General features: G+C 46.9%; 10 protein-coding genes, 1 long non-coding RNA gene and 2 other non-coding genes across 15 annotated transcripts; 5 read left to right on the forward strand and 8 right to left on the reverse strand.

Annotated features, from left to right (window-relative positions):
* Nucleotides 1-9,171: 9,171 nt before the first annotated feature.
* Trnat-cgu (transfer RNA threonine (anticodon CGU)) lies at nucleotides 9,172-9,244 on the forward strand. Its single transcript has one exon. It is a non-coding gene; the product is annotated as a tRNA-Thr (tRNA).
* Nucleotides 9,245-11,578: 2,334 nt separating this feature from the next.
* Nucleotides 11,579-29,201, reverse strand: LOC119372648 (uncharacterized). The gene is made up of 3 exons (XR_005179613.2): nucleotides 29,099-29,201; nucleotides 15,817-15,859; nucleotides 11,579-11,683 (listed from the first exon to the last, which is right to left on the reverse strand). It is a non-coding gene; the product is annotated as an uncharacterized LOC119372648 (long non-coding RNA).
* Nucleotides 29,202-29,685: 484 nt separating this feature from the next.
* Nucleotides 29,686-36,775, forward strand: LOC119371801 (replication stress response regulator SDE2). The gene is made up of 5 exons (XM_037642254.2): nucleotides 29,686-29,919; nucleotides 30,077-30,306; nucleotides 31,216-31,367; nucleotides 32,288-32,401; nucleotides 36,506-36,775. Exons 1-5 carry the CDS (start codon nucleotides 29,812-29,814, stop codon nucleotides 36,751-36,753), a joined length of 852 nt encoding a protein of 283 aa, XP_037498182.1. The 5' UTR covers nucleotides 29,686-29,811; the 3' UTR covers nucleotides 36,754-36,775.
* Nucleotides 36,745-108,923, reverse strand: LOC119371800 (protein 4.1 homolog). 2 transcript variants are annotated; one of them, XM_037642253.2, is made up of 18 exons: nucleotides 108,712-108,923; nucleotides 101,984-102,152; nucleotides 101,050-101,154; nucleotides 100,522-100,564; nucleotides 100,315-100,390; nucleotides 99,572-99,616; nucleotides 98,555-98,728; nucleotides 88,988-89,228; nucleotides 86,582-86,679; nucleotides 85,854-86,026; nucleotides 80,775-80,959; nucleotides 72,355-72,471; nucleotides 65,765-65,875; nucleotides 60,134-60,682; nucleotides 48,848-49,021; nucleotides 45,874-46,146; nucleotides 40,547-40,745; nucleotides 36,745-40,005 (listed from the first exon to the last, which is right to left on the reverse strand). In XM_037642253.2, exons 2-17 carry the CDS (start codon nucleotides 102,134-102,136, stop codon nucleotides 40,563-40,565), a joined length of 2,700 nt encoding a protein of 899 aa, XP_037498181.1. In that variant the 5' UTR covers nucleotides 102,137-102,152; nucleotides 108,712-108,923; the 3' UTR covers nucleotides 36,745-40,005; nucleotides 40,547-40,562. The 2 variants fall into 2 exon arrangements, with proteins under 2 accessions (XP_037498181.1, XP_037498180.1); XM_037642252.2 differs by having other exon boundaries at nucleotides 65,765-66,496.
* An 802-nt stretch (nucleotides 108,924-109,725) lies between these two features.
* Nucleotides 109,726-116,652, forward strand: LOC119371802 (ubiquitin-conjugating enzyme E2 W). Of its 2 annotated transcripts, none has more exons than XM_037642257.2 (7): nucleotides 109,726-109,744; nucleotides 109,907-110,009; nucleotides 110,394-110,485; nucleotides 111,047-111,149; nucleotides 113,961-114,116; nucleotides 114,705-114,780; nucleotides 116,028-116,652. In XM_037642257.2, the coding sequence occupies exons 2-7, from the start codon at nucleotides 109,995-109,997 to the stop codon at nucleotides 116,039-116,041; spliced, it is 456 nt and encodes a 151-aa protein (XP_037498185.1). In that variant the 5' UTR covers nucleotides 109,726-109,744; nucleotides 109,907-109,994; the 3' UTR covers nucleotides 116,042-116,652. The 2 variants fall into 2 exon arrangements, with proteins under 2 accessions (XP_037498185.1, XP_037498184.1); XM_037642256.2 differs by lacking the exon at nucleotides 109,726-109,744 and adding an exon at nucleotides 110,205-110,284 and having other exon boundaries at nucleotides 109,804-110,009.
* A 1,953-nt stretch (nucleotides 116,653-118,605) lies between these two features.
* Nucleotides 118,606-120,722, reverse strand: LOC125760095 (uncharacterized). Its single transcript, XM_049419761.1, has 2 exons — nucleotides 119,478-120,722; nucleotides 118,606-118,829 (listed from the first exon to the last, which is right to left on the reverse strand). The coding sequence occupies exon 1, from the start codon at nucleotides 120,720-120,722 to the stop codon at nucleotides 119,646-119,648; it is 1,077 nt and encodes a 358-aa protein (XP_049275718.1). The 3' UTR covers nucleotides 118,606-118,829; nucleotides 119,478-119,645.
* LOC119371806 (mitochondrial dimethyladenosine transferase 1) lies at nucleotides 118,606-131,464 on the reverse strand. Its single transcript, XM_037642263.2, has 5 exons — nucleotides 130,950-131,464; nucleotides 130,094-130,176; nucleotides 126,042-126,316; nucleotides 122,578-122,731; nucleotides 118,606-121,177 (listed from the first exon to the last, which is right to left on the reverse strand). The coding sequence occupies exons 1-5, from the start codon at nucleotides 131,250-131,252 to the stop codon at nucleotides 120,991-120,993; spliced, it is 1,002 nt and encodes a 333-aa protein (XP_037498191.1). The 5' UTR covers nucleotides 131,253-131,464; the 3' UTR covers nucleotides 118,606-120,990.
* A 969-nt stretch (nucleotides 131,465-132,433) lies between these two features.
* On the reverse strand, nucleotides 132,434-137,279 carry LOC119371804 (uncharacterized). The gene is made up of 2 exons (XM_037642258.2): nucleotides 136,838-137,279; nucleotides 132,434-134,892 (listed from the first exon to the last, which is right to left on the reverse strand). Exon 2 carries the CDS (start codon nucleotides 134,886-134,888, stop codon nucleotides 132,690-132,692), a length of 2,199 nt encoding a protein of 732 aa, XP_037498186.1. The 5' UTR covers nucleotides 134,889-134,892; nucleotides 136,838-137,279; the 3' UTR covers nucleotides 132,434-132,689.
* Nucleotides 137,280-137,609: 330 nt separating this feature from the next.
* On the forward strand, nucleotides 137,610-150,267 carry LOC119371807 (Golgi-resident adenosine 3',5'-bisphosphate 3'-phosphatase). The gene is made up of 5 exons (XM_037642264.2): nucleotides 137,610-138,237; nucleotides 139,530-139,689; nucleotides 141,580-141,675; nucleotides 142,744-142,908; nucleotides 145,179-150,267. The coding sequence occupies exons 1-5, from the start codon at nucleotides 137,917-137,919 to the stop codon at nucleotides 145,427-145,429; spliced, it is 993 nt and encodes a 330-aa protein (XP_037498192.1). The 5' UTR covers nucleotides 137,610-137,916; the 3' UTR covers nucleotides 145,430-150,267.
* On the reverse strand, nucleotides 139,334-139,405 carry Trnam-cau (transfer RNA methionine (anticodon CAU)). Its single transcript has one exon. It is a non-coding gene; the product is annotated as a tRNA-Met (tRNA).
* Nucleotides 150,268-151,736: 1,469 nt separating the features above from the next.
* On the reverse strand, nucleotides 151,737-174,150 carry LOC119371805 (protein-L-isoaspartate O-methyltransferase domain-containing protein 1). The gene is made up of 7 exons (XM_037642262.2): nucleotides 173,724-174,150; nucleotides 170,884-171,099; nucleotides 168,060-168,218; nucleotides 162,564-162,773; nucleotides 160,490-160,601; nucleotides 158,228-158,529; nucleotides 151,737-154,584 (listed from the first exon to the last, which is right to left on the reverse strand). The coding sequence occupies exons 2-7, from the start codon at nucleotides 171,094-171,096 to the stop codon at nucleotides 154,480-154,482; spliced, it is 1,101 nt and encodes a 366-aa protein (XP_037498190.1). The 5' UTR covers nucleotides 171,097-171,099; nucleotides 173,724-174,150; the 3' UTR covers nucleotides 151,737-154,479.
* A 231-nt stretch (nucleotides 174,151-174,381) lies between these two features.
* Nucleotides 174,382-184,603, forward strand: LOC119371808 (translation initiation factor eIF-2B subunit beta). Its single transcript, XM_037642265.2, has 4 exons — nucleotides 174,382-174,849; nucleotides 176,684-176,950; nucleotides 180,636-180,809; nucleotides 184,233-184,603. Exons 1-4 carry the CDS (start codon nucleotides 174,643-174,645, stop codon nucleotides 184,545-184,547), a joined length of 963 nt encoding a protein of 320 aa, XP_037498193.1. The 5' UTR covers nucleotides 174,382-174,642; the 3' UTR covers nucleotides 184,548-184,603.
* Nucleotides 184,407-224,761, reverse strand: LOC119406369 (serine/threonine-protein kinase ICK-like). The gene is made up of 7 exons (XM_049419760.1): nucleotides 224,572-224,761; nucleotides 213,013-213,067; nucleotides 203,092-203,426; nucleotides 199,373-199,712; nucleotides 197,133-197,231; nucleotides 188,683-188,823; nucleotides 184,407-184,543 (listed from the first exon to the last, which is right to left on the reverse strand). Exons 1-6 carry the CDS (start codon nucleotides 224,712-224,714, stop codon nucleotides 188,704-188,706), a joined length of 1,092 nt encoding a protein of 363 aa, XP_049275717.1. The 5' UTR covers nucleotides 224,715-224,761; the 3' UTR covers nucleotides 184,407-184,543; nucleotides 188,683-188,703.
* Nucleotides 224,762-288,358: the final 63,597 nt, after the last annotated feature.

Consider the following 288,358-nt stretch of genomic DNA (forward strand, 5'->3'; position numbering starts at 1 on the left):
GGGTCGGGTCGGGCACGCGAACTTCAAAATTCATATAAATTACCTTCCAAGCTGTATTCGCTGTTCAGACTTGGTAGATTATATACGCATGTTCCCGAGAATCGACCCTGCGCGGACTATCTCAACCACTAAATTTTGTGTCAGCGCCCCTTTAACAGGTTAACAAGCAACGGAAAAAATCAACAAGTCAATCTTGGAGGAGCAGGCACTGTTACCGCGATAACAATTCATGTGAGTGAAAGGATTAAAATTAGAAAATGACAAACCAGTTGGTCGTTTTCCCAAGTTATTTACTTTTTTATTTATAGGTAGTGGCCGTCCTCTGAACATTTGTTTTCGGGCTCAATCGGCATGGCGTCCTTATGTTTGTTTAGTATAAAATAACGGGCCAAACGAAAGGGCAATAATGCAATCATGGGAACGAGAGTTAACAATTCGATTTTCTTGAAGTGGGACTTTCCCTGAAATGTGAAATTCCTGATTTCGACCTTGTATGTTATCTGGCAGATTACATTTAGTCCGCCAACCCGAAAATCTTCGGTGAAGCACCGAACTGTCTCCTAACAGTGGTTATCGCAAGCCGAGCTAGGCAAGCACGGTTTACCCTCACAAAGTGAGAAGCCGACAAGATGTCAAACAAGCTGCAAAGTTAATGGCAGCTTCGCGTTGTTGGAGGATTTTCACAGAACGCAACCAACAAAGATTATTCCGTCCTTCGGCGCAAGAAGAGAGAGGACTTCAGTGGAATTCAAACGAAGCTCATACCTCTGGAACCAGTACAAAAAATGACTTTATTTTTGAAAAAAACATGTGGTGGGGCATTGCCTAATCTTACAGTTTGAGAAGTTTTTCCACAGCCCAGCAGACTACACGTCTTGCCAATTCAATTATATTATCTAAACATTCGACACAAATTTCCGTGGTCTGCCTGTCCTTTTGCGAAGCAGGGTCTTTGGCAGTCTTGTGAGACAAATGGACAGTGATCTTACGATGGTGGACTTTTACATCAGCTGAAAGAAAAAATGAAATATTTTATTGTTATCACTCGTGGTTGCCAAAATCCTCACTTAAGATTTCAGTATAGCTAACGATGCCTACTATTTTGTATTGAGGCAAAAAAGCCTTAGATGCCTCATCAAATGCGAAAATTGACCAATGTACCGCATCGGCGTCAACACGATGGATGCGAAAAATCATCACGTGATGACGTCACCACACAACATCACAGATCGCCCAAAAGTGTGACGTCACTATGACAACGCGTAACTTTACGTCACGCCGATTGTGACGTAACGTCACGTGATGACATGCAGGAATATTTCGGAAGGTGGCGGCTCAGGATCAATGCAATCCACTGAAAAGGAAAAGGTGGCTTTCGCCTTCCACTCGTCTTAGGTGAGCGCGTAAGGGACACTGTGAGTTTCTTTAAAGGGCCCCTACACCACCTCCAATAATTTAACATTTCACGCTATGAGCTGCGGGTGCGCTACAAATTCCAAGGAAGAACCCCTTCTCGCCGGGTTTTAATCCCCATCGTTGGCCGTGACGTCAACATTCGTGTATGGTGACGTCATTCATGAAAGGAGCCTGTTTGTCCGCTTGCAGGCGCGCGCGCTCGCCGCTCTTTCTCTACGCACAATGAGGAGGAGCACTCGACAGCATAGCAAAGGAAAGAGCGAAACGAGCAAGGGGCGCCTGTTGGATCATGAAACGCATGCAGCTCCGCTACTACGGCACCGTTTCGAAAAATTCTCACGGCTACGTGCTTGTTGAGGACTCGTGCACAACTGCAACACCACAACTAAATTTCGACCTTTCAGTGGTTTAGGGGCCCTTTAAAGCGATACTCTATGGAGGTGATAAACACCTACAGAAATTTATAGGCTTCCCCAAATGCGTAGTTACCTGATGAACCTGAGAACAAAGGTGGTAGTGATCCTACACAGGGAGAGATTAACAACCCTATGATGAAGAACACGTTTAAAAACTCTGTGAAGTGCGCAGATTAACACACTACATGATTTCGTTTATTTCACTGCATGATAGCCGCCACAATAAATCCAACTAGCATTAGAGTTTAACAGTACTGTAATACAGTCAGTAAAATAGGCGCTTATTATACTGTCAACCGAGCTTTTATGGAAACTACCTGTAGACATAATTATACATTTCCGTTAGACTCATGTACCAGGCTGCAAACGATGTCCAAATATAAAAAAAGGTAATTCTAAAAAAAAACTATACCTATTTTGTTGAGCCTACGAGTCGATAACATTTGTTTAAGTCAGAATCTTCAAAGCTCTCGTGCAATCGCATGAATGTCGAAAGAAGTGCACGTTCAATACACTGTGGGCATCATGACAAGGCAACTGTCCATTGCATAGCAACGGCTGGCCAATATTACCACGGCAGTTGCTGAGAACTGTGCCACACCAAATGCCATATGCTCACTGCTCTCCACAGTCCTTCAATTTTAAGCATTTTCTCTTCATAGTCTCCCGAACGCTACATACCGCAACCCATCAGACGTATCGGAAAGGAAAACAGCTTACTAAAATCATGCGAAATAGAGGGGTAAAACCGAATTACGGCGGTTTTATTCACCATGGCCTCATTCCCTGTTTTGCAACGTTAGGCCCACAATATGCACGAATAACTAAAAGGTGGTTTCTTTCTGATATTCGTGCTGTGCGTGCACTATTTCGTCGGTGTGTGCATTCCAAAACACAAAGTATGAATATGGCCATATACCAAAAATCATCCAAGGCCTGCTACTGAATTAAAATTTTTGGTCAAGGTTTAACTTTGGACAGATATTGCTTTCACACGAAACACTCACACGGGTATTCCTCGTTAACAAAGTCACTTAACGAGACCTACAATTGCCTTATCAGTGCCATAGGTAAACAACATATAGTACTTTCACATCATTTTAACACAGCAAGCAAATGTGCATGGCTGTATGGCAAACATATTTTGTTTGCCATACAGCGATGTATGTAAACAAAAAGCAAACATATTTTGTTGAAACAGAGCCAATAACGACGTCAGACTCCTCTTCGAAGCTTCCGTATAATGGCATGAACGTCTAAAGAAATGATGCATGCTCAATCCAATGTAGACATCAGCCCAAGGTAAGATCTCTCGCCAAATGTATCGCAAGTGCTGGCCGATATTACCTCGCCTTTCACCAAGAACTGTGCCACATCAAATGCCACGTGCTCACTGCTCTCCACAGTGATTCAATTTCAAACCTTTTCTCTCCACAGTCTTCGTCTCCATTGTACAATCATATATTCAAATTTTATCAAAACAGACCTTGCCATTAGAACTTCTATTCTCTACTTGAGATGTGCACGACTATTAGAATATTTAAAGTATGCCGATTCCCCATGACACAGGCAAACGTTAGTCTGGTTTTTCCTATAACTTCAAGTTCAATGCGGATTTCCAAATGCCCCTATTCGGAGACCTGTTCTCACATACAATGCTGCGCAGAAATAGCATTGTCATAGAGCAGCCAAAATATCAGGGCCACCGCACTGAAATAAGAGGACGTAAGATGACGTCACGGTAGGAGGCGCGCATTAGAGCTTCACTTGTCATACTATGTTTAAAGCAGTCCAAGTGACGGGGTGCCTGCATTTCTTTACAGTGAGATACAACGTCTGTCACAGAAGGTCGAACACATGACATTCACCGGGAGAATGCCACATCCAACAATCATTGTACAAACTTATCGCAGTGCCTCTGTATTTCCTTTATAAAGCACCGGTGCTCCCACTGTAGCATTTATGCTCATTTTGCACACCAGATCTGTAAGCTACAGCAATAATTATGCTTGTGTGTGCAACAACGTAGATGACACTATTCACTGGTTTTTCTATCTCTCGGTACAAAATGATGCAGCACATTTTAGCGCGTACAACAGACAACCGAAGATAATCATGTGATAGTTTGACAGCTTTTTTTTTAATGCATGGTAACCGGTTGGCAGTTACAGTTACATTCGCTGACGTTACAGTGTCAGTTTGTTACAGTGAATCTAAAGGTGGGAAGTAAAGCAGAGGATTGCAGAAAGTTTGGTGGGGACTTGAAATCAACACAATTATAAGCACAAACCAGAATCGGCTTGTGCAGAACAAGTAAAACTGGAGGTCACTGCGAAAGACCGTCCGACAGCGGAGAAAAATTAGCCTAGTCATGATGACAAAGAATTTATGAGTTGCGTTTGTCAACTATTACCACCAATATTTGAAGTACCAGTACTTAAAAAGAATACCCTATCCGGCATATTCATCTTGTAGCAAAGGTGTCATGCAAAATCCTAAAAGAAGAAATCAAACATTATTTTATAGCCTCTCGTTAAAAAGTGAAGTATTCTTTCGCGTCCGTCTTCATTATGAAAGGATTGCACACGTAGTGATTGTCTTAGTTTCATTATCGAAGTTCCTTGAGGTAAGAAGAGAGGTCCGCCTCTCAAATTCGTTGCAAGATATATATATATATATATATATATATATATATATATATATATATATATATATATATGTGTGTGTGTGTGTGTGTGTGTGTGTGTGTGTGTGTGTGTGTGTGTGTGTGTGTGTGTGTGTGTGTGTGTGTGTGTGTGTGTGTGTGTGTGTGTGTGTGTGTGTGTGTGTGTGTGTGTGTGTGTGTGTGTGTGGTGTGTGTGTGTGTGTGTGTGTGTGTGGTGTGTGTGTGTGTGTGTGTGTGTGTGTGTGTGTGTTTATACAGGGTGCCCCAGCAATCTTTAGCAAGAGTTTAAAAATATGCCAACACACTCAGTGACGACACGGCCAAATGCATATGTTGACTGTTGCCTAGAGTACGTCGGGCTATTTTTTGTTCTGAATAATTGCTTAATTAGGCCACTTTAATTAACTAACTTTTGAAGCGATGAAGCTGGGCAATAAATTCTAATGAGATTGCGAAACGTCCGATTAGACAGTTTCTAACTTTCTATTTACTAAGTATTAATGTTTTTGCTTAACAGATGCGCACGAAATGCAAAAAAATACCACGTGGCATGCCCGCTTGCGCGCCTAAGGGACTTTATGCGCGCCGCGATTCTAGCGCTCCCTAACATTACACGTAAGAACGATATGCTTCCCTCGCCCCAGTTTATGACAGCGATAATCAGACGCAGCGGTTATCGCTTGTGTTTCCACTAGCAAAACGTGTTCATCGCACAGCCAACATCATCTTCACTGCTCTGTCGAGGCAGCGCAACCGGGCAAAGCAACTGCTATGGTCGTTTGCATGCAGAACGCTAGGGAGCACTAGAATCATCGCACGCACTGGCGTGCAAGTGGGTATGTCACGCGGTATTTTTTTGTATTTTGTGGGCATTTGTAGTAGGCAGAAAAACTCTAATACTTAATAGACAGAAAGTTAGCAACTTTTTATTCGGACGTTCTGCAAACCGATCCACAACTTTCTTATTGGAATTTTTTACCCAGCTTCATTGTTTCAAATGTTACTTAATTAAAGCGGCATAATTAAGCAAATAATCAGAACACAAATAACAGTCTGACTTACTCCAGGCAATAGTAAGCAACATGCATTTAGTCGAGTTGTCATTGAGTGCGTTGGCATATTTTTAAACTCTGGCTAAAGATAGCTGGGGCACCCTGCATATTGATACGCACACAAAGTGCAACTAAGTATCTGCTATCTTGTCACAGTAATGAACATATCTTACCAGGCTGTGGCTCAACTGTGTGGTGGGTGCCCCCATAGTGAGCGTGCTTCTCCAGGTAGGTTTTTGTTATGTCCCCTTCTTCTAGTTCCAAAGTGAAGGAGGGATCGTTGATTCGAGTCGCCTTAATCTGAAAATTGAGGACTCCCTTTAGCATCTCTCCTGTCATACGACATAGTGCCATCCCCTGATACCTAGCTCGGCAATACCAGTGATGTCATTGAAGCGCAGCTTCTGGAGTAGCTGAAACCTTAATTGCTTTGGCACAGCATAACAAACTTTTGCAGCAATTACCAAGCGTACATTTTCAAATCTAAATATTTGTAAGATGAAGCAGTTGTACCAAATGTTTAACTGAACTGATTTATGCACAAATACATGCATGTTTACTTAAAATATCGCAAAATATGTAATTCAGTTACTTCCGTTCATTTTTCTGCCGACAGCTTTAAAGGGGCCCTGCAACACTTTCCTAACCAGCCATGAAATGGCTTCACTAAAGGAGCTTATTGCCTGATGAACTGACCACCGCAAAAAGTTTTGAGAATTCGTCCAGTACGAGTGGAGTTACAAATTTGTCGCACGCTACAATTGCATCATCTCTCCTCTCGTCCTGATGAAAGCGCTGGAAGCTAAGCAGGGAGGGATGGCACAGGGGAAGAAGGTACGTCACGTGCGCCTTGTGACCATGAGCACTTTTTCTTTCTTTCTTTCTTGGAACGCGTGACATACTTTCAGTGCGATCGCGCGCGTGCGCGGGCAAGTGGAGGCCTCCCGTGACGGCCGCAGTAACTACCGAGCGCGCCGTGTTCAAATCAGCCAATAGCGTGGAACTTGAGTCAATGATGCAGTGATTTTGAGTACGTAAATTAGCATCATTTGTCGAGAGAAGGAGGCGATTTTCAGCTGACTTTGAGAATTTATTGTAAATCCCAGGCCGCGTGCTGCACCATGTTTGGCTCGAGTGTTCTCATGAGCCTCGACTACCGATCCGCAGAGTTTTCTGACCTTGCTGAAAAAGTGTTGCAGGGCCCCTTTAAATGTCTCTAGTCCTATGACCTCAGGCCACCTAACATGTTTCTGGGATTTCTGGGATTACGGAGGGAACCGTTAGGATCCTGGTTCATGGGTGGTTTAAAAAAAGAGCGTTTAATGTTCGATTTGTGCCCGAAATCGAATTTGTTCTGCAATAAATATGTGGTAATTAGAGGCTCCATGTTTAACTAAACAAGTTCTCAAACATGAACTGTTGCTGCGATCAAGAAACAGAACCGAGATACCGGGATACTGGGACACCGCTTTCTCGGCAAACTCCCACAGCCCACTGCAGTGCATGGAATTGCTGATAAAGTCTGGTGATTCTGTGACAAGACATAACTTAAAAATTCAGCATCCTGCATGAACTTTTATGGAAGCAAATGTCATCTAGTGCAACATTTGTTTTGTAAAACAAGAAAACTATTGAAACGGTCTACCCATGCAAGTACATACACGTACTGCTCACAATTATTAATGCCATCAACCAAATAAAACTGTGTTGTTGGCATTTCCGAAGTGCAGCTGTAACGAACCAATTACCACCTCCCCCCCCCCCCTCATAACCCACCTTTTTCACGACGCCCCGGCGCATGCGCCCTCCCCTAGCGGAAAAGTCGCGAAACATCTTCTGATCTCGGAGGCTTTGCTTCTGGCAATACCGGTTCTCCCGGCCCCTACCGAATCCCTACCAAAACGACAGAGGGCAGCACAGGAAAATGAAAGAGGTGGATTCAGCAGTGATAGGTGCGCATCTAACCTGCACAAACGAACACATTGGTTTGCCCTAAGTGACCATAGGCAATTGTTTGGTGGGTACGTAGTACCTATGAGTAGGGATGGTGTGCTCCTCGGTTCCCTCTCGCTTCGCCACCTACACCAGCTCCCTAGGAGAGCGCTACACACGGTTCTCGCTTTAAAGTGCACCAGAAAAATATGCTGTGGGGAAGCTAAGGAAACGACGCAGCATGTTCTAAATGAATGTGGAGATATCCACTCAGGTGTATGTTTGGGCATTATAGCCTACACGAAGCCTCGGGATTTAGGGGACACCACACTAGAAAGGTATGGAGGTTGGCGACAGAAATGAGTAAGATACGGTCGAAGGATTGCTTGCGGAAAAGTAGGAAGAAATAAGAAAAATAACTAGGGGGGAAAATAAGGTCACTCTGCCATAGGACACAGAAAGGTGAGCCGTGAATTAGTTTTTCTTAATGTCTATAGGAAGAACGATTTGATTGCAGTAGGCAAGGCATCAGGCCAAATTAAATAATAATAATAAAACGCCAGGCCTGCACCGAAAACGCAGCACAGAGGCAGCGAAAGCTGGTGGAGCAGCCTTCGTAGAGATCATTCTGAACTCTCTGGGGCGGCTACTCCAAGTACAATAGGAAGGTACCCAGTACACTATAATTATAATTTTGATAAGTGGGGAAGTATACCCACTATGCCATTACTTGTCATTCTACAGAGAAGCGAGGTACCCACTACGCGTCTGTAAGTGTGCACTTTGTTATGCTGTGGCTGATTACAACGAAGAATTATGACGAGCCATTTGCAATGGGTGGGAAGCTTTCAACCACTCATTCGCTCGCAGAATGTGACAACGCCTGCTGTCTACTCTTCAACCACGCTGTATTGCATCTGTTAGCATGTTAATGAGCACTAACAGACAATAATGCCAAGGAAAGTATAGGGGATGTTATTAGTAGTAAATATAAGGTAAATGCGAAGAAAGAAAAGTGGACGAAAAGATAACTTGCCGCGGGCAAGGACCGAACCTGCGACCATCGAATTACGCGTCCGATGCTCTACCAACTGAGCTACCGCGGCGGCACCCCCCGTCCACTTTATAAGATATGTGTACATTTAAACGTGGGAGCGTCAGTCAGCGCCGCCAGTAGCCATGACGACGAGTGTGGAACACTTTTTCTGCCTGTTGGCGTCACGTAGCACGTGAACTTATTACGAGCTGGCAGCTGACCAATAATCCCTCGTACGTAATTCGAAGGTCGCAGGTTCGGCCCCTGCGCGCGGCAAGTTATCTTTTCGTCCACTTTTCTTTCTTCGCATTTACCTTACATTTACTACTAATAACATCCCCTATACTTTCCTTGGCATTATTGTCCGTTAGTACTCATTAATATTGTGTATAACAAAGAAAAACGAGCCCTTGAAGTTAACACTTCTTTCCTTCATTCATAGCGAGGGTCTCGTTCTGGCAGACGTGATGCTTTCAGGTAGTATGCGAGGGATTATTGGTCAGCTGCCAGCTCCTAATAAGTTCACGTGCTACGTGACGCCAACAGGCAGAAAAAGAGTGTTCCACACTCGCCGTCATGGCTACTGGCGGTGCTGACTGACGCTCCCACGTTTAAATGTACACATATAACCTATAAAGTGGACGGGGGATGGCCGCCGCGGTAGCTCAGTTGGTAGAGCATCGGACGCGTAATTCGAAGGTCGCAGGTTCGGTCCCTGCCCGCGGCAAGTTATCTTTTCGTCCACTTTTCTTTCTTCGCATTTACCTTACATTTACTACTAATAACATCCCCTATACTTTCTTTGGCATTATTGTCAGTTAGTGCTCATTAATAATGTGTATAACAAAGAAAAACGAGCCCTTGAAAACACTTCTTTCCTTTGTCTGTTAGCATGGTTGTTTTCCTGACGTGAAGCCTTTACAGGGTCTTCTTGCAAATGTGTTACAAGCCCAGGCGCAGCTGTGACATAGAATACTGGACTGCCACACAGAGTGCCCGAGTTAAAATCCAATCTCTCTTTTTTTTTTTTTTTTTGCTCATTGTGCATGATATAGCAGTTACGGACAGCGGCGGTGGTGGTGGTGTCAAACAATTATGCCACCAAAACCGGCTATTGTAGTGATCTCTCAATAGCTTTCGCTGTAAAAAAGCTTTCCTTAAAAAAAACGCTTGGTGGCGCACAAGTCACGGCCCCATTAGAGTTACTGTATATGCTACCTTTAGGTAGCAGAGTTGCGCCACTGTTTTCCGGACGCCGCTCGCTCTGCCTTCGACGATTCCAGCAACGCTATTCGCCGAGCGCCGTCACGTGGTCATAGGTGGCTCATTTGCGCTGCGGAGAAGCCAACACTGCCAACACTTCGCAGGTGACGCCGACGACTCCGTAGATTCCGGCGGCTCAACGGCGGTTGACATCGACGCTGTTGTTATTAGACAGTTATTAGTTTAGCGTTAGCGTGATAGAGGGGGTTAAGGGAATATCGTTACCGTGCCGCAAACGTTCGTTGTGGACAGCGTGTTTTAGTTTAACGGAATAGCGCTTACGTGCCCCAGCTGGGACGGTGGCGCCACCTAGAGGAGGGTGAATGCGTTAAAAAAAGTGAACAGAAAAGACTGAGAATCCTTGCATATATACCCGCACGACGCAATACTACTACTTTTTGTGTATTTGCTTGCGTTCACTGTTTTAGAATTTGACGAGTGCAATAAAAGCCCCATGAAGATCTGTTTAAATCAACACTGTTACTCTGTCGCGCGAGCGCGGCTCCTACGCGGGTGGTGAGTGGCTTTCCCGCAAGACTTCGGAGCCCAAGATGGCGTACCTTGGCGCAACTCTGCTACCTAAAGGTAGCATATACAGTAACTCTAGGCCCCATTAAAGGGGATGTTCATAGCATCCATCCATCCACGGAGGCGCTCACTTCACCGTCTCCTTGTGCTCCTCCTTGCACCAAATGCTAGGGGTATGCCCATTTAAGACGCTAAAGTGAACATTAACGTCACCTAATTATTTTTTACATATGCTTTTAAAACTATTTCTGGCATTCTATTTAGCGACTTTCTTTGTTTTCCCTGCACAAATATTCGAAAATATTGCCTTGAAATGCCATCGTAAGCAGCACTCTTATTGTATGCAAATAACCTCTTTCGCCTTGGGTTTATCGAAACGAGGTGCTCAAGATGAGAGATGATATAACCAAGATATAGTATAAGATTCAACTTTGAAAAGGCTCTGCATGCAAAGCCGGCTTTTTAAATACAGTAAATCAATAGAAATGTTCGGTTGGATAATGATTCCCGCAAAGAGTTTCTCAAGTTCAACTAGTACTGCCTACAGGAAACTTCCTTAGAGTGGCGTAGACGGTAATGAAGCATAGCACGTCAAAAGCCCTTCAGCATTTCGCTAGCACGGCATCTCTGTATCACGGTATCAGCATGTCTTCGCATTGCATGTGATCCCTTTCCAAAGTGTTCTCAGAGAGCGGCTCTTTACAGCACACTTAACGACTTTACACCTCATCTTTTTGTGTAGCCCTCCGATGCCCAAATATGGCAAACAATACAAGTCTGGCAGCCCACGAGACATGTTGAGATTCGTGAATCTGAAGTAACCTCTAACATCGCCAAAGAGAGGCAATGGTGTGCTTCTCGTTTTGTCAAAATAATTTCCCTAAGAGATGCGCTAAAGTTTCTTTTTTTTTAATCATTACTGAAGTTTCACCAAACTTTCTGAGGCACTGAAATCTTCAATTATGCGGTACCCAAGTAGTTGGGTTTCCACACGGCACAGGGCATTTCTGGCAGGAGCGATATAGAAATTACATGGACTGCACACAGAGTGATTGCCCTGCATCTGAATAATCGCTGATGCTAAGAGAGCACGTACTTTTTTCCCAGTGGGGACATCGAACACGAGCACACTAAGGTCCTTGGACGTGCACGCTCCGCAAAATAGCATCATTTTCCTACTGACACGCGCCTTGCATTTTTGTTTTTGTTTTTTTGCAAACCAGTGATCGGGCAATGCAGCTTAAAAATTGTGTCAATGATGTCAACTTACGCCTGTCTTGCCGCTCTCGTCTGACAGCTTCCTGATCTTATCTTCAGTGTGTTTCAGAACTCCATCCAGAACATGCACGAACTTCAGCAGTTTTCGTTCTGCCATCTGAAAGTAACAACAAACTCAACATCAAACACAAGCACACCAATGTCCTTGGATGTGCATGCTTTGCAAAGTAGTAAAATTTTCCTACTGACATGCACCTTCCGCTATTTCAAGCCAGTGCTCAGGCACTGCAGCCAATACATTGTGGCAATTACAAGTGTAATTCATGAATAAGAAATGTGCTGCAGTGCTGAACTGCCATTTCTGCGAGCAGTGGTCAGCTATGTGTACAGCAAATATCTCATCTTGTGGCACTATTTGCAGTCACCGTAGCTCATTGTATGTCGCATGCCACTGCTGCTACTTGCGACACTTACGGTAATGGTAAAGGACTAGTGCGTGGAACGTGTCGTATAGGAAACAATTCCATCGTTTGTTTCTGAAGGTGCTCTACAACAATGCGATCATACCTTGGGTCTTCAGCCAATTGTGACAATGTTTATATAGGACATGGCCTATAGGTCTGTAGGCCAGACGTTGTACTAACGACTGTTTAAGGAAACATTGTTTAGCAATTAAGAATGGAAAAAGGTCCCATTCGCCTTTCCACTGTGCCTCATCTGGCTGCGTACCGCAGTTTGATCGCACGCGACTTCATCCAAGGAGCTGGGATGCACCATAGCTTGCTCGGGAACTACTAGAAGCTTTTCATATTAGAAAAAAGGCGATTCTCACATCAGCCGGCCGTCGGTATTGCTGCACGATAGGGATTTTTAGCTGTTAGTTAAGTTTTCAACATAGTTTAGGGTTTCATCCGCAGATGGCGTTGCAGTCCGAAAAGTGGGCATCCGCTCTGCCTCACTTGACCGCAAGAATGTTCGGCTAAAACATGAAAGGCGCGTTGTCGCTGCTATAAAGCAACGCGTTTAAGCGGAACAGGAGCGGACCGTAGGATCTGCCACCTAAAGGTGTCTAATATCTGTCAGTAAAGTGCGAAACTTAAAGACTGCACTGAAGGAGACAGCGTTACAGCACGCGGTACTACTTTAGAGCTACGTATAATTCTATCAGAGCCGCAAAAAACAAACAAACAAAAGAATCTACAGCGTCGTCATTTTGCATCTGAGCACCTGGCGCGGCAGCCTTTACGATAGCTTCGTTCCTTTTCATAGCGATAACATTTCACTTCTGTTCTGCAGTGGGCCCGTCCACATTGCCGCGAAACCAACGACAGGGGCGACGCTGTCGAACAGAGACAACAGCGGGCAAATGTTCATCGCAAACGAGCAACATGCGGAGCACAAAGCAGAGCGCCGACTTCACCGCCAATCCAGCTTGGAACCTCTAAGGTCGCGCCGACGCCGATGTGATCTTGGCCATTAAGTAGCGTTCAGCAGCGTTCGTGTGCTCATGTGATGCGAAAAGCGGACGCACCAGTCCTTTATCAACGCCGTATGCAAGCAATATATCATCATCGCATTTTTCTATCGACTGCTGACTCACGCCGCGCTCACCGCTTACGCTCTCTCCGTGAGAAATCACAGCCGGGCTCGAGGGGTGAGAGGGCAAGTTCATTGCGAGAGGGAAAGCACAGTATAAACCAAGCATAGACATGAGTGAAAGCATACAATAAAAGAGTTGGGAAAGGGAAGCGAGGGCGAAGGGAGAGAGTTAAGCATAGCAAATCAATGTAGATATAGTCAAGGTAAGGAATGAGTGAGGCAAGAGGAAACTAGGAGGGAGGTAAGCGGAGAGAGGAGCGGCGGCAGAGGTGGCAGGGCGGCGCTGAGAGGGAACGGAGCCAATGCGCAGCCCCGCCCAGCGCAGGTGGTACGACGTTAGTAATGACGTCAGCGCTCTCACATCAGCGGGCCTTTTGCTTGCCCTGGACTTCCTCGACGTAGCGCTTTCGGCATAGGACTTCCGTCGCTGAGGCTTTCCTCAGCTCCACTGTCCATTGGTGTTCACGATAGTAAAGCCACGTCTAGAATTTTTAAAAAACTTCATTGATTTAAACACGGGACCTCTCCTGCTACGCATGAGTCGTCAGAAAAGAGGCGCCCATGCAAGTTGTGCGCAGAAAGACCCGGAATGCCAAAAATTCCGAAACAATAACACCCGCAATAAAAGCCTGACTCCGAAATTGAGAACGAGATAGTGTCGAAGCAGGGCTGATTTGTCGGAGAGGGACCCTCCTCACGACCCGCCGAAGCGGCGTCATGACGACCCTCCGCAACAACTGTCACAAGGCACCGAGAAGCTAACAAGACGCCATACAGCGAAAATACCAGTGGCCATCTATGACGATAAACTACTTCAAAGCCAGGATGTAGCAACGGTCGTGCTCGAATTGAGCGCTCGCGATACATTTGACGCTCGCTTCGAAAATCCGCATCGAATAACGACTCTCACCCTAAAAAATAACGCAGCATTCAGCAGGTTACTCCGTGCAGTAGGCAAGATCAACCATGCAGAAAACCCTCAATGTACACACAATGGACGAGTTGCAGTAATTACAAGGCAGCTTTCCTGCACTACAAAAATTCATTCACAATAGCGGCGCGTCCCGCCCTTGCTGCAAACAGGCAGTTCTAAAATAGGGCACGAAAGTTGGGTACGCAAAGCATAGCGTTTGTCACCACTGCGTATGCGTCGTACGCTATCCTCTTGCGGGCTCCCGTTGCCACCGCAACGAACGCCATCGTTGCATATGCTATTAGGCAGTTTTAGAATAGCGTATACGCAACGCTTTGCGCTAACTTTTCGCGCAACTGTGCATGCCTCTTACACTAAACGCTTGCGGGCTCCCGTTAAGTGATGGAAACAGCCGGCCGCAGACGCTAATGCTAACTTGGCATACGCTATCCTAAATCTGCCCATTCTAAAACTGCCTCTTAGGAAGTGAGTATTAGGATTGAGTAAAATGCGCTCGCGTGGACACGCGACAAGACGCGAGAACAACACTCAACGGCCGCAGGGCCCGCAACAAACGTTACGCAGCTTTTGAAATCCTGCGGACGCTCGCAAAAAAGCATGCGTTCTCCCGCGTACTGGGCTACGCACACTGTCACCGCCGTGTGTTTCCTGCGTACGCAGAGCCGCTGCGGACGCCCAACTATTACTGTCTAACACGCAGTGTAGCATTTCACGTGTTAGACCATGGCAAAACGCACAATTGAGAACGCGCGTCGCGTCTCCCTCTAGTCCGGCCATTGCCAACTGCTTGAAACGTTGCACTGCACGTAACAATTGTAGCGAGAAAGACGGGACGCACCGCCATTGTGAACAATTTTTTTTGTATTGCACAAAAGCTACCTTGTAAGTTTTTGTAGCTCGTCTATTTTCGCAAGCAGTTGTGCGCGCCGTGACGGTGCAGCGTCTCCTGCAACGCTACTCGTCTCAGTCGGGGTAAGGGGGGAGGCACAGACGCAACTACAACGCACTTCTGAGGGAGAGAGAACGGAAACGCTGGCGTTCCGACGTTGCATAACGTTGCAGCAACACGAGCGACATTCAGTAGCGAAGACCAACAAACACGTGAACGGCGTGGTTCACGATAAACCGCGGCCGCTACGTGAACGCTACTAGCGTTCCACTGCGGTCGTTCTAAACTCGCCGAAGAAAACGAACCGCCCGTGAGTCCTGCGCGATTCAGTTGCGATTAAGAATAATTTCATCGTCCTTTAAAACTGCAGTTATCCTTCTCGTCGTTATTGTTGTCGGACATACACACCGCGCTCTCGACAACAACAAAATGGTAAGCGCGTAGAGTTTAAACGCAACCATTACTGTATGCGTCAAAACTACCAATACCCGCGACACTCAATGCAAACGCGTCGACTCTCTGATAACTCATGCGACTGCAAAAGCAGAAATTGAAATATTCTGAATGCGCACACGCAGCCGCACAGTACCTCAAAGCTACACCCCTCCCCCCCCCCCTCCAGAAAAAAAAAGAACTGCGTGACCTAAAGAAACAAAGAAGGAACGATTACCTCAACTTTCCGCTACTAATGTTTTATTACAACTAAAAGCCACGGGTACCCGACAACCACGGGTACCCGACAGCCTCTCAGTCCCGATCGAAGAATCATCGTCAGCTAAAAAAGAAAGACTACAGGGACTACTGATTTATCCAATAATCTGCGTAAAACTAAAGAAAAGGCAAGATCCAACTATATGAAAACACTTACTTGAACTTGCTGCACACTGAACGCGTCGTCGTCGAAACGGGTCCTGTAGAAAAAAAAGCACGGGTTCTTAAAAATAGAACCCACCAACAGATATATTTACGTCCGTTGTACCACGATACGCACGTAAATGAATCTCGCGCTGTGCATAATGCGTGCATATTGCAGGCAGCCTTCTTTACTGTTCCTGTCTAGAAGCCAGTAGTGAAAGCGACTGCTGCAGAAGCGTCTCCGAACGAGACGCTGCGGTGACGCCCGCTGTCGCAAAAAGATGCAGGCGTAACCTTGCCTGTCTGCGCTAAAAAAAAATCAAAGAGCAAACACGACTGAACGTTTCAGCTCACCTGATCAGACCTGATTTCCTGGGGCCAGCCACCAGCAGACTGGCGAACGCAGAAACCGCGACCCGCGGGGACAAAACGACTGCTGCAGGTGGAAGTTCGAACGCAAATCGCGCAGCACGGCAGCGCGCCCTGCCCGCGCTGAAAATGGCGAAAGCGCCGACTGGTGTCGCTTCTATCGAAGCGATGACACGCACACAAAAAAAGAACGCTATAAAATGAAATAGCACCAGAGACATTTATTTTCACAGATAATTATAATTATGCCATCTTATTTTGTTCGCACTTCAGTTTTGTGCACGTTGGAAGAGTGCGACGTGGTATAGCGATCCGCCCGCAGCGTTTGTGTCGCTGTCTTTTGCTGACCTCATCATGGAGAAAGAAAAATACAACGAGGAAGCTTCACATGACTATCTTGAAGCCCAGCCAGGAAAAAAATGAAACAGGAGCATGCTGGGAATTTTGACAAGAGTTGAAGGACATGGAGCACGAGGAGAGAGCGGCGTCCGAGGAGTTTGGCTTGTCGAAAGATGCACTGCATCCTATTCTTTTTATCTTTTTTTTTCTCCTCCATGCACCTCATTCAACCCCGTCCCACTATCTTCTTTTTTTAAGCGAAGCTTCTACAACTCACAGATTTTGGCGTCGTATATACTAAAAAATCACGTCATCTCCAGCTAAAGGGGACCATGAGGCGGTGCGAAGGAGCGTTTCGGCATGTCGAGCCCGCGTTTCAGAGAGGGAGAGTAACGGGGGAAGGGGAAAGGGAGAGGGGGTGGGGAGGGGAAGAGGGAGAGGGAGAGGGGAAAAGGGATGGGAAGGGAGGAGGGGAGCGGAAGCGGAGGTGTGTGGAGACGGTTTGCGCATGCGCAGTAAGGGTGGTCACGCCGCACACCACCGGTTTGAACTCCGCCATAAGATGCTTCGCATCTAAAACAACCCGGCGCCCACGAGCTCAAAGAAATGCGGCCCTCAAATGTGCTGATGCTCTTTCGGTCGTAGGCTTGCCGGCGATCACTCGTTTGTTGTACAGGAATATGATCTTCTGTCGGGGTCATTTTTCATTTCACGTTGCCGCATTTCAGTGCAGCCAATTAATAATAATAATATCTGGGGTTTAACGTCCCAAAACCCCGATATGATTATGAGGGACGCAATAGTGGAGGGTTCCGGAAATTTCGACCGCCTGGGGTTCTAACGTGCACATAAATCTAAGTACACGGGCCTCAAACATTTTCGCCTCCATCGAAAGCAGCCAATTCATTGTTGCAGTTCTTAATTGTTTCACGCATGACCATCGGTGTTGCTTGTATGGTAACATAATTAAGTGTTGCACTGAAATCACGTGGGTGAAGGCATGAAGGAAGGATAAAGTTAGTAGGGAACATTGCGCAGAGCAATAGAAAAAAAAAAAGAAATAATAAATAGGTCAGGTCCGCACACGCCAAGCTTAGTTTGGCCCCATTTTTCCTATGAAATAAGGGCTCCTTACTTTCTTTCTTTTTTCTCTTTTTTTCATTTTTTCACGCAGAATGTATACGAGAACGTGATTTACTTCAATCAGAGAGATTTTCAAAAAAAAAATTAAAAATGGTCTTTTGAGAAAACTATTTTCAAGCTTCGGCGTTTTTGTTAAAGCACATACGTTTCAGCACAACTTTAGAGTACAGCATTTAGCGCGAAAACCACGGCAATTATTTTAAAACAAAGCGTAAATCTCAAGGTAAATATGTAAAAGTTTTATTATCCTCAGCTTCCCGAAATACAGGTATCATGTGCCGTTTGCCATGTTTGTGATTTCTTTTCTCAAAAGTCCTTCGACGGCGAAATAAAGGAGTAATAAGATTGCATTTCATTTGTTTTTTTTTGCGGGGAATAAACATTGGGGACCAAGAAGTGCACGTTTTTTTGTTTTTTTTTTTAGATGCGCTTAAAGTTCAGAAACTGCGAAAGTGGTGGAGAAGTGTACGTTTTTGGGGGGACAAAATTTGTACAATTTTTTTAGGCGAACGTTTTGTTTTTACGCAGAACTAACATGGAAATCATTGCTCTTGCTACAAAACCTGCGCCCACACTAAATTTCATCGAAATCGTGAATGGTGACCGGAACATCGCGTTCGTTCTCATCTGGATGCACAATCCTGCGTATGGTAGTTATTGTATTTCGCCCCACTTGCCCCGCCACGGTGGTCTAGTGGTTATGGCGCTCGACTGCTGACCCGAAGGTCGCGGGATCAAATCCCGACCGCGGCGGCTGCATTTTCGATGGAGGCGAAAATGTCTGAGGCCCGTGTACTTAGATTTAGGTGCACGTTAAAGAACCCCAAGTGGTTCGAAATTTCCGGAGCCCTCCACTACGGCGTCTCTCATAATCATATCGTGGTTTTGGGACGTTAAACCCCAGATATTATTATATATTTCGCCCCACTTAATGAACACTCCATCGCCGGGGTTCGAACTGTTTATATATATTATGCTTTGTGTTGATACCTATCTTAAGCTGCACTTTGCAATTTGGTTAGCGGGGAGGCCGTTCATGCTTGTTACAACTTGCGTTCATAGCATTGTCGTTCACGTATATAGTAATTCGTGTTCGGCTACATTTTGCATTGTACTTCGGAGTTTGTGCTGTAACAAACTGCTTGCGTATATCATAATTTCTGGGCGTAGCATTATTGTGCATGTATATTTTCGCTTGTACTGCGCAAAACCCTTCATGGCCTATGTTCATTGATCGATTGATCACTCATACGTCCTCGTTGCTTTCTATGTATCAGTCAGGCTCGGGTTCTCCTCAAGAGGCGCAAACGTCACTTTTCTTCCAAGCCTGTCCTCATCCTTGAAATGAAATAAAAATTGAATTGATTTGAAATTAGAACTGAATTGAAATTGAACTTCGAACCCACTTTTTTTTAACTTTGCAGAGGGCGACACACTAGCCTTTAGCCGTAAGCTCACAATAGTGGACGACTGGGGGGTAGTTTTATAAAGGTCCAACAGGGCTGGGCAGTATCGCGATACAAGAATATCGCGATAGTATTTCAGAGATACATTTGAGTATCTGTATTTCTGTATCGAGATACATTTGAAAAATGTATTTGTATCTCAGTAGTGAAATACATTTACAATGTATCGTTTGTATCGTGATACAACGCAGGACACGGGTATCCCGTTACATTTTTTTTTTTTTTGTCGGGAATGAGTTGAGGCGTGTTTCCAAGGGGGCAATGACGTCTTTTTTTGTGTGTGTGCCAAGACAAGCAAAGGCGCGCTGCCGGTCGCCGACAGAAAGGGCGGCGATGGTTTCCCCTCAAGCGCAGAATGGTCCATGTGGTAAAGTGCGCGACGCCACAGACGGCAGAATCGCGGAGGCAGTGTTGTCGGCCTCTGCCGACGAAAGTCGCTGTCTTTCAAGGCCAGTGCAGCACGCCTGATTTTTTTCGGGTGGCATTCGTGACCCTCCCGCGCAGATACCGCCTTGCAACCGAGGGTTTGCAATGCTTCGTGTGCGTTCAGTTCTCAAAGCGGCGGCACTTCGAAAAGCAGTTCCCGTAGTCGCGGAGGAAGTGACTAGAAGATGGCTATCTTTGTCGCGCTTTCAGCCACCTCTCCAGCGTGTCGGGGTGCGTTCCTAATTGATCACAAGCGTGAAACTGTCTTTTGTGGTACCAGGCTCCCCCACCGTCGGAGCCGACTTCGCCTGTGGCGGCTTGCTGAAATGGGTGCTGGTAGCGTCGGTGGTGGTGATAGCTTTATCGAAGAGTGACCCTTTCGGCCCAGGCGATGAGTGCTTGCTGTAGTTTCTGATGGGGCGCTCTGAGCAGCTGTACCTGTTTCCACGTCTTTTTAGAAAGCAGGCAGGAGCGACTTGGGAGGGCTTAAACTCTCTCACTCCCAAACAACGTGATTTTAGGAAGCCAATGTATGAATTGTGCAGTTTTGGCGTATTGGGTTCCATTGCGCGTAGGTAATTATGGCCAGCCTATATGGGCAGCGGAATCCTCAGCCGTCTGACCTGGCGCTGACCGGACCAGACGGCTGAGGATCCGAGGATAGAGACCGACTTCAGCTTCTGAACAGACAGAACAACCCACGTGAGGGCGGAAGTGTTTCGGTATCCAGATGACCCGAGAAGAGATATCGCCACGCTGCAGGGCTATCCGGCTATGAAGGCGGAATTTATTCACTATAATACGAATTTGTGCTCGTCTGCAGCGGTAGAGAGACATTTATTCTTTCGCGAGTCTTGTGCTGAGGTCGAACCGACGCTGTCTAGAAGACAGCCTATTTGAGAGGCTCACACAGCAACCTTCTCAGCAAAGCAGATCTTATGTGCAAAATGTATGCATACCTTTTTCAATTCACTGGAGTTCATTAGTGATTCGAGTGATTTGCTTAGACTGTGCTATTTCTAGCTTAGCTCATTTTGTTGTCACCAAGTATGTCGATTTCGGTGTCCAATGCTTGTTACTCTTGCTGTGAAATAGCGTACTTTTTTATTGCAATTGATACGTGTAACTATGTCATTATTACTAATTATGTACTTTGTAACCCCCCTCCCTCTGCAATGTCTTATTGGCGCTGAGGGTACTGTAATAAATAAATGAATGAATAAATAAATAAATAAATAAATAAATAAATAAATAAACTGGAAGTATCAATGCGTTGCAACTTTACTAACAACATTATGGTGCACTTATAGATGTCTTTGCGGAGTATGAGCATCCTTGAAATAAAAAAAAAGTATTCCAGTATCTGTATTGCTGTATCTGTATTCCGGAATACTTTTTTCGTCCTATTGCGAAAGTATCTCCGAAATATCCCGTTACGCTAAAGGCAAATGTATCTCAGTATCTGTATTTTAGGCTTCCAGTCCATGTATTTCGATATCTGTATTCCGGAATACTTTTCCGAGTATCTCTGCCCAGCCCTGAGGTCCAACTATATAATGGATATTATAAGGTGCACAACTGCAGCTTTATTATTATTTCGAAATATTATGGCGTTCCATTCTTCCATATAATTCTTTCAATGCCAGTCAGATGTGGAAACGATCGAGAATGACAGTAATGCATGCGATAGACGTACCCCCCCCCCCCTCCCATTCAAAACTTTGCGGAACGTGAAATTTCCGAGAAAGCTATATTCCCGCTTTGTCTGAAAACATAGCTTCCAAATAGACGCTCCCGCCTGTAGTGGTTCTTGCGACCCACGCAGCTACCTGCTAGGTTAGAAGCGCCGTGCTCTAACAAAGCAGAAATTCTCACTTGCAGTGGAGCGCCCACGTTCCGTGAACTTTTGTGGACGTGTTAAGTATCAATACTGCATATCACACATGTGGTCAATACAGGACGGGAATTGCAAGCAACAAACAAAGCAATGAAAAGTAACAACCAGGCAATCGATAAAAAAGAAAAACAAAGATACGTAATTCAAGACATGGTACGTTAATTACAAATTTTTACAATCACAAAATATTTTCTGCGGTGAGTATGCTTAGGTACAGTAGCGTGATGATTTACTCTATGAAGTCGAACCCGCATATATCGAACTAACTAAAAAACAGGAATTAGTTTTCTGTATTGTACAATTCGATATAAAAATCATAAAGAATTTACCGCATTTTCGACGCGAATTACAGTGCGCGAGTTGGTTTCACGGCACTGCTTCACAATAATGCAAGAAAGGCGGCTTACCGCATTACGCGGGGAAGATTTTAGTATGTATTTTCGCGCCGTTTGTAGTTGGGGGTGCAGGTTACCTGCAGAGGTGCATTGTAGGCGAGAAAATGCGGTATCACTGTAAGCAGCGACTCAACATCTTGAAACGCAGCTGTGCGTTCTCGTCGGGCAGCGGAAGCTGCAGCCTTGGATAATGTTTTAACGCTTTTTTTTTTTTCAATATCATTACCCGAGGTGCTACTTGGGATGATGTGCGCAGCGGCGACGTCGGACTTCTCTACGTTCGACTGTGTTGGTTATCGCCAACTTCGCGGAGAACAGCCAAGTTATTATGTTTTACGGCAGCCATTGCGTTAAGGGACGTAAGAAGCAAACGCAGCCCGACGTTGCACACCGTAAATTTCAAACTGCGCGGGCCTGAAATCGAAACCGAAAGTGCGCATTGGCTTCACCAGCCATGTGTATGTCTCGGAAAGAAAAGGCAGGCTCTTAATTTTCTTTCTTTTTCTTTACTCAGCAGCATTCTTTTTCTTTATCATGGGGGATAGGAAAGAAACATTCGACTTTACCAACCGCCAGGGAACAAAAAAGCGCTAGCGCTGCAGTGACGTCACCGCGACCTTACTATTGAGGTGGCGCGTCGAGCGCACGGTAGTTTTGATTTTTGTTCCAAGGCCCGTATTCCCAAAAGTACAGTGTACTAGAATGGGGCAGTGGGCTCACTGCCGTATCCCTGCGCCGCGCCGCCGCGGCCCTCTCCGCGTCGACAGCTTGAGCGCCCGCCAGGGGCGCTGCCGCCAGTTTCTCCTGAAAACTCTTGCGCGGTGTGGAGCGCGTCCCCTTGGTCGGTGGGGGTTAGGCTGGTTACGCTGTAGTTGCGGGGGTATCAACAAACGCGGGGTTGGTGGCGGGGAGAGGGCCACCACAATGACACAAAAACAGATCACAAAAAAAAATGAGGAGGGCAGGGAGTCGAGCATTTTATTCTTTTTTTTAAAACTGACCCAAGTAGTTGAAGCTGTTTCCATTTGTGTGTGCCCTGCAGCGCATGTTCACGCCGTTCATTCGTTTGAAGGACCTTTGTCGGCACCCCGCGTGCCGCTTTACTGCACTTATATATGCTTGTTTTTCTGAAGGATCGGCATCTGTGTCTATCCGCAAATCGCAACTGTCTCAAAGACGGCCCGCCGCTGCATCTGGACGAGAGGGACGCGCTTTTTTACAGCCTCAGGCGGTCGTGCACATAGAGCATGCAGCGTACATGCAGAGAAATTTCTGGGGCTGCGTTTGACAACAAAAAACAGCTGGACCCAACGAAGCTAGGAGTGACCGCAGAGTCAAGTGTGACAGCAATAAAAGCAAGAAAACGCGCGAGGGTGGTGACAACAAAACCATACCCGTGCTTTAGTAAAAAAAAAGGGGGGGGGGTTAGGGGTACTTCTAAAAAAATAATAAAGAACGCTGGTACGTCGCTGCTTGTTTCGCTATCGAAGTCCTAAGCACAGAACTATACTGACGGATGAAACGGGCCAGGATAGTGACGTACAGAAAAGGAGATGTAGAGGGGGGCTGAAGTAGCTCTCATTAGGAAGCGGGGGAGGTCCAAAGGGATTGGGCTCTCTTTGGGATGCCCCAGTTCCTGGTAGATCGACGTTGTCATCGGCTGTTGACTGCAAACATCGCCGGCGTTTCTTGCTGTCCTTTATTTTTCATTTTCGTAGTCGACTAGCAGATGTTCATACAGTACGTTTGTTACATCTGTTTATTGTTCGACCACGAGTGACATTTTCGGCATTGATAATTCATATTGTGATATGGCAAAAATTTGCGCATACATAGGCAGGGTTTTGTGTACATAAAATCAGTATGTCAGTGCGTGACACCAGGGGCGTAGCCAGAAATTTTTTTCGGGGGGGGGGGGTTCAACCATACTTTATGTATGTTCGTGCGTGCGTTTGTATGTGTGCGTGCCTATATACGCAAGCAAAACTGAAAAATTTCGGGGGGGGTTTGAACCCCCCCAACCCCCCCCCCTTGGCTACGCCCCTGCGTGACACTGTTGAGTGTTTCTTCGTGTCCTGTTTTATCCGCGCTGGTGCAATTCCAAAGTGCAATAAAAATATGTACGCACGTGATACATGTAACTTGTTATGTACTCATATTAGGTATGTATAAATATTTTTTTTTATTGGGTATACGAGTCCAACTGCAGTTTTGGTAACCTAGCTAGCTTGTACGATCTAAGTGTGTAAATAAAAATTTTTTTAAGCGTACGGTGCGGATACATTTATTACGAAGCCGAGTGATTCCAACCATTATTGATTCGCGAAAAAGAAAGAACATTAAGTGGGTTAGTAGACCAGCTAGATCATATATACGCGAAAAAATTTTAAAAATGAGGCGTTGTTTATATTAATTCGGCATAGTGGGGCTCGAAAGGCGGGAGTGAAGTCGCTATGATATCTACAGTGGCGCAAGTGCATTGAAAATCGTATCGATCAGCAGGACAAAAAAAAAGAACGAACGCCCCCAACTACACACCCTGTTATTGCAGCGGCTGCGTGGAGGAGCATTCATTTATGCAATAGCCGCTTAAAACATCGCTCGCCCTCCGTAAATCAGTCACAACGACAGTAACTTATTTCACAACACACAGAAAACTTGCATCAAAAGAACTTCCGTGAGTTGCGCACCGTAAGATTGACTTTTCTTGCGCGCAAAACAACAACGCGCGCTATCCGCGCCCTGCAACCCGCCGGAAAGTTTCAGGTGACGCTGTGAGCCGCGCCGCCTGTCGGCGGCGACATGAAGTGCGTCACGCTCCGCCGCTCAGTGAGCGCACTATAAACTTCTAGAACACTGTACCAAAAGGCGACAATCGCAAAAGTATCGCCTTTGGTGCGCGCTGATTGGCTATTGAACAAATGGATGGATGGATGCTATGAGCGTCCCCTTTAAAACGGGGCGGTGACATGTCTGCCACCAGGCTCGAGGAAAAAAAAAAAAAAAAAAAAAAAAAAAAAACTTCCTTGTTTCATGTTGGCCAAATACCTTATCTACATTGATTAAATCTATGTTATTATACCAAAAAATATAAAACCGGAAAAGTTAGGGCGCCATCTGGTAGTTCCGCCGACGTCAATTTTGCGTCATGGTGCTCGATGGTGCTCCCCACGGCCACCTGGATCGGGGCGCGCGGTGGTGTTGCTCCGGCCGTCCCATTCGGCGCGCGCCCCTTTGAAAAAATGTAATTGAGGTAGTTCAGCCGCGCGCCGCGACGCGGCGCTCTCCTCCCACCCCCTTGCGGATGATGCCGCGCTGGCCGCGCCGTAGACAGCCGCAGATGTGTTTGGAAAAATGCACACTGGACATCGTGCACGTGGTGACTGGAATCAAGGTACGCTGTTATATATTGTTAATCGGGCTTTACACAGTGAGTGTTGTTCTCTGTAGCATATTACCGTCGAGATAGAGCCAAGCAGCGTTCTTAGGGGACTTCGTATGGCGCGGCGCGTTCATATCCCATGACCACGGCCGCTACATAAGTGCCATATGACACATGTATTGTGCTGAGTACGTGATTTGCCGTGCTTCTCATTCTTTCTTTTGGCGCTCGTTTCTCCCACGGCCGCCTGGACCGGCGCGCGCCATGCTTCTTTCTAAAGGAAATACATTTCGTGTCGTCGGCACTGCATAGCTATCTTCTGCGGTCGAGCGCTGTCTTAAGAGCATCACGTTGCTGGAAAACTAAATTGCGGTAATGATAATGATGTAGACGTTTTCACCTTGCCGATGATAGGCAACATTTTGGTGGGCACGTCTTTTTGCATTCTGAAGTTCCCACGATACGACAGTGATGTGAATGAGACGTTCTTATTTAAGCGCAGGCCGCATGTAGGCGAATTTGAACTCGAAAGCGATGAGCGCGCGCTTGTCGCCTGCGAATTAGCTAAGGGTCGGTCGCGCAGTGGCCACTTTCGTTTTGGTATCGCTTGTCGTTTTAGCGCGACAGCATGGAAGAGCCCGTTTCGCAGTAATTCCGGTGTCGGCGGCGGTGTGTGTGTGTGTGTATACGTTCGTGTGCGTCTGTGTATGCGCGCAGATATTGCTGTCGCATTTAACTCTTAAAGGCGAAGCTTAAGGGTCCCTCAATTTCCGCCTCCATTATTGCGTGCATGCGGTTTGCCCTTTAAGATTCGAACTAATCTACCGGTTCGTTGGCTGAGCGGCTGCTGATAAGGCTTTCTGCGACTAGCATATATGTTTTCATATGCATTTTCACATTGTCATACCACGCTGACTTCAGGCAAGTAATTTGTTTTTTAGTCTGCGTTGGGATTCCGTGTGTAATTTACCGTGTTTTTCAGAAACGTGCCGTACTGCTGCGTGCCTTACTGTAAGTCAACACCAATGAATATTACGTTGCCTCGACGCCAAAGTGTCATTCCTTCCAGCAGGTAAAGCTCGCGCACTCAAGGCCGCAGCATCCCAAGGGAAATCCGCCAACCTCCTTTAAGCAGCGGAACCAACCTTTGGATCGTTGCCGCTATTCTGGAAGCACTCAGAAAAATGGAGTTTTTAATAAATCTCGTGCTTTCCTTCGCATGTATACTTTTTACTGATATGCTGCACTTAAGAACACCAAAACAATTTTCTTGAAAAGTGACTCACGGGTGTTTTCGCTTCGGTCACCAACACCACGACAAGGACTGGCGCACACACACACACAAAAATAAAGAATATAGCGATAGCCGCCATCCATCCTTTTATGTGCTTTTTGTGAACGTGGTGGAAGTGCTATTCTAACCCACGGTTACTCTACTGCGATATCTTCAAGGCGCCGCTATGCGCCGCAAACCTTCCCGCATAGAGCGCAAAGGAATGGAGGGGTAGTAGGCGCGCGCCGCGGTGCGGCGAAAGGAGCGGTCACGCCCCTTTCTGCAATTACGCCTCCTCCGTCCGAACGGGACGGCCGGAGCAACACCGCCGCGCGCCCCGATCCAGGTGGCCGTGGTGCTCCCCATAGAGTTTCCTACAATACTTACTAGAGGGAACTCTGGCGCTAGTGTCTATGGGAGCTGCAACGCATGACGCTTCAGCCAGCATGGGAATGATGGGTAGTACACAAATTTGTCTAAACTTCGTACTTTCGGCTCCGTTTGGCTCCGCGTCGGCTGCATCCGCTTTGTCGAAAAACAAAGTTCAGCAAAAGTTAGCAGTTTCACTTCGCCACTTTAACTTCTTTAGGCTCAGCAATTCAAATCTGGTCACGAAGTTCACAACGGTCTATTCTTTTATCCGAAACGAACGCCAAAACACAGCAATAAACAAAGCCACAAGTACGTTTGAAGCCGCAAGCACGAAGGCTAGGCAAATTTGTGTACTACCCATCATTCCCATGGTAGCTGAACGATCGCAGCGCCAGAGTCCCCTCTAGTTAATTTTAGGAAACTCTATGGTGCTCCCGACCAAGGAGGTTATATACTATTTCTTCTGGAGTGGAGGTGGCGCCCCCGTAAGTGAAGCCGGTCGCCGCCATATTGCAAAAGGAAAAACTCGGAAGCAGACGACGGAGTGCGCTCCGTTGCCCCGCCGTCGCAGTTGTCTTTGGGGACGGTGGCATGCTTTTGTAAAGCAGTTAAACATTTTACGAGGCCATGGCGACTTCGTGCGTCGCTTATGGCTGCACAAATCGCAATAAGAAGACGCCTGGGATCACTTTTCACGTGTAAGTGTCCTCACTTAGTTCGCTGACGATTGTCTGTTTTTCGTGCATGCTGTTAAACTGGAAACAATTTGAAAGGTGCGCATAAATGTAATACATGCGTGCAGTTGTAGCGACGAAAATTTTACGCTTTAAATGTTCGCTGACACGACGTTGTAGTCTAGCTGGACGTACCGATTGGTACGAGTAGGAAGTCAGAACGCCCTTAGAATTCCGAGCTTTCTGGTGTTTTCTTGCAAGTCAAGACTGACGGCGTGCATGCATATTTATCCGGTGCATGGATATCGAATTTGATGGATGTTTATCGAGGAATTGGCAAACGCAACATTCCATGACGTGATTATCCGTGTTACATGTTTCCAAAAGACTGCGCGCAGCGTTCTACCTGGGAACGTGCCGGTCGAAGAAGTGGTTAGAGAGCTAAGGACGGTTACCAGCTCGACCAGCTCTGACCACCTCTGCTCCATGTAAAACAATTTTATCTCTAAAATAAGGTGCCGCCCGTTTCATGGCCGATACCCCGTGGTGGGTTGCGCCAGGTTGCCAAGGAACAACCAACCAACCAACCACCTCTGCTCTATTCACTTCGCAGAATGCTGCTTCGACAGAACGGGGCAGATCGACGGCCTGGCACCTACAATTTGTACCTACAATTTTTCCTGCTTTCCCAGCGCATCTACAAAAGCCTGTTAGTTTCTACCTCCTTGACGTAGCTTCAACACAAATAGTTACGAAAAGAAAAAATTGCGGCAAAAGCAAGATGTAACTCTTTTGAAATCCGACCAAACCGAAATTGAAACACCGAAGGACGCGGCTGCTTTACTTTTTTATGCGTCTAGTCTGAGAGGGCGAGAGCTACCTCGTTTCGAGGCTGTGCGCGCTGCGCTTGCCGTGATGGCACACGTCGCCCACGTAGGTTAATGCTTGCGAATCCTCCTTCTGGCCAAATGTTCGCGTGATTGATGTGTGCTTATGTAAAGAGAATAAGTGCGTTCCACGTTAGCTTGTGGTTACCCCTTGAACACTGACGCCGTTACAACACAAAAACCCAGTTCCTAGTAACACATATATGTAATTACAGCGCGCTCGATATACGAAGCACCCCTTCGACAACAGATTATTCTGAAAGTCTGCAGCTGACATAATAGTATGACATAATTTGCTTCATAAACGAGAAGAGGCAACTGTTCGTGGGTTTAAAGCAGTTTCCATCTCATTTTTTTGATTGTGGGACTGCAAACCAACGCGCTCGCCGCGCGTATTCCATTGCCGTCTATGGCGGTCGCGCCGTGTTTTTCCTCTAGCTACATGGCCGCCGGCGGCTTCACTTGCTCCCGTTGGCGGCGGCCGGGACTGCCACTCCAGAGGTTCTATAGAACCTCCTTGCTCCCGACATATTTGCAATAAGCGAAGGCACCGTTAACCGTCGGTTCGTGGTGAAGTCTAGGATTTCAGTGGCGTAGGCGGTAGCTTCTAGTATTCAATCCTCAGTGGATATACGCAGCATTTTTTACGCTGAAGCTTTCATCGAGCATTACCTTGGGGTGTTATCAGCACTCGTTCTTTGCCAGCGCGTGTTTTTTCGTGGTTTGAACGTCCCAGGAGCATGAACCGTGCGTTGCTCGCGTGGCTTATCGCGAGCCGGCAACATCACAGAATACGGCAACAACGGCAACATGTTGAGATCTTGAGACGATGTCGCTGCGGCTGCACGCTACAGCTGAACTCTCCGAGCACGCCGTGTTAAACTCTCAACGAAAATACGTTTCACGCAAAGTTGAATTCTTTAAATATTATACTGTGCATTAAATAATCAAACAAAAAACGTTGAAAGCACTTTCAACACGTCTTATACGTCAAGTAGCCACAGTCAAGCCGGCCAAGCCTGGCCACTGCGTAGAAGCAGCAGCACACGCTCGAAAACGCCGTACTCGGGTTGCTCTGCGCTCGTACAGTGCGCTCACTCCCGTGTTGTGAGACATTCGTACTACCAACGGCCAGTTGCAACAATGACGTCACAGGCAAGTCTTTTTTTTACTTATTGAACGCATCAAATTCTACGTCACCAAACGCGATACTATCATACTATCGCCTTTTGCGATCGTTTGAGAATACGGGCCAAGCCGGAGTAGTGGAGTAGTGGTATGGTGGATAGTAGTGGTGTCAGATTGGTTCTGGCGTTTTCGGTTGTGCCTACTGTTCAGTGTGTGCGGTGCTAGTTCATCACACACTCTATTTTCACCTAATCAAGATGCCTGTCCTTGTGCGTTTACCGCTGTCGCGCAAAACGATGTGCGTCGAATGCGACGGCCTCGGCGTGCCCGCAGAGGAAATACTCCGAGAAGTTTCTCGACATGAGGTGGGTGACGTTTCTCATTCGCCTTCTAGATCACTGTTTTAACGAAATAGATTACGTGGTTCGCATTCGGCTGACAGTTTAGCGTAACTGAAAAGCCCCTGAAGCACTCGTGTGTTTCGGCGCAGTTCGTGGTTAATCTCGAGTTTCTCTGCGACAGGGAATACCCGAAGAGTTGCTGGCCCTGTCCTGTGGCGGTCGACGACTACTCGAGGTCTTGGTGACTGACGGCCAGTGGCTGACGTGCGCCGTTACGGGGCTCCCCGGAGGCAAAGGCGGCTTCGGCTCTATGTTGAGGGCCATCGGTGCTCAGATAGAGAAGACTACAAACCGCGAAGCCTGCCGAGATCTCAGTGGAAGGAGACTGCGGGACATCAACCACGAAGCTCGGTAAGTATGCATACGTGGTTTGTTACAACGCTTTCCCACGTCTTGAACTTCAAAGGTAGTCGTAATTGACATGTCACTCGGTGTTTACGCAGTCACCTGTACTGCAGTACGAATGATTATTAAGGCGAAAGCCTTAGATGTAAATTGACCGTCGTCGGCGTCAACACGAGTGATGCAAAAAATTAGCACGCGATGACGCCACCATATGACGTCATAATAACGTCACAGATGCCAAAATTTGTGACGTCACGCGATGGCGTCATCACATGACATCGTCAAAGGTGGGCCGATTACGGATGCAGTGCAAAACCAGGTGACGTGCAGAAAGCTTTCAGAGGGGGGCAGGAGGGGATTAATACATTGACTGATAAGAAAAATAAGATGGCGCTCGCCTTCGAGCCATCTTAGGTGAATGCATAAGGGACCCTGTGAGTCTTTCGAGATGTTTTTGGGTTTACCGTTTCGGGTATTTTTAGGGGGTTTTGCTTTATTGCAAAAGCCGGTGTATATCGATCACCCCAGTGCTGTTACTTCCAAACACACAAAGCCTTCAATCTTACCCATTGCGGGCACCCTCCTTCAACCGCGCTGCAAGTACTGCACCCAAAACGAGGATTGAAAATGCTAGTCAACACAATCTTGCCATACAATCCATACGGCCGTTTAAATAGATCTCGTTTTACTTCTTCTTGCCAGTGTTGCTACAACATGCGTGCATTCTGTTCAAATCGAGCCCTGTTTTAATGCACTAAGTGCTACATTGCATGTACTATCTGTGAACATTGCGATGGAAAAAGGAACTTGAGCTTGTGTTGAGCAACCACTGTAGCATTCTTTACAGCTGTAGCTGACCAAGTGCATGGAAATGTTGACACACGGCTAGCACTTATACGTGTACTCTTATTTCAGCTTGAAGCGCTGGGTGGCAAAGCAAGCCGAGCGGGAAAATCAACGCAAACAGCGGAAGGAGTACCGTGAACCGGAGCACCATTTAGAGGACCCAGAGTATGAGCGCATCCGTGAACAGATACCAGAACGCATCCAAGACGCTGTTGCACAGGGTATGGGCCTCTGCCTTGTAGAGATTCCCTTGCGATACCAGCGACGTTAATGTGTAGTCTGAATGTAGATAACGAATTAACAAGTATGTGATGGATGTGGCAGCTCCAGTAGTGTTCCGGCTGTGCACTTGCAGTCAGCCCTTCCAATTTACACAGCCCCTCAGTGGGAGTGCTAGTCAACTGGCATGCTATGCTCATGCTAGCGATGGAAGGCAGAACACTGTCCATGCTCTATTCTGGGGCCGACTAAACTACAGCGAAAATCAGTGAAGGACAACCAGTCGCACAACTTAATTATTTCTAGCGTGCCCATTGTGGTGGCTTAGCGGCTATGGTGCTGTGCTGCTAAGCACCAGGACAGGCGTTGGATATCCGGCAACAGTGGGCACATTTTGATGGGGGCAAGATGCAAAAGTGCCCTTGTGCTTATATTTAGGCTGTTGTGAGGTCATGGTGTCCCATCACTTGCACCACCGTTGCGATATCGCAAAGGTAGGGTAAGGTAGTGCAAGCTGTAGTGATATTGGACCAATGTAGCTAGGCTTAGACATTTACCGCTTAGCAACCACATAGAGAGGACGCAAGAGCTCTAGAGTAACAAAACAAAGTTTATAGGGTGTAGCAGTTATAGTTGTACGGGCAAACTGCAAACAACAAGCCAGCATGTCTTTATGTGCTTTAATTTTGTAGGAACATTAACCCTCTAGTGAGATTTTAGAAAGGACATGAAGAAACGGTGCTCCTCTGTCTCTTCTCTGTCCTTTCATGTTTAAAGCATTGCGCCAGGAATAACATGTCTTCCAATATCGCCTTCAATCAATCGGCCTTGGTGCAGTAGTGGAGTTGTCAACCAGTCTTTCTTTAAGCGCTCCGCAGTGCACGTGCAGTGTGCTAAAATGGTGAAACTGGCATTCGTGCAGGGCTGTCTGCAGGCATTAAGCGACCAGCGGCATCCACCAGCGGGGAATGCAGCTCGAGAAAACGACCCGCACCTGCCCTGTGGTTGCCAGATGTGCCTAGCGACGAGTCTTCCGGTGAGTTTTCTTTTCTTTTGACAGGCATCACCTCGGGTTCATTCGATTCGCTTGCACCTTCTGAAACCAGTTCACGAGATGCTGCAACCAATCACTCATTTCAGCGATGCAGCTGTGATAACGTCTTTCGAACCACTACATTTTGTTTCAGCAGGTGCAGTGGTGGTTTACGATTCTCCTGCACCTTCTCCAATAACCTTTTCCCGACTTTGTGCAAGTGCGTGGATGCGAAGCAGCAGCAGAGCTCAAGAGCGAAGGCACTGTTTCAAGCCCACTTATGCAGATCTCCTGTGTCTATGTAAAGTAGGTGATAAAAATGTTTGAACAGGAAGTGTCGCTGGAGCCAACGTTACTGCAAGTGGACTTGTCTGACAAGTCCATCGTGCGCTCCGTGTGTGTCTTTTTGTGTTCCCTGTCTACGTCTTTCACGCGCAGCAGTTTACGAGGATGACAAACCAACAAGCCCAAGTCGACACCCTTCTTGTCTGACAAGTCCACCTGCCGAAACGTTGGCTCCAGTCAGTGTGTCGGAACGGTAACGAAAAACAAAAAAAGAACGATATCTTGGAATGGAACAAAAACTAGAGCTGTGCGAATAGCAAAATTTTGGGTGCGAAGCGAATTCGAATAATAAAAATTGAGTGCGAATCGAATCGAATAATTTCGAATAATTTTCGAATATTTCTCAAACATTTTTCGAATAATTCGAAGTGAAATTACAGAAAAAGTTGCAGAGAATCCCCAAGTATGTTCTTGTGAGATAGCAACATGAAAGTGTTCTTTTCGCTAGGTTGATGAAGCGCTGGTGGGTCATATTTCATAGTTGTCTTTCTTATCAAGAATGAGGCAATGTAGAGGCCGAATTGTAGTTATGTACATGATTTGGTGCAACCAAAGTGTTGATGACAACACTTTACACGTGATAGGCAGAGATGCCATTTCCTCAGCCACTCCTTCTCTTTCAACTTCTGTGGAAGGCCAACTGATGTGGCAGACAAGGGTGTGCTCCCTTCAAGTCCGGAGTTCCAAATCTGCCTCGTAGACGTCAATATATAAGAACATCTGAAATTTTGGATGCTAAAAAGCTTCGGCGTCCGACTTTTCGGATTTCCTGCCCAAATTTCAGGTCCAAAACAGCATTAATTGAGCCCCCAACTCTGCCACATCTTTCACCTCCATATTGGAACCAGCGTTTTCTTGAGTTAATACATTTGCGACCGTAGCTGAGCTTGAAAGGCAGCTTTGCCGCAATACCGGGGTGTGATGAGGTGAAGCATATTGAAAATCTAGAGACCACTTCCAAACGGACGTTGACTGTCTCTTGGCTAAGTTCAACCGTAACTGACCTTGAAAGGCAGCTTTGCCGCAATACGGGGGTGTGAGGAGGTGAAGCATATTGAAAATCTAGGGACCACTTTTAATCAGACGTTGACTGTCTCTTGCCTCAGTTCGACCGTAACGGAGCTTGAAAGGCAGCTTTGCCGCAATACGGGGGGTGATGAGGTGAAGCATATTGAAAATCTAGGGACCACTTCCAACCCGACTTTGTCTCTTGGCTAAGTTCAACCGTAACGGAGCTTGAAAGGCAGCTTTGCCGCAATACGGGGGGTGATGAGGTGAAGCATATTGAAAATCTAGGGACCACTTCCAACCCGACTTTGTCTGTTGGCTAAGTTCGACCGTAACGGAGCTTGAAAGGCAGCTTTGCCGCAATACGAGAGTGTAATGAGGTGAAGCATATTAAAAATCTGAAGGGGTCACTTTCAACCGGACATTGACTGCATTTGTCTTTGGGAAGTTCGAATAGTTCGAATAGTAAAATTTCAGTGCGAATCGAATCGAATAGCAAACACTATTCGAAAAATATTCGAAATTTCGAATATTAGCTTACCCCTAACGAAAACCTAACCAAAACGTAATTATTTGGTTTCGGAGTGAAACTGAAATATTTTTGTCTGCTGTCAGTTTAAGGGAAAGTTTGGCAATCCAGAACCGAGGTCACGCAAGGTGAGCATTAATGCGTAGCTCAGGCAGAGATTCTAAATTAAAGATGTGTTGAAATTTTGGGAAGAACAAAAAAAGCGGCAAATGGGGCTGTATATAATAACGTAAGTGGTCCTTGGAGTGCCAGCCACACAGGCCAGCACGTAGGGGGCATTCTCGGCGCTCGTTTGTTTTATCAGAACAGTGGTCTTGCACATCACTAGATGGCGTGCTGCTTCCGAGATAATGCTTACCCCCTTGACGCAAAGCATTCAGCCCGCTCGAAAGAATTCATAATTCACTTAAAAGGAAAAATAAATGCTTTGTTTTGTTACTTTCATATCAAATTTTTTGTGCACAAATAAGAACTTACGAACCGTCATGGAACATCTTTTCATTCCACAACAAAAACAGAAGAGAACTTTTTTGTGCTGGAACGAAACTAAAACCAGAATGAAAAACATTTCGTTCCGACACGCTGGCTCCAGTGACATTCCCTGTTGAATGATTTTTCAGCACTTACAAGACCTCCACGTTCCCCTGAGCGTCTTATTTGGTTACGCACTGGAGGGTGTTTACGCCTCATAAACCAATCAAAGTCCGAGCACTCGGCGCCTGTTTCATCATCTTAACGCTTCGCCAGATGTTGGCTGCAGGCACTTGAACCGGTGCTATTATGGCTCAATAGCGAACAACCACGTCACCTCTTCATTGGCCCTAAAGAGAGCACCTGTTCTAAGCAGCATGTAGCAAAGATACGGCACTACTTGATAAAGGACGAAGACAAAAGCTATTGTGACAATGTAGCAATGTTGTGCTCGTATACGTCACAAAACCACCCTTTTCTCCAGTGCACACACTGAGCGAGTTTTCAGCGACGAGGCTGATGTCTTTCGAAGAGGAATTAGAGTAGACGAGCGAAAATATTTTTAAAAGCAGTTTTCGGTGATGATAAGCAAGGTGTCAAGGGTTCCAGATGATGCAGAACAATAGCAAAGTTAAGCATTAGTATTTACTGTATTTGCACAACGTAAATATAAGCTGGGAGCAAAGTAATGTAGAGGTAGTTGATTACTTTTCAGTAATTCCACGGTTACTTTCTCGTGGCAATAATTAGCAACTGTAACTGGTTAGTTTTGAAGCTGTTGCAATTTCTTTTTCCCTTAACATGTACAAGTTGGTTGGCAGGTTACAGCATTCATGCATGTGCCAAATAATAGCGTGGTCACTTTTCTAGTTTCAAAAATGCAGTGTAGTGGAATACAAATTTCAATATTTGCTGCCCATTCATGTACCCCAATCGCTGCCAAATTTTGCTGCAATTGGTGTCTTCCGTGTTGTGGTACATGTGTTTACTGCAGTCGAAGTTGTGTGTTGGCACACTGTTCATTCGCAAAGGTACTGTGCTTGTGGAATGAAACATGACGATTAAGGGTTAAGTAATGTTACGGCCGCGCTAGAGGAGAGATGCATGCGTTCCTTCATACGGCCTGCGCTTTCACCACTAGTTTGTGGCGCTGTTACCCAATCCTGGCCACTCTGCACTTGTCAAGAACGCAGCCCATTATTCTCTGGAGGGAAGCACAGGCCGTATTTGCGCGAGCGTCATGTCTCCCCTCTAGCCCGGCTGTGGTAATGCACATTGCTTTTGTTTCAGTCTTCAGCTTGTATCGAATCGGTGTACACTCAAACCTTGATATAACGATCTCGGATATAACGAATTATCGGTTATAACGAAGTAATTGAAGAATAGTCTTGTCATAGGTACAGTGTTACAAAAAACGTTTATAACGAACTTTCGGATATAACGAAGTTATTTTCCTGGCAGATGTGACTGTGTTATAATGAGGTTTTAGTGTATTATTGGCTCGTACGCTTACGTCAGAGCCAACATCACCTTTAGGTGCCGGATTGATCAGCTACAACATGTGGTTATCTCAAGCAATAGCGCATAAAAGTTGTCGTTTATAGTTCTGAATTCGCATTTTATTTCGCGAGAACTGTATATGTAACCGGTGTGTGCATCTCACAACTCAAGATAAAGAAAATGCTGGCGTGGGGATTTGCAACCCGCGTGCATGCCATGGAAAAGCTTTTGACTTTGATGTCGTAAATTCGCAGATGATGATGACTCCAGCTCTGCCCGTGAAGATCAAGATCAAGACGCATCTGCGAGAACGGATAGCTCGGGTGAACGGGATACTCCAACAGTCGAACCCGAAGCCACCACCACGGAGACAGAGTCGTCCGGGGACAGCGAGAACAGTCTCCCGAGGAAACCGGACGACATCGGAGGCACCGAGCGCCCTGCCACCACGACCGAGACATCCCGCGCCGAAGAACCACAGCCACCAGACACGGACAAATAAAGCTTGCCTTTATTGTTCTCTTCCTGGAGTCTCTCTCCCTTCTTGACTACTGCATACACGCCAGGAGAGAGAGGTACACACACACAGTCTGTGCAGCCCGCCTTCCAGCGTCGTGGGGGGCCAATGGACAGACGTACCGTTTCCGTGCCCCAACGCGGGCATCGTTTATCCGTCGCTGCCGTCAAACTTTGTACTCACTCATGGCCACAGTGCAAGAACATTTAGGAGAACTCAGGTGCAGCTGGATAACACCGGTTTAAAATTCTGGAACAGCTTGGAGCTCTTTACGTGCTAACGCCACCTGGTGGTTAAATCCTGTCAACCAAAGCACGCCAACATTCCACGCTGTGTGCGTTGCTTTGCAATCGGTCGCTTTGCAATTATATGAAGGAAGTAAAGAAGAGGTCTGCTTGCCGAGCTATTAGCTGCCCGTCTGTCACCGGGTGGTAGGAGCCGTCGTTGCCACGGCAACCAATTTACACTCGTTCTGCACCACCAGATGACGTTTAGCGATTCTACGGACTCTGCCCATCGGCCGACGAGAGAACAATCAGCTCCGCCGAGGCCAATGCAATAAGTTTGTTGCTCCTAAGTGCTTCTTGTTCTGTGCTCACGGCATTACATGCTATAGATACTTCACTGACGGCCTCCTGTCAGCACTTAAACATGAGCAAATGCACTTGTGTATCAGTGCACAAAACAGCCAGAGCTGTTGTATACATCGAACAATAACAAAATGGCCAAAAGAGGAAACGTAAATCTGCCGCAAATACACGAGTGCTCGGCATGCGCGAACGAAATGATATGAACAGTGCAGAAACACCAAGCTTGGTGAGAGGAGACTGTGATTTAAGTTACAAGCCCCGGATATGTCGTTTATTTTGACAGACAATTTCTTTGGCATACTTATGCCGTGTGGCAGTTTGTTAGCTTGCGAGTCCAATTTGATCTGAAACGCAAACAGGCATTTTCATACGCCATGGCAGATAGTGAATACCCTTGGAATATTTTCAAAACATGACGGTACTCCATTTATCGATACAATACAATCGCATCATTGCTGTAAAACGTTGAAATAGCGGTAACGGAAACCGCACACGGTCAATATTTTGAATTCGTTGGTGGCAGTGACGCCACGCACTGTTCGATGCGACAATACACATCTGCATTTGTGGATCCGGTGAAAACACCCTCACATTTTTAGTTGGGCGTAATTTTAGACACGATTACCTTTGCATATTGTAGCTGCTGTTTATAGCTGGGCACTGGCATGACAAAAGTTAGTGCCCTCACAAAATAATTGGTTCGGATAGCGATCCTTATGGGTGGATTTGACACACTGGTTTGCGTGTTATCAGGTGAGCAGACTTCCAAATGTGGTCATAGCACTTGCATCTCATAGCTGCCAGTGAAAGGCTAGACAGAGCCAATCAGCGCACACTGACGGCCTTGTGCCCGTAAAATGATTCTCTAATAATGCAAATCAAGATTTCAGCAATTCAAGAGAACTCGTCCCAATGCCAAGATGTGCACCTTAGCACCGTTATTCTGAGTAAGTCTTAAAGGGTATCGGCACGTAATTTCGAGTCTCCGTGGGCAGGTAAACTTTAAGAAGCACATCAGTTGCTGCGAACGATGTAGAATATCACACAACGTATCTCTCGGTAGTCCGCAGCGTCGGCACGTGGGGAAGAGAAATGTACACCTACATTTCATCACAGGAAGACAATCGTACACCGCCGCACATGCCTGTAGATGTTACACAATGTCACGTCTTTATAGAAAGGCCAAGCAAATAGCTGCAAGAAAAATAAACCCACCACTTGTCGCACAACACCACCCATCTCTCAAAAGGCGTAAAGAAAGTAAATGCACATATGAGTAAAATGTACCTTTAAAAAAACAAAAGGGAGCCTTTCCTCGTCAACAATCGCTGAACAACGCAATGCGTTCTGTCCAAGCCTAAAAACACAGCGGCACACATGACGAACGATCACGTACAGTATGCCGATGCCGCCGTTGAACCGCAGATGAATTAAAAAAAAACGGAATGAATTCGACTTAATCAGTGTCAGCGCCAAACTTCACAAACCAGTGGCCCCCCCAGGCCTGTGTTCAGCATGGCCAACAACTCCATATACTATACGACATTCTTTCCTGTAGTACCAGCTCAAAATGTCCAACGGAGCTGCCTCGCCCACTTTTACCAACAAGAGGTGCGACGAAGTGCAAGCTTTGGCGCGCAGACTTCATAGATAGTCCTCCGGTGCCTCAAAAGCTTTGAACATGAGGCTGAATAATGTTGTGGCTGCGAAGCAGCCTACTGAAAAGGAACTGTTAAGCCTGATTCGCAGTGCTGTCAAAGGCTCCGTCATGGCATCGGCGTACGCCACGACAATGCATTTTCTCGATAGTTTCTCCTGAATAATCGCGCGTCAATGCTTTTAATATTGCCAGCGACTCACTTTTGAAAAAATAATAATTACAACATCAAGGATATGCTGTACTGTGACGAATGCTGTGATCTGACAAAGTGACTCCAGCGACTTGACTCTCCTGTCCCGAAATCACTCTGGTGTGACGGAGTCATTTTGGCAATAGGACTCGAACAACTTCGTTCCAGTGTCACGGAATCACTCCAGTGTCACCGAGTCACTCTGACAATATGACTCTGGTGTCACAGAAAGTCACTCCGGCGTCACTCCAGCGATTTGACTCTGGTGTCACAGAGTCACTCCAGCATTGCGGAGTCACTCCGGCAATTAGAAAAAGCGTTTGACAGCTTTGTAAATCAGGCCGTACAGGTAGAAGGGCAGGATCGCGTCGTTTCTTCTTCGTTGCTTATTCGACGACTTTTGTGGACAAGCACATAGCTTTCCACGTAGAACATCCTGCGTGCTGCTCCTGCCGGCTTAAACGGAATGTTGTCTTTTTTTCTTCTGTCAGTTACAGTGTGCGCACGCACTCCAAGCAATTTTTTTTTTGCTTTGCATCATGCACTCGGCACTGCTGCCATTTGTAAAAGCAGGCACCGAATAATATAAACGTCACAGTGTTTGGGCTAAAAACTAAAATGGGAGATTAAAAGAGCGCGTGGAAATGGAAGCTGTCTTCTGTACACTGTCCGTGGCATCGCGGAGGAAGAGAGGAGGCAGCAGCCGAGTGCACATCCGCGGCGACACGCTCCCGGCGTGCCGGGCAGTGGACTGTGCAAGCACCGGTGGCTCGGCCCTGGCGGTCTGTCCCGCAGTGCTGCGTCGTGAGAAAGGAAGGGATCAGGGGCTGAGGACATTCGTTCATCAAGAAAAAAAGCCCAATTGCAAACAACTTGTTTGCACAATACACTGTCTCTCATTTTTAGATGTGGAGAGCCCACACGCAAAATCTCAAATCACATGTAGCTGGCCAAGGCTAGCAATTTTAACGGCTGAGGAGTAGTTATGGTGCACAGATTGCACCAAATAAAATGAGGTTCTGGTATGCGGTACCTTAATTACAGCAACAATAGTGTTCAACTTATGAACTTATAGAACCACTACGGTGCACTCTGTAGATCATGGAAAATCTTCACAATTAGATAACAAAAGTAAGTAGGGGAGGCAAAATTACTCCACTGTGGTCATTACTTCGTTCTAAACTCTGCGCTCGCGGTCAACACTGAGGAGGTGCTATCAGTGGGCAGGCTGATGCAACAGCCCACCATAGAACCTAGTGAATCATTTCATGTGGCTCATCCGCATGAAAGAGCACTCGGTGAAGTCGACATCCCTGCAAGCAAACGCAGGTGCCTCACCCAGTATGCTGCTGCCTCATTTGGCCTGCGACTGCTGTTGTATCTCAATCTTCTCCACGGTCATGTCGGGGTTCATCATGGTCGCCTCCTGGATGGCCTGTGCCAGTGCACGGTCGTGGTCAATGGGGTCACCATCGCTCTGGATGGTGATCTTCTGTTCCACCCGTGTCTCGACCACTCCGTCACGCTCCATCTTATACTGCAAGGACGACAAAGGCACCATTAGCAGTGTGTGTCTCGCTCTTCCACACCGTGCGTCACGGTCCCGTCAACATAGCACCTTAGCCCGGCCATCATAGCTGGTGTAGAGTAGAGCACTACACGAGCCGAATTTTACAGCCCGGGCCCACATTATGAAGCCCATGCCCAGCCCGGGCCCGTGGATCCAAGCCCGGGCCCGGCCCGGGTCCGGGCGTACTTGACCGTACCCAGCCCGAGCCCGGGCCCGGGCGTTCGTTACTAAACTAATCCTGGGCGCACTTGTTCATGACCGGGCCCGACCCGGGCCCACTAAAGGATATTAGTTGTTGATGATGATTATTAATGATGCCGTGCGCTTTCTAGCGCGCGATCGGACGGAAAATCCGGTGTGTACATGCATCGAAATGTTGCTTTGCCCGCAGTGGTAGCTCAGCGGTTAAGCTGTTTCGCTGTTAAGTCCTAGGACGCGGGTGCAAATCCCGCGGCCACGGCGGCCGCAATTTGATGGCGGCGAAATGTAAGAACACCCGTGTATATACTAATCTTTAGGTGCACGTTAGAGAACTCGAGGTGGTCGAAATTGATCTGGTGCCACTACAGCGTGCCTCATAATCATATCATGGTTTTGGCACGTAATACCAAGGAATATAAATGAAATGTACCGTATGTGTCAACCTCAAATAAAAGACCGAAATCTTTTTTCCTCCCATGGGAACAACCGTGATCTGGCCCATTGTTAGTGCTGTTAATATATACAGTAAAACCCCGTTAATTCGGACTTCACGGGACCAGAGAGAATGTCCGAATTAACCGAGGGTTCGAATTATCGCGAGTACGATCAAAACACTAGAAAAATGTTTCCGCCACCACCAGACTTTTATTTCTTAAAGAAGTCGGCGATCGCGGTTTGCTTCGCGGAGGCAACGTGCAAGGAAATCACAATTTTGCTAAGTTCCTGAAGGTGGCTGTCCGCGCACACTGTGCCGCAAAGCGGCGGTCTAGCTGACGCAGCCAGGCTTGAAATATTTCGGCCGTCATCCAAGCCTTTCTATTAAAGCGGTAGTCGACAGGCAGCTGCTTAATGTTCTTAAAACATCTTGGCTTCGCAGCCTTTCCGATCACCAGCAGCGGCAGCTACTCTGTGCCGGTCATGTTCGTAGCCAGAAGAACCGTCACCCGCTCTCTACTCCGTTTCCCGCCGACGCACGGGTCCCCCTTAAACACGATCGCCTTCTCAGGCAGAGCCTTAAAGAACAGCGCTGTCTCGTCAGTGTTGATAAATGTTGCACGGCTCGTACGTAGAAAGGCGTGCGGAAAGTCCGGAACGCCAGGCCTGCACAACGCTTCACCGCGCACATTGCGAAACACCAGGGGTGCTATCGCGGAACGATGCCTTATGCCATATTCTATGCTATTCTTATCATTACACTGTACTTATCATCCACCACTCGTGGCTAAAGGGGTATTCAGACGGGGGAGGAATGCTCGGGGGAGACGGGGGGGTTGCGTATCACGTGACCGCGACGTCACGGATTAACTAGTGGGCGTGACCCCCCCGCGCCTCCTCGGAGGAGACGGGGACGTTTTCCCCGAAAGGACAAACGATCCCCATGCGGTGGTGGATGTGGCGGAATTTCGGGCTCTTGTTTGGCCACATTGTTGCACTTGCTCCTGCAGAGAGCGGCAGTGGGTGTCCAGTCTGCAGCTGGATAGTCGTCTGCAGCTCGTCAAACGGGTGGTGCAAGCCACCAGAGTAGTCTAGTAACACTGGTCTCCCCCTCCGTTTGCCTCGTCCGTGTGAGTGGGGGGCATTTGTGGAGACTTCTCCTCGCGAGCTGACGTCACTAGGCTCCGCCTTTACCCCCCGAGCATTTCTCCCCCGTCTGAATACCCCTTAAAGCCCCTCGTGGCTGGCTGATCGCGTTGATAACGCGGACGGACCGTCGCCATGTTGCCTGCTGCTGATGGCAGTAGCGATGCACTGCCTTTCATTGTGTATGTGCCTCCGAGATGCAAAGCTCGTTTTAAATCTCGGAGGCCATAATCCGATCTCGTTACCTCGTTTTAAATCTCGGAGGCCATGATCCGATCTCGAAGTTGTTAGATGCGCCGTCAATTTCGGCTGCGAATCCGAATTATATCCGAACCGCGGCCGTGGCGGTATCCGCTGGTGCTTCCCCGTCTCGACCCGACCTCGGTCGGGAGTTCGAATTAACCGAAGCGCGGTCGAATCTGTCCGAATTAATGAGAGTTCTCAGCCATAGAACAATGCACATTTTGGACGGGACCAGACGCCGCGTCCGAATTAACCGAAATTCCGAATTAACGGGGGTCGAATTAATGAGATTTTACTGTATATATATATATATATATATATATATATATATATATATATATATATATATATATATATATATATATATATACGTGATCTGGCGTGTCTATAAGGAAACCCACCACGATGTACTTGTTACTTTGACAACGTCTGGTCCAGCAGACGAAATGTTAGTGAAAATATACAGTGACAATCTATATCTATACTGGTGAAAAAAAATAGCACTTCAACTGTTTTTCTATTTTTATTCCTAAGCTTTACTAAGAGCCAGCTCTTTGCACGTGTCACTTCAGCTTGGCACAGTATACCTTAGACCATGCAATGCATAACGTTCGCGTGTGCTCGAAGGCCCGACTTACGCCTTTTAATGAGCGGGTCCGAGTCCGGCCCGGCCCGCAGCCTCAAGCCCGGGCCCAGCCCGGGCCCGCCGAAAAACGCTTCGGACCCGTGCGGGCCTGGTCCGCAGGCCGAGCCTGGGTTTTCGGGTCAGCCCGGGCCCGCGCAGTCCTCTAGTGTGGAGTCACTCACTTGTTACCGTCACGTCACCAGCATTAGCATGAATGTTCAGTGGCTTCACAAGCACTGAGTTCACATCAGTGACGTCATGGTGACTTTCACGGCAACGACATGAATGTGACATTCATTTCACAAATGCTAATATTACTGGCATCCCGGTGATTATGTCAGCAACATCGCTGTGACAGTCACTCACCAAAGCATCACCACCACTGACATGCACGTGACCATAACGTGACAGTGACGTTACGGTGACTCATGTCAGCGACATGAATGTGACACTCACTTCACAAGTGATAATATTAGTGACATCCCGATGATTACGCCAGCAACATCACAGTGACTGTCACTTGCCAAAGTATCACTACCAACGACATGCATGTGACCATCAGTGACAGTGATGTCATAGTGATATAACTCAAGAAGCTTGCTAGTTGGGCAAGTTGGCGCTCAGTGTTTGCGCTCGGTACCATTATGAATGTCATGGTGACTTGAGATGACTGTGACCGTCACTGCACAAGTGCTAGTATTACTCGCTCAGTGTTTGCGCTCAATATCATTATGAACGTCATGGTGACTTTCACATCAGTGAGATGACTGTGACCATCACTGCACAAGTGCCAATATTACTGACATCCTGACTATTACATCAGTAACATCACTGTCACTGCTCTTGCCAAAGTATCACTACCACCGACGTGCACGCGACCATCACTTGGCAACTACAAGCACTGGCACACATGTGACCGTCACATCAGTGACATCACCAACATGTTTGTTACAAGCGTGTCAGGGATTTCCAAGGCAGTGATTACACATGCGGGTGTGAGCAAAGCCGTGTCCTCTATTATATTGCGGTACAACGCAGCTGATGACTTCTTTAAAATCATCGCCAGTACCTGTCCATGGCTCGCATTAAGGTTGCTGCCTTCACACAGACTCGGTAACAGTGTAGGTATCAACCATTTTAAATTCCCCTCCATCATACGCTCAAGCAAACATTTGTTTGACGTATGCTTGAACATCCGCACTTCACAAATTCATAAAAATGTTTCAAACCATATGTAAAAAAGCGTAACAAGCCCAGACAGATGCATTATTCGAACAGATTTCTATATTCATAAACAGTTATACTTAAAGGACCGACAACTGCATTTTTTCGACCCAGTTCTTTACGGTGAAATGAAATGTTCCCCCCTCCCCCAGTAGCGATGAAACCTGCAGCGGTCGATTCCAAAAGCATGTGGGTATTTTGTAAGCGGAATTTTTCGATCTGAGAAGCCACTAAAATAGTACGAGTCCCTCCTCCAGCAATGCTGAGAAGTGATAGCAGCTCCGATAGCCCTCCTTGCAAACTGCTCATTACGCTCAACGTTCTACTTTCACAAGAGTGAGTGCAACTGTGGTGAACCACCATCATTTTGACATTTTCAACTGATTTTTAAATACAAAAAGCCAGAAGAATGAGTTTTCCGAATACGCGTTACGTGAAATCCTTTTACCACCTCGCGAGCCACGAGCTCCTGGTACTTCTCCAACTCGACTACGGGTGCGGCTAGTCCCTCAGCTAACTTTCATGCTGACCATGGCCTCCGCGATTAGCTCCGGCAACGGTGCATTGCCAGAGCTAACTGCGGAGGCCACGTGCTGCCGCTAATGAGCATCGGATCATACGTCAAGCGAAGGCGGCGCCAATGTCCTGATCTCTACAAACGAAGGTGTATCGGCACATTTTAAGTTAGAAATGAAAAAAGAATGTACTGTATTTCAACACTGATATCGAGACCATTAACTGTGTGCACCAGTAACAGGTCACACGATCGGGATCATGTACATCTTTTGCTTTTTTTGCCGCATGAGGCGCCAAAAGTGACCTTAGTGAAGAAATAAAAATATAAACCCACATCTAATGAGAAAAACAGGACTCGTTTTAGCCAATATGATATACAATCTTTCTATTAGTGGGGCTATCTCAATTCGAGTTCTGAGCGGTTGTCTGTCCCTTTAATTTTTCAATAGTTTCGGCACACACAAAATGCAGTCAGAATCAATGATCGAACAGCATTTGTCTTGAACACCACGTATAACAAAGGTGTTCCTTTGTCATAACGAGGTTCTACAGCATTGGGTACATGCCGATATTAGAGACATGATACAATTATTTCGTTACATTCAATGACTGGACACATCGGGGATTGACTGTGACAGCCTTATTTTGTCGTACGGAGGGTTCAACCAGTGCCAAAGCAACAGTACCGAAGTGAAACCGCCGTACCGTGACAGTCTCGACGGTGCGCGTCTTGCTCGAGATAGTTTGCGAGCTGACCACCTCGCCTTCTTGCTCCACGATGTCATGGGGCGGCACGGCGCTGGTGGTCACAGTCGTGGCAGCGAAATGCGCTCCCACGGGCCCAGGCCCCTCGGCCACCTGGTAGGCAACCTTCCTCGTCTCGGTCGACACTACGGGCACACTTGTAGTGCTACTCGTTTGCAGCGCAGACACGCTCGCCGGGTCGTACTTGAGCGCTTCCGTCTTCACAATGGCCCTCTGCAAGCGGGCGCCACAAAGGCCAGAAAATTAAAGGAACACTAAAGTAAAACAATGGATCGGTTTAGATTGATAAATTGTACTCTGCAATCTGTATTGTTGTTCATTTCACCGTAATACAGTTGAACACGGATATATCGAACCCACATATATCGAATTTTCGGCTATATTGAACTCGTAAATTATCCCCTTGAAAATCCTCTGTAAAAGTATAGAAATTCGCACGTTAATCTCGAACGGTATTTTTACCCGCCATCGAATATATCGAACACCGCGCGAGCTGGAAGGCGCGCATCGGCACTCACTGCGCCCCGCAACCTTCGCGGCACCGCGCCTCCACCGACACCCGATACGCTCGAAAAACGGGAGGGCGAAAGGGGTCAGACTGTACTCCTGTTGGGCGCATTCTCCAACTTGCGGAACGGCTTTCTTATTTCTTTTTTTTCTCTCTCTCTTTCTCATGCTTTCTCCACGTTACCGTCGGCTTGGAGAACAGGAACGAAGTAGCCGGCGGCCTCCTTCTTTCGCCTTTTCTTTTTTTTTTTTGTTGGTGTTTTGTGAGTTTTGCTCAGCCAGCCACAGCTCGCGCCTTTCGTACATCGCTGCTGCCTTCACAGGTAGCCCGGGCGCCCGGGTAGCCCTCGCCGCCATCGCGACAGATCGCGAGCGCTTTGTTGGCGGAGCCCACTTCCATAGTTGTCGCATACCACCGCATTCCTCTTTTGCGTGCGTGCTGTGAGCTGTGAAAAAGCGCTGCGGACTGCTTGAATTTTCGACTTCTCGTGAAGCAATGGCCAGCGTCAAGAAGCGCAAGAACCTTGACTTTGCGACTAAGTTGAAAACCATACAGCGTGTTGAGGCGGGCGAAAAAAGTTTGGTGGTGGTGGATGACATCGGGATACCACGGAGCACGCTGAGCACCTTGTTGAAGAACAAGGCAGGTATCAAGGCAAAGGCGGCAGAGCAGCGAACGTCGGGAGCCTGTCGTGTGCGTGCTCCTGCCCACGGGAAAGTAGAACAGGCAGTCTGCCTGGTTCTTGAACAGGCACTCTATGCATGGGCACCGAGCTGAAGGTTGACCTGCTTGGTGCCATTCAAATTATGACGGGCGCCTGGCACGACGTGAAGACGGAACTTGCGGAAACCGGTGAAGACTGCGACGACGAGCGCATAGACGACGCGTCTCGCGAGTTGTCGTCCCTCTTCACGGCTGCCGCACCACCCGAAGTGTCTGCGGACGATTTCGTGGAAGCGGACTGCAATGTTCAGGCTGTTGCGAGCCTCACTGACGAGGACATTGTATCTGCAGTTGCAGGGACCTAGGATGCCCAGGCCGACAGCTCAAGTGGCGGCAGCGTTCGGCTTGATTTGCCGTTGTTACAGCGACATGTAGGGAACCGGGCTGTCGCACCTGGACAGCCGCGATAAGATCAAGGCCAGCGTCTTCAACTTCATTTCGAAGACAAAGAAGCAGGCCAAGATAAGTGATTTTCTTTCACGCAAATAAAACATTCTGTTACATTGTGTGCGCGGAATCAGTTGTCATTCTTGAATGCGCCAATTGTAGGTGATCGTCCGCCCCTGGTAAGGTCTCCAACCTGTATTTTTTTTATATCGAATTTTTCATATATCGAACTAATTCGCGATCCCCTTCGAGTTCGATATATCCGTGTTCGACTGTAGGTCTATTAATAGAGCAACAAATCAAAGTGAAAGTTTCATGTTTAAGTTTCGCACCGAAATTTCCGCACATGACGTCGCAGATTTTAAACTGTATTTTTCGTAATGTCATTGAGCGAATGTGTCCAAAATAAGAAAAAGCACTTTGAAATCAGTGACGTCACCATTCGAGACTGTTTATTAACTTGTGGCTGTATAATTCTCTTTTTGATTCTTCATTATGCGCAGCACAGTTTGCTGTAAACGCGCCAAAGTGTACATTCGGGGGCCGGAGCTAGTCAAGCTGCTTCTCAGCTTTTTCTCCAGGCCTCCCTCATCTTCTTGATGAAAAATAAAGGACCTATTATTATTATTACTATGTTGAGATTGGGGAAACGATTGTTTTATCTACATCGAGACAGCAAGTTTATGGGCTGCATAAATGTGAAACATGCCAACTCAACAGTGGGTAATTCATTTTCACAAGCAACCTCCTTTGTTTCTTTGTGCGGAAACCGGTTGTACGGGCAACAAAACCCACACACCAGAATCACTTAGATGAACCCCCATTTGAATCGGCCCTTCCATGTGGACTGCAACACCTGTTGTCGCTTAAACTTTGAAATGTTTTCTATCGAAACCAATACTACCTTTTAAGGTTCAGGTTCAGTCAGGGTTCTGTCCTGGCCCAAATTACAGTTTGACTTGACAACCAGGATATAAAGTCAACACTAGCTAACAAGTAGGAACCACTAGTCACCGGTAACGAATGCTACTGTTATGCGAGTAAATGCAGTATTGAAGTCATTTGGCTTTGGGAAGTGCTCTGTTAGACTGCCTGCTTCAGGGATCGGCCCGTATTTTCGGTCAGGAATCATCACACCCCATTAACATGCAAAACTCAAAGAGGCCAAGGAACGCATTATCTAAAAGCTGATGACGATTACGATGATAAGTCAGGTAGCTTTTGTTAAGCTTTGTGAAAATGGCCACAAGGAATGAATTTCTTTTCTGTGAATGAGTCGAAAAAGTTTATTCGTGCCTGATCGGGTGAAGTGGCCTTTCGAGAGTCCATCGGAGGTTTGGACTGCAATGGAGACGTGGCGCCGGGCGGTCTGATGCCAGACTTCTCTGCACCGCGGCTGCCGGCATCGGCACCGCCGCTCCACGACGGCTGCTGGCTGGGCAGACCTGGAATGCGTGACTTGCTGGTGTCCTGAGAAAAATAAAAAAAGTTGACAGTCCCTTTAGGCAACGCCAAGGAGAGCAAGGGTGATAAAGCGTATGCCTGCACAAAACACTAACCTTATTTTCTTGCATATAACCTACACAAATATTTTTTTAAGAGCTGTGGGGGTGCTATATCACGCCTGTAAAGGCGACTGCCGTAACTTGGGCGCGACCGCTGTGTTTGGAACGCACGTGCTTGGCGTAAGCGGAGACGTTCGTCCAAGGTCAGGGATGCTCTGGCTGTAACCCGAGTTTAGCGCGGTGGCGCATTTAGGCCAGCGCATAGAAACAGGAGTGAGTCTCATTTTTGGGGTGTGGCAGCGCGCGCGGATGGACGGCCACGCTGGGGTCCGTGGGGGACGGTACCGCGGCTCGCTTCCCTCGGGCCCTCGTGGTGAGTCGTGCATCTGCGGCGCCGCCTTCGCATTTGTATTGTATTATGTTGTCTTATTTTATGTCTTATCTATGTCTTATGTTATATTGTATTGTATGTCTTACATTGTCTCGAGTGTGCGTGTTGTTTCCCAGTATTCATTGTTAGCGTGTTACGTGTTTACTAATTCGGCCGGCGAGCTCGCCATATATGTAAAGAAGTGTTTTAATAAACGTACAGTATAGACCGCTTATAACGTAAGTTGCCGGAGTCGCGAATATCCGCACTATAAGCGGTACCGCACTATAACCGAAACAACCTTCTTCAAAGGCTGCACTTGCGCAAAACGTGTTGAGCATGTAGACTCGCGTGTCCCATAATCGACATATGCGATTTGGGGTGCTTACAACCACTTAAATCTCCGAATGTTCAAAAATTAACCGCCAAAGACCCGCATTGCCAACGAAATGAACACGGGGGAAAAAAGCAAACAAAACAAAGTGCTATCGCGGAAATTCGCCGACTACGTTTCAGGCCACCTCGAGGTATGCGCATTACACAGAAACCATGTCGAATCGCGACCGAAATTTCACGTGCTGAGCGCGGTACCGATCGTTCGATTTCATGGGCGTGCACGCGATGTCCAAGACATTGCAATCGAATTCGGAACCACCATTCGTGAGTTGCTTGTGCTAGCCATGCCCTCGTTTTCATTAACGATATGATTCCCTTCCCTTCAAGTGCAGCCATCGCAAAAAGTTTCGTTGATTCCGCACCAAACCGCAACTTTTATCGCCCGCGACCGCTACCAAAAAGCAACCAACGCTGATTAGGCCTAGCCTGCGGTTCGGCATGCTGTCGCGGGAAGTTTGACCAAGACAACATGAAGGTCGGACGTCGAAAAGATTGCACTCAAGCACTAACCCAAGAACAGCGTGCGTGATATGAAGTTATAGTGTTCGCGGCCAGGAGATCAACGGCGACAAAAGCCCGCCAAGCTCGTTTAAGTCCGCGCACTGGCAGAAAAGGAGAAAGCTCGCGTCATGAAGCCGCAAAACTTTTCAATTTACGGACGAGGTAGCAAACGCGATATCTGTAGCAAGTGTGATAACGACGACGCTTTTCCCGACAGGAAACTTACTTTAAAGCACACTTGATGAGGACGCGATCGTACGTTCCACGCGGAACGCGCTGCCGGCAAGCGGCCGCGGAGCCTTGCCGCCGCCGGTGCAAAGGCTACTCCGTCGCCTAGGGAACCACCATCCTTCCCCACTCGGCGAGCCCGCACAGCGCTGCCGCGGTCTTTTTCCTCCCTCCGCCCCTCGTTCGTTCACTGTGCGTGCCCTCGCCCTTCGTAACGACCTCGTCGCTCCCTCCCCAGCGGCGTACCTCCTTTGAGAACCGCACTCGCTACCGCGTTTGTCAGAAATATTTTCCCGCAACCGCATTATAAACGGTATTTCATCTTGGGTGACTGCACAATAAGCGGTATGCGTATACATGCGGTTCTATGGGAGGGTAAACGGGAGTCGAAAAAGACCGCATTATAACCGGTCCTGCACTATATGCGGTTACGTTATAAGTGGTCTGCACTGTATACGTTTTGTTGCCCGACCGCATGAACTGTGTCCGTGTGTTCCGAGGGCGGCGGCGGTTATATCGCTCAGACCCCACAGAGCGAACCTGTTTAGCAAATTGTTCCTTGTGAATCTATTGCAGAAAACTATCATCATCTTAACCCTTTGAGGGTTCAGGGGTGAGACGGCTGAAATCGATTTGGGAGCAGTTTTGGGAGCAGCAAAATTTCAATTTAGGAGCAGGAGAACCTTGTTTGGGAGCAGTTAGCGGCATTTATTATGTCGTTTTTGGAGCTTGAAAAAACAAATTTGTTGTAACTTGGAGGAACAAGCACATATTTTAATCGGCTTAGAATACACATAACATTCAAAGAGCCTTTGGAGAAAGCTTTTTTTAACAGATTATTGCCAGGTATGAACTACACTACCTTTTTACAAACCACGCAATTTATATAACCCTGGTAACAACATATGAAATAGATTAAAAAAAGTTTTTCCAAGTAGGTTCACTTTACATTTGAAAATAAGAAAAGAAAAAACATCACACTTCTCAAATAATAAAAAAAAAAGTCACAGTTTCACCGCGAGGGCGAAGTAATGAATGCGATAGCAACAAATTGTAGTGTTACACGAAGTAAGGCTGGCAGCTAACTGTTTTGTATCCGATCTCGCGTAACTATAAAACGATGGTGTAAGAAAATACGGCCGCTCCAGGGAGCCATGTTCTCCGCATAGTCACGTTGCTTTGAGAGCGCAGTACGTAGAAGCGTATACGAGCCGCCCGCCCCGCTGTGATGGCTTTCGAGATAGCGCGCGCGAGCGCGCCAGTGATCGCGACCGCGCAAAGTTCAAAGTTGCTCCTCGCGCGACACTCCCCCCCGCCTCCCTCGCGTCTTCGTGTCTTTTAAGGCTTGTTAAAAACGGGCGGGGCGTTTCCTGTCTGCTTCGACGGCAGGCCTTCCGAGCGGGGTGATGTTATCGCATGCAGCCTCCGAGCGACGGCAATGGGCCGGCTCGTTCGCTTCGGCCGCGTACGTCGCCTCTGCTCGCGTGCTTTTACCCGCTGTAGAACATACAATTCGCGGGAGGATCTTATCAATTCGGACTTCATACCGGAAGGACATGACGGCGACGGCAAGAACCCCTCGAGACTGTCCATATAATTGCTATCGCAATAAAAACTGATTGCACAATAATTGTATAGTCACATAGCAGTACGTCTTTGAACAATCAATGAATGAGCACGCGATTGCGGCGACGCCTTCGCGCGTAACATCAGGAAAGAACAAAAGCGGTATGGCCACCGACGAAGGCGCCAGTATGACCACCCCCATAGGCGTGCGCACGAATGGGGGGGGGGGGGGCAAAGTCGATACCGCCCATACTTTGACTTAATCGGAAGGAGGGGCGCTGCGATTAATATTTGCCCTCCCTGAAGGGCGAACCCTCAGGAAGCTTTCGAATAGCGTACGCAAAGCTTTGCGTTGGCTTTTCGCACAACTGCGCATGCGTCGTACGCTAACCGCTTGCGGGCTCCCGTTAAGTGACGGAAATAGCGGGCCGCGAACGCTAACACTAACTTAGCGTACGCTTTTCGAAAATTGCCTAAAATAAAGCTCCTTCAGCTATCTGCTCGGCTGCGCGGGTGGCGTAGCGTCAAGTGTACCGCACGCTTTTAATAGGCAAAAGCGCGCTGCGCCACCGTTCGCTGCCAGCTCGTGAGGGACCGCCTTCAAAAATGCGTCGCGAGCGCCGAGAAACCTTACCGCTCGGACACTACGTCGTTACCGCTCGGACACTACACATATTTACAACCGCTCAGAGGCGATTATCACAGCAATATGGAAGCCTCTATTACAAAGGCGCGTAGAAAGACACGCTTGGGCGCGTTAACGTGTTCTGCGAACGTATCCCTGGCGCTCCTTCTAAAGTTACGTTTTCCCACGCTGAAAGTGACGCGGGCTTGAAAATTCTTGATTGTGGGGCCGTTTCGGCGCAGTTCGGCGCAATTTTTGCAATTTTTATGCTTTTGGAGCAGCTTGGCGCAGGAAAACGGAATCGTATCAAAAATGCGCAATATGCGCAGCTGTCTCACCCCTGGGGTTGAATTTTTTCGCAACATCCAGTCCAAAAATGTGTAATTTTTTTTATTGCTGAAATAAATTCTTCAGAGGATTCTATTTCAGAAAAAAATTGTCTAAATTTTTTTTTCGTGACCGTAAGTGACAAAAAAATCATTTTTGTTGTTACATACACATGATTTATTCGTAGTAAAATCAAGCAAAATCCTAAAAAAAGAAACTTAACAGTTTCATATAAATAAAAATTCTGCATTGTATTAAACATAGCTCACAGACATACAAAAATAAGCGCACCAGAGTACTTTTCCGGTACAAAAATGTTAGTGCTCTAACACTAAAAACTTTTCAGCGTGATAGTCTATGAAGCATGGCTCGCCGCGCACGCTTTTCAGATATCGCTCCTTGATCGTCATCGGAGTCTGAACTCGTCAAAAAATCCTCGTCTGACAAACTGAAATCCAATGAATCAGATTCTTATTCGCAACTTGGGGAATAGTCCGCATCGGTAGAATCGCTGCTCGACTCACCGGCAGCAAAGCAACGGGCGCGCGCTTCCATAGCGTGCGAACTGCGTCAGTGAGCGCACGGAAGAAAACTCTATGGTTGTGCGCCCGTCCGGAAAGCAAAACGAGGGAAAAAGCTACAGTAATCCTTCGTCTTATCGCCAACAAGACGCAGGTAGTTCTTCTGAGACCCCAAAACAGGAAACGCAATCACGGCAGCGTCGTTTGTGTAACTTCAGCACCGCACGGAAACAGATGTAATCGCGCCCCAGGAAGCAATATAAACGAGAGAGTAACAAGCGGTCACCCTTTGAGAGATTAGAAACCAAACAGCCATCAGCTTCGTGGGCGCAAGAAGCGAAAACCACCTGAAGGACGAAACCGAAGCCAGACGGACCGCGTGCGCGCGTCCTGATGCGCAATTGAAGGCCTCTTTGGAAAGCAAAAAAAAAAAGACGGAGAGACTTCGGCGCTTTAAAAAATTCCACGTATTCCCGAAGCATGGCAGCACATTCCAAGCAAGAGAAATGATCGAAGAAGGCGCGCGTTTGAAACCAACCGCGCCGCGGGCGCACTCGGTTGCGCAACTGATAGCCGGCGCGCGGCGCGCCGTTTTGCGAAGCATAAAAAAAGCAACAACGGAGTGACATCGGCGCACGAAAAAAAATCTACGCATTCCCGAAGCGTGGCAGCACATGCAAAGCAAAAGAAATGATCAAAAAAGGCACGCACTTTAAACCAGCTGCACCGCGAACGCGCTCGAATGGGCAAACGAGAGCCGGCGCGCCGTTTTAGGAAGCAAAAAAGAAATACCGTATAAACACGTGTAAGGGCCGCACCCGTGTAAGGGCCGCACCCCGTTTTTTTTTAAGTGCATATTCTAAAAAAAAAATCCGCGTAATGGCCGCACCCACACTTTCCTCAACCAATACGTATTCAAAATGCGCGCGCGCGTAAGCTTCTAGGCGTAGTCGATAGATGGCGCAAGGAAACGCAACTATCATCGTCGTCACCAGAGTATATATATATATTTTTTTTGGATTTTATTCGTGTTAAGATGTTCGTGAAGTGGGCTAAAAATTTTAACTTTTTTATTAGTATTCATAGACCCGCCAACTAAAGGTTAAAGCAGGATTTTATCTTTAGCTTCTCACATCTCTATACAAACGCGCTATCGGCGCTATCCATATCGGCATTAGCATCACCAACTTTGGCATGGCGTTTGCATTGTTCGGTTTGTGCAGTTCAGCCAGCCATTTGCTGTAGTTTTCTACACTGTTCGATGACCTTCTTGCTAGCTTGTTTTCGACACGGCGTTCACGTTTTGGCATGATGGGCAAGTACCTGAATAGCTACACTGCTGGCTATAAGTTGAAGGTGATCGAGTATGCTCTCGAGCATGGGAAACGTGCCGCCGGCAGAAAATTCGACGTTGATGAGAAGTGTGTTCGACGTTGGTGTGCTCAAAAAGAAGCCTTGCGAAACACCAACAGCACTAAGCGCGCTTTCTGAGGAGAGCAGTGCAAGTTTCCCGATTTGAAAGAAGACTTGCTCCGCTATGTGACTGAAGTGCGGAATGATGGTCTCGCACTCACAACGGACATGCTGCGTGCCTTGGCGACTGTACTTGGGTGGATCCTATCTGCGTGGAGCTCGGTGTCGACGGACATTGTGTCCCGAAGTTTTAAAGTCACAGGGATATCTAACAGCTTGGATGGCACGGAAAATGACTGCTTGTGGGGTGACGGCGCTTCGCAGCACACCATCTCATCTCGGACTCCAAGTCTGAGGACTCGCCGAGTGACGACAATTGAGCACGTATGTCGCAAGAAATGTCGTATACTGCAATAAACGCTCTTCGTTCGCTAACTGGTGCGTTTTTACTTAAAAAAAAAAAAAAAATGTCGCATGTATGGGCCGCACCCTGAAAATTAACCCTCATTTCTTGAAAAAAAAAGTGCGGCCCTTACACGCGTTTATACGGTACAACGAAGAGACATCGGCGCATGAAAAAAATTCCACGTAAACCCGAAGTGTGGCAGCACAGGCCAAGCAAGAGAAATGATTGAAAAAGGCGCGCGTTCAAAAAATAAACGCTATGCGATATATATACAGCGAAAACCCTTTGGTACCAGAAAGCTTCTGCCGTACATGTACGGCGAAAACCCTCAAGGGGTTAACGGGTATGTGTCACTATGCAGCTACCTGAGAAAGAGTACAGAGAGAGAGAGAAAGAAAGAAAGAGAGAAACAAAGAGATGGAAAGAAAGAAAGAGAAAAATTCTTGCCGAAAAAAATTCTTCACGGGGGCGGGGTTCAAACCGGCATACGCTCAATCCGAAGGCAAGCGTCCCAACCACTCGGCTATTCAGGCACGCCAGCAGAACATAGCACAGCCTTGTATAATACGGTGTAGCAAAGATGTGGGAAAGGGAAGTGAGTGTGAGGAGGAGAGAAAAGAGTAGGGGAGAGAGTAAGCGTAGCACAGAAAGAATGAGAAAGAAAAAGAAAGAGAGAACATCAACGAAAGAGAAAGAAGTAGAGAGAGAAAAATGACGGAAAGAAAGAGGAAGCAAGCATCGCATTGTCTAGCAACCAAATACCGCACCACCTGGCCAAGCCGCACATGCGCAGTAGCTAGGCCACGCCCATCGACGGAGACATAGCGTGCAACCTCCACTCTCTAGTGCATAGCCTAGCTGAGTACTCCCGAGGAGGAAGCCACGCATCTCGAAGCTAGACGTGTCGGTCAACGGGGAGTACGAGCGGCGACGGGTCCGTGCTTCACTGTGCCCAGCTTTGCGTGACTTAGTGCAAACTGCCCGCAAGTTTTTTAATTTGGAGCTAAAGTCAAAACGAAAAAAAGCTAATTCTGGTTTGCAGAGGTGGCTTCACGGCAGTGCTTCACAGCTGTGTAGGAAGCTAGCTTCGTGGTAGAAAGTTTTCCGCGAATCGTTGTCGAGGGTGCAGTTATACGTGAGAATTTCATATTCCCAGTCAACTGCAGTGTTCCCCCCTCACCCCCTTCCTTAAAACTTTCTGCACTTCACCTGGTGTTGCACTACCTCTGCAATTGGCCCAACTTTGACCAAGCGATGATGACATGCGACGCCATCGTCACAATGACGTCACGTGACACTGAGGTTGTGTGAATTTTGGTAAGGCTAAGGGGACACTGTAATTCACTTCATTCATTTGTTCGAGTATCACATTGCTTTTTACCAACTTTCTTTATTTACCTTTCTTTTTTTTACCGTTCACGTCAAAGCTGGATGTTTCGACTCGTGAGATATATAAGGCGTTCCCCATAAAAAGAGTGTACAGTGCAGTCCACTTATAACGATATTGAGAAAAACGAAAAATATGATCATTATAACCGGTGATCGCTATATCTGGACTGCCGTCAAAAAAAAAATGCGGGACGTATCTCTGTAGCTCCGATCCCGAATTTACCACTTGCACTAAAGAATAGATGTTCTAGAAGGCAGGATGTCAAAAACAAAGTTTTATTTGAAGCTCCAACGAGAGTGTCAAGCTTTAGGCGCACCTAAATAGTCTCAACATGGTCTAAAGAGTCTTGAATTATCCGTGCGCCATTGCATGATGTACGAATGGTGCGTGCCGTTAACCACCGCGGCGGCAAGAGCGCACAACACGCAAGCACCACAAAAACTGCACACGCCGGCCAAAGCTCGGTTCATGTAACGGAACATCACGAAACTTCATATCAAGGCCGGCGACTAGGACGGGCTCCTGTACGGCGGCGGCAGAGCACGGCTGACATAATGACCACTCCGATAAGTCTCAAGAGCGAACAATGACCCGCCAACCACAACGGGAGACTTGCAGCTGTCCGCCAAGCATAGCGTGCCTGTACGGCCAGCCTGGTGCCTGCGCTCAACACTCGCTTCGTGCTACAACGGAACTTTCGAGGAATTCAAACCTAGCATCGCAGCGCGCACGGCCTCCGCGGCCAGCGCGGGGCGCACAGCTTTGTCGGCACGGAGGCGGGCCCGGCAGGCTGCCATTGGCTGCTTTAACTTTGAATCTCCATCGACCCTAGCGCCAATTTCGCCTTCAGTTACCGCCCCTTTCAAGCGGCCGCTAAACTAGCAAATTATTCAAGATGGTGTCGGTGACATAATTCTTTGGAACGTCGGAGCGGCGTGCCAACTTGCTTTTCGCCTTTTTTTTTCCTTTTCTTCCTCACCTTTCGGTGCCATTGTGGGCCACGCGCGAGCGGCGAGGCACAACATGTACTTTAACAACGTGAAGTGGCTAGCGCCATCTTGTGGTGCGCTGCGCAAGCTCGCGATGGCACTCGGCGCGTGGGCTCCGCGGGCGGGCGCGTGGCGCACGCAGCGCGGAAATGGCGGCAGATACGAACTCGCGTAGGTGAACGTTTCGCCCCGTCTCGGCATCGTTCATTTCAGGGGAACTTGGAAACGCATATGTAACGATTATTATACACAGAAAATGCCGGCCAGACGGCAAATTTCGATCGTTATATCCGATATGCGGCCAATAACATATCGTTATATATGGTTTTTTTCCTCATAGACTTAATGCATAAAATGACACACACATCTCGACCCATCGTTATAACCGATATATCGTTATATGTGGTATCGTTATAAGTGGACTGCACACGTCAAAGCTGGATGTTTCGACTTGTGAGATATATAAGGCGTTCCCCATAAAAATAAAAAGTGTACCAGGCTGCCTGGTCAATGGGTTGTCATCATGCACAGACTATGGGGACACGTTCCAAGCAACGTTCTTGGTGCACGCAGAGAAACTTGGAACCTCCTCACATACCTTCCGTGTTTCTGTTCATGTTACCTTTTTTCTAGGGGTGTGCGAATATTCGAAATGTCGAATATTTTTCGAATAGTGTTTGCTATTCAATTCGATTCGCACTGAAATTTGACTATTCGAACTATTCGAACTTCCCAAAGACAAATGCAGTCAACGTCCAATTGAAAGTGACCCCTTCAGATTGTCAATATGCTTCACCTCATAACACTCTCGTATTGCGGCAAAGCTGCCTTTCAAGCTCCGTTACGGTCGAACTTAGGCAAGAGACGTCTGATTGGAAGTGGTCCCTAGATTTTCAATGTGCTTCACCTCCTCACACCCCCGTATTGCGGCAAAGCTGCCTTTAAAGCTCCGTTACGGTCGAACTTGGCCAAGAGACAGTCAACGTCCGTTTGGAAGTGGTCCCTAGATTTTTTCAATATGCTTCACCTCATCACACCCCCGTATTGCGGCAAAGCTGCCTTTCAAGCTCCGCTACGGTCGCAAATGTATTAACTCAAGAAAACGCTGGTTCCAATATGGAGATGAAAGATGTGGCAGAGTTGGGGTCTCAATTAATGCTGTTTTGGACCTGAAATTTGGGCAGGAAGTCCAAAAAATCGGACGCCGAAGCTTTTTAGCATCCAAAATTTCAGGTGTTCTTATATATCGTCGTCTACGAGGCAGACTTGGAACTCCGGACTTGAAGAGAGCACACCCCTGTCCGCCACATCAGTTGGCCTTCCACAGAAGTTGAAAGAGAAGGAGAGGCTGAGGAAATGGCATCTTTGCCTATCACGTGTAAAGTGCTGTTGGCAACACTTTGGTTGCACCAAATCATGTACATAAATACAATTCGGCCTCTACATTGCCTCATTCTTGATAAGAAAGACAACTGTGAAATATGACCCCACCAGCTCTTCATCAACCTAGCGAAAAGAAACACTTTCATGTTGCTATCTCACAAGAACATACTTAGGGATTCTTTGCAAGTTTTTCTGTAATTTCACTTCGAATTATTCGAAAAATGTTTGAGAAATATACGAAAATTATTCGAAATTATTCGATTCGATTCGCACTCAATCTTTATTACTTGAATTCGCTTCGCACCCAAAATTTTGCTATTCGCACAGCTCTACTTTTTTCCTAGTTGCAAAAGCCAAGACAGCGTCAGGTGTTAGTGCACGTCATATTTATTTATTGAACGCTTGTTACGCTCAGGATCGCACTGAACTTGGGTAAATATGACGACTGTACATTGATATCTATGCTGTAATCACTGAATTCATTGTGTACTAAACGATAGTTATTTCTCCGCTCTTTTATGTTTTACATCTCTGTGCTCACCAGGTCATTTGCATGCTTTCAAACATTCAACCCACTAGAAATGCTAATCCATCAGAAATCCAAAAAAACAGAAATTCAGGGGCAGGTGGAAGCTGGAGGGATGAAAAATCCTGGTAATACGGGGTCACTGGAGCCAACGTTTCAACAAATGGCCTTGTTTCCTTCAAGGCAGCAGGTCTTCTTCAATTGCTGCCTCGAAGAAGACAAGACGACTTGTCAAAACGATGTCTGCAGCGACACCTCGTGTTCCAAGAATTTCTCATCGTAACCTCAGAAGTCACTTGTACCAACACATAACTGATTATCAGCCTCTGTAACGTGGCTCCGCAGCGACAGCCGTCCAGGCTCGCACGGCATCGCGATCATCCCTCAACGACCACACTCCCTATGACAAACAACTTCTGCTGCAGATGATGGTTACCTTCTGCTGCAGATGAGGCTCCCCGACTTTTCCTCCTGGCGGCGAACGGCTCGCTGCCAGCGAAGGCACCACGCCCACCACCTTGGGGCGGGTGGCGCCGTCCTTCTTGGTAGGGATCCGTGATGGCCGCGTCGGCCGCTCCTCCCGATATTCGTCCAGGCTGCTTTCGGACGACTCGGACGACGGCGAGTCCAGGCTCTTGCCCGACACCGGTGTCGTCGTCGTTGCCGTTTGCGCGGTTGTGACGGGAGTGGTGGCGCCGGCGCCGGGACTGGTGGGGCTACGGCCGGTTGGGCTGCGGCCGGTCGGGCTGCGACCAGTCGGGCTGCGACCGGACACCTCATTCCAGCCTGGTGCACCCGAGGTCCTGGTGGGAGAGTAGGTGAAGGCCAGGCCCGTGGCCTGGCGCACTGCTCCGTCACCACTGCCGGGCCGGCCCGTTGGCGACGTGGACTGCCCGCCGGAGGCCGCGTCCACGGGGGGAGGGCTGTAGCTGAAACCGCCGCCCCGCGTTGGGCTGTACGGACGCTTGGAGTCGTCGGCTGGGACCTGCAACGTGGGAGACAAAAGAATCAATAATGATTTTTGGGGCTTGATGTCCCAATACCAACAGGGTGGTTACTTGGGCTGGTTGGTAATGCATTTTAAAAGGAACATACTTTCTTTGTGCACAGAACGTTTGAGAAAAGAAGTCAGATAGGACAGAGCACACTGACTTCTTTACTCAAACGTTCTGCGCACAAAGAAAGTATTTTCCTTTTTGAGTCCCAATACCATGGTATGATTGTGAGCCACGCCATAGTGGAGGGCTCCAGAAATTTTGACCACCTGGGGTTCTTTAAAGTGCTCCTAAATATAAGCACACAGGCCTCTAGCATTTCGCCTCCATCAAAATGCGGCCACCACAGCCGGGATTCGATCTCGCGACTTTCGGGTCAGCAGTCGAGCACTGCAACCGCTAGACCACTACGGCAGGTGGGAGATGAAAGAACAGAGAGAAGTTCAGCATGGGACTTTTGGCCTGCACCACCACTCACACAGGCTGTCCGCAAATGCCTTCCCTGACCAACCGATTCACATTTGAAACGGGCACTAGACCGAAATATGATTTCACTTGTACTGGTAGATTATCCTTCCACAATAACAAGAAGACAACTCTTGCCATGACAAGACAATTGGTATGCCAGGAAAGGCGTAAAAAGGAAAGACAGGTGGCAATGTCGTCTTTTCCGTACCAGTTCCCGTACCAGCTCGCTTTCACGTCCTAGACTTTGTTATACTTTAACAGTAAAAATTGCTTACATCATGTACCGAGAGTCAAGAGACTCGAAAACAGCGAGTTTAGGGAACATTTATTGAGCCAAAGAGGCCAAATTATGGAAGGATTCTTTGAAACCCATGACGTCACACCAGCAACATAACTATTTACATATATTTTTTTTTAATTGGAAGTTTGGTCATGTTAATGTTCTCTTCTAGCAATGAACTTCTGACCAAGAAATTACGACAATAGAGTTGTCAGAGAATAATTTACAAGTCTAAACTGAACTAGTGCTTCGCTTTATCCCTTTAAAATTACAGCACGAAGAGACTATGCAGGCAAGAGCAATGCTGGAAGCAGGACGACTGTTGTCACACGGCTGTATTTTTTAAAGTAACAACACGTCTAATTTCAATGCGTATACATATGCCAGATCAAGTCCATTTTTGGAAATATATCAACAGCAGCAGCAGTTGGAAGGCTGAGGGCGTCAAGCAGCAAATTCATCGATTTTCTATTCCTCACCTTAGAGCTAAGCGACCTCTTTGATGTACTAGACGCCAATCTGTTTTTAACCCCTTGGGCCCTCTCACGTGTCTTTTACCCAAAATAAGCAAAAAGCACTTCCACAACTCTTTCCACACCGTGCCACAGCACAAGAGACGCTTCTAAACTAGCAACGAGGAAAATAAAGTGAAGAGATAATGGCATCTGCCTGCTGTCCTCAGAGTCTTACAGCAAATTTTTTTTTTTTTTTCAATGTGATGCAAAAATCTAGCCCCATGGTTAAACAGTTATGAAGCATTTCCGCGATTCCTATAAAACGAGGTCATCCAAGTCCATCTGCAACCTACAAGCAGCAGCTGCCAGAGTCTTCCACATGCATGCGACTCACATTCCCCTCCTAAGCTATTGTCTCATATCTTAAGAGTTTGTCAAAAAGAAAAGTTCATCTCTGCTAACACTTATCACAGTTTCATCACCAGTCCATCATGAAGCAATATTTTTAATTGATGCTGTTAACCTCGCATTGTGCGCGTTACAAGCGAAACACCTCCAGTTATGGAGGAACAAGAGTGGACTCCCTTTGCTAGTTAGAGCAAACTTTTTCTTTCCTACAACTAAGGGCTGCGTGATAAACGTTGCTTACCTGAACGGAAGAAGGGGAACTTTTTTCGAGGGGCTCGTTTATTTTGAAGAATGTGTTCCTTGCCGAGTTGGTGCCTGAGTTTGTTGAACATGTTATTTCTAGTGCAATGCTTGAAACGGGAAGAAAGGGCAGAGAACAGAGACAGCAGCGCTAGCTCTATCTTTGCTGTCTCTTTTTTCTGTGCTTTCTTCGCGTTTCAAGCATTGTGCCAGAAATAACATGTTCAGCAAGCTCGTTTCTTTTGTTACACCCTTGTCACATGGGCATTTGGACGGCCTGCCAACCAATAGTCTATTGACTCAATGGTCAAGCAAGAGCTGCAATGCAGGACGTTTCGAAGGCAATCGAGTCAATAGTCTGTAGAGTCAACGGAGCACTCACAACTCTATCAAAACTTCAATAGCCAATCAGCATCAGAAGCGGAAACAGCTTTCACAGTGTGCTCGTACTCACAATTAGAAAAAAAATTTTTACCAGTGTGCTTTAACTCTTTCCAGCACAGAGGTCACCCCCGGTAACCCCCTTTTCTTCATTTTTTTTTTTTCTCTTGAAGCACACGAGCTCCTTGCGTCAGATTTTATACAGTGCATTTTCTAAAGCTTTCAACATAGTGACAGAGATGATGCCACTTCGTTTGGGCTTCAATATTACGGGTTACGTCTGTTTTCATCCGGCTGCCGTTGTCTTCAACTGCGCGCTACACGACGGACCCAAGATATTTTTACAGAAATGAAAGTATGTCCGGTCCTTATTAAGTTGATAGCCTAGGACAACACGTTGTATAAGTAGCTGATACTAAGGAATCTAGAAATTAAGAGCTGTACTCGGTCAGCACAGAGCACTATGTCGCTGAAGTTGATGATCACCTAGAGTGACCACCGTGCATGAAGGGTCTTAGAAGGTTGGTAATATATTATTTTTTTATTGGTGCTTGGAGGAGAAGTTTTGCGAAATACTTTAATGAGCCTTCAAGATTGAGATGGATGCGTGGTACATACAATGTCCCCATGCTCCTGCAGGAAAAAAGCACTGTTTTGCAGCCTTCCACTGAAACTGACTGGCAGACCCTTACTGCATGGCAGTCACCTGTGGTGACCACCTCATATCTCTTGAACTAAAGATGCCAATTTTTTTTTTTTGCTTGGGAGAAAATCATTTTCTCAAAAAGAATTCACCATTTTTTGCATGAAACTCTGTTTCCTGCCAAAAATGCAGTTCTGTGCATCAAAGAATTTAAAGGGAGTATAATTGATTGTTATTATTTAACCCTTTGAGGGTCGAATTTTTTCGCGAAATCCAGTCCAAAAATGTGTAATTTTTTTATTGCTGAAATAAATTCTTCAGACGATTCTATTTAAGAAAAAAATTGTCTAAAATTTTTTTTCGTGACCGTAAAGTGACAAAAAATCTGTTTTGTAGTTACATACATATGGTTTATTCGTAGTAAAATCAAGCAGAATCCTAAAAATAAAGCTTCACAGTTTTTTATGAATAAAAAGTATGCATTGTAATAAACATAGCTCACAAACATACAAAAATAAGCACACCAGAGTACGTTTCCGGTTAAAAACGCTCGTGCTCTATACACTAAAAACTTTTCAGCGTGTGATATCCTTTGAAGCATGGCTCCCCGCGCACGCGTTTCAGATGTCGCTCCTTGATCGTCATCGGAGTCTGAACTCGTCAAAAAATCCTCGTCTGACGAACTGAAATCCAATGAATCGGATTCTGATTCGGCACTTGGGGAATAGTCCGCATCGGAATAATCACTGCTCGACTCACCGGCAGCAGCGCAACCGGCGCGCGCTTCCATAGCGTAAGCGAACTGCGTCAGTGAGCGCACGTGCGGAAGAAAAATATGGTTGTGCGCCCGTCCGGAAAGGAAAACGAGTGAAAAAGCTACAGTAATACTTCGTCTTATCGCCAACAAATAGTTAGTTTTTCCGAGACCCCAAAACAGGAAACGCAATCACGGCGGCGTCGTTTGTGTAATTTAGCGCCGCACGGAAACAGATGTAATCGCGCGCCGGGGTGCAATAAACGAGAGAGTAACAAGCGGTCACCCTTTGAGAGATTAGAAACCAAACAGCCATCAGCTTTGCGGGCGCAAGAAGCGAAAACCACCCGAAGGACGAAACCGAAACCAGGCCGGACCGCGTGCGCGCGTTCTGATGCGAGACTACAAGCCGCCGCGCCTCTTTGGAAAGAAAAAAAAAAAAGACGGAGAGACATTGGCGCATTAAAAAAAATTACACGTATTCCCGAAGCGTGGCAGCACATTCCAAGCAAGAGAAATGGGAGAAGGCGCGCGTTGAAACCAAAGCGCGCCGCGGGCGCTCTCGGTTGCGCAAGCGATAGCCGGCGCGCGGCGCGCCATTTTGCGAAGCATAAAAAAAGCAACAACGGAGAGACATCGGAGCATGAAAAAAATTCCACGTGTTCCCGAAGCGTGGCAGCACATGCCAAGCAAGAGAAATGATCGAAAAAGGCACGCACTTTAAACCAGCTGCAACGCGAACGCGCTCGGATGGGCAAGCGATAGGCGGCGCGGCGTTTTGGGAAGCGAAAAGAAAATACAACGGAGAGACATCGGCGCATGAAAAAAATTCCACGTATTCCTGAAGTGTGGCAGCACAGGCCAAACAAAAGAAATGATCGAAAAAGGCGCGCATTTTAAAAATAAACGCTATGCCGTACATGTACGACGAAAACCCTTTGGTACCAGGAAGTTTCTGCCGTACATGTACGGCGAAAACCCTGAAGGGGTTAAAAGTATTTTTGCCACTTGGAATGTGTGAACTGCACATACTCTTGACAACAGCGACATGCTTGTCTTGGCTTGTCTTCATCGTGGATCTGCCTCGATGTGTCTCACTCACCACGGTTCCGCCGCTGAACTTAAAAACTAAATATGTATTCATAACTACGAATAAAAAATTTATTTAGATGTTTAAACATAAGCAACGTATATATTTCTGCTTTTAAGTTGATTTATATTACTTAACTTTAGGTGAAATGAATACGAAAATAAAGATCCGCAGTGCCACACAATTCTATGCAATGAACACCTGAACCATTCAACGGCCATTCGAAACTGCCGTGTAGCAGCGCGACAGCTCCATTGAGCTTAATAGAGCTGTGGCATCTCAATGGTCATCAACTGGATGGCCTTTCATTAGTGCCCGTGTGACAGAACGAAATGAACCCAACAGACAATTACCTGGTATGTGTACTCCTTGGTGTAAGGGCCCGACTGCCTCGCGGTGAAGCCACCTGGTCCTCGGCCCGCTGGGCGCGGTGTACTGGTGTCCGCAGGTCCGACCGTCTCCTCCTGCATCGTGTCCCCGCCCGACTTAGCCGGTGCCGCGCCTTTCCCCGTCGTGGGAGGCCAAAACTGCGCCGCGGCAGCGCCGCCCGCCCCTTTGCGGTAGCCGCCCCCCTCGGGCAGCGTCTGCTCCGCGAGCGGCACCAACTTCTCGCGAGACCGCGACAGCTCCAGTCGCGTGACGTCCTGGTCGCGGATGCTCTTCTCGGTGAAGCCGCCTTCGAGCCGCGTCTCCGACTTGGTCGGCCGCAGCTGGCGTTCCTCCTTCAAGCCGGACGAGGCTCCCTTGGCGGGCACGCGGTCGTCGGTGACGAAGACTTCGCGCACCAAGCCCGTGCCGGGGTCCTCCAGGCAAATCACCCGCACCCCGTCGTCGGTCTCGCCACCGCCCGACAAGCTCTTCTTGACGTGCGGCTCTTCTTTCGGGGACGTTCCCGGAGCCACCTTCTTGGCGTCCGCTTTGACACTCGGCTCCCCGACGCCGCCGTGAGGAGCCTTACCTTCGGAGGTTTTTGACGTCGCCGTTGGCGCAGCTTTCGTGGCCACAGCTTCGGCGGCCTTTGAGGCAGCCTGCAAACCCTTCTTTGCAGCCTCGACTCCGCTTGCGGGGCGGGCTTCCTTGGATGCCTGAGCGGTTGCGCCAGAGTCGGTCGCGGAGTGCGGGGGATCGGTATGCCGTCGGGGTAGCCATGCAGACAGCACGGTGACGTTAGGAGGGGAAGGCGTGCGTGTGGAGAGAAGGGGGCGAGGGAAAGAGAGAGAGAAAGAGAATACAAAGGGATGTTAGCAGGCACGCTGCGGGAGGCTCGTGCATGCAGAAGGCGTGCCCGCGCTGCATTCGCAACTGCCGAGAGCTATCGCGTACGTTAACGTGTCACTCGCTAATGATGAAAAAGAAAAAGTGCGAGTGCTCTCGCCAAGCATTGCCCAGCAGGCAAGGGCAGGCATGAGAAGAATTGGCAGCGCACTACAGACTCAGGTAGGCCAACTGGAACACCGAAGATAAACAGCTAGCCCAGTCAGCTACTAGAACAGTCCTAACAAACTAGATAAGGTCGGCTAAGTTCTCGAATCAACGTGCAGGCTTAATATGGGCTTAACACTAACATTCACAGAGTTCTGTCTTTGGAGATTGACTCCTTATCAGCAGAAGGCAGTGTGATGAAAAACAATCCCACCGTGTACGCGCTTGCTCATCTACACAAAATGCAGCATTCAAAACTGTAAAGCATGGCTCGCGTGAGATGGCACCCTGTGGTGAACAATGCCCTGACGTAATGATTGCCTAAATTTGCAATTCAATGCAAACAAGTCAATGCACTGAATATGCACTGCGATATCAACACAGAGTGGGTGTAAACAAAACTAAACAAAAACACTGCGACATATCTACGTTTCTGGGGTAGCAAGATGTCTGCTTCTGACGTAGTCAATGCGACATGTCTAGTCAATGGCAAATGGAACATATGGATACCATAGTAGCACTAAATTTTGATGAAGGTAAGCCGCAAATTAGCTGTCTCATTAAAGCTGCAATAAGTGTTTTGCACCGATACAACGAAATCTTTTTACCACATTTTGCCACAATGCTCTTTAAAGTTTGTAATTGGTTCCTCTCAGCATACTCAATACACACGCGCACACAAAAAACATGTGCCCAGGTACTAGCCGAACAAGTGCAAATTGTGACCTGATAATTCAATACCTGACACTCAAGACCCACTGATACCAAGCAAGGTAATCTAAACAAATAATGATAACGTATCCCCCTCACGGAGTCTAAATTTTTTTCTACAAACTAGACAGTGCATATAAAAGCAGAAAGCTGCACTAAGTATGAAATAAGGGGCCCCGTAATGTCCTATTTGTCCTATAATAAAGAACAAAACTTGCGTGCTGTTATCTTTTAGCTTTTCTTCATTCGGAAAACTGCGTTATCACAGCTCAGTCTAGATTTATTAGTATGCTTTTTGAAACTGTGTATCCACAGCCTGAAGGCCAAGCCAAGTGCAACGACCCCTCTGCTTGCATATTAACAACACAACCACCGTCACCAGAGCATATTTTGATGTCTTAAATGCCTGGCTTTGGTTTATTGTTTAGGAAAAGAGCAGTTGTTCTAACTTGCAAGCAAACAAAACAGTTATGTCATGTTCTTATGCTTCTGTTCAGTTCTGTCAAGGTGTATTTTTCTTTCTCTTTTTTTTTTTCCTGTTTGCTTTATCGCTTTATTTACTATTCCTCGGGCACACTCAGAGTACATGATGGGTTTTGACGAGTGCTACATGCTGCTGCTCTTCAATAATTTGCCCAATAGATCTTCTTCTGAGACAGCCATAAAGCACTAATATATGCTTATTTTTGCACAACTCTGCCCTAATTCAGCTGTAATTATTACGGCTAAAACCATAGCAAGCAAGTACTCGTTATAATTCCACAGGCCTACATTTCCAAATGTCACTGTCGGTATTACAACTTAAAGGATAAAACCACGAATGATGGCTCATTCTGTTGTGGGATTACTCTACTTCACTGCAACCGACTGACTGTTACTGAGAATACGTAGCAGCAATGAGTTAAGAACTGGGGAGGTATTCCGTAGCAATCACTATCACGAGGTTTCGCGTAGCTAAGCAGCACACACAACAACGCACACAGGCAACAGCGTTTCTGAAATTAAGGAGATTTAGCACGGCTCGGCACCGGACACACTGAAGTGATGGCCGACAGAGTTACAGGCACTGTGTAGAGCCAAACAGCTTGTCACATAATATTGTGCAAGTGATAATGTGATCATATCCCTGAAAGCTATTCCTCAAGAATACTGCCCTTGGGCCAGTCTTGCTTGCCTGTTCAGTATACATACTTTGGTTTGGGCGTCTTATGACGTAACGGAGGAAAAAAAAATTGTTCAAGCAGTTACACCTGGGGTGAAACAGATTATTACACATTTCCAAACCTAGCTTTCAAACCATAACTTCGCAGCCACTTTACAAAATCGACCACACAATATCTGCTTTCTTCATTTGATGCGCACAGATTATTAATAAAGCGAAATGTACTTCACTGCTCTGTAAGCTGTTCTTTCGAGGCCACTAACTGCACAAATTGACATTTATGAGCACAAAATATGCTTGGAACAGCTGAAAAATTTCGTGTGCTCCAAACATCATTATGTGAGGTAAGTATAGGAAAATATTCTTTAAATCGTCATATTACATAGGGTAATGTCCAAGAGAGAGGTGTCACAGAAATAGGCTGGCGAATCCTTGCTTACAGCAAGGTATTACTTGAACTATGTCATACACAACGCATACTTAACATCCTTACATGGCAAATAGAGCACAAACAAGGCTTTGCCGTTTTCACTACACCACATCACATGCTCAACTGCAGTAGAATGTCGCGAGATGGAACCTGAAGTAATGGGAAAAATATGTTGTACATAACGGCGAGTTTCACCAACTGAGAAAGGATGTAAAGGAGGGCAGCAGTCAAACATATTGCCTGTGACTCTACCGCATTACTTTTATACAGAGTTCCAATATCAAAAGAGTGCATATCTCAATCCGATTGAACATCGCATCCTGAGTTACGTAACAAAAGAAGTTGCTAAAATTTTTTTCTTTTTGTTCCTTTAGGGCACGAAAGTTCAGGCGCGTTAAAGTTTAGGGGGTGTTTCTTTTTAAATTCTGCTTTTTAGGCAATTGCAGGTTATTTGCTCAAGAGGCCGGACCAAAAAAAAAATTCACAGCATATCCACGGGTGAATGATGAAGAGCTTGGACGAAGCTCCTGAAGCAATCATGGTTACACCGTGAAATCTTCAGTGGTTTTGCCCAGCAGTAATCAAAGCGATAGCCCAGTACATCATCAAAGACGTGACACTGTATATATTTATACAAGAGATTTTATTAATCGTAAGTGGTACCTAGACGTGGCTTCCGTTCGCCCTTCATTATAACGGCTTTATGGTCGGTGAAGTGATGGATCGGTGATGGGTCGTAGTGGGATGTTTGCAAAGACGAAGTAGTGGGCAGTTCGCAAAGGATCAGTGATGGGCGATACTGTTCGGGAGATACTGCTGGTTACGCCTTACGCCTTATGCCGGACGCGTGACAAGGTTAGACTAAGAGGAGCTTCGCCCCTAAAAAACAACGACATCGTTACGCACATCACGGGTATGGGGCACTGGTAAAGAGCGTGAAATGAAAACACCTCTTGCTAGACAAATATTACGCCAAGCAATCAATACGTCAGTTGGCAATAACCAAAACTCCTCCCACCGGGAGCTTCTGTCCCCTGCGACATGCTTCCCAGCATGCATTGCAACGTGCAGCGTCACCTTCCGTGCTCCAAATGACGCTCTTCGCAAGACTTTGTTCTAACAGGCATTCCCGCACAGGCCTAGTTTGCGGTTAGGCAAACAAACTAGTACCAGGCGTGTCAAGATGACGGATGACAGTTAGAGTGAGTGCAGCGAGGTATGGCACCATACCACCTTACATGCACTGTGGGACAGTTGCAGCCACGTTTTTTTTTTTTTTTTTAGAAAGCAAGGAGGATGCTTGGTATTATGCGGCGTGACGTCGAAGACACGTGAAGAACCATCCCTGCCGAGTTGATGAAGAAGCACTCCCCCAACACCTTGAAGGTCCCAACAAAACAAACCGCACACACCGAAACAAGCACAAATTGGCTCCTACAAAAAAAATCAAAACCCGTGTTCTTGATTGATTGCTTTTTGAAGACGTTGATTCTTGTCGTGAGCCAGACAGCTGAACCAGTAGAAGCACGCATGACAATGTTGCAAGTGCACGTGGATGTGCTAATTTTACGATGCGGCAGTTCCAAGGGCCCGTAATTTAAGTGTTAAAAAAGAAGAAACCCATCACAAATCACTCTAATATGGCATATCATAGTTATAACAAATAATAGCTACGCTAAAGGCAACAGACATAGTACAGAAAATATTCCTTTATCATTTGACTACCGCTAGGTCTTCCGCTTATCACTCTTCCGTTTATCAACGTTCAAAAGCCGCAAAAGACGCACTTGCAAAAAGCTTCTACATTCGTTTACAAAAGCACATTTTAGCGATCTCCTCGGTGCATTTGTTGTTTCTGATACACCTAATTTTCATTTTATAAAGCTGTCCTCACAGAAGATACTCGTGTTATTTATATTAGTGACTTTTTTTTTTGCATGCTTTCACTATTATCTGAAAGTAGAAAAGTGCTGACACAGACTTCTGATAAGTTTCACTGCATCAGCACGTCGTACAATGGTTACTACACAAACTCGCGACTTCAATAGAAAAGTTGACCATGAAATCTACAGTCATTCAGAACTTGATGCAATTTGACAAAAGCAATCAATCAATTAATCTAAAACACAAAACGAGACTACCCTTTTCCCGTAATCAACTTTTCTCGGCCTCCTACCTGCATCCAAAGTCAGTTCGTTTACTTACCCAATAACGAAGCAGATAAGATGCAAGTGCTGCAAAAACAAGGATAAGCAGGAGAGCTAGGGCAGGCTTATTTATTGTTGTTTGTTTTTATGCTTTGGTAAGCAGACCAGACAAGCATTCTTTTTCTGAGTGCGAACTCCATCCCTCAAAACTACACGTCGGATAAGTGTTTTTGGATGCTCAATCCACACTGAAGTTGCTCAATCATTGAGTTAACTACTCACAGCATCATTACCACGCAATTCAGTGATAATGTGAACAGAAGGTAGCTGAGAATTTCGACATATAATTGTGCCTTGCTCGGTTTTTCCGATCATAATCAGACCCTCATATTCCTAAAATCTATTTAAACAGGACGCTGTTTGTCGTGCTACTACAGTGCTTTCATTCGTACTCCTCCCCCCACTGCCTAATTATCACTGTTATCAAGTTGTCGACCGGCACAAGATGTGCGAACCCACAGCATTCGATATTTCTCAAAATGAATTCAGATGTCTACAAATATCTAACAATTTTGAACAGCAAATCAAAGCACTCATTATTCGATTCGGACTATGGTTTGAACAGCCACTGTTCAAAATTCTGAATGCTCCGTACTGACAGCTTTTGAACAATCCGCGCCATTACGCAGGTGACTCACAAACTAATTTTAATTAACGAGATGAACATCATTTGGGAACTGAACTGCTAACCAACGAACGAGTTACACAATGTGGATTTTCGTCGTTCTCAGACACCATATGAGGATTACTGGGAAGCCACACAACATGTATTTGACTCGGCATCGCCAATATCCTCACTGCATTGAATTCAGATTCAAGAACTGTCATTCGCACCTGCTCACGAAATCGATCTCATCAGAAGAATGCTACTACCACAACCCAGCTAAGCGAGGAGTCCATCATACCACCCGTCATTCACATGCAAGAAAGGCAACGAAGACCATATAAAACATTTTTTAGAGATGACCAGAATATGCCAGGAGCAAACAAAAGAGGGCGCTGGGTACTGACCCCGTCTTCGTGGAGGGGGCTCCTGTCGTCGGGCGTCTTGGCTTCTTGGCTGAGGCGCTGGTCTTTCTTGGTGTCCATGGGCAACATGACGGCCACGCCTCCAACTGGGATAGTCCTCTACACACATTGAGAGAGATAGGTGGTTGTTTATTGCTGCAAGAGCAATTGAATGCACATGAAGAAATAGTTGTGCAAATTCTTAAATGCTATGTGATGAGTGGCCATCAGACCTTGACTGTGCATTCAGTGTCGATGTCCACAGAGACATTATTCGTAAGCTCAATTTCATATGTGTGTACAGCCAGTGGCACAACCAGAAATACTTCTTTGGGTTGTGTTATACGCCACTGACAAAAAAAACGAACAGAAAGAGAGCCTGTGCCTAAACAATATCTGAGCCAAAATATTTTGCTGCTCTAATAAAGCCAAAGGGTTAGTTGTTTCGTTCACTGGAATATCCACGTAAAAATACGAGTGGCAAAAAGGGAGAGTATTCCAAAAATTTTGGGGGGTGTTCTGACATCGAAACACCTACCGTGGCTACGCCCCTGTGTTTAGGACTTTTATACAGTTCTCTTTCTCTTATCTCTCTCTTGTTTCTTTGTAAATTTAGTAACGAATTCAGGATTTTGGCATAGCAAGCTTCAATGTAGCCTGCCTTCCTACGGAACATTATAATGTAGGCTACATCTCCGCATGGAGAAAAACGCCGCTAGGGGGCCGTGGGGTACGGATGTGCCTCACATATGCTCCTGCTAGTTTACCTAATTTATGTGTTAAATCGTACCTGAATACAGTGACGCCAACTCGGCAAGACCAGCGCACTTCTTGGGCATCGCGTGGATACCTGTGAGTGAACTTTTAAGTTCTTACACGCCTTATAACTTCCACATCGAGCGCTGGACTGCTAACCCTAACGCTGAGTGCGGGCGGGCGCCATCTTGGCGCTTTCGGTCGAAGGGCTGCAGCCTTACGCTGGGATACGCTCCGAGGACATCCTGACTGAGTTCTCAGAACTTCCAGTACACGACATGGACTCGCAACATGCCAGTACTGCGCCAGGAGCACCAAGCGCAGAGATTGAAATGACCGACTCGGAATCACCGCTGCCCTTCGATAGTACCAGCGGGCGAACGCTGGATGCGTTAGGACCCTGGCGAGAGGTCATCAGTAGACGCAAGCTGAAGAACATAGCTGACGCTGTGCCAACGCCGCTAACTCAACAAAGCACCAACAGCCCACCTAGCAAGTCAAGTAGCGTCCCTGAAACATCGCACCAACGCCAACAGACGCACCAGTCAAGCTCCCAACTACCCCTCGAAAGCAGCAAACCGCGCAAGCCACTTGTACGTCGACCGACGCCCCCACTTCCCGAGGACCACTACAAGGTGATATACAGACCCAGAACAGGTCTGAAACTTTCCAATTGGGCAGATGAAAAGATTTCGGAAGGGATAGCCCGCGCTTCTGGTTACGCTTTTCGCGAATTCTGCGCCAACGTCATCACCCAAACCCAGTGGCGGCAAAATTTGATCATCACGAGCACAGGTGACGAAGACTATGCGCTCAAACTGGCTGAGGTCACCAGCATCCAACTCGGAACTACTACGTATGAGATAACTCCATACATAAAGCCGGTTCCAGGTACAGTTCGTGGTGTCGTCCATGGAGTCACACCGGGTACGACGGAAGAAAGACTCCTGGAACTCCTAGCAGCGAATGACAACTGCACGATCCTGCACGCCAGGATGTTGGGGAGATCTTCATCGGCAGTAATTACTTTCGAAGGACCGCACGTCCCATTTTACGTGAAGGTGGCGAGCTCATTCACCCGCTGCAGACCTTATCGAAAATCCGTCCAGTTCTGCAAGGCTTGTGGAAATATAGGACACAGGCAGGATGTTTGCCCCAACCCGGATACTGGAGTCTGCAACAAGTGCGCAAAACAACACGTAGATCCCAATCATCAGTGTGAACCGACCTGCCAACTTTGCGGCTTACCGCACGAGACGGCAAGCAGGGAATGCCGAAACAAGCTAAAGCCGGCGCCTCCACCTCTACACATCAGAGAACGCAGTCGATCTAGACAGAAAGGCTGTGCGCACAACCCGAGTGAGCCTTCTTCCAGCATGCCCCCGAGGTCTCGTTCAGAATCGTATACCCCAAGCGGGGAGCCAAACAAGCGCGGGACAAGCACGGAACGCAAGGGTGATCAGCAAAAGCTCAGCTGGGCAGAAGTAGCCGCCGACGCCACACATAGCCCAACGCAGTGTAAGAACGCCGCCCCTACGAGCAGCTCACGGTACGAGGAAGAAATAACAACTCTACGCAGACAGAATGAAGACCTGAAACGCCAACTTGAGGAGCAAGAGCGACGGGCGCAAATGCGAGAGGCTAATTTAGAAAGGAAGCTAGATGCTCTCATGCAACAAATCGAACAGCAACAGAAAGCACCGACAGCATCACCATTGAAACACGCTGTGAACCCAGATGCCCTTAAAACGCTTGAGACAGGCTTCGAAGCACGCCTTGAAACTGCCATGGAGGCAATGATGACAAAAGTAACAGCTATTGTGCAAACAGTGGTTCAGTCACTCAAGCTTGAAATTGCACAAATGGGCGAGGGATTAAGCCAACGCGTCGTAACATTAGAACGCGAAAAGGAACACGCCCGTAAGAAGCCAAAATACCCGGCCCGTGAAGCCCAGATTCAAGAAACTCTTGGCAGTCAAAATGGCGGGGACAAATAAGCAGGATTCCAAACAACACCAGTACCTCAAGATTTGGCAGTGGAATTGTCGCTGTATTCAACGAAAAAGGCAGAACCTTACACAGCTGTGCACACAGTTGGAACCGGACATCATTGCTCTTCAAGAAACTGAAACAGCGAGAATTCACGTCAGAGGCTACCATACACACATCGCTGATGGCAAAACGAGAACGGCAATTCTTTCCAGGAACAGTATCACCACCCAAACTCACATTGTCCCACATCGCATCGAACATACCTTAATTGAAATCGTGCCTGAAAGAAAAACGCAGCAAAGCCTTTTCGTCCTCAATGTATATAGCCCCCCGCGAGACCATTTAAAAGATCTCGACAGATTCTTCTGCGCAGTCAAGCATATAGCTAAGGGAAACAAGCTGATCGTCGTCGGAGATTTTAATGCACCTCATGTAGCCTGGGGCTACACTTCTACCCTTAGGAAAGGGGAGGATGTTCACAATGCAGCTCAACATCATCACCTGACCCTACTCAACGACCCTCACGTGCCTACCCGAATCGGAAATAGCGTGTGCAGAAACACAAGCCCTGATCTTACATTCACTCATGGAATCAAGAAGTACGAATGGAGCTGCCTGGACGAAACCTTAGGTAGCGATCATTACATAGTACAAACAATTATACCGCATCAGAAAACAAGGATACGGATTGGAACAGCAAAAGTTACAGATTGGCAAGCCTTTCGCTCCGAAACAACTACTACGTTAGAAGACATTGAAAAGTGGACCAAGAACATTATAGCCAGGGCAGAAAAGCACACGAAAACGATCCAGCTCACATACGACACCCCTGCCGTTGACCCTCACTTACTCCACCTGTGGGAAGCCCGTCGAGGGCTCATCAGACGCTGGAAGCGCAACAAATGCAACCGAAAACTCAAGATCAGGATTGCAAACATCAATAAAGAAGCGGAGGACTACGCCGAACAATTAGGAAGGCAAAATTGGCATCAAGTCTGCAATCGCCTGCAAGGGACGTTGAGCACCAAACGCACCTGGGCAGTGCTGAAAACGCTCCTCGCGACCAAGGAAAACAGGGGAACTACTAGACAGGACGTGCAGCGTCTTATATATAATTACCAGGGCACAGAAAACGACATCCTAAATGAAGCCAAGGAGAAGTTTCTCGGAATAGATCGCAACAGAACGGTGCACCAAGAATACGACATTTACAAAGGTCGCCCCAACCATGATTTGGACCGCCCTTTCACTGCAGCAGAAATTTGCTTGGCCTTGAGCAAGCTTACTCGCAACACTGCCCCGGGAAAGGATCAAATCAACAACAAGATCCTTCGTAACATTGACGGCCAAACACTTGATTCGCTTCTTGACTATATCAATACATGTTGGGACGAAGGGCGAGTTCCGCCGGAGTGGAAACACGCCGAAGTAACTATGATACCCAAACCCAATAAGCCCTTGGTTATTCAGAATCTTCGCCCCATATCTCTCACTTCGTGTGTAGGAAAGCTTTATGAGCATATGGTTCTAAATCGCCTCACCCCGTACCTTGAAGGAAATGGATACATCGCTAACACCATGTTTGGCTTCAGGTCCAATCTTTCGGCACAAGACGTCCTCCTACAAATCAAAGAAGAAGTAACTGACCAATTAGACTCGTACAGCAAGCGGGCCATCCTCGCCCTCGATGTAAAAGGGGCCTTCGATAATGTCTCCCATGAAAGCATCCTTCACCATCTAAATCTTTACAACTGCGGTGAGAAAATGTACCAGTATGTTCGAAATTTCCTCACCGATAGGACAGCAACGGTAGGATTAGGAAATCTTCGCTCAGAAAAATTCACGCTGCCTTCTAAAGGGACACCACAAGGCTCTGTTATATCGCCAATTCTTTTCAACTTAGCCATGAGCTCGCTACCTAACCAACTAAATCAGATAAAGGGGATCAAGCATGCGCTTTATGCGGATGATCTCACAATTTGGACCACAGGTGGATCTACCGGTACCCAACAAGATCAGCTGCAAGAAGCGGTGCGAACCACTGAACAATACCTTACAACATGTGGTCTTTCGTGCGCACCAGAAAAATCAGAACTCTTGATATTACGGAGACGCACCCGAGGCCGCCGGCCGCAAGAAATCCCAGATCCTGAAGTGACGCTTGGGGGAATCAGTATTACAAAAGTCTCTACACTACGTATCCTCGGCCTTCTTATTCAGAAAGATGGTACTGGGGGAGCCGAACTGGAAAAGCTGCAACGAACAGTTCAGCAAATAACGCATCTTATCAAGCGAGTTGCAAGCAAACGCCATGGACTCAAAGAGGAGGACTGCATCGCCATGATTCAAGCGTTGCTCACAAGCACCATAACCTACGGGACTCCATACGTGGACATGAAGAACGGCCAGCGACAGAAGGTGAACATCCTCATCCGCAAAGCTTATAAAATTGCCATGGGACTCTCACCAACCACATCCACGATGAAACTCCTCCAGATGGGGGTACACAATACCTGGGAAGAGTTAATTGAAGCGCAAAGGGTTAACCAGTTGGAAAGACTAAAACTTACAAAAACGGGGCAGGCACTTTTAAAGAATCTTGGCTATACAGTGGAAAAAGCAGCACACCTTCCTCAGTGTATTCCCCAAGAAATCAAAGATAAAATATTTGTGTGTCCACTACCCAGGAACATGCACCCGGAACACGACAAGGGAAGACGACAAGCACGAGCACGATTGTTACAGCAGAGGCTAGCGACCTATAGCAACAAAGAGAGCGTGCGTTACACGGATGCTGCTAAGTGTCGAGGGGTAAACAAATATGTTGCTAGCGTGGTGGATGAAACAGGTAGGGAACTCACTGCCGCTTCGACACATGCAAATGACGCAACTACCGCAGAAGAACTTGGCATTGCGTTAGCAATAAGTACAAGTTCTTCAGTAACCATAGTGACGGATTCGCAAGAAGCATGTCGAAGATTTCAAAAAGGATCAATAAGTAAATCAACCCTTCGAATCCTCCTAAAGTGCGACTTCGAAGATGCAAGTATCCTCTGGACACCGGGGCACGAATCCGTAGCGGGGAACCGAGCGGCACATGCCGCAGCCCGAGAGCATACACACCGGGCTACTCCGCAGCGATATTCGGACTCCGAAAACGAAGAGGAGCCAATACCAAGAAAGTACTCCGACATACTCGCGCACTACAGGAAGCAACGACGCCACTATCCAGCGGCTCATAAAAGGCTTACTAGAGAGGAAGCTGTGACTTGGAGAAGGCTACAGGCGGGTACCTACCCGCACGGTACACTACTCCACGCAATGTACCCCGGCAACTTTAACAGGCACTGTACATACTGCCCGGCCACTGCCAACACCCTGTACCACATGGTATGGGGATGTCGCAACAACCCAAGTATCCCGCCCATAGACGAACTGAACGTGGACGAAAATCCGGAAGACCAGTGGGAGGCGCTGCTGACGTCCGCGAACCCTGAGGACCAGCTCCGGTTGGTGGACAGGGCTCGAGCGTCAGCTGCAAGCCATGGCTACCTGGAATGAGGAAGTCAACCACCTCTGGGCGAAGAGCACGCGCGCCTGGTCCCTCAATAAAGTTTAATTCTCTCTCTCCGCATGGAAGCACTACCACTCATATGGTTAAAAAGAATTTTTAACAGCGGAGCAGTTCTAGGGCTGGGCCGAACGACAGATGAGTGTCAAGGGTAGTCACGCTCTGGTTCCCGGGTATACCCACAGATGGCGTAACCGCCTCGATCGCGGATGAAGCGGTAGCCTCACACTGAAAACGGGGAATAGCGGTTTGAACGAACCAAAACGTGTGGTGTGTGTGTGTGTGGTGGACTCAAACCAAAGAACTTGTGGTGATTGTACCATCGGCAGGGTTCTCCCCACGGTGAGCGGCGGTGGTTCTGCCACCCACCTCTCCTGCCAACCGCCCACCACCGCACACCTCCCGGGATTCAAGCTTGCTGTACTCGAGGAAAACTTCCTGTGCTTATGCAGTGGAAGCTACGACCGCGAGGGGCTGACTTCCCCAAGCGCGCTGTTATGGACAAGCATGGACGCCTGTGGGGAGCAGCCGCACACGCTCAACAAGCCAAAAATGCAGGTCAGGAAGGATACGTTCAATGAACGGACCCATCAGTCACCCCTCGCTATTAGAGAGTTTTAGTTTGTCCACATACTTCTTTGCGTTAGCGTTATGCCGGATACCGTTGCCGTAAATGTGAGAGGCCGGAAAGGTGGTGCCATCTGGTGGGGCCGAGATGAACCATTTTATTTCACTGCTGGGGTAAATTCTCAGCAGCGGCCAAATGGCAAATGAGTTGCCACTTTGAACTTTTTCTCGTCAAGGACACTAGGCGAAAACAAACAAACACGCCTATCATTGTGGTTGCATGAAGCATCACAAGATGTCAATACCATCGTCCGGTAATCCGCTATTCCGGAAATCATTTTGTGCGTGCCGGAATACCGGACAAGCTAAAAACCTCTACTGTAATACACTCAAACCTCATTATAACAAAGTCACATCTGCCACGAAAATAACTTCGTTACATCCGAAAATCCGTTATAAACGTTTATTTGTAACACTGCATCTATGACAAGACTATTATTCATTTACTTCGTTACAACCGGTAACTCGTTATATCCGAGTTCGTTATATCGAGGTTTGAGTGAATGACTGTGGCTAGAGAGAAAAGGGCGATCAAGGAATGCGCTCACGACAAAAGAACAAGAGAGTTGGGAGAGCACGGTGACAAAAGGATGATCTCCTTCCCTTTCCTGCCTAGGCTTGGCGGCTTGGCTGCATAGCCACAGAAAAGCCCCAAGAAACACAGTCATAGCGGCGCGTGTAATGGTTACACCGTACCATCAGATATGAGCTTCGAAGCGCCGATACCGATTGTACTGCTCACGCGAGCTTTTCTCTCGTCATCATCGTTCTGGGCCTCTATTTGCAACGTAGCCGCAGCTTGTTCAACTTTATTTTGTTACTGTTTCTTCAAGAAGCTGCATTTTCCTATTTGCACAACATTACCACCACTACAGCGCCTACATGCCCGGCGTATTTACATTTTCAAAACGTGCCGTTTTTCATTGAGGTGTGGCACCAGTGAACGTCTCATATGCAAGCGAAGTCGGCGCGTTGCTATGCGTCCTCGTACACTCTAGCGCTAGCTACGTGTCGACGCGCAAACAAAAGCCTCGTGGAATTTGTAGTCGTTCTGTGCACCTGAACGCCTGTTGTGTTCTCATTATTAGGTTTGTGCCCATACGACGCGATGTGACACCGAATGTGTCGCTTCAGCAGTAACCGTAAACTTTGATTTTAAGGGCGCGGTCGCTGGTGCGTGCGCTGTCTCGGCAGGTATCAGCAGACGTCCCGTACACCCTCCTGCGTGCTGTGCTCTCAACGCGAAGAGACTGTGGAACAAGTGTTTCTCTCCCTGGAGTGGCCCTATTCTCTTACACCAGTGTCTTGTAGAGTTACGCGACCCCGGAACCAAAAGAGTTAGCTGCCAGCCTTACTTTGTATACCATTACAATGTGTTGCCATCGCATTCATTGCTTTGCCCTTGCGGTGAAACTGTAATTTCTTTTTTCGGCACCAACTCTGGGCAAACAACCTACGCTGGTAAAGCCACACTCACCTTTGTTTCCTTTTTGGGCGGTGCCTCGGTCGTAGGGCTCGAAGCCTGCTCGGGGGAGGCCTTGGTGGCATAACGAGGGACGTCGGCCGACGACGTCTCCTCGCTGGGCGACCGGCGAAGGGCGCCCGTCAGCGTGTGACGTTTGCTCTCCTCCGATGCTGCCGGCCGTGGCGGGTACGTCAGGGCTGCACCGTTAAAAAAAAAATGGCAACACTCAGCGTCCCCGTCTGCGAATGCTGCCGTATAATCCGAGCGGAGGATTAAATTAGTCGGAAAGCACCTTGCCGATCCTAACCCACAAATGAAAAAGACGAGATGAAACACGGTCACTGACCTAGTCTGATGAAATTATCTCACGTTTCGGAACCGCATACGGGTTCCTTGTTCGCTTTATTATCAGGCGTCTCGGAACCCACTTGAGGTTCCCAAACCTCAGATAATTTCATCAGACTTGGTCGTTGACTGTCTTCCATCTCATCCAATGCCTGACCGGACGAATTTTCGTCAACTCTTGACTAGATGAAAAAGAAGACACCAGGCCTGCACCAAACACACAGACAGCACAGTCACAGCGAAAGCCGAAGGAGCGGCCTTTCTGGAGCCTGTTGTAAACTCTCCTGGGGCGACTGCTAAAACTAGTCACAAACTAACCACAATACGCCATAAATCATCTTAATTTTGTGAAGTAGAGAAGTACCTGCTATGCCATTATTCATCATTCTGCCTAGAAGCGAGGTACTCGCTACACATATGTAAGGCATTATGTGGACTTTGTTGATGCCGTGGCTGATGACAATGAAGAATTATGGCAGAGCCCTTTGTAATGTGTGGGAAGCTATAAACCACTTACTCGTTATGCAATTCACATTGTGTGACACCTGGTTATCTCATTCTTCTACCCCACCATACTAGATCTGTTAATTCCTTGCCCAACATGACGTCTGTATAGGACCTTTTTTTTTCAAGCACCGGCATGGCTCTGTGGTAGAATACCCAACTGCCACGCTGATGGCCTGGATTCAAATCTCGCTTGATCGTGGATTTTTTCCCCCACACTGTACGGCACTAATATCGGCTGTTGTTGTGATCACATAACGGCTTTTGTTGTAAAACAAGGTGCTCTTTGCCAGACCACTGTGACAGTTGGCCCATAAATCGGTAGTTCTAGGAACGTGCTTAATTTCCACAATGTCGAAGCTTTTGTGATTAGCCTGGTATCGGGGTAACTTCGATGCTATCACTGCTGCCAATCGCAGTACTAACTGCTTAGTCAAGCCTCACACAAGTAAAGAACAGAAAATGCGTGTTTGAAGGCATATTATTGTTTACATTTACCACAAAATCTTCCTTTCAATAGGTAACCATGAGGAGATGCTCACTCAAAAGTTACAAATGAATGCTTGCGTCTTTGTGATTTATAATCGGCATACCTAGTGCCATAGCAACACCTTGTAGAATCAGGCAATGTCATCACGTTACTGAAAGGATTCTAGTTCCACTCTCCAGTTAAGGGGGGACGTGGCTTTGGAAAACCAACTTTCTTATAACTTAACAGATGTTGATGAAATTGGTACAAATATTCAGCATGTCTCCCTGCTGCTTCTAAAAAAGTTTCAGAGTGATATCTTCAGAACTTTTTATTCAATTAAATTTTTACTTCTTGCATTTTCTTGCACTTTGCGCAATGCCTGGAGAGTTTAAAAAAGGACTAGAAGGCTAGGTGAATATTTGTTGCATAGCTAAATGCACGCTGAGTGTCATGACATTCTTGCTTTATTTTTTTTGCAACACAATATTCTTGCATTGCGATTCTTTTTGACACCTTCAAATCGGGCACACTCTTGGGATGAACGAGTAGTCACTTCGTAAAATTACAAAGCGTCAAAGTGAGAAAGAAAGAATGTCACGACATGCATTGTAGTCTAAGAAACATGACAAAAGAAACGGAGTCAAAATAGGCCAAACGGTTAGGAAGAAAATGGATGCGCGAACTTGGCAGGCAGGCAAAAAGGCACTTTTGCGAAAACGGCTCTCGAAGTTTCACCTTGCGTCCAGTGATCTGGAATGCACCAGGATCATAGTTTTTGGTGTTCTTAGTGATGTGAGGTCTCTTGAGCATTTGGTGCTTGCTTTGGTGCACTTTTGATGCCTTTTTTTCCCGTGTGGCATCCTTCTCTGCAGCTCATTGAATGGAGTGCTTTCCAGGCTTCGGGCCAAGTAATGCACAAAACTCTCTATAAGCATGGAGAGTGCCAGTATTATACTTGCAGACTGCCTCATTGACAGCTGTTTCGGCGGCAATCAGTGAAGCGTTTAGCTCTTCTGGTAGAATTGACCAAACTACCGAATGAAGACTCTCGGCCGCATTTTGACTTTTTTTTTGGCAACAGCCGAGCAACTGAGGGTGGTCAGGTTTTAGTAGACTGGCAGCAATGCAGTGCTGCCAATTTATACGTGTGCGGTGGTGGAGCCTTGCCTTCAGCTTCTGCAGCACGGTACTTGCACCAGCTCAGGGACCCAAGTGGGCAGAATTCATGGCGTGGCTCCTCATCTCTCGAGGTGACATGATGGAACGTTGCCATTATGGCCTTTTGCATGTCATCAATGTCAACGTTGTCACGGATAGCCATACCATAACCAGTCAGTCTTTTAAATTAATCAGGTCTTGAGTCAGGCCGGCCCATCCTCCAAGTGGTTGATCTTTTTTGCTTCTTGATACAGGTGTTGGCAGAGCTCTACCCATCCTCTTTTTGACATGATTTATACAGTCTTCTTTAGCCAATGGAATAAATCCGTATGTTCTTTCTTCAGAAAGAGTCAGGGAAGTATCACTGTCTCCATCAAACATTGGATGTGTGTCGGAGAACATTCTTTCCAGTGAGCTTCTGAATAAAATTAAGGTGGGGGTCGTGGCATTCAGTACCAACTTTCTTATTCCTTCGTAGGTTTTCATGAAAATTGGCACACTTATTGCAAACATTTCTGGGATGAAATATATGAGCAGTTTATTCAGTAACGCGAGTTGGTCAGATATAAATTCAACTCCCTGCTTCACACACGCCACGCTCATTTGCAAACCTCGCCTGTGATGCGTTTCGTCATCCACTCGGTCGCGGAAAACGGTAATTTGCGAGGCTTTCGTTATTTTAGAAGATTCACCAGAGCTAGCGGCGATACCAAGCACGAATCCAAGCGTGCCTAAATTGCATCACCAGCGCTTTCTTTCATGCCGATGTACTCGGCCGCGGGGTCCGGGAAGTCGCGCACTATATATGCTGGTGGCGGCATTCGGCGACAATACGCAGTGCTCAGCCGCGGCGACGAAAAATCTGCGCGCGTAACGCACTTGGTCTCTGATTTTGCGGCGCCGACGCGCGAAATTGCTAGCCGCTGCTCGGAGCGGTCAATGCGCGACGAGCTTGACCGGGAATCCGCTGCCGATGCGTAAGTGCCCATCCGCACTTTCGAGTAGCCAGCGGACGATGCGATTTGTTGCTTGCGACGAAGCACAGTGCGGCTTGTCCGCTAGCGCGATGTCCGTGCCCGCAAAGTTCGGATTCGTCTCGTAAACCAGCGCCGTAAGCGGAGTTAGGCCTAGCCACGACTCCGAGCAGCAAGCTCGGTCGCGGTGTGCGTGGCCGCGGTGCCCGATGTTTCAAAGCACGTCATGTTCGATCGCGAGTACAAAGAGTAGTCCCGCGAAGTTCTTCGTCACGGAGGACGAAGTGCTGACAAGCTGAACTACCCGAGACGCGCATCTGCGATGTTCGCGACGAGCGCGGCACGCTACCGTCTATCGTACACTGATGATGGCGCTTCCGCTTGCAGCTGTCAAACTACAGGGTAATCATATTCTAAATTATCGTCGACCCGTGTACACAGAACGAGAGTGGACGCGTCACTAAGTAGCGTGATTTTCGACAGTCGTAACATCAGGTAACATCGCGACGCGTAAGCAGCAGACGACTGTCCTCTCGAAGCGAGCATCGGACCAATGGCGAGGCGTTCTGGAGCAACATGGCGGACGCGGCCAATCGGAGGCCTCGAAACGACCTTCAGAGATTTGCTTTTTGTGCGCTTGTTTTTAAAGGGAGGCGCCAGCTGAGGCGGGGAATTTGAAAAGGAAGAAATGCCCTTTACGGCGAGCTCAAAATGGCGGCGCCCGGTTGTACCGTTGCGGAGCAAGAAATTTTTGAAAAGCACTGTTTTTTTGCAATCTCCACGATAATTTTCGACACCTCAGCCCGCGCAACTAATTTTTTAAAGCACTTCTAGGTGGTTTTCAGTGAAGATATTTTGGAATCAGATAGAAAAAGGGCTACAGAAAACCGAAAATGTGATTTTCAAAAAATCGATTTTTTTTGCGATTTTGCGCGATACGAAAGCCGCGTCCCCCCTTAAAGGGGCAGTGACACCAATTTTGGAAGGTAAGTTTACTCTGCCTCACAAATGTCCTGTATACAGAGATGGCTCTGAGCAAGCGTGAAGCTCAGTAAATGCTGACGTTTTATTTTGACATTAAAGACAATTTTCGCATGGTGCACCTACTGACATCAACACCATCGTGACGTCAGGGTACAGTGTTTATTCTGGTGACTTCATGCTCCAGTATTGCTAGTTATGATGACGTCAGGTGTCGAAACATTCAATATGGCTGCTTGTGCGTCACCAACGGAGCCACTGAGCGGAGCGGTCATGGAAGCGTCACAATATCTTGTGCGAACATGTGACAAAACGGCTCATACCATGTCGTGACATCAGGGTACAGTAGGAACCAGAACCAGCATTTAAAAACATAAAGTAATTACTTTTTCAAGGTGCACTCATGCTCAGCAGGACATTTTCTAGGCTCTCAAGAGCTTGGCCTTTCATTTGATGAAAAAAAAAAAAAAACAACAGCTTAAAATTTTAGTGTCAGTACCCCTTTAACAAAGATTTGACAAGCGAAATTCTGCCCTTAGGTTTTCAAAGGTTAAATAATGCAACCACTGAATTTCTCTCTCAAGACATTGCAGTACAGAAACTGGCTTTCTATACGGAGTCATCACCCTTGACTCTTGTGCACATTTCGGCACTCACTTTGAGAAGAGAAGCGTTTGTTGCTGCGCGTCCGCTCAAAGTGGGGAGGCGGACGGTCGATGCGTGCGCTTGCCTGCCTCGTCTGGTACTGGGTCCGCCCAGAGTAGCGGAACTTGGAGCCGAACCGGGGAAGGAACAGCCGGGGCTTCACTGCGGGTTCTGGTGACATGAGCCTGGTGAAGAGACACCGAGAGGAAAGGAAGATTACGCAGAGATAAGAGAACATGCCCTAACTCATACAGGAAAGGCACTGCTGAGCTTTGGTTTGAGCTCGATGGTCATACATGTGCAAACATCTAGGTGCAAAGCAGATGAGGACAAGGAACAAATGTAGATAGGACGGGCGCACTGCTGTCGTTGTGAAAAGCCACACAAAAGCAAACACAAAAAACCTTCCATAAAATTAATTCAAAAAACAAAGAAGCTTCTATTATACCAACATTCAGCAAGCTGCCGTTTTGGCCAGCTCCATTTCTCCTGAAACTGATTATTACTACATTTCAGTTAGGCATGCAATTAAAGCTCCTAAAGCATACTTCCTTCCATCTTGCTTTGCTTTTTTGGTCAGTCACGTAAGGACGGTCGGTACCTACCAGCAAAAATACTGAACGGGGCAGTTCTAGCCGTTTCGTCTTGGAAGTCAACTCAGAAGAAAGTAATCGCTGGGTGTTGGGTTTCGCCGCAACCTCTGCCAATAACATGCAACGGCATAAACAGCAGCATCTCACCTGAAGAAGGTGTGGTGCTCCACGCAGACCTTCCAGAGCCGCTTGGCAGCTCGGTGGTTGGCCAGCTTGAACCCTATGGTGCTCTCAAATTGCTCGAACTGCCAAAAAGTAAAAAAAATTATAGTTTAGGGTTTAGCAAGAATATATGGCAGTGCATCTGTGATTGTCCCTGAACGATTTTTATTCCTCTGAGCGCATTCCCTACACTCCCAAACTATCAAACTATATCCGGCCTGCATCGTAGTCTCAAGACCTGGAAAAGGCCATGAAGCCACAAATCTGCATTCTTCGTAATGTGACCGTGCAAATGGGATGTAGCTATCGGGAGAACACAAGTGGAAATGCATAACATCGTTCCAAAGTAGGATTAACAATGGCAGAAAAGTATTCTTGCTAACTGAAATCACGCTGAAAGAATGAACACTGCGTCATGAGTGAAGCAGCAGACGGTTTTAATACAGTGCAAACTGCAAAATAGCATGTCCAGGATGACCAACTTCGGGCTGTCCAGAGAGCCCACGACCTGACCGTCGAGTTTCACCTCTCGGTCCCGTCGTGGACGCGGCCCGCGGACGAGCCCCCTTAGGGGGACTTGCTCTTCTCAGGACCAAATAAAGTTCAGTTCAGTTCAGTCCAGGCTGCTCATGAAGAGTGCTATGAAGAGCGTTGCGTGGTATGTACGGACGCTAAATTTAAAATTTACCGTTCTGGGCATTGCATGGTAAGCGGGCCTAGCAGTAGCAATGTGGTAGAGTACAGGCTGCCTGCTTTGATCCGATTTTGGACTTCTGGCTTGCTCTTTGTCGCGGCGGCGAAGCGTAAATGGTGACATCAACTTCCGCCGAGTCCTGTCTCTCTTCCAGGACCAAGTATGGGTGATGTTTGTTTTCATTGCTGAGACCAGGGTTTTGTTTCTGATGCTGCTGGGCCTAACCGAAGACGCTGCCATAGCTGCGAGAGTGCTTTGACTTCTATATACAGCAAAAGCTCGTTAATTTGAACTCAAAGGGGACTATAAAATTGTTCGAATTAAGTGGAGTTGGAATCAGTGGGGCAGGCGCTAGACTAAACGAACATCGCGCCTCACTGCGTGGGCAGAACCCAAAGAAGCCATCTCTGGACTCGTTATCGCGAATTAGGCGCTACTACATGTTTTTGGTGATTTTGTAAATTAAGTTCACGGAGCTCTAACAGCGAACAGAATTAACTGATCAGTCAGCCAGATATGACGCTATTTGTGCTTCAAAACACGTTTATTTACACAGCAGAGTTAATGCTATCAAAATTAAACGTAATGAGTAATTTGCATTTGCTTGCGTTTCTTCTGTTGCGACTCCATGAGCATCATTTGCAGCTTGCCCAAGAACTCCAGCGCAGCGTTTGAATTCTCAGCTGCTGAGAAATGCTGCTGTTTCGTTGTATTGCATCTCTAGTAAATTTGATTTGGTTTGGTTTTGCAACACATTGTGATCCCTCTGAGCCGACTTCTTCGAGGAGCGACGAAAACCAGGGGCTCCCAGTTCGAATTTACCGTTGCGGACACCAACGCATTCGAATTACCGGAAGTTTCCCCCCACAGAAATACAAATACACAGGGCTGTGCCGGGATCGAGCATCCGTTCGAATTACATGTAAATTCAAATTAACAGAGTTCAAATAAACAAGCTTTTACTGTACCAGGTCGTGCCACCGAAGGCAGCGCCCTCGAAGCCATGGCTGCCTGCTTCGAACCTATCGTGTCGTCCTGCTGCCTTGTACAATTTGCTCATCCACAGTAAATGATGGTGCTCCTGTCCCGTCGGGCCATGTTGCTTTCGTATTAAACTACGGATGATTACTCAGCGTTTTTTTTTTCAATGATGTTTCTCGGCTGGAAGAGTGAGGCTTTGTGCTTTATGGGGCACCCTTGTTTACAGTGTGCTGAAACTCCTTAGAATGGCGTTTGGCCAAGACTAAGTGTGAAGAACATTTTAACACTAACAAAAGCACTTCATATTTGCTGGGTTTTAAATCCTAAAACCACTATATGATTATGAGAGACGCCGTAGTGGAGGACTCTGGAAATTTCGATCACTTGGGGTTAAAATGCACCTAAATGGCCTCTAGCATTTTGCCTCCGTGAAAATGCGGCTGCCGCAGCCGGGATTCGATCCCGCAACCTTCCGGTAAGCAGTCAAGCACCATAACCACTACACCACCACGGGGCTTAACATAAGCACTTCATGCTATGCTAAAGCTGCATAATATGTACTTGACACTTGCATCACTCATTCCCAGGACATTTTGGCTGCAGTACATCAATGTGTTTTCACATGCAGCATAGCAAGAAAAAAGGCAGCAAGTACAAGACACACAACACAGACAAAGTGCAGAACAAAGGGAAGAGGAAACGAAGAAGACACCCACCTCCCCAGGCCGTATCTTGATGTAGAAGTTGTTTCGCTTGTAGGAGATCTTGAGGATCTTGGGCCAGGCGAAGCGGTTGATGCGCAGCCGGTCGCGGTAAACAAGAAGACCTGATGCACACACCCCGAGGGTGATGTCGACACCCTCGGAGTCCCGCGCCTGGTGCAGGTCCACCCCGTACATCGCCAGCTTCTTGGCGTTCTCCAGGTAGTGCAGCTCCGCCTCCGCGGGCGTCTGGCCTCTGCACAGACGCAATGCGCGCTTACCAACCGTGTTCCAATTACGACTTCAAACTCAAAGCTTTCCTTCAACTCTGTGACAACCGTATTCACGAACCGACCTTAACTTATCGCAGTAAGGCTACTTACGAAAGGAAGAGAAAAGCATAAGTGTAAGAAAAGGATAAGGTGAGTTTCGAAAACCTGCCTTATCTTGTCATAAGTGCGCCTTATGAAAGGCGTCCTTAACTCGTTAAGTATGTGCCCTGGGAGCCAGGGTAGGTAAATTTTTGCTACAAAATGATTACTTCGAGCAGCAATAAATTAGTTTAATTGCAAGAAACCAATAACAGTACATGCAAAAGCACCCATACGTAAAATACCTGAAATGTTTGCTAAGGCACTGGCCGCTTTCGGTGAAATCCGCATTTTTTGTTTGGACACATTTGTTGAATCCCCGTCGACGCATGGGGCTGTGAGATCACCACTGCTATTTCGACGCCCACTCTTGTACGTTTCGCTGATGGTATTTTTGTGCTCGCTTGAGTGTTTATCGTTATCTTTCACTTTTTTTTTTTACTTCACTTGATTTATGCAATTGTTTGAGCAGTTTTACAGTTTTTTTTTTTCAAAACTAAATTGCGTTCATTATGAAACAGCGCATCAAAGTGAACTTCACCGACGAAGAGTGCGGTGTCGCGGCGTCTTGACGGTTCTCGTCAACAAGCACTGTGAAGTACTGCGTCGCTGACTTTCTCGCGGGCCAGGAACGTGAACGAAACTTCGTAAACAGTGTGTGTGTGTGTGGGGGGGGGGGGGGGGGATTTGCCGCAGCAGTGTGTGTGTGATTATTAGTGTATATATCATAATCATCACCCAGATCCTGGTGTAGTACATAAGGCGAATAGCCAGGCTAACATCTCCAGCTTTTCATTAATACATCTCTCTCTCTCTTTGAAGACAAGAAGACAGTTGCCGTGTCCTGTCAGAGAAAAGAAACGTGGGAGCAGCTAGCGACAGAATTCAACAGCCGACACAATGTGCATCCGCGTACATAACTAAAGAAGTGTTTGCGACACTTCGATAAATTTTACCAGTACGAGCAACCAAGGCAGATATCCGCTGGACCATTCGTGACGCGGTCGGCTGTGAGACATTGACAAGTTCCTGCTCACAAGTTCAAACATGCCCACTCCCTAGAAGCGCAATGTGATGAGCAGCTGCATGAGAGGCGGCACAGGGAACCCACAACTGTCGGTATTTCCCTGCAGAGGCAGCACAGCGAGCAGCTTGTTCACGGCACTTTTTGTAAAGCGGAAGCGACACAAAAATTCGTGCCCGTTGTAGGTCTCCATCGATTTCATTTGATCCCTGAGGATTTGCCGCAGCGGGGACGCGTATGCACACGCTGTGCCGTTCAGTATTCCTTCATTGCGGTCCACATATAATCAACTAACTCCGCAAAGTTGTCGTCCCCCGCCATGTTGTCTGCCTACAAGGAAGCCTTAAGGTAGGTCATAGGCTACCTTAACCGAACCCTACTTATGACAGCGATAAGTACGAGGAAAATTCCGCGATAAGTATAAGGTTCGTTCTTGAAACGCGTTAAGGGCGGACTTATGGTTAAGAGTGACTGAAGTCACAAGCATAAGTTTGAGTTAGGTTTGTGAATACGGGGGTGAGCGTCACCACCATACACATGCGGCGGCAGAAACAACTTCCGAGTGACCACAGTCGCACGTTCACATGGCAGACAAGGTAAGTAGATGAAAGACATGCGACGCCTGTTGACATTGCTGCGGGCATCTCTTTCAGAATGTCTTCCCCAACAAACCGCCCCATTTTTCTATTCTAGAGCTTCCTTTGTAAGTGCTTTGGATGTAGCACAGAAGGCCACCATGCTGAAGTTTTTGCAGGGATAACACACACTTGATGACAGAGAAGCGAAAGAAAAATGAAATGTTTCAAAATACAGACTATAGTCGTATCAGACCTATTAAAAAAAAATGCAACACATGAATTATGTGAAAGTTACCGCATAAATTTTGTGCACTTAATCCTTTAGAGTGTTTTTGCCGTACATGTACGACGGCAGTTTTCTGTCCAGCAGTGTCTTTGCCGCACAGGTATGTTTTCGACCCTCCGCTTGAAGTTTTGCGCCATAATGACGATGCATGATGACGATTATGTCCTTGGAGGTGCTGCCACCTCCTAGGAGTTACAAGAAGTGTTGGAAATGATTGTGCTACCTTCTTGCGGAGATAAACAGAACTGATTTCTAGCATCGCGCGGTCTACTGCAACGCCGATGGGTAACACCCTGTTGTGGTTTCGGTATCGCCGCGTGATCGCAACGGAGGTGCGCAAAACTTGATTTTCATCATTGACACTCCCTTGCAGGGACGGTGGAAGTTGATTTCAATCTTTATTGGCACTACTCTTAGCCTGTTTATCTCTGACACCTGCAAGGTATTCTCGTTCTCCTTGATTACCGAGGTTACTCTGCCCAAGGCAGCCACACGCAGAGAAGATGCTGTGTGTTTGCCAGCACAACTCGTCGCTCCAAGAAGAGAACGGAGATGCCTGTTGCATACCTGCCAACCTGGCACCATAAAAATTAGTAAAACCCTCAAACGGGGGGAGGTAGCCAACCCACTTTTTTGTTACAGGCTCCGAGGGTTTTGCCTTAAGCAACAAGCTTAATCATGTTTTGCAACCACAAGTAAAATCGGTCAGAGAGTAATCGGCAACAATTTATTTTTGCAATGACTTTGCTGTTGCGGACTTTGCCCTCTTGTGAAAGTTCACCGTGTAACTTTGCTCAAAGCAAGTTCCACTCTGGTGCCCTTTCACCATCAGCAGGCTCTCGAGAGTTTTTTCACAGACAGATGAGCGAAACTCCGTTCTAGTTTTGTTGACAGTGCTGAATATTCTCTCACATTCCGCATTACTGTGGGGAATGGAGAGAATGCCCAGCATAACCACTGAAATTCTGTGGAACCTGAGCGATCCATCAACACTTCGAACAGCTCCCAAACGTGCCCATTGTACGTCGCACCTGGGCTCCTTCAAAATGTCTGCTGGAACATTGTATGCTTGTAAACTAGTAAACTCCACTTCGAGCTCATCTAATGCCTTCTCTTTTGATTCGCCACTTTGCTGTGGCAAAAGAGCAGGGAATGCAGTAATGAAATGTCGTACACTGCTGAATGAAGCAGTCTCCAATGACTGCACTTGGGCAACCTCGGCCATCTTGAGGTTGATGTCTCCCAGTGGAAACTTATGTCTAATATAATCACATGATCTTGTAAAGTACAGACGTACAGCTGAAAAGAACTGCTCTTTCTCACTTGAGCTCAGTGTTTCAACAGCAGAGCGGGTTATGCTGCCAATGACAAGGTCTTCATCACCTTTCTGGTTCTCCGCAGCTCCATAGGAAACTTCCAGCAATGAATTGCATTCTTTGAGAACAGAAGGCCGCACAAATCTAATGAGGAGATCCTCAAGAAGGCGGTTTGTCCTCTCAAAAACCGGCACTACATTTTGCAAGAAGAGACAGCACGCCCTACTTAAGGGGGGACGCGGCTTTGGCATCGCAAAATTTGGCCAAAAAATCGATTTTTTGAAAATCTCATTTTCACATTCTGTGACCCCTTTTCTATCTAATTTCGAAGTTTCGTCCCTGAAAACGGCGTATAAATGACGTAAAAAATGTTTATCGAAGCTAGGGTGGCGATGAATTTCACGGAAATTGCGAAAAAACGGCGTTTTTCGAGCCGCGATATCTCCGCATCCACGTAACCTAGCGCCGCCATCTTTGTCTCTACGGATAGCGCGATTCTTCCGTTTCAAATTTGCCGCCTCGGCCGGCTGAACCAGACAAGAGCAAGCGCACAGCAAGCCAAAGTTTAAAGGTATCACGACAGTTTCCGATTGGCGACGCGCGTCACGTGACTGTACGGCGGCTCCGCATTGGTTGCCCGTGCGGTTCGCTTGTAGCAATCGGCGCAAAGGTCGTCTGCTCTATGCGCCGACAGCGCTGACGGGCCGCTTACTGCGTGTGTTTTCAACTCGCCGCGGCGTGTTTCGAGATCGCATCGCGCTGTGATAAGACCGGCGCTCGTGAAAGGAGAAAAAAGTTGTCCAGTTTGGCGCAACGCGGTTCCTGCATGCGATCATGGACCGGCGATCGTTCAAGAAGAAACGCAAGACTGCGCAGCGATTTGGTAAGCCGAAGCCGCCGATCGTGAAAAAGAAATTCAGTCCGGCGACTTCTGCGAGCAGCGACGACGGCGTGCGGCACGACGAGGACTCGCAGCTGAGCACAAGCACGCACGGAGCATCGTCCGCGAGTATCGACGAAACAGTGCTTTGTGCCGTCGGAGGAAACATCCGTTCGTCGTTCCGCGCAGGCTGCAGACATCGCGGATGCTAAGCCTAGCACTTCGCGCGAGGATGTAGACATCGCGGATGCTCAGCCAAGCACTTCGCGCGAAGATGTAGACATCGCGGATGCTCAGCCAAGCATTTCGCGCGAGGATGTAGACATCGCGGATGCTCAGCCAAGCATTTCGCGCGAGGATGTAGACATCGCGGATGCTCAGCCAAGCACTTCGCCAAGGATGTAGACATCGCGGATGCTCAGCCAAGTACTTCGCGCGAGGTTGCGAGGCTGTCTACCAGCACCACCAGTAGCACGATTCGGGCCCGATTACAGCCTCGTTTCGTGTCAGCGGAGACATCTCGCGAACGCGCCGCGGCTGTTCAGGAGTCCCTAAGAGCAGTGTCTGCGACGGAGCGCGAGATGTCACTCGGAAGACGAAGATAAGTTTTTGCTCGTACAACGCGCGGACCTGAATGGTCAGTTTAAGTGCCCTGTGCCCGCAGTGCAAAGAGCCGGGACTAAGCACGGAACTAAGCACAGGTTGGCGGTAAAGATGATGCTCACCTGCACTACTTGCGGCGCGGACGCGAAAAATGCGTGGTCGTCGCCGCGAATGGAAAACAGCAAGTTATTTGAAGTCAATATTCGGGCCATGCAAGCTATAAAAACGATTGGAAAGGGATCAGCTGCGCTCAGCGATTTTTGGTCTGTGATGAATGTATCACATAGGGGAATTCACCACAAGACCTCCATGCCTACACCCAATTTTGCATCTCTTGGTCTCCAACCTGGACGCCATGCACTTCGTAGAGCAGCCGAAAAAGATGCCATGCGGAAAAAAAAAGGCTGCGAAAGCTCATCAGGCTAAAGGTCAGATGTCCAAGTGACACCGCACTGCAAAGGACACTAAGGACTACAACCCTGGTGCCTATAGGCATGTAAACGTGACGCAAAACTTTGAACCTCGTTTTCTCAATACTGTTTTTTTGGCATGTTGCTCAGCTCGTGGAGCAGGTACCTTCGCAACTACTTGACAGATTTTGATTCTGTGTTTTTTTGTAATGCTCCTTGGACTCTGCTTCAGGGGGCTGCGTTCTTATTATTTTTAATTTAGTCTTTTAAAAATTTTTGGTAGGGTTTCTTGTTTTGTAGTGCAAATGTGCTCATTGAAGTATCAGTGGAGAAAAACATGAAACTACAATTTTAGTGTTGCAAAAAAATTATTTTGAAAACGCAGCCCCCTTCAGCATACATTTGCCTCTGCACACAGTGTTTATCAACTTTTTATGTCATTTGTTTAAACTCTCCAGCCGCTCCACGAGGTCCAGTAATGAAATTATTTGTTTCTCAGAAAGTTTTCGTGATATCCATCTTGAAATTTTTATGTAAGCATTATGAGGTCATTTTTAGTCTTTGTGCCAATTTCATCAAGATCTAACCAGAAACAAGAAAGTTCGTTCCGAAAGGCACGTCCCCCCTTAAGGGGGGCATGGTGTGTGGAGATATTTTCTGTATCTTATGTCCAAACCTGATGAAATTAAATAGACTTGTTTGGTTTTCATGCTGATTTCAAATATACAATAATTTTTCTTGTAAGCAAACTGGTTTACGAGATACACAAAGCTGCCTCTCTATTGGTTTCCGGAGACAATAGGCGAAAAGCCATTCAGCAGAAAGTGAATATTATTAGATAGCTAGATACTACTATATGCAATAAGTGCAACGCTGCAAACAGTTTCAGATCGGATCATAACTAGTTATTCTGCAGATGATCGAAATTCAATGTTTTTACCATGACTACCGTAAAGAAAAACAAATCAATTTTAAAAAAATATATGAGCAGAAAATTAGAATTCTGCTCTCAGCACTTTGTGATACAACAGCTTGGGCTTTTATGTTAAAAAGTAATTACAGCTCTAGCTGTTCTAGATCATGAGATATCACTCCGACAAGCTAAATAATGACCTAAAAAACATTTAACGTTCAGCTCGTACTCGTTGCACAGATCTAAACTGCAGATGAAATACTGATCTTATAAGACTTCTCTTAGCTTTACATGCGAAATAATAGCTGTAGATGTCAATAATATAATTAAAAAACACTTTTTTCTTTGATGATTTTTTGGTCTCCACAACCCATGTCCCCCTTAACTCCGATGACAAGAAAAAAAACAGGCGCTCTTCACGAGTGACGAGGCTGGTTCGGATTCTGTGGTCTGAAGCTTCATATTTTTGGCTTGAGGTGCAAGATGAACACTTTTCTCTTAAGTGGGACTTCGTCGGCGTCGGTGCTTTTTCAAGGCCTACAGCAGACTTTTGGGTAGGTGCAGAGTTCTTGGAGGTTTGTTGAGAAGTCCTTGGAATTCGGTAGGACTCCAAAAACAAGCTCTGCTTATTACACTTCTTCGCTTCACACAAAAAAAAACTTAGAAGTGGCTTCCACTGATCTAGAAGTCTTTTAAACACTTTCCAACGAAAGCCAACGTGTTGGCGAATGCTTCAACATCTTCCTCACCTCGACGTCGTGCATTTCCTGAAACTCTTTGAATCGGTCTTTCCGCTTCGAACTTTTTTCAAGGGAAAAAAAAATGTCAATCAAAGCTTCATCAACCTTTACGGGAAGACATGACGCTCCTTTTTGCGCGGCCAAGTTTATCAGATGGCACGGGCAACCAACCCCAATCAAAGCTGGTTGAGCCTCTTTCAACACCGTTGACACGCTGTTTTTCTTCCCGACCATGACATTGGCGTTGTCCGAGGACATGGCCAACAAGTTCTGAGCAGGTAAATTCCGGGACCTCAATGCGTCCAAAATTAGGTGCCCGATCTTCTGCCCAGTCGCTTCGCCTTTAATTGTCCCGAGGCAAAGGAAGGCGCTTTCCACTCGACTAGTCTCTTTCACAAAATACGTCCCCACAATCGGGTAAAGCTGCGTGTCCCTGTTGTTGCTACCATCCCACAGCGATTGAAAATACCTGCTGTTTGAGGGCATCCATCAAAGGCGTCTCGGCGTGGCAGCCATTTCTCCAACAATTGCAGTTGTCTTTGTTTGGCCACAGGCGTAGCGTTTCGCTTCTTCACACTTGGGAAACATTTTTCTGAGAAAGTGGCCCAGCGTGATCGCTGACACTCAGCGGAATGTTATGTTCCACTAAGAACGCCGTGAACAGACACTCTGCCCGAATAACACTGAAGTCACTGTCAGCAGGCACAAAACTTGCCAGGCTTGGCTGCTTGTCGGCCATCTCGCACGTACCCCTGGTGCTTTTTCGATGCGATGTGCACCTTGATGTCGGACTTTCCACCATGGGAAATGTTCACGTCACAGGCACACGTGGTGCAAAAACCAAACTCTCCCCTTTCTTCGACGGCACGAAGCATGGAATTCCGTCGTGTACGATTTCAAGAAACACTGGAAGTACTGTCGCGGCTTAGAACCTGACATTGCACTGCGAAGCTGCTACGGCTTGAACACAGCAGTCCTACTGCGTCGGACCGCGGCTGCCGGTCATACGAGAAGCGACACAACGTGTAGTCCTCACCGCGACCCGCCAACAAAGCTAACCGCCACATGCCTTGCGCCTTGTGCTTTCCGTATGCGCCAAGGAGGTATGGATTGATAGCCACCCCGCGAGGAAGACGACATAAGTCGCTAAATGTTGAAGCTGCTGCCTGATGATGATAACACGAGTACGTATTGTCCTCCCCTAGCGGCGGAAAGTGCCACAACGCCGTTTCCGCGGCCTCCGCGACTAGCTACGGCAATTGCGCCAGTAGCCAATTGCGAAGGCCCACGCTGTTTTTTAAAAGCTTTTTAATTTTTTTTTATCGGAAGGATATATTTTTCGTAAAATTTCAGGTAACATTCGTAAAATCGTAAGGGAGGTCGAAATTTGTACATTTACGGAAAATTCGGAAGAGTTTGGCAGGTATGCTGTTGTGAGTGCAGACGGCGATAAGGCGCTGTGCGTAGACCCATGTTTCAAGGAATAGCCCGCTCCGATATACTATTGAATGTTTTGCAGTTCTGAGTAATGCAGACACTTAAAAACTGTTGCTGATTTTTTTCACAATTTTTTCCCAACTTTACACATTTCGTACATCCAAAAAAAAACCGCAATAAAGTAATTCGACCATCTGGGAAAGCTTTTCTCAGAAACATTCGACACTCAAAGGGTTAATGCCACATCTCCACAACCATCACCATCAGACCGCTGACTTCTAGCCGCAGCCATCGGCCCTACATAATGCCATATTGGGCAGTAAGTGACTTATGAAGGTCAACTACCTTAAAATCCCCAGCAAGCGCACCCTCTGTGGTGAACGATAATCCGACAAGATTTGGAGGAGGGGCTCGTGCTCGGTCACGGAATAAAATTCAAGATGCCGGCAGAAGAGGCGCATGCTTTTCTATGAAATGCTTTATTGAATATGCACGCACTGACTGTTGTTATTCGCCCTCATGGGGTGGATAAAAACAGTGAATGAAACAGTCAAAATGGCAGGAGCAGAGGGAGGGCGCTTGCTCGATCATTGACGCACATTTCAAATCTCCCTAAAAAGGGGGGGGGGTGCTTGCTCAGGTAGGGGCGCTTGCTAGAGATTTTACGGTATGTCAAGAGTTTTTGCGTCCTTCGCCGGTTGCTTGTCCAGTCTCATTACACAGTGAAGAGTGACCAATGCTTGCAATCCCCCAAAGCACTCAAGCCAGCAATTGGGAGGCCAGGAACAAGTATAATTTAAGATAGAAGCTCATACGACTCTTCTCACCTGGCTTTGTATTTCCTTCTTGATTACCCTTGGGAAAACTTGCCACAAGGAATACAGCGAATAAAAAAAATCAGATAAAAGCGATAGGTACACAACTTGCATTACACAACTGTGCTACCTACACTACAACTTGCCCCACCATGCACACCAGGTGGTCGCCAATAACAGAGCCAAACACCGGCCGCTCCGGCACTCACTTGTGTTGCTTGTGGAGTTCCATGACCTTGTCCTCCAGCTCGGGTGTCTGGTTGGGCGCAAAGCGGAACTCGGATAGGTAGTTGCGGCCGTGGTCGTCCGGGTCAAAGTCCCCCAGCTCAGCTTGCACCAGATACGAGCCCAGTAGTGCATGTGTCACGAACGAGCACGGGAGCCTGAAATAATTACGGCCATGCCACATTAACGAGTCCACGAGACACTTACATATTGCCAACCATGCTTAGTTCTTCATTCTGATGTGACTGGGATTTCAACCACAAAAAACTTACCACTGCTCTGCGCTGCAACGTTTCGGAAACTTCTCAATTTTGTTTTAGACTATTCTGATAACACCGCCTGCATGACACAAGTAGCTGAGATTATTCTGCAGCTCATGCGAGCCCCTGCGATAACGCTGGAATTTTCCACCATTCCTGTATAAAAGACTATGCGTTCCACCGACGTACCAATGGCCGACGACTGTGCTTGCCGCTATCAGCGTGCTGCCTTACATTGCGTATACTTTGAATTTTCATTTTCTGGGCACGTTTGCCCAATAGAGAGCTCCGTATTTACAAGTCTTACTGCAGCCTTCTTCACTGTCACAGCTACGCGACATCTACTGTATCCACAAATACTGTATTCTACTGTAGCTACAAACACTGTATTCACATCACAAAAAAGCCGCACTACACTACAGGCGCCGAAGAAGCGCTGGTGGGAGGTGCAATCGCGCACTTGGCGAGCGGTGGCAAACATGCAGCTGCATGTTTCCAAAGCGTTTTTAACGATTTCAAGTTAATTACTGCAATTATGTCTCAGTTATTCCTGTTGAATATATTATTTTAGACCTTGTTCATTTATTTGAACCCGGTTTTGAGCATTGCTAGCTCTGTTTTAGGCCTGTATTGACCACTTAATTTTGAGCATGACCACGCAGCATGAAACACTGGTCAACAAGCTGGGCCCCTGAGGTAATACGCCCTTCAAAAAATAACGATGACAGATGTTATACTCACTTTCCGGACAGGATGTCATCTCGTATCTGTAGGCAGAGCTGGTACCTGCAAGTGGCCAGATAACAATGTCATTGTAGTCAGTTGTCAGCTCGAGCGGCTAATTGGATGTTGAACACTTATTAACTGGCAATGCACAAATACATATATTGCTGTCTTGAATATGAGCAAGATGCTAGTTGATCAAATAACCCATTCTGACTTTCAAGCTAGATGCATTCAAAGCCTTTTGAACGCGGTCATTGACTTTTCAATGCGGACAATGTTCCACTAGATGTGTATGTCATGCATTGAAAACTGAGTTTTTAAAGAATAATCCGCACTTAAGATTGCTTAGCTTTTAGTGTCTAACGCAAATGAACAGCACTAACTCGCACCTGACACAATAATTTCCGCTTTATGGTGGCAGAAATTTGTTACAAGCATGTATTTGTTATAAGCACCTATCCATACACGGTGATAGCGCAAGACTAAGGGTGTGTAAATATCAAGTTTCAAACTATGAAGCGAATTGAAATAATGAAAACCAAGTGTGAAGTTAATATTTTTTAAACATTTTCCACACATGTACACTATTGGCCTTTGTAAGCAGAGGTATCAGTAATAATTTGCAAGCAGAGGCGTCAGCGTCATTAACTGGGCTCTTAGCGCAGCGGCAAGAGCCCGATTAACATGGTGGCAAAACTGGGGATTAAGAGTGAACCCTCAGCAACACTGAAATAATCTGCTCAAACAGCTTGGCCCACCTCGTAATGTCCTCTTGGAGTTGCGACGGGTCGGGAGGGTAGAACTTGACCTCGAAAGACATCTCCCAGGGCCGACCTGCGTGGATAGAGATGCTCAATTTAAGCAAGCTACAAGAATTACCGATTACTCCCGATTACCAATTTCTAGTCAATTAGCATGCTGCAAAATTAAGCGGTAAAAAGGACGTAACAAACCATTTGACTTACGTTTCATCTGCTTTGAGAGACTCTTTTCCAAGTTGATCCAGTTCTGCATGGAGCAATAAAAGAAATGAAAGGCCATGCCTCTAGTGCAGAGCAAAAAGCAAACGCAACGTTGTAGGGCTCATTTAGTAAAACACATGGCAAACACAAAATCAACAGCTATGACTAATACCAATAGAATTACAGGCGCTCAGAGCAATAAATTATGCAAATTTTGCAGTCTGTTGCTCGTGGAAACAGCAGCAGCCCAGCAGTATTTTGTAGTAGGTATGGCTAGTAGTGGCTCTTTGGCTAGTAGTAGCAGCAAGTATTCAACACCTCACTTGGTAACAAAACAAATTTAAAAAATTCTGGACAGGATGAAATCACCCAAAGCTTACACTGGAAAGCGTTAACTGCAGTGCATGGTGCTTACCCGAATGACCAAAGATTGTAACGATTAAAGAAATAAAAAAAAATTTCACAGTTCTTTTGTGGCTTATCCGGACAAAGAACTAGAGAAAAAACTACAGAAAGTGCTGAATAACTCACCCTCGTGTTCTCATGGTCTCTGTAGGTGAGGCCAAAATAGTCTCGCTCGAGCAAGTTGAGGTACTCGCACACGCGATCGAAGAGTTGTTCTCCACGGGCTTTGCGCTGTGCAGCAATGACAAAAAAAAAATACATTAACGCTGCGTTCTACAAAATGACACTCGCAAATCAAGCCAGCAATGCGGTCTTCCCTCGACGTAACAAACAGAGATTAACGAATTATCAAACGAAACAAACAAAAAATAACCGTTGCAATTCCTGAATTGCAGCCAGTGAATTTGTAAGGCATATGCGCTTTGAATGAAATCTGAGGGCAGCACAGAGATTCTCAAAGCTTGCGTCAAAAATGCAATGTTGCATTAGTTATCGTTTCTTTTTACCGAAACATTCATTTCATACAATGCAGCACAAACATAGTAACTAAAATTTCACCCGAGGCTTTAGAAATGAGGGTCTCAGAATGGTATTGCCATAAAAATCAGTTTAAAGCATATAGGTCTTGCAAACACACTGGCTAGAATTTGTAAAATGCAATACGTGCTGTAAGGTAATTAATTGGAAAGTGCATTATCAAATACTACTTAATTAGCTGTTAATTAGCCCAATTTTAACACTGACAGAAGGAGGCACCCCTCACATCTTATGTCCAACAAAATTTTACTTTTTTTTCTCGGAAACCTAATGCTCAAGTTGGTTTCTTTAATGATTTATCTGAAACACCCAACATACATAAACCCTTTCAATGAGGCCTACTTGTGTGCCACCATAATCCCCTCAGGGTTGTTGTAAATATGTATGACCACCCAAAAAATGCCCCGTCAAGCCTGTGCCGTAAACCTTTGTACTCCCGTACAACAGTCCGTAAAGTAGGTACTCCCTCTCTCCAATGAAAAGGTCTATACAGGACGAATAAAACTCATATTGCCACACTCACATCTAGCTGGCATTCGTAGTCTGAGCCGTCGAGCAGGTGTACGCGGCAGGCAGCTGTCGAGCGGGCGCGCAGGATCCCCGACCGTCGAGACTTGCTCGACGGGCTCGACTCCGCAGGACCGTTCTCCTCGGGCGACTCCTTCTCCTCAGCCATGGCTCAGACCGCCCGTCTGCAGATAAGAACAGCACGAACTCAGGCCTGGCCGACCACCCAACCTCGACCGCCGAATTCACAAACCTGTCCACCGTTCGCTGTTAGACTTTATACACGAAGCAAGTTTGCATGTGTATTTTTGATACCGCGAATTACTATGCCTAAGGGCAGGCTTTCCAAAAAGAAAAAAAAAGAGAAACCCCCTCCCCCACCACAAGAAGGTTTACACTTCAACAAGCACCGATCACCTCACGATGAACACAGCACAGCGCCTTATTGTCTCATGCACTTCTACATACAACCCACAGCTCTGCAGTATTTCGGGCTGTATACAAGGTTCATGAGAGAAACAAACATACTCCCCGTGGATGCAGACGCTTTTCGGACGAAAACAGAAGCCTTCCACACCACGTCCATGCACAGCAGTTTCTGGCATCACTTCTCACCTTCTCCAGGTAAATTACCACTCAAGCCGATATAGCTGCAAGTTTGTTTTTCTTGTTACGAGTTATGGATTTCGGTGGCTGCGGCGTCGTAACGAAAAACCCGTCAACGGCGAGCGCACAGAAATGCGGCCGTAGAAGGTGCACCGGTCGCGTCCGTATCTGTATGCGCCGTTTTCAAATAACTGATGCCCTCTCGATCGTGGCCTTGTCGGCGATCAGCCACTTCCAATATGGCAATGTGATCTTTTATCGAGGTCACTTGCCATTTCACATTGCCGCATTTTATTCTTGCCTGAATATGAAGGCATGACCGTCGTTGTTGCCTGAGGCAAGTGTTGTGCTGCTAAGCACGTGGGTGAAGGTCCAATTCCCGACATGAAGGAAGGAAAAAGTTAGGAGGGAGCATTGCACAATGTGAAAGAAAGAAAGAAAGAAAGAAAGAAAGAAAGAAAGAAAGAATAGTAGGTCAGGCACGCACACGCCAAGCTTTGCTTGCACCATTTTCCCGGCAGGGGAAGGGCTCCCGATTCTTTTTTTCTTTCATATTTTCTTTCGCCTAAGGTGAATGTAATGCGTAATGTGAATGTAACGCCCAACGTAAACCTAACACTCAACGTGAAAATAACACTCAGCGTGACTGCAATGCCCCTCGTGAAAGAAACACCCCTGATGTAAACACTGACATGAACGTGCACTGAGCGAAAATGCAGCGAGCATATCGGGGTTGTTCGCATCGGGCACTGTATTGAGCCATGGCCTTAAAGGGTCACCAAAGAGACAATTTGCTCATGATAGTACTCTTTCATGATACCAAAAGAAACATGCTTGCTGCGAGCAGATGTTTGGTAAGCGAGAAAACGTGCAAAAAGAAAATGTGAGTGGCGATGTCACCACTCACATTTTCTTTTTGAGCGCCACTCACACGTGAGTGGCGCCAGTTTGCAGTTCCCGCACCAGTCGCCATGACGTCATAGATTTTGATGGTGTCATCTAGGGCCTACGTAATTTGTAATCGGTAAAAATGAAGTACATTGTCTTCTGAGGGAGCCGGAGGCTTAACATACCAAGTTTCAGGAAGTTTCATCGAGCCAATGTCACCAAAACATGAAAAATACAATTTGAAATCCTTGACGTCACGCGCAAAGATTTCGGCACGAAATTTAAAACTGAAACTTTAGCCTTAATTTTCTCCTCTATTAATAGGCATATGATGGTGAAATTAACGACATTAGGGTTCTCAGAGTACAATTTATCGATCTAAGTCGATTGATTCATCGTTTCAATTTAGTGTCCCTTTAAGAAACATGACTACAGATGGCAAGGCACATCTTTAAAACACCTATTTTGTACTGTTGGCTGTTCACATCACTACCTCGGAAGGGCAGGTAAAGGCCCTAAAAGACGCCCAGCCAGCTTCCTTTATGATCATTCTAGAGTATTACAGTCATTTCTGTCATTAAAATCTGAGGTATTACACAGAGCGACTCTCAAAGCAGCAAAGCTTTACACGGACATGCAAACAGTAGTTTTTTTAGACAACCCAAATAAAGTACATGTGAACGGTGCCAGAAGCAGATTGAATATACGATTGTTATCAAATACTTTGCAAATAGTTCTCAAATACCGAAAATTTATTTGCACAATAAGCGTAAGACTATGTTCTCATCATGGTGTTCGTAACCCTAGCGAATTGCTATTATTAAAGTGTGCGTTATGGAGCATTGCACATTAAAAGCACAAGTGGAGCCTTAGGGACAAATAATCTGTTTGTTTAGATACATAGGACTATTTGCAGAGTTTGAGTGATTGCTGCATGCCAAGTAAGATATGCTTATCTAGAATGTTATGTTGTCTGTACTGTACCCACATGGATATAAATTATCGTACATTTGTTCCAATTTCATCTTTGGTTTTACACAGTTGACGTTTAAAAGCATTAAAAATGGCTGTTGGAAAAATATTTGTGTCTATGAAGTGACTATACAATTCACAGACAGCATTTAACTCGCTATGCGAAAGTTTTGAATATTCGCACACCTGCATAGCTGTGCTGTGATTAAACACATTATAATTCCATGGATGTGAACCACACCTTGCCTAAATCAGTTGCCGGTGCTTCTAAATTTCCACTCGTCAACCTTCACACATCTAGGCAGTAAAGTTATTCTGACTGAAAGGTTAGTACATTCAAAGCATTTTTCTTAGCAATTTTTTTTTTCTTTTGGTAAGACAGACTTCATCACTACAACCCTGATGATGCAGCCCTACAAAAAGAAGCATAAAAAAAATTACAATTCCTCACCTTGAAACTAAACCAATTTCCTGCATTGATATTCTAACGGCCTAATCCGATCCAATGCATTTCAAAGCACATCGTCCCATTTCACACGTTACAGTGCCTACAGTTCAAAGAGCGCGAGGTCAATAAACTTTCCTCAACAGGCTGAGAACGCTATGAGTGGCCATCAACTTGCCTGCAGACCGACACAGCGCACCGGGTCGCGGAGATACACCAATGCTTCTACGGCGGTCTCGCCGTAAAGACCTTATCTGAAATTCCTCGTGTGTTCCCGTAATATACGTCCAAACAGCAGGCACTTGAACGGGCTTTAATCTTATCACCCTAGTGCACTCACCCGCCACGGAAGCCAATGTCCAGCGAAGGGAGGGGAATGTGATATCAAGCGAGAACAACATAACAGGAACTCTCCCAGCATTCCTTATCACTAATGTAATCTAAGTCCGGCCGTTAATTTCACAATGCAAAACACAGACTACGAGATAGATGGCCGCAGTTGGGATTCCAAACCAAAGAACATTATAAAAATAATTCAACCTATGTCAATAGATTGCCATTCTACAGTACCGAAATGGCACCCTTACTGCAAGAATAGCCACTGCAGTGGCCTGGTAATTATGGTGTTTGAGTGGTGACGATGGCCACTGACCACTAATGGCTGTCCACTTAGTCATCTTTGGTGAGCATTGGCATAAAGAAAAAAAAAAGGAGCATGGCTGAGAAAAAGTGGCCTGGCCAGAGGGAGGTTGGGGTGAGTGGTTTCTAGCTGTGTCCCTGCCGAGAAACAACCTTATGTGAACAGTTATACTTTGAGTCTTCCTGCTTCAAGCGACTGCCAGCAATTATGCAAGTGTCACAAACTTTGAGAGGTTCTTATTGCGACACCAAGCCAAAAAAGAAAAAAAAAATACTCTCTTCAGCAATACAAATGAGCTTATAAATAAACCTGCAACACTACAAAACGATCACTATCACGATAAGGACTCGCCTTTTGCTCAAGGCACCTATTAACACCAGCTGCTACAATTGATGTTCACAACAGATTTGGCAACACACTAGAGTTGAAAATTTTCAATTCGCGGCGTGGCATGCGAAAAGTCGCACCTAATGGTTAAGCATTCAAAAATCACCGCCCAGGCTGGTTAACCAGCAAAGCTGAAACGTGCAGCCATATTGGTTATCACTGGCTTAATCCCGACAGTCCATTAAAGTCTTTTTCAGTTAGTGGTTACGTCTGTTCAGAAACCTTAATTGGTGTTTGCCACCCGTGTATTCTCTTCCTTCATTTTTGGTGGCCCAGAGGTGGGACTTGCCACATTTCTGTGGTATGTATATTTTGTCAGCGGACAATTTCTTTATTTTCAGGGGACCAGTGGCGACGAGTAGGGATTGCCCAATTTCTATGGCACACACGCACTAGGAGCCTTTGAGTGCATAGAATGGGAGAATTTTGGTTTTTCCTAGCCATACACAGCTTTGTTGTAAAAGTGGGACCCATTTATTGCAGCTTTTCTCTCAATGTAAAAACAGCCAGCCCCAGGGCCATACCCAGGAATTTTTTTGGGTGGTGTTTCTGTGTAGAACAGCTAACTTTGGCAACTGCTGGTCGTTGTGAGGGCGTGCAAGTATTTTAGTGTCATCCGAAAAGTTAAAGCACGAAAAAATTTCGGGGGGTGTCAAAACCACCTCATCCCCCCCCTTAGTTACGACCCTGACCAGCCCCATTAAAATGTGTATTTCCATAACCTGCTTTCCTATTAGTATTCCAGCCACTTAGAATAAATAACTAGATTCTGTTTCTCAACTGCCTTTATTGTTCCTTTCAGCACTTTGTTTTATGTGACAAAGAAACGCAAAGATATGAATGTCCAATATGTTCTTTTTGTACACATTGTCTTCGTGTGCTGATATTTATCTATGACCACAGTGCAAAAACGCCATTTCCATGCTTGCTTACTGAATGGTCAAAGTTTAGGCAGGTATAGCATTACTCTGCAACCGCTGTAGATTAGAAAATGATAACAGGCAATTCTAAATGCTACTTTCTAGGATTTGCTTCTGTAGAAAGTGCCTTTTTATCAAGTAGCATAGATACAAGTGATAACATAAGCGCAAATGCAGCAGAACAAGGCCATGGGAACGAAACATCATGCAGAGAAATCAGTGCATGTGCTCCGAGTAATCAAAAATCAGTAAACCTGTCCAACATCAAGTTTTTCTCTTTTTTTTTTGTAAGCAGAGATACATGGGACTTGCAGAACACTTTTAGCTACAACGTATGTCCTTTAATACGCCACTACCGCACAGAATAAGGAAATGAATATGCAAAGAATGTGTCGAGAAGACAATGTGTGATCGGTGGTAGCTAAATTCAATCGCATCAATATAAGAGGGCTAGTTTCGTGCGAGGATAAATACATCCCCATCACATTTAAATCAACAACGTCGTCACAGACAGGTTGACCACAGGTGCAGAAGCATGCATAACACTGTCTGAGCAGCCTTCGCCAGGTGTGTGAAAGTTTCCATGCAAAACGTCGCTCTCCCTGAAGCTAGAGGTCGAGGATGTGCTGTTGCGTGTGCACACGTTGAGTAATTCCCCGCTTTTTTTTTTCACGATTCGTCGTTTTTCGTTGTTTTTTTTTTCCTACGCAAGACCAGACGCGGGTTTGAGGTCAGGCGCTTGTCGCGACGATTTCGCCACAAACGCGCGAAACTTGCAAGCGTTGGCTTCGCAACGACAAATCCGAAACCTCAGACTGTCATGCGCGTTATTTTTTTTTTTCTTCTTCCACTGCCCGACACACTGCACTCTTTTCGCGCAGCAAGACTCAAATAGCGTCTCGCCCGCACAACAGCCGCGTACAATTGGTTTTTCACGCTTCATCGCGCAATACAAACATAATCGACGGATGTACGCGCGTTTTGCGCAAGTGGCACAGCTAGATAACGAGACGGGATCCTATCTGCGACGCCAGAGCCGTATCACGAACGACGCCACGCCGTACCCTACGGATCAAAACATCGCAATAAACACCGCTTCAACTACTTTTCCTTGGGATGAGCGCAAATTGAAGGGCCGCGCCCCCTCGACCCCCTTTTGTATTTCCTTGGCACGGTCCTTTGCCTCGGGGCAGCTCACGGACAAACAAGCGAAAGCTGCGCCACGCCTCTGGGTCACCACGCCAAGATCTCGATGCGCCAACGATCGTAGCAAACGCCAGAACGCTAGCCACCAGCGAGGGGGTTGATTCGAATCGCCGATGACGCGCCAACGGACAACACACGTTGCGAAAAAAAACTGGTCGTCCGTGCCTCCGCCCCATTCGTGGCACATACCGCAGCCCGGCTCGCGCTCTCTCCGAGGAATGCGCGAGATCTAACAGGTAGCGGAGCGCGTAACACATCGCGATGTACGCCAGAGAGCTTTGAGATTCGTGCGGAGTTCGAAAGTGGTCAAAGTGGACGCTGTCAAACCCACAGCAATCGGCTCGCAATGTTTACTAATCTTCGTTCCGAACCGGCCATAAGTGACGGACGGCGTCCGCAGCTCAGAGGACGCTGTCCTCTGCGGCAACGGCCTCCGCTCCGGACTCAGTCGACGGAGACAGGAATTATCGACCATGTTATGAGGCAATAACGCGATCGCAGACGAGAAATTTGGCCAGAGTGAAGCGTTTTGGGCGTCGCCGATCGCAACATGGCGAAGCTAAGCCTCATAGCGTACTTTCTTTTTCCGTGCAAACGCTCAGTGCCGCTCCCCGGGCGAAAAGTTTTGGATCGCTGTCATGGGTGCAACGGAGTGAGCACCGATTCAGGCGCGTACTTACCAGAGGGTGAGCTGCTGATGGCCAGTGCAGGCTTGGCTCACTTCGTAAGAGGGCGCACCCTCGTATTCTATCCCGTTCGTGCACTTCAATTAAAAAACACAAATCCTCGGGAAAATCCGTCCGCCGCACCACAGAATCGCGGACACTCCCTCAACTCCCTGCTCATCAGAGCCGAACCGAACACCGACGGCAGCGCCCCTAGCGTGCTTTTGCGCCGCGGACGTTGCTGCTTTCGATGCAGGTTGTGCAGTGGACGGCGAGAATATCAGAAACAATCACTCTGTGGGGGGTTAATTTGTTTCCGGTGCATAGGGTAGCTGAAAGGCACGTTTACACGCTTGGTACATCCGTACCAGAGAACATTTGTGCCTGTTCGCACAAGACAAGGTCGGATGTGGTCGCTCACGAGTTATTTCAACCACCTTTCGTTTCTGCGTGAATTATGATGTCAATAATGTCAAGGTTTGAACCTTGGCTGAAATGTTCCCATGTAAGAATGTTGCAGGAACATTTTGCGTACATGATAATGCATATGCATTCTCAGGACCTGTCGAAAAAGCGAGATCTTCGGCTACTTGGTGTGCCCACTTAACATATGTCATGTGGAGACACGCAGTAGGCCGGCATTAAAATTTAGAACTGAAATTTGCAATCTTAATCAGTTACAGAAACACACTTTAAGCATCAGAATCTATGGATATGAAACATGCAAAAAACACGTGAAAACAAGATAAAAGGTGCCTCAAGGACTGTACGCTCTCACGAAGAGCAGCAGTAGCTCTTCGTGAAATGACCATTGAAAACGAACAGTGTATCAATAACGCGATGAACTTCGACTTCTGCAGCCGTAGCGACAGCGGGTAGCAACAAACAGCAAAACCGATTAAATGAGTAACATGTAACAGGTAAAGGCATGCGGAAGATTGCCCAATGGACCTCAAGTTGCTCAAGCTCAAGTTGTCGTCGAAGCCAATCAAAAGCGCGTGGACATATTGAACTGCAGAGGTGGCGCCAGCTGTCTTCTCGATACACGGTAAGCGCTCACAGCTGATTGACACACTGTCTAGCACTGAATACAACTCATACGTGGGTTCGCTCGTCTCGTTGCAGTATTTTCAGTGTTGTTTTTTTCGCGATTCACCCGTGACAAAGTGGTCCGAACCGTGCATTCCTGGATGTTTTCTCCTCGCCGCAGGAGCGGCCGGTGTGAATGGGACTCGTAGCCATGCCTAGGCTACGCGATTCACCGTCCAAGTGAAAAGGCCAAATCGACCACAAACGCCATGGCGTCAATGCAGGTTAGTTTCTTCGAAGCGCTATGTCGCTCCGTTACAGACTGCCGCTATCCGAAAACACATCGCCTAGCGTGTTATCGCGATGTGACGCCTTCGCCGTTTCATTTTGACGCAGCGGCGTCCGCGGTCGCTGCTGTTTTTGTTGTTACGGGTGGCCCCAACGTGTGTTCTCTGCATTTTTCCATGGGGTCCCCCCAGAAATGGCGCTTCTCGGATCAAATGCATGCAAGTATCTAATGGACGCTCCTTCGACGTCCAGTGCGGGGAGTCTGTTCCTAGTAGGTGCTTCCCCACACCCCATTTCCTTTTTTGTGCCGCCGAGCTTTCGCAACGAGGGAAACCGCAACTCAAAGATCCTCTACTCTTTTTTTTTTATTATTTTCGCAGAAGAGGCTTCAGAAGGAGCTCCTCTCGATGCAGAAAGAGCCGCCGCCGGGTGTGAACGTAGACATGGACAACGTTGGATCCAACCTAACGCAGTAAGTGCCTCCCCCACTTCTCTAGCGTTCTTGTACTACGTCAGTCTCCTGCCGAGGCTCCGAAAAGCAATACCGCACGCTAGTGGTTTCCGGTGGTAACATCCGCGCGATCGTGTTTCGCGCACGCGATCTCGTGAAAAGTTTTTGTTTCCCCCTGTGTCACACGACGCTCGGGGCTTTCGTTTCGTTTGTCTGTAGTCTTTGTCACGTCTGCCGTATCTCTACTGGCATGCAGCAACGGTCGAGATAAAAAAGCACGCGCGCCTATCTCGCGCATCGTTTGCTGTCCCGCTTGACCACGCAAATTTTCCGTTAGTTTGGGATATATGCTCTAAGGCTTAGTGTTCAATTCGTATACGTTTCTTTTGAACATCTAGGTTTCAACACAGGTAGGTGTGTTGCATACAATTCAGTACTGCAAGCCTCTAACTGGGATAGTATCTCAAGTGTCTTTCGAAAGGGAGCAGTTATGTGTGACTGTTTAGATTAGGTGCAGTGGTTGCTGCTCTTTAGTTTCGCTTTGAATGCTACGCTACATTTCTGTCGATTCATGTGTCGCAGGTGGATCGTCGACATGGAAGGTGCCAAAGGCACGCTCTACGAAGGAGAGAAGTTCCAGCTGCTATTCAAGTTTAGCTCCAAATATCCGTTCGACTCTCCAGAGGTATGCGCTTGATCTCGAATACCGGCTAGTTAGGCGATAGTGCAAAGTGATTAAGCGTGTGCAGATTTTTCAGAATGCAAATCCAACCCTTCCATTTAAGAATTTAACTCAGGAGCAGTCTCTTTGATGAAAACTTTATAATCTGGTGCTTGGCTGACGCTGAGAGGTACAAAGGTTTACAACCTAGACCTTTCATCTGCAGACCCGCTTGGCGTTTTGTTCAAGCACTTAGTGTTTCAAGTTTGTTCATTTGAATGCTTGACTTTATTATGTGCAGCATTATGAAGATGAATTTGTGAACAAATGTAAAAGAAAGCACAAACACAAAAGCAAAGAAATGCATGTGAGACAATGAATGGTCATGTTGCGTGCGTTTCTTTTCTATAACGCTGCACTCGCACTCTTTCAGGTCACGAATGGCATGGGCGCATAAACGTCACTTAGGGTCTCTCGCGTGAAAGTTGAAAGCACGCGCTAATGATTATTGTTTAAGGATGGTTTGGGCCCACGAACTGTGTAAAAATATGTTACAGTGAACAATCGCCATCAATATTTCTTTCCCATGGCACACCCCATAGTTTCATGTCTAGAATGTTCGGGTTTGCTTAAATGCACGAAGCGTTAGTGACAGGAAAACGCAAAGAGGACTAAGAAGCAACACTATGGATTGACTATGGTTGTCACAAAGTTGCACCCCAAACGGTGTACAAATAACACCCTTTGGGGTGTCTTTTTTTTTTTTTGTCCCATAACAATAACAGTCATCTGGCTCGCTTGAGTATGCTTTCTTGGAAAACTCTGTGCTTGGCAATTTCCTATCAAGGATGCTTTGCACGCTGATGCTAGTGCAGTGTGTGAGGTGATAACACAAGGAAGGCAACACAGTACAGATGACAATAATACACTCTAAGAAAAAATCGAGTATTTGGGGAGTATTTCTGCCACACAACAATAATCGTCATCAGGCTTGCTCGTGTTTCCTTTCTTGAAAACTCGGCTCTCGTCACTTTCCTATCAAGAATGCTATGTCACGCTGATAACGCGCGCATCATTTGTGACCGGGAAGTGATAACGCGAGGAAAGTATGCGAGGTGGACAACGATCATTGTTGTGTGGCAGAAATACTCCTCAAATATCCTATTTTTTCTGAGAGTGTAGTTGTAGGACAGAAAGACTCCCCAAATACACCCTTTTATACAGTCTAAGAGAGTATTCATAAGTGATATTGCATTGCTTTGCTTATTTCAACACTGTGTGCCCATTACATTGCAGTCTCAACACCATGCCTGTCATATAGCATGTCCCATAGTAACCATAGCAGGGAACATTAAAAAAGACAAACGCGCACAAGCTTGATGGTGCGTCAACACATCAACATTAAGAATTTAAATATTTAACATTGACATCTATGAGCACTATGCATACACCATAAAATGATTGCGATATAGTATCAGCTTTCAAAGCAAAGGTCATAATTCTTTTTAATATGCTTGCTTAAAAACATATGAATTGTGAATGTGAACACAGAGAAATGGGCTCCTGGCCACGAGGCAGCTATATATAAATTATTATGTGACGTTAGCTAATTTCTCTTTTCTTTGATGTGTGAATCTTTCTTTGATGAATATATATGACTAATTGTGCCTTATTTTGCTCTAGATTTATTGTCGACAGATGTCAGTTTTTTGCTGTCAGTAAAGGTCAAACAATTTATGTCACGGATTTGATCTATGGCGTTTACCCTTCTCTACGCAAAGAGACAATGCTGCATGTACAGAAATTTTCACGTGCTGTTGCCTTCTTCTGCTGTAACCATTGTCACACACACATAAAATAGCCTTATTCTTCCCACTCTATCATTGTTACGGTCACACAGAATCATGACCACCTTTATCACTCGCTTGAGTTTGCAAAAAGATTGAAGTTGCAAAATGGCACTGCACCTACAGCAGCTCGCATTGTTATTCCAAGCAGATAGAACAGAGAGAGGAACGAAAATAATTACATGAGCTCTGCGTCTAGTCCCTGTAACAATTCTTTCAATTAGTAGCATTTTCTGTCACTTTTTTTTTGCCTAAACATAGCATTTCTGGGAATGTCAGACTATTTCTTGTTCCCCTGATGATTTTTCCTGCTTGTCTCGCGAGTTTCCTGGAATCCTGTTTTTCCAGTTTGGCGAATACCACACGACCGTACAGTAATATGAGAGGCAGCGTTGCTGTTCGAAAGCTGTCATCATCTTGGGAAACGCAAACTTGGACGTGCGAGAAACCCAATTTGTACTCTTTGACTTGCGGTCGATAGCATGTGCTGTCGGTTTGCACATTGAAAGGACACCTTCCCATTCACTCAAATACGCCTCCATTTGCAAGACTTCACCTGCGAACAACATGGGCACGGGCTTCTGGTAGGGGTGAATGTCACCTGCTCATTTCTATATTCCATTCAGTGTGTAATTATGCCCAAAAGGTACAACAAATGCTCTTTTGTTTGCTTGCACTACTGTCTTCTTCATTTCTTGAGTGTGCTGCACAGTGTGGCATACGGAAAGAGTTGAGAAGTCTGGAAGGATGCGTGTTGAACCCACTGCCAACATCATTGTGACGAAGCCGTGTGCGAAAGGGAAATTGCTTTGTTCCAGAAAATCCAGAAATTCGTTATAACATTGTTCGTAACATAACATTGCATTGATGGCAGGACTATTCTCGGTTCACTTTGTTATAGGTGATCATTCATTATATCGAGGTTGAACCGTATATCTCGGCACTATGCGCACTGCTTCAATCTTTCTTTTTTTCGTTGCTGCCGCAGGTGACCTTCCTGGGGCCCAACATTCCGGTGCACCCTCACGTGTACAGCAATGGCCACATCTGCTTGTCCATCTTGACGGACGACTGGTCGCCCGCCCTGTCCGTGCAGTCCGTCTGCCTCAGCATCATCTCCATGCTCTCCAGCTGCAAGGAGAAGGTGCGCGCACGCTTTGGGTCGGTGAAAGGAAACGGAATGTGTTTTGATGGGGCGTTAGATAGAGACAATCCGCCGCGGTGGCATAGTAGTTATGGTGCCCGACTGCTGAGACGAAGGTCGCGGGATCGTATCCCGGCCTCAGCAGCTGCATTTCCATGGTGGCAGAATACTAGAGGCCCATGTGCTTAAATTTAGGTGCATGTTAAAGAACCCCAGATGGTCGAAACTTCCGGAGCCTTCCACTTCGGCATCTCAGTCATATTGTGGTTTCGGGATGTGAAACCCCAACAGTTATCAATTCGACGACAGATTTGGTGTGTCTGAACGTTCCGTTCAGCTGTTCAGCGTAATGTTTATGAGGGTGCGAGTTGAGTTCTCGGCCACAGCGGCCACATTTTGATGAGAGGGGTATGAAAAAAAAAAAAAAGAATCCCATGTACTTAGATTAGGTGCACGTTAAGAACCGCAGGCAGTTAAATTTAATTCCGAGTCGTCCACTGTCGTATGTCACATAATTATATCATAGTATTGGCATGTGAAGCCCCACAATTAAAATTTTCAATAATTTTGCTATTTTGTTCCTTGCAGAAGCGACCACCCGACAACTCGCTCTATGTAAAGACATGCAACAAGAACCCCAAGAAGACCAAGTGGTGGTACCATGGTGAGCTTGCTGCCACTCATTTACGCCTGTAGTATACAGTAAAACCTTGTTAATGCTGAAAACTCGGCATAACTACGCACCAAACAGTAGTATGACTGCGAAGTACAAATTTGTATCGCCTGACGTAGGCCACTGCTGCCAGTGAAGAAATAAGTTCAATGCTGCCGTAAATGTTGCTTAAAGTAGCTGGTACAAGGCTTTCCTTTTCACTAAAGTGCAAGAAAAATTTCAGACTCTCCCGCATGACCGTGCAACAAACAGCATGCGGTGGAAACACCAAGGAGCATTTCACAACTATGAGAGGGAATACACACTGCACACAGCAGCTAACATGGCAGCAGAGTGGATGGACGACTTATCCAACTGTTCTTGATACGTGTGTGTGACGTACCGCGATCTGCTACTGTTTCATTAAAACGTGGTACTTGCTGCGTAAAGCCGATTATCTCTAGCCAGTTGTGTGCAGCATATCACCTACTAAGGTCACTTGATCACTACTGAGGCGCTCACTGTACCGTGTGTGCACGTTTGCTGTGGGGTTTTTTTTTTTCAGTACCCGCTCCACTCCTTATTACGCCAGGGTGCAGCGAGTAATTTTGCCAGGCCACCGTGGTGATGGTGAATTGCTTTTGCTTCTGCAAGCAACGTGCACATCACATTACTGTGGCGCACAAGGAGGCAGCAGTGAAAGGCAGTGTGGCGCATTTAGGTTGTCACCTATTAAAAGCGTGCAGCACGTTAGAACTGAGCCAACATCGCTACACCATGCACACTGCCAATCGGATAGCTTAGATGGCATTGTCGTCGATGTCGTATGGCCCATACATAAGTTGCAGTCACACCTTCGCGCCTTTCCAATGCTTATCTGTAAGGGCATTGCCACACTAGATGACTGTATCACTCAAGCAGCAACTGCGAACTTTGATCACAAGGGCACGGTCATGAAAGCTGGCTGGATCTTGACAGAAGTCAGTAGATGGCTCGTATGCGTGCTCTGCTCTCACTGCTTACTTCGCGTTGAGACAACAGACAGGACAAAAACCACTCCGCTTTCTGGAGCAGCTGCATTTGCTTGAACCCGCATTCTGTAGAGTTACGCAAGGTTGGATCGAAAAGAGGTGCTAAACTTACTTTGTATAAGATCCCAATTTGTTGCTATCACATTCATTGCTTCGCTTTTGCGGCAAAACTGAGCGCGCTGCTAACATTAGCGTTCTCTCTTTTTTTACCCCTCTGCTGCGCCACAGACGACTCGGTCTGATGCCAGGGTGCGCCTCCTATCTCACCTCCGCCACTTCCTCTAGTCACGCTGCCCCGATTGCTCGGTCGGTGCTGCCATCTGCCAGTGGAATAAATTCACTCGTCCAGTACGTCCCCTCCCGGCTCGGCAGAAGCAGGCTCTGTCGGGAACCAAAAAAAAAAGGAAAGCCTAGCCTCTCTCCGCCTGCAACGGGTGACAACGGGTGGCGGCAGGGCTTCGACAATGGCTGCTTCCATGTGCTGCCTCGCTTGGGGCGGGCCCCGGGGCACCCTCGGCTGGGCCATACCAGCTGCTACAGCACTGGACAAATAAAACTGTAGTTTCATTTTTTTAAATTATGTTCCCTGCAATCTTAGGACCGTCTACTAGTGACTTGCCGAGACTAAGGACGACTTCACTGGGCGGATGGCCCCGGGCAGCCGACGTGACCGCCAACAGTGAATGAACGAAGCCTGTGCAGATAAGAGAAAAAAAAAATGTTAAAAAAGAAAGCCCGTTGGAAGGAGAAGTTTTAGTAGTGCCGCCAGTTGAGGACAAGTGTGTTTTTCTTCCCCTTTTAAACGTTGTTGTGCTATGTATGGCGTCTAGGAATAAAGACCATGCCAATTTTACGTCAGCCTTCTTATTGCCTGCAAAGAAAACAAAATACATTGCTTATCGCGTTTGGCGATGCTGACGCTTTCTGTCGGATATCACGACTGCCACATCTGTTGGAGCGAAGGATGGCAGTGTCACTTCTAAAGTTCAGTGATGGCATTTCCCACTAAGCTGCTCATTTTTACAATCCCGGCCGCGCCAGCCACATTTTCGATGGAGTCAAAAATGCTCGAGGCCCGTGTACTTAGATTTAGGTGTACGTTAAAGAACCCCAGGTGGTCGAAATTTCCGGAGCCCTCTACTACGGCGTTTCTCATAATCATAACGTGGTTTTGGGACGTTAAACCCCAACAATTATTATGCTCATTTTTACAAGAATTCATTAATGTAATGTACAGATATACAGTTAAAACTCGATCTAACGAAACCCGATTTTACGGAGATCCCGTTCTAACGAAGAAATTTCGATAATACCCATAGGGCTCACTGTTATTGTCAACCCAAATTAACGAACTGGCTTGGCCACCAAACCTGACTTAACGAAGTTTTTCTAGAAATGCCCAATAACAAAAGCGGTGATTTCTTTTGAATTTTACAGAGATGGGTTTTCCTTTGAGCGTGTGCTCTAACGCTATCGCATTAAAACTTCTAGGCCCTCTACTCACGGCCCTAGTTTTAGTTTGAAGAGGCTGCACACCACGGCCATGCATGGAGAAATGGACTCTGCACTCTGTAGCACTCTTACCTATCAGATGGTGCTGCGGGCGGCAGTGGTTGGTTTCGCAATTTCATGGCACTAATCGTCGTCTTACAACTTTGATTTGCACAATCACTTCATTGGTTCTCCGTGTCTCCGTATATCGTTCACCCGTCATTGCTTCGCGTAACCGTCTTTCTGGACTGCATCGCCCACACATGGTGCTCTCCAAGTTCAGGTGACATGGGAGGCTCCATGTCAGGGCCGCCTTCGCGTATTTTTCGCTAGTGCGGGAGTAGAATGATGGCAAGGACAATGGCCTGGTAGCTTTTGGTTGCCGCAACGTTACAATTTTAGATTTCGAAGAGCCAAAAAAAATCCGCATCTTGATTTCACGAACTTCCCTATTTAAAGAAATCATTCAAGCGTCCCAATAACTTTGTTAGATCGAGTTTTAACTGTACAAACTTTCAGTCTGGTTCAGCTTTAATTCATTGTTATATGTTTTGCAGCAACAACAGAAACGGAAAATTAGTGAGTGCTGTGAAAGGCACACTTAGTGCTATGCGTCACTTGCCATAAAGAACTGTGCTGCTTGCAGCAACTGAAAGTTGAGCTTGTTGGGAGGGACTCATAGTAAAAATGTTATTTGCGTAGATGTGGGCAGAAGTAATATAGTTGCAAAGGATCCCCAAGCATATTCCTGAGAGATAAGAACACGAAATTGTTTCTTTTGGCTAGGTGGTAGTCTCGGAGGGGTGCTGCAATACCTTCTGCAGTAGTTGGTACCAGCGCTGGTTTAGGTGGGAGTGGTTGCGTACTTTCCGAATGAGTCTTTTGTGGTTGTCATTTCAGAGCACTTTCCTTCACCTAGCTAAGAAATGTTTTGCATTTTAAAGGACAACACCAAGCTTGGTTGACGAGCTCTGTGTGGTCCACTTGCTTTCACTTGTGCCTGCGTCTGCACATACAAATTTTTTTAGTGGTCCGACTGTTATGGCGCATTACAGAGATCAGCTCGCCGTGATGCTAACCAAAGGCACACAGTTCTACAGCAACAACACAGTGGCTCCGTCTCCCCAAGAGCTACTACCCCATTTTGCCTTCACACTGACAGACGGCACCACCATCCTGTTGCTGGATAATTATGCTTCATTAGTGTTGCAGAAGCGATGCGAAACATGCACAGATTTTTGCTATATTCAGACAGGTTTGTATTAGGATGCACTGTCAAAGGGCACCTCTACACAAGGTATTCAAACAGACAGACTTGCATCTGGTTCTTTTAATGGTATAACAATCTTTACATGTTGCTATACTTCAGAGTGCGTGTCGGGTGGCTTGAATGTAATAGTGGCAGGCCAGTTTTACAGCTTGAATGGAAACTACAGTGTCCTACAAGCACTTCCAAGAGGCACGAGAAAGCTTCAGGAACCTACACGTGCTGAATTAGAGGTGGGCACATCACTCCAGTCACTACACGTCATGCTAAGACTGCTAGAGAGAAATCTTGCATTAGTGTCATAGCACCGCTAACGACCAGCGTCGATCATGAAAAATGTCCATTTCATTACTTTGTTTCAGCACTTATTTTTAGAAATACAAATGGCCGAACAGGAGTAAAAAGCCGCTGTTTTAATGGCTTCATAAAGGCCCTTGCCCCTACGATATTTAGCAGCAGACAGTTCGTAAACTCTTTTCATACGTCAATACATTTAAAATAAAAAGGAGCGTATCGATACATTTCCTTTGTAAATATCCTGTAAATATAATCACAACAATATCTATTGATGCATTCGCAATTTATCAGGGGTCTGTCTTGGTGGGTTTGAACAAGCTTGCCTATCACTGCAAATTTACTGCACGGCACTAACTGGTCTCATTTAGTCTCATTTTAACCGGTATACAGGGTTAAAGAAAATTTAAAACACGGCTAGTGAATGTAAAACTCTCAGCTGACCTAAATAAACTTGGCAACAGCACGCTACACAACACACAAAAAACAACGAAGGAAACGGTGCACTTTTCTGTAGATTAACGGCAAATCAAGCAAAATTTTACGAGCTTCCCATGATTCACCCCAGTGGTTCAACAACTACAGCACCGCATTTCTCTCAAACAATCTCGCAGTGTATGCCACACTTTTTGTGAAGTAAAATGAAAGTCATCAAGAAAGCATTCTAATTGCCACTCGGATACCGCAAATCCACATCCACCTGACGAGAATGCTTTGCTCCACAACGTGCTCATACTGAGTTTTTACAAGCTGCTGCCAAAGGTGTGGCACATTTATTTTCTTTAAACTTCTGGTCAAACTCGTATGAGTGTTGCCATGTGCACCCCTATGGAATCCGTTTTCATACGAATCCACATGGAATCCGTTTTCATACGAATCCGCATGGAATCCGTTTTCATACGAATCCGCATGGAATCCGTTTTCATACGAATCCGTATGGAATCTGTGTTCATACGAATCCGCATGGAATCCGTTTTCATACGAATCCGTATGGAATCCGTTTTCATACGAATCCGCATGGAATCCGTTTTCATACGAATCCGTATGGAATCTGTGTTCATACGAATCCGCATGGAATCCGTTTTCATACGAATCCGTATGGAATCCGTTTTCATACGAATCCGCATGGAATCCGTTTTCATACGAATCCGCATGGAATCCGTTTTCATACGAATCCGTATGGAATCTGTGTTCATACGAATCCGCATGGAATCCGTTTTCATACGAATCCGTATGGAATCCGTTTTCATACGAATCCGCATGGAATCCGTTTTCATACGAATCCGTATGGAATCTGTGTTCATACGAATCCGTATGGAATCTGTGTTCATACGAATCCGCATGGAATCCGTTTTCATACGAATCCGTATGGAATCCGTTTTCATACGAATCCGCATGGAATCCGTTTTCATACGAATCCGCATGGAATCCGTTTTCATACGAATCCGTATGGAATCTGTGTTCATACGAATCCGCATGGAATCCGTTTTCATACGAATCCGTATGGAATCCGTTTTCATACGAATCCGCATGGAATCCGTTTTCATACGAATCCGTATGGAATCTGTGTTCATACGAATCCGCATGGAATCCGTTTTCATACGAATCCGTATGGAATCCGTTTTCATACGAATCCGCATGGAATCCGTTTTCATACGAATCCGCATGGAATCCGTTTTCATACGAATCCGTATGGAATCTGTGTTCATACGAATCCGCATGGAATCCGTTTTCATACGAATCCGTATGGAATCCGTTTTCATACGAATCCGCATGGAATCCGTTTTCATACGAATCCGTATGGAATCTGTGTTCATACGAATCCGTATGGAATCTGTGTTCATAAAAATCCGTATGGAATCCATTTTCATATGAATCTGGTCGAATTCATACGAGTAATTGGAAACAGCAAGCGAGAAATGCGCAGCTGCTTTGGCTCAACCAGTGCCAAACTTATTCTGCTGAGCAGAGAAAAAAATATGCTCTAGATTGACCAGTTGACTGCATCTCTGAACTATGACTGCATCTCGCAACAATGGTGAACAACAGGAACTGCAACGCAGTTCGACAAATGATCCAACCAACGAAATTCTAGCTCCTTGTTCACCAAGGATCACTTGTTCCTACGGACAGGCACCGTCAGTTTCCCAGCCTGAAGTGGTACTCTCTGATTTTGGGCTCCTCCGTGCAAATCTCTTCGTAGACGTCACACAAGCGTCCAATCTCTTCCACAGTCAGCTGGAGAATCCTTGTCGTTGGGTCAACGTCGGACAGCTTTATGAGGCGTGGCACCAATTCCTCTTGACGGACACGAGGGAAGAGGTTCCTGCACCGTAGTTTGTTACCGCATGTTAACAAATTAACTTGTTGTGTAAATAAATACACTCAAACCTCATTATAATGAAATTGCATCTGACATAAAAATAGCTTCGTTATATCCGAAAATTCGTTATAAACGTATATTCGTAACACTATCTATGACAACACTATTTTTCATTTACTACGTTATAACCGATAATTCGTTATATCCGTGTTCATTATATCGAGGTTTGAGTTGTAACAAACTATACATGGGGGCAACTTTTCTTGGCAGTAGTGTGGAAGCTACAGAACGAAAATGAATGCCTGCTAGCATGCCAAGAAATAGCACCTAATTTTGTTAATAATTTTCTAATTTGCCTTGCTCAAATAAAAACTGCTTTACTTATTATGAGACTGAAACAGCTTCGGGAAGTCGTAGGTAAAATGAAATTATTGTTCACCTAACAAGAATGTCTTCCATTTCTTTCCATTCCTTAGACAGCGCCATGTTTTCTGCACGCCTATTTTCCAAAGTAAACATAGTGTCCTTGACGTGTCTTAGTTCATGTGCCGCCGCAAACTCATCGTTTAGTTCTCCAAGAAAAATGTACTCGTAATGCGACACTGAAATGTACACTGAGCAGAGCAACCAAAATGTCTCTCTCCCATTCACGTTTTTCCTGTAAATGTTTTTCTAAACGTGTTAACGCTGTGAGCAAGCAAAAGCGATACTAGGATCAAAATCAGCTGCAAGCTGCCACACTACTAGCGCAGTAACACGGCAGTGCGGAAGCCCCGTCTTCGTAGCCTTCACTCCACAGCCGAGGTGAGCTGTTCCTGGGTATAAATTCTGCCTGGTCATCGTTACAACCTTGCTCCAGAATAACTTCAGTTCAGTCAGCAAGCCCAGTTCACAGCCCTTTTGCGTCTTGAGAATTTATGGCTAAAACCCATCGGCTTTACCATCCTTATTGCTGGCTTTCAGCCTTTCTGAACCTTACTGGTTTGGAAATTCCTCTCTAAAGGCTCATTCACATCTGCGATTTGCACTGGTCACGTGACCATTTCGTGAATGGCAACCAAAAAGCGACCCAAGGTGACCGGTGTTCACACATGCGTGCGACCTATACCCGTTGCCACAAAGAATTCACATCTGCTCGCATATGGCTCGCATTGCCATTGCCCCGTAAAATAAGCTGACGTCCTGGTCCTGCGCATGTGACTGGTTCAGAGGTTTGTGACTACAGTGATGCGACTGAAAAATCAAGCAGCGAGCGACTGAGCCAAAACAGTCACCCTGCGATCAAAGCGGCTATTTACGACCGTTTGCAATCAGTCGCTGTGCGGTAAACTTGGTCGCGCGACAGGTGTTAGTCGCAAGTGTGAATGAGCCCTAAGGAAGTAGAATGCACATCTTTTACTCACTTGGCTCCATTCGTGAGCACTTTCTGGCGGCCGTTGAAAAGGCAATTGATGACTTTCTCTATGAGGTCAAAGGGATGCCGGATGATTGGCTCCTTCAACGGTACAAGCCGCACCAGCCCAACGTCCACTTCTGCGGGAGGCACGAAACTGCTTCCTGCAAGAAGGAACACATTCATATTGGGCAGAGGCATTGGCAGAGTAAGTTCGAGTAGTGCCACACAGAAATTTAATTTTTCGAAATAGTATTTTAACCACGGTTCCTTTCATGATATAGACAGTTCTGAACTTTTCACCGTCATCTCACCTGTAAGTAACGTTATCCCGGTTTACGTGCAGATTTCATTTTAAGTAGAGCTGTGCGAATAGCAAAATTTTGGGTGCGAAGCGAATTCGAACATTGAATTGTGAGTGCGAATCGAATCGATTATTTTTCGAATATTTCTAGAATATTTTTCGAATACTTCGAAGCGAAACAGCAGAAAAAAAAGTTAGAGAGGATTCCTAAGCATATTCTTATGAGAGAGCAACATGAAAGTGTTAATTTTTGCTAGGTTGATGAAGCACTGGCTGGGTGGTGTTTCATAGTTGTCTTATCAAGAATGAGGCAATGTATAGGCCAAATTGTATTTATGTACTTGATTTGGTGCAACCAAAGTGTTGCCGACAACACTTTACACGTGATAGGCATAGATGACATTTCCTCAGCCTCTCCTCCTCTTTCAATTACTGTGGAAGCCCAACTGATGCGGCGGACAAGGGTGTGCTAAGTCCGGAGTTCCAAATCTGCCTCGTAGACGTCGATATATAAGAACAACTGAAATTTTGGATGCTAAAAATCTTCGGCTTCCAATTTTTCGGACTTCCTGCCCCAATTTCAGGTCCAAAACAGCATTAATTGAGCTCCCACCTCTGCCACATCTTTAATCTCCATGTTGGAACAAGCGTTTTCTTGAGTTAATACATTTGCGACCGTAGCAGAGTTTGAAAAGCAGCTTTGCCCCAATACCGGGGTGTGATCAGATGAAGCATATTGAAAATCTAGGGACCACTTCCGTTGTCTCTTGGCAACGTTCGACCGTAAGGGAGCTTGAAAGGCAGCTTTGCCGCAATACGAGAGTGTAATTAGGTGAAGCATATTAAAAATTTGAAGGGGTCACTTTCAATCGGGCGTTGTATTTGTTTTTGGGAAGTTCGAATAGTTCGAATAGTAAAATTCCAGTGCAAATCGAATCGAATAAAAAACACTATTAGAAAAATATTCGAAATTTCAAATATTCGCACACCTCTAATTTTAAGCAAAGCTTTTATAACTCCCAGTTTTCAGCAGCAGCATTGTACGCGAAAAACCTGGCATCGGCAAGTGTACAGAAATGTGGCCCTCGAAGGTGCGTTGGTCGCATGAATGTTTGTACACGCCAATTTTCAATAAGTGATGCTCTCTTGATCATGGGCTTGTTGGCGATCAGCTTGCTTCTGATGAGGCAATCTGATCTTTTACTGAAGCGACTCGTCATTTCACGTCGCCACATTTCATTGTTGCCTCGACATGAATGCATGTCCATCGTTGTTGCCCGTAGCGACTCAAGTGTTGCGCTGCTAAACACGTGGATGAAGGTCCAATTCCCAGCATTGAGGAAGGAAACAGTTAGGAGGCAGCGCGAGCGTCGCTGAAGGAACACAGATCCTTCAGCGAATAAGCTATGCTTATTCGTGGTTTTGCCTGCGTGACACCATAGTTCATGGCTATACTATGCTTTACCCTCTCCCTTCCTCCTCACCCTCACTTTCCTTTTCCACCCCCTTGCTACATTTGGCTATGTTATACATGGTTTTATTACGAAATTTGTTGAATCCCAAACCCCTTCCCTATGTAAAGTGTCATGTGAATGATTACACGCACTCTGGCTCTCTGCCTTCTAACAAAGAGCTAGTGTCTCTTTGCTCTCCTTCACAGGGGCAGTAGTTTCACCAAGTTGTGACACATTCACCAACCGGCAAGCTTTTACATTCAGAAAATCATGTAGAGATAGAATGAGAGATGCTCGAGAGGGGTGTGTCGTGAATATCACGTGACGTCTGCCACCTTTTGCTCTCGGTGCTAAGCCCACTCAGGGGACTCTTCCGAGTACACATTTTCTTCTCCACTTATGAAGAGAATCAAAAAAGGCTGGCGAGTTGCAAAAATGAAAACAGCACTAAACGTGGCAAAACAAACAAGAGAAGAGGTCAGGCCCTCTATTTTTTTTCTTTTCAGATCGCAAGGCTCATTTCTGAAGCGAATGTGCCTCCATTAGCGTTATCCCTGACCTGCACCTCCATTAGCAAGACCAACATAGATATGGGCTTCTGGCAAGGCTGAGCATTACTCACTTGATAGCCTGGTGCAGTGTGTCGAACTTCCTCGATTTGAAAACGTGTGCCAACAGTGGGCTACACTGATAGTGTAATTTGGCTAACTGGCTTACTGTGTAGAAGGAGCAATAAATGCCCTTTCGTGTGTCTGCATTGCGGTTTACCGAGTTGTTTGTCCTTCGATCACATAAGAGACTTTAACACCATAGGTTGGCAAACTCACACATGAGTCGACTCATTCAGACTCAGATTGGGCCATGAGTTCTGAGTGGATCCAGCTGAGTAATATTTTGGTGAGTCTGAGTTTGAATCCGGTTGAGAAAAATTTTAGTGAGTCTGAGTCCAATTGAGGAAACTTTTGGTGAGACTAACTCTGAATGAGTTCGGTGGAGGAAACTTTTGGTGAGTCTGAGTCCCAGTGAACACAGTTAAGAAAAATTTTAGTGAGTCTGACTGAGAAAAATTTTGGTGAGACTGCGTCTGAATGAGTACGGTTGAGGAAAATTTTGGCGAGTCTGAGTCCGGTTGAGAAAAACTTCAGTGAGTCCGACTGAGGAGAATTTTGCTGAGACTGAGTATGAACGAGTCCAGTTGAGGAAAATTTTGAAGAGTATGAGTCCAAGTGAGCCTTTGACATTAAAATCTATTTTCGCATAGCAGGCCTACTGAGGTTGACACTATTGTGACATCAGGCTGCAGTGTGAATTCTGGTGACTTCACACACCAGTATGGCTAGTTGTGATGACGTCAGGTATCAACACGTTCAAAATGGCTGCTCGTGTGTCACTGGAAACACTCAAAATGGCCGCTTGTGCGTCACCAACGGAGTCACGGAGCTGAGCGGCTGTGGAAACAACACATCATGCGCAAGCATGTGACGAGAAGCTCAAACCGTGTTGTGACGTCAGGGTACAGTAGGAACCGAAACTAGCTTTTAAGAAACACAGTGCAATTACTTTTTCAGGGTGCACACATGCTTACCAGCACATTTTCTAGGCTCTTAAGGTCTTGGCCCTTCATTTGACGCAAAAAAAAAATGACAACTAAAAATTTTCATGTCAGTACACTTTTAAGAAACAGGCCTGACATAGGTGCAAGACACATCTCCCTACCGTTGAGCGTAAGCCTGTGCTGGGTGGTGCAGTAGTTCTGGCAGAGGACCGAGAGACGGCAGCGCTGTGGGTCCAGGATGGGGGCGCCGATGCGCTGAGCCACCTCCAGCTGAAAGGTCAGGCTGAGAGGAACGCGACCGCGCTGGAAGGGGCCTTCACGACGAGAGATCTGCCGAAGCCAGCTCACCAGCAGCGGGCTAGCAACGCTGAACGGCAGGTTGCCCACCAGGCACACCTCGGGCAACTCGTCCGACTCCCATGACACACCGAGCTCCCTGGTTTTCGAGAGAGAATGCATACCCAAGGCCTTCTCAGTGACTACTGCGAATACATAAGTAAAGGTGCTATGGGGGCTATGGGCGCGCATAATTCTGAGTGCGTCGTTTTCCACTCATCCTTTCATTAGTTCCTGGCAGAGCAAACGGTCATGAATACTGCGAAACATTGCACTGGCGAACAAAGAGTCAAACAGGATAAAAAGCAACACACAGTAGTGGGATTGTGTGTCTCTCCCTATACTGTCTGTGTCTTTGTTCACCAATACAACGTTTCACAGTATTCACTAAAACCAACTAGCCCAGCTATAAATGCTTAGCTTCTCAGTGAAGCTAGTTTACATGCCCAGATTTCAATGCCGGTTACTTGCCTCTTGTATTCTGATGTCACCAGTCAAAGAATTAAGGCAGCTTTAGAATAGGGTATGCACAGATAGCATTCGTTACGCACGCAAGCTATTTCCGTCACTTAACAGGGGTACGCAAGAGGATAGTGTATGACGCATGCACAGTGGCGACAAACGCTAACGCAAAGCTTTGCGTACCCTATTCTAAAACTCCCTAAAGGCACAGAACACAAAAGCAGCGACAATACTAGCACTGACTTCGAACTGGCGTTTATCACAGGCACGTAAATATAAAACCCCCCATGTGTAATCGCAACCGCCCGGGCAAGTTATCGAGTTTAACAAAACTTGATATTGGGCGAGATGGTGCATGCTGTCGGCGAAATTAAAGCGCAAATATAGACATACACATAACAGGCGCTAACTTTCATCTGCCAGATCACCAGATGAAAGTTAGTGCCCGTTCTGTGTTTCTTGACTTATGTGTATGTCTATTTTTACGCTTTAATTGTGCCAAAAGTCATCTAGATATACACAAATGTTTGAGAAAAATAAAGCGAGGTCAAGACGGTACTCCACGTGCACATGAATCTAAGCAAGCAAATTCTTTATCTGTTAACGCTACGGAAGGTTCGCTGACATAGCTCTCCCTTGCAAAAGCTGCACGTTCAATGACAATTTTGGTATTATTGCATGTATGTCAGGCTAACACTGCTCTCTTGTCAAATAGCGATCTCATAGCTTGCCTCTTGCATGCAGAATGATCATATTTGTCAAGTATGAAGTTTGTAAACATGTATTTGACACTACAATTGGCCTCTGAATGCCAATACAGCACCATCGATATTATCGCGACTTGTTTAAACAGATATATTTGCTGAAGATGAGTAGCAATAAAACTGCATAGACATAATCAAGTTACTCATAAAAAAAAGAATAAGTATGGGGCTTGCATTTCTTTTGGCTGTTCTTGCATGTGGAAGCTGCAGTGTTCACAGGAATTGAGCAGACCAGTGTCAAGCGACACAACATATTTTTAGGCCAGTGTGCCATGATATCATGATGTATGCACCAGTCTGTGGCAGTATAATTAGCGTAGTTATTCACAACACGTTACTGGTACCCACGCCGCATATTCCTTTGAGGAACACTTCAAATGACTAAATATAGGGAATCCGACTAAAGATAATTTCTGTTGAATGATCTTCGAAGCTGCAGCAGCCAGAAAAATATTTGATGACAGCAAATGTATTCAATTCATTATTTAATATGACTTCGCCAGTTAAATTACAAAGTGTCCAACCAGAAACAAGAGTTTTCCACCAATGTTGCTTTCTGGCAAAAATGTTCGTTGCGCGCTACAGGAAGGACTAGGACGGTTGAAATGAGCGTCGCGAGTCACGTGCAATTCAAGTCAAATTTCAGCCTCCTCATTTCAACATGGAGGCATGAAATGATGACACATCACTGAACGAGGAATGTTGCTGGAGAAAATGGGGAACATCACCAGCACTACCACTTATCCAGCAACGCTCCCTGTTTAACAGTTTCTCAAGTCACAGCGAGCATGTTCAAGACTTTAGGGGACATGACATAACTGTATAATATAAGTAATCTAGTACTTGAAGCGTAATTTCTTGCATACTGCGAGAGAAATTGTAGTGGTGATCTTCAAGTCAATTCTTTTGCACTACCCAGAGCATGAGCGTTGTGAAATCATGCAAGTGTTACGCTTCAGAATGCGTCCACTGCAGTCGGGGGATCAAACCGATAACCCAGCAGTCAGCAGCAGGTTTCCTACCAAGTCACTACAGTAGGTGAATGTTATATTGCGGTCAATTTCTACACGCGGTGCACAACTACTAAGTGAAGCCGGTGTGCCAACAAATACCACTGTAAGAATGATTACAGAGGGCTCCCAGGACCTGTGGGTGAGAAAATACTACTACGAAGTCTTAGCCCCACCACTGCTACGCAAGCACTACCACCTCTCTAAATCTTGCTGTTTGCTTGCTCCTCCTAGTCGTCATTCACAGAACTCACATTGTATACAGAGTGTCAGAATCACAACAATGGCAAAACTGGCGAGTCGAAATTTATTCATAGTTGCAGCATGCAAGAAGATGCCAACGTGGAGATTAAATGTACAGGACGAAGTAACAGTGCTATTGTAACATTTATATCTCTTTGCCTTCTAGTTCAATACTAGCCACTTCCGTTAAAAAGATGAACCCTTGCCATGAACCTTGAATGGGCCTACCTGTATGATAATAACTGGCGATTGCATATACAACACACAATAAAAACTGATTGATTGAATGCTGCCTATTAACAGACATTAGCGAAAGCAAAAAGTGATACAAATAGAGGAAACAAAAGGAATAACAGCTGCATACAACTAAACCAATAAGCACAATTCCTCTTGAATATGCATATTCGCACAGTCAAACTCTGATACAATGAGTATGAATTATTGGTTATAATGAAGTTATCTAAGCGTAGTCTTTTCATTTTCTCAGTGCTGCAAGTGTAGTTATAACAAATCTTTCTGATATAACAAAGCCATTTTGTGTCAGATGCAACTTCGTTATAAGGAGGTTCTACTGTAGAAGGATTAGAGAAACAAGTAAGGAATTGTCAAGGAAAAATATCTCTTCCCTTGTCAGTGTAATTGATGCCTGGCTATCACACCAGTTTTGTTGCACCTGCCTGTTATCTGCGTTGTTTCCCGTATTTATATAAGGTCTCAGTTCCATGAAGGTTTCAGTTGAAAGACAGCACACTGTGGCTACAGCGCAACGGACACACTCGAAAAGCAAATAAACAAACGCAACATGGCACTGACTATCAACTGAAATTGACTGAACCACACATATATAAGGCGCACATCTGTTGTGTTTGCCTAGGGCTGGATTTGGTAACATTTGTGCCTGTTATGTATGTGTGGTTCAACCAATAAACTTCAGCTGATAGTCAGCGCCATGTTGTGTAGATTGTTTTGCCTTTAGTCTGTGTCCATCATGCTGTAGCCCCAATGAAGCTATACCTACTCGCCCAGTGTTTAGTCTTACTGAAGGCCTTAATGAAAACCGACAGATAATGAAGCCAAGGAAAGTATAGGGGACGTTAATTGTACTGTTTTAAGTGTATTGTAATAATTATGATAGAGACGTGAAGAAAGTAAAGTGGACGAAAAGACAACTTGCTGCCGGCAGGGACCAAACCTGCAACCTTCGAATAACGCACCCAATGCTCCACCAATTGAGCTAGGACAGCATTCGTCCTCGCGTCCACTTTATCGGGCATTTATGCGCATGCAAGCCTGCAAGTGTTACTGATCTTGCTGAAGACGGCACATGTTGCATTTCTTTTCTGCGCGCTCATGTTCTCTTGTGTGCAGCTACAATGCATACGCTTAACGCTTACTCACTCCGGTATTAGCTCCGGCAAGTGCTGGTGAAAGATGTCACCCATCACTACATGCAGTCGGCCCTCGCTGGCTTCGGACAGGATCTGCGAGCAAGAAGTGACAACCACTGATATGAGAATGCAAGTACAATGAGAAACTTTCGTTACGCTTTTGCGTGGTGTTGCCAGAGTTATTAGGTGAATTACGGAACAAAAATTTGGTCCTATTAGCGCACTGACAACTCGACCTATGCGGGGTCAACAAATACAAGCGCGCAAGTTTTCCACGTTTTCATATGCAGAGTTATTGCCCGCCTTTTCTGCAGTTATGTTATCAGCTAGAAAAAAAATGCACATGCGTCAGGACCTAGCATGCTGTCTAGTTATGAAGTTAATTGAACTGTAGCAACGCTCCACCGTGCGATAACTGGAATAATGTGAACCACATTTGGCTATAACTGTGCCCGAAGTATTTATGAAAGGCGAATGTGCCGTTTGCTTATTTATTTGTTTAAGCGGCTGTAAGCTTTTCTTCAGGCTCATACAGTAGGGGCAGTCCACACATCACAACACACGGCACCTCATTAGACACGATATAAATAGAATATGACACAATAACATAAAACTATTCCATTCAAAATATTGAAACCTTGGGCTTGTTGGTGTAACACTGCAACCCACCAGTGCAGTTGTGGGAAGCGATACACCGGCCAAACCGGGCGATGTGTCAATGAACGATTCACGGAACACAATGATAATGTTATAAAAGGCCAGGGTGGTGTTTTCGCACTACATAGTCGCGAATGCGCCTGTCAGCCACTCCTAGACGCAGCGGAAGTAATCTGCAAGCACAAAAACAACAACGTGCGGAAACTCACCTCCAGCGTCGGGGCGAATCGACTGTCCTTCTCGATGGCAACGACCCGTCGTGCCCCTAGCTCGAGCAAGGGTCTGGTGAGACACCCAGGTCCGGGTCCTACCTCGATGACGTGCTTGTCGCGTACGCTGCCGCAAGCGCGCACCAGCCTCTTGGCCAACTTGGGGTCGAGCAGAAAGTTTTGCGACAACTTGCGCATTGCGCGGATTCCGTACATGCGGAGAAGATCGCTAGTTGACGGCATCGGCGGCAGTCGCAATGCCGACGCAGCTTTAACCACGCGCGCGCTCTTAGCGGCCGACATTGCGAAGTTTTCAGCGCTTTAAACTTTGCGAAGTTGGCGAATCGGCTGCTGCGCTGCCAAGGAGTTCACAGAGCGGTAATGGAATTCATTAGTATCGTTGGACAAGCGATTTCCCGGAACGCATGTTGCTCCGTTGGAGAAACTCAACCACTCCAAAACAACACCGAAACTCGCATCACTTTCACATGGCCGCAAGCGGCTACGATTTCATATGGCTAAAACGGAGCCAATTATAGCCAATAACGAAAGCAAAAAAAAGAAGGGGGGGGGGCGATTACGACGTTTGCATGAAACACTTCCAGTGTGCGAAAGAAATAATAGCGGTCGAGACTTGCGATGAAACGAGATTGTTTTTAGAAACGGCAGCCACGTCACGTGAGACCACTACGCGTACGAGACTGCAAACCGAAACCCTGGGGTTTGCAGGTCGTTGCGGTTTCGATATGGTTTCGCTCTTGCGTGAAAACTGTAATACAAGATCTTAGCCTTCGTCCATGCTGTTGTAAATAATACATCCGCGCGACGTTATTCAATTTAGCTTAGATACCCTGCCATTTTTTGTAAAAATAATGCGACGCTGCAATGACCACGCGCTCTCAGGTGTTCTACTGCCTTCTTCATTTAACAGCGGCAGAATTACAACCGCCATACTTACTATAATAATGCCAGAATAATGTGTCTCAATTTGCAAGTTGTTCATTATCAGCTACAAATAAAGCATGACATTCACGGGAAAATAATTTATAGGCTTCATGCGATCAACAGTGCGTGCGTCCATAAAGAATGTCACTGCAACAATCATTTTGATAAAGATGTCTTGCTTTCGTTGGGGTCGTAAGTTCATCTACAATTTCAGGTGCTTGTTTCTGCATGGTCAAAGCAATTAAATCTCCCTTATCTAAATGCTGGCTACAGTGACATTCCTTGCATGCTCAGCCACTGTTTTAGTGCCTTTACAAAGTGACAAAAAATATTATACAACCTTCCCATTAACAGAACATGAGCAAGGCAACATGGCTCCCGATGACAGCACAACATGAGATCGTGGTGCTTCCATTTTGTGTCTTTCTATGTAATCCTATTTCTTGCACTAACTGCCAGCAAACTACTAGTAGCTCTGAAAAAATTATCATTCAATCCAAAGTTCATCAATGAAACTGGTTCTACAAACTATACAGCCCTTGAGAAAAATGTATTTACTCCTTATTGGGAAAACTTTTATTATATTTAACATCCCATTTTGCATGTATAAAAACAGCACTGCTCTGAAAATATGACTAGCCAAGGAACACATAGTTGGCAATCTTAAAAGACGCAACGGAACAGTCACGCCAACCATGCACCAAGCGTGCTGAGTACATACACAGTCATTTAACAAACATATCCTCGCACTCGGAATGGTCATTCGCATTAACAATTGTTGCTCTTGCGCACGTGCTAAGCATCTGAAACGTCACCCACTTTCAGAAATTTGCGCAGAGCCATCCAGGCATCAAAGCCTAGGTCGTCTATCTGAAGCCGGCCATCATCGCACTCGTGACAGCAAAGGTCTTCCTTCACAACACCAGCCAACTGCCAAAAATCGACTGACAGACGCTTCTTGCTCGCTGCCAGCTTCTGCTGCACCTCGTCCAAGGACATTGTCTGCGCCAACCTGTAGTAGACTAAGGGGTGCCATGACACGAGCTCAAATGCAGTCGCGCACCTTTTCAACGTGGAACCGGCGGCAAAGTGCGCGGCGCGCACGACTAACGAGGAATTTCGAGACAGCAGGCCCTGTATGACTTGCCAGTGAGCCTGACTGCTTTCGGAATCCGCGACATTCAAGGACGTGAGCGTGTAGCCACTTCGGAGGCAACTGGCCAGCTCCGACATGAAGAGGGCGCATACATCGTTGGGCGCGAAAGAGGCCGACAGCCCGTACAAGGTCTTGCTCTGCTGTATCCACTTGGCGAACATGCGCACATCGCTGTCGTACAGAGTGCAGCTGAATATTCCGAGCCTCTCGAGAGTTGTGTTTGCCAAAAGGCCAGCCATGACGATTCTATTCACAGATTTGTCAACGATATTGACGGCAATGTCAAGCTCTTTCAGTGCGGTCGTCGATGATACGTACATCGCCAACGACTCGGCGCACCGTTCATCGAACATTTCCAGAAGCCGTCGGTCAGTACGCAGGTTAATCGAAGTAATGCTGTCGTGCAATCTGAGTGCGGAGCATATTTCCCTCAAATTTGCGGTGTCGAGGAACCTGAAGCTGTGGGTTCCTGTCAGTGGAAGATTCTCGCATTTTCGCAAGGAATCGGCGAAGAGCATGGCGTTGGAGTAGCAATGCCTGATGGCAACCTTGTCAAATGTGTCGGTCTCCTCGACAAGCCTGACAAATTCGCAGAAGCCGCTGCAACTCACTTGCAAGAACTGGATCTGATGAAACGAGTCGCTCTCCTTCACTGCTGTAAGCAGGCTTCGCAATTCGTGGTCGCGAAAGTAGACATGTCCGAACAGCAGCCTCTGGAGAGAGACGCTGTTCCGCAAAGTGTTCACAAACGGCTGAACGCGCCACAACTCCCCCCACATGGACTTCGCTCTCTTGACGGCAGAATCGCTCTCACCTTCCATGCCGAGCCACGGTTGTATGAACGTATACTCGATATTGCCGATGTCGAGCTCCTGAAGCGTTGTATTCACGGTCAGCGCATCCGACATCGAGTTGGCGTCGGCCAGGGTGAACAAGAATCGCTGCAGGCTCAGCTTCTGGAGCACGCGGTTCGTTTCCAAACTCTTGAACAACAGCCCGACGTTGCACGAAGAGCGCCAGGTCTGCTTCACCACGGTCAGTTCCACGAGCACGGAGTTGGAAGAGAGAAACTTGGACAGGGAAGCGCCGTTGTCGAGTTCAATACACGCGCTGTCGATCGTCAGGCTGGTGATGGTCGAATTCTCCTGCAGGGGACCCAGGACAACCTTGTAGTCGGAGCGACAGGACGCATTGGTGACGCTCAGCACTCTCAGCGTAGTCGACTTCTTCAAGAATTCCGCAAAGCGGGCCTGGACTTCGTTTCCGCTTCCCAGAAGCCTACCCTCACTGCACACCAACTCCCTGAGGTGGCAGTTGGCACAGACGTCAACGATGAGCTCGCCGACCTCGTCGAACTCCAGTCCGGACGTGTCGATCTGCAGCTGCTCGATAGAGGTGCTTCGCCGCAAGGCGTCATTGAACAGCGCGGGGTAAGCCTGGAGCATCTCGTAGTCCACAATGACGGAAACGATGCAGCGGTGGTTGGCGAGCACGCAGTGGATCAATGCGTACGTGTACTCGAGCCGATCCTGGCAACTGTACTCCATGGGTCTGAGAAAGTGCTGGCACACGAAGGCCAATCTACCCGGCTGCACTTCCCGGAGCTCAGCCATGGCAAACCACAGCAGCTCATTCCAGAGGGTGAGGTGCTCGAAGATGCGGCACACCCGCGTACCGCCGTTGTGCGTACAAATAGTCGGATACGGAACCACGCGCCCCAGGGCTCCAGTCGCGACTGCTTGAAAGGCGAGTGCCAGGTCAGCAGCTTTCAAGTGGGTGAGCCCCAAACTTTCAAGGTGGGTGGCGTAAGACCACAGCGTTCTTCTCTCTGGCTCCATGCCTCTGAAAGAAAAGCCATAATATAAGAGCAGCTTCAACACCACGTTTCAGTCCACGATTTCCCCAATTAAATGCAAGAGCATTTCTTTGGCTGTCGTTGTTCACTATGGCCTAGCCGACTGCCTGGCCTCGATAAAATAACTGCGCAAAAGAAATTTAACTGTGGTTTCTTCATAATGACAAAAAGCGCAACTTCAACAGGGAATAAGAAAGAACGCAGGATGGAGTGCTCCGTCTTGTGTTGTTTCTTAGTTTTCGTTCAAGTAGCGTTTTTTTTTTCTTTTCATTATGAACCTATACCAATATGTCCAATTATCCTGAATGAGGTTTCTTTCAGCGATTAACTCGTGCCCACAAATGACATGCAAGCTCCTTCCCTCGATACCATGACGACATGCGGGAATGAACACTTGACCCATGCGACTAAAGGAAGTGACGCTCAGATGGTCCGAGAACATTCACCTAGAATGCCAATGCGAAATGCTCTTCGTGGGTCGCAGAGCGTGTGTGTACGTGTGCGAACACTCTCGCACCAACCTGGACAATCATACAGAGATGGATTGTGGGAGAATTTGTCATTTCACTTTTGACTGAGTCACAAAGGTGTACAAGGATTTTCACGCAACGCCTGACAAATTGCTGTCCAAACTTTAAAACAAACGCAAGAATTTTCGGCATGCTGCGCCACCTTTCATGAACAGTTGTGTGTTTTACAAACATTCGTTTCTGTCACAACCAACAGCTACAGTGACACCAAAGCATGAACCAGGCCCGTAGCCAGGAATTTTTTTCGGGGAGGGGGGGGGGGGCACTTGCTGAAAGCCTTGTGTATTTGAGAAAAATGCCTATTTTCATGATTAATTTTCGACATAACACCATGTGTCATCAAAATTTCGAGGCCCCCCCCCCCCCCTGGCTACGGGCCTGGCATGAACCCTATAGTATGTGATCAGTCATTAGTAGTAGACCATACTCACAGTTGTTAATTCAGCTTAAATTGCAGGCAGATCCGTAATAAGTTATCGTGTTTCTTGGGGAGTGACAAAATTTAAGTATTCACGTGACCTACTCAAGCAGGAGTGCTAAGATAAAGCAGGGAATGTTTGGCTGATGATACCACATTCAATGTAGTGCAAACATGTAGTACAAGCTTTGGAGGTAGCCATCAGTGCTGGTCAAAGCTTAAAAGTATAATGACTCCCCCATTAGTGAATATAGTGAACTTTTTATTTATCACAACTGTACTTTCTCAAACGAATGCAAATTTCTGAAGTCACTAAACTGGCAAATGACACATCAATTTTCGTTTTTCGTCTCATTTTGATATATCTCAAAGCGAGCCATTGTTACTGAATATGACTGGAAATTCATCATTAATATTTTAAACTGGCACTCTCCGAAATTCCAGAGAAGACCGGTCATTGTTCCGCGCGTTTTCAAGAAACTGCCACTAGCTGTGCAACGACTGCAGTTATATTTCAGAAAATCATTCAAAACAGTCCTCAAATTCGCCGCTCTATTACAGCAGATATTCTAATATGAGATAAAAAATTAAAAAAAAAAACCGAACATCCCATAACTTATGCCTGATACTTCGCGATGGAATAGCACGAGCTGTTCCATTCAAGTTTGAAATTTCCCAGGCTCCTATTTTCTTTGGACAAAGCTGGCTCGGTGATACTTTTACAGCGAGACGTCTGACTGGTGCCGGACGCTACGGCCCATTCAGGGGTACTCGGTCATTTCAGTACACTTTAACGGCGTCTACGAGTAACAGCGTTTTCCTGGAACGTACCGAGCACGATGTAACACCAAGAACGCTGTCGCCTGCGGACGCCGAACGCTGAGTAACAAGCTACACCGACAAAGTCTAAAGCCCGTTAATCCCCACTAATCAATCAATCAATAAATCAATAAATCAATCAATCGAATGAGAAAGCAACGTTACCTTTACGACCGATTCCTCCAGAGGTGGTACTCGCACTTGGCCGAAGGTTGGACTGTCGAAAGCACGAACCAGACGCTTGAAACCGATTAGCAGCTACTACGCGTAATACTTCGAATCTGAACGGCAAGTCGGCGACACTTCAAGCACTCCGTTGACCCTGTTACGTCACCACTGAAGTGTTCTACTATGCACGCGCCACATGCCACTACGAACAAAGTTCACGAGTTTGTTCATGCGTTTCTTAGCTTGTCCGGGTGTTCTGATTACCGTGAACGCAACACGGAGCGAAGACTACGGGTGAATGCGAGACAAACTAAAATAAGCTTCCGAAACAAGAGTGGCTAGGGTCTAACCGCGGCCGTGAGCCACCTACCGCAAGTTGCACGCGCCACACTGCATATAAAATACAAACGTGAACATTTGCGAACGCTTGAAGCGCGCGGGCGCACGCGCCCATGTCCCATGTGACTTGCGTTGGCTGGACAAGACAAGCGGCTCGACTTCCTTCGGCTCTTCCGAGGACGTCGAGTACGAAACAACTCCACGATCCCACGTTTGGCGCTGTTTTGCGTGTATGCGTAATCAACGACGTAATGCTTGCCGTGTAAAAATCAGTAGAACGCGTTCTCCGCCTTATCCTAGCTCTTCATTCCGCGAACCGTGATATCACGCGTACAAGGCGCGTTGGACCAAATCGGACAAACCCTATGACACAAACAAAACACTGCTGCGCAGCAGTTTCGGAACGCCGCGGATACAAAAGCAAAAGCACGGCCATGGCTGTCAGCTGCTCGAAGCGAAGCCTCCCTGAAAAGTCACCAATAAAAAGCGTCAAGCTAGCGAGGTCATTTTAACGCAGGTGTGTCGCTCGCTGCGGTGTTTATGGCAAGCACGTGGTTTCGGCGTCGTCGTGGCTGTGCGCCGGCTATGACCCAACGGAGCACATCGAGCGCCGTCACGCACAGCTGCATCCGCATCTCCGTGGTCTGAGTACCGTTACCACACCACGTAGAGTACTTACGCTACCTCTACTTCTACTTCTCCAACGGGACGCCGGTAGCGTGTGCGCGTCGTTCGTAATGGCCTGGCTGGCGCTACGAGGCAGCGGCCGGATGGTGGTGGTCCTAGCCGCCGCCGTCTCGCTTCTCGTGCTGCTCTACGTGGCGCGCATAAGGACTTCGCGGCCCGCCCTGGTGAGCCTCAGGAGACTTCTGGACGCAGGCGTGGCGGCTGCCGAAGCGGGAGGCGACGAAGTGCGACGCGTGCGCCTCAGCAATCGGCTCGCGCAGCAGAGCAAGGGCAAGACACGCGAAGGCGCCGACGACCCGCTCACGGCGGGCGACCTCAGCTCGCACCGCGTCATGTACGGCGGCCTGTCGGCCGCCTTTCCGGGACTCTCGGTGAGGGCCTTTCGGTGGTCGCGGCACTGCAGTGACGGCCTCTACGTGCCATAGTGTTTGTGTGTGCTGTCAATGCTGTTTGTTTTCTATGTTGTGTACTGGCGATCAACACCAGCGTAATGCGATTTAGCTCCAAAGCAGCCAAACATTACTTCAGATAAGTGAGGTTTACTGTATAATAATAAACAAGGCTGACGCTGGCCGTTCCTTTAAGGAAAGCTGAAGAGGTACCAAAGAGGTTTTCAAAGAATTATCGGGAAAAGCCAGTACATGTGAGTACGTGTTATATCAATTGTGAACTTACCAAAACGCTCTAGCTCTTGCCATCGTATTTGTCTGAAGACTGATGCTTGGCTGAGGCCAAGCAACTGCAACTGCACGGTGTGCTCAGCTGAGCGTCGGTTTAACCTACTAAAAGCCTCAACTTAACTGCTAAGCCCATGCGCGACAAGCCCAAACATTACTTAGTGCTATATTCACTTTGGGCGTAGCACAAAGAGTAGTCCACATTGTTAAGTGGGTGCCATCGTTATTGTATGATCTTGTGTTTTTCGTCGCACCCAAATAGAGCCATTGTAGCGGCAGATAGACTTGTGTTTGCAAGCATGTAAGCGACGAACCCTTGGCACTGACTGTGGCGCAGTTTGGCGGATGAGAAAGCTGTCGATAAATTTTCAGGGGATAGTTATAGTAAAGCGTTTGAAAGACAGGGACACAGGAAGAACACAACAAGTGTGTTTATTTGACAGTGGAAGCACATATATAGGTTACATACACGACACAGTTCGCTACAGTACCCGCCATGCGCACATTCAACGCACTTTCATGCTAAGAATGAAAGCGCGTTGACTGTACACATGGCAGGTACTGTAGCGAACCGTGTCGTGTATGTAACTTATATATATGCTTTCACTGTCAAATGAACCCACTTGTTGAAAGTTAGCACTCGTGTTTTTTTTTTGTCCCTGTCCTTCAAGTGCTTTACTGTTACCATATTAATGAGAACTAACAATAATGCCAAGGAAAGTATAGGTGATGTTATTTGTAATAATTGGAATATAAATGTGAAGATAGTAAAGTGGATGAAAAGATAACTTGCCGCCGGCAGGGACCGAACCTGCGACCTTCGAATAATGCGTCCGACGCTCTACCACTGAGCTACGGTGGCGGTCATCCCCCCTCCACTTTATAGGGTACACTGATAGGGTCACACCAATGAGGCAGAACTTCAGCATTGGTCATTTTCAGGGGAATGTGCTAAAGTTTCTTCACATTGCGTTGCTGTGTTTTAGATAATCTCCGAGGAGCACGCTGAAGGAGATCACGATGCAGCCGACAATCTGCTGTCGCGAGTACGCACTCTGGGAGGCCTGATAGGGGACGATGTCCTTGTTCCAGCAGAGGCCATCACGATGTGGATTGACCCACTGGATGCCACCCAGGAGTACACAGGTGTGTAGCGTCGAGGCATCGCCGAGGGCCACGAAAAAAATAAATGTAAGCTTAGTCACCTGTACAAAAGAACGCTAATTCCATGCTAGGCTAAGTTGTCCCTTTTTCATGTTGAAGTAGCTTCGTCGGGTAAACAAATTGGACCCGTTGAGATAGCTTAACAACTATGGCTTTGAGCTCTGAGCTTAAAGGGGCCCTGTTACATTTTTCCAAGTAATTGTCAGATGACTTCATTAAAGGAGTTTACTGACTCATGAATCAACTGCCACAAATATTTTTAGAATCTGTCAAGTACGAGCAGGGTTACAGGGATTTGTTGCACACTTTAAGCACTTTCCTTTCGCACCAGCTTGTGTTGAAAGCTACAACAGGGGGAGGGGGGGTGACAAGGGAGCAAGAAGCTACATCTATTCATCAGCAAGCGTCATGACCTTGAGAACTTTCTTTTCTATTTTTTTTCTTTGAATGCACAGCTTACTCTCAGTGTGATCGCAAGCATGCTGGCGCAGTTCTGTACTGTGTGTAATTTAAGCACTATAGAATGTAGCGAGGGCATCGCGTGGCGGCCACGGTAACTATGCAGCTCACGATGCTCAATTCAGCCAATGGCCATGATCTCCGTGCTTGCCTATAGCACGGTCATTTTGGCTCATGGCGTCATTAGTTGAGAGAAGTGTGAGCGATTTCTAGCTGACTTTGAAATTTTATTGTAAATTCTATGCGGCATGCTGCGCTTCAATGTTCGGCTCACTTGTTTGCAGGAGTCTCAACTACCAATCGGCAGCATTTCCTGGCCATGTTCAAAAAGCGTTTCAGGGCCCCTTTTAGTGCATAAGTTTCATCATGGCCTTGGCAGTCGCATTTCACTAAGTGCGACTCATTCCTGTGCTACAGCATGCCTCATGAGTAATGCCTACTTTTAGCTTTCCCCTCCATCAACTATCTTGATGTATCATAACCTAAACTAATAACACTTGCAATGTTAGTTCTATCTTGTGTAAAATTTCATACTGCCATACCTTGTTACAGCCCCTGCCTTACGTAGTGCCTTTGTGCCTTTAAAAATTTTTAACAGTTGCATCATGGTTTTGACACTTCAAACCCAAAATTTAATCATGTATGTGGTAGTGCAAAAAGCACACACACGTCCGCAAAAGACGGAACACATTGACGTCTGTGTGCTTTTTACTCTACAACGTACGTGATACCATGCCAACTAGCCCGTCAGTCTGTCCTCTACAGTTCAGTCCTTTTTTTTTTAAATTGCCAAGAATAGCTTAGCACAAGTCACAAGCTGCTGGATCAGCGACAACTTGATGTGCAGTGCCGCGCAAGCTGTAACCACGGCGACAGCGAGAGCGTCAAGCTGCTATACTATTACACTTAAATCATAGGGTTGAAGTTCAGGCGAAGATGGAATCTTGAAGCGATGAAGAATCCTTGGAACACAGCGTGTCGCTGGAGCCATTTGACAAGCGCACTTGCTGCAGCCTTGAGGAAGACAACACTGCTTGTCGAAACATTCGCTCCGGCGATACCCCGTGTTCGAACGATTTTTCATCTTAAATCATAGGTGTGGTGAAATGATGGGACGATTATTGTTTGAACAATCTTTTTCATAAAGCAGTGCACATATATGTAACAGTAAAAAAGAAGTTTCACTTTTGCAAAATAGTAAGTAGTTGCAGCATTAGCTAGCACACTGTGTGCCGTAGGACATTGGCGACATTCTACCCCAGAATGTCCGCACGCCATTTAACACTGAGAAAAGTTTTTGAAGCTTTATGTGCCTTTGTTTACGATCCCTCCTCTCTTTCTCGTGCCCAAGATAGAGAGTACCTCAAGAAATACCTGATCTGTCAATTGAAAACATGTTCTCCCTTCTTGCAGAAAACCTACTGGACTACGTCACCACCATGGTCTGTGTGGCTGTGCACGGCTCGCCAGTGATTGGCGTCATACACCAGCCGTTCCTTAACAAGACAAGTATGAGCTGGCCGCAGCCTTTTTGACACCTCTTGACGCTTGTCTGACATTGATTAGCAAAAGTTTCGTCCCATACATCTATCGTGTTGTCGCTAATATAATTATGCACTCAAGCAAAGTTCAACATGGAAATGCATTCCAGTTTAATTTTGCTTTACATGATGACCGCAGGAAGAAAACTCTGCAAGGTATATTATCAGTTCCCACATACGAGACGTTGTGCAGTCCAATGTAACAGCTGTATTAGAAATGATAAATGGGCACATTTACTAATTTTACGTCTATGCACATGTTGTTCACTGATATCCCTTTTTACACGGCTCCAATGGAGTTACCTACCATCTTTTATTCCAAAGTAAAATCCGCTTTTTTTATAAATACACAAATCTGGTGAATTGGTGTCACTTAATATAAGGGTATCATATAATAAACAAAACTCATGAAATGGAAGAACCAACAATAATCCTGGAATGTATGGCGATGCATGCGTAAATGCAGACGCACTTCACCTGCAGAGCAGATTATTGATGACCAACAGCTTTGCTCACCAATGATATTGACAGCAAGTGTTGTTTTGCTGGACGCAGGTTCACCCAATGAATTAGTTCAACCTTTAGTTGGTGCCTTGAATGCCGAAACATTCAGCATCACAACAACGTGACAATATGTCGAGTAGGCATGATTAGTTGAATGCATTTGTTAATAAGCAAGACTGTTGCCGTAACCTTAGAGTGTTATCAAAATGGTGACGGGAAATGTGACTTGGAGATGTCTGGAAAAGTGCTTACGAATGTGTGGGGTCGTCCACACCTCATTAGTTTTTCAAGACCTTGTAGAACCTGATGTTCAATTCATAATGTGGAGATTATTATTGTGTTTGTCGACACCGTGATTAGATGTCACATAATGAACACCTCATTCGTGAAGTAGAATAAACTATCTAGTTTTACCTTCTTGAGTACTAATGAGGTGTGTACCTTAGATGTGGTCGACCCTGTACGTGCAAAAGTAGTGTCTTTATATATTTTGTTAATTGAGCCAAGACACTGCTATTGTTTTCCCATTCAGCTTGGGGCTGGGTCGGCCACGGTAGCAACGTCAATTCGCCCGCCCAGCGTGATGAGTCCGAGGCTCACACGGTTGTGGTGTCGCGATCTCATCCTGGCGAGGTGCAGGCCCTGGCCAAGAAGGCCTTCGGCTCGGAGGTCAAAGTGGTGCCAGCTGGAGGTGCAGGTGAGTTTGTGATGCTTATAGTTGGTTGCAATATAAGAATAAATATAATGTCCGCCCATGAGATTGCACTGCGCATTTTTGCACGCCTTCGCACTGCAAAGCAAGTAACTCGAACCTCGACATAAACACGGATATAACGAATTATCGGTTATAGCAAAGTAAATGAATAGTCTTATAGATACAGTGTTACAAATAAACGTTTATAATGAATTTTCTGATATAGCGAAGCTTTTTTCATGGCAGATGTGACTTTGTTATAATGAGGTTTGAGTGTAGTTCACAAAAAATTGGCAAATTTGGTGATTAATAGGTGATATGCATGGTGTATCCAAGCAATGCAAGAAACACGTGCTGCGTTGCAACTTGCCGCCGCCAAAACAATGGTACATGATAAACATTCCAAGCGCCTGCTGCTTTTTGTATACTTGAAAAGCGGCACGATCACAAGCTTCTACTGCATCGAATGATGACTGGCGAGAGCAGGGCTGAGGTACGCATGAATAACAGTATGAAAGGTCTTCTTTTGGAAGAAACAAACATGACAAGAAAATCCGGATGGCAGCTGTCGGTGCAGTGGTGCCTCGCCTCTTGTCTCGGAAAACAACCCGATATTGCATTCTTGATTGGTTCTTCTTGGCCTTTACGTCATAGAGAAGAGCGGCTGTGTTTGGACGCGACTTTTACGCGTGGACAGTGGTACATTTTACTTTATGTTCTTCAGTTGTCACCAACTATGGTAGGGGATGTCTTGCTTTGTAGAAGGATGCACAGTTGGGCGAGTTGCACTTCATCATCTGTGCTGTATCTTTCCACTATGCATGATGTCCTTGCTTATTAATAAGCGAGCGCAGTTAAATGCCATTGCCGTCAGAGTCGTGAGAATTGTAAACCGAATGTGAAATACGTGGGTACAAGATTATGCGAGTTGGTGGTAGTTTGTGACTGCATTTGGCAATGCATGTGAATGGAGAGCAAGAAAAACACTCTTTCTTCACCTTTGTGTCTTTTTTTTACAATTGCAACCGCTCGTTCACTGTGCTAGTCATAAGTAGAATTTGTTCTAACGGAACTGTGAGGTATGCAATTTTTGGGCGTGTTGGTACAGATCAATAATGAAACGTCTGTGCACGGAAATGACTCAAGGAAAAAAACAAAACAGGACATCCTGTCTTCTCTTTTTTCCCTGTGTCATTCCTGTGTGCTGAAGTTTTATTATGGAGCTGTGGGGCTGTGTTGTTGGTCCATCACACATAGGGACATGACCTGTCTTTTGTTAAGGTGGTGAAGACTAAACCACTAGTCTTCTAAGGGACATGATCCCACTTGCAAGAGGCCTCAAAGGAGCAAAAATTCACATCTGCTGTGGAAACTCTGTCTCGTAAGCGTTTGTGTGCTGGACTACTCATGGACATTGCAGCAGCTGTCATGCGCGTGTAGGTAGATTCATGAAAGAAAGAAATGCCATGTAGAAAATTACCACTGGCAAATTGTCATACAGTGTGGCATAACAATCTGGGATGTTACTTATTCGGCTTCTAGAAGCGACCATATCCTACAAAACGTTTCCAATCATCACGATTACGTGCCTGCCAGACGAGGCACCTAGACGCAAAGCCTGGGAGCACATAATGCGCATTGTACTCTCTCTGGAATCGGCCATATTTCTGTGGCACTGTACACAGAGTTGGCACTGACTATAGTGGGAATGTCCCAGAGGTAAAGCAACAGTGAATGGCACTTTACTGGTGAGAGTCTGGCGATGCAGGGGCATTCAGCCACGTGCTTGATAAAGGAGGTGCACGGGAGTTTGCCTTGTTCAAGGAAATATGCTCTTTGTCACATGTAACTGGTGCAATCAGCACACCTGTGTATGTAGTTTGGATGGGGCTATAATAGATGGAGGTCCGAGTGGTGTGGTATGGATGGCAGTAGGTGGTTTGAATCATATGAAACACTAAAATTTTTGCTGACTGACTTAGCAAATCCCCAGGATACTAGCCGAAAAATGGTATGCTTTAAAAAATACTGTCGTGTTTCTTTGCTTTATCTTCAGATAAGCTCCACCTTATGATGTGATATACAGTTCAATTGGTACATATGTACGACACAATTTCAAAGCACAGGAAAACTGACACAGGTAGTGTCAAGTTCAGCCAGCTCCGGCATGTCCGGTGCATTGTTGCTGCCAACACCTCCCCAATGTCCACAGCAACCATGTCTACGAAAAGCCAAGGTTCGCGTCCTGAACCTCTTCTCTCACTTTCATGCAGGCTACAAGGTGCTGCAACTCGTGGAAGGCCACGCCGACGCGTACCTGCACAGCAGCGCCATCAAGAAATGGGACGTGTGCGCGGGCAACGCCCTGCTTGCCTCGCTGGGAGGTCACATGACCGCACTTGATGGCACGCCCTTGAGCTACAGCCTAGAGGCCAAGCCGGTACACCTGGGAGGCCTCCTGGCTGCCCTCAGAAACCACGGTCAAATGCTGGACGCTGTGCGCAAGGCTCGTGCGAAGGCTTGAGGCCTCCTGGACAGACACCGCTACGTCAAGCAAGCTGGTAGGCAGCTAGTCTGCTGCCGGCAGGCAACGCCACGTATCAAGTTTCATACCAAAATTACTAGGGAGTAACTTAGTTAAGCAGAATACATAGCGCAGAAACGAGCACAGGACAAACTTTCAACAAAACTTTTATTGCAGATCGTGCGCACATGTAAACACAGTATCTGAGACTGCAAAAAAGAAGGAAATGTACAGGCTGCAGAAAAGAGAAAGAGTTATGCCACGCATGAACTACGCCGAAAATTCAAGTTCCCTCTTTAATAACACTATTGACGGCATACTCACACACTCAATCACCTGCCCGTGCTGTTTCAAGTGCTTCGACTATCTCCCTCATTCTGTCATTGTCTTGTGCGAATTTCTGCGCTATGTATTCTGCTTAAGCGATGACAAACCAACGCGTCCAAATTCCATCTCTTCTCAGTAATTTGGCACTGCGGCAATTCAGCTACCACGAGAACGATGCGTAGTACGTAGATTTGTTTGAAGTTAATCGGTGCAAAGAGGATGGTAAAGTGGCACGGAAAGGAGTCACGTGAACAGGAAACATGAACATGTTCACGGCGAAAGAAAACACCAACCACTACATGGCCGTGTCCGTGTTTTCTTTCGTTGTCCAGTCTTTCCTGTTCATCCTGACAATATAAGCTCGAAAACACAGGCAAAAATTGTCAAGATGAATTTATTCCAACTAGGCCGACTCGCAGATATTGCTTTCCTGTTCATATCTCTTCTTTCTGTACTATTTAGGGCTTCTTTTCACCCAATGTCGCATGCAACTAGCCCATCAATTTTGCTATTTTAATGTTTATAATGTTCCTTCTTACAACTAGAGTTATCATGCTCTATCTTTCTACATTTCCAGCCAATCATATTTGTTCGAGTGCGTGAACACCTGCTCACGCGTGTAATCATTACAAATCACTGCTTTTATGACGCGATGCATTTTTGTTGAGAATAACGTATTTGCGACATCACAGTCACTTGAAGCGAGAAGGGCAAAGCTTGGGCAAATCGACGTAGCACGCATCATTGCCAGGATGGCTCGACTACCATATCTGTGGCTCCTGGAGGTAGCAGCGCAAAACTTTTTTCCTTTAGCAATTTCCGTGTGTGACTCCCAGTGCCAAAGGAGTGGTAGCCTTTGAAATGGGGACCCGGTATTCAGGTTGCGAGGTTCATTTAGCAAAAGGAACCTCAAAGCAGTTACTATAACGCAGGCGTCAGTACTTTTGGGGATTCCAGTCTTTCGTTCTGTCCCTGTGTTGTCTACAGGGCTGCTTTCGAGCAATAAACAGAGTCGCCAGCTTTCAGCTTTCTCCCAATACTACGAGTAAAATTCAACGAAAAAGAAGCTACGTCTTGGACTTTACGCTTTTTATGTGCACTTCAATATGTGCAACGGAGGTTTACAAGCAGATAGAAAAAGAAAACAAACATGGGTAGGAAAGTTCAGTAGGATCTTGGCAAAGCAAGGAACAGCTGCCTCTGTTTTGCATCTTTTGCATATTGTTGCTGCGCGCCTGCGAATCTGTCTCAGTAAATGAAACTCATGTTAAATGGGAACGCTTCTTTCATTTGAAACGATCTTGCTGTACTCCCGTTTGCAATCGGCAGTTTTGTGTCTGCAGCAACGTTAAAACTGTCAACTCCTCTGAATTATAGATGCAAGGTGTAGTGTTATAATTATTTGCATAACAGTGGTGTTGAATGACTACTTCAGTGTTTCATTTCAAAGATGCTTTTTTTTTTCCTTATGTTCAGAGACATACTTTGGAACTATTTGACATTACCTTACTCCATCTGAACTAACTTCTCAGAACAACAGGTGTTTCGTTTGTATTATGAGACGTTCTGAATTGATCAAAAGACAGTGTCATGTGGAAAAATGCAAACATAATATCTCATTTATTCGTGCTCTTATTATTTCTTATTATTTCGAATACCAAACAAAGTCAGATGCACATTTAGCTTAGTGAAGGTTTGGGGCGTGTGTTTGTCTTTTAAAAAGAATTTTTAAATACAGTTACCTGTTAAAGACTGCTTTCTCTGCACAACTGGCGTAAGGCATTTACCCACCTGCTACAGTAAGGTTTCCTAGGACCCTGTTGTCCCGATGAAATTAAGTTAGTGCCAACAGTAAGCACTGCATTTTGTGTTGCTGTGGGTGATGCATCTTCATTTGAATGAACTTGCGTGGCCTAGAGCAACTTGTAGATCGCTCTTTGACGGTGAACCCCTCAGAGGGTCGTTGTCTAGTCTGTGCTAGCCGTGGCCAGTGTAAAGTTGGTAAGTGTGACCTACTTTAACAGAAGACTTGTGTGTATTAACTTGGGACATGAATTCAACTCAGAACAGAGAGTGTTTGCTGGCTGGTTGGTTGGTGACAGAGGCGTTTCCACGACATATTTAGACTGTTTTAGTAGTGTGTATGTACGCTAAAGTCTTATGTACGCAGCACAATGACATGTCGATCGACAGGTCATACATGTGCAGTATGTAGCATCACACATGTACGTTACAGGTACAGTCACGAGCAAAAGTCTAGAGACCGCGGCATCAACAAAAAAATAAAATTTCTTCAAGCGGAGTCGTGAAACCTGGAATTGGCTAGTCAATTGCACTTGTAGAACAGGTGTGGGTAGGCTGTAGCACTTCAGCCTGCATATCTTGACAGCAACAAAAAAAATAACCTTTTCGCATCTGTGGTCGACCTTTTGCTCGCAGTTGTATGCCGAATAATTATTCGTGTACAGAATAATGCACGCACAGTACTAATTCTGAATTTTGTTCTCAAGACACAGGAGTGCCATCTGAGGTGCAGCAGTTAACTAGCAGTTGGGTTCAGTGAAAATTTAACTGGCTACAAAGGGCACTTTGCAGGGAGTTATAGGGCTGTGCTAGATTCGTGCCCAGTGTTTACTTAGACGCGAGTGGCTCTGGTGACATCACTTAAAAGTGCGAAGGTAGTATTGTAGTGTATTTGTAATTATCTACTGTATTCATCTTTGAACTGAAAGCAAATACTGTGTCATTCTTTATGCATCAGAGTGCGTCGTCACTCAGTTGTGGAATATGAGCCATGTTCTGTGCGTTTGAGGTGATACAAGTGCTGTCATTGCTCATGAAAACAGTGACTGCCAGTTTCCACTATACCATCTGTTTTACCCTTTTTTACAGTTAATATATTTTTTCTTAATCGTGTGTGGCAGATAGCACAGCTCTAACACCTCAGCTGAGTTGCTCAAACAGATGGACATTACTTTTGCGAGGAATTGAAATGTGTATATTCCTAATTTGCAGTGTCCACTAATGAAGTAATTACTAATTGGCACATACTTGAACTAGCAGAGACAGTTGGGCGAGTTGGTGCGAATTCGTATTTGAAGAAAGTGTGAAAAAAAAACCCACAACACTGAGAAACGGAGGGGACAGGACAGTGCACCCATCCTGTCTTCTTCGTTACTCTGTGTTGTGGTTTTTCTTACGCTTTCTTCAAATATGAATTGGCACATGAACATATAGTGAGCTCTCAACATGCTTAGAGCAATCGTTTAATGTGGCACCAGTTCTGAGATGAGCTCCTTCAAGGTATGACGAAATTAACTGGCGTTTCACTCGCCTTTTTAGCAAAACACCTTTTTAATACATTGCAGGACGAAAATGCTAACTTGAAAACACGCACATTTATTCACAAAATTTTGGATTGCATGCTTCAAAAGTGGTGTTAGCAGTTGCAATGTGTGCCTTAAAGTAATAACTTGGAAAGTGAATTGGCAAAGTATTGCACGTTCTTCAAATCATTTTAACCTCTCGTGCAAGTAATGTCTATATCTTCGGGCGATTCAGCTCCAGGAGTCGAAATGTGCCGTTTCCACTTGAAATTTCTCAAAATTCTGTGGATTCTTAAAAAAATACACCCTCTATGTACATATATGTGCTCGTGCACTTGGATCACTGCATTGTATCGCACACATTTTTAATGTGCACAGCAAGTGAAAGATGAACCCAAGGAGTTAAGATCTTGCAGCAACTGGTAGACAAGAAGCCATCTTTACCTTTTGAATGCTCAGTAATGGCTTGCGCAAGTACGAGCTTTTCTTGGTTACTGTGCTTTTGTTTGTGAAATTGTGCAGCAAAATGCAAAGGACATCTTTTTTGTTCTTGTGATAAGGAGAAAATTTCAGCGTAAAGTAATTGTCTGCAGTAATATACGTACAGTATCACACATTGCATGGCAGCATACGTGTACTGCCAAGTGCTCAAAGTGTTGGAATGTGACTGCGTACCTACAGCACGTGTGAACTTCTCTAATGGGTTCCTGTTTCACGATTTTGCCACATGGGTGCATACGCATTTTATCAGTTTTAACAACTCAAGAATAAACTTGCTGTATAAAGGCATATGACATCTTTAAGTTCAAAGTATGTATATTTAGTTGAATATTGCCATGGTGTTGGTGTGTGCAAGAGTGTTGTTAAATGTGATTAAGAAACACTGTACTGCGTGCATTAGTAGTCACTGTTCAACATCTCCCAACATGTGCAATTCGTAGTGTGCATGGTGTTACGTTCATGTCAGATTTTTTAGACGCTCTTGGAAACTGTGCTTGCTTTGGCCTATACGCCCCATACAACAGCCACAGTAACAATAACGGGGTGTTCTCTTAGCAATCTCGTGGAAGTGTAGCGATTTTGTAGATATATTGTATGTACAACGAACATTCAGTGCTCTTTTTTCCTTTTGTGATATGTTTGTATCGCTGTCACTCTTGATTAAAGCTTTTTGTTTGCATTATACTGGATCGGCCCTTGTCGTTTTAAGCAAGTTGAATATTGTAGCTGTTCATTTAGAGTGCTTTTGATGGCATAGGTGTGCACTAACTCATGGGCATTACATTTGGCAATGTCCTTGGTGCCTAGTGTTAAAATATATCTGCAGCTTCAGGCATTTAATGTGAATTGCACAGGAGCATTGTGAAAATGAAATGAGAAAGCACAGGACCGTAAAAAAAAGGGTAGTAGATTTTTCGCTCACAACCAACAATGCTGATGCCAACACTGGAATTTCTGTGACACGAGCTATTTAATGCTATCATGTTAAAATCATACGGCAAAGAGTTTCAGTGTTCGAAACTTAAAGAACTCCTGTACATTGACTGAGCGGTGACGGTGTTCGAATTGTGGAGAACATTTTAAAAACCTATAGCTCACTAATTGGTGCAGCACAGGCCCACCCCCCCTCCAGAAAATTTTTCAATTTTGCATGTTTATATATACATGTACACATATAAACACATGCACAAACATACATAAAGGTTAGTTGACCCCCCCCCCTCCTTCCCCAAACGAAATTTCTGGCAATGCCCCTGAGCTCACTATACCATAAAATCAAGGAATCAACATGCACATTGCACCAGCAGGCACACTGCAGTTTGCACTCACAGCTAACACTAGTATGTCCCATACTGGGAGCACAAAGGCACACAAATAACATCATGTGATGTAACCTTGAAGTCCAAAATCTGTACGGCTCAAATATACGAAACGGTTGTTCTGCAGAAAGCATCGTAGGTCAAAAACGTCACCATGAAACTCCGCTGGACGTGCGTTCACACTGAAGAGCTTTCTACCGCGCAAGCAGGTGCAATCGCACCGACGACGCGACTGGCGTGCTCACGCTGGAGCTCTCGTCTGCTGCAACAGTATGCTTAGCGACTCTGCCAACTCTCCCAAGTCGCGCTGTACTTCCACGGTTGTGTTGTAATGCTAGCAGTGTTTCAGTGCTGCTTGTATTCATTCCAGCCACGTTGCAATGGCAGTGTTTCACGGCACCCATGGCTCTCAGAGGTACTCGCTGTTGGGCTAGTTCGTTGATGCCGTGTACTGACCATAAAACTATGATCACTTAACAGCAAGAAAAGGAGCAAGGAAAGGAGAAAGGAGCGATACTTGACATCTACATGCCTTCCCCTCCATTCTCCTGTAACCTTGCATTTCAATTAGCTTGTGACAAGCGACGTTTTCTTTTCCTGATGCTGAAAATCAGTCTCAGACTGTCCAGCACAACAAGTCGCCGATCTTGGCAATGATCTACTGGTGCATCTACTCTTGTAGTTTCCACGGTGCTGTCTGCCAAGTATAAAACATGGTACGTCATCTTTCTGCAAGCAAGAAGCATTTGGTAATGTTTCTATAACCTAGAAAGTAGGTATATTGCTTCAGCGTCTCTGCGCGAGTTTTGAATAAAGAAAACATGAACACAAAGCTTTATCTTTCATCATTTATTATGACTTACACTGGACGTGAGCTGCCGGGCCCCTCAGTGACCACCAGGTGGCCACATTAATAGCTCGGCACTAAATCAAGCGAGGAAGAAAAAGAAAGTGGTGATCTATTGTGGCTGGGAAGTCTGGGCCAGAGATCACACGCACACACACACAGTCGCTTGCTTTGGCCACGTCACAGTTCTTTTCTGCTGCACTGCTTGCGAAGCATGCGGCCAAAGTACGCATCTCCTGTGCTCTGTTTTGTACTTGGCTTGCCACATTGTCATCGGGGTGGCGTCTCCTCAGTTGGCAGCCACTATGCAACTGCGGCTGCAAGATGGCAACACTGTACGATCCGGCTTCGCGGAGAAGCATGCCAAGTATTGTGCTAAGGTAACTCCGTTTTGATGGCTCAGAAGAATTGTTCACTGGTTCATGCTTAAAATTTCACACTGAGGAAGCATTTCATGACTTGTGCAATATCACGGAAAGGTACAGTACTCGATACAGCTTTCTTAAAAGTAAATCGTTTACAATTGAACCTCACTGTAACAAAGTTGCGCATGAGAAGAAAATGGCTTCGATATATCCGAAAATTCGTTATTACCATATGTTCATTACAGTGTGATAATAGCAAGACTATTATCAACTTTGTAATTAGTTATACATGAATTCACCGTATCGAGGTTTCATTATCATGTTCAGAAGGATCTTCCTGGCATAACTGTACTTCCTCCATCAGCCAGCAACATTCACGTGCCAGCCAATCGTGACAGCAATAGACGTGATGAAACAAATCGTCACAGCAACAGCCAATCACAGACGATACTTGCGAAACGTTAGTTTTACGAACACTAGCCAACAGGTGCATGTTGTGTGATGGAACAAGAACAACACACTCTCACTAGTGGCGCCATATTACTCTGAACATTGCAACTGCCCCTCCTGTACAGTCATGAACAATATGAAAGGGAACACAGAAATTGACTTCAAATAGACGTAGTGACAAAACGCAATTGCCAAGAAGAAAAATGTTCAGAACACTACATGCTCAAGTGAAGAGGTATCCGTTGCAAGTCAATATGTCAGATTCTTATCTGCACATCACATGTATGTTACCTAAACACGAACCTAGTGTTCCCTTTCATATTGCTCATGGCTGTAACAGTACGTAACGTGTGTCTTGCCTTTGACAGATGATGCCACCACTCCCATCACTGAAATAAATTAGATTTGGGCTCTCACACTGTCGCATACAAAGCACTCTTTTCATCTAGTTAGTCTGGAAAAAACGTAAAAGGGCAGGTACTGCACTCAAGCATGGCGTTAAACAAAACCCATCGCACTGTTCCAAGTTCTCTAGGGAACTTGAGCGCAGGAAGTTGGTAGTTCAGCCAAAAGAGCCACTGGGTTCCCTTAGTAGCACAACATACTGCACACTTCAGACTTTTTTTTTTGTGTGTGTAAAAAAAAAGGAAGGAAGCCGGGAACAGAAACGAACAAGTAACATAAGGCACAAGTGATAAATCTGGAGAAAACGTAAATAGAAACTATACAAATGAGCAGACATGGATGTGGCTTTCTCCGAAACTGCAAGGCAATTGTTCACCTACAATGGTTGTCACCGGAAAAAAAAAAGAAAGTGCAACGGATCAAGAACAATGTCTTGTTCTGAAGCACGCACTTAAATTACAAGCAGTATTGTCGTTTTTCAAAATTTAAGCTTGTCAAACAGGATAACCATTTTGTTGTTTGACAAGTCTACGTAATATTTCCATACACATGACTTACCCATGCACATGACCAAATAACCGGATGCAAAAAACAAACTGAGTGTACGCAACCTGTGCAAACAACAAGCACATAAGAAAGCTGAAATCACTGTAAAAGCAACGCAGCCCAACTTTCAGCATGGGGTGAAGCCCCAGAAGTGATTGCTCATGCCACCAGTTGCTGCTGAGGTTCTGAAGGGTAGTCCCGCAGCCGCGCAGTGCACGCCACTGTGGAGTTCTTGGTCCACGCAGCCGAACCAAAACGCAGAACACCTTCCAGCAGCTCCCGATTTTGTACTAGAGAATTTCAATAATTTTCCGGTGTGCAGTGCACGCGGCAAAATACAGTACTCCTTCAAAGCAACAGATTCTGCATTGCAGACAAAGCCGCACGGCGTCGAGACAGCGGCATGCCAAGCATGAAACAGAACGAGCCACAGTACACATCTTCGTCAGAAAAGTGCGCGTTCTTTGACACACCTCTCGTTATCGTAGAGCAAGAGGATATCAACATACGTATCATCTAAAAAAAGAATCTGCCAGTGGCTAATAAAACACTTCAGTAAAATGCTCGCTAAGCACCGAGCACGTGCTTCGTACGAGAGCGGCCAACTCGACCGACCCACAATACCAACGGCACATTTTGTCTTCGGAACACCGCCATCACAGAAAAGCAGACTTCTTGATGCTGACTTGAGAGCATTGCACGACTGGGCCTCTGTCAGAGCATCCGGCTCGGAGCGAGCTCAGAGGAAAGGCCGTCACTGCACCAAGGATAAGTTTTCTAAGCACAGACGAGTGCGCTCTCGCCGCTCTCCACAACTGAGCTCCCGGAGCATTAGAATAAAAACGGGAGACAAGTCGTGCTGACTTTTAAAGTACTCGGACTGTCGCCGCCGTGACGCAGTGTGTGGGCAATGCCCCTGCGGTGTGGTTGGTGGACGACTGTCGCCGTGGATGGCAGCAGGCAATCAAAGCTGCCGGTCGAAATTCAGGTACGTCTTGAGCCGAGGTGGCAGGGGCAGCTCGAGAATCCTCTGGCGCAGCAAGGGGGGACGCTCCTGCAGCTGCTGCTGCTGCACAGTGATGGGCACAGCAATCAAACCAGCAGTCCCTTACAGGTCCGCAAACCTTTAGCCAGATTTTCCGTGCACTGAGAAATGTGCGTTAACACAAGGCTTTAACTTAAAGAGAGTGGAGCGAGTTGTCTCAAATGCAAGTGTGCTGTAAAAATGAAGATTTGTTTATGTCAATGCTGTAACCCCACTGCTGTAGCACCTTCGGGCAATGCAGGGTAATCTTTGAATAAAAATAAAGAACTTGAGGGGACACTAAAGGCAAATATTAAGTCGACGTTGATTGTTGAAATAGCATTCTAGAAACATCATAGTGCTTGTTACATGCCAAGGAAATGCTCATTTTGAAAGAAAATCATGTTTTAGTGGTCCGCACAGCGTTAGCGCACTTCAAGTCGCCCGCCTGAAGGAGCCTTCTGACGTAGCATTTACCGTGGCCAACGTTGCCAGCCTTTACTGCCCGGACGCCGATGCTACGGTTTCTTGCGCAACACCGACCATCAACTTTGCCAAGACGCAGCCACGAGCCACTTCGAAACTGTATAGTTCACTGTAACTGAGCTTAGCTTGGCCAGAAGCAGCAGTAGAGTATCATCAGTGCAAAAATAGCGAGAGCCATGCACACGCAGCAGTACGCGATACCGAAAACTACCACTGAGACGCGCAGCTCGGAGAAAACAGAACTTTTAACCCCTCGCGTTGTTCTCCATGGTGACACCAAGCGGTACTTTTTTCCATGAATCAAACCGAAACAAACAAGCAGCATTTTATAACGTCTTGTGATTCATGGAAGTTGTGATTCATGGAAGGTTCTTTTTTTTATCGCAGCTAGTTTGATTACTAGCGGTTAACTGTACTCAGGACTCTTAACGTTATCGGGACCATTTCCGATATGTCTCACACGTGGCACATATAGGGTCCTACATTTACCTTAATTTCTCGATTAGTAGAGCACTGCTGTTGATACTATTGATGTTTTAGAAGTTCACACACATTGACTTTTCACTCTGATATAAATTGTCATTTGTCCTTAGTGTCCCTTTAAGGCCATCGCTCAAGATAGTGCCCGATGCGAACATCCCCAAGACGCTCAACCGCAACTGCACTCGGTGCATGTTCACGTCACTCTTTAGATCATGCGTTACGTTCACACTGGGTGACAAATTTACATCGAGTGTTAGGTTTATGCTGAGTGTTACGTTCATATCATGCCTTACTTTCACGTCGGGCACTGCATTCACACCAGGCGTTACATTTACGGTGAGTGTTAGGTTTACGCTGGACGTTACATGCACACAAGGCATTACGTCCACATTGGGCATTGCATTCACACTGGGTGTTACACAGAGAGTGTTAGATTTACGCTGGATGTTACAAAAAAAAAAGAGAGAAGAAAGTAGCCATGCGAATGTAAAATTTGTTGCTGAGCAAGGTGGTCAATGATGCAAGGACTTCTTACTGCGCTACCACGTATTCCCTAGCAGCGTGAAAACCGAGGCACACGCCCTGAAAGCTTAGATGGTGCTGGAAATAGACAGCATAAGCAGTGATGTCACCGGCCACCGCACCAACGCCTTAAAGGGATACTGAACAAAAATAGGAAAAAATGACGAAAACATCAAAAAGCCATTCATAAAACGCAAGTGTTCCAACAAACAGACATTATTTCATATATTTTTGAACAGCTGCCTGTATTTTTGGTGGATCGTCAGCAAGCGGTGGCTACACGTCAGGGCAAGAGGGGCAGCACATCGATGGCCATGACATCGAATATCCCTGCAGCGAATGCAGGGTGCACGTTTTCCTGTTCTGCTATTTTCCTTTCTTTGACCTCCTCTTTACACCCCACTCTCCCCTTCCACAAAATTGCTCAGCCGTGGCCCACCCGGGAGACTATTAGCTGCCGGTGCCAATCTTAGTGGTTCTACACTCGGCAACAACTTATCTTGACAGTGGAGAGAAGGCTATGGAGGCGGGGCACCCGCACATTTGTGTTACTACGCAGTAGTCCGGCAGCTTGCAGCCGAATTCAGTTCCAGTTCCAGTTTTGCTTGCTCGCAGCATTCGTCAACAATTCGGGCTGATGGCACCTTATTCCAGCATGGACGTTGCAGATAACTTGCTTGGCCTGTTTTGACAGCCACTTTCTGTCACATTTCGAGTATATATATCGTTGTCGGAGAACGAAACGCCAGTTTGCGGCAGCACATGGCACAGCCGGCATCTGGGACGCCATGTTTATTGCAAGACAGGCGTGCGGAAAACGTGGTGCTGAACAAGAAATGAAAAAAAAAAAAGAAAAAGTTTAAAGTGTACGATAACTTCTCTCCACTAACGGCTTCCCATACTTGTTATATAGTTATAATGAAGAAAGCTTTAGCAATTTGATCTAGGTAACTCTGAAAATTTGAAAATAAAAATAAGTACTATTTCATGGCACGCACTCGGGCAAGCGTTTCGGTTCTGTAGTTTCCACAGTACTGCCAAGAAAAGTTGCGCCGAGTAGAGGAACCGGATTGGGAGCGGAGATGGTTGAGAGATGCGAGCAACGGCTGGCAAGGTTGGCATGCCCGTTTCCTGGGATGTTAAGCGTCACGTCCTCTGGTTCACGGTGCGGCCACTAGACGTGGCAGTTTGTGAAAAACGCATGAAATTCATTATTTTCCACTAGTTTCTGTCTGAAATGAAGGTTGTGTCGACAGATTTCAGCATCCAATTTTTCAATTTGGCTAGAAATCTCGGCAGTAAAAGTTTTGTTCGGTATCCCTTTAATAACTACACTCAAACCTCATTATAACGAAGTTACATCTTACACGAAAATAACTTCGTTATATCCAAAAATTCGTTATAAACGTATATTCCTAACACTGTACATATAGCAAGACTATCTTTCATTTACTTCATTATAACCGATATTTCGTTATATCCGTGTTCGTTATAACGAGGTTTCAGTGTATAATAGCCTGACGTTTGCCATCTCGGTTATGCGAGACGGGCTGAGAAGTACTGCACCTGCGAGTTTTGCACATGGTCTACTGCTTCCAATGAAGGCTGTGCAGTGCTCCAACTTTCTGAAGTTGTCTTCAAGTGCTTATTGGGAGAGACGCATTGTATAAAAAACAAAAGAGAAGCATCTAAAGGTAATCATAGTTGGTTCATTTGATAGCGTTTTTCTTCAGCGAGCGAATAGGCCACTACACTCTAACTTGATCATAAGGAGCTAAGTCTCGATTGCACAGGAGAACACAACTGACAGGCACTGCCTGTCATAGTGGAATGCCAGTTTTGGAGGAAGCCAGAGGTGAGCAGGAAAACTTTTTTTTCTTCTGAAATTACCTGAAAGTGACAGAAGGCTGCAGCAGTATCAGAGCAATGCAAGGTAGTGCGCCTCTAAAAGGCATGTTTTCTTGTGTAACATTTGGTCCACCACATATGCCTATAGTGGTATCTGTTTATTGTCCTTAGGCTGTCCTGCCTGTATCCAGCGCATCTATGCACCCTCGCTCCCACGACTACTGTTCCAAAACACCACCCAGAATTGCAGGTGTGAGGGCAGTGGGCTTAACACAACTCAATAAATGTTCGTTCACTCCTGCTGATGGCATCACACACTTCAAGGAGTTCGCGAAACGTTCCACCTTACCAGGGCCTGCGGGCAGACGTCGTCGAGAGCTGCGCGCTTCCACAGGATTGAGCCCTCTCCGCCGGCCGAGCGCTTGCGGTGCGGTTCGTCGCCGCTGCTGCTGCCGGAGTCACCGCCGGTGGAAGTGCCACTTCCGGTGCCTCTGAAGGGCACTACTGCGTTGCCACTGCTGCTGCTGCGCAGGCGTGGAGGCTGCAGACGGCGGCGAGGCTTCACGATCTTCTCCCGATCCAGCCGGGCACGGAGAAGGCGACGGATCACGCCGCGGCTCAGCTCCTGGAGGCTGCTAGGCTGATAGTCGGCTGCCCAAGAGAACGGGTAAGGCACGGAAGTTCTCGAAAGCGGCGGTTCAAACCAGAAAGTGGGCTAATAGATGCCTGAAGGTGTGGTAAGGAAAGCGTTAACGAGTAATGCATGCACAGTACAGTAAAAGCTCGTTAATTCGGATTTCTAGGGACCGGAAAAAATGTCCGAATTAACCGAATGTCCGAATTATCGAATGGTCGAAATAAACGCAATAAATGCAACAGTTTTTTCAACATACCTTTACTGTACAAGGTAATCGCGGATGCGTCTCTGTTTTCGAGCAGAAATTCACGCGGACACAATTTTTCTGAGCCCTTCAAGGTGCTCAGCAGCTCGTATGCTGTCTGCAGTGCCAAAACAAAATTCTTTAAGGACGACGAGGGCCTCTGAGGCATCCTTCACAGTACGAGGGGGGCCTGTGTGGCTCATAGTGTGGCTGCTCCTCTTCAGGCTCTTCGTTCTCGGATTCGTCGCCATGCATCACTTCCTTGACGATTTGCTCATCAGTCAGAGAGCCGGCAGTGGCAACGCCATCAATGCCGATATAATCGTCGAGTGTCACTGCATCAGGCATAACACTTCCGAAATCCTGCCCGTCATCGGCACCGTCGTTCGGCGACATTTCGGCCAATGCGGCATCGCTGGAGTCGGGTACAACAAAGCCACTGTGCCTGAAACAGTTGGCAATGGAGTGCGCAGGCGTGCTCTGCCACACATACGCGAACAGTGCTAACTGTGCTCAGGAGACTCACGTCGTATTGTTTGCCGACGTCATGGCACAGGAGCTACTTCTTGCCGGGAGAGCCTATTTTTCAGGGCACGCAAAACTTCTACTTTGGTGGTGAAGTCCTTGGCCTCGTACTTGGGCCGCTTCGCCGGCGTTGCCATCGGCGGAGAGTGAGTTCACACGAGAAGTCAGTACAAAAGCACCAGCAACGATCAAGCTAAAGGAGCCGTACAGAATTGTTCCTCGATAAAACAGCGTTCAACGATGCAGCACACCAACGGTAACAAAGCAACAAAAATGACACCGCGCCAAACCCACACGCTATTAACGCTATCACGCGCGAAGAAAAGGCGTTCAACCAGTCTCAAGTCAAGCCAAGCCGATAATTGATGTCCATGGCGATGCTGCGTTTGAGCTTCACTTTTGTTCCGAATGGTTCTTTTTTCGTTTTCGAGCCTCGCCAGCGGCCCGAAAGTCGCCGAATTATCCAATTTGTCGTCAAATCTGTCCGAAATAACGAGCGCCCAGTCTCATAGAGTGATGCATATATTTACAGGGACCAGATGACGTGTCCGAATTAACCGATTTTCCGAATTAACGAGTCGAATTAACGAGCTTTTACTGTATTCAAATTCACTTCAGCATAAACAAATAAACGAATAGAAGGCGGGTTACCACATGTAACCTGCCTGAAAAGGTGACATCAGCAGCTATGCCGTGAAACCACCCATTCAGGGGAAATCTGAAACCGATTAGTTAATTTAAATGTTTAAAAGTGTGTTATACAGGATTTTATGGGCTAAGTATGGCAAATTTTAAAAAATAACAGATTTTACCAGCTACAACTAGCACCCTAATACTACTACCACTACTACTACTACTACTACTACTACTACTACTACTACTACTACTACTCAAATCCCCCTATTATTCAAATCCGCTTCGAAATCATTAATTAGCATTTGCTTCGACTTTGCTTCAAACTAAAAAAGTGACATTCACATAAGCCTAGTGCAATTGTATAAATTCAATCGAGACAAAAAAAAGATGTTTGAGAGATGATGGAGACTTCAAGTTGCCGAGCCAAGATTTCTGCAGGCAGACTTGTCAAAACGTTAGCCCCAGTGATATTCCTTGTTAAATGACTTCTCATTCGACATCTCATTCGCAAGCATATAGAAGCTCTCAGCCGAGAAGAAAGGTGGTATAAAGTGGCAGTGGCTACTTACGCAGAACCACTTCAGCACCATCCCTTTGCGGGGGCACGAGGCTGGCAAAGGACACGGGGAGGATGTTCTTTTCCACCCAGATGTCCTCGGCCGTGCGCTTCACCTGCACCAGCTGTTGAAGGCCGGCGAGAACAGAGACCAACTTCTGGGATGACCACATTGCTTTCACGTCATTTTGAAGGGAGTCCATGAACCACCCCTCATGCTTGGTGAAAATACTACACGTAAAGCAGAAAGCCAACAGAACAGCTTAGCCAAATCATGTAGTCAGACGCAGCGAGGTGAGTTTACAAGCGAAGCACAAAGCTGCCATTTTCTCTGGCGCCCTCTTCTCATGCAGAGGTCCATACTCACTATCTTTGGAGGGCCAGCCTCAGCTCCATTTCATTATTAAGCAGACTGCTGCTACTGGCTGATAGCTGACAAACCAAGAGCAGCATTCGGATCATATGCACTTCTTGCCACAGGGTGCTGCCATGCACTGGCGACGTGCCCTTTAGTGTGCTTAAATTACACAGCAGCAACACTAGCGTACACCAGAATCCCACTGAGAGAACGATCAAGTTTCATGATGCACGCTGACGCACCTTCTTTACCCCACGCTGCCCTCACTGTGTAGCTCTCACGCGTTCGTCAGGGCGAGAGAAGAGAGAAAGCGCTTAAAGCGTGCGACGAACCCCCGTAACTTTGCTTGTTCTTGATGGATTATAAAACTTTTTTGCGGCGATCGATTTGTGAGGCAATAAATTCCGATACTGAGCTTTATTTGATGATTATTTTGAAAAGTGGTTCAGGACCCCTTTAAGGTGAAAGCCCTAGATGCCTCATCAAACACAAAAAGTGAGCGTCAACATCAATTTCAACATGAATGGTGGAAAAAAAAATCAAACAAAGTAAAGGAAATTAAGGCAGCCTCGCATTAGTAGCGCCAAGCCTGAAAGAAGTGCCGAGCTGGGCAGCCTTCTTTGTCTGCCTTAGGTTTTCTCTTTCTTTTTTCCTCTCTTTCTTTCTTTTTCTCTTTTCCAGTTTTTTTCTGTTTTCTTTCTCTTTTTATTTCTATTTATTTCTATTTCTCTTCCTATTTTTTTCCCTTTCTTTCTCTCTCTTTCTATTTCTCGCTTGCTTCCTCATTTTTATACATTTTTTTGCCTGCATTACACCAAGTGATGACAGCATACGACAGCCCGGGCCCCTAAAGTGCTCCGCACTTAAGGGGAGACCCTGCTTCTGAAACATGTTTCTTGTTTTTGAGCATATCATTATGAAACTTTCACAGCTTATGTATTTTTCTGTGCTGATTTCAAACATGCAATTATATTGTTTTAATACAATATGTAGTTTTGAAACTATTAAATAGTTTTTGTATAGTTAGGAGCAGGCTTTATTTCTAAACTGTAAGAGTTAACAAGCAAATCAGCATATCACAATAACCTGAAATGAATACTGTACGCAATAAAACAAGAATGGATGTTCTAGGCCCATTTGAACAAAAGTTATGGTACGTTGAACATTCCCAGCTTGATCCCAGTTTGACCGAGCTTGACAGCGCTCACTTGCGAAGTGTCCAACGAACCATAACTTTTGTTCAAATGGGCCTAGAACATCCATTCTTGTTTTATTTCATACAGCATTCATTCCAGCTTATTGTGATATGCTGATTTGCTTTATAACTCTCACAAGTTATAAATAAATCTTGCTCCGAACAATACACATGAGATATATTATATTTTGAAAACAGCATAGTGTATTAGAAAAATAATTGCATATTTGAAATCAGGACATAAAAATACACAAGCTGCGAAAGTTTCATAAAGATTTACTCAAAAACAAAGAAATATGTCTCCGAAGCAGGGTCCCCCCCTTAAAAGCAACTGGTGCGCCTCATAACTCCATGCATCATACAAGAAGCCTAACATCCACTAAAGCACTGCAAAGTGTAGTAAGAAGCGAATGAGAGTAATCTGATAAATGCTGCAAGTTGAAGAGTTCATCACTTCCACGTTGTCTTTCGTGTTGTATGTCTAGTACGGTGAACCTTTCTAATTTGACATTAATTCCGGTAATTATCATTTACCTGATCGTTGCAGGGCATAACGAGCACGCCTCCAATCTTGAGGAGGGCCGTGAGGACGGCCACTTTCTCGACAGGACAAGAGGCTCCGCAGTAGACTCGGTCGTAGCGGCGGCCATTTGTCTCTAGCGAGAGGCAGTTGCCCACGACGAAGCGCGGCTCGCAGAAGTCAAACTCTTCGAGAGCGTGGCTAGACCGCAAGAACTGCGACACCTGTTAAGAGAGTAAAAAAACAAAAAAATTACGAGGTTCCATGCACTGTTGGCAAAAGCACAGAACACCTAAAGAACAGTTTGCACAATATCAACGCACTGCGCTAGATCAGCATTGATGGAACGCATATCTTTTGACCACAATATATTCGCGGCTGTCTTATACCCCTTTTTGTACCTTCAATACGATGTCCAAAATGTCAATGTTAATTTCCAACCAAATGCAACTTGTCTCGAGTAGAAGCTGGTGTATTTAATTGTTATTATTACTTTTTTTATTGTATTTATACATACTGCAGCCCATGTGGGCTGTCGCAGGAGTGTGTTTATATACTGCATACACATCAGAACATTTTTAAACACAAATCCATTACAACAGGGTAGGGATCATGTTACCTAATTTTAAAGAAACGATGGGCATTATTAATCCAGCACGAATCAGGTTGACATAAACAAAAATTCCTCTAATGGCAACGACCTAATTGCACCTGGTAGTAAATTCCATTTTTCAATTTTAGGGAAGAAGCTGTACTTAAATAAGTTAGTAAATGGATGAAATGGTGCAAGGTCAAGTTTGTGGCTATACCTTAGCAGGTTTCAATTTATCAGGTGTTTTTCAAGCATCCGGTTATCACTATACTTATCCTATATTTATCAAGAAGTGTCAGGGTTTCAATTTATTTTACTTGTATTCTATCAGCAATGGCCAATGTTGACTATATGATGGCTAGTGATGCATATCCGTTGTTCAAACATCCTTGTCTTCAATCCTACTGTCGCCTATCCGTTGTTAAAACATCATTGTCTTCAATCACTATCAATCCAGTCAGTGAGTTGACTACCTAATACTGTACTTGTATTGCGGTTATCATTTTTGTTCATTGCCAGTGTGTCTACCGAGTTGACTTTTCTAAATTCCCTGAGTTTTCCAGGTTTTCCCTGAGCGTTTTCGCTAAAATTCCCTGAGTGAAGCAGAACTTTGTTTTATGTCAAGATGGGTAGAGACCATATCGCTCGGTGATGTCACTCTCTAATACAGTCGACGTCCGATTTCCCGGACGCCCGAAATTCCGGACATGCCTGATTTCCCGGACTCATCTGTGGCACCGTCAAGTTCCCCGTAAAGTCAATGTATTAAAAAGTCCGAAATTCCGGACGCTTATAGCCTTCGCCATTCGATTTCCCGGACTTTTAACTGTTAACCGCCGACCCAAAGTCACCACCGACGCCGCCATTTTGGTTGTTTTCATTTTCATATCATTGAACCCACCATACTCGCATCAGCAGCAACGCCGCACCGCGCTACAACCGCGCCGCGGCTGCCGTAACCTCGAAACCGCACGTGTCAATCCGTTGCCAGCCGTAGCTTAGCCAAGCCAAACCTCACTGTGTTCGTTCACGTGTTGTCGTGTTGTTTTGTCAGCTGTGCCAGCTCTGCGGTCGTGTCTGCGATTGATCGTTTGCTGCTGCGCGATATCTTCAGTGATCACGTTTCCCGACCTTCAACATCCACCGAGTTCCTAGCTGTTTCGTGCTGCGCTTTTCGTCGAGCGGATTCGCCGTTTACAGCAATGGCACCGACTGCTCCTTCGTCTTCGTCCGCGCCTTCGAAGCGCACAAAGCCACCTCGTAGGCTCACGATGACGAACTGCCATCCGCGGACGTTGCCTTCGACGATCTGCGCGCTGGCGGCGTGTTGATTCCAGCCGAGATAACCCTTGAGGGCTTCGCCGACGCTGACAAAGACCTCGAGCTATGTGCGGAGTTGACCGATGACACCGATGACGAAATCATTCATCAAGTTACGGAGGATTCCGATGCCTCCGACACCGAGAACGAAGAGCCAGCTCCTACACAGCCAACGAACACGGAGTTGATGCGAGCACTGATGACACTGTCATTGGTGTACAGCGGCAACATGACGTTGACTGAAATTGAGGCAGACATAATAGCGGGCAAGCGGACCGTGCAAAAGAAAATAAGCGACTTCTTTGCGCCCAAGTGCTGACCTATGAGGTAGTGCCGGCCACGTCATATTTTTTTTTTATAAACGGCTCTTTTCAGAGCCACCTAAACAATGCATTGGCTGAATTGCTATGGGAATCTTGTACTCCGGCTGTGACACTCTCCGTCAGCGAAAAATACCTACCAAAAATGTGCGTTTTCACGTGCATTCGTTTTTCTGGACTGCCCGATTTTCCGGACGTTTTCGCGGTCCCTTGAGGGTCCGGGAAATCGGACGTCGACTGTACGCACGTTAGAAAACAAAAACGACTTAAACCCATTTGAATAGTACATAGAACAGCTAAACCTCAATATAGCGAAGTTGGTAAAAGCGGCAACTCACTTCGTTATATCGAAACTTCGTTAATGTGAAATTCGACCTTTCATGCAAGGCATAGTTACTGAAGGATTACTCTTAAACTGAAAATGCCACAAGAATGCTCGACTAATATGGCAACATGAAAAAACTTTTCTTACTTTTTTCTTGAAAAAAAAAGTCAATTTTGTTGAGCCTGAGGTGCAGCAATCTGAGTTAAATGCCTTGCCAGAGTGTCACATGTAAATACGAAACAAATGTGGGTTTAATGCACTTTGGAATTGCGCTTGTTCTCCTGCTGCGGGTTGTTGTCAAATCCTTGGGCGTTGCCCAGAGCAATGCAACACCTTTACTACCATGTTGCCCAGCCGAACCATTTGCTCTCCAGGAACGCAAGACATCGAAAACCATCCCACGTTAGAAAAAAAGAGTCACAGTTTCACCGCGAGAGCAAAATAGTAAATCCGATAGCAACAGAGGGGAATTTTATATGAATATAGGCTAGCAGCTCGCTCCTTCAAGAAACGCAGCCGCTGCACTAAGAGAAGTGCCCTATCTATGGCTCAAAGGCGGATTCAGGTACCTAATGGGGGGGGTGGGGTTACAAAGGCTGAAGCCCCCGCTCAGCAGTGCATTTTGGTGGGTCACGCATATTTACAACAGCCCAGAGGGGATTATGGCAGTGCCTAAGAAGCCTTCATTGTAAATGTGCATAGGGAAGCAGGAAAAGGTAGAGCGATGAGAGAGGTAGAGAGCAGGAACAAGATTCTCTTTACCCCTTTTGGGCAGTGGCAGGCAAAGCAACCTGAAAAAGGGGGCAAACTCAACAGGCAGCCTGACAAAGTAGGTGGACGACAGGCACTGAAGGGGGAGGGGGGGAATCGCCGCTACGTCCCCCCCCCCTTTGGATCCGCCACTGCTATGGCTTCAACGGAAGTTTTGCCATTACAGCACAACACCTACAAAGGTATGAGCCGTCTGCTGATCCCCACTAAAGATACCACGGCGCACGCGACCTCGCCCGCTGGTACAAAGTACGCACTTCCTGTCGGACCTACGCAGCCCCCAGCACCTCCCCAACCCGCCGCCTCCAATCTCCATGTGCCCATCGCGCGAAGGAGACGGTCGGCTCGTTTCATCTCTGCTTAAGCCCCATTCGTCGGCAACGCTCGCGCGCTTTCACTCGCGGATGGAGCATACGACGCGCGGGGTGATGTAATCGCGATTTGGACTTGATAAGGAAGATCATGGCGAAGGCAAAAAATTCGTGTCGGAGTGTCTATAAAATTGCTATCGCAAAAAAAAGCAATATAGCTGCAGGCTAAGATCACATGAAAGCACGGCAACAGCCTGAATTACGGCACATCCGATTATGGTGGAAACGTTACTGTTTTCCGACATCGCGCACCGAATCGAGCAAACGGGACCCGTGCTGGGGTCGCGAATTTCGGTCGCCGCTATGCGTTGGCTATGAAAAGTTTTGTAATTCGGCTCTGTAGCAAACATCCACATGGTGTGGCTGGTAATTGCGAGCTGCAGCCCCCAAGCCTAAAACTTGTTTCAGCAGTGCCCTCATCGGGAAAAAAAGAAAAAAAAAAAGCTTTCATTTGCTGTGAATGGGCCCGTTAGTTACGCTAGCTCTCGCCTGGAAATTTATTATATTCTTCATGGAGTCCTAAATAGCATCTTTGAAGTTCGGGATTAGAGCGAGTGAGCTCTCCGATAACAGCCAACAAGCGTCATCTTTTTTTCTCGCCGATCCGCATGGCTTGCCAGATACCAGCCTTGTCGAAGACATCCGCTTCCTGAACGATCGCGATCGCTTGCAAGATAACTCAAGCTCGTTACATCTACTGCTACCGCTTCTACAACTAATCATGCTTGTTACTTGATACGCGGCGATAACAAAAACACCATATCGGGCACTAACGCACAGCACGCGCGAGAACGAATACAGAACTACACCGCGTAGTCACAGGACACCCTGACAACATTGCGTGATACGATGTGTCGTGGTTCGTGGTTCTCGCATGCCACGCATTAGCCGGACTGTCTCCCACTTCACCGCTCGGAAGGCAATGAGAGCATCGAGGTGCGCCACTTCCCCGCAGCCGCAGCGGCCATTTGATTTGAAAAATGCGTTCACAAAATATCGAGACAGCGCTACCGCGACTTTCGTTGCCTTTCAATAAAGTTACTGTGGATTTTCCCTGATGGGAGCACAATTTCCCTGAGTTCTCCCTGAGAATTTCCAGACTACCCAAAATCCCTGAGAATTCCCGGTTTTCCCGGTCGGTAGACACCCTGATTGCTCACACCAATACTAAGCTATTTCAGTTTATTTGTAGTTTCAATGTTGTTTGCCACCCATCTGACGTTGCAAGTGTCTGCAAACATTGGCCTAGCCATCTATCCTTTGTACCTGCTGAGTGCCGAGCACGTGGTAGCGGTTTTGATTCCAAGTCACAGAGGCTGCAGTGCAAAAGAGCTTGTGCCCTTTCCCTTACGTTCACGTTAAGGAAACTCAAATGGTCAAACTTAACCTAAAGGATCACCTTCCCCCACCTCCTGATAGTGCGAGAGTTACTTTATAATGTTAAACCCTGCAATTTACGCTTTTTCGTACAAGTCAATGACAAATCTTGCATGATGTATAAATAGCAGCTGACCAAGCTGCTTAGCCTCCAATTCAGACAGTTGCTGTGGTTGTCACAATGATTGCTGTCGAGTTTGCCCTTTCTTTGCTGTCACTAGTCTACCAAATGAAGCGTTTTATTTCTTTTTTTTAATTGACACCCCATGTTCAAAAATTTTACACACACACACACACACATATATAAGTAAACGTGAAAAATGTTAAGACAAGCAATGCGGATCTCGTATGTGATGTCATTTCTTGGCAAGGGAATGACAAAATGATTTCTTGGCAAGTATTTCACGCAGACCTTATTCCTCAATGAGTTGTACCTTGAGCTGTGCGTACTGCACAACATCCTCGTGCAGCTCCACACCGTGGTTGACACCGTTGGAACCGAGCAGCAGGCCGGCAACGGTGCTCAGGTATCCCGTGCCACTGCCCAGGTTCAGGAAGGTCATGCCTGGACGCAACTGCAGTGCTTCCAAGACCTGCGTAAAACACACAGGCTTTTGGGCATCAAACTGCACATCAAACACACATCAAACACACATCAAACCATCAAAGCACATCAAACCTGCCAGAGTTGAGATCTCACTATCGAATCAGCGAGAGAAAGGAGAATTCGTTTTTATAGCGCGTGGACTTTATGCAACACAAGGTGCCCCGTAGAGCATAATGTGGCACAAGTGCCGGTCAAAAGCTGCGAGGCCTTTTGTTACTGCCAGTTGGCAGGAGGAGCCCTTGGTGCTGTAATGAAGTTTGCTAAATCTATTAAGTGCACAGCACTTTAGAAGCCCGGGCTGTCATATGCTGTATTCTGTCATCGTACGGTGTCATCTCTCATTGCTTGGTGCTACGCAAGCAAGACCATGTATAGCATAGCCATGTATGGTACAGTATAGCAAGGGCGCACGAAAGAAAAGTGAAGGTGAGGAGGATGGAATTGGGAGGGGAGAAGGTAAAGCATAGCATAGCCAGCACTGTATAGTATAGCCTTGGGTGGGAAAGGGAAGTGAGGGTGCAAAGGAGGGAAGGACAATGGGGCATATCTGTGTATAGTACAGCATAGCAAGGAAGTGGGAAAGGGAAGTGAGAGCGAGGAGGGAAAGGAGGAGGGGAAAGCATAGCATAGCCGTGTATAGTATAGTGTATCAAGGATGGGGGAGTGGGAGGTGAGGAGGAAGGAAAGAAGGAGCGGGAGGGTAAAGCACAGAATAGCCATGTGTAGTGCAGTATAGCATGGAGTGGGAAAGGGAAGTGGGGTGAGGAGGCAGGAAAGGAGGAGGGTAGAGCATAGCATAGCCGTGTATACTATAGCAAGGTGTTTGGGAAAGGAAAGTGAAGATGAAGAGGAGCGAAAGGGGGAGGGTGCCAATGCGTCACAAATGAAGGTTTCCTTTCCCACCACGCACGCCGAACAGGCTGCACGTTTGGAACTACAGCGCGCTTGCCCGTGAACGCGAGCATCACTGAGGGGCAGGTGAATCACAGCTCCACACTTCCTACAGCTTTCACGTTTAGTGCTAACTGCAGTACATATTCCCTTAACCTCTGCATAACCTTTTTTTTTCAATAGTGAGAACATAACTGGAGTGGAATACAATGCTTTTCAGCGATCATATTTCCAAATAAAATTTTTAGAAGAACCTCACAGTAATGGAGCCATAATGAAAGCAATGTTCACTTGTTCGTAGACTTATGCAGCTGCCTCATGGTTTCTAACGCCGAGACATTCTGTCCCTCCTGAAGCATTCCATATGACTTCCGTATGATTTTATGGAGTATATGTGGAATCCAATTTAATTCCAATAAATTTCCATAAAAATATTCGTGGACAACGTATGGAATTATTGGAATGCACACAAAAGATTTCATAGGAAGGCAAGTGTGGCACAGCATTACATTCTTGTTTTTACAAGAAACATTCAAACCTTTGTACAAGAGAAAGAAAGCAAGACAACTTTGAAGCGCATAAAATGCATGAAGAAAACAAACACGTTATTTAACTTTAAGGATGACTGCACTGTTTAAGGACAAATAGGAGCAAACAGCTGAACACCTCATAAGCATCAGAATACCAACCTTGTTTTAGATTCCCAGCTTGGTTTAGGAAGTGGAATGGCCGGTCACAAACTGCTCAGAAATTGAATATCTACTTTGACGTCACAGTTCATCATATCTTGCTGTTTACTACAATGAAAGAAAGTTAGGGAAATGCTCAACGAAAGCTTCTCAGGTGAGGACGGGATGTGATCAAAATTAGATGAACATTTGCTTAAGATTGCAGGAAGCACATAACGTTCCAGGGCCACTACGTGGGATCTCTTGTTCACATTGAAAAGCAATTCGAGAGGTTCCGGAGCGATGAGTCATTGTGCATTTAAACGACAACAGACGCAATGCACAGGACGCGGAGTAACCTTTCCGGTTTGTACACCTGCAGCCTGTCACACTGGTCATTGATGTAAACGAGAGACCGGCAGTAGCCCTTATAGTGCCAACCATAAGTTTCTTTCAAGTTTAAAGGGGCCATGACACGATCAACCAACAATTCGCGGTTTATCGGCAAAAATAGAAGTAGAAGGTCTGTTATGCCTACACGTGTACGAAAAATGAACTGTAAAAGGATATTTCAGTCCAAAATAAGCCCTAGAAGTTTCCGACTATAAAACCAGCCAACTGCCGGCGACCGCCATTTTGCCATGACGTGTGATGTCAAGTGCTGCATGGAGAGGAGCCGCCATCTTCTACGTAAAGCTTCAGCTGCTGCAAATTGTTCAATTTCAGTGCCAACCTGAACAAAATTAAAATAGCTCCATCGCACGCTCAGCTGACCATGGAACAAAATTGTTCACCAGGAATGCAAGCTCTCGCACAGCAAGGAGATCGTCACATCATGGCTCACGAGGGCGCCAGTGCTGCCCAACTCTCAGGCTACTCACATGTTTATAAAATTATTCAGTTAAAGTTAGGCACTCCACCAAAATGCACTAAAATTTCGCCAGCTTGTTTGCAAGCACACAAGGGTTAACCCACATAACACAGATTATGATAAAAAATTGGGTGTCATGGCCCCTTTTAGTGCACGCTCGCTTCGTTCTGATCGGTGTACAGGGTTTGTGATGCACGAAATGCGCTGGAAGCCAAACGCACCTCCGAGTAGATGCATGGCGCCGATAAGTGTAAATTCCCTTGTTTCCACGCCAGGTCTCGATATGCATTTTCCTTGCATCCATCGGCGTAGTAGTGCGCCCGGTCAACGGCGCGCAAGGCGCTCTCGACATCCGGACTACGGATGTAGTCCGCCTCAACCAGATGGTCCACAAGCTCGTCGTTGTCTTCGCCCGCACTGACGGCGCCACCCATTGCCTGCAGAGTCAGTTAAGAGAATTATGAGGCCCGGAGCTGAATTTGTCTCAGAGGCCCATTGATGATGACATGAAAGAATGTGAAAACAGGCGATTGAAAGCTGTCTAAATGGTCAGCATTTAACTGACTACTCTCACCATCCCTGGGATCCCGAAGCTAATGTAGTCCCTGGCACCAGTGATGATGATAATAACGACAACAATCACGGTGATTGGTTATATGCCAAACTTTTGGACTGTTATAGGTTTCACGCTCTGTTTCAAGTTCATCCGCAGATGAAGTGTTACATGCTGATGAACATACATACAATGGAATCTTGCATCTTGGTGTAATGTTCGCAGCATTTCTGCTTCGAAAAAACATGTTTCTTTTATTCTGTTCAGTTACCTAATGTTGACAGCCTAACAGGCGTATGGTTGGCATTTACCTGTGAAGTTATCACAAATCTACAAACTACAAAATCTCCATCTCTATTACTTGTGAAAGAAAGAACTGTGCACTCTAAGAACCAAGTGTTTTATTTCACAGTGGAAGCACTTAATTTCTCTCCACACATGGCATGCAGCCTAGACAAACACCAGAAAGCGAATGTACCAGAAATTGAACCCCCCTCCCCTAAGGATGAGGTAAGCGAGGATGGTCACTTGCGATCAGTGGTTGAGCTATGGAATAAATTTCTGACAGGATATCGGTGCTGCCCCCTTCAATTAGAATTGTGATTGGGTTTTTCATACGAACCCTCAGCAGTTGAAGTACTGAGGCTGATGCTCCCTTTAACCGATCTGTTAATCTGATCCTGATTATCTATCTGCACTGGTCAACACTGAAGATCGGCGTAATATGCCAAAGGCACACGAACACAGAGAAAACAAAAATATAGTGGCATATTCAAACAGACGTGGCAAAGAAACTGAGCAAATACAGACAGTCGTATGTAATTTACAGCAAGACAACTCAGCAGATGACACCGAGTAACCGAAAGAAATAAGATTACTTTTTAAGGGCTAGTTTATCTTTGTTAGTCGAGGCTGGGGGAGGGGAAGAAGGGGGGGTGGGGGCAAGTGCTGGTGTGGCTTGAGGGAGGGGCAAGCGCCCCTTTTGCACTCCCCTGCCGACGCCCATGGGACGAACAGATAACTTGTCACCGGCAGGGACCGAACCTGCAACCTTCACATGTCTATCCACCAGATTTGTACTGCACGAGCGACTTTATGCTCATGCAGCAGCAATAGTCACTCATCTTGCGAGGAGGCTTTGCAGGCAAGAAATATAAACAAAAATGAAAGGCAGGCAGCGATGCTACTCTGATGTTTCCACATCAACTTGTTGCGATTTTACTGTATTTCTTTTGCTGCGTCTTCTCATGTCTAGTGAAACTGTCTATCCGTCAAGCGATATCACGTAGCTGTTATTTAAAAAAAAAAGCCAAATATCAAGCCCAGCATGTTATGAAATCTTTTCCAGTACTAATGAGATATTTCGACATGCACTCTGGCTGACTGATATGTCCTCCTACTTCCCCCACCCCCCCTCCTTTTTTTTTCTTGTTGATGGGAAGTGAAGATAGCAACATTAAAAACAACCCTAATTCCTTGTTATATCGCAATAGAAAAGCACACTGTTTTGCCTCCGTGACACGGGCTCCACGGACTCATTTCCAGCTCTGTTAATGCACATACCCTTCTAATTTAAATAAATAACTGCGCAGGTCACAAAACTTACAACAGGATGAAACTCTGCATTCAAGGCTACGCGTTCTCCAGATAGAGATATCACGCTCTTTCGCAAATATCGTGCCCCGGCAACCTTGGTCTCCGATAGTATGTCCCACACATAAGATAATTGATAAGGGTAATGATTGCAACCCATCCACTATAATGTTACTACTTTCAGCGCACCAACAATTACGCTCTATTACGAAGCGCTTATGGTATTATTTAAAGGCAACACTGATTTCACATGCGCTTTCCAAATCGGTATATCAAACAACAAATATGGATAAAGACAACTAGATTACTGCAGTGAAATCGACTGGAGCGCGCATTTCACCTGCAGAGACACGACAAACATGGTACTGTAAATACGTACGGGCCAGCTTATAAGAAATCGCCGGAAAAAACGATTCATATCGGAATGAAACATAGTTAAACAGGCCCAATTGAGATTGCACAGAGATAGCATGAGAAGGTGTTCAGCAAATTCGCAGGTAAGAGACGGCACCGTAGAAGCGAAGCGCGAAGTGGAAATCGAACCGAAGACGCACTACGCATTTCAACAACGCATCGACGAGAGAAACGCGCACAATTCAGTGCTATGAAACCAGCTGGGAAGGCACGAACAATGAGAAAAAAAAAGTAAAAGCTAGACCACCATACGCCAATGGATACGGTTCGTGGGAGCAGGTGGATCTACGGCCGCGAATACAAAGGTGGCCCTTGATTGAATTGAGAAAATGCAGCGCGTTTACCTAACTGCGCGTTCTGCCTCGCGAGTCGACGTTACGCAGGAAAAACAAAGCAAGAAAAGACGACACGGCGGAAAAGAGATAAACACAGCGGGGAGGGTTCCTTTAAGCCTCAACAGCGGAGTGACCGATGCGTGCGCACGGAGATTTTATAACTTGCCCGAAAGTTGCGTCGGCCGCTGTTGCTAAGGCGCTTCAACTGACGACTAGCAGTGGCACGTCGCTGCACAGTTGTCGGTTCTCAGAAGCTTCCATCGTAGGAGAAATCACGAAGGCATGTCGGGCTTTTCTCGCCCCTTTCTTCCTCTCCAAGACTCTCGCTTAGCTGAGGCGCTGAGGTGAAGTGTGAAGTCAGCTGGAGACAGGTATCGAGCGTGGGTCGCAAGAAAATAAACAGTGGTGAGACCGTGCTGGCACCGATCCAGCAGTCTTTTTCACGCACGCCTCGCTTAAAGGTTCGTTTTAGAAAGGCATTTCCAAAACGCCAATAAGTGTAACAGCGCACACGACTCTGAACCTCTAAAGCAACGTTGCTCTAAAGTAGCTCGCTCGCTTCCGAAACAAACATCACACAAGGACTGCAAGATGGCGGCTCGCAAAAGAAAAATAATTCATGAAATGCGGAACAAGAGCTTACAAGAAGCTCACGGTTAAACGCTTGTATTAGCGCGACATTAAGGCGCGCCTGACAACAAATGACAATTACGTTAACCGCACTTTAATTGTTTTGATCCTCTCCGGCGGCCCCTCGGGGCGTGCTGGCTATGTTGTTATGCACAAGCCAACGTTAGCCTAGCCAAGACTGGTCCATTTCTGCACGTTTATTTGCGCGATTTGCATCGAGGAGCGTCCATATGTAGATGAAATAATGCCGTGAAGTGATCGCCAAGTGAATTGTTCTGGTTTTGTTGTAGCCGTTCGTTTGACACCTCGTACTGAGGTTTACCTACCGTCCGCGAAACTTGCGGCGCCATCGGTTTGATCGGTGAGACGAGAGCAATCCAGCCGGCGCTCTTGGGAAGTGCTTGGTGGGACTTCTACAGAACACATCGTTCTCTGCTTCACAGAAACTGCTCGTCATGGACGCTGAAGCGGAGGCCCGGCTCACGCTTACGGGGCTGGTGCGGTTAGTCCGAGAAGAACAGTGGCAACAGGCACAGGAACTGTTGGACCTCGTGCGAGCCCGCGGCAAGAATCTCGCTCCCTTGTCGCCTAGTGCCAACGTAGTTCGCCGTGTGTTGCGACTCATACGCGACGAGTATGCCAGCGCCGTCTTGGGTCGCCAGGTAATCAAGGGATCGACGGCGGAATGACTGCCTAAGTGTCTCACCTAAAATGTTTCACTTAAAGTTTAAGAACACCGCAGTAGTGGCCGTTAGTCCTTCAGACTTAAAATATACTGGTGGGCCAGTTGGTTGATCATTATAACGTAGGGCAGCGCACACCGGTTGCTGTCCTTATGTTTCGTGTTCGTCCTTTCACCCGGTGTGCGCTGCCCTACGCTATAATAGTAGCCCTTCATATGCAGTTTTGGCAGTAAACCGGTGACTTACACGTGACACTTCGAAATCGAGTTTAGGTTTGTGTTTTGCTTGAGTGATGTGCCTCAAATAGACGTTTCACTGTGCAGCTGCGTAAAAAGTGAATCGCCAAACCAGCGCGTTTGTGTTTAAAAATATACGAAAAAATGTGACAGCAGAGTCTGCACTTAATGAAACACAAATAAAGATCACACAAGAAACAAAAACAAGTACTCGGCGAGTCTTGTGGGCATCGAGTATTGCTGAATTATCGCAAATTAGGCACCGGGGCCTTTCATTCAAGTCGGAAGCTGGCCATTATTTCTAATCACTGCCTCGTAGTTACACTTCCGTAAAGACAGAAGGCCTACCTGCATGACAGCTATGCAGTGTGCATTTTTGGTTTCGTTTTCACTTATGCTTGTTTAAGACCTTGTTACAGTATGTATGGTAATGGAACCTTCTTGAGCTTCATTATAATGTTGATGGAATTTTCGGATAATATGTAATCGTGCTAACGTTCCCTGTGTTAATAACCCCCGTATTCAGAAACGCTCCTCGACTTGAACTTCACTTGCCACCGCCTTGGGCAGCGCGTTCTAAACGTGTTCGTGCTGCCTTGGCACAGCCTAAAGGCAGCGCGTTCGAAACGCGTTGAAGGCGGTGGCAAGTCAATTTCAAGTGAAAAAGCGGTTCTGAATACGGGGGTAAGCACAGTAATATATTTTGCCCATAGAAGGCAGTGGTATAAAGGCTGCAGAGTTCACCCAGTGCCTGCATTTGTAACTAGAAATTCATACATCACATGAATGAAATATGTAGGTGCGTGTAATTAATTCGATGTAACATTTAGCCTTACACTTAAATGTGATAATATGTTAAAGCATGATGTCATAATTATGCAGAAGGCGTTTCACATGTGCCTCACCGACTACTCAATGAAGGGATCGTTACGGTTCTGCAAACAACAGCCACAATGCATGGCTTGTGCTCATGACAGGGACATCGCGTAGCAGAAGCACGGAAGGGCACAAGTAATTTCATGGTTCGGTGTGAAATTGTGGCCACAAGCTTTAATATGTGATATGTAAAGTAGTTGACCTGCAGAAAGTGTTGCGAATAAAGAAACTACTGTACTCCTAAACGTACAGCATTATGCCTCTGTGACTGAAATACTTGCGTAACTAGCAAAGCGCTGCCTGCTAATTATGAAGCGGAGTATGGAGAGTTTCGGCTCTTCATTGTAGAAAAAAAGAATTTCGTACGGCTGACCTTTTTTCTTGTCAAGCAAAACTCGTCGAGCACTTGTTTTGCTTTGTTTAGGTTCTTGCGTGATCTCAATTTAACTTGTGCCAGCGGACACTGGCACAAGTTAAGGGAAACAGACTACACAAATGCCGTTTCTCTTCACGTGCGTCCTTGTTTGCACACCTAACCTTTTCTGTGATGTAACTAGAGTCTGATTAGACTGATATTATAAAGCATGATGTAATAATAACACAGAAGGTGTCACAGATGTTACTGTCGTCAAGCACTGAATGAAGGGAGCACCACAGTTCTGCGACCAGTGAAAAGAAAATCCTTGTGTTACAACCCACAGGTCGAGGCCGACAGGGACTCGTTGCAAAAGCTGCTGTTGGCTCGCGACGACTCGGTGAGCGACTACACGCGGCCGTTTCCGGGGCTGCGTGAACAGCTGCTCGACAGCCTCGACGAGCTCGAGCGCGAGCTGCGGCACAGCGCGGAGAACGTGGCTGCCCAGGGCCCCGAGCACATCCAGTCCGGAGACCTGCTCCTTACCCAGGGAAGGTCGCGCACCGTCGAGGCTTTCCTCAAGAGGGCCGCTCAGAACCAGCGCACATTTCAGGTACGGATGGCGGCGCGAAGTAAAGTGTGTGAAAGGAAAAAAAAGTTTACCCCAGTTCCGCCCAGTGTGAAATCTGCAGAAACAGCGGAGCTGCGGTTCCCGTGTGTTTTCCTTGCGATTTTCTGTGATGTTTTGTGATTTTGTGTGAATGTATGTGATTATGTTACACTCAAACCTCATTATATTAAAGTTACGTCTTGCACGAAAATAACTTCGTTATATTCGAAAATTCGTTATAAACTTGTATTCCTAACACTGTATCTATAGTAAGACTATTCTTCATTTACTTCGTTATAACCGATATTTCGTTATATCCGTGTTCGTTATATCGTGGTTTGAGTCTATTTGTAGAGTAGAGATGCACGGGAAAGCATGTGCGGCAGCCCTTGCTACAGTGACTTAGGCCCTATTCATACTCAAGCCTCCCTTCTCGATTTCACTGTGCGGTTACCACGGAGTCCGCGACCGAGGCAGTTACACCATCTGTTGGTGTATTTGGGAACCAGAGTGTGACGTGCGACGCAGACACTCATCTGTCGTAAGGCCCTGCCCTAGAACAACTCCGCTGTTAAAATGCTGTCATCCCACTGTTTGTGAGCATCCGTTAGCACCGTGTACGTGTGGTTCTTTTCCTGATTTTCGTTCCTTGCACTGCTTTCCACGAGGATGCATTACTAACTCGCCCAGCAAGCCACCCTTCTCAAGTCCATCTGTAAGCTCAGAGCTACAAAGGAAAAAATGAGACCAACTTTTCACAAGGAAAGCTTCCCAGCTGACATAAAATTCCTCCCAGTGTACTGACTCGAGTCCAGAACCACTGCTTTTCCAGGGATGGAAGATTGTCATGCAAAAGTGAATGGATTAACAGCTCAAAGTGCACAGACGCCGAGTATGGCAAATCGGCTGCACAGGTGCCCCCAAAATTAATTAAGGTTCGCCGAAAATAAATGCTATCACCCACCCTTTCTTCTGCGGAACAGATTTCCGTATGAAATAAAATTCACCATAATGAAGTGCTTCACCATAGCCCATTTAATGCTGCGGGCAATGCCGGTAATGACAAGACAGACACAGCTTATAGACACGGTGTTAAAGCTGTCTTTCTCTTTAATTCATTAAGTCATGTTCATAGGGTCATTTACACGTCAATGCCATAAAGGCACACTGCCCGTGTGTAAAGTATTTGGGTAATTAACAATGCACGCTGTAATTTGGTGACTTCCGTCATCGAAACAAAGTGTTGCTGCCAGAGGCATCGAGACGTCGCTCACTTTTCACCAAGAGTCCTCGCCGACACACAAACCTCGCTGCCGACGTCGTGGTGCCGTAGAGTTTTTCTTGTGAAGAAACACTTTACACTGCCGCTTACAGTCAAGGGCGTTCACCCGGCTTCTTTGTTCCACTGGCTGGTTTGTATACGGTGTAAGGACCTCAATGTATTGCTCTCACTTCCAACACCAGTCGTGCTCAACATTTTCAGTGATTGTACAGTGAAACTTCAATACAACAAATACAGATATAATGAATTACATTTATAATGAAGCAAATTAAAAATGGCCTTGCCATTAACACAGTGTAACACAGACATGTTTATAACAAATTTCCTTGTACACTCAAACCTCAATATAACGAACACGGATATCACGAATTATCGGTTATAACGAAGTAAATGAAGAATAGTCTTGTCATAGATACAGTGTTGGAAATAAACGTTTATAACGAATTTTCGGATATAATGAAGTTATTTTTGTGGCATATGTGACTTTGTTATAATGAGGTTTGAGTGTACAGCAGACTCTCAGTAAATGGGAATCTCTAAACAGAACTACTCCTTAAACGAAACAGCTGCCTCTAACATAATCGGTTTCGTACTTGAATTCTGCATCCCTGTTCATCTCTCAGTAAACAGAGCTCCTGTTAAATGGAACATATTTTCCTGGCACCTTCGGTACTGTTTAGCGAGAGTACACTGCATAACCCCTTTAGCGGTGGTGCGTGCAATTGTACACATCAGCTGCGGAGGCGTGTCGCGCACCGCGTGTTTCTTCAAATGGTTTGAAACGTATTGTGCATATTTTTACAGGCTTCCTGAGTGGACAACTAGCACTCACTTAACTTCATTTGGCTGTGTATTGCTGCCAGTGGCGGATCCAGGTGGGGGGGCGATTGGGCGATCGCCCCCCCCAAAGCTATAAGCCAACCCAACCCCCCCCCCCCCGCTTTTCACCTCACCGAAGGCCATTTTTCAGAACGTAGAATTTTTTCAGGTGGTCGCTGTGTCCATCCCAATCCGAGACTAGGGAAGCACCCCTCACACAGCCCAGCGCTTTTGTTAAGAGCGAAACAGGCTTTCTAGAAAAGATTTCTTCTGCGTCCTGCATCTTTCAAATAGGCACCGACGAGCACAAGCCTCAACTATTTTGCTAAAGCAACTGCTGCCTTTATGGAAGCGAGCTAAAGTTTCCTCCCCACTCCCAGGGCCATCAGCTCTTCAGCAAAGCGAGGGGTCTTCAAATTCTCCCATCTTTTTCTCAGAGACAGGAGTCTGTTCTGTGTCATTCAAACTGGCATCTTTCGTCCCACCACGGCCGGGCTAGACTGCACGTGCGCGCATGAGCGCGCACGTGCAGTCTAGCCCGGCCGTGGTCCCACAAAGCGTGCAGAACAAGTTACCTTTTAGTCAACCTTCAGCGGCTGGTCCAAAAAAAAAAAAAGAAGGAAGGCAGGCAGTGGTGCTGTGAATTATATTCGCCGAAGTACCGAGCAAGCCTCCGAGAGCACGTGCGCTGGGTATAATCGAGCGCGACTCCGAAAGCTCCGTTTGACCGTCCTTAGGCTGCGGAGATAGAAAGGGCATTTTCTGGCAACACGACCGGCCAGAAAAAAAGGCAATGGGGAGGAGGGGGCGGGGTAACAAAGGGAGGCTTACTCCGAAACTACGTTCAAGGAATACTAGAGCTCGCCGTTGTGGGAATACTCATTTATCGAGCAGGTGGCCTGCCCTTCCCTCTTTCACCCTCCTCTTACCAACAACACTGATACGTGTTCCCCAATGTTTAGCGGAAATATGCGAAATTTTAGATAATGAAATGGCACTGAGCAATGCAACTGAGAACAAAAATAATGAGCATTTGGTTACTAACGTGAAGTTTTAAAGTTGGGCAACGCCCCCCCCCCCCCCCCCCCCCCCCACAACCAACCGCCCCCCCCAAAGCAAGCGCCTGGATCCGCCCCTGATTGCTGCAGACGATCACTTTGCTGGAGGCACTACCTTGTTTGACGATCTTTCCACACGTGCCGCGTTCTGGGACCAACGTCAAGAGTTTTATTTTTCTTTGCTCGAGATGAATACAACCAAAACAACATATGGGGCATTCATTTTGAGCCTAACATTTGATTCTTTTTATGCAAGAATTAGACCTGACTGATTGCGGAATAAATAGATATTTAATTGCATGCTAATTACGTTTAATTACTGAAACCTGCACAAAACAACATATCCATTCTTTTTTTCTGGGGGGGGGGGATCTAATATCGAGTGTCTTGGAAATATGTTGCGTGAGTTTGACGCATTTTCAGACAGCCCATCATAATTCGCGCCTGAAGTGGATAACAAAGCCACTTTTGTGTAGTATGCAACTCTGATTTGGTGAGGTTTTTAGTGTAGTGTGCTCAACTGCAACAGGTTCTGGTGGCAGAGGGGGGACCGCGTTGCGAGGGCGTCCAGCTCGCAGAGTCCTTGGCACGTGTGGGCATCGCAACCACCCTGGTCCCCGACTCTGCCATCTTGGCTCTGATGCCTCGGGTGAGCAAGGTGATCCTCGGTACGGACTGTGTCCTGGCGGACGGTGGCCTTCAGGTGAGCTGATTCGTGAAAGACAGTGTCGGGGGGCGGGCCAGCTTGCATCACCGTCATGCTTCCGCGTTGTCGGCTGTGTACCTTGCACCTTGCAAGTCACGCACTTCTGAATTCTTGAAAGGAAACATCGGCTTGGTGCCTACACTGGTTTTCCAGTTCACATACAGGGTGATCCAAAAGTAACAGTTTAGTAACTGAAGATGTGTAAAGTGTAAGGAATTGCCCTTCACTCCACCACTATTCAAGAAAAGAGTGAAAGTGCCTGTTACGAAGTTATAACTTAGAAGTCACCAGGCGATGTTTTGAGGAGTTGTTTGCAAAACATAGCCCAATTTCAGCACTTCAATATAATTATCAGTGTTGGGAGTTTCTGATTACAATACACAATGACTATAGAGCCACAAAGTAGTGATTAAAGTTGAGTTGCATGTGATAAAAGTTTCCATTTCAGCTCTTTTAAATGGGCATGAAGTGTGATTATCGACAAAACTATAGCTCCGAAGTAATCAAGGAACAGTATTCATGCATAATAGTGACTGCGCCGTTCTAGATATGGCCTAAAACTTTTCTCCAAAAAAAAGTTGAGGCATGTCATTTGGAGCGGAATACCTTCTTTTGGAATGTGTCTTTTTCAGTGACACCATTTCCATGCTGGGAAGCATCCTTTGCTTTTTTTTTGCATGAACATCAGTGTTGACGACGGGGGTAGGTTACACAACACTCAGGCGACTCAGAATGTGTTGTGTGTCATTAAAACACACATTGCTTATGAACAAAGGAAAGCAATTTACAAATGGCTGCCAGAATCTGTCCTTCCCGCTTTTCTTATTTACTGATAGCGAAATGTTAGTGTGAAGATATGGAGAAAATGGTAACCGATGGTGTAATGAATGTCCAGTTTGCATTGTTTTTTGCATAAACTACATAGTACAGGATTTGTGAAACGTAGACCAAGGTGCTGAACTCACTAGCCTTTGTATGAGGAGCAGTTATTGAGATGTACATTCCTCGGGGCTTAAATAAGTGCTCTACATTTCCAATTCGCATCAGCATGTGCAACCACTTTTGCTTGCGCAAAAGATAGCATGCTGTTAAAAAATGCTCTCGTGCTCTCTTCCTTCTTTTTAAGCCAACAACCTTTGTTATTGAAGGCTCTTCTCACTACGTATACAGCTGGCCGTAAAAGTTGATGGGACATGGGTTTACTGCAAATGTAACTTCTTGCTGTGCTGATGCATGGCGCTTATAAATGAATAGCTCACCGTGTAGGCCAAGACAGTATTGATCGAAATGTTCACTTTGATGGTTGGTGCTTGGGGCTTCAAGGGGTCATGAAGCACCCCTTGGGCTGGTTGAAAAAACACATACTGCGGAAAGCTGACACGGCTATGAACTGCTCTGCCAAATATTACAGTCGTGCGCGCCGCGTAATGGCCACAAGCGGAGCGCGAAGTTGCCGTTTCCCCAGGCACCCTCTTTTCAAACAGAGGCCGGTTCTCACTCTCGTCGGTGGGCGGGGCGTCCGTCCGTTTACGTCGCGGATCTGTCAGTTTACGTCGCAAGAGACATAGAATGCTTATTGGCCGATAGCCGACGTAAATCGAGAGCGGCGTTCGGATCAGATGCGCTTCTTGCCGCGGGGTGCCGCCACTTGTCGGCGCCGCACTCCTCAGTACACGGTAGCCGCACTCGCGCAAGCGAATCACAGCGGGAGAGCGATCGCGTTTCATGACGCGCGCTGACGTAACTTCTTTCCCCCATGCCATCCCTCCCTGTCTAGCTTCCAGTGCGCTCGTCGGCACGAGAAAAGAGAGAAAGCGCTGGGAGCGTGCGCCAAACCCCCGTAACTCTGCTGATTCTTGACGGATTCGAGAAATTTTTGCGGCAATCGATTCGGGAGGCAGTACACTCCGATACTGAGGTCATTAGATCATTACTTGTAAAAGTGGTTCATGACCCCTTTCATGGTTATTCAGGCACTTCACTAATTCTGTGTGCCATTACCTTTTGTGGGTCACTGCACACAACTGGGAGGTGTACATAACTTGTATGCGAGAAGAAAGGAAAAAAAAATTGATGCATGCTGTGTTACCTTTGTCAAAGTAAAGAAGAATCCAGAATGCAACGTGACACTAACACTCAGACCTCGATATAGCAAACACGGATATAACGAATTTTCGGTTATAACAATGTAAATGATGAATAGTCTTGTCATAGGTACAGTGCTAAAAATAAACGTTTATAACGAATTTTCGGATATAACGAAGTTATTTTCATGGCAGATGTGACTTTGTTATAATGAGGTTTGAGTGTGTGATGTATTCCTTGTATGTTTGTCTGAACAATGTCTTCCGCAAGCTGTCATTCGTAATGTCTTTTGGTGCTTAACAAGCTGAAAGCAGTAAAAAGCGCCGATATGTAAGGATAAACTAGCCCTTCGTGGTTAGCAGAAAACTATCCCTTACAGCCCAACATGTGAAAAATCAGACGCGTTTTCTCAGTGTGGCCTTCACCGGAAATGTGTGAGGCACAGAGTGTGACTGTAGCTTTCAAAGACATCCTGTTCGGTTCCAAATACGTAACCGGCACGTCAATAATGCACGCAACTTCGGTATGCGCTTGCCACTTGTTCGGTTTCTTATTGGTACAGCCGGCATCTTGCAGATGCTACAGGTTACTGTTTCAATCTCCTGACATGCATTCATACGTGCATCTTTTCAAGTGCCCCTGAATGATTGAGAAAAAAGAATACATCACATGTACAACAGTTGTATAGATAAAGCAAACGGGAAATTAAAGAACAGCACCTCAATTATGGCTTCATGCTGTGTCATTCAATTTCTCATAAAATAAGGCAATCACTACCTCATTTACTTCTGCAACCTCGACCTGCTTCTTGTGCATTCCCAATAAATGCACTGTAGTATGTCAAAAATATAAACAAATATGGTAGCGTGTACATGCATGCTGCGTGATATTTATAACTACTGCCGTACTTGTTTTGCATGAAAGAGTGGCACCATTGTTTAATTAAATTGAGTGTCGTGTTCCTTTCCAATTAGCCTTCCCCTCAGTCTCTCTCAGAGTGCCATTTTATTTATTATTAAAAGCCGGAAAGGCATTACTACATAGAGGTGTGGCACTGCAACGAATGGCACAAGATAACAGTTTCTGAGCACACAACGAAAGAAAAGAACATGAATCAGTAGAGAAAGAATTTACGTATTGCCATGGAACAGCAGTGTGCGAGGCAATGATAAAAAGTGTTCTTCCATTGCAACAAAAGTGTCCACACTGCCCAAGCAACACATGTGGCCACACATATCGCAATTTCCGTTCTTTCCACGTGGACTCTGCTTGTGGCAGTCATTCACGACACCTCGGAGTGCTTAGGTGCAATGTGATTGGTGTTGTACACGACAGGCTCCTTGCGGTAGCCACGCCTTGGCCCTGGCCGCGCGACACTGCGCGGTGCCGCTGCTGGTGTGCGCGCCGGGGGCCACGCTGAGTCCACTGCTGCCCTGGTCAGAGAGCGCCTACCAGCAACTGGGATCCCCGGAGCCCCTTGGCCCAGAGCCGCGCTCCGGAGCGCTCCTGCTCAACCCGGCCTCCGACTGCGTGCCGCCGGACCTCGTTCCGCTGCTGGTGACGAGCGCCGGCGGGCACGCCCCTTCGTACGTCTACAGGCTGCTCAGCGAGGTCTACCACCCCGACGACCACGTGTTGACTGCATCCTGAAAGGAGGAACGAGAGAGCGGCAGTGCGTGTTGAAATAAACGGGCATCTTTGTTAAGGTTGACGCCATATCTTCATTTGTAGTGTCTAATACAGGTCAAGATGTCATACTGTTTTGACTTGTCTCATTTGGCCTGGACCACTGAGTTCGCTGCCACTATTGACTCAAAAGTGTATCGCTGGTGTTGCTAGACCTTGCTATTACGCATGTTAATGGGGAGCCACACATCAGTATATCTGTTATAATGACTGCCATCATAGCTGCCAGGAAAAGTGGGACTGGATAGTTTGCGATCATTGGGTAAGTTAATACAAAAGAATGCCTTTCTGAACTCCGGTGGAGGGCTACAATGTCCCCTTTCCTGTAGGGCCAGCCATGCAATACACCATATTGTGCACGCCTGTGCACGTGGGGGCATCTAAAACTGAACACATATTTGGTATTTCACTGCTATACCAATACGGATATATCGAACCCACATATATCGAATTTTCGGCTATATCGAACTCGTAAATTGTCCCCTTGAAAATCCTTTGTAAAAGTATACAAATTCGCACGTTTAATATCGAACAGTATTTTTACCCGCCATCGGATATATCGAACACCGCGCGAGCTGGAAGGCACGCTTCGGCACTCGCTGCGCCCCGCGACCTTCGCGGCACCGCTACTCCGCCGACACACTCGAAAAACGTGAGGGCGAGAGGGCTCAGACTACTTCTGTTGGGCTGCGCCGTGCTCCCGACCGGGCTGCAGAAATTAGGCGCCTTTTCCTCTTCAAACCACTACCACCACCACCATTCTCCAACTTGCGGAACGTTTTTTTTTTTCTTTTTTTCTCTCTCTCTTTCTTTCTCACGCTTCCTCCGCGTTACCGTCGGCTCGGAGAGCAGGAACGAAGTAGCCGGCGGCCTCCTCCTTTCGCCTTTTCTTTCTTTTTTTTTTTGTTGCTGTTTTGTGAGTTTTCGTCAGCTAATCGCAGCCCGCGCCTTTATTTGCTCAGCCAACTACAGCTCGTGCCTTTCGTACATCGCTGCTGCCCTCGCAGGTATTCCGGGTAGCCATCGCCGCCATCGCGACTGATCGCGAGCGCTTTGTTGGCGGAGTCCACTTCCCTGAGTTGTCGCATACCACCGCATTCCTCTTTTGCGTGCGTGCTGTGCAAAGGCGCTGCGGACTGCTTGAATTTTCGACTTCTCGTGTAGCAATGACCAGCGTCAAGAAGCGCAAGAACCTTGACTTTGCGATGAAGTTGAAAGCCATACAGCGTGTTGAGGCGGGCGAAAAAAGTTCGGCGGTGGCGGACGACATCGGGATACCACGGAGCACGCTGAGCACCTTGTTGAAGAACAAGGCAGATATCAAGGCAAAGGCGGCAGAGCAGCGAACGTCAGGAGCCTGTCGTGTGCACGCTCCTGCGACGACGAGCGCATAGACGACGCGTTTCGCGAGTTGTCGTCCCTCTTCCCGGCTGCCGTACCACCCGAAGTGTCTGCGGACAATTTCGTGGAAGCGGACTGCAATGTTCAGGCTGTTGCGAGCCTCGCTGACGAGGACATTGTAGCTGCGGTCGCAGGGACCCAGGATGCCCAGGCCGACAGCTCAAGTGACGAGGAAGATCGTCCGGACGAGGCGGTGGCTACACGCGCGTACTCCGCCGCTGAAGTGGCGGCAGCGTTCGGCTTGAGTCGCCGTTGTCGCGGCGACATGGAGGGAACCGGGCTGTCGCACCTGGAAAGCTAAGATAAGCTTTTTTTTTTCACGCAAATAAAACATTCTGTTGCATCGTGTGTGCGGAATTAGTCGTCATTCTTTAATGCGCCGATTGTAGGTGATCGTCCGCCACTGGTAAGGTCTCGGGACCTGTATTTCTTTATATCAAATTTTTCATATATCGAACTAATTCGCGATTCCCTTCGAGTTCGATATATCCGTGTTCGACTGTGTTCGGGGCACTCCAGGCAAACTGTAGTCACCGTGATGTTCTGTGTAAAGTTCAGCTGCTGTAAGATCCTGTCACACCTTGTACACTGGGCAGTGGGCAAGACTGGTGTAAGTGCACCATTGGAGTGAAAAGATAAGATGAAAGCGGACTCTCAGGAATAGTGTGGAAGTGAATGGATGTTTGTGCACCACAGTGGAAGGGAGAGGAATGCTGGTATAATAAAAAAAGTGAGTGCAGGTGAAACCGCGGGCGTCTGCAGGGTGGTGCAATCGGGGGCACTTGCCCCCCCCCCCTCCTTCCCTCTCCCCCCACTCCCCCAAAACCACACTAGCACTTGGCCCACTCCCGAGGCACACCGACACCTCCTCACCCCTAAAGACAAAATACCGCCGACACCCACCGGTGGAACCGAAGCGGTGGTCGAGTAATTATAGTGTCCGCCTCGAATATGGGACGTACTGGGTTCGATTTTCAGTACCGCCGGGCGCTCAGCGAATTTTCTAATGTGGAAAGGCAGCCCAGCCTGGCTGTCAGTGTTGTGGGAATTCAAACTTGACGAGGTGGCTTTTTGGGCTACTTGCAGGCCCGTAGCCAGGGGTGTGGCCGTAGCCCCCCCTCCCCCCCCCCTGAAATTTTGGTGAAGTAGGTGTTTTTACCAAAAATAAATAATGAAAATACGTGTTTTTTTTTCAAGTAGTCAAGGTTTTCAGCAAGTGCCCCCCCCCCCCCCCCCCCCCCCGAAAAAAATTCCTGGCTACGGGCCTGGCTACTTGGTTAAATGAATCAAGTGGTATCGTAGCGCTGGCAGACCCAGATGTGAAAGACGCAACGGGACGAGAGCTGAAATTCAGTTCAATGTTAGCGCTCGTCCTGTTGTGTCTTTCTCATCCATGTCTGCCGGCGCTATGATAACCTTTTAAATTAAACCTTGTGGTGAGAACACATTCTTCGAGAAGGTGGCCTCTCCTATCACTCCGCTTTCCCCTGTTGCAGATATAAGCATTTTTCCTCTCCTCGACCCATTAATACTGCAGGAGAATAGTGCGTATCTTCTTCGCTGCGTGGGCAGCGATGGTCGTAATAGGCGGCGAACACCCTAGCTTCCAACTTGCAAGTAATCAGCTGTGGTTACAAGGGCTAAGTGAGCCGAAATCGCTAATTGCTTCGTGTGCTCTTCGCGAACGGTCAGTATTGCAGGTCGCGTTAACTCAAAGAAACGAGAGGCAATGCGAAGCGTTTGCTCACTATTCATCAAACCAGCATTGTGAAGGCACTTGTAGTGTTCGCGGTCATCGCGTGAGATGTGCTTGTATTTCATTTTCATTTGCAAGTGAACGTTTGCAATTCTAGGCTTGATGAAACTATGAAAGTTTGCATAACTGCCGTGGTCGCGCTTTGTCTTTAGGCGAAGCTGTCTTTCTCGAGCTAATCCTTGTGCGTTCACAAACAAGCTGGCGAAATTTTAGCGCATTTGGTTGGGCACTGAATTCATAATTGAATATTTTTATAAATATGCGAGTGGCCTGAGAGTTGGGCAACACAGGCGGATTTGCGAGTTCGTGACGTAACAAGCTGCTTGCTGTACGAGCGTCTCCATTCCGACGAACGATCTTGTTCCATGGTCAGCTGTACGTGCGAACTATTTCAGCTTTGTTCAGCCAGGCATTGGAACTAAACGATTTAAAGCGGCTCAAACTTCGGTAGAGGACGACGCCTTCTCTTCGTGCAACACATGACGTCACACACGCCATGGCAAAATATGTTAATCGCCGGCGGTGGGCGAGGTTTATAGCTGACAACTTCTAGGGCTTATTTGGCGCTGAAATATTCTTTTACAGTTCATTTTTCACGTATATATAGTACACTGAAACCTCGATATTATGAACGCGGATATAACGAATTATCGGTTATAAAGAAGTAAATGGAGAATAGTCTTGTCAGATACAGTCTGTCGAATAAACGTTTATAACGAATTTTCGGATATAACGAAATTATTTTCATGGCAGATGTGACTGTTATAATGAGGCTTGAGTGTATATATGTATATATATAGTCACAATAGACACTGCTTCTATTTTTTGCTGAAATCCTCAAATTGCTGGGTGACTGTGTCATGGTGCCCCTTTAAAATTTAACTGCTGGACCCGCCACTATTCGCGCTTCATATTCATACACCCCTACAAAAGCAAACGTACCTGTCCTCGTCTGAGCAGTGGCTACCACCGCGTGCTGAAGTCGTGCATCCTGGCCGACGGCCTCACAGCCAGCGGCTTATCGGACAGCCCCCACAGCGGTCGGCCTCCGCCGCGCTGCGGGGCTGCCACAGCGCCTTGGTCCTGCACGAAGGTATACCAACGCGCTGGCTGGTTGGCACCGGGCTGCACGCGCAGCAGCACTTACGAGCGCGGGAGCGTATATGTGCATGCACGTACTGCTAAAGTGGTTGCTTGGGCGAGTTGTACGACATACTTCACATAAAAACAGCGCAAAAACACAGAGGACAAGTAAAAGAAGGGCAGAGGTGGCAGTGCTGACTTAAAACAACGTTTGTCACAACCCACAAGAATGTATGCATACTTGCGCAGTATATAACAAGAGCGAAAAGAAGGAACGATAAAAGATGAAGCCGTACATCATCATCATGGCAGCGCACCACGAATATCATGTTCGCCACCATAATTATGCGTACAAACGTGCGAAAGAAAATCAACTTCTTTCTGAGATGAAGCGATCGAAGGCCTGCTGTCACACGCTGCCTAGCCTAGCCATTTGTGAAGCCTCCTAAATTTTGCGTATCAACTTGTACCGATGACGTTTGACCACAGCACAACGCTGTGGTCTTTTTTGTTATGTACTACGCAAGTATATATTGCGTGGTTGTGACAAATAAACCTTCTTGTAAACGCTGCCATCTGTGTCCTTTTACTGGTCCTCTGTCCTTCTTGCGCTGTTTTTATGTGACGTACGTACAGACGGAATCACACTTGTCCAGAGCGCCCAGCCAGCCGCTTCAGCTGCCGTTTTCTGCAGTAATATTCAAAGACCGACGCCGTAATATGATACCTAACATAGTCCTACTGCATGCTAGGGCATTGTGCTTAATACAAGTATGAACGAAAACTTATAGCTAATGTGAGGTAGCAGCTGCGGACAACAACAGCGTCCAGACCCACGAAACAAAAAACCTCTAAAAAACGTCTCAAGACGGCTACAAACGGCTATAGACGTCTTGGTCTACGAGAAGACCTAAAATATACATTTTTTTAAATATAACATTTGCGCCTCAATGTGCTTGCATACTGTTTATTAGCATTTTCGACAGCTACGGCATAGCCAGAGTCTATTTTGCCAAACAAGTTCATAACGTCTACTTCGAGACATTGTTTAGACATTTTGTCTGAAAGAGCAAGTGCCGATGCCGACGATTCGTTACAACAATGGCCGGATCTGCTCGCCACCTTCGTTGCAGCTAGGAAGCAGCTATTCGGATAACGTACTTATTTCGGTTAGTGGAATTAAGTGCGCGTGACTTTTTACCATTACTGCTGGAACTTTTTTAGCTGTCTCTTTTAGATGTTAAATATGACAGTTCTTTGCTGGTGGTTGTATCTTGGTCGAACTCAAAACTATATATGGAGGACGTGCCGGTGCGAATCATAAGCCAGACTGACTCGCCCTATTTCGGGTCAACTTGTTCTGCGGGTTACAGCTCGTGTGTGGGTGTGAGCGTGCGAGCGAGCGCTTGCTTGCCTACAATCATGTCGGCCTGTCGCTGACAAATAAAGTGCAACGCTTCTACGATAGGTGCCCCGCTTTGTGAGTGCAGTTATGATTGATTGTCGCTTATAAATACATGACAACATTTATCACATATGTAATTGGAACTCTGTCTTTAGAATGACTTGATGCTCTGTTATTTGTTGTAAATCATACCTAGCTTACTTGCTTTGTCTTGTATGCAGCTTTTCTTCCCTGCTGTTTGTACAACGCATTGGGCCTGAGACCACGCCAGCTAGTGTGGAAGACAGTGCAGTTTCTTTGACGGGACCTGGAGTGCGTTCATGCAAATTATGTTGCTGCTGTGGCAAATAGCTTCGCCTTGTGCGGTCACCATGTCGTATTTTGAGCCACATTTGGTTGCGCCTTAATAATTAATAAAGCTGCTTTTACAAGATCATGGGATAATTTATTGCTTCTGATAAGCATAATTATTTGTGCGCCATACACTAAACGTCATTTATGAAGTACATGTTCATCCTCTGCATGTTATTTGTTCAATAGTAAACCGATGTGTTCGATATGAAAATTGGATATATGTGGTGTGCTGAAGTAGTTTTCACGGCACATGGCACTCACAGATGGCACGTAGAAAATTTATAAATGTCACAGTGAGGACATGGCTGGATGAACAGGTATGTTAGTGATGTTGCTTGATTGGTCACCTGTACGACGACTGACATAGGAAATGGGAGAAAAGAAGGAAAGAGCTCCCGCGGGAGCTCCTTTCAGTCCCTGTATTATCTAAATTCCTATGGTAGCCTTCAGGCTGCCGACCAAATATGCTGCAAAGACAGTTATCATAGCTCGTTTTTTATTTCTAAAGCGATTAGAGTAAAGTTACGGAAACGTCTACAAAAATGTCTTAGCATGATCTTGTCAAGACGCTTTTTTTAGACAAGTTTTAGCGTCACATTAGAACGGCTATCCGACGGTCGGATAGCCGTCTACGGCTGCCGAATGTCTTGACCGAAACATCTATTAGCCCTTTCAGCAAGCCGTTCAAGACTTTTTTCAGACGTGAAATAGCTTCTTTTGTGTTTCATGGGGAGCCACGCGCTCCGCTGCTCTGGACAAGTGTGATTCCATCTGTACATATACGTCTGCATGTTGTCTAACAGCAGATTACTGCTATTGGCTGAAAGCTGATTACCTAAATCAGGAAGGTATACCTGACTGGGCTAGTTGGTCGTTTATAATGATGGTAGACAGCGTTAAAACGTACAGGGACAAAAACGCTTGTCAGGTGTGCCCGCTTTTTCGTCCCCGGCCGTGTTTTTTCGAGCTGTTTATCATCAATACTAAATAGTGAGTGGCGTTTGGATCAGATGCGCTTCTTGCCACAGGGTGTCGCCACGTGCCCACACACAGTAGCATCACTATCGCGCACAGGAGTCACCACGGGTGAGAGCGATCGCGTTTCATGGCGCGCGCTGCAAAAGCTTCCCTCCCCCGTGTCATCCCTCCCTCTGCAGTTTCCCTGTAACTCCGCCCGTTCTCGACGGATTCGATAAAATTTTGTGGCAATCTATTCGTGAAGCAGTAAACTTCGATACCGAGGCAATATCTCAATTATTCAAAACGCTTCATAATCGCTTTAGGACGTATAAGCATTTATCTTGCAGTGCAGCACACTTAATACGTATTTTCAATACGTATCTTGTTAACATTGATTACAGCTAATTGGGAGTTAGGAGTTGTCACGTAATAGGCGATGCCTGTGATGTCACTGCTGGCGAGGAGACATTTTAGAGTATGTGTGCGCTGGACTTGAATTTACTATTGATCCCCCTTTTCTTAGTTTGAGTGAACAATGCATTGGTGACGCGATCGTCACCGCGTGATTTATGTACTGGGCACGCAATTTCTTACTGTTCCCAAACCGGGCGTGTTTTGCCATCTTCTCGCCAAGCATTAGTTAGTTAATACAGTTTTTACGCAAGATTGAAGGAAACCCTTCACGTAAGTAATACGGAATATCGTTAAGTGAGGACCCTCTAGCGCAAAACGAAAGAATACATTGCACATAATTAGTCTTTTTAGGCATGGCAAGACGGTTGAGAAAATGGAGTTCGGAGGTGAAGTCAGGAATAGCCAAACTGTCATGTTGGCGTGCGTGCATAAAGTGAACCGCAAGAAATGAACCAATCAGCGTTCTATGTTTTAAAACAATTGACTGCCATTCCACGCTGTGAATGTGGACGTGCATCGACGCTGTCCCACAAGCACCACCACTACAATTGACTTCAGACAAGCGCCACCACAAGTTATGTTAGACAACCAGCGCCACAACAGCTGACGTAGCACGTTTACTATTGTGATAACAATTAAATTGACACGCAAGGCACTTTTTGCCGTCGGCATCGCCGTCGCCGTCATGTTCCGCATAAAGTACAAATTGATAACATCACCCCTCCCGTCTTGTGTTCTATGTGCGAGTGAAAGCGTGCGAAGGCTGACGCCGATCGCGGCTCAAGCAGGGATAAAACGTGTCGGCCGTCCCCGTCGCGCGAAGGTGCATGGAGGGATGCCGGAAGCGTAGGGGGGGGGGGAGGAGGGGGCTGCGTCGCTTTGGCAGGAACTGTGAACTTTGATCAAACGGGTGCGGTCGCACGCGCGCTATCTGGACGGAAATTAGCAGCCCATTTCATAGTACGTGCTCGGCTCTGACTGCTTACATCGCGTTGAAGCGACAGACAACATGAAGGTCGCTTCGCTCGCGGCAGCGGCCGTGTTCCCTACGCCAGCGTTTTGTAATGTAATGCGCCAGATCGGATCCTGAGGGCGTTATAGCTGCTGGTCTTACTTTGTATAACATTCCAATTTGTTGCTTTCGCATTCACTGCTTCGCCCTTGCGGCGAAACTGTGATTTATTTTTCTTTGTTGATTTCGAGTAATTGCAGTGATGACCGCATTGTGGTCACTGTGATAAATTGCGATGGGTTGAGCGACCACATTCGGCACTTTTACGGCCAAGGCCAAATCCAGGCATAATTTGTACAGCGCGGTTGGTTGCAGTGGACCGTTGCAGCACGCAAATACAAAGTATTCCCACACAAAACCCTCCCGTCTGCCTGCTAATGTGATGTCTACGTTAACGTCGCCAACTGTGACAACCGGTATGTCTTTCTCTAGTTCAAACCCGCGCAAAGTGCATTCTTATAACATTTCGAATGTTTATTTTGACAGTTCGTGGGTTGATATATACTGTAAAGATTAATAGGGAGTGAGCGGGGGGCATATTCGAAAGCATATAATATTTCACCATCATTATCATTTATTACAATTATTATTAGGGGCTTAGTTCCGTCAATCGATACGCCTACATAGCGAGCTGCCGTTTAAGCTGTGTGAATGGCTACATGTTGCCATTAAGGGATTCCGAGGGGAAGTATTCCCTTATGGGGAATACAGGGTTAACGAAAAAATGCTGTAACCCACCTTGAATTTTATTTTTTTCAATTATATTGTCCGCATCGTTTAGCAGAGACAGTATTCAAATTGTGTTCATTGTTATTTGTTGATATATAACTGGCTATTCTAATGTTCTCGGAGTTCCATCTTCTTTAGTGAAAATTTGTCTTTGAAGAGCTGCTCCACACAATCGTTGACCATCGCAAGTCGGGAGCTACGATTCCAGAGATTGCAATGATGCTCAGATTGTAGCGTGTTCGAGTCCATCGCCTTGTCAAACGGTTTCCGGAGACAGACAGAATCAATGACCGGAAGCGAAGCGGTAATTCATCGAATTGATCGAACGTGGTCTGGAAAGGTCCCGAATATATAATTCCCTAATAGTCATTTCCGCATGTACCACGGCTATATTGTAATATTTACAGAAGTGTCTCCAAGCTTTTACGAAAGCGTGAGGTGCACATTTTGTAACTAAAATTATTAAAATTTGAGTTCTATAGAATAAATAACTTTTAGAATAAAATAAAGCGTGCTTCGCTTTACTCATTCGTTGAATATATAGCTATGCCTGTTTTTTTCCCCGTTAAACTATTTTTCGGCGGTCACCCTGTATGTATTCTCCATGTCAGAAATAGGAATTACCAAGGGTATCATAGGAGTACGTATTCTCTAGTTCTCATCTGAAGTGTGGCAATCGTGAGGTAAAGAGAAATTAAAGTGGACAAAAAGAAACCACTTGCCGTCAGGGGGGGGGGTACCGAAAACCCCAGCATCACGCATGTAAATCACTATACCAATTGTGCTACGGTGGCAACTGCCCCCAATCACTTTCTCACGCATTTATGCGCATGTAACCAAGGAAGTGTTAGCCAGCGCCACTCAGGAGCCATTGTGGCGAATGCGAAAATTCTAAATAACTACATTTGTAAAAGTTTGCTTCTCCGGATTACGATACCTTATGTGGAAAAGCCCAACTCTGCGAGTGCACTCGTTTCACAAACGAAAGCATTTATGTCGATAACTAACTAACAAGTGAACAACGTATTTAGCTGACTAACTAGATAAGACACAAATTGGGATCACCTCGTTCGGTGCGTATCATTTTCTGTTGAAAAAAGCGGTCACAGCCCTGTATTGTCTTTAGATGGTCATGGAGAAGATGATTGCTTTGCTCATATGCATCCTGGCTCGTGCGATATTCTCACTACAAATTTATGCCCGTTCTATAAAACACAAATCTCGCTACGGCGCGCAACGCTGGTTCTGAGCAGTTTCGAGCGTGCAACTAATGCTTCAGTTCGATGACTCAAATGGGAACTGCTGACCTCATCGTTCGTTTTGTTCACAGCGAAGCTGTTAAAGCTGGCAGTAAGACGTCCGTTAACAAGAAACCCCTGCTGCGCCGTTGTCATAGCAACCGCCACAGCTGCGCGCCACCTGTGCTAAAAATAGTCAAGCCGCCACCGAGCTGTCGCCATTGCAACCGCCACAGTTTCTTACACCGTGGCTCAGGGACAGCGATTTCAACACATTCAGAGTTGCAAGATTTGCGCGTATTCCGGATCCGCCCGTCGCCGTCTCTTGGCTGCCGCTTCTTGGGTCAAACACGCTGGATCCAATCGCCGCCGACGTTGTGATTCCCGTGGCGCGGCATGACGAGCTGGGGATCAACGAGCTTCGCTGCATTGCCAAGCTCTGCCCAACTTAGTGCAAACTTCCCGCATTTTTTATAATGTTTCCTCTTGCTTTCGACGTGATTTGAACGTTCCTATAGTCGGATACAACTTTAGAAGGCAGGAGAGGCCCCGCCCAGACGGCCGAAGCGCGGGGCGGCAGCCGATCGCCTCCGCGACTAAATAAATAGTCCCGCTCATGCACGCGCCGATGTTCTCCGAAGGCGGAGCCACCGGCCGCCCCGCTCATGACGTCAGTCCCGAGTGCGCGCCCATTGGTGCAGGCTTGTGTTCATCCGCCTTTGAGGAGGAAATGACGCTGCCTTCTAAAGTTGTATATGACTATAGATGACAGGCAGTCAACTTTCTTCGCACTTATAGCACGGAGGCCGTTATGTTGTATAAAAATAGTTTTTCTTTTAAAATTAGCCTCGACGCGAAATAGTTGTGTTATGCCATAAAGCATATTTGTTCTGGGGTGTAAGCATACAAAGAGCGGACTGGGACCACAATACGTAATACGTGTTCATACCAACACGCACAGGCAATGTATCCTGTAACAGAGAGCCCCGAACCGTTTAATCAGTGCATTGTCAGCCACTCAGTGCTGACAGTGATTTTGAGGTGGCAGCGGCGATTTTACCTTATGGGGCCTAGAAACATACCGACACTTCTGACAAACTGACACGACTCGGTGCGACCGAAGTATGTGGAAGAAAAATGTCGAGCGTTCGGCGAAAATACTGCGTGCGTTGACAAAATACCACTCGTCGTCAATCTATCTATGTTGTGATGAGCCCCATTCTTTTGATGTGGAACACGTACTGAATCCGCCTCTGCCGAGTCTCGGCAAACTTTGTTGCAGTCCAGTCATATATTCGGGCACCAATAACGCCAGTTCCCCACGTATGATAACAATTGCGCAGAATTGCAAAGTATATGTTAGTAGAGCAGATGGTAGCGTTCCAGAATTTGTTTAGATGATGTCTTCCGTTAGAAAACGAGCGAAATATTAACTACATGTCCGCATAACTTCTTGCAAGGGGGTGAATCCGGGGGGGGGGGGGGGGGGAAGGCATCCACAACAGCCAGCCTTTCTTTCACTGCCATGACATGACCGGCAAGTGTGTAACGTGAAAAGTTGGCTCGCAATACTGAAGGGCATTTACCACGGATATATGCGGGACCTGAGTGTGTTAATCAAGCTGTGTAGCTTATTGCTACTGCATAGGAAAACAATATCCAATCTAAAAAGAGACAGGGCGTGCAAACACGGACACAAGAAAGAGATCAGGACACCACAAACGCTTTCTTTTTAGAATGAATCTTTTTAGAATGAATACGTACCAACTAGCTCAGCTCTCTGTTATTCTAAAAAACAATATCCAATGTTCTGGAGGTGGGGGGGGGGGGGGGCAGCCGACACCCCGTGCACACCCTATCGGGACGCCCACATATATAATAAGGAAACTGAGGACATCACGTTCTAAACAAAACGGTCGTGAGAGTGGATGTCTCTGAATGACAGTATGCCATTTAGCACGCGAATAACACATAACAATTACAACCAGGTCAAAGAGGGAAAACAAATCGGAGTGACAAGTGTTCAAATATTCAAGCGGCACCGATCAGGCACGCGTAGTATAAATACGTTGGCGTGTTTTTGTCTGTAGTAAGCGGTGCTGATTAATGATGAGAGTGGTGGTCGATACCGCGTTCGATTCTGTTCTGCACCAGGTGGCCGCAGTCAGTACGTAATTATGCATGGCGTTCGACTTACGTGCGACCGGCGCGAGACAACGCTCTGCTGGCGACTGTGGGGAGACGGGTACTGCGAATGCGTCGACGGCGTGCCCGTCAGGTACGGGTAGCGCAGAGCCTGTTGTCAGGGAGAAAAGAAAAAAAGCGAAACAATCGGAGTACAATCAGCACAACTGCTGAAACGTTCGACGTGACACTACATCGCCAGACGCATGCGAACAAAAAGATGAGCGCTGGGCCGTGCTTCACACGCGATCATTTTCTGCCCTGCATTTAGTGTAGTCTCGTGACAAGCGGTAGGGCTAGGGCACCTCGATGACAATATTCCTTCATCCAGGGCAAGGAGGTCTGGTCCAGGGTGGTGACACCCATTGTCCGCGACGCCGCCATATTGGTTCAAACAGTAGAGCTATCGCGTTGTGTGATGTTGTCATATTGGTTCAATACAGAGGACGCTGTCACCGCCCTGTGCGAAGGAACGCTGGCATCGAGGCGCCCATCCAAGGTGGGGCCATAGAGCTTATCAGTCTCGCTTACTGTTGACCCACCTGTTGATTCTAGGGGAGCAGCGCGAAAGACGAGAACAGAATAACACACACATAGAACCACACATTGCGCTATTGTGGCACTGTAGAGCTCCCCTACAATATGTTCAACCAACTAGCCGACAAGTTCAGCCTACTGAGTCGTCATAGTAGCAATATAGCGCCTAGATTACACTGTCATATTCTAGGAACTATAGTAGCACGTTGTGGTAACCTCTGCAACGAGTTATCAATATCGCCTACGCATATGGACTGCGCAAAACAGCAGTTTGGTAATAGCTATTGTCTTCATTTTTTCTCTTATTTTTTTTAGTGCTAGCGTAGAATACGATCATGTTTGCTTCATGAGATCCTCCGTCAATATATTGCTACTTATGATGCACACCATGTGGCACAAGCGTCGTTAACGTTCACTTAAGGCGATTTCTTACGTTGCTCGCTTAGGCCACAATAACAGCAATCGCGAGACCTTTCTTTTTCGCTTTCCTGTCCCTCGATTCTTCACATGCCGTAACACACGAAAAGGAGAAGAAATATTCTCTCTTTTCATTAGGCTTCCCGCAGGAGATAAATTCCCACGCATATACACCGCAAGACACCGCACGTTCTGTTTTTCCTGAAAAATATGCTTCACCTCAACAAAGAATGCCGTACGCAGAAGACGACACTCGCGGGCAGTAAGTGAAATTATAAATTACTTCGTCCTACCAATTCCGGGCAGGGCATATAAGCCTTTTGCCTGAATAATAATTCGACTGCCTTAGTTCAGGCATAGGCGTGCGAAGGGTGCTCCGATAGGGCGGGGGGGGGGGGGGTGAGCATGTATCACCCCCCCCCCCCCCCCCGCATGAGTGTCGGCAGGATTTGTCTTGGAGGATGCAAACCCGTGCTGCATTAGGGGGGCAAGTGCCCCTTTTGCTACCCCCTGCTGACGCCCATGCACCCCCTTCCCCCACCGTTGGATTCCCAACGAAAACAAGCTCCGCAATGGATGCAAAAATCAACGTCAAGCGATGACGTGCTTCTCGCAATAGTCTTTCATTGGTCCTGGCTTTCCGGGAGTAAAAATGGGAAGGAAACGGATCTTTGAAAGCAACATCACGGGTCCCCGGTCGCCATTGTCGTCAAAAGAGCATACGCTGCCATAACCCAACACATCAAAAAGGACGTGAAAGTTCCGACCTAGTAAAGGTATGGAGCAGAATTGGCGGCCCCCTTTATATGATTTGGGGGAGCTGACCACCCCTGCTCCCCTCCCCGTGCGCACGCCTATGAGTCAGTCACCACACGCCCTCGAGAAAAAAATTGGGGAGCTGGGTGGTTGGGGCAGCTGAGTGAGAATTAGTGGTGCGAAGACTGAGGAAACAGTAGAGCTGGTGGTCTTCCCCTCCTCCTTTTTTCTCCTCTCCCTCACTTCCCTTTCACACCCTCTTGCTAAATTACACTATACATGGCTATGCTACGCTTTACCCTCTCCCCTCCTCTTTTCCGTGCTCCTCATCCTCACAACATCTCTCCTCACCCTCATTTCCCTTTCTCACCACTTGCTACACTATATACTATACATGGCTACGCTGGTAGGAACTGCTTGGCACATACCCGCTTTCTGTGGCGCATACTCGCCGAGTTTTTGCGAAAACTATGTACATATAACGTCCAGCTTAAACAGCTGCGCTGTCACAATGAAGGCGCGCCTCTCGCGGGCCCACCGTACCAGGAGCGCGGTGGGTCTTCTCGCCGGGTTCCAGCGCAGCAGGTCACGCATGAGGACGTGCGCCTCCCGGCTGGCGGTGGGGACGACGGCGGCCAGCGAGCCCTGCGGGAAGTGCGGCCAGCGCAGCTGCAGCGCCGCGGCCAGCTGGTGTCCCTCGGGCCACTCGCGCTGGTCCGGCGTGCCCAGCACGGCGCAGATGCGGAACAGCTGGTCCACCTCGTTGCGACCGGGGAACAGCGGCTGCAGCGTGTACAGCTCGGCGATGATGCAGCCCACGGCCCACAGGTCGATCGGAGAACTGTACGTCGTCGAGCGAAGGAGAACCTCGGGGGCACGGTACCTGCGCGAGTTCGTGCACAACGAATAAATCGAATGTCACACGGTCCTTTATTCATTTGCTAAAGACGACTGGAAGGCGACAATCATCTTCCTCTTTTTTCCCTTCTTTTCTGTCTGAGTCTACTATATCCCCTCCCCCCCCCCCTCCTGAAAGCTCGCTGCACCTAATGTGGTTTTGCGCTGCCTTTGGGATTTGAGGCATTGCAAGCTTTCTGCATAACACATTGAATTGTGCACAGCTTGCGTGATCGGCCCGCCTTTGACAACGCGACGATGCCGTGCGATGACGTAGTCATGATGTCACGATGACGTCACAAATTCTAGCGATCTGTGATGGCGTCAGCGAGGTCATGTGAATTTTGGTACACCAACTGCACTCACACGCTTGAGTGTGACCTGACTTTGGACCGACCTTTTTTACTTCGCTTCTTTCTTTCTTTTCTTTTGCGTCAGTCGTATTGACGCCGCCGGCGCCGCCGACAAGCTAGGTCTCGCCATTTATCGTCAAGTATCGCAAAACCTCGAAAACTTCATGACTCATGAGACATAGAAGGCTTTCGCCTTAATAATAATTAAGTTCTACGGTTTCATGTTCTTACTGATTTCTCGGAGCGTCCGTATATCCGGACAGAAAAGACTCCCGGCACACAATATTTGCGAACGAGTTAACCTCAACGAGGTGGCGCACAGGGAGGCACGAGGATTAGTGTGCCGTGCACTCCCTGAGGAGGCCGGATCTCCCGCTCCTGAGTTTAGGGACCAGCTATTAACTTATAACGATATCACCAAGCACTATTACCTAGGGCGCAGGGCATTCCCCTTGCCACATTCTAGATTAAACAGGCCACAGGCGGTTACGTTAAGGCTTCTGCAGACGCCGACGTACCCTAACCCGGTCGTCATGAATAAAATTAATCCGGACTGCGGGATTTCAGTCTATTGTAGTAAGTGCGGGGGTTTGCTCGATTTAGACCACATGCTTTGGCGCTGCTCGGCGTTGGCCGGTGATGGTTCTCAAGGTGAACAGTGGTGGCAGCGAAAGCTGCACAGTGACGTGCTGGCGGACCAACTCAGGGCTGTCCAGAGGGCCCGTGTGGCGGCAGAAGGGCTTGGCCTCTCTGTCCCGACATGGGAGCGGCCCGCATCAGTCCTGGACTGAATCCTCAGGACATAAATAAAGTTATCCATACATAAACACATTTGGAATAACTCAAACGCAGTTATCCATTGAATTAGAGGGAAGAGCGCCGTTAATAGATAAGAAATCCCCATTTGACGTGCAGGTCCCGGAAACATTTGTCCCCGATAGTTCATAATACACGAACCTCTGTAAGAACGAAAGAATGGGAATGTATGAAGGGCTCGTTTCTCTGTTAGACACAGGCTAATGAAGCTAAGGGAGACACAGGGGACATTATTTGTAGTACTTAACTGTAGAGTAGTAATCAGAACATGAATGCAAAGGTCCGCCTCGGTGCTTACGGTGCTTGCCTGCTGACCCGAAAGTCGCGAGTCGCGGTGGTCGCATTTCGATGGAGGCGAAATGCTACAGAGACCCGTGTACTGTACAATGTCAGTGCCCGCTAAAGAACACCAGATGGTAGAAATTTCCGGAACGTTCCACTGCGGTGTGTCTTATAATCATATCGTGGTTTTGGGCCGTAAAACCCCGGATATTATTATTATTATTATTATTATATTATTATAGTGATCCAAAGGAAGTGGTTGGAGAAGGCGGAAAAGAAGAGGCTAGAAGAAGAGGTAGAAGAAGCGAGGAGGACTGTAAATAAAATGGCTGAAAGCAAACTGCTTTCGTCGTAACTTTATATTTGGCGCAGTCGACAGGATCCGGAAGATGTGGGTGACCTTCTACCTCACACAGCGGGACGGCGAGCCACTGATCGCAGGCTACGAGCTAGACGGCGAGAACTTCGTTGCGGCGCCAGAAGAGATGACAACACCTGGCCGAATCGAATCCATCGCCACCGTTGCCAAATAGCCAATCAGCGCCGTCATCGCCCGAGGTACTGCGAAGGTAAATGTACCTTTTTCGGAGTTCGAAGCCTGGGAAAAGCAAAACACCACTAAGGAGCAACTACCGAGCCATTCTGATGCAATGACAGATACGTAAAGCTGGTCGAACGTTCTTTCTCAGTTCACTTGGTTGCAAAAGCAGCAACTACAGCAACAGCAAGCACTCTTGACGGTTCTGGCATCAGACAGGACTCGTCACACGACAGTAAACCCGGACAGCTTTGACGGCAGTTCCGGTGTAGATTACTGGTTGAACGCATTCGAATGTGCATGTGAGCAGAATCATTGGTACACGGACCGCGACAAAATACGAAATATGCGAGCATGCCTTTCTGGGAATGCCAAACAATCGTTTGACTTGCGTTTTGCCCAACACAAGGAAGATTCATGACAGTCATGGAAGGACAGCTGTGTCAGTGCCTTCCGAAAGAATGCAGTAGAATTATGGGACAAAGCCATCAAGTATGAACAAAACAGTGACAACCTAGTCGACTATTTCTTCATAAAACAACAATTGCGGTATAACGCTGATCCAAACCTTCCAGAATCATGTGTCGTGTCACTTATAATACAGGGAATGAAGAAAGGAAGTCGAATGCAAATGGAACTCAAGGCACCTGTAACCTCTGAGGAGCTGCTTCATGGTTTGAAGTACATTAGTTCTGACTCTACAGATGCAATCGGGTTGAAAGATTCACCACCGCAACCAAACGAAGCAGGATCCTCTAGAAATGGTGTCTTCCCGTACGAGAATTGCGCGACAGATCAGCCGTCACATCAATTCTATGAGACTGACACTTTACTTGGAGAATCGTTGCATAATTGTGTGCAGGGGCATCTAGTGGAGCGAGAGACCGTCATTATTATTATTATTATTATTATTATTATTATTATTATTATTATTATTATTATATTATTATTATTATTATTATTATTATTATTACAAGTGGAAAGGAATCGTGTGGATGAAAAATTACTTGCCGTTGGTAGGGACCGAACTTACAGCCCTTAGATAACGCGTCCGATATGCTCTACCAACTGAGCTACGACGGTGGTCGTTCCCCCGTAACCTGTAAAGGACCTCTGAAATAACCATAGGTCAGAATACTCACTCATGAGTCGACTCACTACTCAGACTCAGATCGAGCCATGAGTCTGAGTCTGAGTGAGTCCAGGTGAGTAATATTTTCGTGAGTTTGAGTCCGAGTGACCTCGGTTGAGGAAAATTTTGGTGAGTCTGAGTCCGAGTGAGCCCTAAGGGCAAAACATATTCCATGAGTGACTCTGAGTGAGCTCCAAATTTGTTCGCCAACCTATGGAAATAACACATACGCAAAGCGGCTCACCATCTCGTGGACACGTAGTCGGTGTAGGGCGGCTGGGACCGGATCTCTCGCGCCAGCCCGAAGTCGGCGATCTTGACCAGTTGCGGTCCCATGCAGAGCAAGTTCTCGGGCTTGATGTCGCGGTGGAAGAAGCCGTGCTTGTGCATGAAGGCCAGGCCTCTCAGCACCTGCTGCACGATGGCCCGTATGGCGGCCTCCGGGAACGGCGCGTCCCTCTCCCGGATCAGCTGGTACAGGTTCTCGCGCATGTACTCGAACACGAAGTACAGCGTGTTGTCCTCGCGCACCACTTCCTTCAGCTTGACCAGGTTGGCGTGACTCAGCTTCTGCAGCGACTGCGCGAAACGCGGGTGGGTAACATTAATTGACTTGAAGTCCATGGACGCCAGAGATGGCTAAATTGCTCCTAAAAGGTAGTTAAATGGCATTACTAATTATTTTTATGCAGGCCGTTCAGTACAATGAAACTTCTCCTGTAACAACAGCTTTACAGAAGCACGCTTTAAAAGCTTGAAAACGCTTACTTGAAGATAAGAACTAACAGACAAGAAAGCCAAGGAACGTATAGGGGATGTTATTTGTAGTAATTACGAACGATGTAAATGTGAAGAAAGTAAAGTGCACGAAAAGATAGCTTGCCGACGGCAGACACCGAACCGGCGACCTTCGAATAACGCGTCCGACGCTCTACCACTGAGCAACGACGGCAGTCATCCTACCGTCCACTTCATAGGGCATACATGTGCATTTAAACCTAGGAGTGTTAGTCAGCGCCGCTAGTAGCCAAGACGGCGAGTGTGGAACACTCTTTTTCTGCCTGCAGTCCCTGCTGGTGGCAAGTTATCTTTTCGTCCACTTTACTTTCTTCACATTTACATGATAGTAACTACAAATAACATCCCCTATACTTTTTTAGGCTTTCTTGTCTGTTAATTATAATTAATGTTGTGTCTAGCAAAGAAAAACGAGCCCTTGAAATTCCCCTTCTTTCGTTCTTTCTTGAAGATAGTGGCATAGTTGGCAATTATTAAGGCATTTATGTTGCTATTATTATAAGGTCACTTAATATGTATGTCACAGTTATTATGATGGGCAGCCATCGGCCCATTACCAGTAAAAAGTAACAGTGTTACAGTTACAGTTACCTAAGCTAAAAAAGTAACTCTGCTATAGGGACATTATTTTTTGCATTTTGGACATATTCTTTTACATTATCATGGTGTTACCTAAATTGCCTATTCTATGTGCAACGCATCATTTATGTTCTGATGTTACTGTAAGAACATTGTTTGACTTTTTTTTTTTCAGTGTTATTGTGAGAATGCTTTTTGACAACTTTTTTTTTTTGGTTAATTTTGTCGCTCTTGCGAGAAAGTTGTCAGTTGTACGTTCGATTCCTTCAAGGTCAATAATTCAGGAGTAAGTGAAACGTCACTTGAACAAACTTGAAGGGACCTCAGGAAAACGTTTGTTAAAGTGAAAGTTGGCTCAACTGAAACAGCTATGTTGTAGCTTGTTACCAGAAACTGAAATAAGGTCAGATGTTCAAACGAAATTTCAACCGCTTTATTTACAGTGCTGCTTATTTGCATGTGAATTGATGCTTATTGAGGATCTTGTGAAGAATGCAGCAATCTTTTGCTGCACTCGTTCTCTTAAGACTGCAGTGGTCATGCGTTGTCAAAGCTCTCATGAGCCTTCTCCGGCACAACTCAGCTGGGCAGTATCTCCAAGCGCATCAGTGCTTACACGCAAAATATTTAGTCTTTCGTCCAGAGATATGCGCTTCCGTGTGGTACTCACGATAACCATCATGCGATTGCAGGTCTAAGTCTGCAGCTGTCGCTGCGGCTATCGTGGCCTCAGCGATTAGCTCCGGTGGCGCGCCATCAGCGGAGCTGATCGCGAAGGCCACGGTAAAACTATTCTACAAAATGAGCGGTTGTACCTTGATGATGTGATCAACATGACCTCGGAGGCATTGCATGGGGTCGCGGAATATGTTCGCAGAACTGAAGTGCGCTCTGCACCGAGTTTCGTTAAACTGAAGTGAGTTAGCATTGTATTCTACGGCGCTTCGCTGGGGGACTAAAAAAAAGTTCGTACAACTGAGTAGTTCCTTTAACTGACTTTCGTTCAAGTGGTATTTTGCTGTAGCTGGCGCCTTATTTGTACACCAACATTTTCTCACATCATATCATTAATAAAAAACCTAATTGGTTTTCTTAATTTTTGAATGTAATTAAATTACATTACAAATTACAGCTGGCCGAAAGTAACAACGTTAATTACTATTTTGAAAAGTAATGAAATTACCTTGAAATTAGTTTACCAAATGTTCATCATTCGTGCAAAGCTCAAGTACACATTATTTACAACACATATGCATTGAAATCTCGGAGATGTTTGTTCAAGTTCCCACACTTGAGGTTTGGCACTGAGATGAACTTGTCTGTTACTTACCGTTCCTGTTCTGGTACGGTACGAAGAACTTTATTCAAAGCAGCCTGAGAAGTGCCACCCCTTAGGGCGACGCCGCAATGCGCTCAATTTTTTTTCGTGTCACGTGGGAAATGGACAAGCTATATTTTAGTAAAAAGTAATTGCATTACGAAATTGATTACATTACTAACCTATCAACCCAAAAGAGTTATTCACTGCATTACTCATTAGAGAAAAAAAGTCACAGTTTCGCCGCAAGGGCGAAGCAATGAATGCGATAGCAAGAAATTAATGCTATACGAAGTGAGGCTCGCCAATGGATACTCTCAGTTTGAACAGCGTTCCTGTTGCAAAGGCGGCCGAAGCAGCGAAGGAAACTAGCGTGCTTCAACTGTCGAGCTGTGACACTTGATAGTTCGCGCTCATCTTCTGTTTGTTCGTTTAGCGGCGTCCCTTCAGCTCGAGTGACTTTCGTACGCTCGGTAACATGAGCGCGGACATCACGGTGAAAGCGTGAAACATTCCTCTTCCCTTCACCGCGAGAAAACCGCGCGAGCAGACAACGGAAGGGCAATGTTCTCGCTGCGCAAATATAAGAAGCGAGCGAGCTCGACGACGACTTTTAAATGCGCCCGTCGCGCTGCTAGCGCCATCTCGCTAGTAATGAAGAAAGCTTATTATCGCCTGCCGTCTGTGAGTCCGTCCAGCGGTAAAGGGTATGTATATAACGCTCGCCGTTAGCTACGTGGAGGATCTGCGTTTCGTGGCGTAGTGGATAGCGCCACTCGCTGCGGAACAAGAGGTCCCTGGTTCGATTCCGCGCTTCGGAAGCATTTTTCTGAATTATTTTTCTTTGGGGCTTTTATATATATATACATACATATACATATACGGTGCATGACGGCGACGGCGACGGCAAAATCCAGCCGAGACTGTCCATATAATTGCTATCGCAATAAAAGTAATTTAATTACTGTTGTTTCATTACTGCCAAGTGTGATGGACGCAGACGCCGCGAGCTTTTAAAGAGGGACCCACCTAACATTGCAGACTCAGTTTAGTTTTCTTTTTTCGTTATGTAAAGATTCGAGACTGATATTCTCGAACATTACCATAAGAACAGCCGGTACGTGATAGCGAGCAGAGCAAACTGCAAGCTTACTAAAGAAGAAGCCGACATGTCCTGCCGCAACAAATTCTGACGATTATCTGGAATGAGGTGGCCACCTGCCAAACGTGATGACAACACCGACTCTTCAAATACTAAACGTTCACTTTTCTCTCTCTCTCTCATTCATTCACAGACTCCTCTAATTCACAGGAAAAAGATAATGGCGGCAAAGAGACGTACGCCACAAATAACTTACTATAACGCAATTTTTCAATGAAGCAGTGTTGGTTTCTGTACCCAACAGGTGGAGGGCGTCACCGACGGCTGTTGGTTTCTGTACAACAGGCCTGGTGCCATTCATACAATTCATACAATCATACAAAGGAATGACTAAAAAAAAAGAGAGGTAGACATAGACAGAAATAAACTTTGGTTCAGCATTTTGGCTCTAAACATGAAGGACACACGATAAATTGTTGCAACACGGAATCTCGCTGGATACAATGTTTCGACAAGTGGACTCGTCTTCTTTAAGGTACCAGCCACCATGAAAGGAGCACAGTACTCTAGCACGCCATCTTCTATCAGTAGCCCCCAGAGCCACGCACAGCAACCAAACCCGGAAGCTACACGGTGGGCGAACCCGTGGCCTCTAAGCGACCGAGGGAAAACAGCGTGTCGGCCAAGACGAAAAGTTTACGGTCAGTGAGAAAACGCGGCATCAAGAGTCAAGTCGACGGTGACTAGCCCACGGCGCCGCACCTTGTGGGGGGCTTTGAGTCGGGCTGGTTGTCTTGTTTTTAGAATGAGAGACTGGAACGTTGAGTTGTCGGTGGAAAGGAAACGATGCGCGTCAATCGCATGTGTGACCGCGAGCCTCTTAAACCGGAGGCGTTTTGGATATCGCGCCGCATCGAATCCGGTTGGCCTGGTTAGCTCAGTGCCCGTCGGAGGGCGTCACTGCCGGCTGGGCTGTTGCTTGACCTCGGTTTTCTTTCTTGTCATTCGTGGAGGAAGCGAAAGTTCCAGCCGGTTCCAGGCTGTGAAAAGCGTCGGACAGCGAAAAGCTGTCGCTCCTTTCGTCAGGCATTACATTTTGCTCCTGAGTTTCGGCAATGTTTTCACTAAGCATTTCTTAGTTGTTTGTTCATGTTTAGCCATGTTGATCCCGCACGACGATATGCTCATTCACGGCTGCGCTGTAGCGCTTCGCTAGCGTTTCAGTGCGGCCGTGAACGCAAGCAGCGTCATCGTAATCATCATCATCATCATCATCAACATGCCTTTTTATTTCTTTACCGACTCCCCCAATGGTCACGTGACCTTCTTGACTTCTACTACTACTAACTACTACTACTACTACTACTACTACTACTACTACTACTACTACTACTACTACTACGAAGATGACGACGACGGTAAAGGCAGACCAGGTGTCTCCAACACGCGGGCCGCATGCGGCGCGTAGACCTTTCGCTTGCGGCCCGGCCCGCACATGACTGTCTTAAATTTTTTTATTCTCTTAATAAGTATGTTCGTGAGCCATACAGGCATGAATTGTCCTATTTTCACGAGGGCACCCCATGCGACGACCATGTGTTCAAATATAACCGTGAAACAGAAACCTTATATTTCATAATCGGCGTCCAGATTTTCGTCACTCCGGAGATCGGTGTTTATACGTACTGCAGCCCTGTTTAGTTCAATGGCAGGAGTGGATATGTTGGATATGTGTGGATGTGTTGTTCGAATTCTGACGCCAAATCCCCTTCAGAAAATGACCCATATATGAGATATGGGGAAGGCGGCTTTTCAAATGGTAACAGTTGCTGACATTTTGTACAAACTACAATCCTGCACACGATGTTGTACAATCCTACAATTTTGTACAATCCTGACTCGACCCATCTCTGTAGGCTCTTCAAGCCAGGAGCGCAGCCTGACATTTCTTTGTTTGATGGGGGGGGGGGGGGGGGGGGGGGGGCAGGGGAGGAGGGGCGTTAACCACTATTTATATATGTTCGTGCATGTGTTTGTAGTATGCGTGCATATATACACACGCCCAAAATTGAAAATGTGGAAAGGGGCAACTGCATCAATGACAATAATTAAGTTCTTCTGTTCACTGCAGGTCGAAGGCATCTATGTCGGACAGGTTCAGTGATCTGAAATTACCCCTGTTTTGCGCTAGCTGACTCCAAGTTATGCCTGTTAATTTCCTAAATTCATCACACCACCAAATGAATTGGTTAACCGCACCGCATTTCCTTATTTCATCCGCCATGGCGGTCAAGTGGTTACGGTGCTCGAGTGCATTAACCGAAGGTCGCGGGATCGAATCCCGGCCGCGGCCGCCGCATTTTGATTAAGACGAAATGCTAGAGGCCCGTGTGCTTAGATTTAGCTGCACGTCGAAGAAGCCCAGGAGGCCGAGATTTCCGAAGCCCTCCGCTACGGCGTCCCTCATAATCATATCGTGGTTTTGAGACGGAAACCTCAACAATTACTACTTATTCCTTTGCCTCATCTCAGTCTTAATTCTCGGCAATCCACGAATCCGCTTGCCTTCTCTCGCTACCCATTCACTCATAATCCCTTCTAGCAAATGTACAAAAACTGTATCCAATATGCTTTCTTCTCTTCTATGACGTCACAGCGCACCTCTCCCAATTTCGCTCGCCTTGTGCCTTCGACGCGCCCTGTCCTGCTTGGTCTGTCATGGCCGATGTGGTCACCATACGCATCCACGCGGTCGCGCTGACTCACTACTTGGCGACCTGCCACCCTAGAGTCGATTTCACGCCGTGGCGTCTACGCGTAAACTGCGCGACAAACGAGGCTTCAGCTGTGCTCGATATGCTCTCGACTTCCGCTTCCTCTCGCTAGCATAACAAGTAGGTTTCTTGAATCCAGGGCTGGCGAAGTGACCGCGAACAGGCGCGAATGCTTTACATCTTTTCACGCTGGGTTACGGTTGTATCTGTCCGCTAGTTTCAGAGATCCAGCGCGGTGACTCAGTGACAATTGCTGAACCCAAGGTGACGGGTTCGGCGCCTAGTCGCGTCTTTCCTTTTAACCGAGGGTGAAGTGCAAGTGACACTCCTGTATAATATATAGGCGCACGTTAAAAACAGCCTCAGAATTAAGGACAAAATTATTACGGGGCATTCCATTAAGGCGTTTCTTATAGGTCCACATCATTCAAGAACAGATGGTTAATACAAATAATCTGCAGTCGGTTGACAGCGTACTAACGCCTGTTCGGTTTAGGCCTCCCGCTACTCTGCCGAGGCGTTCGCCCAGTTCCGAATGTAAATGCTTCCAAGCCTGTCGCGATTTAATCACGTTTCTGTGTTTTTAACTTGAAATGCAGCACCCTCAAGGACATGGTGTGACACCAGATGTGTAACAAACAGGAGTTAGTACACGAACACAAAGCTTTCTCAAACGACAAGGAGTAGCAGGGGCTACTAAAGGCGCCAAACCCGCCAATTGTCAATAAATAAACAAACAAACAAACAAACAAACAAACAAACAAACAAACAAGCAAGCAAGCAAGCAAGCAAGCAAACAAACAAACAAACAAACAAACAAACAAATAAATAAATAAATAAATAAATAAATAAATAAATAAATAAATAAATAAATAAATAAATAAAAGAAACCTTGGGAGTAAACGAAATTAAGGGAACAGAAGAAGTTATCTGACGTCAGTGCAAGCCTCACCTAAAACCGGAAAGCTGAGATTCCAAGACAATTCAGTGACGTCTTCGTTTTTGCAGTCGCTTAATTACGATCCTCACTGTCCCTTGCACACATAACACACGTTTTTTTTAGATACCACAATAATATAGTGAAGGCAGAGTCTGTATGCACGTGCAGATACTGAAAGGCAACAGACTTGTCACGTTTAATGCAGCATATCCCCCCTACTACTGCTACTGCTACTACTACTACTACTACTACTACTACTACTACTACTACTACTACTACTACTACTACTACTACTACTACTACTACTACTACTATTACTACCACCACTACTATTACTACTATTGCTGTTACTACTACTATTACTACGACTACTACTACAACTATTACTACTGCTGCTGCAGGGGCGTAGCCAAGGGGGAGGTTGGGGGGGTTCAAACCCCCCCCCCCCCGAAATTTTTCAGTTTTGCTTGCGTATATAGGCACGCACACATACAAACGCACGCACGAACATACATAAAGTATGGTTGAACCCTCCCCGAAAAAAATTTCTGGCTACGCCCCTGTGCTGCTGCTACTACAACTACTACTACTACTACTACTGATGACCTAAGATCGCGTGGCAAGTTGACATACTGAAACTACATATTCGGCAATTCATTGAAGATTTTGTTGCATTTTGTAAAATGAACAAATAAGCGCCGTTCTGAAAGGACCGCTCTTTATCACCCTGGAGCACCTGGAGTAGCATGTCAGGCGAATAGCCAGGCAAACATCTCCAGCTTTTCATTAAAACATTTCTCTCTCTTGATAATGAGCCGTACTCAGGAACGAGGCGATTAAAATTGAAATGCCTTTTTATCGGGCTCCCTGCAATCAGCTATGCAGCAACGTTGGTTGCTAAAACGTCTACGCGGGGTCTCTGTTATCCAGGTCACGCACGCTGGACGTGAAGAATATCCTCTTTTTATATGGGTGTGACCGTGTGATCGTTTATTCAGAGAAGAGTGCAGAAAAAAGAAAAGAACTGGGTGAGAAGCGAAGACGAAGCGTGAGACGATGCGTTGACGTTCTTAAATGCTCTTCACAACAGTCCTCCTCGCCTTAATTGAAGAACTGAAATATCTGATTAACATATGCCCTTTGTTAATTGTTCCTAGGTATCAAATCAATTTTTTTAAAATCAAAAACCTTTATTTTGCATAGCACGGTTACAACTCGGAGGATATACAGAAGAGGGTCCCAAGGTCAGGAGACCGTACCGGGACCCTCTCTGTACGTGATTATTAGATGTAGTGCTTAGATGTTGTGCATTGTTGTGCTTATATAAGCACAACAATGTAAAAAATATCCAGCTCGCACTTCCAAATAGCAAGATTCTAATTTTTGTGTTACTGTGCAGTCTTCTCCTTATTTTGAAAATATTTCATCCTTCGCATTCACTCTAACGATGATTCCGGTTTCTCCGGGTTCTCGAGGCAGGTTAGCCTTCTTAATATGTTGATGTAACAGGAGACCGACTACTCCTTCGCGCTTTAATAGATCGAACAGACAACGAACACTTTTTTTTGTGATCACGCACAACGTAGTGTAACATCATGACATTAAAAAGACGCATGCACAACACATCGCATTCGGTTTTCTTAATTTGATCGATAGATGCCTGGGAGTTACTCGTCACATTAATAAAACAATAAAAAAAAAATGAAAAACGTACCCAGACTGGAGAACAGGTCCAGCTAGAGATCTATGATTCCGCGACATCTGAAAGCTGACGACACCCAAGAAATACATTTTCGAACAGTGGCTCGCCATTTTCATGACACACGTATGTCATCGTGAAGTCGTGTAGATTTCGCCTTGCTTCGCCTTACGTGCCGCTGCGCTGTTACTTTAAAATAAGAATGTTTGGAATTAAGAATGTGCGAAATAAGGATGTGTGGAATGTCTGGAAGACAAATCACAAGGTGGGGAGCAGAACGACCGATTTGTGGCTGTCACATTCGTGTGTACCAAAGGCGTGCCATTGAGATAGCTCGAAGTAGCTGCCAGGCAAGTAGACACGGCACATGTACATTCGATAAATACCCGGCGGTTTCCATCTAAGATACACTGGACAGTCGAGCCATGTATGTAGAAGCCACGTACGTTTCTCCTACTATTTGCTTTGCGTCGCACTTTCGGCGCGTTTCTCTGAAGGACTTCTGACACCGAGACGGCGTCACGGTGATACGGATAGCTTCAAGTTGAGCCGGTGTGGGACAAAAAAAAAAAAGCTTCGACACCAACGGCTGTTTGCCAATGTTTGCTCCCCCTAACCCTCACTCTATCTACGTGAGGCGTTCATTCCTTCGCTTGTGGAAGCAAAAAAAAAAAAAATCCGAGCATAAGAAAATCACGTTGTGTACACATAAACACAAACACGTACGCGCTTTCTCTGCGGTCCGACCCTTCAGGAATGCGGTCAGGAAGCGCATACACTGCACCTCTCGCGATCATCAAAACCAGGGACGAAGTCCTTCAGAGTCGAGGCATATATGACTGTAAGTGTATACACAACTACTCGAAAAGAAGCGCTCAATCGCGCTCCTCGCTTGACTGCGCAATGGCCCCGAGAGCCTGTCGACAACCCGAGTGACCGGCCGTCCGCTACTCACCTTTACTTCTCGCAGGTTCATGCACTCTTCCCACGAGTAGTACTTCTTCTTCATCCTGCGTCAGAGAGAAAGAAAGCAAGGGTGAAGCGAGCAAGAAGAGAAAACACGGGCTCCGTTACTATTTGTTCGTCCTCCTCTCCCACGTGATCGAGAATGCCCAGCAGTCTCAATCCCCGCGGCTGCCCGCGATTGCGGGCCCCTTCACTTTCTACGCTGCCGTCTACCGCATGTATGCATACATCTACGCGCTTGACGTGAATATTCATGAGCGGCCCAACTTCCGGGCTACCCGCCCCCTACTATACATCACCATCAAGAGCAAGAAGATGCGTCGCTCTACGATCCCTTAGCGCAGCGCAATTTGTCTCGAGCGCCAACGTTATACGGGCGCCCGAGCTTCATTAGCGTTGACGACGACGCCAACCTCCGTAGCAGCGGCCGCTGACGTTAAAGAGCAGCGCTCGCTCGCTCGCTGCTTTCGCGAGAGGGCACACTTAAGTGGACAGGCGAAGATTTCTCCGAGAGTCGGCGGAAGGAATCAATCAAGGATGCCGGGGTGGACGGTCGGGTCCGAGCGGCTGCTGCTGACCGCGTTCGTAAGTTGGGTAACACTCTCTCGGTGAGGCGCTTACGTAAGATGTAAGCCGCCGGTGTGGATACGTAGGTGGCCGGGTAGTTATAAGTGCGTTGAGTGGCCGTCGGGACTGATTTGCGTTGCGGTGCGTCAGGTGTGCGTTAGGTAGTAATGAGATGAAGAGCGGAAGGGAGGCTTATGGGAAATTAACCAGGAGACGTTGCGCACGCTGCAGATAGATAGATAGATAGATAGATAGATAGATAGATAGATAGATAGATAGATAGATAGATAGATAGATAGATAGATAGATAGATAGATAGATAGATAGATAGATAGATAGATAGATAGATAGATAGATAGATAGATAGATAGATAGATAGATAGATAGATATTAAAGCAATATCAAGGAGCTTAACAGAATGATAACTCCGATTTATTACCCTGTTTGTGAAAGGGGAACATGACTACGGAAGGTAAGAGAAAAGGGGAAAAATGTGAACAACACACTGTGAGCGGGCGATGTGACACAGTTGGTGGTGTCACCACACAGTCATACAGAAAGCGCGAAATGTCCGGCTGAGACATACAGCACCATAAATACCACAAATACACTTGATAAGCATAATGATGTGTTAGAAATCTACTTTTAAGAAAATGATTGACGCAGAGAGAGAGAGAAACAAAGGGGAAAGGCAGAGAGGTTGGCTCTCCTAAACACGGGGTGGGGGAAAGGGGGAATAATAGATAAGACAGATGAGAAAGTACAAGAGTAGACGTAGAATCCCGCTTTGGCGTGCCAGTTTTTCAGGTGATTAATTCTTATTCTCTCTCTCTCTCTCTCCCTCTCTCTCTCTCTCTCTCTATATATATATATATATATATATATATATATATATATATATATATATATATATATATATATATATATATATATATATATATACTTAGTGGAACGGGATATACGTAGGCGCTATCGCTACCTAAATCTTGCTTCAAGGTCATCTTAAAGAATACTCGAGGATTGTATGACATCTTTAGTCTACGCAGTTGCATCGGGGTAGGGGTATTACGCACATAATGCACCATCGAAGTGCGAGAACTGAATAATATCCATTTGAATGGGCTGACGCATCGCTAATGGAATTATAAGGATATTTAGTCGCTTTCTCGCTGAACATGGCGTGCGCATTAGCGACGATGCCGTTCGTGTGCGGCTTCATCGAAACAATATATACGCTGCCGATCAATCACGATAACAATGCTAATGAGTCAGTGCTCGAGCGCGCGGAGGATGGGTGGCGACTTGCCAACGAAGAGGTTAGTTTGTATGGAAGGCGTACAGATAAGGGAGGCGACCGGGCCAGAAGGAAGACCTCGACGCGGTCTTTATAAAGCGCGTGACAGTCGCGCGAGGCTCTCGTACCTGCTCGGAATGAACGAGAACTCGCGGAATGCGGTCACCGCGTCCAGTGATTCCACTGCTACTCCATGGGTCTGCGTTTCATGGATGCAGTACAACCAGGTAGAAGGAAACTGCAAACCCTCGTTAGAACGAAGTCGCTGGGAAAGCGGTTTGAGGGACGCGAAATAACCCGGAATGAGACACGGTAAATTATCTTTATAACGATGCGGTCGTGTCGTGGGTTTTCAGTGACGTAAAATAACCGGTGTGAAACGCTATAAACTTTCGTTACAACGAAGTCGTCGAGAAAGCTGCTCGTTCGTGGACTCCAGCGACGCAAGATAACCATGAACAATACGCAATAAACCCTCGTTATAACGAAGTCATCAGGACAGCTGCTAAGTCAAGTGTTTCAGGGATGCAAGGTAACCATGAAGTGGACGCAGCAAACCCTCCTTATAGCGAAATCATCAGGATAGCTGCTGTGTCGTGAGCGTCAGGGACGCAAGATAATCATGAAAAGGACGCACTAAACCCTCGTTATAACAAAGTCATCAGGGCAGCTGCTGAGTCGTGAGTTTTGAGCAAGACGCAGTAAACTCGCTATAACGAAATTAACGGGACAGCTGCTGGATTTTGAGTACGAGGGATGAAAAATAATCACAACGAGTCATATTACGGAAACGTAAACTCCGGAAACAACGTAACAAATCAAATTTAACGCTAACCCCCCCCCCCCCCCCCCCCCCCCCCCCCACTCATCAATCCACATTTCAACCACCAGCCTGTCCGCGGCGACTATTTGTGGTTCCTCGTCGCCCTTCGTCCCCTTCGCTCCTATCAACATTTCCTTCCATTTATAAGTGCTGCTGAAAACAGCATTAGTTAGCCTGCCATCGCCGACAACAACCTTAACGGAAAGTCATCTTATAGTCCTCGCAATTGCTTAAGTTCAAGAGGACGAACGAACTTAAAAGCGTTATTGTTTTAGTACGTTTTGTCGTAGCCCCTACAATTTGATGACTATAATCTTGGCACGTCGTACGGAATGACGCAACATGAATTGAGAATTGAACTTGCGTACAGCGCGCAGGAAAAGACGGTGGGACAAAGAGCGGCCAGAGACGAGCTCTGAGCTTGTCTTCGGCGGTTCTTTGTCCCTTCGTCTTTTCCTGCGCTGCACGTAAGTTTAATTATGGAATACCAACTAGCCCGTACCGACACCATGGATTGGGAGATTACGTAGAAGCAGGGGCTTGTTCAGAATTTCGATGAGCGTTACCAGAAGGCAGGGGGGTGGGGGTGGATGATTACCTGTCTATAAGAAGGGAGGGGGATGGGTTGCTGACGAATATTTTTTGAGGGTGTTGGGATCCTTCTCGGGGGAAGTTACAAGGCCGTTAGGGGGGGGGGGGGGTTGCGCATAAATCTCTGTGCATAGAAGTGAGTGTCGTCAAACAACAACGACATCACTGTGACTGTTCGGGCTACATATTAGGTGTGTGCATGCGAGAAACTTCGTGATTTGATTTTCTTACGCCACTTGGCCTGACGGTCCCGACGTGGGAGCCGCCCGCTGCGCACTGACGCGCGCCTTGCAGGACCTCAATAAAGTTTTTCAACCAACCAACCAACCAACCTGAAGGTGGTTCCCAAAAGGTAAAAAAAAAGAATCTTACTCTCGAGAAACAGTTACATGAGATAAAAGAAGAGTGCTGCGGAACCAGACAACAAAGCCGCACGTGCTCGCATTAAAAATACCACCAAAAGATTCATTCATTCATTCATTCATTCATTCATTCATTCATTCATTCATTCATTCATTCATTCATTCAAGTGAAACCGGAGTGCTCTGCATCGCACCAGCCATTATTGTCCTCAAAAGCGGCCACAGGTCTTCACAGACGGATGTATGCAGTAAATCGCACAAACATCACGGTGCTCGTCCTCTACGGTGACGGTCCGTGCGTCAACAAGTGGTTGACACTTAGAGCAATAACTAGAACAATTAATAAGCCATTGGACTAGTCCACCGATACCTCCTCCGCAAACACACCAAACACGCTCGAGAGATTTCTGCGCCGCCAAAGTCACGGCTATGCTTGTACGAAACCACCACTCTCCGAGCGATACACTACAGGCATACCACAAGAGCCCCTTAAACGAAATCAGGTTGCTTACGAAGTCCGTTGATTCGATACCTTTCTTTTTTTTATCCCCCAACAAAAAACGTATACGTGCTTCGACTGGCGGGGTGATGTAAGAAGGCACAAGCTTTGGCATACGTGTGCGATAGTGCGAGAGTGAATCGGGCACCGAGACATCATCTCTGCGCATTCTCCCGATAAAGAGCAGGCTTTCGGTAGTATAAGGAAGGCCGGTATTACGTGACGGGAAGGACTGGACGATGGCAGAGTTGTATCGCCTTGAAGGTTTCGTCATTTTTGTTAATGAAAGCCGCGCCTGGCACTACAAGTGGCGAGGAGGGTTGGCACTGTCCTCAACTATCCCTTCAATTCCACCGCGCTCAAGCTTACGGCGACGCATTAAAATGCACTTAGGCGCTGGACGCGGCGACATAGGGCACTTGGTGTCGTAAATAGCTCGTTCTCACACGACTCGCGCAGTTGCGTGCAGTGTGCGAGATAAGGTATCCATAGTTTCGAAATAGATGACGCCACGGCAGGGCTCTAATTTTGCTGAGCCGAACTTCCTCACTCATTTCTCATTCTTCCCCACAAACTCGCGCGTCACCCTTATCAGTGTTATCGACATTCGATCCGACTAGTGATAAGAGAGCCCGAACCGGAGCGGAATCGCTGCGATTTACAGCGCAACGCTGAATTTACCTTTCGGCAATACCCTGTGTATCGAAGGAGAGCATTTTCAACGCAGCATTCTTACACGACAGAACTAACCAGAAACAAAGTATCCTCTCGCCTCATTTTGTATTCAATTCGATAAGAACGGCGTATATAGTTAACAGGTGAGCCAGTTGGAGAAAAGACGTAAGCGTAAGTGTTTTCTTTAATTTTTCTTAGAGAGGTGGCCGCATTCCAAGTTCCGGACACTGCTGCAAGTATTCTAGCCTGCAGATAACCTTTGAAGGACCTTCAAGAGAACAGCTGCAAACTAGCTTAGACGGCTAAAGTATTGTTTAGAAACCCTATTTCCGCCTTTTTTCATATAAAAAGGGTTTGATTCGTGCGTGAGAATATCAAGGTTAACCTTGCCTTGTTTATCTTCATGCAGAGGCCACCAGCTACGTCATGACGTCCCATATTTTAACGTATTTCACAGGTACTTCGCCCCGTTTTAGCGAGGAAAGAGGCCATGCTGCTATCGCAAACTGAAAACTTGCTGCAGGTGGAGTCTTGGATTATTTCTGCGCAGAATGTTATCTTGCTTCAAATGATGGATTACTAATAATCGATTAAGACGAACGCTGTCAGAATTTCTGAAGCCTCCAGTGGTTGACGGAAGACCTGAACGGCTGCACTGCCACCGGTCGAAGATTGGCTTAGGCTAGGCTGGAGTTAGGTTGGGTTAATCATTCTAATTGCTGTGGTTTTACGTCCAAAAACCATGATATTGTTAGAGAGTTTGAGAATTGGGTAACCAAGACACTGGGTCCCCAAGCTGCGTTGGGTAGGCTGCCCTTGCGTTCGGAGGAGCAGCAGAGCTTGAGAATTGGGTCAAACGCAAGCTGCGTTGGGTAAAACGCACGGGGCGCCACACGTGGCGAAATTAAAATTATTCGAGACGCAGACCAAACGGCGTCGTGGCCCGCGCTGCGTCTGCGTCGTCTCACTGGCGACCCAGGATGCCTTCAAAACCCACGCTAGTTTTGGATTTTTGGGTCTTGGGTAAACGCAAGCGCAAAAGCCCAAGAGTGGCTTGGGTTCTGCGCATGCGCCCTGACGGCTCGCAAGTTCCTTGGGTCCCCAAGCTCCTTGGGGCCCCAATTCTCAAACTCTCTATTGACGCACGCCGTAGTGGCGGGCTCCACGAATTTCGACCACCTGGGGTTTTTAACGTGCACCTAAATCTAAGTACAAGGGACTCTAGCATTTTTACTTCCACGATCCATCAATAGGTTGGGTTAGGTTGGGTTGGGTTTCATTTCCGTTCAGTTTCTTCAAGCTTTTACTCACAGGAAGAGTAATTTCAGAGACCAAGACTGATGTAATGAACAGTACGCTCAAAACACGGGATAATGCTCCCAGTGGGAGACTTGCCTACGTAAAGGATAACGTCTTCGTCAGGACAACAATAAGGACGAGTTGACCACTTAAGGTATTCGTTTTGCTACCACTCTTCGTTTTTATTAGAACGAGCTAACGTACCTCTTTAGTATATTCATCTCCGAAACGGGTACTCTAAACAGTGCACACATGTATACCACGTCGCATTCTGGAAGATAAGACGCCCGCGTATGAAGGCTCCAAAGTTAATCAATGTACTTTGAGCGCGAAGTTTTCACCGCTGTTAGTCCAGTCGTTGAGTGTGCCACTTGTCTCCTCTGCGTTTCGTCTTTCGGCTGGCTCAAAGCATAAACAGCACGTGCCAGTTGACCCACACAGCAACTATACTGCAATTTGAGCGCAAGACGGCGTTGGAAGACCTCACTGAGAAAAAAAAAAGAGCTCCTCAAGGATCCTCGTCTGACAGTGACCGTTGACAAATGACGGTAACGTATTTCCATGCCGTGTTACCTGTGGTACAGAATATCTGACTGCTGGCTCAACCCAATGCTTTGTACTCATTTCCCTACAAAGGGGCCGTCAGATTTAATAGCACTTATATGTTTGGTGCTCGTATACGTTATTTACGGATCTCAGTTGCCGTCCGATTTATAATGGTGTTCTAATGAAGTAATTAAATATAAACGAAAGAGGTAACCTGATATACTAAAGTGTATTCTTAATGGTTCAAAGTGTATTTTTCTTGCCTCTTTTTGCTGTATATCATCTAACGTAATATTCGCTACGTTCCCGTGGTGATCTCATTTATATATGTTTTTATATCCGTTCCTTTTGTTTTCAAATTACTGTGCACGTTTTAAGCATTTTCTCGCATTACCCTTCTTACGCAATGCCTCTAGGGGCCTGTAAGGTACTTTTCAATAAATAAATAAATAAATAAATAAATAAATAAATAAATAATAAATAAATAAATAATCGTGGGGAGCACGTGTGACTTGTACCACCATGTGATTGCGCGACTTGCACGAGAGAATAGATATGGTCGTCGCTCTTCTCGCGAAAAGCCACGTGCAATTGCTCAACGATATTCCGGCGCACCAAACGTAGCAATACATATTTATAAACAAGGATGTCAGAACGCGTGGCACGGCGTGTTCGCCACGCGAAGGATCGACACGTCTCCGCCTCGCGTCCATCGCTGAAGCACGGTGCCTTAATAAACGGCTTCTTCTCGAAACGTGCCGGCAAGGAGCAGCTTATCCCTCATGAATCTTTTAAAACAACTCGCTTCCGGGACAACAAAAGCAGACGGCTCTCCGAGATCGAAATCATTACTCTGTTTTTTTTTTTTTAACTTGACACAGAATCAACAAGGCCGCAAGATCCGGTAAACGTGTCCCGTGCGCATGGCCCACATTCGACTAAAAAACCCTTAAGCTATATGGTCCGATCGCGCGCCCACGCAAGCACCTGCGGCGACGACGTGCCGTATGTACTCATGTAATGGCCGCACCCTATAATAGCCGCACCCTTTGCTGAAGACCCCCCCCCCCCCAAAAAAAAAAAAATATATATTTAAAAATTACCCGTGCGATAGTCGCAGCTTTACTTTTTGAGAAGGTTAGCACTGTTATCTGATGTGCGGTGTGACAATTCCGAAGCTTCTTTTTTTAAGGCGGAAGCTTATGATGCCTCATGACAGGCGAAAATTGACCATCGGCGTTGGCGTTCCGCGGCGGCGGAGAAACATTTGATACAAAAAATCATCATCACATGATGGCGTCACCATAGGATGTCACCATGACGTCACAGATCGCCGAAATTTGTGCCGTCATTATGACGTCATCATGAGGTTCCGTGACGTAACGATACATAATGACATCATCGCATGACATAGTAGCTTGGGCAACGCAGTGCAAAACCACGTTAGGTGCAGAAAACTTTCGGAGGGTGGCGAAGCAGGATCAATACAATGACTGAGAAGAAAAAGAAGATTGCTTTCGCCTTCGAGTCCTCTTATGTGAATGCGTAAGGGACCCTGTGAGTTTTTTTTTTCGGGGGAAAGACAATAATAATAATATCTGGGGTGTAACGCTCCAAAACCACGATATGATTATGAGACCATGTAGTGGAGGGCTCCGGAAATTTCGACCACCTGGGGTTCTTTAACGTGCACCTAAATCTAAGTACAAGGGCCTCAAACATTTGGGGGCAAGACAAGGATACCGGGCCGAGTTCTCGGCGCCTACAGATACAAAAAGCACAGCGTCCGAGATTTAGCGGCTGCCTCCGTGGCGCTACCGTCCACCAAATAACATCGACGGGACCGCTGAAGAGAGAGCAACCCTTGCGGATGCGTACCACTGGATTTCCTAAGCGTGGGTTGAGGTTTCCTTCAAGACCGTTGAGAAAAGCTTCAAGTTCACGGGATGATCTCGAACATATTCGATGAAACGGAGGACGGCCTCATCTGGGACACAGGCGCGTTTAAGGATCCGACGAGTAAAGAGGAGAATGAGGGCGAGGAACGACATTGTTGCAACCTCGTTTTTGATCAGAGTTTGTTTTTCGCTTCTTCCGGTACGAGCGAGTACTGCAGTTCAATAAAGGCAAGTCTAGCGCTGAAAACATGTACGAAAGAAAAGAAAAGGTTTTGCCTTTTTCTCCTTTTAATGGCCGCACCCGCGATTTTCGGCCCAAATCTCGGGGAAAAAAACAAAACAAAAGAAACAATGCTTGTGGCCATTACACGAGCACCTACGGTATACTGACGCGCTGAATACACGAGTATACACTCGTCGTGACGTCACCGCGTTGGAGAGATGCGCGGAGTCGAAGAAAGCACGGCAAGGGCTTTTTGATAGAAAGGAATATGAAAGAAAGAAAGAAAGAAAGAAAGAAAGAAAGAAAGAAAGAAAGAAAGAAAGAAAGAAAGAAAGAAAGAAAGAAAGAAAGAAAGAAAGAAAGAAAGAAAGGCGCGAGTGTAAGCGACGCGTGCACGTGAGGACGTTGACGACATTCGTCGGTGCCAAGGACGACTCCACTCGCGGCCATGCCGCATACTCGCCACGCGCGCGCGCAGGCCGTGAACGCACACACAGAAACACATGTTTCGCGGGGACGGCAAATACCACAGCACCCCGTTGCGGGCCAAGTGCCACGGCGGCGATTCCGGTTCCGACAGGAATCAGCCGATGCGCCGGGTGCCATAATGGCACGGGCGGGTTGGCCGCCTTTCAGACGTATTTTCAGAAGTACGTGTCTTATCTTGTTTTATTTTATCAAGCGAAGCTTTCATAACTTACCGATTTCGGCAGGGTATACGCGAAAAACCAGGCGGCGGCGAGGGTACAGAAATGCGGGCCTCCATTGCACGCCGTTAACATGCGTATTTGCATGCGCCGTCTCCCAATAATTGATGCTCTCTTGACCATGGGCGTAGCCAGAATTTTTTTTCGGGGGGAGGGGGGGGGTCAGCCATACTTTAAGTATGTTCGTGCTTGCGTTTGCATGGGTACATCTATATCTAGACATGCAAAATTGAATAATTTCGGGGGGGAGGGGGTTTGAACCCTTCCACCCCCCCCCCCCCCCGTTTAACGCCCCTACTCTTGACCTTTGGCTTGTCGGCGTTCAGCCATTTCTGATAAGCCAATCTGATCCCTTATCGAAGTGACTTGTCATTTCACGTTGCCACATTTCATTGTTGCCTGGATATGAACGCATGACCGTCGTTGTTGCCTGTAGCAACCGAAGTGTCGCCCTGCTAAGCACGTGGGCGAAGGTCCCATTCCCGGCATGGAGGAAGGAAGCTGTTAGGAGGGAGCATTGCGCAAGGCGAAAGACAGAAAGAAGGGTAAATGGTAGGTCAGGCACGCAGACCTTGCCCATATTTTCCCGATAGGAAAACGAAAGCTCCAAACTTTAATTTTAATTTATTTTTTTTAATTAAGAATATTGCAGGCCTTAGAAGGCCCAGGCAGGAGGGGAAACACCGGGGGTTTCTTTAACGTGCCCCTAAATCTGAGCACCATTTAGGCGTTCTTTTATTATGAACCCCCATCGAAATTCGGAAGTCGCGGCCGGGAATCGAACCCGGGTCCTAGAGCTTAGCAGCGCGACACCTAAACTGCAAAGCTACCACGGCGGGGTTGCGGGTTTCAGAACGACTGTTTGCTCGCATAGACGTTTATTATAGACACTCTTTATAATACATTAGGCGGACGTTGATATTGTCGCAGTGACTTTGTGGCGTCTTCATAGACATCGCTTCTTTCAAGTAAAGTATAGAACTGGATACTCTGATTAAGCTCCCTGTCTTTCCTCTGTCTTTCCTCTGTCTTTCTCTCTCTCTCTCTCTCTACTGCCTTAGCAACGGATATTGTATGCTAAAAGGAGCCACCGAGTTTCGGGAAAGGAAAGCGATCAATTTGGCTAACACGTGCGCAACACTGTCTCGCGCCGGGTAAATCAATTCGGCGCTTGTACGACGACGAGATGGCAGACACGTTTTCCAGCATTTCTGCGCAAAGATATATGTGGGAGGAGATACACACGTCGTGTGTGCAGGCAACGATTTTCACCGTCTTAACGCGTCGCTTTTGCTGCAAAAATGTATATACCGTGCAACGACGCATGACACGGCAGAAATACATCACCGGATCAGCCTGACGACGAAACGGCGCGTCGATACAAAATAACAAACGAAAGCTCACAGGCGCGACAACACAGATAAGCGGAAAACAAACGCGTTACGAACCACGTGACTAAAAATAAAACGTGGTTCAAAACCCGAGGAATCGTTGTTACGTACGGATCGATCAGAGGTAAAAAACTAATAATCTAGCAGAAATTATAGAACATGCTATTTCGAGATCTTAACTCAGTTTACCCGGAGTTCTGAATTTAAGTTACCGCTACTGCTGGATCGGTGAAAATTGAACAAAAGGTTTTCCGGAAGTACGAGCAAGCTTTTAAACCGGTGTTACTCCGATTACCAACTAAAGTGCACCAGCGTTCACTTATTATTTTGGCTTGTCTTCAACTTGGTACAGTTGTGCGTAGCATGTGCGGTGTCACTGGTATAAATATAATGCTGCGTTGAAGAGATGATAAGGGATAGAACAGGCTCGCAGAACGCTGATACGAAGTTATGCCAACAGTATATCTGGCTTCATATCCAAACGAGCATAACAGCCTTGAACATGTGTATTTCGGGATTGTTTTCGAGTTAACTTGGCAGTCGCGTATGGTACATGTGGGACATACGCGGATTATATGTTACGCTTCTAAGATAAGCTGAAGGCATCGCCGGATAGAAGTCAGTGAGCTAAGTGACACGCTACGCGCGATGTATGCGACGATGACTCACTCACCGCTTGATGGCCACCTTCTCTCCCGTGTCCAGTCGCTGTCCGAGCACCACGGATCCGTAGGTGCCGTCCCCGAGCGGACCCAGAGTCATGTAGCGGTTCATGGCCGCTACATCTCGGCTACGGCTGCTGTAGGAAGACCTCATGCAAACTCGGACATCGGCGGCAGCCACTGCTGAAAAACCCGGCGGTGGTCGGGTGCGCTGCGCCAGCGGGTGATACGTCGAGGCATTCAGTGTTGACGAGAACGCGTTGCCGTGGCAACGCGATCGGCTCGCGGTCACGCGGTCAGGGTGCCGCCGTCAGGGTGCATGCTCGGCTGCGTTGCGAAGGTTTGCGATCTCTTGTGTGCGTCGTATGGGTGTGGGATTCACTGCACGTGTGACAGCTCGCACTGCACCGATGCACGGACTAGTTCACTGGCTGCCGGAGCGGTTTGTTTTGTCGCGGGTCTGCGAAGAAGCGGGAAATTGTTGACCAACAAAAGAGAGCGTTCGAATCTGCGCTGCAGCAGACCGTGAAGATAATAGCGCAATAAAAAAAGACACGCTAGGCAAAGGGTACTACAGTGTTACGCGAACTGCAAGCGAGATGAGCATTATGCTTGCGGAAGTGCCCGCAATCGTGTGCCTTGTGTGACCTTCGAACTCTTTATTTGGCCTCCGTTTTGCTTTGTACTGTTCGTATCTGCGATGTCACGGCTGTTGGTTTTTCTTTGTCAGTACTTCCCGTGACACTTCTGTCTCCATGTACTCTGCATTGTATTCATTATAATAAATTTGAATGCTCCTCCATTTTGTGAGACTGGAAGGCGCGTTGTAGGAGTCAGGTGACCTTGCTTACCTCCGCAAATCATGTCACGTTAACTATCGTACGTACAGCGCAAAAAAAAATATAGAAAGGAAAAGAGAGACAGGAAAAGAGAGAGAGAGAGAGGAAAGAGCACGATATTTAGAATGAACCAACTCGTACAAATCGAGCGTTTGTTGTTACGTTGACCTTTAAGGAGTTGAGTTAAAACAAAATGCTGAACTGCCGGCGGAGTGTTGCATAATAGATTCTTAAGATTTGTTTTGCTCGTAAACTATTTCTTTTTTCTTCTTCTTCCCTTTGCTGATGCATACTTTCTTTTCTTCTCTCTGACGAAATAAAACGAATGCAAACAGGAGATAATTTCTTACTGAGAAGTTAGAAGGCATGTATGAATATCACTCGAGGACATAGGCGACACATACGCCGCATAAATTCAACACACTGCGTTCAAATGTGAAGCGTGGCCGATCTTTTAACAGAAAGAATATAAACGTCCACGCGTAGCTGTAGATATGACAACCCGATTTTTCTTTATGACAGGAATGTCTAGGAAGTCCAGCTTGAGTGATTATGCAAATTACGTCGCAGCAACTACTTATCAGAAGCCGTATATATATATAGATGAACAAACGAAACACAAGTTACCACCACTAGGAGCGTTGGTGGATCGACGTTAGCAAGCTCTCCACTGCATGAATAACTTAAAACGCGCATCGTAAAGTGCAGGAAGTACAATGAATCATTACTTATACCTTGGGTCCGTTGAAAAAACAAAAGAAAATAAAAAGCATTAAGTCGTAACACACGCAAAGACAAACCGGCAGTCTCGTTCCGGGATAGGATGCTAGACGGCCTTGGGTACTCAAAGGGTTATGCGGGGCACCACCCCCCAGCGTTCTCACTGTGTCACATCTATATTTCACTGCGCGAAGCCTATCGGCAAACTTCCAGTTCCCGTTTCGTTCCGCCCTGACTGCCGGCTTTATACTTGCAGGAAGAGTATCCCCGCAGAGGCACAGACGCTCATTTATAAAGATATACAGGCATACGTACGACTATGCACTCATAGCAGCACAGCGGACGCGGAATGGCACTGTTCTATGCATAGCCGCATTGCACAGCGATTTCCCCCTCTCCCCTGCTCCTTCCGCCAATGGATGTGCGCGTAGGTAGCACACGATGAACGGTGTCCAGACGCAACAAAAGAAGACCCCGTTTCTTAAAGACTTGGTACTCTCTGGCCATGCCTAACTAAAGAGTGTGAAACAGTAAACATTGTCGGTGAAAACCTAAGAAATACAAGTACGCCCCGCCTATACAGCCACCGACAACCGAAGTCTTTATTGCCATAGATACCGCTTTTCAACACAAACATAACATGTATACAGAAGGCTCTTGTTGATACGATTCTGCATAATACGATTTCCGGGATAATACGTTCTTACAGCGAAGGTATATATGATCTGGGGTTTCGTGGCGTCGTCCGTGTGCAAAAAAGTCCACTGTGCAACAAGTGCCTAGTTTCCTCAAGCTCCCCGAGATGGCGTTAGTCGTTCACGCTGGAGCAATTTTTCATATTTTTATACAAGACGGCTTATGTTGCCCCTGGAAAGATGTTTTCTCAGCAACACAAACGTGTTTAGAAGTGAAGCCGGCTTTACGGGGATCGGTGTAAGCTTGGTCGTTGTAAGCTTGCTTTTCCACATTGTGTGTTTCTGTGAAGCCTACTCATGTCGCGAAGCGAGGGACCCGGTCTCGTAGGTGGGCCTGGCGAGCAAACGTCGCTTAATGTGCACCTCAAATAGCGGTTACGTCATCGTTGCGTCGCGGTAGACTTTGGTAGGCATGCTTACAACTTGGCCTTGGATACCACACTGGCTCCCATTATGTCACCACAATGTCGTGTGCTAAACAGTTTTGCTGGTCAACCCCCTTCACATAGTGGAACGGCTCACACATTTTTTTCGTCTGTTCACGGCGAGCGTCCGATTGGAGCAATGTACTTTTGTGCGGTTAATACGATCGCAAGTTCACTTGAAATTGAATACTACGGCTGAAGAAGTGGGCCTTTACTGGTGTTTTTAAAACTCGTAGCTTTAAGGTCCAGTGTTCTAGCTTTAAAAAATGCTAAGCAGCAGAGCGCATTTCGGTACGTGACATAGAAGAACACACACAGCACAGGACAAGCGCATCCATCGGGATTTCCCGCTCACATCAAAGGGCACGGACGCCGACACTGCCTTTTCTGCGACACTGGCTGCATCCAAGTTCATGGCGTTGTCACGGCTACAGCGTCGACGGCGCCGAGCAGCGTCTGTGTGTTGTGTAGTGGTACAAGACATTGGCTTCCTTGTCGCGGCGTGTAGTCGAAGCGCGTGGACTTCTCGTCATTCTTGCCTAAACCAAGACATGCTGTGAGGTTAAATATCTGCCAACCAATGGTCTCGTTCTTTTCCATTTGCAAGCAAGATCGACAAGCTTGGTTAAACCGCGTTCAAGACTTTTTTTTTATTGCGACATAAAGTTGCCCTTAAGGCATAATATTTCGTGTGTATATGTGTATTAGGTGTGCGCCGCCAGGCCGGTGTTGTGTATGAAGTGAAGCAGTGTCTCACGTAATTCTTTAACGGCTGTTCAAGAATTCAGCAAAGTTCACAAGGTGATGGAAACCTGCGAGGCGATACACACATCGTAATGCAGCCACTTGCGACAGGGTACACCGGATTCAAGGCCTTGCTGCGAACCCTCACAATATTGCTGCTGACCAGCGGGTACACTGCCCTCCTAATACAGATATTCCATCTATTCCTCTTCGACCTCAACCCCTCAACTCACTCCGAGCCCATAAAAATGTTCTCCGGCAGGATACACGCGCTCTTATCCCACCGTGTGTCTGCTCCCTCCCCCTTCGCTTCACTAGGGCTATAGTGAACAAGAATATTCTAGTTCACTATACTAGGGCGGAGGAAGTCGTGCTTAGGAGGCTTCGGGCAGGGGTGGCCCTTACACCGGCTGTCATCTCAACGTGGAACAGGTCGCATTTACCGCTGGGTGCTACGTGCCAGTACTGCTCTCTTCCAGTGATGCAAGGAGATGCATACCATCCTATATGGACATGCCAAGGGTTGCAGTCGGAACACTCCCGTCAACTCCTGCGAGCCGGTCTTCGCTTCAGTAACACGACCAGTGATGAGCGCTGCATACGTGATAACAGATACCACGAGACGCTGCTCCACTTCATACAGTACACCGGCCTAACGGCGCACATCTAATACACATATACACGCACAATACTATGCCTCAAGGGCAAGTCTATGTCGCAAAAAAAGGCAAAATTTTCCCCCACACTTTTTGTACGCTTCTCTATTCCGTAAAGATCGGAAAAAAGTTCCACAGTGATGGATGACAAGGCAATCAGTTTTTTTAAGTTTGTCATTCCGCACACCATAGTTACGCGTCCGTTAACAAAATTCAAAGCACCCTCCAAGCATCAAAATCTTTTTTTTAATTGCTTGAATCACTGCGCACCACACAAAGGTAAAATACACTTTTCTTTTTTTTAACAGGATATGAGATGGTGTGAAGAAACAACCGGCACACTAGATATTTAATGACCCTTTTACGAAACTGTCGCAGAGGCAAAAGAAAAAAAGAAATAATAAAAACAAGGGCGTGCTAAGAATGGCAGGCACCGAAAAGCATATGGTTCCTAACGCCTTCGCTGACGCTTCTTATCATTGAGATGCATAGCGTGGCAGTCGCTGAGAAGAACGCAGCTCCGTGATTTCGCACAAAATCAGTGAATTAATTTTTCAGTTCAAGTATTTATGTATTCAACGCCAGAAATATGTTGCCACTATACACGTCCCATATTGCGCAACAATATTACGTAAAACGTTCGATGGATAGCGCCTTCCAGATCGGTTTTTTGTAAAATGTCGAGCAGTCGGGGAATGAGGTGTCGGAATCAGAAAAGGAAGGGTTCGCTATGATATGCTATCTTATAGGAATATACCTTTAAATGTGGGTGAATTAGGTATACCTATCCAGCATAGATAGATAGATAGATAGATAGATAGATAGATAGATAGATAGATAGATAGATAGATAGATAGATAGATAGATAGATAGATAGATAGATAGATAGATAGATAGATAGATAGATAGATAGATAGATAGATAGATAGATAGATAGATATACTCAGCGATGTCGAGATAAATACCTTAAGTCGAGGTGCAATGCCTCAAAAGGAGCGTTTGAATATACTGGCATGACCATCTCATTCCCTCTTTTTTTGAACTTGGCTTTGTGTGTCTGGCATTCGCGGCAAGTTCTCATGTACCGAGCAGCATCCTTTTTTAAAGACGATAGTCTTTCTTGGGGAACTTAAACGCAGAAATTTTGGTCTGTCTTTCTGTCTTTCTGTTTGTCGGCACGTCACCCGATTCAGCCACCCGGCCAAAGTTGAACCACTTGCTTACCGCCCACCCATCTTGAACTGGTACGGCTGTTCATACTTGTGAACGTTGTCGATCAAAAAGTAAATATTACGCATATCTGAGGCGTAACATCATTAGGTAAGTATTAGGTGGTGTGTATCTTTAATAGAAAATACATAGATACGCAATTTTAAAGACCTTGATGATATGCGTTTAACGTTGAGACAGTAGCGCGTTTATTAAAAGATTGCCACAGCTGAAGCGATCAGCGGTCCAAGCCGAGCAAGCGTGAGCGCCAACAACAACCGTCTTCGTCTTCTTCTTTCGCAGGCGTTCTTGTCTGCGACCTACCATGTTACAAATCACTCCCCCGCGGAAAAGGAGCCATCCTGGCGACCTAAGGAACAGGTACAACTAGTGGGTCATAATGCGGCTTCAGTCGATCGACGTGAACAGTCTCGCGGCCGCGACGACGGCGGTCCGTAGATGATTGAACACGCTCAATAATATAGTTAACTGGGGATGCTTGACGTAGGACGTGGTAGGGACCTTCGTACTTAGGCAGTAGCTTTGTGGAAAGGCCAGGAGCGGAGGAGGGAACGCGAAGCCACACCAACGTTCCAGGCGAATACGACTGAGGAGGCAGGTTTTCGTCGTGACGGCCCTACTCGCCCACTCCAGCAGGCCGCAGTGGAGAAGATTCACGAGCAGCTGAGTGGCCACCTGCTGCTGTACACGGATGGCTCCGTCTACAAGAGTCCTCCTTCTGCTGCCGCTGCCTGCACGGTTCCCGAGCTGGGGGTAAGGCTTCAGTGCCGCCTTCCGTTCCCAGCGAGCTCAACAGCAGCCGAACTGGCAGGACTCAATCTCGCAGCAGACCATCTTGCCGCCAGCCTCCCTACACAGCCGGTGGCCATCGTCACGGACTCCCGCCCAGCTCTACAGGCACTGCTGCAGCCCGATAGAGCCGGCGTCACGGTGATCCTGCTCCTCGCCAAACTCCAGGCCCTCAAGGACTGCGGGGTCAGACTGTCGATGCACTGGCTTCCATCCCACGTTGGGATAGCCGGCAACGAAGAAGCAGACGCCGCTGCCAAGGACGCGCACCGGATCGACATTCCAGTCACAACTGCTGTAGCGGCCTCTGACTTCTCCCGTCAACGGCTGCTGCACCTGCTCAAGGCGGCCCACCCGGACCAACGAGTAGCAAGTGGTCACCCTCCCAGGCCCGGATTCCAGTGGCGAGAGCTGAGGCTGCTGCGGCTCCGAACCGGATTGCGCTTCCGGTTCGGAGCCGCAGTACAGCAAGTACGGCCCTTGCTGTACTTGCTGCACGCAAGTACAGCAAGGGCCGCTGTTCCTCGCCGGACTGCAGCAGATGTGGGTCCCCTGAGACGCTGGAGCACATCCTGTGCTTCTGCCCAGCCCTGGATGGCCCGCGCGACACCATGAAGAGGTCCTACCGCATGCAGGGCCTACCCCACTCCACCGTTGACGATCTCCTGTTCCCGTCTGGATACCAGTCCACCGCCCTGCGAGCTTTTCTGAAGTTTGCGGATGATGCCGGTCTAGAGACCTTGTGAGCCCTGTACCTCAACAGTCCTCCTGCCCCCCACGTCTACACTGCTGGAACTATGACGATCTGCTGCTGAACCTTCTACCTTCTTCCTTCATCTTTACCCCCACTTCCCCATCCCACAGGCACTGAGCCGTGTCCCCAACTGGGAGACAGAAATAAGTGTCTTATCCTTCCTTCAACAATCACTATATATATACTCGCCCTACCATGTTACAACCCTAGTTTCTTAAGGTGCGCTGAAAATGCGACTGCGCTGAAACTTGCCTTCCTCCGTGCCCCCTGCACAAGCTCATGTTGTGTTTCGGTTTCGGTTCAGTATTGCATTGTACGAATGACAGGGGGCGCCGCTCTGGCATTCCTGTTTTACCCAGGCGACGTGTAAACAAGAGAGTTTGTGGAGAGTACTCGTTGAGTGCGGACGTTTCTTCTCCTTCGGCGCATCGCGCCAGACAGCGTGTTCGGGCTGGCCGGCGTCCCCACCGGTCGCGTTGGTCACCGCCGGTCTTCGCCTGCCGCTGCGCCGGGACTACCAGCCCGCAACACAGCACTCATGTTTCCCGACGTATTGCCAGATGGCGTCCATATCTCACGCAGCGCCTCTTCTATCGTCTTTAGACGACATTTGCAGCGAAGCACGCAGATACGCGGCCAATTTTTTTTCATTATTTGGGTACGCTTCCGGTATGCCCTGCAGAAACCATCGTGACCGCCTGGTTCTGGGCTATTATGGTAAAGTCTTACAATTAGTGGCACACTCGTCTCAGGTACGTGAGCTCGATCGTTCTAAAGTTGTAGGTGTTTTGTGCTTTCCCAGAGCATTGCCATGCTTACGGTCTCGCAGTGTGCCTCTCTTGGCACGTGCAGCGCAACTAACCTGATAGGAGTTCAAAAAGGCAAGCTGGCTTTGTGGGGTTAGAGATGTGACAGGTTAGATTGATCGATATGTCAGGGAACGGCCAGCGACCTGTCCGGCAAGAGAGGAGCAGCAGCGGCAGCGGTCAGGAAAACCTGGGGAAATTGGCAAAGTAAGGTTTGCTTCAAAATGTGTGAAGGTTAGGAATGTTAAACCAGGTTATTTAGGCCAAAGCCTTAGTTGCCTCATCAAACGCGGAAAGTGGTCGCCGATGTCAACACGAGCGGTGGAAAAAATATCATTATCATGTGATGATGAGGACTAAAACTGCGCTAAAACACAAAAAGACAAAGACGAGGAAAACGGGACTCGCGCAGACTCACAACTGAACGTTTAATGTTTGATGGATGACACATATACATAGTGAACATTTGATGAAATAGGATCATTGGACACAGATATGTCTACGTCACAAAGTGGCACCTAAATATTTCAGCTCACAATCAGCAAGAGATACCGAAGGTTCACTTATACACCCACGTGTATTGTTAATCTTGAAAGTCTCGAACAACTCGCGTGCGCACCGGTCCTTGTGACGAAACGAAATCTTGGTTTTATTCACAAGCGGTTGTAGGGAGTGTAAACCCTGTAGGGAGTGTAAAGTAGGCAGCAACGACGTTTTCCTGTGTGTTCGCTATGATTCTGCAATCAATCGCAGTGTTCTTTAAAAGGAAAAAAACAAACAAACACGTACACTATGCTTTTTAGAACAGTTCGGTTCAGGCTCAGGACGGCGAGGTCATGGAACCAAGGAGGAGAAAAAAGGATGAAACAAAAGCAGGGAGTTTAACCACGGCTGAGCGCAGTTGGCCACCCTGCAGTGGGGAAGGGGGAAAGGGGAAGAAATGTTTAATAAGAGAGGAGAAAGACCGATGTTGCTTCTGCGACGACGCAGAAACAGTTCCGTGCTTGATATCAAAGACAGACAAGCGCTTTCGATGCTGTTCGCAACTGCGACGCGCAGTCCCACGAGCCCAAGATCTTGTCGACAGTGCCGGCGTTTTTGCTTAGTTGATCTAGGATTGGACGGATGTGAAGCCTTTAATAAGAGCATTCTAGTGTGCGTAAGGGGGCGGCGTTCGTTATTGTCGAGCGTTGTGCTGGGGACGCCTGCTTGGGCGATCAAACGATCACAATCGTCTGGTCTGCCCTCTGTATGGCCTGGAGCTGGACTCCCAGGCTGGTGGAGATCGCCTCATGGAGGACCATGAGGCGATGCGAAGCCGGAGCACCTCCACGATCGCGTTCCGTTGGCGTTCGTTGGGCATGCTATACTCGCGGACAGCTTTTCTTGGCAATGAAGCGAAGGCTACAGAGCCACAATGCACGTATCCTAACGCTAATGAATGTAGTCCCACAATTGCGTCCGTATTTTCTGCGTGGGATATATAAAATACTCCTTCATTTTCTACATGTAGCTTTTTGAGGGGGAACGCAGTGCACACAAGCGAGATATTTGTATTTCTTTTAATTTATACGTTGTCACTTTGCGTTTTCACATGCGTAAGAACCGTGAATCTTCCGTGAATTCTGCCCAGTACATCATCACCGACGTGAGATCGGGCGCGTTTATACTAAAGGTTCGATGAGTTATGACGACTTGCAGCTCACTTTAATTTTACATGTACGCTGTGAATTTTCATTGTTTAGAAAACCATTGCTTTAGAAAACACCTTGCGTCTTTCGTTAAGCAGCTGGCGTCTTTTTCGTTTTGCTTTAGAAACATCTGGCGTTCTTTCGTTTTGTTTTTACAAAACATCTGGCGTCTTTCGTTGGTTTATTTCATCAATCAACGGCGTTTTGAACAAAATTTTTATTGTTTAATCACGCACAGGAGAAATCTCACCAGGCACTACCTTGGAGGTAAACAATGGCTGCTAATGGGAATGAGAGACAGAAGAAGTCGGCTTTTAGCTAACACTTACACTTCTACAGAGACAGAAGAATTCGGCTTTTAGTTAACGCGCACGCTGCGAATTTTTTATTGTTCAACAACGCACAGGAGAAATCTCCCACCGGCACCACCTTGGAGGTCAAAGGGTAAGACTTGTTACTCACTACTACGAGCACGACGAGGGACGAACGGGTGCCGCCTTAAGGAGCTTCGCCCCTAAAATGAACATGAAGAACAGTAGGCGAATTTCGCGGAATGCACGAGAGGGATCAAATTCTACGTACGACGTGACACTTCACATTCTTCTTGAAACGTGCAACTGAAACAGTGCCTTGAAACATACTACAGCAGCGACCAAAATGATAACGATAAAGATAAAAGAGAACAAAACAACCAGAAAACAAGGGCCAAAAGCTGGTAGCCAACGGCATGTGGGTTATATAAATTACGATCACGTCGGTCTGATCTAAGAATTGAAAAGACAGTGCGGCCACTTCTTATCCTATTTGTTATGCAATGTGACCTGCTTATAAGCTCTCACGTTTCTTTAAATCCGCAGTATGTGCACTATTATCTCCATTAGGTGACTTTGAAGTTGCCTTTATGGATCTGCACGTTGTTGCACACGATAAAGAGGCCCGCTGCAGTCAACTCACAACTTCTTTTATTAGATGCGAAGCATCTTATGGCGGAGTTCAAACCGGTGGTGGTGGTGTGCGGCGTGACTACCCTCACTGCGCATGCGCGAAACCTCTCCGCACCCCCTCTCCTCTCTCCACATCCCCTCTCCCACTTTCTCTGTCTCCACTCCCCCTCTCCACTCCCCCGCTCCCACTTTCCCACAGCCCGGCAGCATGTGTCTGATTTCAATGATGCTTCGCATGCGTTACATTCTTTTCTAATATCGCTTTCGGGGTGAATTTTATTTACAAAATACGGAGTGGGGTACGTCTCAGTTTGCAGTAAACGTAGCGTGACTGCCTGAGCCCTGTTCAACTTTACGTGCGGCAGTGGGAATTGCCTACGCCCCAAGTAGTAGCATGTATATCCGGAATGATCGCCGGATATGGTAGTGGGCGTCGGTTTGGTTCTGACCGGCACGGCAAGCGAGTCCTCTTGCCAGGTCATTCGTCACCTCGTTGATGTTGACCCAAGCCTCGTCCACTTGTCCCATAAGTGCAGGAAACCATCGGATTTCAGTTTCTATAGTTTCTACATTGCCTATAAGTTTAACCACAGTCCCAGCGACATAGCAGACAAAAGAAAGATTAGTCACAGAGACCCACAGTCCGCTTTTAGATAACGTACGTGCACGCTGCGAATCTTTGATTGTTCAACTACACACAAAAGAAATCTCCCACCGGCACTACATTGCAGGTGAAGATCCAGTGCCTATATGTACGGTGTGGCCGGCGAACCGTTGTGCATCGCGAGCAGTCAGTTTTTTCAAGAAACCCGCTAGCAGAGCTGCCTGCGTCGGCGTTGTCTCTCGCGGGAGAGGGCGCGTTCTCGTTCCTCGTGAGCTGGTAGTTCAGCGTTCATCGCAGAAAGAGCTTTTCCATAGTCAACGCGCACCGTTCGCTCTCTCTCACCACACGGCGAGCGCTGAGGCAGTGGCGCCTTCTTTTGCGCTCAAGCAAATGGACAAGACACGACGATGCACGCGGCGACAGCAGACGACGATGCACCGCCGAGAAGCCGAGACCCTAAGGTGCTTCGCCCCTAAAAAATTTTAACAGGCGAGCGTCTTTCACTTGAACCGTTTCACAGTTTATTGGGGCGTCCACAGCTGTTCTGCAGACGCAGGCTGCCAATAGATGTGATTGGGCGCCCGCAGCAGCTCTACGGACGCGCGCTGACAGCCATTTCTAATGAAAGCCTACGCCTGCCGCGCTGCTGCGGACGCCTGACTAAAACTGTTTAATGAGGCAAGCGAAATAACCTCACCTCTAAAATATACAAGGGATGTTCAAATGAAAAGGCACGAAACGTAGTAACAACATGACCGTTTACAGAGATGACTATGTCGCTAGGGAGAACGTAGCGAGACATCTAGGGATGCGATTGGAGTTCCTGGCGTGGATCGGAGCATGCGGGGGCGCCCGCATGCGCAGCAGAGAGCAGAGCCTCTTATAAAGAGCACCGTCCAAATGACACAGCAGTGCGCGTGAGGACAGGATGACGTTGACATTGCAAAATTCGGCGATTGAGGAGTAGCGGGGCGTTATCCTATTTATGACAGCGGAAGGTGTTAAACCGGCCACCATTCATCGCCCGGGATTTCCACGTGTTTGGTCCCCTGAAAAAAAAAAAACACCTGAAAGGGAAGCGCTTCAACTAGGACGACGAACTCAAGGACGCTGTGAAGGACTGGGTCTCGACACGGCCACAGGAATTCTGGGAAAAAGGAATCATTCGGCTCGTTCATCAATGGGATCGTTGTGATCAGGCACATAGTGTATGCTTTGAATAAAGTCTTCATTTATACCCACAGTGCCGTTTGGTACCTTTTCATTTGAACGTGCACCCCTTGTATGCAGTGGCGGAACGGGGTGACCGCGTTCGTTGTCTTTTGCACCCAGCGGCAGCATATCCAACGGGTGTAGCACCGCTCGCTTGGAAAAGCGGCACCGTGACAGCGATTCCGGGTCGTTATACGACTCTGTATGGGATTCTGCACATCCCTGAGCACTGGGCATAACGACGGCGCGTAACGATATGCTTCATCCTGTGTAATTTCTTCCACACGGCCAGCAAAATCTGCGAAGTCGGTAAGACTGCCGCAGTAGGCCATTCTTTTTCACCAGAAAACAGCGAAGGCAGCTCTTAAGGTAGCCAGTAGCTGCACTTTACCTTCCGGTAGTTAAGCGCCGATTTAAGTTTACCTTAAGTACAAGATTGCTCTGTGAAACGCGTTAAGTGCCGATCGCTTACTTAAGTCATAGGTTAAGGATAAGTTTCGTTTGTGAATACAGGCCTAGTGCAAACTGCGCTACCTTTTAATTTGCTGAACGAAAGTAAAAAAAAAAAGTTTATTTCCTCGGCGCGCGCCAGGTGTAGGTGAGGAGAGATTTCGGAACACCATCACCAGCTACACAGGTCAGTCAATACAAGCTACGCTTGAAAATGTGTGCGTAGCCTAGTGGTTAAGGCTTAGAAATGTGTGCATAGCCTAGTGGTTAAGACTTGAAAATGTGTGCGCAGCCTAGTGGTTAAGGCTTGAAAATGTGTACGTTGCCTAGTGGTTAAGACTTGAAAGTGTGTGCGTAGCCCAGTGGTTAAGACTTGAAAATGTGTGCGTAGCGCAGTGGTTAAGACTTGAAAATGTGTGCGTAGCTTTGTGGCTAAGACTTAGAAATGTGTGCGTAGCCTACTGGTTAAGACTTGAAAATGTGTGCGTAGCCTAGAGGTCAAGATTCGAAAATGTGTGCGTAGCCTAGTGGCTAAGACTTGAAAATGTGTGCTTAGCCTAGTGGTTAAGCCTTGAAAATATGTGCGTAGCCTAGTGGTTAAGACTTAGAAATGTGTGCGCAGCCTACTGGTTAAGACTTGAAAATGTGCGCGTAGCCTCGTGATTGAGACTTGAAAATGTGTGCGTAGCCTACTGGTTAAGACTATCGTCTTCAGAGCGTGACGGCCCGGATTCAAACCCAAACAACAGATTCAAAATTTATTTTGTTTATCGCTTTATAGGGGAGAAAGTTTTACGTGAGAGAGGGACGGACGGACAGATTTCGTGTTGAATGGGCGTTTACACATTTAGATCGTCAAACGACTAACTGTACCATGTACACGACTATGGAGGAGCGGTATGCTGTGTGTTTAGAAAAAGTAACTGACGATCTAGAGTGCGCTACCCCTACTGGGGAGAGAATGCAGCCGTCCCGAACGAGCTACTTTGCGAGCTCAAAGCGTTACATTTGTTACATTCCTAACGGACTGCGTGCTGTAGTTACCGACATGCCTACTTGAAGAGCCATCGCAGTGGTTCCGAATTCCTAAAACATTTCTCGAAATTTTTTTTTTCAGCTATGGCAGTACAAAGTTGCTTAAAGGGTGACAACCATGCATTTGGTTAAGTACGCATGGCTGTTAGCCTAGAATGCTAAATTGAAGGAAACAAATCACAAGTCTCGAAACAATTGTCACTCGGAGGTTATCACTCTCTGGTCCTCCTCTCGAAACGGCATTGGCGCGTGCCTGAAAAAAAAAATTCAGATCCCTTCCCCTGTCGGGAAAAGGGGAGCAGGCGAAGCTTGACGTGCCTGACCTACTGCTTTTCTTTTTTTTTCTTACATTTTTCTTTCGTTCGTTCGTTCTTTCGCATGGCGCAATTCTTCCTTCTAACGTAAGTGTTCAGTTTCATTATAGGCGGCGGCCGTCCCCGGAACGCCGTTTTCGCAGTGTAGCGTCATGGCGCTTTTGACGTTCTTTCCGGCGTTCGTCAGCCTCTAGAACGGTCCGACAAAAGGACCCTCGCGCTATGAACGTTCCAAGGTTACGAATATAAGCTTCACTTGAAAATCAACGTAGGCGATTTGGAGCGTTTAGTGCTCTACTTTAGGGAAGACAGCACTACTATGTCTCATTGCGATTGGAACGTTTCTCATACAGCAAAACACTGACATGGTTGAACAGAGCCGTATGAGTGGTTCTGCGAAACTTCATGAGTTACGCGTAACAGCTGTTCAATCTGTGACCTTTGCGATCCACAAACAAGCTTTTTTTTAATGCCCCCGCTAGCAGGAAAACATTTCTAAGTTCAGTATTTCTCAACTGCAATATAAATAGAGGAACGGCGCATAAATATAGGTCGTAAACGCACATGCTCCAGAAAGCTCACTTAGTTTGTAAAAAAAAATCACAGCATATCCACGGAGTAAATGATGATGAGTGGGCGAAGCTGCGGAGGTTCATCGGTAAACCTTGAATCTTCCGTGAATTCTGCCCAGTACATCATCACCGACGTGAGATCGGGCGCGTTTATACTAAAGGTTCGATGAGTTATGACGACTTGCAGCTCACTTTAATTTTACATGTACGCTGTGAATTTTCATTGTTTAGAAAACCATTGCTTTAGAAAACATCTGGCGTCTTTCGTTTTGCTTTTAGAAAACATCTGGCGTCTTTCGTTGGTTTATTTCATCAATCAACGCCGTTTTGAACAAAATTTTTATTGTTTAATCACGCACAGGAGAAATCTCACCAGGCACTACCTTGGAGGTAAACAATGGCTGCTAATGGGAATGAGAGACAGAAGAAGTCGGCTTTTAGCTAACACTTACACTTCTACTTCTACTAACGTTTCCTACTGGAACATGCTAATGGCTGCTGATAGGGAATGAGAGACAGAACAATTCGGCTTTTAGTTAACGCGCACGCTGCGAATTTTTTATTGTTCAACAACGCACAGGAAAAATCTCCCACCGGCACCACCTTGGAGGTCAAGATCTGGTACTAGCGTTACGACTGGTTACGCGCTACTACTGCTACTACGACTACGAGGGACGAACGGGTGCTGCCTTAAGGAGCTTCGCCCCTAAAAAATCACAGTTTCGCCGCGAAGTCGAAGCAATCAATGCGATAGCAACAAGTTACAGTCAGAAGAAGAACACCAAGCAGTTCGATACTTGCAGCACGCCCATCACCCGCAATCGACTCACAAAAAGAACACGCACAGGATGACCACGAACGAACAACGGTAACAGCTCGACACTTGCAGCGCGCTGCTCTGCTCAAACACAACGAAGGACGCTCGAAAAGAACGCGCACGTATACACAAGACGAGAGCGAACTATCAACTGTCCCTGTTACTTATTTGTGTTTGAGCAGCGCGCTACAACCCAACGCTCTTAGATATTTTCGTTTTCTTAAAAACTGCGGTGCGTGGAGTGGCCCCTCCGCGTCTCCTGCCGCGCGGTGGCGTTCAACGCATTGTTTAGCAGGCGTTCCACATCGCGTCTGGGTACAGAAATGGTCCTCTTTTTAGTGCGCGTCTCAAGGGCTGCTTTCAAACAGAAGCAAAATCTATCATTGCTGTAAAGCGCACCCTGCAGGCAACCTCGTGGGGGACACCAGGGGACACTGCACACGCGGAAGCACCTCTGAGATCTGCATACCGCCAGCTTTAAATGGTGTATATAAATTCTACTATTCTACAGAACCGGTGGTGCGCGGCCGAGTTGTTTAAATCGGCGCGCTAAGGGGCGAGAGGTCGCAGGTTCGAATCCCGGTGGCGCACTTCGAATATTTTTCCTTCTGATTTATTTCTCTTTGCTGGTTTTATTTATATATACATACGTATACATATCTGGGACATGACGGCGACTGCAAAAATCAGCCGAGAGTGTCCATATAATTGCTCTCGCAATAAAACAGAAAAAGAAACACGCCGAAGTTTCTTTGGACGTTGTCTTGTGATGCATAAGTGTTGCGTTTTATTGTAGATAACGGCCGTCCTTGGAACGCCGTTTTCGGCCAACATCGGCATGGCATCTTTCTTCTCTCCAGCACTCGATAGCGTCTCGAACGCTGTCCCATAGCACGCGCGCCCAGCAACCACCAAAACGCGTGTTGCTCGGCATTGATATTTCGCAAAGTTTGAAATTTCCTGATCTGCACAGTCCTCCTTGTCGACTTTACATCTTGTCCCACACGGGGTTTTTATTCCACTTCCCCGAAGTTTAACGAAGCTTTGACACAATGTGTTATCTTTGGGCATTCGTTTTGCACCGCGGGCACAACGCGTTCATGTAGGTCGAATATGTTCGTACTTCGCAAACGTGTTCCGGAGTGGCTAGCACTTGTGGACGCTTGTGTGCGTTTGCCCGACTTTTTAAAATGCCTTATTCCGTATGAAACAATACTTGTTTTGTGCATGTTCGGGTATTCTAGTGTGATGAATTATGTTGTGCACAGTTGACAACCATTTCTGGTAATATTTCCATACACTAAAGAAAAAAGAATTCAGGCAGCTTGGCACTAGTGGTGCCAAGCCTGAAGGAAGTGCGGAACTGGGCGGCCTTCTTTGTTTCTCTTTAGCTTTCTCTTCCTTCCTGTTTCTTTCTATCTTACTTTCTCTCCTTCTCTATTTCTTTCTCTCTTTTTCTTTGATTATCTCTCTTTGTCGCCTGCTTTCTCTTTCCGCATTTCTTTATAGTTCTCTCTTTCTCATTCGTTCTATACTATGATTTACTCTCTCCCGTCCTCCTTTTTCTCCTCCTTACCCTAATTTCCCTTTCCCACGTCCTTGTTATACTATACTATACTATACTGTACTATTCTACACTATACTATACTATACTATTCTATACTATACTATACAAAGCTATGCTCTGCTCTGCTAGCGTGCCTGGATAGCCGAGTGGTTAAAGCGCTCGACTTCGGATCGTGGGTACGTGGGTTGAAAACCCGGTTCGTGAAGACTTTTTTTCGGCAAGAATTTCTCCCTCTCTCTCTCTCTCCCTCTCTGTACGATCGTTGTCTCGCCCATCAGAGTTATTGCATCCCATGCCGGAGAAGTCGGCGCACGTGTTCTGGGAGCAAAGCAGAAGAGGTCGAAGATGAAGAAGAGGATGAAGATAGCGCGTGCCAGTTCATGATGATGATGATGATGGTTAAGTGGTTTTGGTTACCACTTACCACTAACCACTAACTAGTCGTTAGTGGTTAAGTGGTTTTGGGACGTTAAACACCAGATATTATTATTATTATTAGTGGTTAAAACACTCGTCTTCGCAGCGTGAGGGCCCGGGTTCAAACCCAAGCAACGGATTGAAAATTTCTCACGTTTGTTTATTTCTTTATAGCGGCGATCGTCTTACGTGAAGAGCAACAGATGCAGGGGCGTAGCGCGAAATTTTTTTCGGGGGGGGGGGGGTTCAACCATACTTTATGTATGTTCGTGCGTGCGTTTGTATGTGTGCGTGTATATATCATCATCAGCCTGTCTACGCCCACTGCAGGGCAAAGGCCTCTCCCATGTTCCGCCAATCAACCCGGTCCTGTGCTTTCTGCTGCCACGTTATACCTGCAAACTTCTTAATCTCATCTACCCACCTAATTTTCTGTCTCCCCCTCCCGCGTTTGCCATCTCTTGGAATCCAGTCAGTTACCCTTAATGACCATCGGTTATCCTGCCGACTGCTACGTGCCCGGCCCATATCAATTTCTTCTTCTTGATTTCAACTATGATATCCTTAACCCCCGTTTCTTCCCTGACCCACTCTGCTCTCTTCCTGTCTCTTAAAGTTACACCTATCATTTTCCTTTCCATCGCTCGCTGCGTCGTCCTCAATTTAAGTTGAACCCTCTTTGTAAGTCTCCAGGTTTCTGCTCCGTAGGTAAGTACCGGTAAGATGCAGCTGTTATATACCTTCCTCTTGAGGGATAGTGGTAGATTACCATTAATGATTTGATAATGCTTGCCGAATGATCCCCAACCCATCCTTATTCTTCTAGTTATTTCACTCTCATGGTTCGGCTCCGCGGTTACTACCTGTCTTAAGTAGACGTACTCCTTTACAACTTCCAGTGTATCGCCACCTATCGCAAAGCGCTGTTCTCTGCCAAGATTGTTCCACATTACTTTAGTTTTATGCATATTAATTTTCAGACCTACTCTTCTACTTTCCGAATCCAGTTCAGTAATCATGAGCTGTAATTCGTCTCCCGCGTTACTCCAGGCAGGACCAGGCAGGATTTCTTACAGGATTCTCAACAATAGACCATATACATACTATCAATCAGGTGATAGAGAAATGCGCGGAATACAACCAACCCCTATACATAGCCTTCATAGATTACGAGAAGGCATTTGATTCGGCGGAGACATCAGCAGTCATGCAGGCACTGCGTGTATATATACGCAAGCAAAATCAAAAATTTTCGGGAGGGCGGGGTTGAACCTCCCCAACCCCCCCCCCCCCCCCCCCCCCCCCCCGGCTACGCCCTTGAACAGATGGATGGACGGACACACAGTTCTCGCGTTGAATCGGCTTAGAAATGCTTACACGTTTAGATCGTCAGACGACTAAGGGTACAACTATCTACACGACTATGGAGTGGCGGTACTCTTTGTGTTTAGAAAAAATAATGGACAATTTAGAGTACGATGCATTCTACCATGGGAGAGCAAGCAGCCGTTCCGGAGACTCTGCTTTCACAAGATGCTCAAAAAATGTTTGACGATTTGAAGGACTGAGTACTCTAAATCGTACTTTGTAATCCAAAAGCTCTAAAGCAGTCCCTAGACCACTTATCACTATGTGCCTTGACTTACTATGGTGACTATTCTTGAACGCGTCAAACAACTTCAGCGTGCGTGTCATAGGTTACCGACAAGCCAACTCGAAGAGCCATCGCAGTGGTTCTGAATGCCTAAAAAATTTCTCGAAGATGAATGTAGTCAGATTTGGCAGCATAAGGTTGCTTAAAGGGTTATGACCGTGTCTTCCGTTAAATACGTACGGCTGTTAGCCTACAATGCAAAACGGAAATAAATAAATGACAGCTATTAAGGCAATTGTCATTCGCTAGTTTTCCCTCTACGGTCATCTCAAAACGGCATCGGAGCGCGAAAATCGACATCGCCTGAAAAAAAAAAAAATACAGGCGCCCTTCCCTTGTCGAGGAAAGGGGACCACTCCTTTTCTTTCTTTCTTTCTTTCTTTCTTTCTTTCTTTCTTTCTTTCTTTCTTTCTTTCTTTCTTTCTTTCTTTCTTTCTTTCTTTCTTTCTTTCTTTCTTTATTTATTTATTTATTTATTTATTTATTTATTTATTTATTTATTTATTTATTTATTTATTTATTTATTTCTCTCTCTCTCTCTCTTTCTTTCTTGCTTTGGATTGCGCACTGCTCCCCCCGAACCTAAGTGTTCAGTTTTATTACAGCTAGCGACTGTCCCCGAAACGCTGTTTTCGGGCTGAATCGGCATGGCGTCTTTCATGTGCTTTGCAGCGTTCGACGATCGACAGAAATCGGCCGTTTTTGTCTACAATATCGACGGAAACTACGTACTGAGGGTATTGTCGGATAGTGTGTAAGTTATCAGCAACTCCATAACGTAATAAATGTGCGGCGACAATAGCGAACATCAACCAAGTTTAAGCAAACTTTAGCCTTTATTAAGCTCTCTGCACCTAACGTGGTACTGCCCTGCTTCCAGGGTCAGAGCTTTCTGTTCCTCGCATGGGAGGATCTTGGAGGAGCTTTCTGCTCCCCCGAGATCGCCCCACGGTTGACCAAGCAGCGGTATCGTATGATGAAATCATTCCGTGACGTCAAGTTTTGTAGCGTCATAGTGACGTCGATGTCGTGATGGTGTCACAGTGAGTTCGCGTTTTTAAATGCGAAGCATTTCTTAGCGAACCCTAGGCACGTTGAGCGTTTCTATCTATCTATCTATCTATCTATCTATCTATCTATCTATCTATCTATCTATCTATCTATCTATCTAGCCGCCTACGTCTGGGTGCTCTCATGATCGCCTCCTCAACTTGGTGTGGACCAAAATTGGCATAGGAGGGTAAGAGAATTTCACGAATATGACTGTCGGGTCATGACATGAATAACGTTAAAATCCTGTCGCGTACGTACGTCGTCAAACCCTATCCTCCAGACACCTGTGGCACATACCCGTTTACCACGGGCCGCGGTGTACGGGTATGCGCCACAGGTGATTGACAGTTCACATCTACCAAGGAACGGCGAGGACAGACATTGGTAACTTAAATGCGAGAGCGTTATGAAAAACCGACATCGGCAGCGTTGACCCGACGAATGCAAATATTAAATATTAGGATCGCAGCAGGAATCGAACCCAAGCATTATGCGTGGCAATCACCTATTCTACCATAGAGCCACGCCAGGTCTAAAAACTGCTTTGGAAAATTACCCTATATGCAGGCGTAGTGTCCGTGCAACGTCAATTGCGGTTGCGGCGCTGGCTATCTAATTTTACAACAAATCAATAAACGCTACATATTGTCACGGGGTCGTGCCGTCGACGAAGGCAGGAGTCGGCGTGTCCAAGATGAAACTTTTTATGTGGCCGAACTTGGGGCCAGGAAACGGAAAGTCAAACTACAGCAATACACACTGTACAGTGATAGCGGCGAACAGAGCGTCGGCCGTCGATAAAACTCAACCGCGGCAAGGGGTGTCGGCATTTATACATGCGGCATCGAACATTCAAGCCTTATCGCTGGTGCCGCGTTAGTTCGAGAATGAACTCATCTGTTCGCGGTTGCGCGCACAAGCATAACAGACGATCCTAAAATAATCTCGAATGTTCCCAGATATTCTGGCTCGGTTTGCGCAAGACAGCAGCTACACGTGCAATGGGAAGGTAACATAGAACATGCAAATAAAGGATCGTGTGTGGCAATACGTACTCCTACAATGCGGACGTCATGTCAGGTTAACGTCGGTGGTTCCAGTGTTCGCTCCGCTTCTATAGCAGTCTAATAAACATTACATTTGCATTCCTATGATTCAGCAAGCTATATTCAAGCGTCGCTCGACCCCGGAGGAATACGCTAACGAAAGTTACGTATGATATTCACATCATCGCGCCGTAAAGTGCACTTCGTTTCGATAATACCAACGCCTCCTCTATTTGATAATACTGACCTATGTGCTCTAACGTGAGTGCTCCTGTTGCGTCAGACCATACGTTACCCTTCAAACTATAGAAAAGTCGACGTGCCTGGGCGGCTATTTTGTAAGCGTTCTGTCACAGAACGGACGCGGTATCGGGCCGCAAGCTATTGGAGGAGGCTAGTATGATGGTCAAGACGTGAGAATAGGCAAGAATGGTCATAGAACGGTCTCCGGCTCTGTTCTAACGATAGAACGGATACAAAACAGTCTCCGGACGACTTGAATTGGATCAAAATTCGATTCTCCGGCCCCAGCGCTTACGTTTCGATCCGATCCAAGTCGTCTGGAGACCGTTTTGTGTCCGTTCTATTGATAGAACGGAGCCGGAGACCGTTCTATGACCGTTCTTTCATATTCTGACGTCTTGACCATCAAACGAGCCTCCACCGATAGCGTGCGGCCGGATAGAACGGACCGCCTTCGTTCTGTGACAGAACGCTAACAAAATAGCCCCACTGGTAAGCCCACGATGTGCACACAACTACTATACTTACAAAAACACGTCGATCCACCTCGTAACGCTTGGCTCGAAGCCAAAAAATGCAGCATAGAACTACTCACCTGACTTCTTTGCATGGTACCGATTCCCACAAGGCGTGAGATCTGCCAAATGTTTTGCTACCCGCGACGTCATGTTGACATCTTCAATCCGTAATATCTGATCACGTGACTTCCTCAACGTTCGTGTTGACGCCGACACCACCGCCGGTCACTTTTCGCGTTTGACAAGGCATCTAAGGCTTTCGCTTAATATGGCCGAGACAGACACCGAAGACGAACTGAAAGGTCGCACAATCGCGGAAGGAAGGAGGGAGGACACAGAACGCGACTGCGCATGCTCAAGGAAACACAACGTCTACCTGTCAATCTCGGCACACGTGTCGGGGTGTGTTTGCGTTGTTGTCTCCCCTTCATTATACTTTGACCAAGCTTAGAAGCCTGCATTTCCTGCACGTGTTGCAGACACTTCAACAAGACCGTCCACTCCGCCGCTTCCTTGCCGATAGCTGGCCGGCCAGTTAGCCCTAAACGAGGTGGCACAAACCGCCGCGGGAGACAGTCGCAAGTCTGATAAGGGCTACTTTGTTTGCGCCACGGGACGTGCCATTTAAGAAGCGGTAAACATGCCGCACCACTATTCCCCAACCAGGCGCGAGGCATGCGGACGACGTTCTTGAACTGCGGGGGAATGCAACGCGGTCATTGTATATGGCGCCTTCCCCCCCCGTGGCCGCACTGCGTTTTTTCTTTCCTGACAGAACAAAAGGTCAGCGTGTCAGGGATGGAAAATTGAAGGGACCCACTTTTTATATAGTGGCCGCACGCGCTCGCGCCTGTGGTGGCCGGCCGCTGCAATTATTATTAGCGGCGCGCAATGGCAGCGCCTGTGGTTTTTGTCGGCGACGCTGTTCCTTCCTGCTCGCACTCGTAAGCGGCTCCTGTGTGTAAACAAAGCGAGCCGTGTTTTCTATTGCAACAAATTTCGAAGAAGAATCGCTTCGCTGTAGGCCGCTGTGTAGGCCTGGCAGGTTTTCCGCGGTCAGTGTACAGTCGTGAGCAATATTAGAGGGAACACTGAAACTACATTCTTAATATAATAGCGCTGGCGCAGAATGATCTTCGTCCACAGACGATTTCTACGACGATAACCTACAAGTACTCGTGCTGAGATCTCTAATGAGCACATGCGCACTCTGCTCAACAGAATGAGAACTCCGTCATATCAATGCGCACTGCAACTTCTAGATTCCTTGGAGCCAGTCCTTGCAAGCAGTTTTTAGCATCTTGGAATCCAGTCTAGTTTAAGACAGCCGCAGAGGAACCGTTCTCAATTATTTCTCGGTTGTGACTGTCTGTGTGTGACGCTCTGTGTGTGACGCTGTGTGTGTGCGCGTATCACTTGCCCTCACTTCCTTCCTCGTTTTCTCTACTCTTGATAGATATGGTAACAAATTTGGTCAGAAGAGAAAAAACTTTATCAGGCAAGCGTCGACCTGTGCAGTGAACAGATCTATCTATCTATCTATCTATCTATCTATCTATCTATCTATCTATCTATCTATCTATCTATCTATCTATCTATCTATCTATCTATCTATCTATCTATCTATCTATCTATCTATCTATCTATCTATCTATCTATCTATCTATCTATCTATCTATCTATCTATCTATCTATCTATCTATCTATCTATCTATCTATCTATCTATCTATCTATCTATCTATCTATCTATCTATCTATCTATCTATCTATCTATCTATCTATCTATCTATCTAACATTTCGAAAGACCGGCCAAATGCTGCAGCTTCCGGTTGGATCACCGGTTGTGCGGCTGGAACCCCGTACACCGGTTGTGTGTGCAGGGGCTGGCAGAGGAGACCTCAATGCGAAATGCTTGAAAAACTTGGACTCCGTCGCCTCGGCCATAGCCAACCAACACTGCCGAAACATACGTAATCAGTTATTCTAAATCCGCTATTCGCAGTTATATTAAAGGGCGCATTTCCGAAAAAGTTAATCAAATTTTAAATGAGAACACTAACAATGCCAATGTCCAAATTATATGGCACCAGTTCATTTCTCATTCCCGGGCAATGAGGCCGCCCACCATCAAGGCTTTCCCCTCTCGAGCCCGCGGCCCAACCCAGGTCGGAACGGGGAATGAGATAGCGGAAATTAGGTGGTCGACACGCGACCGTATGGTTCCGTATCACGAAATTACGCAACATTATAGATCTGCCAGACTTCACTATCTCCCCTGGCACGAATCGCTAACTAAACGGCAGGAGCTCGTGTAGAGGCAATTCCAGACGGGCTCCTTTCCAACACCATTTCTGTACTCCTACATGTATCCTACGGGGTGCCCTGTTTTACATACTACGAGCCTGCCCCAGTCTACCAGGGGCGTAGCCAGGGGGGGGGGGGGGGTTGGGGGGTTCAACCCCCCCCCCCCCCGAAATTTTTCAATTTTGCTTGCGTATATATACACGCGCACATACAAACGCACGCACGAACATACATAAAGTATGTTTGAACCCCCCCCGCAAAAAAATTCTGGCTACGCCCCTGCAGTCTACGGATCCATCTTAGCCCGCAGCGCTTGCAAATTACCACGACGCTGCAGTGGGAGGCCACACTGCTCTGCTCCGACCTAGACGAGCAACTCTGGATCACGGGGCGGGCAGAGGCAGCCGCCAAGGAGCAGGGGCTCCTGGCCGACTAACCGTCGTCGCCTCCCTCAATCGAGGAAGCCATTTTCACTGGTTTTCAGTAAAAGTTTTGTCCTCCTCCTCCTCCCTGGATTCTATTGCCACTGGAGCCGAACATTTTTATTATTTAGTTATTTATTTATTTGCATCCGTCCGGAATTTTCGCTGAAGGACAACGCTGACTTTTCGCTCACAGCTAACGACGCCGGAATTTCTGCGAAACGAGCTCTCTAACGTCATCGCGTTAAAACTTGAATATCGATACGCGAGGCGAAACCCGATTGGACGGGCGTTTTTTTTCCTGAATCGAGGAGCTAAGTTATCGCCCATATACCAACCCAGATGCCAGGGTGCCGTATGCAAACACACCGAGTCTCCCCGGCGGGGCTCGTGCAGGTCTCTTCGTATACGTGCATGGCGTACTGCGTTTCGTTACAGCGCGGTCGCTACGTCGAGCATGCAGACTACAAACGAGCTTCGTCTGTAGATACGTTCGTGGAATCGGGCTCTGTTGTTTCTGTACTCGATACGTTGGAGAAGACACGCACACACGGCATCGTTGGCGCCGGCGACCGTTAGACAATCATCCGGGGAGATGGGTATCGCACCCTCGTCGGCGACCTCGGGCGTCGCTTGCGCAGTCGGCCAGCAATGACTCGCGTGCGAGCTAATCGAACTCTGCGTGTAGGTGTGCAGTGCTCGACGAATACCGCTGTTTCCATCGCGATATTACGTCATCCCACCTACGACCTCCTCACCCCACCCCATCTTCCCCTCATTGCGTATACATCTTTCGTTAGTTACCCTGCACTGCGTGTCACACGAAGCGCAGTATAACGAAAGATCTGTTGATCGAACACGCTTCGTACGGTAGTGGATATGCAGGCAATGATTTTTTTTGTGCTTTCTATCGAATGAGTCACATGATGCTATTAGAAACGTCGACAACTCCTCTCATCATCATCATCATCTTTATCATGATCATCCTCATCAACGACAAAACGTCACTAGGTCCCTCATGCGTTTGCCTCAGACTCCTCGAAGGCGCAAGCAATCTTTTTTCTTCTCAGTCGATTGCATTGCCCCCCCCCCCTCCTTTTCTGCACCCAACGCTGCCTCCGGGATCGGCCCGCCTTCTGCCAAGCGACTACGTCGTGATGGCATCATCATGCAAAGTCACTTTATGTGATGTATGATGACGTATGATTTGCAACGCCATCATACGTCATATAACGTGACTTTACATGACGGCGTCACAAATATGGTGATATATGACGTCATGGTGACGTCGTAGGGTGACGTCTCCACATGATGATGATTTCGCATCACTCGTGCTGACGCCGCCGACGTCGACGGTCATTTTTCGCGTTCGATGGAGCATCTAAGGATTTCGCCTTAACAAGCCGCAGGCTAATACACCCACTTGTTGCATGCGCTTGTGATGCCTGTACGCCTCAATCGACAAGACGATTTCCATCTTCGTGAAAGGGACTGGTCTCGGAGGAAGCATCTTACTTGGTTTCGTAACTTGTGTGTCGGGATGCATTTTGGGCATGTCGTGTATGTATGTGACACGCACTGGGTGTATCGCTTGATCACTCTTCATTCCCATATCTGGAGTTCACTTAACGCGGAGTGCGCCCTCCCTCGGTCAAACCTCTTCAGCATTAACAGGAGAGCCTTTATATTCACCACTTTTGGGGGAAAGAGTTTGTCAACTGGCTCCGCGATTAAAAAAAAAAACCTTCGCCAGCATGTTACACACTCCGTAGCACTTGAAGGCGAAGGCCTGCTTCACACTTAGTAATGCACTAACCCGCCACGATGGTATAGTTGTTGTGGCGCTCTATTGCTGACCCGAAGGTCGCGGGATCGAATCCCGGCCGCGGCGGCCGCATTTTCATTGGAGTCGAAAATGCTTCAGGCCCGTGTACCTATAGATTTAGGTGCACGTTAAACAACACCGCATGGTAGAAATTTCCGGAGCCTTCCACTACGGCGTCCCTCATAATCATATGATGGTTTTGGAATGTTAAACCCCAGCGACTATTAGTAATGCACTGAGTTATGCACTCGTGGACCAGACTTCTTACAAGGCATAACGAGGCACAGTGCGAGAAACACGCATTAAATTACTTTGACGTTCTCAGCCGTTCCCTTGACGTTCTCAATCCAATTCCATGGGCACTAGAAGCGTATTTTCGCCGTCGGCGTCACCGTCATGTTCCACATAAAGTCCGAACCGATAACATCGCCCCATGCGTCGTACGTTATATGTGCGAGCGAAAGCTTGCGAACGCTGCAGACGGCTGCGGCTCAAGCATTGATAAAACGCGCCTGCCGTCTCCGTCAGGCGAAGGAAGCAGTGGGGGAATAGGGGGGTGCTGCATCGCTTGGACAGCAGATACAAACTTTCATGAAAAGGGCACGGGCGCTATCTCGACTGAGGTCAGAGGACGGCTCATCCCCTTGTACGTGCTGTACTGCAACGCGACCGCTTACTCCGCGGTGAAGTGACAGGCAGCACTATAACCGCTTCGCTCCCTAAAGCGGCCGTATTCCCTTACGGCAACATTTTGTAGAGCTACACCAGATCGGATCCTTATGGAATTAGCTGCTCGCCTTATTTTGTATCCCAATATAATTCGTTTCTATCGAATTAATTGTTTCGCCTTTGCTGCGAAACTGAATTTTTCTTAAGGCGAAAGCCTTAGATGCCATATCAAACATGAAAATCATCCATCGGGATCGGAGTTTTCGAGATTTAGCAAGACCGGACGATACTTCGCGAGACCGGCGTCGGCGTCAGCATGAATGATGCATAAAACAACGAAGTAATAAAGGTCGGTGAAAAGTCACGTGATACTCAAGTGAATGTGTGTCCAGCTTGCGTACCAAAGTCACATGACCTCACTGTAACATGACGCCATCAATGACGTCACCTTGTGATGTCATCGTGACGCCACAGATCGCCAGGATTTGTGACATCATGATGACGTCGCAACATGGCGTGACATGATGACGTCATCACATGACATCATCGCTTGGTCAAAGGTGGGCCGATCACGGAGGCTGTGCAGAACCATGTGAAGTGCAGAAGGCTTGTAATGCCTCTGATCTTGGAGGCAGTGCAAACCACGTTAACTTCAGAAAGCTTTCAGAAGTGGGGGGGTGGGAGAGGCACGATCAATACATTGAGTGACGAGAAAAGAAAGAAGATGGCTTTCGCCTACGAGTCGTCTTAGCCGATTGCATAAGGAACCCTGTGAGCTTTTTTTCTTTCTTTTTTTCCATGTCGCTCGTGATTTGTCATGTCATACATCAGTTAAGGGAACACCATTGTCTAGAATGAGTCTCACGGGACAACCGACGACTGTGAACCACCGTGAGTGCCGTTAGAGATGCACTTCAACATCCGGGACACTTCACGTCTCCACGCCCTGGTTAAGCAACACGCGGGGCCTTGTTTTCTCGTCGGGGGCGAGCGTCATCGTTCGCCGGCTAATTGAAACAGACGAGACCCTTGTGCCTAATGACAGCCTGGCTCCGCGGTACGCGGTATACTTGCGACCGCACAGCGCATGCTCTATTACACTCTCCAGTCTCGCGGGGCAAGTTCGTGACCGCTAGTTCGCCGCTGCCGTCCTCGTTACTCAACTGTACGCACGCATCCGGTCAGCGGGATATGGATGGCTCGATAGAAGGGGCCTTTGGCCTCCTACGCAGCGAGAGCCGCCGGTATTGTGCGCGGACTGACCACACGCCATCGGAACGACGGGGGAGTTCGATTCTTTAAAGTTTGCTCTTCTCTCTTGCATATCGAAGACAGCGCGTTACTGACCTGACTCTCTCTCTCTCTCTCTCTCTCTCTGCTTGCTTCGTCTAGCAAGCGTGGGGCGCGAAAACACTTTAAATCTGTTTCACACGACGGACCACCATCGCAGCGCTGCGCTGGCGGTGCGTAACACCGTGCGAACGCTCGGCTCCTCGTTACATGGGAGCGATAACGCGTCCTCGAGAGCGGGCAACGTTGCAACAGTGCACTTATCGGAGACCGCAGGGCTTTCAGCGGATAGCCTGTCTCTGTAGCTCTGCGCGACAGCGAATGCGAACGTGTACTCACGTAAGTTCCTTCGAAAAAAGAGAATAAAAATGGTCGACTTACTGGCTACGACAGCATGCTAGACGTATATTCTATGTAGAGTACATATGTCCTACGTGTACGTGCATACGCGTAATGTAATATGTCTGCGTATATCCGCGTATCCGTCATGTCTCTCCAGTGACGGTGGTTCTCGTGCTAGTTGCAGTCACAGGCAGGTCTGCCTCGGCTACTCCAGTTGCCAAGTTTTTCGAGTGTCAATGCATGCTAGTCTCGGGCTTGTTTCGTAAGTTCAGCGTCTCTCCATCTGTATTCTGACTAACTTTGTTTTGCACTGCTGATTTCTGTAGCTGGCATGCCATTTTGCTGTTCCCGCCTACATGGTCATTCCTACATGGTCGTCCGTCAAACCTGTTTGTAATGAAAAAATCCATAAACAAGATTTGTGTGCTGGAGCCGACGTTTCGACAAGCGGACTTGTCTTCTTCAAGGCTGCAACTTGGTCAAAGGTGGGCCAATCACGGAGGCTGTGCAGAACCATGTGAGGTGCAGAAGGCTCGTAATGCCTCTGATGCTGGAGGCAATGCAAAACCACGTTAAGTTCAGAAGCTTTCGAATTTTTTTCATCGCAAGCTTCCATCTTCACGTGACTCCAAACCTGTTTGTAGGCTTTTAGCGGAGGTAGCCAGTTAGAAATATCTAGTAAATAAAGTTTATTGGATTGATTTGAAAATCGGTCTCAGCACTTGTAACGTCTGAGCATCTTTTGCAGTACCACTCAAGCCAGTGCCTCAGTGTGCAATAAGAAGACTTGAAGATTTGCTGGCCGGCTACATGATGACTAAATATTCTGACAACACACAGTATGGCAGGAGAAGGCTCGAAGTATCGATACGCGCTGGTTTCCAATAACCTCAGTTTTGTAATGCACGCAAGTTTTGCTAATTGTGAGCGACATGCTAAATAAGATAGTAAGTCTAACGAGTTAGCCTAATCGTGTCACGTTTGGGGACTCTGTCTAAAAATCTGCGGAAGCAATATGTTCTCGAATTACGCACACTTAACTCCTGTGCTCGGTGTGGCACTGATGAAGATTTCGGTACTCTCTTGCCCCTTGTGCGGGAGGTCGCAATGGCGGGTCGCCTCTAAAGCCGGCCACACGGTCCAGTGTCACCAAAGTAGTGGAGGATTGCCTTGAGGACCAGCCAGACAATTTGGTGCCCGTCGTCCATACGTTTGTATAATATTGCGTGTGTTTGTATGTGTGCGTGTATATATACACAACAAAACAACTTAGATTTCGGGGGAGGAGGGTGAACCTGTACCCACCCCCCCCCACTCCCTGGCTGCGCCATTGTTGAAGACGTTTCCGTGGAGACGAGACAGTCAGTGAGGAGCTCTTTCTGGGTTGCTTCTGGGAGCCCCTGGCGGCGACACGTGGGGCCACGGTGGTTCGTTGTGGTTGCATTGCGAAGCGGTGACATGCATACATGTGCCAGTGCTTCATATGCCCTGCACGCAGTGCCGGAAGGGGCGCCTACAGTAAGGACACTTGCTCCCAGTGTGAAAGTACATCCGTCTTTCTAAACCGGCGCCACTTCCACAGACTAGAAGAGGGACCCAGCACCGCTCCGGCCGCCTCTTCCAGTTCCTATATCAACTCTTACCAGCGCTATGCATGCAGCAGCTCGCTGGGCTGCCGTTTGGCGCTCGCTAGCGCTGAAAACTGTCGCTCCAAGCGGCGTCTCTGCAGTGTCGCCGCCATATTCCGCCGCACGGCGGCCTGGGGCGGTTCGGTCCGGTCGCAGTCGCCGGACAGGCTGGACGGGATCGTGAAATCGTGTGCGCCGGCAGAAAGTGAGAGAGAGAGAGAGTTTGTTTACAGTACAGGCAAAGGTCGGCTCCTCTTGGAAATCGCAAGGCCATTGAGTGCACTTAGTACCTCGGTATCACAATAACTGTATCAACGACGATATCAGCAGGGACACCCGCAGAGAAAACGGCGATACTGCTATCGCGATTGTACCCAAACGGCAAACGAACATGAAGGCTCTGTTATATTTTCCTCCGGCAAACCGGCCTTTAGCGGATGTGAGACCTGTTTCGGGAATGTGTGTTTGTGCAGCGCTTTGAGTGTGTAGTATGCTGAAAGCGCAAGCGTCGTTCAGCAGGTCATCGCTCTCATCTGTGGCCACTGGGCGTCTCTCCAGATTCTATTAAAGAGGCGTTATCTACCACGCCAGTGAATTTATTTATTTATTTATTTATTTATTTATTTATTTATTTATTTATTTATTTATTTATTTAATTATTTATTTATTTATTTATTTAACAATACTGTAGGCCTTTGTACAGGCCCATACAGGAAGTGGTTAGAATATGTACACTTGAGCATGGGAATAGTAAAACTATGAACGAGAACGTTGGATAACAAAGCAAAAAAATTCGGCAGATCCCACGTACCGTGGGACTCGATGTTATGCGAAGCATGCGGCGGATAGGTGATAGTGGCGTAACTTTTTTTGACGCTAAAGATTTCTATATATCTTATACGCACACATATATATGTTGAAGAGTTGCATATGTGTTATATAAGCAGTTGTTTACGGTTGGGTAACGCTGCCAATGACAACACCACAAGCGGTAAGCTGATATGTAGTGCTTATACGTGTCCCGAGAACGCACGCGCGTTTCACGAACCCGTGTGCATGTGTGCAAGAAGTTCTTGACAGTTCTTGAACAAGGGCATCATCACCGTGATCAGTGAGCACCAGCAGCTGGTCATGACTTGTTATAGAATCCGGTCGTGACCGTGGTGAAGAGGGGTCCATATGTATTGAAGTATGTGGTATAGTAGAGCTGTTGGAATTCGTGGATGCCTCGGTCATTTCGTCGACAAATTTTCTGTCGACAGAGCCGGCGACACGTCGGAACCTGAAGCCACCTTTCACGTTGGTGAGGCATAGGCCGTTGAGGCTGGTAGGCCCGGATAGTACTACGTAGACCAAATTCAGTGGATGGTGTTTGTCCTATTCGTAGACTACCTGGGCGTATGTGGCCTACATAGCCTAGTCTACAAATGGCTGTCAATCAATCTGACATTATCCTTGGTCAGCATGAGGCCATCGCCCAGCCTGTTAAGAAATGAAGAGGACACTTCGTCGTTCTGATGGACGAAGTGCACTTTACGATGCGGTGATGTGGATATCATATGCAACTTTCTTTATTGTATTCCTCTGGGGTCGAGCAATGCTTCAATATAGTTTGCTGAATCATAGGAATGCAAACGTAATGTTTATTAGACTGCTATAAAAGCGGAGCCAACACAGGAACTACAGACGTCAGTCTGATATGACGCGCGTATCGTAGGAGTACACATCGTAGGAGTATCATGTAGTGTTTATTGCTTTCTTGTAAAATTAGATAGCCAGCACCACAACCACAATTGACAATGCACCGATATTACGCCTGCGTAGGCTGTTTTTCCAAACCAATTTATAGACCTGACGTGGCTCAGTGGTAGAATACCTGATTGCCACGCAGAGTGCTTGGGTTCGATTCCTGCTAGGATCCTAATTTTCATGATTTCCATTCGTTGTGTCAACGCTGCCGATGTTGGTTTTACTTAACTCTCTGGCATTTAAGTTACCAATGTCTGTTCTCGCCGTTCCTGGGTAGACATAAACTGTCAATCACCTGTGGCGCATACCCGTACACCGCGGCCCGTGGTAAACGGGTATGTGCCACACGTGTCTAGTGGAAAGGGTTTGACGACGTAAACGACAGGATTTTAACGTTATTTATGACATGACCCAGCAGTCATATTCGTCAAATTGTCTTACCCTCCCATGCAAATTTTGGTCTATACCAAGTTAAGGAGGCGATCATGAGAGCGCCCAGACGTAGGAGGCTAGATAGATAGATAGATAGATAGATACGTAGATAGAAACGCTCAAAGTGCCAGAGGTTCGCTAAGAAATGCTTCGCATTTAAAATAAAACGAACCTTAGCAAGTAACCATTCTAGCAATCAACATGAGAAACGTTGCTGCATTTGTCATACAATGTAAATAGGGTTCTAACATAATATAGTCAATAAATATCACTCTACAGAATATTGCGAAAAAATCATCACATCTCGAGAAGCACCATACAATTACACAAGTTCCTGCAAACATTTATATTTCAAAGTAAATGCCTATGTACAATCAAAAAAGGGTTCCAGTTTCGCGATAAATTCTTCCACAGATCGACACTCAACAATTTCATTTGGTAATGCGTTCCAAATTTCAATAGCCCATGGAAAAAATGAATATTTAAACGTGTCGCACTTGGTCTGATGCGGCCTGATGTGTTTACTGTGACATGTTCTGAAAGAGTGGCGGTGCGGTGGCTGCACGTAATCTTCTTTGTTTATCTTTATGTGGTTGTGATAAAGCATAAAAAGAAACTTCATGGCAGCCACAACACGCCGACACGCAAGGGTAGGCAGTGCTGCTTGATTTCTAAGTGCCGTTACGCTCTGGTGTCGAGAGTATTTAGAATATGTAAATCTTAATGCTTTATTTTGTATACTTTCTAGGAAGGAAGATTGTATTCCTTATTCCGTCCTTCGCACTCGAAGCATCCAACCAAGTGCTACAACGTCACGAAACTTGACCACACGGCTTCACCTCTTTATTGATAACAAAGATCTTCCTTCGAATTCAGTTCCGAGGGCGCTATACTGTTGTTGCCAACAAGTGGACTAGCATAGGAATTAGTCTTGAACAACGGGTGAGAAGAAGGGGAGGGGCGCACTAATAACAGTAAGCGATCAAGGAATGTCGCCGAGGCTAACGTTTTCGACCAGTGCACTTCACTTCTTACTGACGATGAAAATTGCCCTGACCGAACTGACACTAATCTTCTTCTTCAACCATTCTCGTTCACTTCTAGCCCCACCTTCCTATCACTTTTCCCCTTGTTTTTAAATAATAGCAGTTCTTCATTGATCACATTAAATCACATGGACTGAGATAGTACTTTAGTCATGCTCATTGGGTCTACTGAGTACAAATTCCTGCTTAGCTTGCTCTCGGCGAACTTTATGCCCAGACGACATAAAGTTCATGTTAAAGAGACAGGGCGTGCAAACATGGGCACGAGAGAGAAGTTAAGACACCACAAACGCCGACTAACAACTGAAAAGGCACACAACGGCCTATTTCTGTAACCTGTCTCCTTAGCATGAATACTTACCAACCATCTCAGCTCACTGTTATTCCAAAACATAAAGTTCGCCCGGTAGGCCAGCAACTTTCACTTCAATTCGATTCAGCTTATTGACGTGCACTGCCTGGGTTGAAAGGACTAAAGGAAGATAAACTCTGCCTGACTAAGGTCACTGCCGTCAGTTTGCAGCGTTGAACACATTCTTGTACAGCGCCACAGACTTCAACGTGCAAGTGCGTACACAGCTCATCGTCTCTGATCACCAGGAAACGACAGGAGCAATACATCGAACTCCCGTCAACCGATGTACTCTAACCGGATACAATATGACGCTTGGCTTGCAAGGCCGTGTACGCGCAAGGTCATGATCGTTACTCGAAGACAGAGGTTATAATTCTCGTAGCGCCCCAGCATAGTATTCACGCGTCACTTGTTCCAAAAGCCAAGGATTTCCTCGTGTAAGCTGAGCGCATTGCTATATAGCGCTTACATCTTTTTATCACCGTCTCATCATCTTTAACGACTCCGCGACATGTCGCGTTTATGCGGCAGGCAGGCTGCGAGGAGTCCACGCCGCGAATTCGTCCTTCGGTCAGACACCTGCTCGTATAACGCGTCCTTTCTTTTAAAGGGTCGCGTGTAGTAAAAGATTACGCGGTTAGCGCTGGCGCGAGACGAGTTGAGAGAGAAAGAAACGCATAACGCGTGTACGTCATCAACCGATGGTGCGCAAGCAGCCGCAGGAAGTCCCAGTGCCACGCTCGCGACAGGTGCGAGTGAGACTAAACACGCTTCTCGTGCTCAGAGTAAACGCAACACTACTGTGTGGAGGACGCTTCCAGCATGCACGTGACGGCCCTGTATTTCACGCGGCGTCGATCGACTACGCAGGGTTTGAAAGCTCATTATCGAGTTATGTGTGGCCGGAGGACAGTGCTGAAAACGACTAGGCCTGCTTTAGAACTACAGAAAGTTGAGCTATTTGGAACTGGATTCATGATGAAACATCACAGGGTTTCTTATGCAATCGCCTAAGACGACTCGAAGGCGAACTCCATCTTCTTTTTTTTTTATTTGCAGTCGGTGCATTGACCCTCCCCCGCTCCCCCTCTGAAAGCTTTCTGCACTTAACGTAGTTTTTCGCTGCCTGCAGGATTGGAGGCACTGCAAGCGTTCTGCAACTCACCTGGTTTTTGCACTGCCTCCGTGATCGGCCCGCCTTTGCCTAAACGACGATGCCATGTGATGCCATCATCATGTGACGTCATAGTGATGTCATGCTGGTGTCACAAATTTTGGTCATCTGTGACGTCATGACGTCATCACGTGACGATTTTTGCGCCGCTCATGTTGACGCCGACGACGCGGGACGACGATCGACGCTGACGGTCAATTTTCGCGTTTGATGAGGCATCTAAGGGCCTTAAAAGAAGGTATGCGCGCAGACATGGGCACAAGAGAATTGAGAGAGAAACAGCTTTATTTGTCCCATCTTAAGGGAAAGGGGCTGAGAGAAGGTGAGGAATCGTGCTCGAGGTCGGCCTCGTATACCACCTCAGCCCACCTCAGGACAGCCTCCTGAAGTTCGGAGTTGTAGCTGCGCATGGCAGCCTCCCGCATCTCCTGACTACCTAAATGTTTACGAAGTCTCGGGGGAGAGGAGTGATTCCTACGTTGTCACATAATGTGCTTTAGGTCCGCTCTCCTGACAGAACAAAACTTTCAGACCGAACTAGGGTGCGTTCCCGGGTAAATTTTGAGAAGATATCAGACCAGACGCTCTTCTGGTGTCTTCTTCTGTGTCCGCCTCTGCACGCCCGCCTTCTTTTGTCGTTAAAGGGGAACTCCGGTGCATTTTCGACCATATTGAGATAATACCGTTTTCAAATAGTATAAACGGTCCTGTATCAGCAAGGGTAGTTCATTTTGCTGAAACAGTCGTCAATAATTTTAAATAAGCAATAAACGAGGAGTCGAAACCAAAACAGGGAGCTGAGCTGCTCCGTGCTGGGTATGCGATGACGTCACGAAGTGCGCTACACGCCGCCACGGCTGGCCAGGGTGTAAACATAGCACACGTGCTTCCTCCAACGCGCAAAAAGCAAGCTGGCGATGTCATCGACGCGGAATCAAGCTGTGCCAGCCCGTCTCAACTTACCAGTGAAGAGTTCAGCGATGACTGCAGCTGCTACATATGAGCGCGGGAGCGTCGCCTTTTGATTTCGACCTGCCGGCGCGTGAAGTAGCTGACGTGCCCCACATCGATCTCTTCGTTGCTCAATATTGTGCGTGCTTCACTCTAAACCCGATTTCAACGACGACTAAGATGCTAGCAGCTAACAAAACCGATCTTTACTCGCGTCGTCGCCGCCTCGTAGAAGAAAGCGCGCGCTGCAACCGTGTGCTGGGTGAGGCGGGGTTCGAAAAGAGTAGGAACTATGTTCAGGTTTTAGAAAACCTGAACATAGTTCAGGTTTTCTAAAAACCTGAACAGTTGTATAATTTGGCACATATCATCAGGATATACCGAAGAGAATATATGTTTAAAGTTTAATTCAAATCGGTGAATATCGAAAAATCCCCGGAGTTCCCCTTTAAGCCTGGTTTGATCGAAGCGGATTTTGGGACCTTTTGAGCGCATTAGCGAAAGGAAAAGGTAGACAGCTCAATGTTTGGATTGAGGTTGAATGGAGACAGTGTTACGACGGCCGATAACTCACATTAGGCAACACTAACCGTCATTCGACCAAGACTGGCCGACATATAAGCGAACATTACGGCAGTGCTAGTTGTGCGAGTGTGAAGAAGGAAGTTGAATTCGGCCAGACGCAACCGACGGTATCTTCTTTATGTTAAGTTAGTTGGTGAGCAAAAGGGGCGGTTTACCGGTTTACTGCGTCTACCGTAGAACAGTACGAGGTATTCTAAGTCGTTAAACACTTTTTCAAAACACATACGCAAGCTTCAACAGGTTACTGCCGTCCCACAGTAGGGTACATACTGAACCATAAATCGTAAAGCATTCCGCGTATCTTTGTACACCCACCCCTGCCATGGCGCAATTAGCGCTGCATGTAAATAAATGTGTATGTGTAAATAAATAAAGTATGAGTAAATAAATAAATAATTTGTTCTTAACACTATAGCATTTAGTGTATAAGCAGAAGTGCCTGTAGTAATTGTGTGTGTTGGTTGAATAAATATTCCGTTGTCGAAGAGGCCTAAGAAAGTTGTCTTCAAAACTGCCCCCTCCGACAATACTACAGTTCTACAATAAAAAACTGAAGAAAAAAACCGAAGCGAAACCTGTTTCGTTTTTACCTGCACCCTCGTGCTGCAATATAGGTGGTTGACAGTATATTGCTTTTCACAAAACCTCTTTCTGCATCTACGCAACAGTGAATAACATATTAAGTGCATTTACTTTGAACATTCCTTCAATAACTCTGTGGTTTGCTAAGCAAAACAAATACGTGTTTCAAAGGCTCAGATAAATTATAATAACAGTAATTGTTTGAGGTTTTACGTCCCAGAGCAACGGTATCATTACGAGAGCCGCCTTAGTGGAGGGCCCTGGAAATTTCGACCATCTGGTGTTCTTTAACGTGCACCTACATATTAATACACGGGCCTCTAGCATTTCACCTCCACTGAAATGCGGCCGGGATTCGATCCCGCGACCTTCGGGTCAGCAGACGAGCGCAACAACCACTAGACCACCGTGGCGGGTAGGCTCAGATAAACAAATAATTTACGGACGTACATCGAATATTTGCTTTAAGCTGCGTCGGCACTCTGTGCTGCTTCAGTGTTGCGCCATCACACTCTCGCTGCGTGCTCTAAACAGCGGTGTCAGCGAAAACATCGCGGTGACGGTGATCCCTGACGCGAGTGACAACCTTCAATTAGTGCAACTATCCGCGTGCCCGCTCCACCTCAGCTTGCGTATCTCATTTCATTCCGTGCACGACGCTGCCGTGCAACTTCTTTCCTCGTATATAGTACCGCGGTGTTGCCTCAGCGGCATAAGCTCACCGGCGACTTTCGAGGGAGCTCGCAATCGCAAGATTTGAAGTCAACGGTGTCCACCGCGTTCCGACGAGAAAAGATAAGCGGCATCCACCTGCAAGTGGCACGCGTACGCGCGTAGTGCGCTAAAGGCCTGACCACACGTGTGCGTTGCAGAGCGCTAGCGCGTGGTGTTTAGACGCGGCGCCGCGTCTCTGATGCGCAAGGCTCTGATGCAGTCAGAACGACTCGTTCGGCTGATATTGTGCAACTCTGGTGTGCCCTGATGTTGTGCGACTTGTTGTGCAACTCTGATGCTGTGCGACTCGTTCGAGTACATGGGGAACGTTCATAAGTGAAACTGTACAGAGAGAGCACGTTCTATATGTAGCTTATTAAGGCAAAAGCCTCAGATGCATCATCAAATGCGATAAGCCACCGTCGGCGTCAACACTAACGATGCAAAGTATCACGTGATCAGAAATTTCGTCACGTCACAATACGACGTCATCATGACGTCACTATGTCACCACATCGCGTGACTTCCCATGAGGACGTAATCACACGAAATCATCGCACGTTGAAAGGTTGGCCGATCCCGACGGCAGTGCCAAACCGGGTGAGGTGCAGAAATCTTGCAATACCTCCGATCCTGGAGAAAGCGCAAAGCCACGTTACGAGCAGAAAAATTCGCGGGGGTTTGAACATAGGCGCGCGAATAGGGGGGAGGGGGGGAGGCGGGGTTGGGGGGACAGATCGCCTCTCCCCCAAATCAATTAAAGGGGAGCGCCAATTCTGCCCCATACCTTCACCCAGTCGGACGTTTCACCTCACTTTTTAATATGCAAGGTTATAGTTACGCGTGTTTTTTTACGATAATGGCAACTAAGGAACCATGCTGTTGCATTCAAAGATCTGTATACTTCCCACCTATACCCCTGGAAGCGGGTGGCCAATGGTAGCCGTGTGTAAGATGCACGTCATCACTTCCTTTTCATCTTTGCATCCATTGCGGAGATCGTCATCTTTCGGGCTCTACCAAGGGGGCGAGGGGGGAGCGGAGGCGTTGCGGCGAAACTTGCGCCTCCCCCCTTTTCCCCAACGGAGAAACCTGGGCACGCCCATGAGGTTGAAAGGTTAATAGAGTCAACTGAGAAGAAAAAGAAAAAGGCTTTCGCCATCGAGTCGTCTTAAGCGAGTCACATAAGGAACCGTGTGATTTTTTTACCACCTTACCTTGCTTACCTATAACCGCCACAGTGGTGTAGTGGTTACCGCACTCGACTGCCGACCCGAAGGTCGCGGGATCGAGTCCCGGCCGCGGCGGCCGCATTTTCGATGGAGGCGAAAATGCTAAAGGCCCGTGTACTTACATTTAGGTGCACGTTAAAGAACCCCAGGTGGTCGACATTTCCGGAGCCCTCTACTACGGCGTCCCTCATATTCATATTGTGGTTTTCGGATGGTAAACCCCAAATATTAAATTAATTAATTATCTTACTTACCTATAAGTCCATAAGGTTACATCTACATCGTAGCTTAAGACGACAGTTCTATTCAGTTGACGCCTTGAGCGGAAGTTAGCAGTGACACCATTCCCTGCGTGCCCGCTGTCAACCCCACGTGAGGCGTCATGCACTTACGGAGGCGCATGCCTCCACCCGAGCAAGGCTGTCGGCCACTACGCGGCAGCACTTAAAGAGCTCTCCCTTTCTGACGACGTGAGCGCGTATTTGGGAAGCCTTCTCGACGTCACCCTGCGTTCGCCGCGCTCGCGCGGTTACGAAACTATCGCTGCGAGCGTTTTAGTCAAGCTGCGAAACTGCGTACAGGTACCGCACCCCACGACAACGCCGTGATCCGACGTGCTGAGTGCGGAGTGGGCTACGTCGGAACCTTTCCAGGCGTCCACTCGTGGCTGTCAACGGGGCGAGAGCTTATTCGCGATAAACGTCAAGACTGACTGCTCGGGCATGCAAGTAAATAGACATACGTTAAGGCAGGCGTAGTGATTCACAGAATGCGGCAAGCTGTGAAAAAGGTGACGACATTCGTGCCAGCTGCGTCGTTACAGTATACCTTCTAATAAACACCGCTCTACGCATATGCCCTTCATCCTAGCCGCGCGTAATCTTCCTCAGGTACAACTTATTATAAGGTCATTACTGCTAGCCAGGGGCGTAGCCAGAAATTTTTTCGGGGGGGGTTCAACCATACTTTATGTATGTTCGTGCGCGTGTTTGTATGTGTGCGTGTATATATACACATGCAAAACTGAAAAATTTCGGGGGGGGGGGTTTGAACCCCCCCAACCCCCCCCCCTTGGCTACGCCCCTGCTGCTAGCCAGCCTTTACTTTATTCGAGGGCTTTGCTGTAAGGCGTATATAGTAAAAACAAACTGTGCAGAAACCACCTACGATGACATTCAATGCATACGAACAGTCTAGAAGAATTAATTGCTGGGCTAGTTCTTCCCTGTACTGGATTATCTCAGACAGTTATGCGAATAGCCATATACTTAATTAATTGTAGCGGAGGTTGCTTTATTGTCCAATCTTGTAGAGAACAGGGGCCAAATTCACGAAGCCTTCTCGTAAGCGCTAGGTTGGCTTGCCGAGGCTGGCGAAATCACGTGACGAAATCCTCTAGTCTTTTCTCTCCCTGCACAATTTCTACCTCGGCGAGTACGCAGAGGATAGCGCCATCCTGTGGTACTGAAAGGACCGCCGCAGCCAGTGACGCGTGGCTGCAGACGATGGAGCTTGTCCAGTCAGAAACGGCGAAAATAGCTCTATAAGGAGCGAAGTCTCCTCTTAGGGGTTTTCGTCGACCGCGGTATGATTACAAGTCGTGCGTTAGTGAAGAACTCTAGATTTATTTATTTATTTATTTATTTAGGAAGACCTTACGGGCCCAAGAAGAGGCGTATATGCCTCTATTTGCCCATATATGGGCCCACATATGGCTCATATGGCTCCCATATGGGCCCACATATATAGGTGCATATGCCTGTATTTGCCCATATATGGCCCCATATATGGCTCTTCGTGTACCATTTGTACCATATGCCTCCCGAGGGGAGAATATGGCACAATTCAATACATAAGATATTCGTTGCATACAAGGCTTCAAGAGCGAAGAGACAAGAAATTGTAGAGATGGAAAGGCATGGAGGTTAATCAGTTTAGGACAACCGGTTTGCTCCCTACACATATCACCTAACTATGCAGGTGTTACAGATTACTGATACAGAACGATACAGATTACCGAACGATACAGACAAAGAAATGAACAGTCAAAATCATTTCACTCACCCGCAGAGATTCTTCAACTTGCACCTACATCTTAGTACAAGGCCGTTTCTGGCACTTCGTTCCACTCGAATGCGCCCGAGAGTCGAACCCGCAATCATCTCCAAGCAGTACAGCGGTTCGATTACGCCACCGGAAACTTCCGAGGCGGAGCATAGCCTCAAAATGGAGATGACTTCACCTGTGACCATGACCCCCATCTTCCGTCAATTTACTTACACGCGGGCCATGTAAACGCCGCGAGGTCAATGAGTCACACGCGTAAGCATGGGGGGGATTGCACACTTTGGAGCCTCGTAAACTCCTAAACAAACACAAGTGCACACCTTAACGGTCCGAGATTTGGGCACGAAATCGTGTGCGAGACTTCGGCGGCGGCAAACCGTATACCGAGTAGATCGTTTTAAGCTTCGGCAAAGTGGACGATGAGAATCCTCGAACGGCGTATTTCCGCTCTGTCGGCATTCGCATCTCTTCTTCCTCTGATCGGCGCATTTTGTTTTTGCGACAGCGGCCAACGAGCGCGGCAGCAAACGACCGTACAGAGCTCGAGAAAAATCATCAGTACGCACATCGCAGGCTTTCCGCGGCTCTTGCCTGAAACATAGGCACCAACGACGTTACATAACCATGCAGCCTACAAGTACCGGCCAATAATACACATATATAAAGAAAAGAGCGAACGCCGGCTTGTACGCCGATCGATTGATGATTATTCAACGTCCCGAAACTCGTCGTAATGGAAGACTACGACCGAAGTTTTGAGACGTGAAACTTTCTGATGCGTAACGACCTCCTGACCATGCCCAACGTTCATTAATATTGGTGTCAAACATTTTCAATGAGACATGCTCAGGTGACCGCATTCATGGCTTTAGTACGCCCTAGTATGCTATAGTACGCTTTAGTATACTATAGTACAACGTGACATGTGTACTTATCGTACTATAGCGCAGTCACCTGTCGTGTCTATCTCTGTATCTCCAATTTCACGTTACCACAGTGAGGAGTGGCATGCTAGAGACGCGCTCTCCAGGCCGACCTGACGTGACTTAGCACATATCATCTTGTGTGCAGTATAAAGCCCTTGGAGCATTAGAATGTTCTTAATTCGGCGCAGAAGGTAGAATATCAGTACACGCACTGAAAAGCAAGGTGGCCCCGCACTCAAGCGCAAGTGGTATATCGTTCCCGCGAGGACATTGGGCATTTAGGAGAGAGGTACTTCGGTTTCTGCTGAGGTTCCTCCGCGATACCGGGTTGGATTATGAACGGTGAAATGTGTGGGTCGACGCAGTTTGTTTAACGCGAAACTATTTGCTGCTAGACGTGACGAACTGCGCAGCGTTTCGTAGGTGGCTGTGCATGTGTTCGTGTGGTTCAGTCTTCGTCCTCAAAGTGGTACGCAATAACGTAACAATGTGCATGTGTGTTGTGTACACTCATGGCATCTCTGTCTCTCTCTCTCTCTCTCTAACCCTCTCATTCCCCTACTCACGTGTAGGGAAGCAAACAAGACAAAGTCTAGTTAACCTCCCTGCCTTTCCTGTAATTTCTCTACTTCTCTTCATAAGTGGTGCTGAGGAGGAGCAGTTGCTACCATTCTCTACAAGGCCAGATCCACCTGCTGCAAACAACCCTCCTCCTCTTCCTGCTTCGCCGCAATGACGATAATTCAAAACGTAATTCATTTCCTTTCAGCAGACCACCGTATATGACAGATATCTGTCCATATATGGTAGTAACTGCTGCCATATATGTATTCAGTCCATATATAGCCGCTTCTGGTGCCATACGCGGCTCTACTTGGTGTCATATGTGGTGTGGCCGGGACATATAAGGCTTCTTTTGACGGTATACACGGGCCAGCCGCGCCATATATGACCCTATTGGCATGCATAGATGCCAAACCACAGCCTCATATGCGGGTACATATACTCATGTATGACAGCATAAAACTTATATATGGGCCATAAAGAGCATTCACGTAAGGGCTGCCATCGGCGCAAACAATCAAGACTTCATCTGACAGCGCGTAATAGCATCGGACGTGGCCTCCAAATGTGCGAAAAAGGAAACGCGATACGAGCTGTATATGCAGAAAGTAGGCCGACGCCACGAGTCCTTGGAGTGAAAGCGAAGTCATTGTGGCCTTCGCACTCCTTCTGGCCGTCCGAGTTCAATAGTTTTGACCTCCGCCTCTCAATTAAGAAACCCTGCCGGCGTGTTAACATCCTGCGCACGCGGGACAGCCTTCCCACTTTCATTCAAAGGATATGGCTTTGTACGTCGCTGTATTCTGTTCTTTGTCCATGATGTGCCACAAGTTCAGGGGGAACCCTATTGCACCAGAAAATTTCTTTGCAGCCAACAAAATACAGTACGGGAAGCCGTTCACCGAGACGTTTAACCGGTAATACAATCATTGTGACTGCAAGATTTCTCTTCCTATATTGTGAAAAAAGTTGCTGATATTAACCCTATTTAAGCAGTACGTGCAAACACGGACGCAAGAGAAGAGATCATGACAACACAAACACCGTGTGGTGTCTTGATCGCTTCGCTTGTGTCCGTGTCTGCACGTCCTGCCTTCTTTTATCATAAATTCGTGCCAACTAGGTTTACTTTCTCTCATATTATGCAGTAATTGATGGCGGATCCGGGACATTCACTCATCACAAGAAAATGACAAGTTTAAAATGTGGTACTACAGAAACAGGCTGAGAGAGGTCCTCTAACGGAAGGCAGGATGGAAGGAAGCAAGCAGGGAGGTTAACCAAAAAAGCGCCTGGTTTGCTACCCCACGCTGGCGGAATGGGGCAAGGGCAATAGAACGACGAGAGAGCGAGAGAGAAAAAATCCACAGGGTCTCTTTATGCATTAACCTAAGATGACTCGAAGGCGGAAGCCATCTTCTTTTTCTTATCAGTCAATTACATTGACCCGCCCCTCAACCCACCGAAGGCTTTGTGCACCTAACGTCGTCTTTGCACTGCCTCCATGATCGGAGGCACCTCGCCTGGTTTTGCACTACCTCCGTGATTGACCCACCTTTGATCAAGCTACGATGTCATGTGATGTCGTCACAATGTGACGTTACGTCACAGTGACGTCCCGAAATTTTCGATCTGTGACGTCATGACGACGTATTGTGGTGACGTCATCACGTGGTGATAATATTTTGCATCACTCCTGTTGCCCCCGTCGCCGCGGGACGCTGACGCCGACAGTCAATTTTCGCGTTTGATGAGGCATCTAAGGCTTTCGCCATAATAAACTTGCGGTGAATTGGCTCACTGTTGCGGGACTGCACCGCTTAGTCAAAGGCACCTGCAGAGGCCAATCATCCTCGGATAGCACTACTCCACCACTTTGCAGGTATCCCCGAATTGTCCATGGATGATATGGGGATACCTGTCAGGGGCGTAGCCAAGGGGCGGGGGGGGGGTTCAACCCTCCCCCCCCCCAAATTTTTTCTGTTTTGCTTGCGTATATATACACGCACACATACAAACGCACGCACGAACATACATAAAGTATGGTTGAACCCCCCCCCCCCCCCCCGAAAAAAATTTCTGGCTACGCCCCTGATACCTGTACCCACAGCTGGGTTCCAGCATCCTCGGCTACAGTTAAGCAACTTCTGTGGATCTGCCCTGTCCTAAACCGGATATGACGGCGCTTTATAGCTGATGACAGTGGGCCTTTAACCTACCAAACCACCGGACTATGATTATTGGCTCCGTCGGCCCCTTTATGTACTTTCCCCTTACGTACTTTCATGTGTGTTTGTATGTGTACATGCATATATGCACATACGCAATGCAAAAATTTCGGTGGGTTGGGCACGGGGTGTGATGGAAAGAGGTTCTAAACTGCCAAGTTCTCTCTGGATACGCCAATTCCCCCCCCCCCCCCCCCCCAAATGAGAAACAAAAATTGTAAAGCCGGTTTCGGAACCCGAATACGCAAGCACATCGTATCCATGGTTCTAAAATGCTTACGCGGCCCATCCACGGTGAACATTTTAATCATGAGTGCAAAAACATCGGTACTTCAGGCTTCGCGTCCTTACAGCTTGCAGTATTTCAGCTGCAGTATAATAGTTTCCACAACAAATTTCGCAGTAAGTGGTAAGGAAAACTTCGAAGGTGGCATGCGGGATTTACTCACTTCAGGTGATGTCACCGGTTGGTTTAATTATTAGGTTATGGTATGACGCAGTTTGGTCAACCGACCCATGGTATGTCTAATGTCTCCCGGGAACGCACGAAGTATATTCGAACTTCTAGAAGGAAGCTTCTCCACGCTGCTTGGCTGTCCTACACAAGATGGCCGCCTACTCAGCCAAGGCAAAATTAATCTAGCAGAACTGCTTGAACGTCGTTAGGAATTGCGAGAAGATTACAAGCGTAGCGGAGAGAGCTCGTGGCTCGGGCTTTACTTATGCTTCACGGATGTTGCTCCGCAAGTTGTGTGGTGAAGCACACTTAATGAATTTCGAACAACGCAACACGCAAGAGTTGCCCTGCGACAGTTGTGCGACATAAACGAGTGAAAGGGCTCTGGCTTACAGAGCTGCGCGCATTCTTGCTGTCCAAGGGCCGAATTTACAAAACTTCTCTTTCGCAAGTGCGTTTTTCCCATTGGTCAGCCGACTTTGCTAATGATACGTCCCCCATCGTGATTGGCTGAAATATTATCTTACGAAAGTGTTTAGCGTAAGACGTTTACGTGAATACGAGCCCTGTGATGTGATATCGACTACCAAAATGTTAGGAGCCGACGCAGTACCCAAGTGTTAGAACGCAGCTTATTGGAAAGCTTTATGTTAAGAGACGCAAGAGCTTGCGCCGCGTATGCGTACGCAAGCTGCTTAGGTCTCAGCAAAGGGCAAGCACGCGTTGGGTTCTTGGGTTCGCAAGCTCCTTACATCAGCTAAACTAAGTGCCTGCACTGTTATTTTTTTGGTACTGTTTACGTTGATACAAGGACTTCAAGTAACTTTTTTTTTGCAGGAGGTGCGGACAGCTGGATTTGGCTGTACAGAACAGTAGGTCAGTGCAGTCGACCAGAAATAGCACTTAAGGGTACCAGATGCGAATGGGCTATATCTAAAGCATAAATACATATGAGAGAGTAAGAGTTGGGCGTACGCGGGCAGACAGCCGTTTCCAATGGCTACCTGCGTACGCAGAGTTGCTGCGTGCTCCCATAAAAAAAAGAAAGAAAAGAAAGAAAGAAAAAACTCAGAGTCCCTATGGATTTACCTACGACGACTCGAAGACGAAAGCCATCTTTTTCTTTTCAGTCGATGTGTTTATCTCCCTGCCCCCATCAGAAAGCTTTCCGCATCTAACTTGGTTTTGCACTGCATCCGTGATCGCCCCACCTTTGACCAATCAACGATGACATGTGCTGACGTCATCACGTGACGTCACGTGGAGTGACGTCAAAAATTTTGGCGATCTTTGACGTCGTCATCACGTGATGATGATTTTTTTTTCATGACTAGCGTTGATGCCAACGGTTAATTTTCGCGTTTGATGAGGCATCTAAGGCTTGCGCAATTAAAACTGTCTATGGATTCCTTTTTTGTTTGAATGCTGGGATGAACGAAGGCAGAGAGCTCTGTATAGAAATTGATTTGGAAGTGTCGTTAACGTGTTTGTGGTCTTCTGAGCCCAGTCGGTAAACACTTGCCCGCCAGCGACATCGGCGTCTTGTTCGCCACCAAGGGCAGCGATCGGTTCGGAAAAAAGTCAGATTCCCGGCTACCGATAGCATCGTACGCCGCTCACCCATCGATTTGTTGACACTGGAACGGTGACACGCATTGCAAGTGGCTGAGTGTTCGATAAACATTCCCTCCAATTTCGAAGAACTCTAGAAATGGGTCAAGTCGACTGTGGCGAAACAAATAAAGAAATATTGGACAAAAAAAAACGCACATCGAGCGACCCTCTTCAGAGGCCGAGCAACTTTCTCCGACGAGAGCACTCGTATTCGTCAGCGGCCGGGAGCGTTCGTTTTATTCCTGCAGAAGCAAATCCGGGGAGTGAAGGCAGGCAATCTATACACTTCCTCGGAATGCCTCCTCTGTGAGCACGGCCGCTGTTGATAGTCCGGGGTGAGAGGTCGCGATCCGGCTCCCGGTTGCCGATATCTCCGCGCACGACTCCTTCGTACAATGTTGACACTGCTGTCACGGCGCGCGAGACGCGTCGTACAAGAAGTCGAACGCCGTTTGCGAAATTTTCGATCCCTTCGGATTTCGAAATACAGACGGAACAAGACGCAACGACGTGGCTGGGAACGGTAGTCGACCGTGACAAGACAAACAGAGGGGGCTAAAAGAAGCACCACCTTTCTCTCGGCGGCGCGGAACATAACTTTCTCCGTGCGAAACCTCTCGAATACGGCAAGACAGTGTACACTTCCTCGTACGGAAGCAAGGAGGGAAAAGAAGGGGGCTACTCCGGGGGTGGGAGTCCCTTCTTCCGCAGCAGTGTTCTTTCCGTGGGGGGTTACGGATTGCAGAAGGGAGGGGGGGGGTCAAGGCGTGGCGTCCTTGAAGGGGGGAGGCATTGCAACTTCCGAGACGTCGTCGTTGCCGACGACGACGCTATAGCACAAGCCGCTGCAGCTCACTCGAGAAACCACTCTCTATCTCGACGACGTGCGACGACGCGGCGGCAAACCGGCTTGGGAGTCGAGGGTGAGGGCGTCGTGTCGTCGTTCCGCTAACCCAATTCCAGCGGCTCGACTCCGACGCTACTCGGCCGAATACTCTCACTGTGTGCGCCGGCCCCTTGGATAGCCGCCGACGGTCGAGAGAACCGGCGCGTGAGCTGCACGCGCATCGGAGAAGCCGCGACTGCTGAGGACCAACGCCGCCGTGTGCAAGGTGGGTCTTATAGTAGCAGCAGCGCCGGTCGCCCGCCCGCCCGCCTGGCTGGCTGCGTCGGCTCTTTAATTACTGTCGCTGCGATGTGACATGCCTCGACGCGACAACGGAGGAAGCGCGCGGCTGCTCTGCTGCGCTGTGAGCTCTGCGCGAGTGATGGGTGATGTGATGTGGATTCTCTGCCGCCACCGTGGTCTGAGGACCGGAAGAAGGACCGACCGCGAACCTGGCTTTTGCGTTTCGTGCTTTGTAGACAAAAGTGCCGCGGTGATTGCTCGCGACAACTCTAGAGGCTCGTGTTTCACGTTCCTACAGGGTGATTGAAGATACTTCATTGACGCATATATTGGAGGTGTTGCGGCTCCGGTGTGGTTAGTTCTCAGTCCAGGACGCCCGCGGCCTTTGCCATCCGACGGGCTCGCTCGATCAGACGTAGCCGGTCGTACGTGTCCCAGGTGGCTAGATCAGCCCTTCTACTGCTCCGGTGTACGCGGTGAAGAGGCTATGCTTCGTGTTACATATACTGAAATGCGATACGAGTGGTGGTGCATCCGTGGCATCGAGGCTGTCTGGCGCAATCGCGATGCGGGAATCGCACTGCGGGAACAGCCATGAGGGTGTCGATTTCTTTCGCGCTCATCTGCGGAAAACGCCACGAGAATCTTGGCGCTATGCGCGCGCAAATGTATGATACGTTTCTTTTGTAGACCAATCGATCAGGGTTGAGTGGCAAGGATAAGCGCGGCACAGGCGTGCTTTTCCGGAACTCTTCAGCGGTGATCCAGTGTTGCTTCCAGAAGCTTCGGAGTTGCAGTTACATAGATAGGAAGAAGCCACTTGATCTTCACGTTATGGGCATCTGAGTCGGTTCACTTTCTCCCACGCGAGTTGTTGCTGGAAGACTCTTGGACACAATTCGCGAAGCTATTCTTCCGTAGCGCACTTTTGCTACTGGCTGGTCTCTTCCGTTAACAAGATGTCCAGCATCGTCGTAGATTGAGCGTTTTCTCTTACGAACAACACCAGCGTAAGATAGAGAGAGAGAGAGAGAGAGAGTATAACTTTATTCAAGGGAAAGGGGATCATGGATCATGGATCCTGTATGACTGGGGCCCTACGTCCAGGGGCCCCACTGGCCTTGGTCGCCTGCCGGGCTTGATCCAGGACCGCGAGTTGCACACGCGAGTCCGACTTGGCGAGTTGTGCACCCCACTGCTCCGTACTATGTGTCAGAGTATTGCCGATAAAACTGCGTAAGTCAGCGTAAGAGTTTCTTGTGAACACGGGTTTAGCAGCACTGCGAAGAATAGGGAGTTGTGCAGTGCGCCTTCTTCATTATTAAGGACACCGTACGACGTGAGGCGGTAGATGAATCCTGGCAAGAGGAAGGCGTCTACATATAAATGCCGAAGGCGTTGAGATTTATGCGACGACGATTTTGTCCAACGAAGTGGAAGGTCGTCGTTGGCGCTATCGCCGGAAAGAGGCGCTGGTCTCTTCGGTGGCTGGATGTAGCCTTCCGGAAGGCCGTTGAATCGGCGCAGTGCGCGGCTGCGTGAAAGGGGACAAGGATGGAATCAATATGGCTGCGTACAACAGGCTCGCGCTTCCAGCTGTTAAACGGAAGGAACGTGTTTTTTTCTGAAAGGTGCGTGGTGCGAGTGCAGCTTTTTTTTTGGTTTTCTTTTCTTTTCCCGCCTCCAATCAAGCCGAATGATTCAATGAGCTGAAATTGGGCAAGGATGAAGCGATCGTGTGCATACGTCTGTACACGCAGACTGCCGCGAGTTCTTGTGTGCGCTGTAGACCAGCTCGGAGGGTTTACGATTGCAGATGACGTGGCTGAAACATGGTTTGTTCATTCGACTCTGAAATGAAGAACTCTCTTTTTTCCTGAGAATAACTACGGGTTTTAAGAGGCACGAACGTATTGCCGGTGTTGTTTTTTTTTATGTTGTGTAGCAACATCCTTATTAAAGAAAGAAAGAGGTAATGTATGAAGGGCTCGTTTCTTGTTTAGATACAACGTGGTTCCGTTCATTCACATCTCGTGGATTTAATTAACTAAAGCCTAATTAACTAGCTCATCCACTTACCGATTAGGTATCCCACGCTGCAACATCACCACTATAGGTGTGTGCAGGGTTCCCCTTCAGAGGGGGGGGGGGGGGGAAGGCGGGCAAAGATTCATCGCAGCCCCCCCTCCCTATTAAGTCAATGTATGGGGCAGACTTTGCGCCCCCCCTTCTCTCAGGTGAATAGGAGGGGGGAGGGGGGGGGGCGACCGCCTTCATGCGCACGCCTATGATCACCCCAACCACCGCTCTCCGGCCTAGCATACAAGCATTTACACAGCAAGTTCTTTTGTATTTGTTCCAATGTTTGCTTAAACAGTACGGCCAGTTAATAAGACCACGAGTGCCTCTTCTAACCCCTCCCACCCCTCGCGTCCTTTTCACTGAAGAAGAAAGCTATAAATGAAAAAAAAAAAACGGAAGCTTTTTTCACTGAAGAGCGCGGTTTAGTTCAGACAGTCCATGTGGACACTTTGTGTGTTGGGGAAACGGTCTTTTTCGTACAGCCCGCTTGCTTCTTGCTGCCATAAGTTTGCCATAGAAAAACAAAAGTGCAGACTAAATTTCGCCTTGTGTCTGTTGAAAATAGTTGGGCACCAGATCGCAAACTGTAGAACACGTGAGGAATAGCTCCAAGAGGACGTCCAGCCAACTAAATCTAAATTAGTAAGCTGTACTTTCCAATGTACCTTAGTACGAATGAACGAAGGAGACTGTGTCCTGCGTTGTCATCTTCGGAATCGACTTCGGCGTCATGGCCCAGTCGCACCTCAGAGGCTTGTCCTCAGCTCAATGAAACTGAGCTTGTTAACTGAACTTAACGACAATGTACTTAAGATACGAAAGAACGATGGATACTTCATTCTACGTTGTCCTTGTCGGAATTGACTCCACCTGTCCAGCTGTCTCAGTGTGATTGCATCAGGACATGTTCAGCTGTCGAGTGTGACTTCATAAGGACGCATTCAGCTGCCGAGTGTAACTTCACAAGTACATGTTTGGCTACCGATAGACATTTCATAAGGACATGTCCAGTTGCCGTGTGTAACTTCATAAGCAGATGTTTACCGACCGAGTGTTATTTCACAAGGACATGTGCTGCTACCGACAGTGACTTCATAAGGACATATCCAGCTGCCATATTTGATTTCATAAGGACGCGTTCAGCTGCCGAGTGTAACTTCATATGTACATGTTTAGCTGCCGTGTGTGATTTCATGAGTACATGTTTGTTTCCCGTGCACGAAGAGCGTGAACGCCACTCGCCTCCGTTTAAGGAAGTCGAGGCAGGGAATGACTGATACTGCCGCCGGGCGCGTGTGTTTCTAACGTGCCGGTTCGTCTACGTAGCGCTGCCCACGGCTCGGAGCGCGTGGGGTGCTGTAACACGCGTGCCCCCTTCGAAGGTCGCCATAGCGTGCGACTGCGCCGGGTTCTCGGGGCGTCGGTTGCGTTTCGAGCTCATATACAGTCGCATATCCAGATTTGTTTCAAGGAAGAACGCTATAAATTTGAGGCAGTGACTGATCGATTAGCATGATTAGCACATATGCGTGCGATCAATAAAAACAGTGGCAACTTACAGACAGCGTTGAAGCAACTCACTCACAGCTGGAAAGAGGACTTCATAACCCTGTGAGTGTCACGTGTTGCACACTAATGCTGCGCACGCGAGCTTCACGGTGGAGAGGAGGGGGAGGGGGGGGGGTTGAGGCATACGGCAATCCCAATGTATGTCTTATGTTTTAGAGCAAAGAAACACGCGGGCGCAAAAGAAGAGACGAGGACACAGAGCTACTTTTGCATCGTTGCGTTTCTTTGCGCTAAAACATAAGATATGCAGTACCAAGTAGCCCGCCAGTCGGTTTTATTGCCCAATGGATACATGCATGCTCACATTTGACGCCCTTTCACGCACACGGTTTCAAATCAGGTAAATGCTGTTGGTCGCTTAAGGCAGGTTTACAGTAATTTGAAATAACCTTTCCTGTAATAGACCCCCGAATAACCACGTTCCATGCCGTCGCCTTACAAATACAAACGAACCGAGTGTCATGTTGGTGAATACTTTTCTAATCTTGTGAAAAACCAATCAATCAATAAACCAATTGATCGACCAACCGTAGAGTTCAAGATTGAAAAGTTCGTAAGTAATATTACTGAGACCTAGTTGTAATCCGAGATCCTAGAGATCGTTAAAAGTTTCTTGCGTGAGCTTCCGTATTCGGCCAGCTTACGCAGTGTGTCCCTCTCTAGGCGCAGTTTCAAACCGGAACCGGAAACGCAATACTTCCATACGCGTGCCTCGAACAAGGATATAGGAATCATCGACGTATAGAAAGATTACGTAGCGAGATTTACCGCAACAAGGCGACTTAATTATTTTTTTACGATCTCACGACATGGCAGTCTTGTCTTCCAACGCGTACCATTGCTCGCAGAGAAGAGCGAGTGTTATGGCAACCGTAAAGCTGAATTTCTTTATGCTTTGGGCAATCGTTTTTGGCGAGAGTTAGGGCGGCTACGAGGGGGCAGCTGTGGCCTCTTGCAGTTCAGGGCCGAATTTTAAAAAAAAATTCTTCGCCAGTGGATTTAGCAATTCCGTTAAGTATCTCCGTGCTTCTGTGTATTTACCATTTGTACTGGGTTATGGTCCATATCGGGGCCACGTAGTCGTTCTTTTGACCCCGGCACTCAGCATCCCGGATGTTGAAATAAAGATCGACTCGAATTGATTGGCCGGCTGAGTTTACAAATGAAATCTTCTTCATTGTTACACGGCTGAAATTTTCTCTTGCGGAAAATTCTTGCGCACGAAGACTTTTGTGGATACGCTCCGAGGGGTTGAATTCACAAAGCTGTTTGTTCGTAAGCGCCCGTTCCCATCGGCAAACCGGTTTCGCTAATTATATGTCCAGCATGCGGATAAGTTGAAAATATTTGTTCCACAATTCTATCGCAAAACGTTTCGTGAATAACGACCAAGGATCCGCATTCGCAAAAAAAAAAAGAAGTTCTCACGCTACTAAAGTTTGTAACGAACAAAACTCACCCAATAACGACATCGAACATATCATTACCGAAGGCCGCTGACCGGTCAGAAAAAAATATTATAAACAGAAAACCATCGTGAACTCCCCTCCTGATGTCTATAGAACTAGTTGCGCGCTTGAGACCCATTATATGCGCGGAACCACACTCACTTGTTCTATGAATCATGCATACGTTATCATAGTGTAGAGCGAGGCAGCGTTTCGGTGACGCCCACGAAGTCCGTTTTCTGTATAATGATGTGCCCAAAATCTAACCAATCATAAGCGGAAGCGGGCGTACAATCGTGTAGAGAGACGCGGATAAGGTTTCCCTTCGGGTGTCGGATTGGGCCTGAAGCAACGACAGCGGTGTAGTCGGGAAACACGACCACGTGTGTTACTCACACAATTTAATATAGAGTGCTGTGAAGGGGCGTCCTCGCTTATGAAGGAAACACGACGACTTCTTTGTCACTGTATCTCGTATTGAAGCTTCCATTGTTTTCGTCATTGTATCTTGTATCGTTATTGTTAGAAGATGCGCGCGCCTTCAGCCGAACGTATCATCGATCATTTGTATCGACACCGTCAGCATCAGTGGACAGGTTTTCAGCGCACGCAAACGTGACCAGTGCGAGTGATCGTCTGCGTTGCATGAACTCGGTTAAATTTGAAGTTGCCTTGGCTTAAACGTCAGAAGGAAGTGCTGCGTCGAAACATTCTTTTTATTTTCATTTTTTAAAGAGAAGCGGCTGTGCAACGACAACAGATTACATTCCAATATTAACACACCAGCTCATCGAAAGGCTGTTAATGCAATGGGAAGATAATTTTGTACGCTTGGATCTATGACTGTCAAGTAGCCTCGCCTTTTATTGTCCTTGGTGTTGTCCTGTTCGCCTACCGGCTCTTTTAAAGATACCTAATCTTTTTTGTTTCATTCTAAACCACTGACGTAAATCATGGGGTGGTCAAGGGGGTCCTAACCCCCCTTGTGTTCAGGCAGGGGGGGAGGGGCAGGGGGGGACACCCCTTGCGAGTGTCCCCCCTAGAGATTTAGTTTTAGAGCATCATATACCTGAATTACTTGAAAGTTAAGTATAGCGCATTGAACAATTTTTGAAGGCTGATTATTTTTTAGTTTGTACCTTTGTTCAATACCCCTCAGCTGTCAGACTATAAAAATCGCAAAAGCCGCTCGACCGGTTCAAAGAAGACTGAATAGCACAATGCACTTGCTCAAGCTGGGACCCCATGCTCGTTTTTAAAGTTTTATTTCAAAGCATGGTTTAATTCTTATGTAAGTAAAAATACAACCCTTATGTATAAAAACAAAATGGCCGCCATGGTCTGATGTGTGTCCCCCCTTGCGATTTTTCTGGATGTACGCCACTGTTCCAAACTATGGTAATTTTATTTCGTGTTTTTCATGACCTAGCTTAGCGATTCGATGACGTCCTTTTGCAATCGCTTGCGCCGTATTGCAAGAATTATGCGCTGGCCGCACTTTATGCTTATTCGCATCATCATCCTGTTTCTGTTATTCCCGGCATGCATAACTTAGAGGTGGTGCCTGTTAGTGTGACTGCTGTTTCTATTCGGATGTGCTGAATTGACCTCATATCTCATGATTTCTTAATCATGCTACGATCCACTGTTGTGGGGATTATATGTGGATGTGTCGGCCGGCAAGTTTTTCGTTTTTTTCATAAATAAGCTAGAGAGATAAATAATGCCCTCGAACTAAAAAAAAAAACAACAATAAGGTAAGAAAAGAGGAAGATACTTTCTTTAGTGAGGCGAAAGCTTTGCATGGTTCGCGAGTAAAAATATCCGGCGTCCACGTCAAGACGAATGGTACCGAGAGTCACGTGCGGTGCATACCCGCATATCCTGGGTAATAATTAAACTTAATTAAAGGTGATTCACTTGTGGATTAATATGAATCGCGACCCAGTTCATTAAGGTGAATGACAATGAGTTCACCGTGAGTCAAGCGTCACAGCAAAGGCTTTCCCTTACGCTCTCTGCTTATCGTTAGTTAAAGGGACTGTCACTTTTTGGATGCTAAAGAAAGAAAGAAAGAAAGAAACAAAGAAACAAAGAAAGAAAGAAAGAAAGAAACGGGAAAGTAGGGAGGTTGCCCCGTCACAGTGGTCTAGTGGATATGGCGCTCGACTGCTGGCCCGAAGGTCGCGGGATCGAATCCCGGTCGCGGCTGCTGCATTTTAGATTGAGGCGAAAATGCTGGAGACCCGTGTACTTAGATTTATGTGCACGTTAAAGAACCCCAGGTGGTCGAAATTTCCGGAGCCATCCACTACGGCGTCTCTCATAATCATATCGTGGTTTTGGAACGTTAAACCGCATATATTAATATTTAAAGTAGGGAGGTTGACCAGATACGAGTTTCCCGTTCGCTACCCCGGAATGGTGTGGAGAAACAGGAGTTGGAAAGACGAGACACAGAAAAAGATGGCAAAAAAAAAATACACGAGTGCTAGAAATATTCGCGCAGACACAACTAAGATGCACAACTGACAAACGCAAGCACATCCCGCTGCCAGAAACTAGAACGTTTGGTGAAGGTCATGCAGTGTGTCCCGGATGCAGACTAACAGCGCTTACGTTGCTCGCGCAGTAAATGCAGCGCTGCTCCAAGGTCCAGGAGTATGTTGTAACACCAGGCAGCCATCACGTAAGTTTAAGGCACGCTTTACAACCGCTCTTGCGGCCGTAAAACTCGTGCAGGCGTTAAATAAAAAAAAACAAGAAAATATATGGCGTAACTTTTTGCACTCATTAGACACGCTACCGAGTGGTGGTTCTAGTGCGCGTAAAACGTCGCTCGTACGGGAGGCGCGTAGATTTGGAGGATAACGAAAAAACAACAACAAAAAGCTGAGAAGTTATGGGCCCGGAAAGAGCGATGGAACGGAAAATAACGTAACATTAAGAGAAAGGGGAAGACGGCAGAGTGTATCAGAGAAACGTCTCAACGTCCCTTTGCATTCGCCTAAGGCGACTCGAAGGCAAAAGCCGTCTTCTTTTTAACACGAAAGTGTTTTATGTCAGGGTCCACCGAGATTTTCATGACGTATTTCCGTCACGGAAATACGTCAGCAAAACGAACGCCATCAAATGGCAAAGAAATTTTTTGTACTTCTCAGTCGATGCATTGATTCTTGCGCCCCCCCCCCCCCCCCACACACACACACGTCCCGAAAACTTTCTGCACCTAACGTAGTTTCGCACTGCCTCCGGAATCGGAGGTATCGCAAGCTTTCTGCACCTCACCTGGTTTTTTTTTTTTTTGCACTGGTTCCGGGATCCGCCCACGTTTCACCGTGCGATGATTTGGCGCGATGACGTGATCTCGTGAAGTCATGCTATATGTCGTCATAATGACGTCACACATTCTGGCGATCTGTGACTTCATGACGTGATTATGGCGCGTAAAACACCAGAAATCAATGATACAAGAAGGTAGGCCTGCAGACACGGACGCGAGAGAAGATATAGTAATAATAATTGTTGCGGTTTAACGTCCCAAAGCCACGATACGATTATGAACGACGCCGTAGTGGAGGTCTCCGAAAATTTCAACCACCTGGGGTTATTTAACGTGCACCTAAATCAAAGTACACGGGCCTCAAGCATCTTCGCCTCCATCGAAAATGAGGCCGCCGCGGCCGGGATTCGTTCAGCAGTAGAGCACCATAACCACTAGACCACTGTGGCGAGCAAGAGAACAGATAAAGGCAACACGAACGGTTCTTGTGTAGTCTTGGTCTCTTGTCTTGCGCCCGTGTTTGCTCGTCGACCTTCTTTTATCATGAATCCGTACTAACTAGCTTAACTTTCTATCGTTTAAACCAGCAATTATTAATATCAAAAATAGTATCGAAGAATGCAAATACAGTAGCAGTACCTTTCTTCGTTCGCACATGCACGAGAGAAGAGTTCCGTGCATATACTCTAGACACGGCGTCAATCGGTTCGTTAGCACGCTGCCAGAATTTTCCTGTGCTGTTTCTCTTTTGCGATTGGATACACTCCACGGAATCGCGGCCAGGAATACCGTGAGAGCGGCCTTATCGGCAGCAGCTGCTTCCGCAACTGCCTACGCATTTCGTTCGGAGAGAGCTAATGGCCTTTAACGTTTTGCTCATCTATACAGCGGGATGACTTCTCTTAATCCGCTGTGGTTGCCCGGAGAATATTATAAATGAAAGAGGAAGAGAGGGAGAGAGGCATTCGCGTTATATTTACTCTTCTCTCGCCTTCAGGAAAGAAAAAAAAAACCTGTTTTGCATAGCGGGTCCTCGTGCAAAGCTCTTCGCTATGCACGAGGAATTTAAACGGGGACATAATGTTACCGTCCTCGCCAACCATGGATGAGCTGATAAGCGAACGAGACTTCGGCACTGTCAATAACTACATTTTTTTTAGTAGCAACGTGACCCTGGCATTTCGCGCGGCGGTTTTAGGAGCACTGAAAAAAAAAAACAACAAAAAATGCGTGTCGCGCTTTCTTCCTTCCGTTCTCCAACGCCCACCTGCTGTTGGTATTAGGAAATTTAATAATAGCGTACGCAGAATTTTGCGTTAGCGTTTGCCGCCACTACGCATGCGTCATACGCTGACCTCTTGGGTACGCACCAGGTGCGTAGACAGAAATACTTTTCCGAGGGCGGGGGGTGGGGGGTCGAAACAGCAAACTGCTTCTGAAACACCGAACATTGAAGCCTACGGAATGAATGCTCACAACTTTATGCATTTCATCTCCCAGCTTCGCGCCTCGTGGTTGCGTCACTGACTGCGTGCCCGTGAGGTCACTGCCTCACGGCCTGATTGAAAGAGCAAACAGACCTCACATCATTTCACTCGTCCTCCAAATCCGGAGTTTTCGAACCTTTAGTTCTAGATTTCTTTCTCGCTGGAGCTCTTTGTCCTAAGCCTACGAATGAAATCTATAAAGCGAAAGCGACGTCATCGCCCTCAATGAATTGCTGCAGTTCCGCCTTGGGGATCCCGCGGCCTTGTTCTTTTTTTCTTCATGCACTGCTTTTGAAAACATGGGCATGTACAGTCTTGCGATCGAAATGCTTCGGTCTATGCCACTGAGCATAAATATCTTTATTCCGAGAATAAAGCTTTGGAGAGGTGCCTTTAGTGTAGGATGCCTTAAGCTCGGGTCGCGTCCTGGGCCCCGTGACCAGCCTTACCTGATCCTCGGAGCTGGCCTGGGTTCTCTCCCAGAGCGCGTTGATGTGGTAAGAATCGGGCGGTTTCATTGGGGATTGTCTGCAGCCTCCCGCTATATGCCGAAGAGAACCCGGGTTCTCCGCAGAAGCGGTGCCATTGCGGAGAGATTCGTGGATAGGGGCTTCATCGCTGCGCCCTTCCCTCCCCCCTCTCCTCGTCCCCCCCCCTCCCGTTGGTAGAGTCCAAAGGACCAAATGCTTCATATTGAAAGAAAAAAAACATGAAAATGAAGCAAATGGCATGCTTCTCACAATGGCCTGCATTTGGTCCCTGGCTTTTTTGAAGTAGAGATGGGAGGTCAACAGTTCATGGAATGCTACAGCAGTGGTCTTCGGCCGCCATTATCGTCAGGAACCTGCGTGGTCATAACTGAGTAAACGTATGAACCAAATGTCGCACCCCCCCCCCTTCCTAGGTGATTAAGGGGGGGGGGGCGCCCCCTCTTGCCACCCCTCGTGCGCACGCCTATGCCCAGGACACAGGTGGTGTGCGGCGGTGTCTCGCTCGTTCCAACCGGAGCGAGAGAAATGCCTCCGCGACACGGCAGTCCCACACCAGCGGCAAAGCAGCCTTCGCAATTCAAGGCGAGATCTCGAACAGGCAGGCGCGGGCAGAAAGCATCTCTCACGGGCAGCAGCAGGAGCCACTGGAAGAAGAAGCGGGTAGTATATATATATATATACCGGATGTCCTTGGATGGGGGAAGGAAGAGCCGCGCGCGCCGGCGTTTTTCGATCAGTATTCCGGTCAGAGTCCCCTCCCGCACTTTTTGTCGGTGTCCCCGCTATGCGGCAGCTGTCCCTTCAGCGTTGACACGTCCACCTCGACGGACACGTCCGTACTCCTGCTAAAGCTCCTCGGACTCCTTCCTCCGCCTCCTGGACACTACTTGTCCGCTCACTCTACTGCTGTCGTCACGTGCGCGAGCTGTCGTCTTGGTGCATCAACGAATGACAGTGTGATATATTGCGCCGCTTCGAGCGAGTTATATGTGTGTGTTCCCGTGCGTATGATGTCGGATTCGCGGGGTCACACAACCCGATGGGTTGTGTAAGAGCGGAGCCATAACTCACATGAGTTCACCAGCATACCTGCAGACTGCCCGGGCTTGCTTTTATAGCTCGTGCATCTTTGTGAAGGTCGTTTGGCCCTTTGATGTGAGCTCGTGAGAACTGGGACCTTTGTAAAGGCGAACGTTCGTGCACTTGTAGTTCAATGCAGCGTATAATTCGCGACACGTGGGGTTGCCAAACAATACGCGAAGCTCGCAGACACCCCTGGTCATTCGAGATGCGGAGCAGCGTTGTAATTTTACGAATTGAAACAGCTACGCGAGAGTAGTCTGACGAGATAAAAACGCATTTCAACAGTTCAAACTGCGAAGTCAAGGCGCGTGATTCTCAAGAAGGGAGTGTCGTTTCAAGGAACGGAAGGCACACTTTGATGCATCGCTTTCCACAAGGTGTTTCCGGGCGCTTAGGATAGTCTAATCTATAGATCACGGGGTTCCTAAGGAAGCCGAAGAAACCACCTACTGGTGTAATTGTGACACGGTTTTACTGTGAGCCCGCCTACGGCACAGGCTGACGCGTTTGAAAACGTCGGTGTCAAAACTGCAGCACACACCATCAGTGACATCGGCCTGCTACCCTCAGTGCTGTAAACGAGGCGTCGCCGTTCGAAATGCTCCAGTACAACCGTTTGCCCGTAACCGTGTCGTCACCGTCCTCGCCTGATGAGACGGTCCACGATCCATGGTAGCGTCACTTTGATCGCCCGCGCGGCGTTAGAGGTCAAACAGCGTCGCGTACACGCGTTACGCACACTGGACTCATCCCGAGGCGACGGTCATTGAGGACAAGTCCACACAACACATTCTATTTCCTCCTCCTCCTCTTGTCCCTCTTCCCACAACGTCTTATTTACATCGGGCTTCAAATACGGCGGAAACATCGTTAGCCTAACACATTCATCACTGCCAGAAAGCACCGCTGAAGAACTCGCCGCTGCCGGTGCGCCACCATAGTATATACCCTTCGTAACATGCGTGCTCAGACTCTGAAACGTCTTTGTATAACTGCGTCCGCAGAGAGCATGAAGAAACGAAGCGAAAGAAAAAAGAATAGGAAAGGAACGCGACAAACCGGACCCTGGCGGTGCGCACTCGAATTATCACCGCTGGTGTCGTGCCCCGCGGTGAGAAGAATGCAACCCCGTCGGCTCTGCCGCTGCAATGCCAATAAGCTGCGACAGCCAAGAAGGCACAGAGCAGGTTACGAAGGGGAGGGGGGTGCAGTTGCAAAGCGGTAGAAGAGAGAACTGTATCAGTGGGAAACGGAGTTGGAGACTGGTTCTGTTTCGTTCGCACCGTGTGCCGTAGTTCTCTTTCATCTGCCCGCGTCGTCAATCTACTCCTTTCCCTCGCACGAGGCTACCGTAATGCTTTGCGTAGTACATGCGTGCTGTAAAGTGCCGGGACCTGCGTGACGACACGTATTCTCGACTGCGTTGATTGAAGTGTACCGTGCACGCGGTTCGACGTTGCGTAATTCTCAACCCTTCTCGCGAGCAAAAGAGGCCCTAATGCATGTTTCGCGAAGTTGTGTACTCTTCAGAACGAAATGGTTAATAGGATGTGACGTAGCAGTCGCAACTCGCACGTTCTGCAGCTTACGTAAAAGGTTGCTAAAAGACACGTTTAAAGAACCGTCCCACTCGAAATTTCGAAATGCCATTAGGAAACGGTCAAAAGGAAGTTCGGCCGTTCCTGTCCAGTGTCCACTTCATACGCAAAGAGTGGTACACAAATGGAGTTTTGCAATTTACATGTTACACGATAAAGCTATACGGACGTAAAAGAGATGCGGGACCCTGTGTGTTTAGGCTGGACTGCTGATGGGCCGCCCGTCACCTGGGGTTTCGTAAGCACCCACCGAAATCACTAGTTGCACGAGTTCCTTACTTTTTTGTTTTATTTGTTTCCCAATTACCGCGGCAGTTGGGCTTCCACTCATAACTGAATCATCGGTGCAATTATGATTTATGACTGAACCTCACGTAGATGGGGTAATGTAATATGACCTCTCTAGGGGCAACCGATGACCTTATATCTATCTACGTGATTCCTGACATGCTAAGGCGCACTCTGGGTCGAGGTTGGAACCACAAATACCAGGACGGTTTTGCTGCAGGCCTATTATAATTTCAGGGCAACGAAGCACGACTGACAGCAGTGATTAGACTTAATGTTGTACGCAGCCTTTCTACAGGCAAAGACGCAAGTTGATGGGAAAGTATCTGGGCAACGTGTCGAATATACGCCCTGAGAGTATCAACAGTTATGCACTTCGATGCCGGGTGATCTTCTACTATGATAATTGTCGCCGCTGTAGACACACACTTCAGAATTCTGTAGGGGAAGGGGCCTTTGTCAAAGCGCTATAGTAGCGGCTTTTTGCTCCTGTCCTAGCATTTGTTTTGAAGATGAATGCTGGAATAACTGAATGCCAATGTGAATATCAGCAAAATCTGTCGTACTGCAACTCTGAACGTCTCACGCAAACTCGACCACAGCTTCCTAGCTCGTAGCCCTCCGTGAAGCTCTTCAGTTTATCATGGAAGAACCACCTAATCCATGACCTATACCGTGTGACAGCAAACCAGCCCTGCAAAGCTTGCTCTCTGCACTACGTCACGGCTCGAATAAGCAGCTAGTTGCAGAGATCAGGCACGTTCACGACGAAGCAATAGGAAAAGGACGCATAACAATATATCAGTGACTACCTAGTCACAGTGGCATTCAGGGAAACGACCAAGCGGATGCAGCTGCCCGATCTGCCTACGATGGCGTCAGCTGTGCCGCCATTCCCCTTTCAAGAACCGGCGAAGCGAAAAACTTCGCGAGCTAGCTAGCACGCCATCTAACGCTGAGCATCCGGAATTCGCCCACATGCGCGAGCACGAGCCTTCGTACTTTGGACCAAAATCTGCAGCTAGGTGTCCTGACCAACCATTCACGACGTCACGCTACCCTCTTTGACCGTCTCTTGGCTTGGAGTGACCGTTTGAAAAATGATTATTCGTTTATTATTTTAATGGCTGATAGGGCAGTATGTTAATTCTGCGGGTGCAGTGAAACAATCGCCCACCTTATCTACAGGTGCGCCCGGTTCAACTCCTAAAGAGCGGTCCTCTCGGGCACACTAGACCTGACAGGTGTCGCTGCGGTTTCTTAGAGAAAGTGGACTGAATAACAGATTTTGACTGTGCACTGACAATGTTTCTCTGCGTTAGCTGGAGATTGCCATTGTCTTAATAACTTTCCATTGTCGCCATAGACTATTCTCCTCTTACATTCTTCCATGCGCCCTTCCCCTTTCACCAGTATAGGGTAGCCAAATGAAGATCCCATCTGCTTAACCTTTCCCCCCATCTCTTTGTTGTTTACAACACTTCACTAACTTCACTTACTTACAACAACTTCACTAACAACGAAATGCGGTCGCACCGCATTGGAGCTGCTGGAATGTAATCAGCGGATCTCTTGCCGAGCCGTACTCCGTCTAGCACAGGTCTCCGTCTAGCGCAGGCGCTGCATAAAGCACTTCGTAGACGGGCTTCATCCCGATATCTATCTCAGGCACAGGCCGTAAGCTTCGGGCTTGACGATTCGAAGAAGGCCAGTACCGGCAGCTGGCGCTTCGCATCGTTTCTAGGAGCATTCGTAGTGTCTGGCGCTATATCTCTATCTCCAACATTCCTAAGTGCGTTAAGATCAGAGTACCGGTTCACTAAAGAAAAGAACCAGCAGTGCTGCCACTCCTATCGAGTTAACGAAAGATTACTAAACAGAAATTTAACGCTATTCTCAACGAAAGCTTCAAGCATGACGGTTCTTCCAGCGTAAAACTGATACCAGTGGCTCGATTAGCCTAAACTTTGTCCCTGTAGTTTCGACCAACTGTACGACTTTGTGATTCGTTCATTTTCAAAGAAATAATGGGTTGTAAGTGAACGGAACGCTAGTCATACACGGATTCGCTATAAAAACGACAATACCGAGCGTTCTCTCCGGCTGTTCTTTTCTTCGTCCTGACTTCGCTCTATTCAATAGCCTGTTGTTTGGCAATATGTCCTACCAGCCCAAACGAACAGGGTGATACAGTTGAAACTCGATTTGACGAAGTGATGACCGCGCTCGAATTATTTCGTTATATCGGGAGCTTTGTAAAATCGGGAAAGGGATCTTTCAGTCCTCCAATGTCTGAAATAGCGACACCACCCAAACGCTACCACGCCTGCGCGTGCGAAAAACCCGCGAGGGCCGCCCGGACAAGTAAGGCTCCACATGCAGGAGAT

This window comes from Rhipicephalus sanguineus, chromosome 10 (genome assembly GCF_013339695.2).
Source record: "Rhipicephalus sanguineus isolate Rsan-2018 chromosome 10, BIME_Rsan_1.4, whole genome shotgun sequence".
Lineage (NCBI taxonomy): Eukaryota > Metazoa > Arthropoda > Arachnida > Ixodida > Ixodidae > Rhipicephalus > Rhipicephalus sanguineus.

Coding starts and splice junctions, on each gene's coding strand:
- LOC119371801 (XM_037642254.2), top strand. CDS start 29,812: ATGCCTGTCCTTGTGCGTTTACCGCTGTCGCGCAAAACGATGTGCGTC. Junction 29,920..30,076: donor GAGAAGTTTCTCGACATGAG/GTGGGTGACGTT, acceptor TCTCTGCGACAG/GGAATACCCGAAGAGTTGCT. Junction 31,368..32,287: donor CCAAGACGCTGTTGCACAGG/GTATGGGCCTCT, acceptor GCATTCGTGCAG/GGCTGTCTGCAGGCATTAAG.
- LOC119371800 (XM_037642252.2), bottom strand. CDS start 102,136: ATGGCTGAGGAGAAGGAGTCGCCCGAGGAGAACGGTCCTGCGGAGTCG. Junction 100,565..101,049: donor GAGACCATGAGAACACGAGG/GTGAGTTATTCA, acceptor TGCTCCATGCAG/AACTGGATCAACTTGGAAAA. Junction 46,147..48,847: donor AGGCCACTTCACCCGATCAG/GCACGAATAAAC, acceptor GCCCGCTTGCAG/AGGGCCATTGTGAAGACGGA.
- LOC119371802 (XM_037642256.2), top strand. CDS start 110,207: ATGGCGCTTCTCGGATCAAATGCATGCAAGTATCTAATGGACGCTCCT. Junction 110,486..111,046: donor GTTGGATCCAACCTAACGCA/GTAAGTGCCTCC, acceptor CATGTGTCGCAG/GTGGATCGTCGACATGGAAG. Junction 114,117..114,704: donor TCTCCAGCTGCAAGGAGAAG/GTGCGCGCACGC, acceptor TGTTCCTTGCAG/AAGCGACCACCCGACAACTC.
- LOC125760095 (XM_049419761.1), bottom strand. CDS start 120,722: ATGAAAATGGATTCCATACGGATTTTTATGAACACAGATTCCATACGG.
- LOC119371806 (XM_037642263.2), bottom strand. CDS start 131,252: ATGTCGGCCGCTAAGAGCGCGCGCGTGGTTAAAGCTGCGTCGGCATTG. Junction 130,177..130,949: donor GATTCGCCCCGACGCTGGAG/GTGAGTTTCCGC, acceptor TCTTGCTCGCAG/ATCCTGTCCGAAGCCAGCGA. Junction 121,178..122,577: donor GTGCTCACGAATGGAGCCAA/GTGAGTAAAAGA, acceptor ACTACGGTGCAG/GAACCTCTTCCCTCGTGTCC.
- LOC119371804 (XM_037642258.2), bottom strand. CDS start 134,888: ATGGAGCCAGAGAGAAGAACGCTGTGGTCTTACGCCACCCACCTTGAA.
- LOC119371807 (XM_037642264.2), top strand. CDS start 137,917: ATGGCCTGGCTGGCGCTACGAGGCAGCGGCCGGATGGTGGTGGTCCTA. Junction 139,690..141,579: donor TGCCACCCAGGAGTACACAG/GTGTGTAGCGTC, acceptor CCCTTCTTGCAG/AAAACCTACTGGACTACGTC. Junction 141,676..142,743: donor GCCGTTCCTTAACAAGACAA/GTATGAGCTGGC, acceptor TTTCCCATTCAG/CTTGGGGCTGGGTCGGCCAC.
- LOC119371805 (XM_037642262.2), bottom strand. CDS start 171,096: ATGGGTGGCGCCGTCAGTGCGGGCGAAGACAACGACGAGCTTGTGGAC. Junction 162,774..168,059: donor TGCAGTACGCACAGCTCAAG/GTACAACTCATT, acceptor CTCTCTTAACAG/GTGTCGCAGTTCTTGCGGTC. Junction 160,602..162,563: donor TTATGCCCTGCAACGATCAG/GTAAATGATAAT, acceptor GGCCTTCAACAG/CTGGTGCAGGTGAAGCGCAC.
- LOC119371808 (XM_037642265.2), top strand. CDS start 174,643: ATGGACGCTGAAGCGGAGGCCCGGCTCACGCTTACGGGGCTGGTGCGG. Junction 176,951..180,635: donor AGAACCAGCGCACATTTCAG/GTACGGATGGCG, acceptor CAACTGCAACAG/GTTCTGGTGGCAGAGGGGGG. Junction 180,810..184,232: donor TGGCGGACGGTGGCCTTCAG/GTGAGCTGATTC, acceptor TGTACACGACAG/GCTCCTTGCGGTAGCCACGC.
- LOC119406369 (XM_049419760.1), bottom strand. CDS start 224,714: ATGAGGTCTTCCTACAGCAGCCGTAGCCGAGATGTAGCGGCCATGAAC. Junction 197,232..199,372: donor GAAGACCCACCGCGCTCCTG/GTACGGTGGGCC, acceptor CCCTGACAACAG/GCTCTGCGCTACCCGTACCT. Junction 188,824..197,132: donor TTGTCTCGCGCCGGTCGCAC/GTAAGTCGAACG, acceptor ACCTTCGTGCAG/GACCAAGGCGCTGTGGCAGC.